The sequence below is a fragment of the Crocodylus siamensis genome, chromosome 9 (genome assembly GCF_052110815.1).
Source record: "Crocodylus siamensis isolate JL-2025a chromosome 9, ASM5211081v1, whole genome shotgun sequence".
In the NCBI taxonomy this organism is placed as follows: Eukaryota; Metazoa; Chordata; order Crocodylia; family Crocodylidae; genus Crocodylus; species Crocodylus siamensis.
Window position 1 is genome coordinate 11,666,650 of NC_143403.1, and position 288,358 is coordinate 11,955,007.

The following is a 288,358-nucleotide window of genomic DNA, read 5'->3' on the forward strand; positions in this document are numbered from 1 at the left end:
GGCAGTGGAAAGGAGGGGGGCAAGGGAGATGCATCTACGTTGCATCTTAAATAATTATTTCTGCCCATCAGACTGCCTAAGGTCTCATCCATCCCTTGAGAGCAGAGAAAGGATTTTCTCTGTGTCCTCTCTATCAAAACACAAGCACTTTAGTTAGCATTCCTCGGGACTAAAGCCTGCTCCCCTATCTCTTTGCAGCCTCCCAAGCACAAAACTGGGTGTTAGTCCAGCCAGAGTATGCATGGCATGGCGGGGGTGGCCAGGAGTTGGCCCATAGGTGCTGATGGAGCCAAGAAGCAGAAAATGGAGACTGAAATGGGATGTGGATCATTTCTGAAGTATGAAAAAGTATATGTTGCACCTTTTCCTTGTTGTTTTACATAGTGTGTGTTTCATGCACGTCTGCTTTCTGGTCTGAAGCAGTAGGGGAATCAGTGGCAAATAATCTTTTAATCTCAGTCTGGGCTGGCTTGGCCATGCAGGAAGAAAAAGACTAATTTAAAAGGTTTAGTTTTGCATCAACATTAAGAAGATGCCAAAAGAAGTCAGCTAATTCTGTGCTGTGCTCTTAGCTGAGGAAATAGAGAGAGAAAAGGAAACTGTGAAAAAAAAAGACTGAAAAGTAGTTATTAAAGCAATCACTGGTTCTTAAGGTATTACTTTCCCCCCATATCTGTTATTAGCAGTCTGAGAGAAAGGGAATGAGTCTTAATAGAGTCTGAGTCAAACAGCTCTCAAATGAGCTCTTACATGGACAAGAGCAACACAATGCTAAATATAATGAATGATTAAATAGACAAAAAGCATTCACAAGGATGGGCTAGTGCAAACCAACTAATAGAGCTTCTTCCTCTGGCCGGCTTTTGAACAGGGTTGTATAATGAAAAGTAGCCATGCCCTCCTGATTTGGCAACCTGAGATGTAAGAAACAATAAACAGACTCTGGACAATTTAAACAAAGTCCCCTTTAACCTCAGTTACTTTTTAAGGGAAAGATTTGTTATACGAGAAAGGTGATGGCTGGTGTTTGGTAAACACGGTGTACAGAAAATAACAGTTTTAAAACACGAAGAGTGTTATGAATCACTCTCTTGACCTTTTCCCCCAAAGAAATATTACTCCCCTCGCAATGGCCTGCATTTGTTTGATGTAACGGGTTGTATTTAGGTTGCTACATCTTGCAAAGCCTGCAGCTGCAGTGGCTGAAAGGAAGGTAGCGTTGTTAGAAGTTTGGAAAAGATGTGCAAATGCAAGACTTGCATAAAAAAAAGATTCAAAGTTTGTTGAAGTCTATGAGGTTATGGAAAGTCTCCTCATACCCACGCAGCTTTTCTTTTTCTACACGTCTTCCTGTGACAACGCAGGATCAGATAGTGCAGCAAGGAATTAAATTATTGAAAGGAAATATTGCAGCATATTATCTATGATATTAGGCACAGCAGAAAGTTGCAGTGTTGAAGGATCTGATTTGTCTCGCACTTTCAGCGGACGGAGGCTGCTCTTTGAAGATAGGATTGCCTCATGACCAAGGTGCCACACCAGGGCACACTCGCTATGTAAAGTTGGCATATAAATCAACGCAGATTTTGGTCCCATTTGTTTGGGGATGGTATATTCCTATGAGAAATTATCAGTAAAAAACAAACAAACCATGGAACAAAATCGGAGTTGCGCAGCAGTAAGCTAAACGTCATTCACATGATCAACAAATTTCCAAATGGCATTCAGGTATAAAGTTAGCCAGTTATGCAGAGCCCTGATTTCTTTGTATAGTCACAGTATCCACATGTGCATGGAAGCATGTCTTGCTGAGTAGGAATGAGACCAAAAGCTTCTGGAATGGTTTTATTTTACTTTTTTTTTTTTAACAAAAGGGGATTGGACTGTCTCTGCATCGCTTCCAACAATATATGGTAACAAATTATGTGAGAGGCAAAGAAAATTCATGTACATTCATTGGCTTTGCATAAAGCTATCTGCCTTTGAAACGCAATGACACAAACTGTAAGCGTGGGTATGTTTTAATGCCACCCACTCACTGTGTCAGTGTTGCAATCAACAGGACTTTCCTTCACGAAACAATAGTAAAATATACAACAGAAAGCATTATACATTGCGAATAAGAGATCTGCTTTGATATCAGGGAGGAGAATTGCACCCTTATTAAAAAAAAATGCCTGGTTGTTTTTGTGCTGCTCTGCAACTCACGGAGAACAGAGCTATTGAGCGCCCGTCTTGGACATATTAAAGAGGATCTTTCATGATTCTCAATTTAGGAATGTTATATGTGGCATAATGAGGATCTGATCTAAAAAATCCTTAGTTGCACAGCACTGCCAGGGGTGAGGAAACTCTCGTCAAAGAGACTGTGTCTGTGCCAAAGCCTGGATTTTTACAGGCTTCTTTTTCCAGGTATCTAATTAGGCAAGGTACTTACCATCTATTACACTTGGATGCCATTGTCACACTGAGCAGACAGACTTCAGGCAAGGTCCACAAGAATGGGAGGAGAAATTAGACTTTTGAAGGTTATTACATTCCCCTTCCAAATGCAAAGACGAAAAGCTGCAGCCTTTTTTCATGTGGTTCACTTCACTGTGATAATTTTGGTAATGTGGGGAGGAAGGAGTAGGTGTGTTGCAATGCTAATGAGCACATTTACAAGTCCCTGCCAGAAACTGAATGCTTCAGCTTGCCTTTATTAGCCATTTTGGAAGATGTCTTAGTTGCAATTGCACAAAAGCAATTGTCAGTGCTTTTATAATTTCTCATTTAGAATACTATGACATTATTTGGAGAAGGACTAGTTCTGCAGCACACAAGCCTATATCAGTACTGTATAATAGAGCAGCTAGACTCATTTCGCAGTGTGATTACAAAACCCATCACTGTGAATTATACAGCAAGCTAAATTGGTTTCCACCTTCTGCAAAGCCAGAATCTTATCTTGCACAAATAGTGTACAAATGTAGAAATAATATGAGTCCAACTTATCTGAACGATAGACTACAGAAAGCTTCCACTGTTCTCTCCATCAATGCTGTGTCTGCTGCTAATGACACCTTCTACATTCTGAAAGCAAACTCTAATAATGGTGAATACTCTTGCTTTTTTTCCTTCTACAAAGCTTCAATTTACCAGGACATTCTGCCCACTGCTGAAAAACTCTCCAAATCTGAAAATTAATTAATTTCCTTAAGTAACCTCTCTTCATTTTTTGGGACTCAAAACCACTTGTGAGCGCATCTGCTTTTGCATACTTTCCATAAATTGAAGGTGCCCATTAATGCTTTTGATATGTTTTCTGGATCATTTTTACATACATGGCCAGTATTATATTGAGCAGTTATTAACCCGGATTGTTCACAGTAGGCAGGCTTCCCTCTGTATATTTTTGTGGTCTTTTCAATTTATGCATTCTAATTTCCATGCAGCATTTAATCTGTTTATGCCTGCATTGCAACCGACCAAGCTGAGTGCGGGAGTTTTCAAGTAAATGTATAAATAAAATAGTATGGAGAAAGAGATCTTGATGAGCTGAGCTATGCTGACCCATCTCTTTGGCCAGCAACAGTATAGCTGCTCTTGAGAGAAGGCTAGAGGGACTGGCTATAGGAGATGGGTAATACAGATATAAGCTAGATCAGTTGAGAGCGCTGCCAACCCTGCTGGACTGGCCGTGAGTCTACCAGAATCGGCATCAATCTCCTTGTGACTACTGAAAGCAATCTGGGAGATGGAGATTGTGAACAGGTTGAACACTACAGTACAATTAATGACATTACATCATGCTAGGGGAAAAAATTATCCCGGAATAGCTTCAGTCATCATTGGCAACCCTAGCTGAGAAGTCTGGTTGTTTACAGCTGGTGGGGGAAAGAACAAGACTGTGGACTGAACAAACAAGAATAGGTAGGTTTTGAGGGAGCTTCCTGAAAGGGGTGACTACGTGTGGGTGACCAGAGACGGCTGCAAGTGACTTGTTAGCGTCATTATGCTCTGCAGGTTGAGAACTAGAGGACGCTTCTTAATGAGCCTGCTTCTTTAACCTTGCACATGACAACTTGGAAGGTATGAATCTGCTTGGAAAAATAAAAACCAACCCAAACCTCTATTAAGATGTTTGATGGATGGCAGCATCTGCTACTTGTTACGGAAATTAAAGGTCTCTTTTTGGCTCCTGGTAATGCAGCCTGCAGTTGGACAAATCTGAAGCATTTTTCCTACGCCTCCAACAAACCGAGAATCGGATCACAGTAAACACTGTACTTTCATACATATGAAAAGCAACCTAAATCGTCTGTATGTTCTGCAACGTATCCGTCCATCCACGTGAGAAGCAAGGGGTTTTTTTTTTTGGCATCTAAAAGCTGTGCAAAGAACTGATTTTCTAATTCACTAGCACATCTGGGGGGAAAATATGTTTATTGAAACTAAAACAAAAATGTTTCAAAATGTTTAGTGAAATGAAAAAAAAAGTTTAAACTAAATGTTTCAGTTGATCCCAAATTACCCATTGTCCTTTAATTATGATTTCCCTTCACATTTTTAAAACAACTGAAGATAATTTTAATGAAAATTAACTTTGAATTAAATCAAATATGCATTTTGAGAATTGTAAAATGAAATATAAATGTATGGGTCATCCTCTCCCCACTCCCATTACAGAGAATTCAGGAAAATGAACACATATGTCTACAGCGAATTACATTTTCAGTAAGAACAGATTTCAGCTGCATCTTTTCTCAGTGCCTATAGAGACAGCGCTGCTTGCTACATTGTGCGACACACTTGGAGTTTAAAATGCTGTCCTGATGTTATGTGCCTTTGTCTAGTGAACAGAGACTGTTGACTTAAAAGGCAGATATTAAAGCTTTTTATTTTTACCCCTGCAGGTCCCACAGTATTTCCAAATGTATTTGTGAATAAAGACATGCATGATTCCAGGTGAAGAATTTATTATTATTTTTATTATCTCCAAGTGCACTTTCCTTGACTTTGATTAAAGGCTAAAGCATTTATCTAACATAAGCATCTCCCAACTTGCACTGACTTTAAAGGACAGAGATGATTAAGACCTTTGCAGTCAGGTACAAAGTGCTAGGGGCTATAGTTAGTAAGCAAGCTGTACAAAGGTTCACTTTACAACACTTCCATACTGAATAGGTTCAACCTGAGATACAGTTTCTGGCCTAGGCACCGAGTTGACAACATCTCGCCTCCCTTGTTCTTTCATGTTTGGGATGCTTTATGTAAATATCTCAGCTGAATGTAAGCTGCTCAGTGGGGTAGAGAAGGAAAGGCTGAGTCTGCAGTAGCCGGGCTTTAGGTCATTAAGGGCTTTTAAGGGATTTGGAGAATTTACCTTTGTAATTTGCAAATGTTATTAATTCTAATGCAACCTATTTTACTTTTTTGCTTAAATTGAGCCATGGCCAAATAAACCTTGTAAAGAAGGACAATTACTACTTCCTGTGATTAGAAAGAACATTTGGATAAAATGTCTAAATCTAGCTGCATATTGTGGGATGGATGCAACAATTTTAATCCCAAGGATTATAACTATCAGCATCGCGCATACATCATACAATACCGTTGTTACCCAAAACAATTTCACACTGAACCAGTTTCATCTCTGCATAAGGAGCAAATATTGAAAATGGACTGATTAACATATAAGATCCTAAACCACAAAAAAAAAAAACCCCAAACTCCATGGTTCTATAAATTATCCATTCAAATTATTCCAAATCGATGTGTGCGAACTTCTTTTTGCCACAGATACAGTCAGGTATAAACAGAAAAATGCATGCTATCATGAGTAGACCCAACAGTTTCATTGCTTTTTTTCTCTTCCCACTGTGGATATTAGTGCTGAAAGGCTATATGAATGCACAGTTTAAAGCTGTACCTACCTGTAGTGGTTACCTTATCTTTTTGACTGACAACGATGAGATTTCTGTCATGCTTTGCCTTTCCTACAGTGCCCATGATGGATTTTTTTTTTTTTAAATCTTATTACTGGATGCACTGTCGTGGTCTCAGATGGAACTTTCAATCAAAAAGGCAATCAGAAGGTTATACAATCGTGCTTTTTCCTACAAAGGAGCCTTGCAAAGCTGTGTGGTGAATAATATAACTCATAGTCAGGAGATCCTTGCCTTAAATCTGTATGCGGCTGTAAACAATAATCTGATCCATATCTTACAGCACCCTGCCTTGCTCCGCAGAGTGTGGTCTAGACTAGAGCTTGGTTCAATCTGTTGGCAATCAGGCCTTCGCTCTTCTGCCACTGTACTGTTTCCCATTACAATGCAGAATGCCCTTTCACTTTGGGAAAGTGATTAATAGAGCCTTCACAAGAACACATCTGACGGTTATTGAAATCTGTTACAAAATGTGTTCAGTTTCATTTGAAACCCTGGTGAATGCAGCTTTTCTATCTTTAGATGACTTCACTGTTTAGCTTATATTATTACTGAGCAGGCTGTGAAAAGTTATTCAGAGATGGAACTTGTGAATGCAGCCTAATTTAAATAAACTGGAGACTTCATTAATTTCATTTAAACCTTTACAATGGATGTAGAAGCAGTGTGAGCATATTAGTTATCTGCAGACTGCAGTTATTAAAGCCAGCTGTAGCATAGCTAAAGCTAATGTCAATATTTCCATTTTGAAAGGCAGACAAAGTTGAGGGTGATGCGTTTAGCTCTTTTTTGTTTTAAAATAAACTTAATGGAAAAGCCTGAGACAATCATTTTTATTTATTAGAAATCTTTTAAAAAGGTTGAGAGGTTAATTTGCAGCATGACACACAGAGAATTAGGCATATCTATAAGTTCTCTTGTGGTTACAAGCAACTGCATGTCTAATTCTCCATGCACTGTTAAAAATTGCCTCCAAAACCTCTCCTTTGGTGTTTGGACCGCATCCACTACTGTTAAACTGGGTATGTACCAACCAATAGCAAGCCAGTTAATTGATTAATATATAACTTTGCAGAACCTGCAGCTGTCAGCAGTTTATAAAGAGCCTTTCAGATTTTCACAGCTATTCCTCTCAATGGGGTGCAGGTAAAACTGAAAGAAACAGTGGTAACAAGAAAGGTATTTATAAAAATATATTTCACAAAGTAGGAAACAATACAGGAGTTTCTCTGAATACAATACATGGAGTAAATAAACAAACAATAATATAGCATCAAAACAAAGTAGAAAATTAAAATGATTTGCATGTAATACTTAGTTTTATTATACAATTGCTACTTCTAAATGGCAAGTTTGCATTACAAATTGAATATGCTTGCAGCTTCTAGTGCTGTTCTTTCTCTGTGTGCAAGAGCCCTGGTGCATCACCATGAATAGTATATAAAAGAAATGCTAATAACGTAAGCAGTAAAATTATGTACACACTGGTTCCTGCTCTAATACAGTGGAGAACTATAAGCATGTTTTTACTGTACTGTGTAATGTGTGAATTTCTAAAAGTCTATAGTTTAAATATTCACATGAACCAGTTTACTTCCAGCTGTTTGTGCTTGTATTAAAAACACCAGGTACTAGATTTATGAAGAAAATATAAAACTGTCAAAAGTTTTCTCTGGGAAAGTTTTATTCCTGCCAGCATTCACTTAAAACTCAACTACTGCAAATGGATAGGTTACGGCTTTAACCTGCAACAAATTGTAATTTTCTTTTCAAAACATACATTTATTAAACATTCATTATATATAGAAAAAAACTCTAAAGATTTATTAATGGATATAATTTAGTTTTCTTTATAATCTTACTCTATAGATTATCAACCTTAATAAATAAAAGCAGTAATGGACATCAATAAAATATTTATTTCAAGGATTAAACAAATAAATTCAATCTTTAGCAATAAAATCAGCAACCATTTCCTATAAGTCAGTCCATCCCCTTTCACAGTTTTCTTTTTCTTTTCCTTTTTTCTTTTTAGAAGATGAAGCGGAGAACAGGAGCGATCCTTCTTCTAGAAAATCCTTTTTTTAAGGTGGGCTTTGTTTCCCAATCCTTGAATCTCTGCACATTAGTAGGATTTATTACCGCAGCACTGGAATGGATTAAGAACATGTGAATATTTTAAGGCTTGACACAATATTTAAAGATGATATTCAGTCTGTGGTTATGTGGCCAACAATTACTGTATGTACAATGTATGGTCGCTGACAGTAGAAACCAGCAGGGATTTACAATGCTATTACTATTCAGCATTGCTAAGAAGACCAACTATTGCTTTTAACATTTTTGTGGTGGGATCTTTGTTGGCAATGCGAAACAAACCATTAGTTTTACACATACTGGCAGGAGATACTGTTCAACAGCAAAATCCCCGCAGGTCCATTATCTAGAAAAGCACCTTTTCCTTTTTATTCCTTTCATTTCACTGAAGATTATCAAAGATCCAAATCTCCATCTTCAGAGTGGTCAAGTGAATATCAAATATCCAAAGACTTCTAGACACTCCACATACTTTACTTTACACTCCACAAGACTTATACCTCCTAACATATACTTTTTTTTTTTTTTTTTGGTTCAACATTACAATGTAGTTGATTTTATAGATGACTGGCGCTAAACTTGCCTCTAAAACAAAAAGCCACATTAGTTGTAACTAACAGCTGTGGCTCTAGAATATTACATGATCGTTAAGTCAAGAGTGAAAAAGTTTGTAATCCACTGTCAAGTTTCTTTGTCACTTTCTCCAACTGAGTAAAGTTCTCCAAGTCTTTTAAAGCGGGGACCCCATTCACTGAGGTAGTCAAAATTCTGGTCTGAGTCTGATGTAGAGGACTCCAAGGAGCTAAGGGAACCAGCCACTGAGCCTCTGCCTTCATAGCCATAAATCTGGATAGAGTCATATGGTGGAGCTGTGGGATCATTATCAGCTTCGTGAAGCCTTACATTAATAAATTCATCAACATCAACACCATTAGGAACAGGTGCAAGCCCCTGCCTGGGCATAAATTGAAGATCAGGCTTAATATCCTTACGGGGCAAAAATCCATTAATTCCATCTGGATTTTGCAAAGTTGCAATGTCAAATGCTTCTGTATCCTCTTCGCCACCTCCTTCATCATCATAACGGATTATGTTTTCCCTCACATCTTCATCATCTTTGATAATTAGAGGCTCATTTTTATGTCGTCTTAATGTTACAAACAGCACCACAATGACTGCAAAGAAAGCATCGTAAGTTGATTAACTAAGAAAGCAGCTAATCAAAGCAACTTCAAGCCAAACACTTTTGTAGAGCGATGGAGATTTTTTTCCTACATGAGTAATGAAGCCATGAGAAGACCAGAAAAACCTAGGAGTGCAACTACACTCTGCTTCAGTCATAAAAATGTGATCACAAGCTAAAGCAAGGAGCATGCCCTTCTTCTATTAATGTCCCCACATTTAGAAAGTGTTGGCCCTAATTTTCAAAATGAATGTGCATAATTGTGAACCCATTTCTAAGCTGAAGTCTGTAGTTAGGTACCCAAAACCAGAGGCATCCAAACTTGCACAGAACTTAGGACATACAGCCTTGACCTTAACCATAGGCAGAAATGGTTATCTTTTGCTGCCTGCTGCTACAGCCTCATGCAGTAGGAGACTAAAACTCTAAGAAAAGAGAGAGGCAAAAGTCCTAGATCACATCAATTTCAGAATTATGGGGAGGTGCACCAAGGAGTGTAAATTGGTTACTCTTTGTTGTTTTTGCAGAGTATTGCGAAATGTTCAGTTTATTGAGGTATTACAAAGCAGAGCTGTAAGACAGAGAAGTGGGATTCTTCATTCACTGTTCTCTCTCTTGCTTTCCTGATGTTGTATACTAATTTTATATGCTTTATTCAAATATACAGCACTGCTTATCTTGTAAAACTGCAATATCCCTTAAGCCACTGCAATCCGGAATAAACTCATGCAAGTCTCAGAAGAAAGAACATATAACAAATAATCCATTTTCCAGCATCCACAGTACATTTCTCAGTTCCCCTTACTGCTCAGAACCCCTAAAGCCTGATGGGATTTAGTGAATTTGGTTTCATAATCCAACCTTTTTATTATGCAGTTGCTATGTTAGGCTATGTTGGGGGAGGGTAGGGACTTTGCTTTATATTGCTTTTTGTTCTGCGCCTAGCACCACAGAGCTCTGGTTCTGACTGGGGTCATTGGGCATGATTTTATATACAATGTATATATTAATATCTTTTCCACACAGCATTACCTTTACCATTTGACTTCCTTATTTCTATTCATTTATGAACCAGAAAAATTTTGAACAGCAGACCATAAAATGAATACGTACCTAGCAGCAAAATGATGCATGCTAATATGGCAATTAAGGCTCCCATACTGAGTCCAATTGGAAGTACATAAGCTTCAACATTACAGGACTGGACAACACCATCACTGCTGCAACCACAGACCCGAATGGTGAGGGTGCTGGTGCTGCTCATGGGAGGATTTCCACTATCACTTATAATGATTGGTAAAAGATATACTTCTTGCTTCTGACGGCTGAATCCGCTATGCTTTGCCAAAATGCTGAGAGTATTATCTGGAAAAATGAAAATTTAAATAGTTGCATCATTTCAAAAGAGCTGCTGAAAACAAAACTTTTTTTCTAGTTCATAAATCCCCTCCGTAAAAACTTACATCCTTTGTCATACCCCTAACCCAGCCCCTCCACCGAGTATATAACCAGGCACCAAACTTCTCACACACAGCCTTAAGAACTAAGTTAATGAAGACAGTGGATGGGAAAGTTCTATTTAAAACAGTCCCACCTGTTATTGTCTTATTTAATAAAGTACACCCAACAATTAAAACAAAATGTTCCCTAGATTATAAATACGACACAGTATTGTACCTGCAATAAAAGAAGCAATTTTTTTTGGTTAATGTAGCAGTTAGTGAGCAGAAGAAAACAAACAGAAGAGCGAGTTGGAAGCTGCGGGCCTCGATTCAGAAGTAATGAACATTTATTCATGCTCATTACATTGGAAGAAGTCAGACCTCGTTTCTTATGAAAACAGCAGGACAAAAGTGATCTCGGAACATAGTTGCTCTAAGTTTTGCAGTCGTGTGCACATGTTTAATTTTACACATATGAGTAAGCCCGTTAACTTCAATGGAATTTCATATATAAAGTTACTTATACCAGCACATGATTTTGGTCACTGACAGCACATCTCATGTTTTGCAAAAGAACTCACGGAAGTAGCTACAAAAAGAGTGTGCGTGGAAAAGCCGAGAGAAGGAAAGGATGGATTTACCACAAAAACACTCTGAATGCTCTACTTCAAACTTAGTTCTGGTTGATTGCTTCGACAGACTTCCTACAGACTACTTATCAGAGATCAGTTCTGACTAACAGTAGGCTATTTCTTCCTTTCTGAGCTACATAACAATGAAATGGCTACAAAGGCCAAACCATTAAGGGATCATGTATGGTCACTGGGGCTGACGGGACATAGGCCATCAAACGTGATGCTAACCACATCATTTCCATGTTGGATATAAATACTGGCCTGTCTTAACCAGAGTAGCTCAATGGGAAGCTAATCCTGGGACAACCTCTGAACTAGAATCAGACTTGCTGCTGTCTCTTCCCTTTCTCACAGTCAAAACTTACTTTCTCTCAGATTTCAGCAAATGAACCCCATAAAAATGATCAAGATAGAACTCCTGCAGTACTTACATTTACTGTTGCATATATTATATTTTAAGTATAGACAATGCTGTAAAAACTAGAATGTGGTAAATGCTGATTCTATTTAATTGTACTCTTTGTAGCTGTACATCAAAAATGATTCAGTTTCTCAGAGAAAATGATTGAATCCTCACAAAACATATGGGATTTTCTGTTGCTATTAGGTAACCATAGATTCCAGACACTGAACAGCCTATTCCTTTTAGATATGATTCTGAATATGCCACAATGTTCAAGTTCCAGCTATGGTGTGAAATCATTTAAAATATGCAAGACACTTTGATTTATGTAAGACTTAATTATTTTTCTTATTTTAAACTATTTTATTCAGAGGAGAAAAATGAATTCATTGTTATGAGTTATGTCCCAGTAGAGTTTGTTGATATTACCCTGCTTTGTATGTTTTTTCATAAAAATAATATGACAGATTAATAAAATGATTTCCTCAGATTTCTTAGGCCTCCAGCATAGGGGTGTTTATATATCTTCCTGAGAAACCTAATAAAAGTGATGGACAATGGAAAGCTAGACTTGTGCATCACATTTGGGTCTGAGAGGTAGATTGTAGCTCTTTTCATTAGTCTTCTTTTCTCCTGCATTTCCAAAGTAAATGTTCTTCAAATACCAAGAAAAATCGGTCTCCTGGTATTCTGTGTTATGAAATGAAACTGACACAATTACTAAATGCCTTTTTATGAAAGAAATGAAATTGAAGAGGGAGGGTCATGTGGTTCACATGGAGAGAAAAAAAAAAACTCTGAAAAGATGGGGCACGTTCAAATGATAGACAGAATTAAATCTCAAATCCTGAAAGGAAACTCAAAAATCATTCAGCGCAGCTCAGGAGATATTTGAGGGGTGTATATATGTTCCTATGATCCTGCTGTCAGTCAAGTCCCTGCTGCACTTTAGAAATATCGTAAAACTATTCTTTTTGGATTGACTGCTTATTGCCCCCATTGCAGTCATCATTATAGGGGTAACAATCACGTCTGGTATAAGCATTCAAGAAAGCGCACCCCAAAGAGAATTCAATCTATAAAACACGAAACAAGCAGGCATAAAGACACAGTGGACAGGGAGAAAAGGAATCAAAAACCAATAAAGTGATGAGTTAATTTCTGAAAACTTTTAACAACAGTACTTTGTTCTGGTTTTCTTCATTACATATGCTTATGTATTATATACATCCATCAAATAGAACAACAGATAAATGTAACTGGGTAAGGTAGCTACAAAATATACATAGGCATAGACAACCCAAAATATCTTACAGTCATAGTGTAATGGGGAATTATTTGTAGTAGGGTTTGAGTGTTGCTGCAGCTGTCATGGTCTAGGATGTGAATAATAGGCAAAGGTTTTTTGTGATCTCTTTTATTGGACCAGCTGTATAGCTGGGAGAGCTGCTGGACAAATTTTCAGGTATCTAGTGCCCTTCCTCAGGGTCATCTTATACACTCTCTTGTTGATTTGCTCATCAGAAAGTTTCCTCTTCCAACTTTAAAAAAATAAAGTGCCGTGATAAAATTATATGTTGCTTTGGCTTTTCTCAAGTTATGTGTATACTTCTACTTAAATTTTTGCCAGAAATAATCTTGCCCTGTACCATAGGGTGCATTCACCAAGACTTTTTTTCATTTAGGTACTTGTAGTCAGATTTTTCAATATATTCCTGTTGTTTTTAAATGACTGCCATTTCAAAATTATCTGAGAAGCTGCAATCACTGTCCCTGTCTTTCAGGCCCCCAAAGAAAAAAAAAATGCTCTTATCCTACAATAAAAAACTCTTGGGTAAAGCCCCTACTGACTGAAGTCAAAGGAACCCTTCAAGGTTCTCAGTGCAACCTCAGGGATTCATACTGTTTTGTCTTATTCACTGCTTTCCTCTTACTTTTTCTTTTTCATTCTGTCATTCTTTATGATTAAAAAACACTAGTAAAAAATTAGTAGAAACGTGGGACTCCAGCCATGGTACTTTCTGAGCTCCTTTACTGTCCTTGTGATAATGGATCCATATGTTGGAAACATACAATGACTTCTTGCATTGCAGTGTTCCACCCTCACAGATGTCACTGTAAGTGCCCCTTCCACACTTATCCTAGCACTGTCCTCCTTATTGTGCAATAAGCCTTCCCATGCACCTCAGCCCTGGCCTCCACTTTCCCATCCGCAGGCTGTTTGTGGATGAAAAGAAATTGCTGTTTTTGCAAGTGGGTTCTGTTTCTTTCCATTTCTGACACAGCACTTGTGGCTGTTCTCTTTTATCTAATGCAGGGGCCAGGAATTATTTTGGGGGGCGAGCCACATACTGAGTTTTGGCAAGCCATCGATAGCTGCATGACAGGCAGCTAGAGCAGATAAATATTAATTTTCTAAATTTTTTAGGGACCCCATGGTTCAGATAGAATGGCCTGGCAGGCCACATCCAGCCTGCGGGCCACATTTTGCCCACCCCTGATCTACTGAGAAGATTGTGTAGACTGTGCAGGCACAGATGAATCATGAACAAAAAAGGTCAAAAAAAGGTCTCTTTACTCTGCCCAATACCCACAGCAAGCTTCATTAATGGCTGTTGCTCTTGCTTTGCACTTTCCCTATAACCTACTTCAAACAAAAACATGAATGTAGAAGCTACAGCCCCTAGGGGACCGTATTCAAACTTTCCATAAAGAGATAATCCAGTAACTCACTTGGCAACTGTCGATCCTTTGGATCATGGTGTACATGCAAGAGGTCTATGTGACCAGCACACCAAGACCTTCAGTGTGTACATCTAGGCAAGTGTATGAAAGACTGGAGGTTTGCCTAGACCTACCACCCGTCCTTTAGACGATTGAGACAGAGTCCAAAGGCCAGACTGAGTCCAGACATACAGTGCCTTGATGGCTGTAGCTTCTGGCACAGAGCAATAGATTAGAGCTGCTGCTGCTGTCTGCCTAATGCCTCCGTAAGGGCATGCTTCTGCACAGTGATGTCCCTTAGCCTTTCATCAAGCTTCTTCTTCCAGTTCATTATGTCGTGGTTTGTCTTTTCTGAAGTTACATATATATTTCTACTTAAATGTATTTCTGCATTTGATTGTTCCATCTTAAGTGTGCTACTTTGCACTTGTCCTTATTGAAATAAATCAGCTGAAACACATTTATCAAAGCTATTCTAAATCCTAATACTGTCCACCAAAGCATCTGCCATCCCACCCTACTTGATGGATGCACTTGGTGGACACAAAAAAGCCTTTTAACACCGAAGCCTGTAGGGACTCCTCTTGTTTCAAGATGTACATAGCTGTAGGTAGCACAACATGGGCGGGAGGAGAATAAAGTCTGCAGAGAGGAGCAGAAAGAGGGACCAGAACAGAAAAAGAAATGGATAAAGATGTAGAAGGCAGGAGGTGGACATTGTTGGGATATACGGACTGTGTAAAAGCAAAGCATGAGGGTGGTTGAACTGAATAAAGCAGATGGAAAAAAGGGACTGGGGGAAATAAGACAGAGGAGAGCAAAGATAGACTGGCACGGTTACCACGTGCCTCAACAAATGAGAGCATATGCAAAGTTAATAAGATACTGCTCACAGTTGATAACGATCAACATTTGGTAACCTGGAAGAGAAAAGACAGGTGTAACCAAGCTCTGTGAGACAGGGAATGTTATTCAGTATGCAGCTATATGTATGACTGCTGATGTCACGAAGCAGCGTGGAATAGCAGATGCTTTGGAGGAAGAGATTAGGATTTAGAATGGCCATGATAAAGGAGTTGCAGTTGAGTAACTTCAATAAGGATAAATGCAAAGTACTATGCTCAGGATGCAACAATCAAATGCAGAAATAAAATCTAAGTAGAAATATATACATAACTTCAGAAAATACAAACCACAATGATTTTGTTAACATAGTTTTCTTTTTACAATTGGAAGAGGAAGCTTTTGTGACTGGCTAGGCTGCAGTACTATGGAAATGACGTGGGACTATTAACTAAATGTAAGCCAATACTCTAGAGTGACGTTACACATTAGGACCCCCTCCCCTCCACGTACCACACGAAGGGCATGTAAAACAAGTATCCCCACAATAAAGCTTGCCCTCTGAGCATCTCAAAGTTATTCCACTTCACGCAAGGGTTAATTCTGGGCTGTGCTACCTAGCTCACGTTAGGTTAATTTCAGCCTGATCAATGAAGGTAAAATGAGTAATTTACAGTCCTCCAGCAGCCCAAGATGCACTGCTCTCAGCTCCCCCACCCTACCCAGAGCAGGAATAGAGCCCAGGTGAGCTCTTAGCAACACCCTTGCCTACCAGCCCTCTTGTGGCAAGTCAGAGCTGTGCAGACAAGAAATGGCAGTAATCTTAACGTGCAAAGGCCTACAGAACACTTTAACACCACTCAACTTTCCACATATTTAGTATGGAGGAAGTGCAACATGAATAATTAAAAAAAAAAAAGCTACTAGAACATTGCAACATATTAACAGGAGGATTGTATGTAAGCCTTGGGAACGTATTCTTCCACTCTGTTCGGCACTGGTGAGGCTTCACCTGGAGTACTGTGTCAGTTTTGGGTACCGCACTTCAAGGAAGACATACACACGCTGGAAAGAATAGAGTGACAAAAATGATCACAGTGCTAGAAAACATGACATGAGAGGAAAGGACTGTTTTGTTTGGAGAAGAGAAGACTGAAGGTAGATTTGATAACCGATTTTAAATGCAAAAAGGGTTGTTACAAAGAAGATGATGATTAACTGGTCCCTCTGTTCACAAAGGACAGGAAAAGAAGTGATGGCTTAAATTACAACAAGGGACATTTAGGCTGGATCTGCAGTCCTTTAGGTTTCTGCAGACATTTAGGATGGAGATCAGGAAGAACTTCCTACCTCTGAAAGTGGGGAAATACTGGAACAGATTACCCAAGGAGATTGTGGAGTCTGTTTTTAAGGGGAGGTTACATAAACATTTGTCTAGGACGTTTAGACAGGCATGCTCCTGCCTTTAGGAAGGGCCTGAACAAAATGACCTCTGGAGGTTACTTCTAGGCCTATTCTTCTATCATTCTAGGATGCTTAGTACAATACAAGCCCGATACGGCTAGGCTGTGATATAAATGCAACGTAAGAGTCAGATAACAAGAAGGAAGAGAACACAGGTATTGAAGAATACTAATAAGCTAAATGAAAAGGAGCTCTCACCTTGTGGGTGGCATGATGGAGGGAAAACAAGGGTGGGGCTTACTCCAGCTGCCTGGGAAATGTGTGACAATCTTAACTCTCATCACCACAACAAAAACAGAGCATGAATCAAGGGAATCATTTTGCTAATGGATGCAAACTGCTCAATTTTGCTGCAGGGACTGTTGTTCCTTTTTTTTTTATTTATTTTTTGCCCCATCTGAAAAGAAAATGTCACCAGGTGCTGCTGGAAATTAGGCCTCTAAGTGCCTTGCCTAAACCCCCAGCTTGCTTTTCTATTTAGTTTCTAAAACTTGAAAATGACACCAACAGATTAGTAATAAATTCAATTCATCTGATTTGCTTTCCACTCTCTGTGGACACTTCCTTTATAGCACTTTTAGCTGAGAAAGCAGCAGGCAGCTCCTCCAGGAGCAAACACCGATGCTGCTGCATGAATTAACTTGGCAGCAGGTGCTCAGCAAGATGGAGGACTATCACCCTCCACTCATCTCTCTAATTAACCCGCTGATCCTTCATTATAGCGCTGTTCATGTTAGTTATTTATTCATGCTACTTCTAGCAAAACAAAGGAACTTGCATACACAAAAATTGCTTTCTGTACTAACAAGGCTCTAAATTAAGCTTGCACCAGGAAAGAAATTCAAAATTTAGGCTTCAACTGTGTCTATAATCCAGGCTGATGGGGTATGTGAAATTCAGATACATTGTTCAGAGAGCCCTCTCACATCCACAGTGGTCGTGATAACCACATTTAACCCACAATGACAACATAAACCCTTTCTATGAGCTAGGGGAAATGGAAGGAGCCCATTTTGCCAGAGTTTCACCAGATGCAAGCAATTCTCTGGCAATGTACCAGACAGAAAAGTTGGGAAAGGAGATGTTTCTTAGTCTCGTGGTAGACGATGAGAGTGTAAGTTGTTCATCTAGCTTCTGATGGTTCAGACAATGTAGTAGTTAAGATATAGCCTTCATTCAAAGCCAAATTCTGCTGTATTTTTTTGTACCAATATAAATCCAGGGAAACGTCACAGTTTCCAATGGTTATGAGAGTGTAACTTTGAGCATAATTTGTCATTTTCACCATTGCTTTTAACAACACCTGAAATTAAGAGTATAGTATTAGTTTCAGTGTTATAATTCCAATGCAAGGTACTTAAATGGATACACAAAAAGGGGTGACTGGGGCACTACATTACAGCACACCGACTGACTGGGTTGTAACACAATTCAGTGAAAGTTTCATTCTGCTCAAACAGCTTGAATGGTGCCACTAACTCTGACATCCAACTAAATCACATTGATTTGATTGTCTTCATGGGGGCCTTAACTTTTTCTTTGAGGTTGGATGCTATTACTCACCTAACAACACTTTTTTAACCAATACCAGAAAACTATAAGCAGTTTGTAAAATGCTAGACCATCTAAAAAAGACCAACGCAAGATGCTGCAGAAGGAGCTATGCATCAGGCCTAACACTGAAACCAACACTGTTACATACACAAAATACAACAGGCTGCGCAAAGCAAACCCATTTCCTGAAGAAACTATTGCTCCAGGAGAAGAACATATCACTATATCAGAGGAAAGAAGGAAGTCATGGCAGAACCTTATTAAGTGGACGCGACACAAAATGGCAAAAACCCCAACCCCCAAAAACAACAACAACAAAACCACATCCACCACTTTTCTGGTACTTTTCTAGAGGTTTTGAAAATCTCAGAACATTAAATGGAGCCCCAGCCTGCAACTTACCAGCCAAAGAATGCAGAAATTTCAACAATTAAAAAAGACAAAAATCATGAGAGAAGAATCGAAATTATTGTACAATCTTATTCATGCTAGCAGCTTCGGCTCCTGCTATGATAAAATAAGAACCAACCATAACTCACAGCATGTCCAAAGCCTGATTCAAAAACAGTTCAGTGAACATATTTTTTAAATTAGTTTTGCAGCTGCCTCCATTCTTACTAGTTTTGTCTACAAGCAGATTTGCCAAACTACCATGAAATAGGCTACTATGGAAATATTTCCAGCACAGCTGGAATCAAAAAGTGACAATGGAGCATGAACTTGCAAGATGTCCAGTGTGATTTGTAGACCAAAATGGTTTGAATAAGCACAACGAAGAACCTGACTTGCACAGCGCCAGATGTTTCTTGTTAGCTCCCAACTCCCCTGGATTCCTACCTTGCCTTTGAGAAACCCTGGATAAAAGGTTGAAAAGGCAAGTAGAAAGTGCTATGATCACAATGCAATACTGCAAAACTGATACAAGATTCAAAATAAAAGGCCACGTTTATGATTGATTTTACTAAGGAATATGCGGGCCCTGAAATGTTTGCCTTACATGTATAAAGAAAGAATACTGGGAGCGAGGTCAGTCTTCATGGTACTGAGCTCAATCTACATTTCTCGAGGTGTAAAACAGAGATGAATGGGAGTCACTTATCAAGGTTGTAAGATGCTCACTGAAAATGGTATTTATGATTTTTAAATGTCCTCAAGAATGAAACACCAGCAGCCAGTTTACATTCAAGTGTCACTTTTTGTGCTCACGTCATCTTGTTTCTTTAATTCCCCAACACTTTCTTTAATATTTTGAGATCACTGGATTTTCCTGCTGTGTAACCTTACACCTGCCTAGCTCTTTTACTGTCTCCCTCTTTCTCTCTTTTTTATAATGCTCTCAGGAAGATCAAATCATTAATGGCATTAAAGACTGTGTGCTTGAAATTGTTCTTCATGCTGGATATGTTACTTACATGAAGAAAGAAAGAGTTTTAATTGGAAACTTTACAGCTGGAAACCGCAGCACTGCAGAGATGTGTATTTCTTTATGTTTATTGGAGCTGAAGTGTGTTGTACATGTTTTGAAATGAAAGCTATTATCTTAAGGGGCTTTTTGTACACACTTCTGAGTCCTACAAAAAAAAAGAAGCAAAAAAAAAAAGTAGTTTCTCCATAATGGAAAGAGTCCTTTGGGAGAACTGGCAAAGCAGTAAGAATGCTCTTATTAAAATATTCTGTTCATTGTATATATGAAAATGGAAGGTAACTTTATGTATTTCCTCTTTCATTCTACATATGTCCTCACAGAAAGCTTTAAAAAAAGGAGTGGTAAAGCTGTCAATAATAGAGTTTGGGTGGGAACTGCCACAGGGCAAACTCTACTGAGTTAATTCAAAAGTATGTAACATAAATCTGGCAGCCAAATATACATCTCTAGGTAAAAAAAAAAAAGTGGGGGGGAGAGGGAAATCCTATCAGAGAGATGCTGAGAACATTTCATCTCTTTAAATAGCTATTAATTCACATGCCTCCTGCAATGCTTAATACTATTATTTATGGTGACCGATCCTCTTGACTTCATTGAACAATGATACTAATGTGTTAATATCTCAGACATTAAATCTTCAAGGTTAAGGCCAGATTTTTCAAAGGCACAGACCCAAAACAACACCCAGTAAATGTATATTAACAGAGTTATATAGTTTCATAGTTTCATAGTAGCTAGAGTCGGAAGGGACCTAGGTAGATCATCTAGTCTGACCCCCTGCCTTGGCAGGAAATAGCACCGGGGTCAGATGACCCCGGCAAGGTGCTCATCTAACTTCCTTTTAAAAATCCCCAGGCTAGGAGCCTGCACCACTTCCCCTGGAGGCCGGTTCCAGGCCCTAGCCGCCCTGACTGTGAAGTAGCGCCTCCTAATATCTAATCTAAACCTACCCTCTGCCAGCTTGTGACCGTTATTCCTGGTCACTCCTGGCGGCACAGGGACTCCCCCAATACCTGCTGATCCCCCCTGACCAGTTTGTAGCAGGCCACAAGGTCCCCCCTTAACCTTCTCTTGTGGAGGCTAAACAGGTTCAGGTCCCGTAGCCTCTCCTCATAAGGCCTGCCCTGCTGACCCCTGATCATACGAGTGGCCCTCCTCTGAACTCTTTCCATATCTTAACGTGCAAGCTCTTCAGGGCAGAGACTGTGAAGTGTTTGTGAAGTACTTAGAAAAACAGGTCCAGACTGTAGGTGAGGGCAACACATTTATATGAATAACACTAACACACAAGGAAGCACCATCATGACTTGGATTCTTTCAACCAGAGAATGGAGTTAGAATGCCCCAAGATCTAATCAGGAGCTTGCAATGAACTTGACCAAGCTCCAATTCAAGGATTAGCTGTAAAAGTAATATTGCAAGTGACTGTAAATGAGTATAGTTGAAAAAAATATATTCTGTTTGCAGGTAATCTGCAGGCAGAGAAAAGTCTGGTAAACTCTGTTGAATGGATTATTAATTGGCACTACTCTTTATAATTGTAAACGAATAAATAAGAAAAAACACAATAGGGCTTCAGAGATGATCTGGTACCATTCAGGCACTAGAAATATGAAATCAAACAATGCACTGTATTTTCTCACATATCACATGCCCCCCCCCCCCCCCCCCCCCAAAAAAAAAAAAAAAGGGCATAGAATTTGTTTTGGGAAGAAACAATGAAGAAAAACTATTTTTTTTTTCCAGAGCCATGGCCAGAACTAACCTCATGGAGAAGTGCAGTCACCCTCAGTCATCAAACTTCCTGCTTCAGGCAAAAACTCAAGCTTCAATCAGATCATAGCCATTGCCAAATTAGCTTTTGGCTGCTCCACCAAAAGTTGCAGCCAATTCAGCAGCACCGGCTGTGAGAGGGTTAACAGTAACTCTCTGAGGCTAGGAAGAGAACAGAGCCTAACATCCATTGCAGCTCCATAGGCCTCCATTACACCATCTTCAATCTTCAATCCCTGTGCCAATAGAAGTTTCCCTGCTGAAGACATGCACCTCCATTCTTGAGGCCTGATTTTTTGGGGGAAAGGTCTGTCAACTTTTCAAACACCTTATTCCAATCTCTTGCTGGCTGCTTTACAGCCCAACAGAGTAGTGCTAGATCTGGGATGTCAAAGGTACCCCAGGCTCCAAGCCAGATCCAGTTTGGGCTCCTCCTAGGCCAAATCTATGGGTCCAGTAGCAATTGTGGTTGGGCAGTGTTCAGACAGCGGCATGGGTCCAGGGCTAGGTGAGAGGATGGGGCTGCATACAGGTGGCATCATGGGTTTGGGGTCCAGCAGCTGATGGCCATGTCCCTTAGGGTCCAGGGACCCCAAATTCTGTGACAGGCCACATCCCTCGACTTCTGGTAGCTGTATGTTTGATTCCCCCTGTGCTAGATTAATTGTACTAGAGACCTGGATGTGCACATTGTAGGATATTGAAATGCCTTAATTTAATCTTACTGTTTATATGCATTTTTTGGTCAGGCAATTGGTGTCCCTATCTTCTGTGTACTGTACCTGCATGGTAAGAAATTGTCTGTCCTTTGCAGTTCTTACAGTGCTAGGCTGGGATTTTGGAAAGGGACTTTAGTGAAATGAGTGTCTACCTTGCTAAGTCTTCTTTGAAAATTTCCCCCTAAATAGCCAAGACAAATAAAATTTGGGGAGAAGGAAAGATCACCCCTCTTCATGTAATAGATTAGGAAGTGAACCACAAAACAAATAAGAGGCTTGTCTAAGGTTACGTGAGAAGCCTGAGGAAGAGAGTCAGGGACTGAAACTCCATTTCCTGAGGCCCAGTTCAGTGCTTTAAGTATGAATTCAGCCATCCATTCTTGTCTTGTAACAGAATCCTCTCTGTGAAAATGTGGCCAGTGAGCAAAAAACCCAACAAAATAAATGTGCGTCTTCAGAGGCACTGCCAATATAAAACTTCCACCAAACAAGGCACTGCTCATACTCCTACCTTTGGAATCTGTCTATGAACTCGGGTGCTCAACTCTCGCTTTCGGGCTTCCAACAGAACCAGAAAAAGCCATTGCGATCTGATCTCCTTCCCCACATAAGGAATAGAGGAGGTAGTCTAAGGCCCAGGCCTCTCCTGTCTACCCTGGGAGAGGACACAAAATCATAAGGCTATCACAAGTCCCAGACTATGCTAACGTTAGTTTGTGGCTTTGGAAAGTAATTCATCAATACTGCCTTGGAAGGGGACCGTATGTCTCTTTGTTTGCATTAAGCCGCAGCATGTTCACAAAAGTATAAAAGGTTTCAAAAGGAGATCAGGTTTGAACCTCTTGGTTACAGCTGGAAAGCACATGTGCAAATGACATAAAATGGATCTGATCATGACAAGGTAGAAAATTTTGTTTCTGAAACAAATTGAGTACTTTGATATATCTTAATGTACGCACCCATGAAAATATATGCATTAGTTATATACATACACAAGTTCTGTTTGGAAACCGAGTACTTCAGAATAAACAAATCAAATCATTCTGATCATGCACAGGAATATTTTATGAGCGTGGGCCTCTGAATAATCTGTAGAGTAAAAAAAGAAATGTCCCACTCAACCAAAAGTAATCTGATACAAAATGATGCAGCTTTTATAGTATTTTTGCCTGATTTTTGATAACCAAGCCATGTGGGCACTGAAGCATTCATGGATATTTCAGACTGACCTGTTTTTCATGAACATCACAATTTGTGATGTATCTTCTGAAAAAACAGATTGATGGGTGCTATCAAATTTGATGGCAGACCCCAGATATGAAGAAAAAAGATTTTGTGCTGTAAAATTTTAGTTAGCTGATCAAATTATGTCATTTACATTGTATTATGTCACATGTCATGCTGTCACATGTATATTATAATGGAAGTCACATAATAAATGACTGAAAGACATAGTCTGCCTTCCTAATTTTGAAATCTATTAGTCTGAAGAACAGCTTTCAATAGGAAGGCCTAGATTTTCTGAATCATTTAAAATATTGAATAAAACAGGAGAGAGCAGATCACAGAGAAGAATGGTGCACCTGCAATGAGATGTACTGGATAATTTCATTGGTCTTTTTCACATCCCCGTGTCTGATGGTCCCATGCCAGCTGCTTAAAAAATAATACTTGTATATATCAGAAATTAACGGCTGGATCAACAGGTGTATAATCATCCCAACACATTTCTATCCTTGCTGAGATAAAGGGCGCTTAAGAAAATATAAAGTTATAAATAAAATATTTTATGATGCGCTGTGGGTATGTTAAAATTCTTTAGAAATGGGAAATAATAATGTTTATTCTGCTGGAATGCAGCACTTGTAGACAAGATATTTCTTAGGTAATAATGCTTAAAATATAGGCAAATAATGCCAAGGTGAAAGAATGGGCATTTCCCCTATCTTTTCCCTTTGAAAAATGTGAACTTTAGATAACTGTCTGTGTCATTTTTAGTTCTTTCCTTTGGAAAAGTCTGAACTTTAGATAATTGTCTCTTAAGTATTCTAAAACTTCCCCTTGACCTTTAGTCCAGCAGAGCTGTAATCAAACATATCTATGTGGTCACTCTCAGTCAGCAGCAACTATTATATTTGAGACTTTGGTTTGCTAATCCTTTAAAAGCTAAAAGCTCCTCTGCCTATGAGGCCATCCTACAGAAATACTACTACTATTTTGAATGTATGAAGCTGTATTTGTTTTATTTCTAATGGGAAGGTGAAGCACCAAGCCCATTATTACAATGTAAAATCTCTCTACTTTTTTTTACCCACATGTGGAAAGGGAGATTTTTGTTTCCAAGCCCATCCAAAATATTTATCTCTAGCATTATATTAGAGGGCCTTGCAATCTTTATGATCGTCCCTATTACGGATAAGGCACAGAAATATTGGGGCCAGATCTAGAAAAGGATTTTAAAAATCACGAAATCTAGAATTAAAGAGGGTTTTATTGTATAGTAACCTTGTTTTTGTGATATTATATATTTATTCCCTACTTGATTGTCAGTGGGCATATCTACACATGCATTTTAATTTGCAGTAGCTTATTTTACTGTGCATTAAAGCATCACCTCAAAACCCATGCTAATATGCAAATGCACGTTAAAAATAGGCTACTGAGCAATAAGTGTAACTAAAAAAGCATGCACTTTCACTATTGCACAGTAGGGCAGCCTAATGTGCATTTATTTAGTACCTCACATTAGAAGGCACATTTACACATGCTCTAGGGATGGGAGCCAGTGTATCATGCGTTTCATGTATCAGTGTGCAGTGTGCACTTAAAAGTGGTGGCAGGGGCACATTAACTATAGCTTGTTTGACAAGCTTTAGTTCAGGTGCCCCCACCACCATTTTTAAGTATGGAAATGTTGATACATGAAATGTGGGAGGCTGCTGTAATTGCCACACTCCAGCAGACTCAATCAATTAATTGAGCCTGCTCTATAACTACAGTGTGTTGGAGCAGCCTCTGCACTCAAGTACAGGCACCCAGAGGTACTAATGTAATGTGCATTGGGAAAAGCATATTAATGAAGATGTAGCTGTGCCCAATTACTGGTATAAATAAGAATCTTTACTGCCTTCATTAGCACACTTGGGCCTTTTGCAGAAATGACAGAACATTCACCTGGGAAACTTGCAGATTTAGGGACAATTCCTGTTCGCCTACCAAATGTACAGTAAATCTACTAATCTCAACAATTATCTGTTATTCTCTTCATTAACTGACGCTTATGTCTTTTCCTTAAGGAACAGATATGGCCTACATTCCAGGTGTCTTAGTCTCCAGGGTGGGAACTATTCCTTCATGCAAAATGTCCCATACCACAATATTTTGTATGTATTAATTCTATATGATCACCACGATTTTCACTGAATTACATCCTGTACAACCTCATTAAAATCAGTCATTCTGATGTTGATCTAACTCATACCAATTTTATGCCTGTTTCCTTCCATTGAATTGAATGGACCTAATTTGCCTTTACACCTTCATCACTGAAAGGAGAGTTAGTCTGATGTAGTTGCCAGAATTAGGTCAGCACAGAATCTGCCCCCTCAACTTTGTCTAATATGCTCAGTAAGTCAGTCTCAACTTTGTTTACTAATAATCATATCATTTTGACATGATTTGCTTTATTCGGATCACATCCCTACATGTCATGTAGAGTGAATGCTACATCAGTAAAGTATGAGAATTAATGCAAGATGCCAAGCTCAAGTTTGGAAAACAGATGATATGGTTGTCAAATGTGCTTAGCATTCAATACAGGCTATTAACACAATCATCTGCATAGGCTGATAGATAATTTTTTAAATCTACATATTATATTTAATTCTATTATCTTGTTATTTTAATCATAAGTTTCAAAAAACTAACAATAAATTTTTAATTGATCCTACTTCTGAAATACAACTAATGGCCTTATTCTAGCTTGAACCTAAGAGTGTCTCATTAATATGTTACCAAGACTGGGAAAGAAATAGGGGTGTGTGAAGTGGGCCGTATTTGATTCGGATTCAGATTCACCCCGAATCACGGACAGTGATTTGATTAATTGAATTGGATCACTGTCCCTGATTTGATTTGGCTAAATCCAAATCTGAAGATTTGATGCTGATTCAGAGAATCAGCGATTCAGCCATAGACACAGCTTTAAATGCTTTTTCTATATACCTCGAGGTACCAGCATGGCTCATGAATGCTGAGATGCTGGGACGGATGAAGCATCCCACAGGAGTGTGGGTCTGCTGCTGAGTGCACTGCAGAGCTCCCCATGCTCCTGTGGGACACTCCACCTGCCCCAGAATCACAGCATTGACAAGGCACCTGGTACCTTGAGGTATGTAGAAAAAACGTTTAAAGCTGTGTCTATAGTACTGAATCTTTCCAAGTCTCTCCGAATCGATTCAGAGGGTTCTGATTTGATTTGAAGAGATTAAAGGGTCTCCTGATTCATTTCAGATTCAGAGATTCAGCCACTGAATTGGGCCGAATCTTCGACGAATCGAATGAGGGACTGAACCTTTGCCCAGGCCTAGAAAGAAACTTTAAGGTAAATAAGTAGCCAACATCCTACCTCTGAATGTGCTTTTAAACAGAATTAAATCAACTAGTTTTGATGACTGGACTACAAGGATGTACTTGTAGCATTTTAGACATTGAAATTAGTGGAAGAGATTATCTAACCTTGAACATCTTAGGTGACAGAAGCTTTAATTGCTCCTAAATTAGAGAAGCAAAGTCCTTTGATTTAGTCTTCAAATACATTTACTGTATTTATTGATTCCATAATGCAGATTTTTTCCCTTTCCATTCAGCATGGGGAAAATTAAGCTTTTCCTCAAGTATAAGACCGCTCCAGCTAGAGCTCTGGGGAGCCAGTGTGCAGGGAGGGGGTGGCACTGGTGCACAGGTTCCTTCTTCCCTGCCCACCTCCCCCTCTGCAAAACTTCCCTCTGGCCAGGAGCAGGCTAGAAGGAGGAATCTGCATGCTGCTACAGCTGCACCTTTCATCCCCAAGTAGAAACAGTGGCTTTGGAGCTCCCCCTATAACTACATCAGCTGGAAGTCAGGCTGCTTCACTCAGCTAGGGCCAGCAGCGGTGGCACGTACTTTCCTTTTTTCCTGCCACACTCCCTGGCAGTGAGGGGAGGGTGAAACTGCGGGACTAGGCAGGGAGCATGTGCTGAAAGGAGGAATCTGTGCACTGCTGCTGCTGTCATCTTGGACTGGGGTAAATATGGTAAATTTAAATCTTGGGCAGGTTTTAGCATGTGAAACTTTTAGCATATGAAGAATCCCAGTTCCTTCTCCCACCTAGCTATAACCTCAAAAGCACTGGGAAAAGTTTAATTGTTTAAATTAAATGAATGAAAACCATTCACATTTAAAATGAATTCTGCCCTCTAAAAGTCAAACCAAATTAGGAGACTTTCAAAGCCTCTATAATTAAAGCACCCTCCCCCACCTGACTCCTAGAACATGTGTATAAATGTCCAGAGATACTAGATTTAATGTGCATTAACTAAAGCACCCATAGTATATGTACACAAACTATATTTTAAATGAGGTACTAGTAGTTTATATAACATGCCAGTAGACTGGACAGAGAATACACCATATCAACCATATCAAAGTTATATTGGAACATTTAACAGGCCACACACATAGCATACTATTCTAGTAGTGTGATGCCATTAATTCTTATAATGTTCTCTTTGAAACATAGTGGCAGTGTAACCAACTGATGATAAAAAAACTGACCAAAATTTATTGGAGCACTGCCTATTTGTACTTTTGTAAAAAAGGTTCTGTCAGTATTTCCATTACATGCCCCTATTTTCAGGGAGTTTATAACTCAGCCATAATAACTTGCTATGAGAAAAAATTTAGCATGCATATCTCTGCCAAAGAGCACTCAAAGCTAAATGTGACCTAAATTGGCTAAGGCATTTTAAGCCACAAAATATGGAGGAAAATGAAATTTTGTGGCTTGACATTTTCTTGAGCTGCTGCAACTCAAAAATTGTGGCTTTGATTTAAAAAGTGCCTCGTCCTGCAGTCATCATATACACAAAATATCCCTTTGACTTCAGTGAGAATAATGTGTGTGAAAGAGTGCAAAAAAGTGCCTTGATATATTTATGTAAATGTCACCAAGTGCTGTATGTTCTTTAAAATTTAAAAGACTGAAATAATGAAGTGCAATATGGCCCCTGAACAGATTCAGGCTGTCCGATAATGATTTTTATAAGGCATTTTCGGATGCAGATAACAACAATTCATTGTTATTATTAGATTAATATTAATTAAAAATTTACAAGCGTGTTTTATAGCCAAAGTGTATATGAAACTGCTTCACTCTATACATACAACTTCACAGAAAACATTTACCTCTTTGGTTGATAGCAGCAGCCAACTCAGATACAGCACATAGCAAAGGGAGTCTGGGAGAGAAAATTTTGGCCAACAGACATCTTTATTCCTATATAAAATGAAGTGCGATATTTTGGATCTGACTTTCAAAGGAAAAGTGCATGTCTGCAAGCATTACAACCCTGATAACTGAAGACTGCCAGAAACACCTAGGTTTCATGTAAAATTTGGGTACTGTGTGTGAAAGCATGTCTACAGGTGCCTTTGTACTCCTTTCTCTTTGCATATACTGAAATCTTTGATGTACACAGAGTGTACACAATTTATCATGGGATAAATGGTACCAAGATAGGAAACAGTCAACTTCTGAAATTTCTACTTCTAAGCAGCATAACTAGTTCAAAGCTGATCTTTGCACCAAGCCGAAAAAAAATGTGAAGCACAAATCAAATATGGACACCTCTCTTGCCAGTGGCTCTTCATCTTATCTTATGAATGGGATTTAACAACTACTGTTGAAGATATAACTACAGAAATGGAAGTAGCACAGCTCTCAGATAAAGATATCTTTGGCTGAAAACCATGTTTAACAGTCTAGATCAAGTCAAAGGGCTCCTATACACGTGCAGGGAGGCTGCTCCAATGTGCCGTAATTGCAGCATGTCAAAGCAGACTCGATTAATCAATTAATCAAGTCTACTGGAGCATGGTAATTGCCACACTCCAGCAGACTCCAATGTCATGCATATCAGTATCCTTGTACTGAAAAAATGGCATTCAATGAGCTTTAGTTCAAAGTGCCCCACCACCATTTTTCAGTGTGAGGATGCTAATACATGTGACATCTGACCCTTTTAATTAGCTCAGCTCTTGGAGCTGCACTAGTTTAAGCACTTCCCCCCTCCCAAAGCACAACTATAAACACCCAAAGATTTTGTCCAGATGAGCAAGGAATATGAAAAGCTTCTGGTATGTACTACCAAGCATAGTAAATGGGAAAATCCAGTCTCAACTTCAATAGCTTTTGTCTCTCCCTGATCATCACCTTGTGTATGTATTTACAAAATGTAAGTATATCCCCTCACAACCTTCACTTGCTGAGCTAAACAAGCCCAGCTCTTTTAATCTCTTGTAAGACAGCTTCTCCATTCCCTTAATCATTCAGTGAGACTTTGTATCTGTTCCAGTTTAAATTCACGTTGTTTGAACAATGGTGACCCAAACTGTACCAAATGGATTCTTTCCAATGCCTTGTGCAGTCCTGCAGTAATTCCTTACCTCTGCTGAATACATTCTGCAATATAGACTTACATGCAGAATTACACTAGCTTTTTTTCATGGCTGCATCACACTGGCAGCCCATGGTCCTCTGATGATTGACCTGTACACCTGTGTGTTCCCTTCCTTTGCTGCTTGTAGTATATGAGCCTTCATCTTACAGGAAAAGGTTTTATTATTGGCCTTTCAGTGTATGACTTTGCATTTCATACTGCTATATTTGATATCATTTCTAATTCTCCACTCTACAAGGTTAACTGAATCTGTATAATAATTGATAGAGTATATCATAAAATCATAGGGTTAGAAGAGACCTCAAGAGTCATTTAGTCCAACCCGTGCACTAATGCAGAACATATCTAGTATTTCCCTGCATTGGCAATATCCTTTCCCCTCCCCATCTCACTTTTTATCTGCAGTTTTCATAAGCATGCATTTAGTTCCTGAACTGAGGTCTCTAATGAAAATGTTAAGCAGGACAAGTCTTAGCACAGATCCCTGAGGAACACCACTACTATCTACTCTCTGCTTTACCTATCAAGGACAATCAGATATAGGTTGACCATGCTGTTCATAGAAAAGTGTTCATAAGTTAATAGACAACATCTGAAATGGCATAAATGCTGGGGAAGGGGGGGCTTGTCACCCTCACTTTGATACTTTACATTAGAAATGCTGACCCTCATTTCCTTGGGTTTGAATTAGAGGTTGGAGATCCCACATGCCACACTGTATTTTATGCTCACAAGGCAGAAATATATTACTCTTTCTGCACAAAAAACACATTTTTTCAGCTGTCAGAGGCAGACACCCCTCTAGGTAAGGGGAAGTCTAGTATCCAAGTCCCCTGTTCTTACGCAAGTGCCTTAAACAATTGGCCTTCTTTCTCCTCCTGTTTCCTCCCCCATCCCCGCTTCCTGGGACAGGTAGGCATGTACATAGCTTCCTAGCTGGTGTGAAGCCTACAACGCATGTGAAGTAACCACATGAAAAGTTACACATGTATGTGTATCGCAAATTGTGTATAAGTGCCAAAAATGCCCCTTAAATGGCTAGGAAACTGCCACTTAGTCACACAAGGGCTAACACAATTTTGCCCATACATGTTACATATTCAATTAATGCCAGAGGAATCCATTTCAGCTCTGAATGACAGAGGAATAACAAGCTCACTGAGTGCCCAGAATGAGAGGTAACGTGAGGGTATGTCAATTCTTGTAGACAACTGGGATTGAGAGGGGAAATGGGGGAATGTGGGTAGGAAGAAGGGGAGGCTTATCTTCATGGGCTACTGTTGCTATTGCTGCTGAAATAGCATCCACTCAGGCAGTAGCAGGCCCATAGCTGGACTTCCTGAGAGTCAACCCTGGTGCCTTGTTTGCTCTCCCACCCCATACATTGGACCCAGAGCTGCACCTGCTGTGACACAGGCTCCTCAGGGATGGGATAGGCACCATTTACTCACCTCCCCACCTGTAGGCCCCAGGAGAGACTCAGAGCCTGGGCCTTCATGCTTAGCTTAAATTGTGTAAGTGACCTGCACCTGGTGGAAGGGAGCACAATGGAAAAATGCCCTTTCTGAGTGACCATAACCAAAGCAAGAAGTTGGACAACTAAAATAAGGAACTTTGGCTTGGGAAAAGAGGAACAATTGACTGCAAAACCTACCCCTACCTAAAATGGACAGAATCCCTAAGAATGGAAAACTCCGGTGAAGGTTAACCGTATATAGCATATATAGCAGAAGCAAGTTTATTAATATGCGTGATAAGATGATCTTAAGCTACCTGTGTGATAAGAACTGTGGTGGCTATAGGGTAAAGAAGATGAAGATAAAGAACCCCACTTAGGAACACACACTCCTGAAAATCAGAAGCAATCCGATCATTGATCCAAGATTGTTTCATGCGCAGAACTCAGACATAGGAGCTGGGAGCCCCGGGCACTAATCCTGTCAGGCAGGATTAGTGCAGGGCTGTCCCTGCTGTGGCAAAGACATCTGATCAGCAATTCTAGTGCTCCTTCATATTTGGTGCCTGGGGCTTGTGCCCCGCTTGCCCTGCCCTAGTTACATCACTGTTGAATGAAGGCTGATGAGGTGGGCTTCAAGTATTTAAAAATATATTTGACCGCCCCCGCCCCAAACCACCTATCCTCAGTGGGACAGAAAGAGTTTACATAATGGGGAATACAATGACTACCTAGCTGGAAGAGTTCTAAGATAATGTATTACATCCTGAGCAACACTAGTGTATTTGGTGCCAAACAGGACAGATTGGCATGTGGTCTCTGCCCTGAAAAGGTTAATATCTATGCAAAACCTTCCTATAGTCTTGTATATGACCTTGCCATTCCTTCTATGGGTGCTCAGTGCTCTCTTAAAAATACTTGTATTGAAAATGTTCCTGTTGTATCAAAGTCAGTGGAATGATCCACTGGATTAGACAATATGTTTGAAAGGAAAACACTTTAAGACTTCTGTACATGGGTAAATAGCTTAGGAAAGTAATGGTATAATTGCTCCCTGTGTTGACACTCCTATTACACATCAAGACTTCCTTTTTCAGACCGCTTTGAAAGTGGATTATGCTAAACTACATAAAGACATTCTTAGGGCAAAATAAGAGTGCCTACCATGGGGGGCAGATATGATATAGTACAGGACAGCTACTACACTGTAAATTTATATCAAGATGATTGTACAATAGTTCTCCTATATAGAAAAGGCCTTGGGTTAAGTGGAAAACATTAACTAGCTCCCAAGTTAAAGAAGGAATCAGATGCAGGCAGTGTACCCTCTAAGCTGCGTTGTGCGCACAGCCATACAGGTGCGCTCATGCCGCGCTGCCAGACGCGCCTGCGCGGCCGCGCAGCTTAGAGGGAGCGCTGGATAGAGGAATGTAATACACAAGATATTCTGTACTCTGTCTCCTTTTTTTAGTGTGTTTCTTATAATGCCCCAGGCTTCAGTTATATTGATAGGAGGAGAATTTTACTGAGGAGCAGGAATTTTTGCCTGTTAATAGGTGCTGGTGTCAAGAGACCATTACAAATCAGTGCTTTACATTGCATTTTGTACCCAAACTGGATTCTTACTGTAGCAAAGGCATGTGGCTATCTGTGTAACTATGCTTCAACTACAAGCTGTCAGTGGAAATATCAACTAATTCCTCATCTATTGAGCCTCAGTGGTTAGAAGACGAAAAAGTACAACCGGGGTGGAGGAATTAATTGTTATTCTCACTGACAGCCTGCAGTTGGAGGTTGATAAAAGAGGGAAACACCACATTATCAGAGCAAGGATCCAGTAACTGTCCAAAATGCAAACACGGGGAATAAAAATGGCCTTGTGCCGTAAGCACCAATTACCTGTTCAAAAATACAAAATCAAACCTATGCAAAACCAAATCAAACTGAGATCAAAACCTAACAGTAAGGAGAAAGTGGAAGTACAGGAGGCTGTTGCAGTGCCATAGCTGTGAGTTAAAGTAATAACTCTGACACATGATCAGATCAGGGAAAAGGAGAGGGAGATCCATGGAAATATCCCTGGTACAAATGTCTTTAGCTCTGAGATATTATTTCTTCTACATAGTGAATTAACTTAATTTTACAAGAAAATCAACACAGATAGAAAGCATATTGCTTATGAGTACTTACATCAAGGGAATTGTTTCTTGCTTGCAGAAAACCTGGAGGGATTAAGTTTCAAATGTGAAACTAGAAGGGTCTTGCATCCCAGCAGAGGCCTCTAAACAATACATTTTCAGAAGATATTGTCTTGAAAAATGTTTATGGGTTCTTGTGTATACTTGGTAAAACAAACCAAGTCAAAGAGAGCCACTCTGCTCATATATGTTGCCAAGCAGGAAGCAACATATGGTATGAAAAGGCTGTGGAGAAACAGCTGCATTCTTCTACTCCCATATAGCTTGAGTTACAAATGCGACAGATGACCCAGTGCATTTTGGAAATTTTAAATCAACAATTTGACAGATCTTTCTATGGCAAAGAACATTTCTATTTTTCAGTCACTTTATACTTCCGGTGCAAACTATTCAGTGGTGGAGAAAGAAATAGTATCTCTCTCTCAAGAGACAAATGACTGTGGCAAACTGTATAACTAATAATGATGAATAAATTATGTAAATTTTCCTTGCGTGTCTACTGATTGTAACCCTTGGTGAATTTAGTATGGCTGCCCTACTCGGTCTAAGACCAGTGTTGGAAGCAGTTTTTCTTACTGAAAGAAAATGTATTTTACAGTTCTTAGATACTTGCATAAACAATCAGGTCACTAATCTGTATGCACAGCCAAACCTCAAATGTTACAGAATACTGACATAATTTGTAAAAGGGAATGAGCAGAAGGCCAACGAGAGTGTCTACCAGTCAAGTTTGCTTATTTACAGATAAATACACAGGTTCAGACATCAGGAATAGACTGTCAGAGCATACAAAGTTCTGAAATGAATGAAAAACCTACAAGTGTTGAAGAAGATATAACCAGGTAAGTAATGGAAGCTTCTCTGGAAGTCTTAGATATGTTTATTTGCCTTGGGTCTTCTCTGAATTTGAATCATGGCTCATGACAGCATTACACTGATGAAATTGGGTATGGGAAATAATAGGAGGGGGAATAGATAAATAGATAACTGTCTGTAGTGAGACTGTATGATGAACAGTCGCAGTACTGATGCCATATTTGACTATGTTTGTCTCCACCAAAGACAAGTGCAGACTGAAATGATGGAGAAAATGAGCACTACAAAGAAATCACGTAAAGTGCTCTAACCTAATTATCATGGTTGCTCTAAGGTTTCAATTAGTATTTGTAAAACACTTTGGGATCCAAGAGTGTTGGAGTACTGCATCCAGTTTTGGGCTCCACAATTCAAAAAGGTTGTGGAGAAGCTTGAGAGAGTCCAGAGAAGAGCCATGCGCATGATCAGAGGTCAGGAAAACAGACCTTACGATGACAGGCTGAGGAGCCCATGGGGCTCTTTAGCCTGGAAAAGCACAGGCTCAGGGGTGATCTGATGGCCACCTATAAGTTTATTAGGGGTGACCACCAGTATCTAGGGGAACGTTTATTCACCAGAGCGCCCCAAGGGATGACTAGGTCGAATGGTCACAAACTCCTGCAAGACCGTTTCAGGCTGGACATAAGGAAGAATTTCTTTACTGTCCAAGCCCCCAAGGTCTGGAACAGCCTGCCGTCGGAGGTGGTTCAAGCACTTATATTGAACACCTTCAAGAGCAAATTGGATGCTTATCTTGCTGGGATCCTATGACCCCATCTGACTTCCTGCCCTTTGGGCAGGGGGGCTGGACTCGATGATCTCCCGAGGTCCCTTCCAGCCCTGATGTCTATGAAATCTATGAAGTTGAAGTTATAACAAAAGACGAAAATATTTTCTGTACATTTGAAAAAACTTCTAAAAGTTCTGAAGGATCCAACTTCTGTTCCCCCTGTTGCTATTATAGTCCCTGGTGAGGAAGTACAGCACTCACTAACATCAAGGCCAAGAAAGCTCTCCTGCCTGCTGAGCAATACAATTTTGATGTGCCAATTTCATTATCATTTTCCCCTACCATTTAGCTGAAATTAAGTTATACTGAAGCTTTAATTTGTTTTTATCTCTGGATATTGAGCTCCTCTTTTATCCATGTTCCAGATTTTCATTTTTAAAAAAAGATTTCTTCTTGCACGGTAATTACCTGACCCATTTTTCCCTTTTCTGTTTTGTTTTCTTTATCTTTTTTTTCCTCTGTCTTATTGTTTTAAAATAAAGCTTGCTTTATTAATAAAAGTACAGTAAGATGAGTAAGGTGATGGAATAATTGACATGGAAAATTAAAGCTATATTATTCTATCCTGGCATGGCAAACCCATTGCAGCAAAGAAATTTACCCAGCATTCCAATACATCTCTCTGTCATAAGAAAGCATTGCAGTACATATGGCACTCAACATTGACCTCAGATCTTTTTCACTTAGATCGCATCTGGTTCTTAATTAGTTTGATTTATAAAATGAAACATAATTGACTCCTTGTCAACATTATGTTGCTAGCAGCCCCAATAAATTATGAATAAGAAAAGTAAAAAGCCTCTTTTGATCATGTATGCATAATAATGGTATGCTGTACATATACCATATTATTCCTGTATCAGTCTAATTTTTTATCATTATTGTTTCATGTTTGCACTGTGATGTGTTCACGTAAGTTTTCTGAAATAAACTGCATAATTGGGACAGATATTTCCAATGGGAAAAAGCCTTTCACTGGAACTACATAATACTATGAGTGTGTGCCCTTCTTTCCCCGTTTGAGCATACAGTTCTTGAATGGTTAGCTGGAGACTATTATTTATGGGAGTTGGGAAGAAGCCAACACAAAAGGGATGGGATGAAGACAGGACTGTATGGTTTAAAAGAACATCTGGAACATAAATGCTCCAGGAGAAGCATGCTGCCAGCTACAGCCAGGGGAAAAAGAGAAGGGGCTTCAGGAAACACAGCAGAGCTGAAGAAGAACCTAAGGATGCCTAAAACAGGACAACAAGCTTACCAGGCGACCCCTTCCTTGCTGTCTGGATCATCAGGTTGGCCTGTCCGGTCCAATGAAGGCTTGATGTGTCACATCTGACTTATGGCGTAGGAGAGAGGGTATCTGTCTGGCTGGAACCCTGCATCCTGAATACAGGAGAGGAGGGAGTAAGGTTCAGCTATGCAAAGTAGCCAGTATGGTAAAAGTGTGAAAGAGGTGGGCAGCTGGATTAGAATTTGTGGGTCTGGTTTTATTCTCTGTGTCAGGTAGGGCAAAGTTGTTCTGTGTTAGGCTGCCAAGAGGAGGCAATCTTCTTCCTACAGAAGTGGTGAGAATTGCAAGAAAGAGTTGAGAACAGCCCGGTAGGATTAAATGGTAGATCTGCAATGGAAACTGCATTCCACGCTCATTTGCGCTGTGACTTTAACCAGAAATGAGCCTGGGAAGAGTAGCTGCCTATACATAAGAAAAAAGATACGGTAGGTGACAGAGCCAGGTAGTGGTGAAAGAAGAAAAATACTGAGGATCCAACACATTATGTAGACAGACAATAATGAGAAAAGCCTTATCCCTCCTCTAGTCATCACCACAGGAAATGGAGAGTTCATTTAAAATCTTACTCAAGCACGAGAATAGCATAAAAAAAAAGTACACAACCGGAGAGTAAAGGAAGAACTGTGAAGGGAATCAGAAAGCTACCACACATGAAGAGTATAGGTTGAGTAAATATTTAATGAGGGGCTCAGATTAAGGAGGGGTTATGACTACTTCTGAACAATGTAGGAAAACAAAGGGCCTTATCGTTGCTTTGAAATCACATAGTCTCAAAAGGGTTGCTATATTATTCAAATTAGAATGATGAAACAACAACGAGATCTGAATGAAAAGCATGTGTTGTATGCATTTATCTAATGCCTAGCAACATGGAAGCTCTGCGCATTATTGCAATGTATGAGGACATCCTTTATAAAACCATTAACTTGAGAGCCTGTTGGCCTGCTTATTGTTCTGAGAATGTTTATGAAGAGTGTCACCACGTTGTAATAACATATGCCACCTGATGTTGCCAATTCCTCATTTTTCTTATTAGTGCAAACAAATGTCAAAGTGCTAAGATGCTGTTATTCATCCTTTAGAGGCCTTGTTACATTCTGCCCTGTCACAGGTTGGCCTCACATTTTATAATGCTGAATGAAAAGCCCAATGTCTGCTTGCTTACTAGGTATGATGAATTAAAGCCCATCACGCTTACAGATCCCTAGCAATTCCATTTAGCTTGACTAAGACTGGGGGACCAGAGTACAGCAAGCAGAGACCCCTGTGCTTCCATCTACCATGTCCGTTTCTACAAGTAAATCTTGCAAAGTGGCAGCAATGGCATTCCACAAAAAAAACCAACATAAAACACAATTTCTTCCAGCTTTGTATTTCCTTCAGGGACAGAACTGTAGCAGCAAATTAAAATGGCCTTTCTGCTGACTCAACAGAACTTACTGACATTTTGGCATACTTAGTCCTACTCAGAGCCTCCCTGCTCCATGGCTTGGTTGAAAGTAAAATGGTAGCAACATATCTCATCCAGTGCACCAAATGCCCTGATGGAAAATATGTAGGAGAAACTAAACAACAACTGTGCACCAGAATGAACATACATCAAAAATCTATCAAAGACAACAATACCCAATTACCTGTCAGGGCACATTTCCCACAAAAAAACTGCTCTCTCTCCAATCACTCAGTTATAAACCTCAAAGGGAATTTACAAAACACCTTTGGCAGACAAGCCTATGAACTTCACTTTATCAATCTACTGGATATGAACAATCATGGACTAAATATAGACATTGGATTTATGACACATTGTAACATGCCTGACATCTGACTCTCCAGGTAAACCCTCCAATTTTTGGCAGCTATATTTATTCCCTTTCCCCACCCCACCTCCTGTCGCTCATCCTTTGACTACAGCTATATTCATTCCTCTTCCCACCCCCCAGCCCCACCCACCTGTTTCTCGCTTATTGACCAACTCGATTTATATTTTAACTGACTAGCTTTCTTGCATATGTACTGGCCTCTGGCTGCTTTACTACTCCATCCAGGAAGAGCACAAACCATGTGCAGACGCTTCCCCTGCTTGATGAAGGGTAATTGTACCTGAAAGCTTGTAAAGACGAAATTTTCCAACTAAGTCTGATAAAAGATATCAGATTTACCCAAAGAACCTTGTCTGCCTATGGCAGCAACATTGACTTACCACTAAATATCCAGAAACTAGGTTTTTATTTCCTCTTAGCTCTGCATATAATACTAGTCAGAAACTGGGCCTTTTTCTTGTTAGTAATGGCCCAGAGACATAATCTCAGATCTAAATACCCTTAATTTTTGCATAATCTAATTCTTAGGGATCAAACTTAGGAATGTTGCGTCTCTTAAGCATATGGCTTTTAACTACATCGTGTAAAAAATTTTCAATAGAGCAGTTTTCAATCAGAAAACATGATTCCAAAAATGTTTCCTGGCAACAAAATGTCATTGAAATGTTCACAGTAAATCAAACATTTCATTTTGATGAGGTCAAAACATTTCATTTTGGCTTTATTATTCTGAATTTTCAAATTATATTTTAGATTTTAGAAGTCAGAACAACTGAAGCATAATATTTTAAGTGTATTAAAATGTGCGATCCTTTTTCAATAAACTGCAAATTAAATACTGTACAAAAAAATGCAAGACTTTTCATTCCAATTCAGTACTAAATAAAATTTAAGATTTGAAATTTTGCCCAGCTCTGCTTTTTAAGACTGAACTCTATAACAAAATTAATAATATGGTATCTGTAGAAAATATCATAAACTTGCATTTTTTTTTCAGTTTAGATCTTTTGATATATAATTATGCAGATTACTTTGGACCCAATTCTGTCTCCTACATATTGAATAGTACCTTACCAGGCAAACAGCCCCACTGATTTCAATCTGCAAAGTTATGTCCATAATAATTAAAGAAATTCTAACCACGGGTCTTTCCTAGGCTTAGCAATTTATTCTTTACATATTATTAAACACAGGTATTCAATATTCTAAGTGCACACACATGCTACTGGTGTTTCAAAAGGAGTGGCAAAATATTCGTGGATATTCAGGAGCATAGTACCTGCTCCCTTAATCACATCCCTTGATTTTTTTTTTTTTTAAGCACTAATGAGGATGTGATTGGATACATTAGAACTGCTCTTTGGAAAAAATGTGCAACTACCTTAATTACTTATGTATAAAAATGAGGATGATAGTTAAATACATTAAAAGCACACAGGCATGAGCTTCCCCATTGTGAAACTATCCCTGGGGTAGATGGCAGCTGGGCCACAAACTTTCCCCGAGGCACCTGTAAAAGCTGCATGAGTCCGCAAAGGAATTAGAGGATTTACAGCACACACACAAAGGGCCATATGGGTGCTGTTATTCTGGAGGAGCACAGTACATCCATAAGACAAAAATGGGTTTAGTGATGTCCCTTAAGAAGCCATTTATAACTGAGATCAGTAGGTTAGCTGGCCAGAGTAAAGCCAGGACATTCAGGTGGCAGTAACACCTCTTAAGTCTTTGAGATACAGGTTTGGGAAAGTAAAGTCTGTTGGGTGACAAATCAGATGCTGAGAAAATGACAGATAAGCAGACTGACTAAGAAATGAAGTAAGAGAAACCTCTTATTTTATTAAGAAAAAACTCTTAACACCAAAGGGTTACCATAGAAGGAGCAAAAATACCACTCCCTGGGCATGTCTACAAGAGATGTTTAACTTCACATTAACATAATATACTGTGAAGTATGCATGCACACATATACATGCTTACTTCACAGTAAACCTCCCTAATACTGAGTAAATTTGCTACCTGCAAATGCAAGTACCAAATTTGCTCGGCATTAGTAATGCCACTGTAGCACTCATGTAGATGCCTGACTGGGAGCAAAATCTGCTTCCTTGCCTCTGGGAGCTGCCCACTGCTGGGGCAAGCTCTGCCACAGGAATGAAGGCAGGGACTATGTCCCCCTGCCCTGGAAGCAGGGGGGTCCAAGCCCCCTGCTCTCAGATTGCAATTGGGGAGTGGGAGCTGAGAGATCCTTATCTCCCGGCCCCCACTTCACCATTGTAATTGGGGAGCAGGGGGCTGGGAGACCCTTATCTCTTAGCCTGAGCTCCACAGTTGTGGGGCTCCGGCTGGGAGATAAGGATCTCCCAGCCCGAGCCCCACAACTGTGGCACTCAGGCTGGGACATAAACGTCTCCCAGCAGCAGGCCTACAGGCGCAGAGCCGGTACTGCAAACTTGTTCATGAGCACGGAGCTGGTGGTGGGCAGAGGACAAGTTCCCTAGCCCCCGGCCTGCGTGCCTGGTTGGGGACCATTCTTCTTGCTCTGGCAGCAGGGAGTTTGTAGCCCCTGCTCCGATCATGATCATGTTCCCAGCCCCCCACTCCATGACTGCAATTGCAATGATGGAGCAGGACGTATGAGTGCCCTGCATGGGAACAGTGCCCTGCCCAGCCTGGAGCTGGCTGGGACCTGCCCTTGACCAGGACAGTTCCTAGTCAGTCCCAGGCTGTGTGGGGAAGCATGTGCAACCTGGAGGTGGCTGGGGACTGTCCTGTTCTAGGCAGTCCCCAGACAGCCTCAGGATGCACATGCAGACTTCCCCATGCCGCCCAGGGTTGGCCACTAACTGTCCTAGACAGGGGCAGGTCCTAGCCCTGTGCCCCAATCAGGTGATTAAGGCACAGGTCTTGAAAAAAGCTGCAGCAGTAGGGTAGATCCCATCCCCCTGCCCTGATCTGCTGGTGGGCCAGCTAGCAGCGAAGCAGCTGCTAGCTGGCCCACCAGCAGATTGGAACAGGGGGCTGGGACCTGCCCCTCCCCTATAGCTCTTTCCAAGCCCCAGGACCCTGATCAGGGAGTCAGGGCCAGAAGCTCCCTGCTGCCAGGGCAGAGGGACATTCCCTACCCCAGCAGCAAGCTGTTTCCTGACCTTGTGCTCCCTGCCAGCCCCTGGGCTAGCACCCAGGGGGAGCCTGGAGCACTCTTCAGTGGCAGCAAGGTCATATTTTCAGGTCTGCAGGGAACTGGGAGCAAATTTTCTTCCTAATCCTCACATGTATAGACACCTACCCAAAACCCCTCACTCTTGAGTAGCTTACTTCACAGTAAATCTAGACTGGACTAAATGCCGGTGTAGATGTGCCCTCTGAGTAGGTATTTGACAATTCTGCTTAAGTAAATGTTTGGTAGGAAAAGAATTGAGCTCTTTTTCTCATTTTATTATACTCTAAGAAAGATTGACAGAGAAACATTTCTAATGTTTTCTGATATCAAACAAATTGCAGACAGTGACTTTATTATTTTTATTTTAGAAAGCAAAATGAGGTATTCTATGGGAGTATTTTTTTAGATTGTTCAAAATCATTTGGAAATGATGTCTTGTACTTGTGAAGGAGATGATATGAGGCAGCAAGTTTTAAGTAGGATTCTAGTACAAAATGATACATAATTTAGCTAATGATTGGGGTATATAAGGCATGATTATAACAGGCTATCTTGCTTTCCCCATATGACATATTGTCTCTTCCTTTCAAGCTAGCCTAGTAAGGAAATAACTAGCAGAGTAAACTATAGATCCCTTCCCAGTGCAAGGGAACTAGACTTTTTAGCATGGATACACTGCAAAATATTATACAGATGTATGACTAGAACACCAAAGCTACCCACACATCAAGAATGGCATGGTAACATTTGATTTTGTAGGAACATCGAACCAAAGAATGGAAGGGACTACCAGGCCCCAAGTACAGTCAATCACCTGTGATCCTTGACAACCATGGAATAAACATTTGTCTGACAGGATACACACAAGCATCCCTCCTACACACCACAGTTGCAAAGCATCTGATAACAAATTTAGGGCTGTTAGTACAAAAGAAAACCCTACAGTTTGCCACAGGAGGGAACAGGAGTGAGAAGTTACAGAAGCTACAGAAAAATTTAGTATTACATTATATATAACATTTCTATTAAATGGCAACCTGCTAATAACAGATTATAATAACCATCTTCATTGTCTTTCTTATGTATCACCCAATAATTATTTTAGTATTAGGAATTTAGTACTGTGTTTGTTGGGGAGGGGGAGTTGTGTGCATTTCTTGAAGAGATGGTGACAGCTAAAGCCTCTCTGTAAGAGAAGCAGTAGAGGCTTATGGGGGACATTGGGGAAGAAAGGTGGGGCTCAAGGGGGATGGTGGGAGTGGGTGGACAGGAAACTCGGCTGTGTGGAAAAAAGGTGAGTGGCAGTTGGGAGGTGTGGCTGTGATTGGCAGAAGGATTAGCTTGCGTGGGAATTTGGGTGACAGCGGAGTAGTTGGGAAGAGGGGAGGAGCTGAAGTTCTTGGGTGTTGGGATGTTGTTTGGGGAAGACTGTGAGTTTCATTGTAAGCCTTTTGGATAGCTCAGGATAGAAATCTAATAAATAAAGATATTTTGTCCAAACTCAAAACTTGAGTAGGCAGGCTGAACTTTGGGCAGGGGGAAAGAAGGAACAACTTTGGGAGTAAACCTGTATGAAACTGATGTGACCTTTTAATCACACCGGCACATGCCCAGGCTCTGCCAGTGCTCACAGATTTCATGCTTATGCAGCTGAAACTCACCATATTCTCTGTGCGGCAAGCACCTGCAGCTATGGGTACTGCAGACTATTTAATTTATGGCATGCTTTTGTTAGGAAACACAGTTTTGAAGGAATGAGAAGAATCAGCACAATTCTGTCTTTGGGACAAATCTGGAAGCTTTTCCAATGTATGGTGGCTACACATGATGTAATTTTCACTGAAAACTCTATTTGCAATAAAAGTTTCAAAGCAAAACTCTGAAAATGGCTTTTTATCAAAAGACTCTGATCTTAATCGTCTTAGCAATAGGAATAATAAAGAGCTTGGATTCTTTAATGTTTCATACACTTGAAATATACAGGAGAAACATGTCAAAACTGGAGAAAATTAAATGTACTAGCACCAGATATCCAATAACATTTTTGTGATGATCATACTTCTGTTAAAAGACTATAAGCACATCCCATTTTCAGAGGACCCATTTCAGTTCAGTATACTGGTGCCATGAAATAACAAAATTTATCAGTTTCCTAACTTTCTGTCAGCACTGGATTATGTATTTACATGACTGGTAACCCAATAGATTAATGTTTACTGTGAAACTTTATGATTGCATTTTGTGATGGAGAAATAGAGAGCTATCTGACTTCTGACCAGTGAAAAATGCCTATGCTTGCAATACAGTTCTAGATACCAAGTCAGTTTCAATAGTTTTTTCAGTGGGAAAAAGCAGCCCATTTGGCTAAGTTTAAAAAATTGTTTCACCAGGCAGTGAAACAAGGTTAGGAAAACATGTTCAGTAACAGAAGTTTTGTGCTGGTATCAGAACAGGAAGAAATATAAGGAAAAATAGAAAAAACTCAATGAATATTGTTTTCTGAGAGCTGATCGTGGGACTTTAGGTGAGTTATATGATGACATACATGATAACTGTTTTAGCCAAGTTATCAAAAAAGCAGCAGAGGCCCCTACAGGTTATTTCAGGATGTCTTGTCTACAGAAGACGCTGTAAATATGCAGATGTACCAGTCTGAGCAGACAGAAACCTTGTCATGGTGCCTGTAAATCATTTTGCAGGAACAGAATGTAGCTATGATCACTGGCCAATTTCCGTAACACATAATGTAACATTAGGAAAAGTGTTTTGTCGAATGTTAAGGAAGACACAAACATTATGTCAAGTGGTCAATAAAAACATTTGGCAAAGGCATGTTTTAGCCTATTATAATATCTGTAGTCATCTGTGCAACACAGATAAGGCATCTCTGCCATTTTTAGATTGCCTACTGGCAATCTGGAAGGTTCAAAAGCTACATCAACTAATAGGGGTAAACTGTGTGAGTTAATAGGCACCAGTGCTTTTGATTTTGTAAGTATGTAGACAGAACTTATGATTTTGAAAGCAGTTGTCAAGTTATAATGCCAAAAGAAGAGGTCAAATGATATCAAAACTTCCTCAAGCGAGACAAATGTCAGATATTCCCGGTAATGCTAATACTACGCAAAGGATGACGTAGGATGCAAGAAAACAGTTTCAGAAAGACCCTAGAAAAGAGAGACTTTTGTTCACCATTGTGCTTCACAAAGTATGGAGATACAGGAGAAATGGGGGTAAAGGTGGGGAAAAGAAATGAGAGGGGAAAGTTTAAATGGGCATAAAGAACAGAATCAGCAAAATCAGTAATATATAGACATACACACACAATAGTATATATAGTTAGATTAATTAATTTGATTTAATTAGAGATATATTTAAATTAGATTTATAAGTTAAAACTTTAAAGAGATATTGGGCTTAATTCCATTTGCAGTTCACGGAAGTCATTCTGTAACAGAAAAATTTATTCCTGACTCGCGCTTATATCACTAAGAGCAGAATTTGTCCTAATGGCTTAACTTTTATAGAAACATTCAGGAGAAATAGCCAGTTATACTTAACTTGCTTCCACAAAGCAAAGAGTTATTGAGTTTATGTGGGGTGAGACTTCATCTTGTATTAGTCTACATCTTTGCATTTGTCAGGAATCCTTCCTTGCACAAGCGAATATTTATTCTAGCAGATACAACTAACCACACATGGAATATTTTATGTAGGCTACTAGTCTTAATAAAAAATATATGGTTTACAGGTACATGCAGTTGGAATAACATTTGAAGATAGGGATATATTAAACCAATTGTGTCTCTTTAAGTGGAATCTGATAACAATATATTTATTTCTTAATGGGATGTGAATCACTTTCTCTTAAAAAAATACAAAAGAGGGGTTTCAGTCAACAAAAGGTGTTTTGTTGATTAAAGTACCATAAAATTTCAATTATAAAACATAACATCTATATTGTAGCTAAAATGCCTTCCCCACCCCTCCCAGTGATGCTATAAAAAAGGTCCCTACTCCTCCTACTCAAGCCATTAAGTATTTTGCTACTGACTTCAATTGGGAGCTAAAGGGAATCTTAAAAGGGGAACAGATTGGAAAGGGAAGGTTAATTAGTGGTATGATTATCTCTGATCATCTCTGTTCAAAAAGGGATGTTAAAACCTTTGCTTATTTTGTCAGGCTGCAAAGGGAAACCACTGTTTATGGGAGCTTCGTATTTAAGGTACTTAAACCAATTTGTATTCTAATATTGAGGACTATGAAAAAGGATTTTTAGTCACTTTATTTTTTATGCCAATAAAAGTGCTAACTAAAATAATATAGCCTCATAAAGACTCCCTCATTTTTTTTATAAAGATGCATACATAATAATAAATACACTTGCAATGAATGATACTACATACCTAAAAGAAAAGACATCATATATTTAGATAGGTACAGGAATATAGCTTTTTTATAATATATTTATCAAAGCAGAACCATCATCCTCCACTGGCTGCTACAGATAGAATAACAAAATCATTATGAAAAAAAGCATATTCTTATTTATTTAAGAGGTTACATATTATGTTTACACACAGAAGTCAAGTTTCATATTAATACTAGCAAGGCTGACTTGCATGTTATGATTTCCTTCATTATTCTTGCACATATAGGAAATATGAGACTGTAATTTACCCAGATTCCCTAATAGTATTCAATATTATAAAAAAGAAATACGTATAAATAATTGCAAATGCAAATGCAAATACAAATACATTGGCACTATTTACAGAATAACTCTGATCATTTCCCATGATTTCCTTATGACCTTCAAGTATGGCTGCGAGCCAAGAAAAAGGATCAGTCTAAATTTATTTTTCACCAATAGTAAAATGGATCAAATCTATTTTCTACATTTCTTCCACCATGAATGAAATTCCACTTCTATAGTATTACAAGATGAAGCTATGCCCTTTCTCTGAAACAGTAATATAAATAGAAAGTGCCCTTCAACACCTTGCTGACCTAACATTTTTTTCATCCTAGTTAAACATGCTTAACTGTAATACTTCAGAATCTTTATACAGACACCAAACTGGCTTAAAATTTGTCTCCATTTGGGGATTCAGTAAACATTTAATTAGATGCTCCCAAGGAGATGTGAGCCAACGTAGGTTCAATATTTATTTATCAATGTGGTTTCAAAACTCTTGTTTTACAAGATATCTTTGGGATCTTAAAATGAACAGAACTAGAACAGGAATTAAATCCATCCTTCCAAGTTTTCTGTAAGCCAGTGAATTATTCTGTGGATCTAAATTCAGTGTTCATTTTACTTTTCTTATCTACTGCACAGATACTGGAAATAGCTGGAGAGATGTAATTATGGTACCATTAGACAGATAAGCCACATTCTAATTGCTCAAGGGACAAATTGGCAAAGTAAATGGAAGTCAACAAAGCAATGCAAAACAGAAGTAAAGTAAGTTATACAGCATACCATTACATACATTTTATATTTACCTTCATTTTTCTTGATAGTGAAATTTGGATTGTTGACCATTTCAGGAAGAAGACTATATAGGAAAAAATGTCCATTTTTAGGGTCATCTTTATCAACAGCACTAACAATCTGAATGATCTGCAATAGAGAAAGGTTACATAAAATTTACAGGCTCTTTACAAGTTGCATTCAGCAGCAGTATCTAGTTTGAAAAGCTAACCTGTTAAATATAAAAATACTGGACGTTTGTGTGGGGCATTGTAAAAGGCATTCCATTCTAGTGCTAAAGACATTATCTGGCTAGTGCTATGATTTCACAAGACTAAAAAGGACCATTATTTACACTCCTGTATGAACTACACAGAACTTAGGCCAATGCATACAAAAATACGAGGGCTATTTCATATTTAACCTGTCTCAGAAAATGGCAATCAGAAAATGAGCAAAGTCTTGGCTGCCTCCAAATAACTTGTCAGACACAGTAACTGCAAGTGTGAGAGCATAATGACGTATTATTCTGCAAAAGAAAAAAAGGGGAGGAATTTTGACTTGAAGGTATGGCTTGCATATAGGGGTGTAGGTTGTAGCCGTGTTGGTCTAAGGACATAGGTGGACAAGGCTGTTTGGGTGAATTGGATATCTTTTATTATTTAAGTATTATTTTATTATTAAGTATTTAAGTTGGTCTAATAAAAGAACCTTTTCTGACTTGCATATATGAGTTTTTCTTGGTTTGGAACATTCTTGGTTCAGAGTCATGCCTAGAGGTATGGACAACACCTTCATCTCCCTTCTCCTCCAAACCATCTTACCAAGTGGTTTTGGTTTTTTTCACTAGAATAAACATGAAGATTACCTTTTTATGTAAAATTCTGTATGTCAAATATCAGCCTACTGGTCATTTTTTTTTCTTTTAAGTTAGATGGAAATCTGAGCACATAATTAGAGTTCATGGAGTTGTGAAGGACATCCCTTTTTCAGAAAGCCAGGAAATGTTTATGCTTTTTATGTAAAGCTTGACAATTCTTGCATGATAAAAAATGGAAAACCAGGTGCATTTTAACACAACAAACTTCACAGGTTTTGCATGTGCTCCATGATATAGCATGTAATCTTAGACAAATTTGCAAGGGATTTTTTAAAAATCACAATATGTTCCAAACATTTGAAAATGAACTGCATGGGGAGCACTTATTCTATATAATACACAGAAGTGTATATGAATCATCCTGTAATCCACACTGGAGAAGGATATAGTTTTTAAATCATCATTTTTAGGAAAACAAGAATGTCTCAGTGAGAGAAAGTACATTAAAATTTTAGTGTCTAACACTACAAATCACATACATTATAATATTCATTACCACTCTCTCCCTTTTTTTTCCTACCCAAGTTGAAAGCAGGAATTAAAAGCTCTTTTAAAATAGATACCCAAATAGGACAAATATCAATATATTAAATATAAGGCACTTATTTATGTAGATTTGGATTAAGGCCCATCAATAACACTTCATCCAGATGTAAAAGTTTATAAGAAAAAAAACCTGTGATGCCTTCATTACCCATGCCATTCTGTATCCTGTATAGGCCAGAAACATTATGAAAAATAATTTGGAGGGTTTATATATTAGTATATGTATTAACTTTTACAACTCTATGCTGGCAATGATGGATGCCACTTGCTATGATTTCAAATGGATGGATTCAAAAAGGAAGCAAAAAGTACTTGAAAATGGCCTAAAATACTATTTTCTTCCATAAAATAGTTTGCCAATCAGATCATGGGGCCTCTTGACACAAAAATGGTGAGTTTTTTTCTTCCCAAAGGTTTAAAGTTTCAATTGAGGGTTGTAAGATATCAAGACCTTAAACCTGTATCTTGACCATGGCCAAATATTTTCATTCTACTTTTGAAGCCATTGAAATTACAGCAGAATTCCAAATTTTCATGTAAAGATTAAAACAATTGAGTTTTTGTTTTGAATCATGTCTTTTTTAAGGTGTTATAGGAAGTAGTTCTAAAGATATGGAGTACTGAGCAGAAGAAAATTTAGGGGGTCAAGTATGCAGGTGTGCAATTTATGACATGACTGTTCCATTTAAATACCTGCTGATTGTTTAAGTGGTAATTCTCACCAATGTTATGTGAGAGAATTGGTTCTAATTATTGCTTGAACTGTCTCTAGGGTTTCAATTTATATAATAGATAAGTCACAAGTCAGCAACCATATAGTCAAGGGCTTTTCAGTTCCTGGAAACTCTGCAAGATTAGGATAGTTTATTATTTAGATTGGAAATCTTAGAGAAGTGGAATGAATGGGCACAGGCATGTCTGTATGTTTATGTAAGTTTTCAGAGAGCATGGATGTATCCTACTCTCCACTGACACTTATGCCCTACATTGCAATTCTTCCTCCTCATCCTTTCTTACAACCCTCTAGGTTATCAAATTGTTATTTTTCTTCAAAATGCCTAAAAAATATATGCCAAAGACAATAGTACAGCTAGTGAAATATTACAGTTGTTTACATGCAGAAGACAAAAAATTAAGTTGGTGTTCCCATAGCAACCTCTCTCCTCCTTTGTGTGCATGCATTACAATAAGGCTTTTATAAGCACATAACATATATGCAGTATATGAAACTACTGCATATGTTTGTCTCCGCGGTAGGGAGAAAAACAAAACCGTTTAGTACCTTCTTTTTACTACTGTGCTGATGAGCATGTCACATCGCTCAGTGTTGTGTTATCATGTAATAAAAGCCACTGGCAGCAGTTCTTTGGCTCTCATTTTGTGGTTCATAACATACTAGAGACTTTTGTTAGTGAACTATCCGCTCTACCCCTCAGATAGTTTTCTTCCTTTTCCATTGGTAACACAAAGCACAAGTAGGATCTCCATAAATTATAGTTTGAGAACTGGCTTACTGCAAAGCATGTATGTCAACAGCAGTATTAAGGTTAATACCCCTTACTTTGCTCAATCCTGAATTTTCTGATAGTTTTCCATGTAAAATTTTGATCTTGATGTTCTATTAACAAAGTTCATTCATATCATTGAATATGTATCTATACTTAGGATGCAAACACTAAATTAGCATGTCTTAACAGGTATCTCTGGACTGAAATTAATAGTTAGAATATCCCAGAGGACCTTTCAACATTACATTCTGCAACCTTATAGTACAATTCTGCAGAACCACAAATGCCTAAAATTTGCTACCATTTCCTAAAATACTTAGCATTTCCAAGTTACTATCAATGTAATAGCAGTGAATTATACAGGACAGTATCAACTCTAAGTTCTTATACATTGTACCTATTTCTGCCATGATTGAAATATAGACTTAATTGTACTCTAAACACACCAGAGTCTGCAGCATTACTGAATACAGCTCTTTGTGATTAGAAAACTTTACATCAGCAGAACAGAAGTGAAAATGGGAGGCAATGAGATTTCACAAAGAACAACTACATTTTCATATGGAGTATAATACCCCAAACTCCAAAACTTTAACAGAAAGTATGCTGTTCAGTCACATTTTGTGGGTCAGTTGAGTTACCCTGAAAATTTACAGTGGTGTGCAATTGGATTATGCTCAGTATAATTAATTCAGGCCTGTGCAGCAAGACCCAATCAGCTCTGGGCAGCGAGACATAGGAAGTCCAGTTGGATGAACCTCCCATGTGGACGTGATTGGTCTGCTTTTATGGATGTTGTACTCCTTTACCAAAACTGAAAGTAGTATGGTGGAGACAAATAGTCACAGGGCTTAGCAGAAAGTTGTAATCTATTTTAAACTGGCCCATGCAAATAATGACTGAGCTTGCGAGGTTAATAAATTCCAATTATGCAGCATAGGATAATACTAAAAGGAATGTATGTGTATATCTTAACAATAAGTTACTTTTTTCCCTTTGTAAAACTAGCTAAAAGACTTTTTGTTGGCAATTCATGTTGTGTGTAAAAATATGCTGTTCTTAAAAATGAACACACATACACACAGATGCACATGCATGTGCACACTTTTCCTCCCAGCTTTGAGTTTTGTATTCTGATGTTATAAAGTCAGAACAGTAGCAAAGAAAATACATCTGGCAATGTTATACATCAACAGTTTTTAATACATTCTGTCACGTCACCAGCAGCCGCGGTTGCCACTCTCAATTATATCAGGACCCAAAATAGAACACTTGGAACACTGAACTGTAATAGATGGTTCAGTCAATATATTTAGGGACTGCAAATAAGGTTTATAAAAGGTTCAGATGTAATCTTTTCCCTTAAGGTGATTCAAATTCAATTTGAACTTACATTTAAGTTAAACTGCAAATGTAAATATACTGAAATAGTATAAAGCAATTGCACCCTTTCTTTACATGCAACATTCAGCTTTAGAATTTGAAAGGACCAGCCAATTTAGGGATTAGGTTTTACCTATAAGGGTGCTCATTTTCCCATGCTAATCTACTTATGTCTGGGAGATGTATTATTAACCCTACTTCAGCTATATTTTTAATGGTGAACTTTGATTTATCAATCTATTTAATTCTAAAATGTGAAGGCAGATTCTGAGCTAAGTACGATGTTAGAAGCCAACCAATGTAGATACTGAGATCTCAGTATGAAGTGGGGCTTGCAAAGCATACACTTGTTTGAATGGCACACTCTTCACTGGATATCTACATGGGCCCTGAGAGCTGATTATACTGGGCACCTAAAAGGGCAGAGAAAGGCTATATGGGTCCTGGTGAGAGTTTTATGCTCACCAAGTCTTAGCAACATTTAGTGTCTCAATGGTTTCTCAGGCTGTCATCTAGGTAGATGTCACTGGCACAGTGCTGTTGAGGCAGTATGCAGCCTGATGAACAAAACGTTAGAGATTTTTCTCCATCATACTTCCAAAAATTTCAGGCATATTTTTATGACTGGCTTTTGACTAGCTAACTGAAATTCCCTTTGAAAAATCTAAATGGGGAGGGGCCTGGTAGAGAGAAGGAGGAGAAGGGGAGGGAAGGATATGACAAATTGTCACTGCTTTTCAGCCAGCTCCAGTGTAGTATGCATGCTGACACAGATAAACACTAAAATTTCCATGCAATACCTTTCTCTTCCCTACCTCTAGCTGCCATCCACACTCTCATGTGGAGAGTAATCATTGAGCCTTGTATAACATAGAACACAAGACTAATGGAAATCTAAAATACACTCTGAAATTATGAAGCTTCAGTACCAATAATAAAGTCGATGCAATGGAAAGAAAAGTCCCTATATAAAAAGATGTCTGTCAATTATCTTCTCTCCAATGGTTTTGAATAGTGTTTACAATGCAAATGAGGCATTTGTGACATCTACATTAAAAATGGTGCTGGAAGGTCAAAACACTGATCTTTTGCAACAATCAAATCTTGGCAGAAAAAGGTTGTCATGTAGTACTGATACTACCAAAAGAAAACAATTTTTGACTCTATTGTCAGGTAAGCTGCTTTGGCAAATAGTGAATTTAATGCCTAACACCCACATGAGGCACAAGAATAGTTGGATTAACAACTCTAGTGTCATGCTGTCAGCTGCTGTTTATTTAAATTAAAATGTCACTATCTAGAAATAAATTAGATAGTTGAAAAACAGTGGAGCTCTGTAAAATACAGTGCTTCACAAACTGGACAGAAATTATTACATTTCAACTATGCTGTATCATTTCGTAAAAACTCATGTTTTATCATATGGTTTATATTGCACATGAATCTGCATACTTGTTCTTAAATATAGACACAATGTAAAACCTTGGGAGGTTGGAGTTAGTTGGAAGAACCTGCAGTTTAAACATTGCTTCTGAAACCAAACTAAATTTATGGGACCATTGTAAAGACTCTCTTATTTCACCAAAATCAACATATCAGCACATCATGTGACCCACCAATATTCACTGTACATCAAGTGATGTCAGAAACCCCAAATTCCTCAACTCCCAACTTCACTTTATGATCCCAACTATAGGTGTCTATCTTTTCATGTAAGGTTTTCTCTTGTATCCCATAACGTATCATATTTTTAAGCAACAGAAATCCAGGAAATGTTAGAAGAATTAGAATTAGAAGAATGGATTATCACACTAGCTAAGCTCTTGAGACAGACATTAGTCACAGGTAATAGTTAGGGACACAGGAACTGCTGTCACCTAACAAAGTTGGGGTAAAGTTCACCATAACTGAGAGATCTGAACTGAGTTTCACACCGGATCATAATTTTCTCCTACTCATGGACATCATTTGATGAAGTACTAAGCTCCCTTAATTGTTCGTGAATCAATGAGATTTCAAAGCCATCAACACCTTACAGTATCAGGACTCAAACTACCTACCTCTACTTCGTACCTCATTATTCTCATTACCATAAACATAATGAATATTCTAAGTGAATATTAATAGCAGCTCATAGGGAAGTGTGTTGAGATATAGGGATATCATTTCAACAAGTCATCCCATACAAAAAATATAAGTGATTTGGGAATATGATACAATTCTCATTTTTGACAGATCATAGGGAGAATTTACAAACAACTGCAAAACATCAACAACATGGAGATATTTACTTGTCCAGGCTTCCCATTCTCACATAAAAAGGCCTCATGCTCTGATGCAAATTCAGGAGCGTTGTCATTAACATCAAGAACTTTGATAGCAACAGGCACTCGGGATACTTGACTGTGGTTCCCTAAGAGAAGAAAACATAGCATAAAAAGTAAGCATATTTCATTTGGGACTGATGGCACAAAGGGGCCACTATATACACACAGCAAAGTGTAGTATCCCCATTCTCAATCTTAACTTAATTGGGCTGCTTTGTCCTCAATGAATTGTACAATCGGAGCAGAAGATAACGAAGGATGGCCAGTATTTCACGGAGGAAAAAAAGCGAATAAATCCCTATTGCAAACAGCAATTGTTGGAGATTAGCTCAATGAAGACCTTCTCAGACTAAATTGGTAGATTTTTCTTTGATGAAGTTTGTATTGTTTTATTGATAAAGTCCATTATACATGGAAAAAGAAGGCTGTAAACAACATAGATTTATTTCTTTGTTTATCTTTGGCAGAGCGCAGAGCATTTTACTCTATTAGTTGTTCTGACTGCACATCTATTATTTCTTCATTGCAAATACGATTAATGCTGAGACCCCAAATTGTGAGAAAGATGAATTGCAGGATTGACATAGGTAGAACTGGAGATTACTTTGGACTCTTAAGGCAGTCTGATTCATTTACAGTTGACCAAGGAAGTGGCTTATGAAGTTATCTTGCTGAAATAAAAGCCCATTTCTAACATTAAGCTATGTTGCATAAAGGAGTTCATCATGCCATCGTGAAATAACCTTGGTAAGCTGAATGGAAAGACAAACTAGAGCAACAACCAGGGTTCTGCTTTTATCTAAATTTATGGTCAATTTATTTTATTTTAAATACTATTAAAATACTTTGGAAGAACCATTTTATGACATTGTTTCCTAAACCATGTACACATGATGCTGAAATGGAAATAGACTACAGAGCTATTATAATGGCTAGAAAAACTTACTGTAACCTAGATATTCCTATATCAGTAACCTTATCCAAAATCTGTTTATTAAGTAATGGCATTTAACATAATTTACATCCATATCAGTTTCAATCACTTATATCCCCAGGGCTTTGGAGAACCACATACTTCTCATGGCCAACTCCAGGCCTGACTTGCAAAGTCCCAACTGACCCAAGTAAAAGTTTGGTCCAAATAAGTATTCCAGGATCAATTCTTTTCAGACAACAGTAGGTAAAGAACAGGCAGACTTCCATACAAATGATGGAAACTTCACTAATAAGCATATCAGGTGCCATACATTCCTAGAAAAAAGGGCTGGAATGAAATTCTGCAGGTCATCTAGTCCAATTGTCCAACCCTTACCTGAAGTAGAATCATCCCTATCTAAAGCATCCCATACAAATTTATGTCTAACATATGACTAAAATGACACAGTCTATCCTGTCACTCAGCCAGAAGGGCATAGTACCCTAACCTGGTCCAGGTAAAGCACGGAGACAATGGTGATCAGTATCCTGCTACTGCAAAGGTTGTTAAGATACACTTGAGAGATCCAAGGAAGAGGGCTACAGCCTCTGCTATAGAGGATGACAAAAACCCTTATAGTCTCTACCAATTTGTCCAGGGAGCAAAATACCTTCCTGACCTCAAATGTGTTTATTGGTGTGACCCTGAGTGGAGGGGCAAGACCCTCTGGCCACGAACCTCTGGGTTTTAGTCACAATAGGAACACTGGTGTTAGAAATCATATTTTTGGTTTTCAAAGCACTTGTCATCCCAGAATTTCTAACCACTTTTCAAATAGTTTTTGATTCTCAGAATATCACTGTAAAACATTTAATTACAGTATAGGTCAAATGAGCCACAGAGAGGATATAAGATCAGTCCTAAAGGGCACTGAAATTCCCACTGATTTCTAGTGATAGTGGAATCAGAGCACTTTGCAGTTATGGGGCAAGTGCAAGCTATCAATAGAAACTGATGTAAACATAAGGAAAAAAAAATATAGAAGTCACCAAGAAACCTTTTTCTCTACCCACTAGTTCATACTCCCTTCTTAATAAATATAGTAGTGTCCAATAGTTGTATTTTATCCTGACCTGTAACCCATTGATGTTAATAGGGTTCCAAAAGTAGATTTAAAAGTAAAATTTGGCCTAAGAACTTTTTGTCCTCTAAATGAGTAATATTTTTTAAACAGCATGGACATTAAATGGCAAAGAAATCAAATGACTCTACTCAAATTATACATTATAAAACTACCAATGAGATTAGTGTAAGACCAGCTTTTGTGGTCTACTGTAGGAATCATGGTAGTTATCTTTTGGAATTAGGAGGGAATTTTCCATTTATGAACAGACTGACATAGACATGTGTTTTGGTTTTTTCCTCTTATGGCAGGTTTGAAGGACTTAGCGATATACAGGAGGTAAGGTTCACTTTTTTGCAATTTAACAGGTGCCCAATGAAGGTAATTATTCTACAGAAGACCTGTTCACTAAAGTAGAGTTGAAAATGATCTTAAGGAAAGTTATGCACTAAAGAAGTTGAAGTTGAGACAACTCCTCCCTAACATCTTTACCCTTGTGTGAGGAAAACTGATTGCCCCATAAGTGGTCTGGTGACCGGCTGTGAAAAGTTTGCCTAATAGCAACCCTACACATAGTGGAAATCATTTAAAAAGTAACCATGATTAATACTCTGAAAGTAGTTACTGGTAATTCCCAGATGAGTTATATTAATACATTAGTGACTTAATTAAACCACATCCTTTGAATTTTGTTTTCCATCTTGCATGTTTGGAATAACAGTATTTTGTGTCCCTCCACCTGTAAAGCAAGCAGCAGCAGTTCCAGCACTTTTAGTCTAAGTACAGACAGTCAAAAAGCCCAAGGTGGAATTGATCCAGTCTTCACAGGTTTTGCTAAACTGTGTCGATTGAGCCAATAACCAACTGAACTCATGTTCAATTTTCACTTGGGAAAGGCAGGCAGAGGCCTACACTGGCCCAGGCCAGAAAGGGGAGGTGGGGGATGTAGGGGAGGCGGTGCTTAAGCACACATCCCAGCCTGACATCCATTTCCCAGTCTAGCCAAGTAAGGGTCATCCCTGATTGGATGCTAAGCACATGCCCCCAACCCCCTGCTGTCCCCCTGCAGGAAGGGAAGGAGCTCCTGTCCTGGTGCTAGCCCTCGAGTTTGGTGTCTGGCCATGGAAGGGGAGCTCCATGCCTCAGGGGCCTACCCCTGGCCTTCCCCAACCCCAGGCTGTCTTGCCCTGGGGAGTTGTGGGGACTCCTGCCACCCCATCCCTTGAACAGGCCAGTCATATTGGGGAGGGGAGGGGAGGGGAGGGAGGGAGAATTCCCCTTGGCTCCAGTTAAGTGGGGAAAGGGGAGAGGGCATTCCCCCTGGCTCCTCAAAGCAGAACAGTCCTGGGCTGGGGGGTCCTGGGCCAGGCCAGGGGAATTCTCTTGAAGTGCAGCATTCCTCCCATTCCCCCTACACCACGTTACACAGGTGTGACACTGGCTCAGGGGACTCTTTTCTCCATGCCTCCTCAGCTAAGCTGAGCATCCACCTTGCCACACGGGGGAGGAAGGGTTCCCTTTGGGTGGGTTTGGGGAGGGGGGTTCTATTCTCCCACTTTCCTTCTCCCCAATGCCCCACAGAGCTGACAGATGCAGGCAGGGGACGAAGGGATGAGTCTTTGCTGTGTCATTTCAGTGACAGACCCAGCTAGGCTCTGTGCCAGAGCAGCAGAGTGCAAGCCATGTTCCAGTGGGATGTCCCATGAGGGGGGCTTCCTAGGGGCCACAAATCATGCTGGGGAACTGCAAGGTAGCTTGAGTCGGGAGGAGATATAGGACAGAAGTTAGAAAGATTGGTTTAACCCAAGTATTAGTTAAGTCTGATCCTGCATCCATCCAGGAGCATCTTAAACCAGGTTTGGCCATTTTGGAACCAGTTTCCATGCACTGAACTTCTGTTCTGTCACAGGTTTAAACTAGATTCCAATCACTTACACTGGTTTATGTGTAATTTCTGTCCCTAAATGCCAGGACTTTCAATGCACATTCCTCAGGGGAAAAAAGCAAATTAATTTAGACACATTCAGAAAATGACTAAAATGTATCTGAAACAGGATAGTTTTAAAAATATGATATAACCAAAGAAGCAAATGCTGTGTGTCCACTTGAAATACAGTATTTCTAGTTATCTACTGTATGTGGACTTACAAGACATCTGACCTTAAATGTGTAGTATTTGAAGCCCCTTATGGTTGGTAGTTTAAAACATATTCTGGTAGAAATAAGTTATGGATCAGAAAGATATGCCTATTAGAAATGCATAAAAAGCAATACATCATATGATTTCACATATTATCAGATGACTCTAGTTTACCACTCATGTCGTGTGCATATTTATGCAGTGAATTAATAATATATTTGTATTTTAAAAAATTACTATGCAAATTGTAAATCCCAAACATTTTAAGCACATTCTCTTTATCTCAACTTGATAAATACATAAACAATGAATGCACTGGCTTATCAGAATTCTCAGCACTAGTGTCATATTTAAACACTAAAGATTTACTTTTATCTAAATTAATGGACTGATGGCAGTTCAAATTTTAAAGACATTACAGAGGAATGTAATTAATTAGATAAGCTTCTAAAGAAATTATTCATGTCCCTTATGACTGCCCCCAAAATGTTTGTCTTTCATCTGAAATACAAATATTACATTTAAAGATATTATAATTAGAAACTTGATGAGAATTCATTAAAAAAATTAATTTGCTAAACACTAGAGAGAGACCCAACTGGCTAGGAAATCTCCAAACAAGGGGATATTCACCTCTTATTTGGGTTCTTTTTCACACTACAATGAAATATACTGTCAGCTGAGGAAGAGAGATCCGAGGGCTTAAAATATTGTTGAAAGTAGCTAACCAACTATGGTCATGGTGAATGTACTATACTATCTGATTGTAACACCCTTCACTGAGTTTTTACTTATATTCAGTGCCTTTCACGTAAGCATAAATTAGCAAAAAATATCTATTACAATAGTCAAAATAAACTAACACAGTATAATACATGGATGCAAATTATTAGGGATACAGAATAAGGAACACAGCTTTCACATTTCCATTGTGGCACAGAAAGGGTGGCCGCTGGTCCTGTTTCATACCAGACTGCCATATTTTTAAATCCCGTGTCCCCGTCCATTTCTGAACAAGGAACAAACTGCAAAAAGTCATTTTTTCACTTGACTGGTGGAAATAAATAAAAACCATTTGCCCTTGTGATTCTATTGCCTGTGCCAAGAGGTAGGATGGTACACTGCTAGGAGGAGCAGGTTCCGAGCCAGCCAGGGAGGGAGGGAGGGAGGTGGCCTTTTTGTGGTGTCCCTGCCCCTTGCTGCTGATTGGCCAAGGGGTCTGGCTGCCCCACCCTTCACTGCTGCTTGGCTGAGGAGATGGCGGCTCTGCCCCTCACAACTGATTGGCCAAGGGGGCTGGTGGTCCCACTCCTCCCCAAGGAGATATTCTGTATTCTGGGAATGTGCTGGTGACTACCCTAAGCACATATAACATGTATTTTTCTCACTGGTAAAGCTCTTATATGCAATTTATTTGATGCTCAAGTTCAAACCTGTCCTTGTTGGCAATTTCACCAGATTTGTAAGCTCCCCATTTCCTGTTAAAAAGACTCTGATGTTGCTTCAATGTGAAACAATAATGTGTAAAATATTTCCTTTGTATGTATGAAGAATATTTTCTGTTGGGTTTAATGACAGAAATAAAGCTTGTATTGCTTTTCCTGCCACTGACCACGCAAAGGCAATACAGCTAAGTGAGATAGTCTGTTCCTTCAGTTACAGCTACAGAATTGTTCACTTAAGCTCCAATCAGTTCCTACTATGCAAAACCATTAAAAGGTATGAGATTGCACGAGTGTCACAGAATATCACTGGAAGATGAGATACAGCAGTTTTCACTAAGGACCTAATTTGGCTTGTAAAAGTTCATCATCGATGATGATGATGCACAACAAGGAAAGGCTCAGCTTCATTCTTACAACCCACGTGAGCTACCAGAGCTGTCACTTAGAAAAGTAACGGTTTTGTCTGCAAATTAAGTATAATTGAAATGGAAGAGCTGCACTTAAGGACCTGATTTTCAGTAGGATTACATTTAGTTGGTCAGCTGTAGGCACAGTTGTCACAAGTAAACATGCAATCAGTGACTCTATATACAAATTAAGTGCCCAGACATGTCTATTCTTTCTGCAGATTTTGGCTCTTTCCATGTAATTAGTAGTTGCCACTACTACCTGTGATCTGTAGGCCCAATATGCTTCTAAGTTTGGTCACTGATTAAAACAGCCTGATTCCTTACTCTGACAAGACAGACATTGGGAAAAGATGACTCAGTGGAAAGAAATGAGTGGAACCAATTAGTAATTGGTGAACTTGAAAATATTATAAGGTTCAGTTGAGTTCAGATGTCCAAGTTTAAGATTTGTCTGAACCAGATGATTCTGAAACTTGCTGCTCGAGAAATGTCATGCAAACATGTTTTGGGTGCTTTTTTTCACTCTTTCCTAATTTTTCCTGTCCAGACTTCAACATTTTTCAGATTTTTGCTTGAAAAAATATACGCCAAATTCAGTACCTCTTGTTTAGAAAATAATAATCCATTAGTCTTGATGGCAAATTTACTCAAGGAAGGATGAAAAAGAATTTTGAGACTTGACACAAAAGGTGCAAAGAGCTAAAAAGTAAAATCAGCAAACAAACAAACAAGCAGACAAAACCTAATCAAATCTTTCAAAATCTCCAAACATTATCTTTTTGGATTTTGTCCAAATGCCAGTTGAGGGCTATATGAATATCTGTGTTAGTTCTTATTATATTCAAAACAGTTTGCTCATCATTTGAAAAATAGAAATTACAGTTAAGTGTAAAACATTACAGCTCAAGCATTATGTATTAGTCTATATATGATTCAGTATTAATTATTAGTACTTGCATTAAAGGGCCCCAATCCTCCCTATGAAAAACTGTATACCTACCTATATGGTGCATCTTCACTAGACATTTACTGCAGAGCTGCCTAATTAGCTCCACAGTAAAGTCTCGACATCGACACATGCACCCCTATTAGGCTGCAGGCAACTAATTAACTCTGCTGCAGGATGTTACTTGTAAATTCAGATTCCTCCGGCGGAGTTCTTCAGTGCTCAGCAGCGCACATGTATAAGATGATGGGGATGGCTGGGCATAAGGGTGCTTCGGTGTGGGGCTGTCTGCTGTCTTGCCCTGCACTGGAACACCCTTGTGCCCCAGCCACTCCCTGTGCAGCACACTGAGCCAGGTTGGAGCAGCTCCGGGCCGGCAGGCTGACCTCTAGGAGCTCCAGCCTGGCTCAATGTGCGGTGATGCTGGACGCACATGAAGGTGTGACACCCAGGAGCAATGAACCCCGGTGTGATAAGTTATCGCTTCAGATTCATTTCATATATACATGCACTTACAGTATTGTAGACAGTGAGTGTGCTGAATACAATGAAACAGAACAAAATCTAAAAAAGGAATCTGTCACAAACACTTACTAAAGAGTGTAACAATGATACTGCAAGTAATTAGAAACACTCTACCACAGTAGGCATAGTGCATAGGAGCTGTAAAAGGTAGCTTAAGATTCATCCACTGTTGAAACATATGTCTTCACTGAAAATACAAGTAGCTGCAAAAATATGTACATTTGAATATCTCCTTTATCCAGATCAGGTTTCCCTGTTTGGGTTTCCCCCCCCCTCCTCGTTAGGGAATTAAATCATCAGAAATTACATGTGTTCTGCTTAAATAGTTGCAAACTGTATTTTCCCTTAAGTAAAGGTAAACCATGCCTGAATAAAAGGTAGAGCCCCACAAAATGACAATTTTTTCCTATTATCATGTTGCTTGTAAATGGCTATCTCATGCGTCTTTGGCTCATTGAATTTCCTAATATAAGATTTTAAATTAGAAGCAGAACACAGAGAAATTTCAGTTCTAACAGAGGAAGTAAGGCAGAAAAACCTAACCTGCCACTTACAAAGCAACAAGAACACTCGCTCCTCTCACTTGTCTCATGTTGCAAGCTCCGTAAGTAATGTTTTAAGAGCTTTAGTCTCTATGCCTTCATCCATTCTATCTGATGGCTTCTGTCAGATAGCCTACACATAGGATAACTTTCCTTAGCCTGTCCAATTTCACATTGTTTTTACTCTATGGAATCTTTTATCTACATAGAAGAGCGCTGCATGGCACTTTGCCACATGAAACCGCTAAATTTAATCTTAAAGAGTTAAAACAGATTCAACTCAAGCTGATTAAAAAAAAAAATCATATTGCAAATTTTAAATATGGAATTCCCATAATGCTGTAATACTCTGTCTCTGTCCTGTGTGCATTGTAATGAGTGATTCTAAAAGGATCTGCTCATTCAAGTCTGGCGTTCAAGTCATGATCATTTCTGAAGCATAACTACTCCGGGAAAAGATTTCCTAAAAGCATAGGAATGTACGAAGGAGCTGAGGAATTACCATGAAACAATGTAAACATAGGATTACACTGCAAAAAACCCTCCTGGAACATGCTGTAAGTGCAAAAAAAAAAAATCACTGGTTCCAAATTAATGTTGCAATAGTTACCTCCAGCATAGTCAGAAGATGTATTATAGGAGAACAGATTGAAGGGAAAAAAGTATCTTGTACCTGGAATCTGGAAATGCTCTTTAAAAAAATATTTGAGGGAGAGCAAAAGGATTGTCTGCTCCAAGCAATTATTTTAGTGTCATTATGGACTCCAGGTGAACAATATAAACAGTCCCAAACCAAAATTACTTTACATGCTGTATTTAGATTCATGCACTGATGTATTCTAATCAGTGACTTGCTCATATATTCTCTTTTTTGGTGACTTACATGACATTTTCCAGGTAAAATAGTCTCCTTCCTATTTTGTAAACACTCCCATGAGACTCCATCCAAAATCCATGGCTTCTTCTTCTGTTATTACTGAAGAGCAATATTTTCCTGGTTTGGGAAAAGAATGGGGTTCTGCTAGGGAAGTGGATCAATATTTTGGTGTGAGCAGTTCCAGAGGGGTGGGAAGAAACTGTCTGGGTTCATGTAACTTACTTAAAAGATGGATTTTAATTCACAGCTTCCAAAGATCAGCGGTTCACTGTTAAAAGGAAAGTAACTAAACAAGGTTCCTGCAGCAGACAAACATATAAGATCCGTGGATATGGCCATAGGGCTATATTGTTTTTTTGTTTCACTATTAATATAAAAAGCATTTGGGACTTTTTAGTGGTCTTAAAGTCAACCCACACCAGAAGGTCTGGCCATACCCATATCCTTGTTCAGACAACACCCTCACCAGCTTCCATTGTTTGTGTTTTGCCCATAAAAGGATTAAGAATGGCTGCACATGGCCCAGAAATGTGGATTAGCTATATACAATGTACAGAAAGTACCCCCCCACACACACACACACTCCCTAGTGCAATTTAGCAATAAAGACCAAGAGGATTAATTTTACTAGTGACATTTGCATAATCATATTATAAATTTCCTTGCTGGCCAGCCGGCCAGTCAGTCCCAGGGCCTCACCAACTATTGGGGCACCTTTGATACAGCAATAACTTTCCTCCAACCTTCCAGGTCTTTTGCACTCCTTGTACAATTTGTCAGCTTTAATCCCATCCAGTTTTGGATGTTGGTGGTCCAACTTGCCCTGGGTCTTCCTTTTCCTCTTTGTCTGTCCACAGCACCCTGCAAGGTGTTGGGAAGGGTATTGTGGCTTCTTGTTACATATCCAAACCACTGCATCTTTCTTCTTATGATTTCAAATATGGGTTTATATTTGCTGGTTTCTTGCCTGATTTGATCTTTCACAGGTGGGACTGATGTTATGCTTCCTCATTGTTAGTCAAAGTGCTTTTCACCACACCCTTTCAAAAGCTTTTTTAAAGTCTATGAAATTATGAAGTTCTTTTTGGTGGTCGTGGTACTTTTTGCACATGATTTGCTAGTAGGAGATCTGTTCTGTGGTGCTTCTTCTGGATCTGAATCCAGCTTGTTCTTCTGCAATACAGTCTCTATTTGTGGATTGAGCCTGTGTAAAATTATTCTGAGCAGCACCTTACTTGGATGACTGATAAAGCTAATGATGCAGTTATTGGTACATTGGTGCTCTTCTTTGTGACAGAGGTTATTATGGATGTTGTCTACTGCATTGGACAGGTTTTCCTTTTCTACAACATATTTCAAATTTTGTGCAGTATGTCAATTGTCTTGTTCCCTGCTTTTAATATTTTGGATGTATATTGTCTAGGCCAGTTGCTTTTCCACTTTTCATGCTTCTGATAGCTTCTTCTACTTCTTCTCTTGTGATATCTAAGCTTTTATCTTCTTCTTCTACTGTTTCAGATCCTCCTTGCTCTAACTGAATTATTACTTCTGGGTCTGTTCTGATATTGCGATTATACTGAACTTTCACATAGTCCACCCATCTTTTGTGTATTCCTTGCTGGTACTGTAAATAAACACAGTCATATGGACTTTTGCTTTACATCCTGATCCATCTTCAATTGAAGTTAATGGAATCCTTTCCAGTAGTGTACAGTCCTTTTAGTATGAAAGAATAAAGAGAAGAAACAAAGCAGGTTCATATAAATGTCAAGTCATAGTCTGCCCATCTGGCATAAATCAGCCTCATCTGGCATAAATCAGGTACATTGATGTCAACAGATTTCACTAATTCACACTACATGACAATCAGACCCAAAATATATCAAGAAAATTAAACCTGTGCTCCTGCACACTCTTGTTTGAATCAATGGGATCTGAGTTTTCACAATGGAGGGCAGACTATGACTTAACATTTATTTGCACCTGCTTTGTTTCTTCACCTGTAATTAAATTGTGTATTGCTTTGCTTTGCAGTTATTCAATAGTGTAACATACAGTTATGTTGTAATTACTTCTAGTCCTCTGTGAATTGAGAGATCCATTTGAATAACTGGGAAATACTAGTTATATCTTTTATAATTATCACATGTCCTTAAATAAATCTGATATTGCTCTCTCTGGCCACGTCCAGACAAGCAAGCATATGCCTGTTGTGGCATCTCAAAGCAATTTGAGACACCACAGGAGGCACACCATGAATGAAAAAAAATATTCCTTGTGCTGCATATTTGCACCACAGACTCTAAATTTGATACCGGGATGAAAACACCCTGGAAAAAAGCAGCACAGGGCACACTCCTGGACCATGCCTAGGGACTACGTCATCCAAGGAGATGCTTTAGCACCCAGCCAGAGCATCTCTATACCTGCCGTGTGCCCCTGCTGCTCCAGAATGCTTCCTCAGTACCTGGCCTCATGGCATGTGGCTCCTGCATGCAGTGCCAGGAGCCCCAGGTGGTAGCAGAAGCCATCCCAGCCCTATCTGAAGGCACATGTCAGCAGGCTGGGTCAGCTCCGTTTGCAATATGCAGCCCCCAGGTCTCAGACAGTGCCACACCACCATGGGGCTGTGCCTGCAGTGGGTCATGAGTGCCCCAATGGCTCAGCTGGCTGCTGCTGTCAGCACCAGGGGCTGTGTACCATAAGGGGGTGGGGAGCTGGGCACATGGTGGCTCCCCCTCAAACCTCCCACACCCCCACACACAGCCCCCAACAAACCACACAGTTCCCTCCACCCCAACATCCCTGCTTACTGGGGACAGAGCCTGGGTCCAAGCCACTGCTGCCAGACTTGCCCCACTTCTGTTTGCTCCAATACACTGAGGCAGTATGCAGGAGCAGCAGTGCCGCCTGTGGTGTCTCAAACTGTTTTGAGATGCTGCAACAGGTCTGTGCTCACTTGTCTGGATGTAGCAACTGAGTGCACAGAGGTATACTAAAAGGGGTTGCAGCCAGACAAGAAAGAGAAAATAAAACCCTATAACAGGAGCATCCTCTAAATAGAAGTGGGCAGAATTTATAGCTGTGAAAAACAACTGGCTGGAAAAGGGGAATGCAGTTGGTAGCTGCTTCCATGCAACACAGATTTAGAGGCAGCAAATGAGCAGTGATGGGGTCCACAAGAGAAGAGGAGACACAACAGAGCTATCTAGTGGCTTGAGGGGGTCTGCCAAGTATAAGCAAAACAATATACTCATAAGTCTGGTTACTTTGAATTCATGATCTGAGTGCTGTGTGCCTTTTTGGCAATGTAAATCATTATTTGTTTTGAGGCAGCACAGTATCCTGAAAGAGAAGTCTAGCAGATGCCAGGTTCACTGAGCAACCTTGGGATGCAACCCAGAGACCTAGTCAGAGTGCAGCTGGATTACAGGCTCTCACCCATAAGTGAGGTAGACATATGGGGTGGCCACATGAGGACTAGATAAGGATCTCAGAAGGGACAGTTTCAGCAGAGACTGTGACACACTCCAGATCTGCTGAATAATAATTATAGATACTTGTTTCTTGCCAAATGCCCTGATCTTAGATACTAATGTCCTTGGAGACTATTCTGCACATCTCATTTTTGCTGGGGTGAGCACTATATTCACTGTGACACATAACCAAGATATATGTGACACATCAATATAAGTAATCAAATACATAATTCAAATAAATTACTAGTATAGCTACTTGAACTGATCATGCTTCAACCTGCTACCTTAGCATCAGACTCTTTACAATAAATGGATGATAATATAAATAGTTAAAAAAAACAACAACCCACTATGGTACAATATTCTCCCATCCACACATCCATCCAGACATGGCACTGGTTACAAATACTGGAAGTGTAATTAAATATATATTTTAACATATAGTAATATGAAGTGGAGGCTTAATTTTTCTCTCAGGTTTAAATCAGGAGTAACTGTTAATCTCCATTGAGTTCCATCCGCATGCAAACCGAGAGAGGGGAGAATGAGGCCAAATTAATGTAAGCTAAAAGTTGTGTTGCAAACTTAATAGAATAAACAACTGGAAATCCATAAGCGACTATAACTGGGTAGTGTAATTTGCTTAAAGAAATTGAGTGAATTCTGTTACCAACATGTGGTGGCCACTATTTGTTAACTCTACCATGACATGAATAATACACCTCCCTGTTTCTTTTCCCACTTGCTGTCTCTGATCCTTCTGACCCAAGGAATCTTTCAGGCAATCTTAGAAGCAACCAGGGTGAGATTTGATTTTTATTATGCGAGTTACCAATAAAGCCAAACCCCAGACTAAAAACTGGGGTATGAGAACTTTTTTGCATGTCTGATATTGTCTGAGGTAATATGCGCAATCACAGCCATTATTAAGAAATAATGAATACTCATTTCTACACATTACCATGAGATATTTCTAGAATTGAGTTTAGAGGAAGGCAACATTAAGCAGAAACTCTCAAACACAACACATCTACTATGTAAATTCATGGGGTTTGATTCACTACTATTGTTTGAGTTTTAGGTTGGAGTAATTCTGTTTTAATCAGTCTCACTACACCAGCTCAAAACTAGAGTGCCACAGTCAGGAATCAGGCGCACAGTTTAGAGCAATTACATTGTTAATATGGTAATGTATCATGCATATTAAAAAAGGCTATAAAGTATTGACGCAGATATACAACATTGTATTGTCAATTATAATTAGCTTTGAAATTTTATAATGACTAGCAGCAATAACAACAACAAGTAGATATGACTGAGGACTAGATGTCTGGAATACTTTAGATTTTTGATTCAACTGATTTCATGAATAAAATAAAACCATAAATAACTCCGCAGAAAACTTTCTCCCTCTTCTTACTGCTGGGCAAAATGACTGAAAACTTTGTATTAACAATTTGTATTAGATATGAATATATTATAAAATATTGTTATATGTGTATGTATTTTTTTTTATTTATTATTTTGGGTAGCTTTGATTTCTCTTAGTGACTAATTTGTTCAGGTGCCACATTTTTGTAGAACTCAGCATTTAGGACATGCTGGGTTTGAACCAGAGTGCGCAGATCTCAACAACAAACAAATCCCACATAGGCATCTAAGTAAGAGCACACACACAACACCCAGCAGTTCCCATTGTGCATGCCGAGCACTTTGAAAAATATGGCCCTTTACATCAAACCCTGAAATTCCTGTGCCTTCCTCCCTAAACCCTTGTTAAAGCTCCAGGAGTGCTCATCATTGAAGGACTTAATTATTCAAGATGGAAATTCCATCTACTTAAGTGCTTCAGGGAGGCTTCCTAGCATGATGTTCAATTATAGACTTACGTCCACCTTGTACCATTCTCAAGCCAGATCCTTATAAATCAACCATCTGAAATGCTTATTTTATTGGAGTCATGCATTGCCTAGCAATAATATTTGAATTCATGTCAAAAGGGCTGAATTATGTACACTAATTTTTTAAGAAATGACATTTTTGCCATCAAAAAGTATAAAGTTCAAGGTGCAAATGCCCATTTGACAGTCACTCTACTTAGGAACTCATTTGCACTTTGGTCTCATTAATTTTGCTAATGCAATAATGACATATTGTCACTTCACCCTTTCCTTCACTTCTCTTATAATAATTAACAATTAACAAATATGCCTCCCACAAATTAGGCAAACATTCTCTCTTCCTTAGCCAACTTCCCAATTAACATTTATTTTTATTTTAGTCCCTATCAATCCCATGTCCTGTAACACCTTACATACGTTCTCCCTTTCTTTTAAGTACTCCCTACTTTCATAACCATTTTACAGGATAAGTCTTGATCAATGCTGTCAAAGTCTCAGTCTTTTTGTGAGGGCTTTTTTTTTTCTTTTTTTTTTCCCGCAAGATTTAGACCAAAAAAGCTACCAAGACCTCACAAATTAACCTAGGTATTTGATTAAGCTTCTCCCCTGTTTCCTACATCAATAGCCCACATAGAAAGTCAGATCTGAAAAGAATGTAATGTATTTTAGAACAGATTTTTAAGCAAGAAAAGCCAGCATCATATTCCAAGCATTTCTCTAGGAACCATCAGTAATTGCTTTGAGGTTCATCAGGGGCCACAGAATATTGTATGAGAACTTCTGGCCTGTATTTATAAGCAAATGAACAAGAAACCTGACTTTTCTGCTCAAGAAAATATTATGGACGCCGTAGTTTTGATTCCAGTAGAAAAGCGGGGTCAAGGAAAAAGGTTAAATAGTTTGGAGCCTTTTCTATTTAAACCTTCATTGATGCTTCTTTCTTTCCTGTTTTAAATTGTATTGAAATTTACTCAGCACCAAATGAAAGGTAATTATGTAATGTACAAAAGTAATTCTCTAAGCTATTATAATTATTAATAATGGTAGGAATTTTATAATAAAAGATTAAATAAAATTAAAGAAATAATAAGTGTGAACAAAAGCTTTACAGCATTAAAATATACATAGTAGCTAAATACATCAACCATTTATGTAGAGAGCAGTTTTGTCTTTTTTCTTCTAACTGGTGCCCTTGCATTCTTAAATATAAATATGGGGAGGGGGCAGGAGAGAGAGAGAGAGAGAGAGAGAGAGAGAGAAGCAGGGATTGTGAGCGCATGCATGCAAGTGCATACAATATACGTGACTTAGTATATAATGTGCTGCATGATGATTCAATTATTGTATTTATATTCTTAGTAAACCATAAAGAGCCTTTTTGGCTTTATGCCTTTTCCTATTAGGCGACAGAAAGCACAAAATTTCCCCATACTTCTTCATTTTTAACGGATGCAGTAGGTATGGGCAATTGACTTTGTTAGATATATCCCATACCTCTGTCCTTGAGATTCCTGCATTATATGTCTGGAAAACATTTTTGTGATCATATCACCATTTTCATTCAAGATTTCTTCTATTTTCCCATCCAGTGCTTTGACTAATGATCCACCAGAATTTGTACTAGATGCGGTACTTTGCCAGACGTCATTAAGAATATTAAAATGATTGTTAGGATAATTGTACTATAATGCAAAAATAATATTACTTAATTTTACAAGGATATGCATGATAATGACTTCTATTATGCTGTGACAGAAAGAGATACCTTTTTTTTTTCTAGTAAGTTCAGTTCAAATCTATTCATGCCACTGTTACCTGAAAAGTTAGCTAATGTCTTAAGTGAACTAACCAATCTCATTTTCGAACCTTTATAAGCTAATCCAATTAGTATGTTAGTGTCTTAATTTAAAAATAGACCTGAACAGAGAATGAGAATTATATTTCATGGTGAATTTTGAGATTTCAAAATTTGTTTTTAGTTGAGAATGAAGTCCAACAAAACTGAAATTCTGCACAAGGGAAATTGTTTAAAGAATTGCCGATTGATAAAAAATGTTCCACTTATACTTTAACTTTCTCAATGTTTGTTTTATAACACAATAGAAAATTTGAATAATTCAAATCTAAAGGTAATTTTGAGAAGCAAAATTAAAACATTTCCACTGTTTTAAAAGTTCATTTCCTACTTTTCTTTCAAACAAAAGTTTGGTTTAATTATATTCCATAAATGGCAGTGTTGGGGTGATGTTGAAGCAGTGGTGGTCCAGGAAAAAAGCAAAATGCAATAAGTTTTATGGATGATATTTTTTACTAGACAAACTGTACAGTGGTGAGTTATATAAACAAGCTTTCAAGTACCAAGTACCCCTCCTCGGTCCCTGAGTTTCCTCTTCTATGCTTTCATAAGATATTTTGATTTTTTGAATTGTACCATCTGAAGGAAAACTGTTATAATGAAATTTTAAATAACCACCTCTTTTTAAAAGGTGTTTATACACTCTATGTTTTGCCTTAACTACCCCTTGAAATATATATGTACTAGCAAACTGCCCATCAAAAATGACAGGAGGGGGTAGGATGAGGAATGGAGGGGGGGAGCTTGCTAACCCCAACCCCAACCTCCCCCCTGCCATGCCTTCTCCCAGGAGTGGGGGGCGGGGAACCTTGCCCTGCCATCCCCTTCATCCCCCTGCTAGCACCCCACATAGCTGCTGCCTCCAGGCCAGTGGCAGGGAAGATTTCCCCACCATTCCCACTGTCATGGCAGCACGCCACCACGGCCACCCCCTAGCCGTAATGCTCTTGAAGCACTCTGATTCGTTGTTTCAGTAACCAACCAGAGTGCTCCAAGACCATTAGGGACAGATGGACAGATGAAGTAAGCCCCTTATTATATTAGAATTTGGGGCTAATAAAGCTGTATTTGTATGATGACTGGGAAAGGGATCCAGTCAAAATGTAAATTACAGCTCTGTGGGTACAAAGAGTAGAAATGAAGCTCATTGGCTCTTCCATTGAAAACCCTTTTTTCAAAATCTATAAATTTCTTGTAAAAATTTGCTGTGGGCTATAAACTGAACATTGCCCCATAGGCTGCATCCAGATAAGAGCAGCCATGTAGTATGTGGCACCGCAGACATACTGTACACTCAGGTGTTCTCCACACTGCAAGGTAGCATTGTGGGGGATGTGAGTGTTTGACCCCAGGAGATCTTGGGTCAAAAAAAACCTTTGGGGAAAAAAAAGTGTGTGGGGGGGGGGGGTGGCATATGAGGACAGTGTGCGCTGCCCAGAATCAGATCCTGGCTGGCTAGAGCCACACTCCAGCTGCTGGCCAGGCTCTGAGCAGTAGGACTGTCACTGCTGCAGCCCCAGAAAGCCCCCAGTACCACAGGTAAAGCTGCTGGGGTCATGCCACAGCAGCTCCCTATTTGATCCAGGGTAACCTGCCACGTACCAGAGGGTGTGTGGCAGAAGCATTCCCTGGGGACAAGGAGTGATGGCACAAGTTGTGCTGCTGCTTCTTGTGCCTGGAGAAAGAAATGTCGATGCACATGTGGCATGTGGATGCAGCCATACAGTCCCCCACTGGCTCTGTAATTACAATAGATAATACATATCATCCTACCCATTGCTGTCAAATACTACAGCCTTGACAATACTCAGGTTTTGGGATTTGTTAAAACTCTCCAAGATTTGCAATACTCCAAGCTCAACTTCATCAAATCTAACAAAGGTGGGAACATTAATATTCTCACTAAAAGTACTGCCATGCCCATTGCTAGACCAGGACTGGAAAGCTGTATTTTATTTCTCTGTGTCAATATGTCATGCATTAGAAAATGTTAATTATTTCTTCCCAGTTTGTTCATGCATAAATAAGAGAAAATATGGGGAGAAGCCAGAGATAGGGTAGCATTTTATGTAGCAGAATGGAGCCTGGAGAAGGAGAGAAAGAATTGCTAGAAGATCCCCATCTTCCAGGAGAAAAGCTGGGGAAAAAAATCTCTTAATTTTAATTGGTATAGCAACTGTCCAGTCAAAGAGGAAAGAAAAACACCACCCACAGTATGCTGAACCATTAAGTATTTTTAAAATACCAGTAAAAAATGTAGATGGAAATATTCAGGCACAGCACAAAATTCTGGCAGGCAGCCAAAAAATGGCTAAGGAATTGGCTAGTAGGAATTTCAAGAATATATTCTAAATGAGTGAATTTAAACAACCTTGTTTTGCAAAGACCTGGCCTTTAATGACTCTCTTTCTCCTTTTTTTGGGGTATCATTATACTTAGTATTCTACCATAGACCACAAGCTTACTACTGGGGCAGAGGCTTTTCCAATGGTCTGTGTCTAAAAACACATAACATAACAAAGGCCTGCTCCTGAATGGTATCCCTAATTACTAGAAGAAATAATAATAAAGACAGGGTGTAACTCACCCATCAGCAACTAGATATACATGAGTTTCCTCAAAGATATACATGAAAGCTGCAAAATTGGAAAGAGTTGTAGATTACAGGGACACAAAGTCCTCTCAACTAAGGACACACGATGCAATACATATCAAACACTGCAACTGCTTACATACCACAAAATAATTAATTCCTTGCAAGTCTTACTGTGCTCCTAAATATAGCAAACACACCAGGCAAGACAGCATTATTCAAAAAAGTCTGCCCTGGCACCTTCCCAAGTAATCCCAAGTAAGGGATAGCCTGCTGGGAAGTGTCCCAGAATTAGAGCAGTAACCAAATTGTGACCCCTGTTTCATGGAGGCCATCCCTCCGGCCTCCAATTTGCTTCTCCCTCCACATTGGTTCATCGAGCACTCAGGATAGGCCGCACATATCAGAAAGGTAGTAGCTGCCATGGGAAGCTGCTCCATATTGTAAGCTGTAGTACAGGTATGCAGAGAAGGGAGCGAGAGGCTGTTTGTGTTGTCTGTTGCTGGGCTATTAGACAAGAAGGATGTTCTGCTGATCTATCACCTATATCTGAGGATCCTCATGTTAGAAACTATCATAAACCATATCTAATGTCCCACTTGAATTATATGGTCTGAGGAATGCTAAATAAATAAATAAAGTGCCAAAAGAAAGAGATATGAAGAAAATGCTAATCTTTAGTGGCAATTCTTAATGAGCGTGGTAGTTCTATGCCAGGTAAGAGAAAGCTTGGGTACTTTAAAGGGATCATCACTTAATCACATTTAAAGCTTGCCATGGTTTCTGACTCTTGCTGGTGTGATTCTTTAACAAAGCTTACAGGGTGGAAAATGGAATTTTTAGAGGTTTTCAGTATGGTAGTTTATGGTATAATTTTATTAATTTTCATATTGTTGTTCACCTCTTTTTGAATAAAGAAATTGCAACATTTTTGTTAGGAAATTCCAGACATGTACTGTTAGCAAAGTCTGTGGGTTATAATAAGCTTGGCTTTTTTTTTTTTCTTTTCTGGATTGGATACATCAGAGTCTTTTACTTCAAGTGGACCTCAGGTTTGTTTGTGGACATACAAACATAAAAATATCGGACTTAGATTAATGGAATAGATTAATGGGATGTTCCATGGTGGAACAACATGAGCAAAACTCCCTCTTTTTGCCTACGTTAAAACATTGTCTCTGATAGGTTTTTACTTTGGTTGAAAAGCACATGAATCCTCCACCTATTTTTACTCTTGTAACATCAATTAAGCGGTAATGGTTGAAGTGTAGAGCGTTTCCTCAGCTATTAATGACAGGCATGAAGAATAGCTGAGGAAATACCCTGGGCCGCGGTGGTAATTACCATTAAACGATGGAAGTGGAAAATCACAGAGTTGGAGTGTAAAAGCTAGGGTAAGCAAGATAGGGTTTTCATTTTGTGTGTAGAATATTCCTAAAGATCTCATTGCTTCATACATGATTTAATTGTTTGAATCATGAATTTCCGCTCAGTTTACAATGCATAGATCAAATTAGTGAGAATAGTGCTATAAATAGTAAACTGCGCAGCTGATTTTCTTTTGGTGGCAGAGGGGGGAAGCACAGCAATTAAAGTGATACTTTAATTTTCTATTGACAGATAAGACAAAGAGTTTTCCTTGAACCATTTACATGTCATCAGTAGACTGGGACAGACTGCAGTACCATACACTAGAATTGCTGCTCAGTGATTGTCAACACAACTTCCTTATAGCCACAACTTACCTGAGTTGCTGTTAAATGTACTTTTACACATTGTAAAGCAGTATGTTTCAAGTCCCATTATTCCAGACCATACCTGAGTTCCTGTCATGTCATTCTAAATTCTCCGTTTGTAGTGTAAGACAGTGAGCTACCATTCCTTACACTACTAAGTGAGCAGTTGCAAGGATGAGGGAAAACAAAGTCACCTTTTTTATACTGGTGTATGCTTTTTGGTAGATGACAGTGATATTTATAGCACAGAAATACGATTTAAAAAACCAAGTATTTTGTTCAAACGGAAAGTTTAAATTACAGGTGCCACTCTAAATTTGACTGTTGAATGGGAAGTTACATCATCTGACAGATTAACAGTACAACCCCAGGTAGAAAAAAATGATGAAGAAAGGAAAAAGAGAGACTGTAGAGGTTTACACCCTAAATACTGTTGTGACTACAACTTGCACAGACTATCACTCAGTGTTGTGCATGGTTAAACAGTCACTTTCAGGACCATCTTTTCTACTGAGGATTTTCTGTATCAACATTGAGCCATGTTTCAAGTTCAGAATCGTGAGACCTCCACATTTTAGGCAATTCAGCCACTATGCAATTTAGTCCCATTTTTATAACAATAGTATAAGTCATGCAAGTAAGCACAGAAATTGCACAAGTTTAAAGGGAAGTTACTGATAATACTGTTAGTTATCTATATCATATCATACCATATATCATATTGGCTGCTTCTATCTGTTGACTGATTTAAGAGAATCAGCATGGACTCCACTCTATAGCTAAATCTACAGCTAATACCCATAACATACCCGGGCTTAAAGCTCAACTGAAGAGTCTGAACAAAGTCAAGATCTTCATGTTATGCATGCACTGATTTGCAATACAGTCTCAATAACAGTATGTTTAAAGGTTAGCGACAGGTTGATGGCTGACAGAAATTTCAAGGACGGGACCTAATTTCTTAAGTATGGTTTAACTGCTGCTCATTGGACAGCTACCTACTCTGTCAAGAAAAAAGCACTGCATTTCTCAGCTGCTAATGTTATGAGCTCTAGAAGAGATGCATCCATCTTTTAAATTACTCTTCAATTTTATCTGAAACTGGCAGCAAACCCAAAAACGTTGCTTCCCATTTCCAACTAGCATCTCCTAACACTTAAATTTTATTGGTCTAAATCTAATCTACAAGGTAAATAGAAAATACACAAAGAGAAATTCTCAACTCTGAACCAAATGAAAATAACCCAGATCCACTGAAAAATCTTCTACATGGAAGAGTACTATCAGTTAAATCTGTGGCTGAGCAATGAAGCAAAGGACTGCAGAAGTGAAGCAGAAAATCTCCGGAAAATACGTATGTCAACTTAACCATAGGGACTTAGACCACAGATTCCACAACCAGTATGATACCTTAACCACACTTTTGCAAGCTGTCTGTATTCCTGGGTTACCTTGAAGGATGTTGCTAAAGATGGGGATATTTTATAGCCATATCATTGCTAAAGACAAGCACAGCCAAGTATCATAACCTGCAGGCAGCCAGTGACAGTACAGCATTCTACCTTCGAGGTCTCTGGAGCCCAACCAAATCTACGCTTTGAAGATGGGACGATGGACAGTTTCTTACCCCAACCCAAATGAGAACAAATGTCAGCCCTGACCTGTGCCTGGGAAATAATGTGTCAACTATGGCAAGAATGACCAACTAAATATTCAAGCCAAACCTAATTTAGAATGCTCTAAATGTATGGAATACGTTAACATCTATATTTTATATGTAAGGCATAGTTTATTCATATTGTTATCAATCAGTCAAATTGTAGATGTTCTTCAACATTTTTGTTCACCATTTTTGGCCTTATGTTGTGGACAGCACAGTCTCTCATAGGTTACTGGGAAACAAATTATCTCATAATGAAGACCTTGCTTAATGCTTACCACAAATGTAGAGCAAAATAAAAAGATGTCCACATTTTTCCCTTCCCGCTGACAATTCACTAAACACATTTATTTCTTAGGAGCTTTAAAAAAAAAATTTCCTCTTAAATAAACAAATGTAGGTTTCTATGGTACTCTGCAAAATTCAGCCTTTGTTTCATTATAAATGCCACATAATTATATTGGAAATGTGAAAAAGCCATCAGTGGGAAATCAAATGCTTGTTACAAGATGGGTATTATTATTTTCATAGCTAGCCTGGTAAGCAGCAATTCACAATAGTGATCGATGCTGTGCTTCACATGAAGCCTAATGACGAGACTCGTTATAAAAAAAAAATGCTCAAGTGCAATTATGTTTTAAAAGCTGGGGTGGGATTTAAAAGCTTGGGGGGAGTTGATCCTCATGCCACTTATAGTAGTGTAATTCCAGGGTCTCTGGTGCAGTTCATCCTGAAACTAGGGAGATCAGAACAGTATTAATGCAAGCAGTTTCTTTAAAAAATACTCATTTTCTTTCTACTTTTTGAAAAGACACGCAAAATATCTCTTTTTGTATTATAGCATGTCACAGAACTAATTTAAATGGCACAATTAGTTACCATAGTAAATGGTACAGTCAGTTAAAGAAATTGCATTCTCTTACCCGAGTCCTACTTTTACACTTTTTGCAATAGGTCACATTGACCCCCACAAGTTTAGAATAGATTTATTGCTAGCGTAGGCTAAAGTACAGTGAGAAAAAGGTATAGATAAGGGTTTTTTGGGGTTTTTTTTTAACTCCAGTTTTTTCCCAACCTTTCTGAAAGCTCTGACTACCATAGAATCTGGATGTCTCACAACATATTCAAAAGAAAATAGATTATCTAGCTTTAAACCCATGACAACTCTGATGGCTTCCATACCTAATAAGTCACCTATGCCTTCCTCATTCTGAGAGATTACTTCCTTCTGAGTCTCACTGCTTCTTCCTAGGGCAAAGTTAGGCTCGACTGATATAGGTGAGAATCCTTTCTGAGCTAAACAACATAAGGCTGGTCACACAAGAATTTTGAAGCAGGAGAGAGATCTAAGAATTGGCTAACACCTTACATTTAGCCGAAAAGGGTTAATAAACATAATGATTTGTTTCTTCTGGAAATACCAACAAAACAATTAGTATCAGGATGCACTCCATGGAAAACAGTTATAGGAGCCATAAAACCCACACTCCTTTTTGGCAGGTATAAGAATTATATAAAAGCATATCAAAAACCCACACGAGCTACCAGCTTATGATCATGGATGTACTACAAAAGTGTACTACTTTTGAACAGTAAAAGAAAACCAAAACTTATACTACAGCTCTAGAATATCAGTGAGTCTCTATGGTAGTGCTGAAACAGGCCATTCTGGACAGGTAGAGATGTTCTCCTTCGTGTAAACATATTGTATTTTTTGGCCCTATACAACAGACCAGCCTTTTGGGACTTTAAGAGCCAGTGACAGGTGAAAGGAACTAATGTAAAGCTGCTTTTTTGTTTCAGATGAGCTAGGCAGTCAAGACCTGGTGCATTTCTCTTATGGCTTGACTGATTCAATGTCATTAAAGTATTGGGTGGTTATGTTAATAGCATATATTTTAATTTTCCTAGGGAATCATATAATAGAGTCGTGGAAGCAAGGATGGTTTGAGGATATTAGCTTAAAGAATTTCCTTAGAACTAACACCTGCACACCAACACGAATCTAACAGACATTTCAGCTGACGTGGTGGTATCACTGACTGGTTGGGATTATTCGTGGGGGGGGCGGGGGGGGGGAGAAGATACCTTACGCTACAGCACCATCCTTCTTTCCTTATATACTGTGCTCTCCTATGTGAAAGTAGCGTTCATTACAATAGAAAGTATTCCTGCCACACTTTCAGACTGGTGTTTGCCTACAAGATTTAGTAGCAAGTAACAGAGTAAGTATTATTTGCAATACTTCACACAAATTAGAGGTAGGTCATAGTAATGCAGTTTACTGTGCATGTAATCCCAGCGCTTATTTTGTATTCCACTAAATCTTTCTTGTTTATGCTTGAATCCTGTTTACCACTCACGGCTTGCTGGTGTGTTCACTTTCAAATATAGGTACTTTGGATCAAAATTAGACACACTATATTATGCCATATAGTCCAAGTAAGAGCCATTTGTTTTTGTGTTAAATGTGCTTAAACTTTAAAAGGATCAGTTATATCTACTTGAATAACCTACTCTGGGGAAAAGACGGATGAAAAGCTGTAGAACTGTGATTTTCAACCAGGGTGCCATGGCACCCTTGTGTGCTTTGAGACCTTTTCAAGGGCGCTCTGAGGTGCAGCACAGTATTAGCACGTTAGGTGTGCAAACATGATTCATAACATAAACCCAGAGATTTCAAATAAGAATTCATAGTGGTAAAAATATTCTGACCTGTTGTGGTCTTTCTGAGTTCTTTTCAACAAAAGAACTGCTCTATTATTTTTCTGTAGTCAAACAAGTGAAAACGTAGAGTTGGCCTTTCTCTTAGGGGTGCCTTGAGCATAAAAAAAAATGAGGACCACTGCTGTAGAAGTTGTTAAGTGTCAACATTGCTACTATATTCCATGGGATTAGAAAAGTCAACATAGTTCATTCGTAGCAAAAGACAACACTCTTAGAACAAGGCATGTATTAATGGAAATTATGCACACTGTTGATAGTAGAACAGACATTTTATCAGGAACAATTTCTTAGTTTTTATTGCAGCTGAGCCTATAAAACAATGGGAAAACCATAGCATTATCATTAAACAGACCAACTTTCCTAAGCTTTCTTGACCAATGCATGTTCTCTATTTCAAGTTTCTATTCTAAGGCTTATTAAAAATAGATTCAGTGTGTTCCTCATACAGACCCCAAAACCTGAAACACGTTATCAGTCTGTATTCAGGCACAACTCTGGGTACATTACTGAGACTTTTTCCTGGTTTAGTTAAGGTTTTAGCCCTAATCCTGCTGACAAATCTTATGTGGAGAGATGCGGTTAGCTGTGTAAATTTGAAATCAGGGAGAAGGTAGGACAGAGTGGACTCATCTACACACTATTAAGGTGAAGTAATAAACCCCGGTGCTTATCTTGCCAGAGTTTACTGCTCCCAGGCACTGTGTTTATGTGTACCCAGGACTGCTGAGTCAGAGCAGAGCAGAGAGCTGGTTCAGAGCAGCACCAGTTGGCAGCAGATCCTGGGGGTCATTGCCAGCCCAAGGCTCCTCCAACCTAGTTCAATGTGCCATGGAGGGGCTGGCTGGGGTGTAAGGGTGCTCCAGTGCAAGGCTAGCCGGCAGGCAGCTGCCACAATGAAGCACCCTCGTGCCCCAGCCAGCTGGCTTGGCATGTAAATGTGTACTACTGTGAACTAAAAAAACTCTGCAGTGGGATAGTACTTGTATTTACAAGTACCACCTTGCTGTGGAGTTAATTAATTTGCTCTAGCCTAATAGCCCTGCACATGTAGACGTGAGATGTACTGCACAAGTCTATTCTGCAGTAAACATCTCATGTAGACGCACTCAGTGTCACTTTAGAAATGAACAGGTTCAGAAAAGCCTGAGTTTTCATAGGCAACAACCTACTTTGGCAGATACTTCAGCAGATGGATTTACTTACACATTTGTAATTCATGAATGTCAAATAGGGCTGCTCATCTGTGTAATCATTCAAAATATTATAAGAAAAAATCTCAGAGCAAAAACCTTAAGGGCTGGCTCAGATTCGACTTTTGGTGCTAGCTTCCCCCTCCCTCATTGCATGACAGTCCTCTCACCCATATGACTTTTCTTTTAAACATCTAAAAAGGTTTTTTCTCCTCTGCACAAATATATTTACTTTTTCCTTTAAAACTACATATTACTTTCCACAGCAACAAAATACAATTTTGAAAATTACAGAAGATGTAAAAAGAACCTCCCAAGAGACTACATTTTTTCTAAAACCTTATTATTCTAAACCCAACAGCAATGGACAACTTCTTTAATCTGTAGCAATCTCTACTAAATTTTCAAAGACAACAGAAAAGAATTACAAGTCAAACAGGAAAAAAAAGAAGCATGCACACACACTTACTAGTTTCTGTAGCTATGATAGTTATGTTGTGCCACATGTTTGTTTCTCTGTCGAGTGGGGTTGCCAAAGTTATTTTCCCATCTTCTGCATTAATGTTGAATTGTCTCTCAAGGTCAGTGTGTCGATCAATGGAAAACCTACAAAATAGACATCCCTGTAATCTATTCAAATAAATTGATATGAGCTATACACACTGTAAGAGAATTTAAGTAATCCTTTGAGAACTGCAGTTTGATAGCCAAATGGATTGAGGAACATAATAATTTATAAGACAAAATGACTAACTGAAACTCAAGAAACTTCATAATTATTGTCCAAGGAGTAATTAGCTGTATACTCCACATGAAGGTCATAAACTGCCATCAGGTTCAGTAGGTAGCATCTTTAAAATCCACTGCTGATGAAGAGTTAATTAGACAATCCATCACATTTATCAGACATCTTATGTACTATTTCATAGCAACTGCAGATAATTTTAGGACCAATATATTCAGCCAAAAAAAATGCTGGGCTTCTCGGTTATTTTAAAAAGTATGAAGTAACATTGCTAATAAATTTCACTTTTAATGAAGCATGAAATATTAACCAAACATATCACTTGCTTAGGTTTCAAGCAATTCCATGGACAATAGGTAGTTAATGAATCACTGGTTACCAGCAAAACACTTCAAAAACATGGAGATTGACCATTTTATGGATCAACATGATTGGTTTCTAACAAAACAACTTTGATCTAACAAGTAGTCAGAGCTTGCAAATGAGAACAGGTAAATTATGCAGCCTAAATACAGCCAGCTTGACTAACAAGAAAGACCTGCAGTAGATTGCTCCAGCAGTGCATTAAGCAGAATGATGATTTAGGGCTCAGCACAAGATCTCCAGGAAAGCTTTTATGTCGGTCCATTTTCAGACCGCTGTTTTATTAATGTATTACTTGTTAAAAGAAACTAAACTGGAAAATTAAGCCTTCCAATTTTTGATGGATAAGGTACAAAAAAGAGAATTTATCACAAACTACTGATACGGTACAACAGTCATTGGCTTCAAGGGGCTTTACTGAATCCTAACCATGGATTTATATAAGCGACCAAAATGACTTTTGTGCCTAAGTATTAAAACGCAGAACAGCATGCACCGACTGTTCTGCATCTGTTCTGCATTATACCTAGATATAATGGCATAAGTGAGGAGCGAGTGCCTGAATGGATTCTATTATGTGCTTATAGTCAAATATATGACTAAAAAAGATGGTTTCTCAATACATATTTGTTTTTTGCCAGCACTCTGCACCAGATCTGCTTAGGTCAGTGACAAAAGCCCAAATGTATTTTACTGTAGTCACCATAGTATACATAGCAGAAAATCAGAAATTCTATTGTGCTTCATGTATCATGATCAACTTCAAATAAAAGTCCAATTTCAGGGCCTTCATACGTTGTGATGATGGCCTGTAAGAAACTGAATAAATACAACTCAAACTCCTTCCTGGTGTAATTCCATTAATTTCAATGGACATACACCAAGAAGAAATTTGACCTACCTCCACCTGAGCCCTGGGAGATGATTCTTAAATCTCAGTTATTTAATAATCTTTTTTTTTCTGTATTCGGATATTTTATTTGTAACTGGAACTAGAGAAATGCAAAGCAGCCAAGTTTGGAAAAATGTGAGTTCTTGCAAAATTTTCATTTAGATCAAATTTGTTCTTGGTCATAAAAATAAAGGCTAGTAATGCAAACACATCTTTATGAAGATCAAAGTTAGGGAAGAGCACAATAATATTTGACCAGAATGACGTATGATACTTGATTGGCCACACGTATATGATGTTTTATCGATCAGTAGAATTGGAGTAATTAAAGACATGCATAAAAGGATCCAAGGGCAAAATTTCAAATTGAGATACTTAAAGGTAGGCATAGCCATTTATATTTGGGCTTCCAAGGTGAGATGAGCATGCTCTGGTCCCATTGATTTTAACAGTATTCAGCATTTCTGAAAACCAGCTACTGGTAATTAACTAAACACAGTTGCAGGTATCCGTCTTTAGGCAGCCACATTCGAAAACCTATCCTTTTCTTTTATTTGTCTGTATTGTTCCCACTCAAAATACCAGGGGTCCTATTGCCTTCAATGTAGGCTAATATTTCATCCCAGATATCAGAAGTGGATGTCAAGTTTGGGGATTTTTTAGTAAAATCTTGACAATTATGAATTTATCTTCCAGTATCTTTGACTTGTTTGTAGTCTATCCATAGAAACAGTATTAACTCTGTTACACCACAAATTTAAACTGCAAACTCTTCAGCAATTAAATACTCATGCCCACAAACTAACAGTGTTACCCCTCCATATTATTATTATATCTTTATTCAATGCAGGTTTAATATAAAGCTCACTGAGATAAATTCACTTTTTTCCATTTGGATCAGGTTCCTTTGTATGGTTTCATTCATGTTCTTCTACGCTCAGTATATTTTTTAACACTATAAAACTGAAAATTTAACATCAGAAACTTTATTGTATTGACTTTCAGCCTACTGATATTTATTCACAATGCAAAAATGCATTAAAAATAAAGCATTCTTTAACACATGGTACATGGGTTTACAAGGCTGCAAAGAGGTAAAACCTTCTCCTGACTATAAACTGATAAATATCTTGTACCAAGTAAAAAAATAAAATCTGTAGTATCATAAACTTGGGGAAACTAATAGCATATTTGCAGCTTCCTTATCATAATAATGATATTATAGCTCTTTTTAATGGGAAAGCATTGTTGAATATATAAGCAACGCATAAAATTTACGTTTCTATAAAAATGGAGAAGAATATTTAGGGAAATACTACCCTTTGAAATTCCTGTAGTAACAATGCAGGTTATTGGACTTTTTAGTTAGTTTACGTCACGGTGTTCTGAAGAAAATAGTGTGATCCTAAATTTCTTTAGCTGAAGATTCTTTGTCCGATTGTCATATTTTTACCTGGGTATATCTCCTCGAATAAACCTGAACTGTTCCTGATTTGCACCAAAGTAAATGAGAAAAGAATATGTCCTTCAGTGTTGAAACCCTTCCTTTGCTGCTCCTACTGCGATCTAAATCACAATACCATTGCTGTAAATCACCATATCTCAGCAATGCCAGGCAGACAGGGCATGTTACTTGGTGACTGAGATAAACAGCTGCACCTTAGGAAGACAGAAAATATTGTATCTAGGTTTTTAGGGCCTGCTGTGAATTAATAAAATGATCCACTGCTGCTAAAGAAGAAATCTCTCCAGATATGAATTGGGGGAAATGTGCCACAATGAAGCTTACTTCTCCCACAGAGAGACATTGAAGGGCAATGATAATTTCTGAATTTATAGGAGGGCAGGGATAGTATAAAAACTGAAATTTATTACCCATGCTTTTTCCTATGCATTTGGACCAAGCTTTGGCCAACATAAATTATTACAACAAACAAAACAGAAAAGAAACAGAAAGTAGATGTAAAGTAACAACAGCAATACACAATGAACACCCTGGAATAAAGCAGAGCAGGTTTGTGGAGAATTATAAAATGCTAATGACACTGATTGGAAATGTTTAACTGTGATAAGCCAGATTCTGCTACTGGGTGATGCCATCAGGTGGTGTCAGGTCTGGCTGGGGCACGAGGGCGCTGAAAGTGCGGAGTCATGTGCAGGCAGAAGTCTGGCCCCCTGCTGGCTGGGCTGACCAGGCACAATTTACACGCACAGTCAGTGTCTACACGTGCATCTACTCACAGTTAATTGCCCTGCGATAAGATAGTACTGTCCCAGCATTAATTAGTTTATTGTGGCCTAACAGCATTGCACGTGTAGACAATGACACTTTACTCTGCAGCTAGTTAGTCTACTCTGCAGTTAAGTGCATGTGCAAACACAGCGTGAATAAAATGTTTTAGAAATAAGCCTGCAACAATAAACTATGAATTTAAGAACACTGCTAGAATTAGGCAAACTGCAGATTACAGCATGTTTAAAACAGTCTGCCAAATCTGGAGATACTTTGCATCAGCAGAGTTAACAAGTGAACTGTAGCTTTTGATCTTCAGGAAGAGAAGAATGGCAAACATGGAGAAAAGAGCAGATTTGCTACCTATGTAAGGTAATACCAAGGTATGAGAAGCATTAAAAACACATCTAGATGTATGTTAAAATTGACAAAAATAAAACATGCAAGGAAAAAAACATAAAGGCTTCAGCACCTGGGCTTTACATGACTACTTACCTACTTATTACTAGTATCCCTGATTTCTAGAACTACAGCTGAACTTTGTTCCTTTCTTGACAAAGCTGCTTTCAAATTTGATAGGAATATTGCTGTTATGAAGGCTGTAGTTTTGGACCAATAATTTTTGTGCACTAACATTTTGCCCTCCTTTCTAAGATGCGATTGCTCAGAACCAGACTAGATTCAAACCAAGTACATGCAAAAGTGAGGAAGTCCTCTCTGCCTGTCCATATAGCTGTGATGATGAAACGTGCACTTCTGCTGGAGGGACTGGACAGATCAGGGTGTTGTCCAATATTGCTCAAGAAGTTACTAATGGAAAAGGCAGCACTCTATAGGGTGGGAGCCAGGCTGAATGTCATAGAGAGTAAAAATTTGTAGAAGAAAAGACCATCTCCTTACAGGCTAGTCCTAATATTGAGAACTCTGAGCAGAGGTCTTTTTTTTTCCTTCTCTTGCTTCAATTAACAGCTAAAATCCCTGGTCAGGGGATTTCAGCTGGGTCAGGAAGTCTGCTGGCCTGCATAACTTGTTTTACACAAGATTAGCTGGTTGCATTGCAAGAAAAATCTTTTTCGCCCCCCAGAAAATTGTATTCTGTACTTTTCTCAGTTACCTAATAAGCCAATACTACGAAAAGAAGTCAAAGTCTATTATTAATTAGTCTGATCATGTAGTGCATACAAGATATTTTTAAAGAAGAAATAAGTTAAATTATACTAATGAATACGACATTTCTCATTCTAATACATTCAGTTTTGCCCTTTCCTATTTCCTGTGCATCTGAAGCCTCTATACTTTGATTAAGAAATAACATAGCACAGTTCTTCCATTCACTTTGCACAAACAACATTTTCACTTCAAGGAATCTAGTGAAAAGATGTACCATGAATACAGGATGAATAAAAACGGGAGGAGTTAAAGGTTTCATACATGCAGAGGGGGAAAAAGCTTTTTAAAATAGATCACAGTTTATATACTCTTTTGCTGCCTTCTCTTTTCTTCTGTTTTTTTTTTTAATTCTGTAAAATTTTGCCATTCCAAAGCAAAGGGCACTCCACTAATCTTTAATTGATTAGATTGGTATATTCTCACAATCTCTTTGCGGGTAATGATTAACAACATGGAAGATGGAATGGAGTGCACCCTCAGCAAGTTTGCAAATGACACCACGCTGTGGGGTGTAGTAGATACACTAGAGGGTAGGCTACGATTCAGAGTGACTTAGACAAATTGGAGGATTGGGTCAAAAGAAATCTCATGAGGTTCAACAAGAAAAAGTACAATGTTCTGCACTTAGGGCAGAAGAATCCCATGCACTGGTACAGCCTATGGACTGAGTGGCTAAGCAGCAGCTCTGCAGAAAAGGACCTGGGGGTTACAGTGGACAATACGATGGATATGAGTCAGCAGTGTACCCTTGTTGCCAAGAAGGCTAATGGCATGCTGCGCTGCATTAGTAGGAGTGTTGGCAACAGATCAAGGCAATTATTCCTCTCTGTTCTGTGCTGGTTAAGCCACATCTAGAGTACTATGTTCAGTTTTGGGCCCCCCACTACAGAAAGGATGTGGACAAGTTGGAGATAGTCCAGTGGAGAACAATGAAAACAGTTCAGGGGCTGGGACACATGACTTATGAGCAGAGGCTAAGGGAACTGGGTCTAGGGAAGAGAAGACTCAGAGGGGATTTGACAGAAGCCGTTAACTACCTGAAGGGTGGGTCCAAAGAGGATGGAGCTGGACTGTTCTCAGTGGTGGCAGATGACAGGACAAGGAGCAATGGTCTGAAGTTGCAGCAAGTTAAGTTTAGGTTAGATATTAGGAAAAACTCTCTAACTAGGAACATGGTGCATCACTGGAACAGGTTACTTACAGACGTGGTGAAATCTTCATCCCTGGAGGTTTTTAAGGCCTGGCTTGACAAAGCCCTGGCTGGAATGATCTAATTGAGGCCAGTCCTGCTTTGAGCAGGGCGTTGAACTAGACCTCCTGGACTAGGGACAGAAGTTGCACATAAACTGGTTTAAGTGATCGGAAACTGTTTTAAACCTGTAATAGAACAGAAGCTCAGTGCACGTAAACCAGTTTAAAAAATGGCTGAAACTGGTTTCAGATAAACCTGGTTGAATGTAGTATAAGACTTAGCTAATTTGGGTCAAACCAGTTTATGAAATTTCTGTCCCAGATCCCTTCCTGGTTCAAGTTAAATCACAGTCACCCAGCAGGCCAGCATGTTTTCCAGCCCTGTATTGTGCTGTGCTGTCTGCTCCAGAGAGCAGGGTTGGTGCCACCACTCTGCTCCCTAACTGGAGCAGTAAGGTCTGGCTGATAAGGAGATCAGCATGCAAGCCTGGCTAGGGATGAAGCCCAGTCTCCTGGAGGGGAAAGGTGGAATGGGGGAGGAGGAGTTCTCCCCTCAGGCAAACCCTGGCTGGGGTCTGGGGCCAGGAGATGGGGACAGACAGATAAACTGATTTAAGTGATCAAAAACTGTTTAAACCTGTAACAGAACAGACGTTCAGCGCACAAAAACCAGTTTGAAAATGGCTGGAACCAATTTGTGATAAATCTGATTGAATGTAGTATCAGCCTTAACTGATTTGGCTCAAACCAGTTTATGCAATGTCTGTCCAAGACCCCTTGCTTGTATAAGTTAAACCAGACACACCCCAAATCCTGGCATGCTCCCTGGGCTTGGTGGGGCTCTCTGCTCCACAATAGGGCTGGCCCCACTGCCCTGCTCCCTGGCTGCAGCTCCGGCAGAGACTTGGAGGCTTCTCCCTCCCCTCTCCGTCACCAGTCTGTGCTAAGCAGGAATTCCCCACTCCCCTCTGCCCTGCTTAGAGGTATCTATGTATTAACTAGCAGACCAAATGCTGGCTACAGTCCATGTTGTGACAAAGGCAGAATCTACAGGTAGCTGGTAATGTTCCTCTGATGTTTTCTTAGTAAGGTGATAAACACTGAGTTAGGGGTAATAAAACACTGTTACTAATTCCCTGCTGAGCTAATTGAAGCATCCTCCTGGGGTATGGCCATGCCCCTCCTCAGCTCAGTTCTGTGGGAGGGCTCTAGCCTAGTGGTTCTAGCCTAAGCCACTGCAGGCATGTGTCTGCATTTTTGGAATGAAAAGGGAAAGCCTATTCACCTCCAAATCAGTTCAAGCTTTGCAAGTTAGACTAATCTGAAAATATCATATCAATTCAGGATTAGGCTTTTTGAATGTCTGTCCCTAGCCAGGGAAGGGGGTTAAACACCCCTTCCCCTGCTCAAATTAACTTCTGGCTACAACTGTGGACTACAAATCCCAGAGGCACCTGGAAGCAGCAGATGGAAGTGATGAGCAACCCTGCAGAGTCCTATTGCTCTGATTTTGGACTGCAAATCCAAAAATGTTGAAGGCAGCAGGAAGAGGAAGTGAACGCACAGTCAAAAAGCCCTGCTGTAGTGACCCCCAGCTTGTGGTCTGAGCCACTGCAGGCACTTGGCTGCATGTCCTGAATCAAAGTAAATGTCTGCTCACTTCTGTTTCAATTTAATCTGTGCAGACTAACCTGCAAAGACTGAATTGATTCAGCCTCAGGCTTTTTGACTGTCTGTACTTAGCTGTGAGATCCCTTCCAACCCTAATTTTCTATGATTCTAATGTCAAAATTAGTACCAATTTGGATGTGGCCTATTAAGTAATTGTTTAATTAAGTAGGAATCTGAACAATTATTAAACATTAACTTTTGGTTACTACTTAACTGAACCAGATTTTAACTGGTAAACTAAACATGAAAGACTTTATGTACTAGGGTTAATCTTTCTAACCAGCCAGCCTTACAGGAAATATCATTTCTGACTTGCTCAGGTAATAACTATTTCCTGGTGGTAGCATGAGTTACTGTAATCTTGTTAAATCAGGGATGCAACATAGTGTCTATTAGATGAATGGGTAGAACACTGTCTCTAAGTCAGTTTCTTTAATGGTGTAAAATATAGTAAAAAATATGTGTACATACTAAAGTATTCTAGTCATTATCAACTGACTACAGATAGAGGGGAATATTAGTTTAATTATATGAGGATAGAATGGTTGAGTTGTATTTAATATGAGCAGACAGATTCTTTATAAATATGCCCTCCCTATAGGGTATCACACTGCAATCTTTAATTAAGTAACACATTTATTATCATTAAAAGCAACTTTGCATAGACAAAAATTTGTCCATTTAGATAAGATTCCCTTTATATATAAACAAAGCCTTTGTTGGCACAAATGTGATGATATCATAAGAAGTGAAGAAAGGTAGAAATTTTGTATAGATGAAAACCAGAGAGGAAACCATTTCATTTTATGACATTTCCACAATAAATTTGGTCCAGGTTAGATCAGGTCAAAAAGAAAAAAAAAAAGAAAATGAGGCCAAATTCATATTTGGTATACTCTTCAGTACTTTCACTGGCACCACCCAAGAAAGCATTTGGCCAAAGAAACATAAAAGAAATGTTTCTGTCTTACTAATTACACAGAATTGCCAACTAGTCGGGATTGTAAATGACAAAGATAGAATACAATTTAAATATAAATGCAGTTCATGCAAAACATAGCTGTGTGTCAAGTACTGCACTCAGAAAATGGGTCTGGGATAACATTTTTTACTTATGAAAATGATTTGAAGCATTACATCTAACACAATAAAGCACTGAAAGACAATGTAATGCTTTCACACAAACAAAACAGAGACAGAGAGAGAGCGCAAACTGCTCTGAACTCTATCATCTATTGTACTGATAACACACTTAGTATTCTGACAGTAGCTTCTTCAATGTTAACTTTGAAGCAGCACTACCTTATAGGACTAGAAGACACATCAGGGTCATGAGCAGTCACCTGACCAATCACGGAGTTAATAGCAGCATTTTCATGCACTTCCAGAAGATAAGTAGGTGATGAAAAGACTGGTGGCTCATCAGCATCCTCTACTACAATTTTTACTGTTGCTGTATCTTTGAATGGTCCCCCACTGATGAAGCGAGGATCAATATAAATGTTGGCCGCTTCTACCTTCAGCGTATAGGATTTTTTGGTCTCAAAGTCCAGAGGCTGTTAAGAATGACAAAGATAAATGCCTTTCACTAATGACCACAGAAGCAAGAACAAATGAATATAATGCTGATGGATGAAAGTTATTTGCATTTAAGCACATTCAGTGAGTTTTAATGCAATCACTTTTCTTTCCCTGAGACTCAACCTGTAAATTTTCTAGGCATTTATTGATATCTTTTTCTTATCCAGGCTCAGTGAAAATAGACCCCTTTGTTTTGTTTTTTCTTTGCATTTCATTAAGAATTCACCAAAAACAAATTTGCACAAATTCTACTGTCACAATTTTACCTTAGATAAATAGTAACGTGTTATTTGTACTAACTTGGCCTGCATGTTAATCATGCACTTAATCAGTGTTCTGTGGGGTGGAGATAAGGAAAAATCTTGTACAGGCTCCAGGTGGAGTAACTATTTTATTATTTCCAGAACAGTGTGAGAAATGTAAAAAACTAGCAATGATTGTTCTTTAGGAAGAAGTAATTTACAGCTAATCATTTGAAAAACATATTTTAATACTACTGCATCTTAAATAACTCTTTGCATCAGTATTTATAGGAATAAATGAGGCAGAGATCTCTCAGGAATTTCGTACAACTCCAGCATTTTACATTTCTCTATCTTCTTCTGTTTTCATACAAAGAAACATGGAGCTGATTACTTTATTCCACAAATCAATACAGCAGCTGCAGCAGAATCACCATTGTTTTAAATATTTTACGGGCTGCACATTAAAATGAAAAAGTATGCTGTGGATGTAAAAGAATGAACCATATAGTAAAAAAAATAAGTCTATGATGCCTTCAAATATCAGAATTCATGACTACATATTTGTGACTTCAAACACATCTGCCTCAGCATATTCACAATATAATTCACTTGTGTCCCACAATGATTCAAATTTCAAAGATGCAAATTGTCAAGCTTTGGAAAGATATTTAGATTTGCATTACAATGTTCCATGGGGAAAAAGAAAAGGACAGAAAAACCCCGAATCTGCAATGCAAATACAAACAAGAACACAAAAAAGGAACTAGAAAACTCTTCCAGGACGTCAATGAAAGATTTCAATATATATTCTTACTTTGATTTTTTGTTGTTGATTTTTTAGCTATGAAACTAGCTCTTATAGGACTTTGTTGTTTCCTTGACAATCTTTAGTAAACATAAGAAACTTTTGTTCCTTCATCTACTCAGATATTACTAAACATTGGCATCTATTAATAGATTATTGTACTATAACACTGATGGTTGTAAATGAGCATAAACACGAATTGCCAATCACATGTCTGGTATCGTTTTTGCAGGGGTATAGGTTGTAGCCACGCTGGTCTCAGGACATAGGCAAACAAGGTTCTTTGGGTGAATCTGATCTCTTTTATCTTAGCTGGAAAAAAAATTCTTAGCAAGCTATTGGGTTTAAAAACCCTTCGTCAGGCTTTTAGCATTTTCAAAGTCTTCACAGTAAAACAGCACCCCAAAAAATTAGTCATGATTAATCCCCAGGCAAAATTTACTCTGGATTATCTAAAAACCTTTGGCAAATGGTACCCTAAAACACTTTCTACCACAAAAGAACCAAGGTGCTTATTGCTGAAAAGCTGAAGCTGTGAAAAAAACACTATATTAAATGCTCTGTTACAGTGAGTGTCTAACTGGTACAGAGAGTAGGGTAAAAGGCTAATTGCTTTAGGATGCATTTGGATAGGTATCTGGCTGGGGTCGTCTGACCCCAGCACGCTTTCCTGCCTAGGCAGGGGACCCGACACGATGAACTGTTGAGTTTCCTTCTGACCCTAGCATCTATGAAACTATGAAACATTTACCGCACCCAGTCTACAATTATGTGGGTTATTAAACCATGTGATCATAGCTTGGGAGTGGTGTAGACAGCCATCTGCCAGTGGTGGGAGTCACACAAGGAACATGAAGTAGGTTCCTTGAAGTGGGCAGGCTTAAGGCAGGGAGGATAATGGGTTCATGTGGGGGTTGGCCAGAGCAGAGGGAGGATAGTGAATCTAAAGTGGGGGTTGTCTTTCCAAGGCGGGGCGATATCACAGTGCTTAAAATAGCCTGGTCAGTGTTGGGGCGCCAGGGGAAGGGAAGTAGAAAAAAGCACAACCCTGAGGCTGGGATGAGTGGCTGGGATTCCCAGCCCCAGGGCTGCACTCCAAACCTATGCAGTTGTTTGACTGACCAGGTTATCCCGTTCCTGCACTAAATTAGTTCACGTACTCAGGTAGGTGACCTAGTTAGGTCAATTTAAATGTAGTGTCTGCATGTATCCTTAGTCTACAAAATAGGCCCATAGTATATAATCCATAATCATAAGTGATACTGGGTAAATGTAACCATATTTTTTCTCCAGTGGAGAAGTATCTCCCCAATACAGATGTACACTTTGTTTTATTATACTTTTACTGTGCTAACACATTCATAAAGAATATAAAAAGAAATAGCCTTTATATGGGTCTATCTTCTGACCTCTTTAGTCTAACAATAGCTGCCATAAAGTGAATATATGTCTGTGCATTTGTGATTCTTACTTTCCTGTCAGAATGTTACAAGGAAATCCATAATACTTGTAATTGTTTAATTGTAATTGTTTAGGGTACATGATAGTAACCACAACATCTAAAAGCTCAAGACAGTTTTAGAATATTATAATTTATTAACATATTTGGAGTCAGATTTTTCTCCAGCTGCTGGTGATATGTTGTCCCCACTGAAACTACAAGAAGTTTTTTGTTGGCTCTTGTGGGAGAAAGATTTCACCCCAGATGTCCACTTTTCTGCATGCACATAGTTGCCTCTTAAGATGTGCATGTGAAGAAAACAGCACATTTCCTACAGACAGGTATCAAATGTATACAGAAAAGTGTAATACAACTGCAACTTCTCTTTTGTCTTGAGTTTGGGACTCTTACTCATGAGAAGGAATAGCAGATGTATGAGCAGGTCCAGTGATATCTTTACTCATGGACTAAAGTAGTGATCAACATAAGTAAGGGTGGAAACATTAGCTGGATATCAGGGAATTCGTTATTGGATATACCGGTGAATTCATTATTGGATAAAGGCAGGTTACAACCAATAGCCTGCTAAGCCATCTAAGAAACTTTATGTATTGAACATCTTCAGAAGCGTAAATCTCAACCCTGCTTGAGTATGTGAGATAACAGAACCTTTATAGGTTAGTGTGTGAAGTAGAGGCTGCATATGCATTATGCAGCTTTGAAAAACAGATCCACAGCTGCCTTCACAGATATCTCCTGGATGGAAATTTTGATAGGTATGTCCATGACTAGCAAACTCAGAGATCTATCTACTGCTTTGACTCCTGCACACTAGATAAAAGAATATTTTGAACTACGATCTCCAGTGTGCTTTTCCAGTACGCAGACTAGTCAGGAAGCCATCTGTATAATAAACAAACACATTTTATGTAGATGTCATTTACCTTTCTCACTCTAATAATGCCATCCTGAGACTGGGAATCTGAAGTGATTTCAAATATATCCATTCCATCTCCTTCAATAATGTCATAAGATGACTTGGCATTTTCTCCAATATCCAGGTCATTTGCTTTTACCCTTCCCACTGGTTCACCAAGAGCAACGTCTTCCATTACTGAGAAGTGATACAGACCTTACAAATAAGAACAAAAGGCTGACCGTTAAATCTGATACCAGTCCCCTGAACATGTTCTTCATTTCTGTTCATTTCCTCGAAAGTGAATGTTTGGGAGACACAACCCATGCAAACTGTATTTTAACAAGTTATTTACTTCAAGATGCATAATGTGCTCAATACGTATGCTCTGCCTACTCAGATGACTGAATGCAAAAGTCCTTCTTTTCACTGACTATATCATCCTGTCTCTGCCTGCAGGAATGTTCAGGATTGCCAAACATAAAATATTAAGCTATTTCAGCACAGAAAGATGCAATATGCAATTCACTACGAGGCACTTTTAAACTTACCTTGTATTTACAGACTTGGAGCCCATGTTTGATAAAATCCAATTACTAATCTTCAGCCTGCAGCAACCTGATCAGATACATTAAAGATGCCTCGTGTGACTCAAAATCCTCACTGCTCCGTTGACCATAACCCTTGCCTTCTAATATTCTCTGGGCACAATCTAATTGGTCTATATATTTTCTTCTTTGAGGTAGAAAACTCTCTAATTAGAAGGGATCTGGGGAGCTCCTCCCCCCACAACTCACGTTTCAAGGGAAGCAATAACTATACCGTAGTCAGCATTACTGCATTTACCTTTCTGTTAAGGGATAACTTAATCCCACTGGAAAGTACTACCTGTCATGTGTTATCATGAAACTCAGCCACTGCACTTCTTGATTTCTTATTTTAATCAGTTACTTCATCACTTCAGATAACTTTATATTCAAATGAGATTTCTTTAAAATATATGGGGGAAAGTCTACTTTCTATTTAAATGACATGCTTTATACCGGAGATTACTAGTTTGTTAAGAAGCAAATCAGAGAACCCATTCTGATGAAATACCTTCCTGGCTTTAGCAATGATCTGAAAGCTAGCAGGTGCATACAAAGTATGTGAGGCCTCCGCCTGCTGAAATCCTTTACAGATGGCCTAATTATTTTAGCTTTGTGGTAATTTGCACTTGCTGTAACTACAGGTAAGGGGTAAAATGTTCCATTGCAGGATGGTTTATTAGTTATACTAGTCAGAAAAATTCAGCTTAGCAGATGAGCTGGTTACAAACATCTTTTGAAAGGAGGATGGGGACCTCTTCTTTTCTTTCTCTCTCAGTGACAGTTTGCTGCAGCAGTGTGTGTGATTAGAGGCCTAATATGCTGCTATTAGTTTATTGAAACCATAATTTTCTGAAGCTGCTTGAATAAATTATTAGTGCATTAACTTCAAAGGCAACATATGAAACTAAGGAAGAAACAAACATCGACAAATGCTTTTGAAACCATAAAGCATATGGATGCAAACTGCCCTAAAATCAACTGGGTTCCTTTGTAAACATTTGCTCTTAACCTTAACAGTCAGATTTCTGTAAAGGTATCATTCTCTTTTTTGAAGCAATTAACTTTTGGGTTGCTTTATTATATATAAAACTTACACTTACATAGGGCAGGAAAAGTAACATCTATTTAACCTATAATTTAGTTTTTTCTTTCCTGTTTTCCAGGCTGAAGATTACTGAGAAACTATTTATAAATAGCTTGGAACAATGGGTAGTCACTGCAGTCCATCTCCTCCATCACATGGGTTCCTCATTTATTTTGCTGGCCCACACTGTGGTCAATTCCCCTCGTCCTGGTTGACTGGAATTTTTTAAGCAGGTTTGGTTTTTCTTTTTTATTGAAGGGGGTTGGAGGAGGAGGAAGAACTATTTACACAAATAGTTTACTGGGCATTGTAAAGAATAGACATTTATTTTTCATGCTGTTTACTAATTGTTAAAAGTAGAATTATATAGGCGTCTGTTATGACAAATGCTCAGACTGTGACCAGCCGTCCACTCGAAGCTTGTTTTAAATCCCCTAACTTTTCACAACAGTCAGCTGTTCTTCTGAATATAATCTAATGGTAAACTGTTAGGTTAAAAACTTCAATAACTTCTAAGATTCTTCTCAAATGATTTCAAAGATAGCACCGACGTAGTGAAAGTTCATCTTTTTCATTTCTAAAACCCAGGAGGCTAACACTCTTTCAAATCTAGCCATAAATACACATTTCTGTCCTGCCTGGAAACAATAAAACGATAAAACACGCTGCTTTCTGGGTTCATTACAATTTTATTGTGAAAGCAGCATGTATTACATCTTATGAATTTCTATTTCATTCTGGTGAGGCTCCATTGTAAGTTTGATCCTTTCTTATGTTTCTTTCCAGGCAAACTGCAAACTGTGCTTTAACAATGGTATCCTTATAACGAGTGTCAAAGAATTGAGCAACTATTATATAAGGCTAGAGCCATGATTAATCTGTAATATTAGACAGCATGATTTTTGAATAGCCAATTTTAAAAGGGCAGATTGATAATAATATCCAATTACAGTATTTAGTAACGTATTGTTCTTAGGAGAGGGGTCTACATATTTGCAATAAATAAATAAATACAAAGGGGGAAAAAACAACCCCTCCTTTCTAAATTTTACCAGGTTACTATGTTTTGTAACTGGGCACTATATATTTGTGAATTCTTGGCTGATGGGAGGTGCTGGAAATTAGAGTCCTGGAGACTGAAGCCCTGTGTTATCACAAGGTTGAGAAAGACTGTTATCTACATTTATTATCTACTTAGCGAGCATGTCCCAGGGACTGATAGTATAGGCTTCCTCATGCTGCCCAATCATTGTCTCTCAAAATCCTGAAGAGACCATATGGTGGTACATTTTAGGAGTGTATAGGGTAAAAGTGCTGTGAAGTCTCTGTACGCATTTAGTTCTTGGAGCCCTGGCTGAGAGTCCCAATAAGGGTGCCAATTAGTACCAGTTGCACTGCTGATTTTCTGATCCAGTTACCTAGCAGGACCTGGAAACACACTTCAACTTATTTCATATCATCATGCAAAAGCCCTTTGACAAAAGGGTACTTCTGATGCAAGTACAAAAGCCAGGCAGCTGGCAAAAGTAGCTCTATAGTTACCAATTTAGATTTACTGTACATTGCGCATATCCAAAAGAGATGTCTTTCAACATTATGGTGATATGGTTCATCTAAAAGCTTCATCTATAAATGTTGGCACCACTAAGGGACTTGTCACCTTACATTGTAAAACATTCATGCACCGACCTGTGTAACATAATGCAATGAGAAGTAAGAAAGACAGGCATTTCCTCATGTAACATAATGAGAAAGAAGTAAAATCTTTTGATTGTGCCTACAGTACTTATATGCTAGAAACCTCAGTAAGATTAGCTATTAAAACAACTTTTTCGTGAGTAAACCATTACTTTTCCTTATTTCTTTTATCATTCTCAATTCCTTTTTCACTGTTTATAGTGCTTATCTTAAGCTACTGGAGTGGAATTTGCCTCTGTGCAGAGGACTACCATAAGACTTATACACTATTTAAATCTTCAAAATATGGCATAAGTAGAGCTTATGTGATACACAGGCATTTCTATGTCGATGCCTGTAGAAAAAAAATATAGATGTATTGTTGACAGTAAAATATTTCCCAACTCCAAAATTGAGAGTCTCACTATCTCAGCCATTTAAACCATCAGAAGAAGCCTGGGAGGAATTGATACATTTACACAGTAGAGGGATACATTTAAACATCCCATTTGAATTCAACTACTCCAAATACAATCAATCCAGGCATTATACTCCTATACTTTATTTATTTATTTATCTTTTTACTTTGAAATAGACTACAAAGCATTGCAGAACAGCTCAGCAGGATGCCAAATCATTTTAACCTAACCCAGCAAGACATGCAGTGGAACCATAGCAGTAAGCATGGATTTTAAATTAAAGATCAACAATTAACTAGACTCAGACTTATTTTCTATTATTTTCCCATCTCATCCTTAATTAGTCAAACCTTTATTTCTTTCATCAACTATGTCTGTCTTTCTGAGGTAGTGTTATCCATCTGCCCCTCAGACATGAGCACAGTTAAAGACAACTGGGGCCCAAAGGACCAGAATTATTGTCTAGTGTCTGTGCATGCGTACGTGTGTCCATGTATGTGTATGTTTTCCTCTTTTTTTTCCCCTAGCAGTTCCAGATCAGTCGGTGGTCTAAGGCTCTTTATATGATTCTTGCTGCATGTTTGAAAAAGAAAAACGTTCTCTGCCATGGACAAATGCACAGAATAATAAAGCACCAAAAAGTATTTCACATCTTCAGTTCAAAGAGCCTGTTTAGATAATGTCACTTACTCTGTGCAAACTTTGGAGGATTGTCGTTAACATCTGTGAGTGTAATTGTCACAGTTGTTGTGCCAGACAGTCCGCCCATATGCCCACCCATGTCTTTTGCTTGGATGACCACAAAGTATTCTTCTTTGGCTTCTCGGTCCATATTAGGAAGAGCTGTTTTAATTATAGCTACAATAAAAAGAGGGAGAAAAATAATCATGACAAAGAAAAAATTAATAGCTAATTTACAAAAGCAGAGACCTACTTTCACGTGTAATTGTGTTTAGGCCAATACCAGTATATCTGCCAAATATCCAGTTAAAGTTGGCTCTTGTCAGTACCAAGGTAAAGAGAATTAAAATATTGCCAGAAAAGTCTATTAAAGGTCTCCAAGCTTTTATCCAATTAAGGGTACAATGCAATTATAAACCATCGGGACACAATCGATAAACCTTTAGTTTTTGTTGTTTTTTTTTATATATATATATTTCTACAACTGAATTGATGAGATTCATTTTGATCCCCATCCTTCCCTCTTCCCCCTCCTTCTTAGTTTCTGTTTCCCTGCATGCCTGGCTCCAAAACATCTGAAACATTTTGGATGGTTTTGTTTTGGAGATTCATAGCTTCATAGATGTTAGGGTTGGAAGGGACCTCAATAGATCATCGAGTCCAACCCACTGCATAGGCAGGAAAGTGTGCTGGGTTCAGATGACCCCGACCAGATGTCCATCCAACCTCCTCTTGAAGACCCCCAGGGTAGGGGAGAGTACCACCTCCCTTGGGAGCCCATTCCAGATTCTGGCCACTCTAACTGTGAAGAAGTTCTTCCTAATGTCCAATCTAAATCTGCTCTCTGCTAGCTTATGGCCATTATTTCTTGTAACCCCTGGGGTGCCTCGGTGAGTAGAGCCTCACCAATTCCCTTCTGCGCCCCCATGATGAATTTATAGGCAGCCACAAGGTCGCCTCTCAACCTTCTCTTGCAGAGGCTGAAGAGGTCCAGGTGCCCTAGTCTCTCCTTGTGGGGCTTGGCCTGCAAGCCCTTAACCATACGAGTGGCCCTTCTCTGGACCCTCTCCACGTTATTTACATCTCTCTTAAAGTGTGGCCCCCAAAACTGGATGCAGTATTCCAACTGCGGTCTGACCAGTGCCCGATAGAGGGGAAGTATCACTTCCTTGGTTCTGTTTGTCATGCATCTGCTGATGCATGATAAAGCGTAGTTAGCTTTGCTGATGACTTCGTCACACTGATGACTCGTGTTCATCTTGGAGTCCGCTAGGACTCCGAAATCCCTTTCTGCCTCCGTGCTGCCGAGATGTTTCGAAGCCTTCCATTTCATTTTGGATTCAGTATTTCGGGCACTGAAATACCTCTGAAACAAAACAGCTGACAACATTTTGCACGGCTCTACCATAAAAGCCCTGTTATCTGGCATGAGTGAGGAAGGGTGCCGGGTATCTAAAAATTCTGGTTACCTGAGGCTGGCAGTTTTGGGCCGGATGCGGAGCAGGGGGAGCACTGGGCAGATGCAGAGCAGAGGCAGCGCAGGATGGTGGTGGCAGCTGCGACATGTGTGCTTCCCACCCACCCCCTGCATCCAGCCAGATGGATGGAAATTCCAGTTAATAGAGTAATCTGGTTAGTAAAATGGCATAGAGCAGGGCTTCTACTGTAATTAGAACTGGATGAACAATCAAAAAAATAGAAAGGTAAAGGTAGATATAGTATGCCCTATTGTACAGACCAATGAGGCCTGCTGGAGCAGTGGAGGCAGGGCTCCGCTGTTTCTTTAAGCATGGCATGAGAAGGAGGGGATCCGGTCAAAACTATGCACCAGCTGCCTTTTCCCTGAGGTGTTCCTGGTGCACACTGGACAGGAGACTGGGTAGGCCTCAGGGCCATGCTAGAAGTAGAAACCCACCACTTATCCTGGGATCAAACCCAGGCCTTTCCAGTTTATAGGTATCCAACAGAGCTATGAAGTTCCCAATTAAAAAAAATATATATATAATGGTAAACTAAATGACAGCCAGTGGAAAAGGATGCGATTCAGTTGTGATCACTCTAATTAAGGGCGGGGGGAAGAACAAAAAAAGAAATGGACCAATAATTATGGAGCATCTATACATATTAAATCAAAACATGGTATATGGTAGTTTCTCTGGGAAGGATTTTCTCTTTTTTCCCCTTTAATCCTGTTTTTGAATCATATTTTTAATGAAATCATCTGTCTGTGAAAAGAGAGCAAAGAGTTCAAGTTACTGAATCATCTTAGTAGTAAGTGAAGCGTAATAGTGCCAAGGGAAATCTAATCCACCAGTGCAGTGGTCTTTTTTAAACCACTGTGCTGGAGGATTCTTATCAGGCCTGGGGAAGACTGTCTCTTTCCAGGGGCCCATAGTCACAGAAGTGTGAGATGGATGGCACTGCTTGTGTGGAAACATTTACAGGAACTCTGTAAGATCTTAAGATACATTTTTTAAAGACAGGGAAGAATTAGATTATATGGCACATTACAAAGAATTGTATACAATGGGCATACATACCATTGACAAATCATACACCCCTGTTTTCATTAGCTTTTAAGAAAAAAATACAAATATCCTTACAAGCCAAGAAAAAAAAAATTCCTGGGTTTTCATGTTGGCTTATAATCAGGATTTCTTTAAAATAAAATCACTGAATCATTACTGGTCCCTTCAAATACTTCTTACTCTCGCATATGAGTTGATTTCCACTAAATACTATCGAACTTCAGAAAAAAAGATGCTTTATACGGCAGCAAAAAGACTGAATCTCCAGGATTGTATGAATCCTGATAGTTACAGTAAATTATATAGACCAAATTCAGAAGCAGAATATGCAGCTGCAACTCTGTTAATGCCAAAAGATTTTACCTGTTTGCATCAGCCCTTAATAATTTCCCCTAATACACATGCAGTGGACTGGGTTCTCCTCCTCCTTACTGTTTTGGATGACTTAGCGTTAAGGCTAAGTTATTGGTACATTACAAAAGCTTTTCAGGGACTTGGGCTGGGTCAGATAGAATCACTCTTATCTTTTTAATAGGTAAAACAGGATCTGGTCCTAATTATATAAAATCATGCCAGAGATGAAAAGAACAGGGTTGCTTCCTGTTATATCAGCCTGTGTGTCGGGCACTGCCTCTGAAGTCAATAAGAGTAGCTTTCTCTAAAAGGAGCCACCAAGTTATGACTTGATGAAAGGGACTTTACTCGTGTTTACTTAGTAATTAATTAAAAAAACAGCCCTACTGAAATTAGTGGGACCACTTGTGTCAGATGCTATTAATGATGAGCAATGCTAGCAGAACATGGTCCATTATGAATTTTCTTCTTATTGGGCCTGAGTCAAAGATCATTAAGGCACTCTTCAATGAGTCTTAAATCAGGACCACATAAAAGTTTATGGATTATTGAGTTTTCTCAAGAGAGTTTTCTCTAAAATCTGTTTTCTCTCTAACTCATGTAGTTAATTTAGGCCTCCAAATGACTTGGAAAGGACAACAAATATTTTGTGGATATTATGTTCGAGACAGTTTGATGAACTCCAGACTCTCAAGGATTGTTCTCCACGGCATATAGTTTAACTTGTCTCCAAAATGTGACACAGGCAACACTGCACCTATCGTGTGGAGAGAAGGGAGTCAGGGAGAGTAAAATAACCTCAGAACAAACTACCGAACAAAAACCCTTCTAAATCAGAATAAAGGCTCCAGATTTGATTTTCAAAGAACAGAAGTGCTGCATTACAGATCCCCACACAGCCTTGTCAATTCAATGTTTTTACACATCTCCCTTCATGAAGCTTCAGTTCATAAACCCTTTGCCATGGGCCACAAGTCACAGACAAAGGTAAATACCAATTTCAAACAAAGCAAAAATGGTACAAAGCAAGAAAAAAAAAAAAAAACCAACAAAACCAAAAATGATTGCCACAGTTAGTGTTGTGGTCTCTGAAGTGTAACAAGCCTGAATTACAAGAGTTTACTATCAGCACCAGTATTTCTATATGCAATATCCAACAAAAGAACAAAAGTCTCCGTTTCTTCTTTCAACCAAATTAATAAACATTAAATGCTGCTCTTTTCTGTGCATCCTCACTTACATATGTCATACGATGATAAAAGGAGATGATCAAAAGTTTTGAGTAGATTTCAATAGTAACTTACAAGTCTTTTTTTCTTTCAGTCTATTTGCCAATCCTCAAACCGTACACCCAGGCACTACTGGAACTTTCAAACTTGCCTTCACAAACCATTCCACCAAATCAAATATTGATATTTATACAGACTCTAAAGCTCAAAACATGAAGCTGGTTGAACTACTCTACCATTATTTCATTCATTTAAAAAATAAATAAAAGAAACCCCCCAAATTTAGATTCTAATGGATGAAAGTGGGGAGTCAAGGACTTATGCCATATTGAGTCAAATGGGGAGTAAGAAAAACCTGAGAGTGGTTCAAGGCTAGGTAGAAACATAATAAAAGCTGTGTCAGTGAGATAATTAGAAAATATTTCTATGCACTTTCATTATAATCAATAAATAGGTATCTAATAGATCGCCCATCTATGGGGCCTCCATTTGAAAACAGTGACAAGAAAAGAAATATAGCGACAGGCAAAAAAGAGAGAACCTACGATTCAAAAGCGTACAAAAATGTCCTCTAAAGTGAAAGTCACATTTTTAGGCTGTGTTGCTTTCCCCAAACAGCTATTGGTGTCATACTGCTCAATAGCAAATAAAACAGCTGCAGAATGGGATTTACTTTTACAGTGGTCCTAAATGCATACACTGAGCAATTTGCACAATCTGCCTCACAACTTGAATCAGTTAAAATGCACCCCTGTGGACTACTTCCAAAAACCTATTTGGAAGAACATACACTGTCTCACACTGGAAAAGATCAGGGGAAAAGAACCAAGATGTCAGAGGCTACAGCTAGCAAGGGAAAGCAAGCAGCACAAAGAAACGTGGATTTTTACTTTCTGTTGTCTATTCTCCACTCTCTCTATTCTATTTCAATGTCTATTTTACAATTGTTTCATAAAACTCCACATAACAACAATATAGGATGAACATAAACAATAAAACACAAGCAAAAGCTTTACAAAACCTGTCTTGGAAGGATAGTTCATGCTTTCATCCCTACGAGATTTCATCCCAAGCGATCTCATGTGCTCGCATGTTTCTCTGGAGGATTCCTGCCATGTCAACATGCCCAACTTTTGAAAGGACCATGAAAGCCTGGTACTTGGAAAGGTACTTTGATTCATTACTTTGAAAGACCTTTCCCATCTGTCTACAGAACTGTGGTTCTTTTGCTCTTAATCCCAGTACTATCTAATATATTGCCCATCTATGGGGCCTCCATATCGTGTCATAGATATTTTTTCCATTCACATTTTAAGTGATTTCAGAAATCAGCGCTACGAACAGATGGGAGTAGCAAAGATTTTATAGATCTGTTAAGATGTCACTTGACCACACTCTTTCTCTAAGTTTTTTTATTAAGACTAAACTTCCATCTGGGTTATAATAGCTTTAATAACAGCTAGCCATTAAATCTTCCCCGTGGGAGAATTACCTACTTTTAAATGCTCTCGGGTTTTTTTTTTTTTTTTAAGCACAAAAGATTTTGTGCATTTTTTATATTGACTTTATTAGGATCTGCTAATTCTGACTTCCTCTCTATAAACTGGTCAATTACTGTACTGTCTGTATTACACTCAGGTGTACATACATTTTTAATAAAAAGTCATTACATTTATTACACAGTTCCTTTGGGTTAGGAGCTTGCAAGCCTAGTTGTCTAATTATGCTTGGAATAATTTGTACTTTTTAATTGGGAAGCTAGGATTGTGCATGCTCTACTTCCCTGTTCACTTTTTTTTTGGAGCTTTAGAAGGAAGAGGGCACAGCTTGCTTGTTTGTTAAACAAAAGATGGAGGACAAATGCTGTTTTATTATGTCTCTTATGTACTGGCATCTCTATACAAGAACAGAAGATTTATTTTTTAATTCCAGTATATTTTCTCTTCATTGGTGCGGCTGCTTTCTGAACCAGATTACTCTTAAATGGGCCACTCAGGTCTTCCTTTGCATATGAAATAATATATTCTACTTTTTGTTATGTGATAAAAATCTCTCATAGTAGGATTATAGTATATAGAATGCAATATATAATATACATACATAGGATTGGCCTCTATTTGGGCTTCATAGTTGTAGGGAAATAAGTTGTTTCTCTTTTTAATTCTCTGCCATGCAATTAAGTCATTTGGGGGCAAATATTTAAAGGTACTCAGTGGCGGTTACCTTAACTAATGGTGAGAATAAATGTGACGGTTTTAAGAGTACAGTAAGGCAATTAACATTTTGTACTGCAGATGGGAACAACTGTTCTCTATGGCCAATGAGGAAAGGACACAAAGAAAACAGTTTAATTTGAAGCAAAGAAGATTTAGGTTGGATATTGGGAGGAAACTGCCTAGCTGTGCATATAGCGAGACATTGAAGAAGGTTGCCTAGGGAAGCTGTGAAATCTTCACCACAGAATATTAAGAACAAGTGAGATGAGCAGTTGTTTGGGATGGTCTAGGCATATATACCTCAACCTCCCTCAGTGTGGGGCTGGGACCAAATGATCTTTGGATGTCCCTTGCAGCCCAACATTTCTGTGATTCTAAACCTTGATTCTTGGGGATTACATTTTATTTCTAATACTGCTTAGCATAATTGTAATTGTCCTGAATATCACAGGAAGAAAGACAAGGCACCATCTGTGCTTTGAATAAAGCAGACCCCCTGTTGAAAAATATAGTATGTGCTCATGTAATTAAAAACTGTATTATAATGCATACATACATTTGATAGGGAGGAGGAGAACACATTTGTATAAGTGACCCTAATTCTGGCATTTTCTAACTTTGCAGTGATTGACTTGGAACACTTAGTATTTTCTTAACATAGGGCTTTCTCTGTAATTATAGAAACTACAGACATGCAAGGCTGGGATCTGAAAGCTGCCAACTCAAAATGTGTATTTTTATCATGTGTCTGGAGAATGGTAGCAGAGTAGGTAGCATCTTGCTAGTGGTCCAGAGGTGTAAATCCTGGCTTTACTAAGGAGTTATTTCAAAGGAGGCTGCCATCAAGCCAGCTGTCAATAGATACCTTATTGTTTGAGCTGGGGAGGTCACAGAGGCATGGACATAAAAGCTGGTTACATCAGTCCCACATGTACTATTGGCTGTGTTAGAGAATGAATTTTAACCAACCAAACCCAGATGGATGGCTCTTCTAGGCTCAGGCAGACCTCAACTGACCTATCCAAATCCTTCACCCATCTATATCTAAACGCAAATCATATAAATCTCTTATTCTTGTAATACTCTATATCAGTCCACTGCTCTTTTCTGGGAGAGAAGCCTCACATGAGCCAAAGCTTCATGGGTATATCACATACTTCTGTAGTGCATTTCTGTGGGTACTGCTATTTAAAGAACATCTACTCCCTGCTAATAGTTCTTTCTGCTGGAGCTACAAATTGGAGGGCCTTTAATGCAGGCAAACAGGACCCATTCCTAAGTTTTGTTTCTCAGCACCAGAGGCTGGCAATGGCCTTTCCTAGTTCCTGAAAGAGGGATCTGAATCAAGTTTTCTGGCTGTGACCAGGCTTTCCAGACCCTGCTTTACATTTCTGGTTTATCCCTAATTATATTCATCAAAGCAAATCTACCAAACATGATTAAGTAGGACATCAAAGTAAATTTAAAAAAAGCAGACCTTCTTCCTTCAAGTTTGGAAAATACCTCGGACCAAACAAAGCTAGTAGCACTGAGCTATCAATCCAAAATTTGAGAACTGTGACTTATGGTACTAATAATAATCTAAATACCAACACAACAACAACAACAATAGTTATTATTAGTAGCAATATTATAACACATATTTGAGAGGCAGAAACGTTCAGATTCAAGCCCCTCTTGATCATAAGTCATTCTGCTTTTCCAACTACAAATTATCTAACATGTTTTTAAACATCTCCAAAGAGGTTAAACCCTGCCCTTATTAATATGAAAAGACAGCTCTTCTCTTCCTGCTGCTGATGGCTTCAGTCTTTCAGCCCTTAAGCAGAAGAGTTGTCCTTTAGAGTATTGAACAAAAGCAAGGACTGCAGGATTGAGCCTCATGTCTTTTGCACTAGAAATCTCTCTACAAAATCCTCTCTCTCTACTGGGTCATCACCAAGACAACTTCCAGGATCTGCTAAGGAGGACAGTTAGCCTTATAAATGCCCTAGCACATCTCCTAGGGATAAAGTGAGCTTAGTAAACAATGTCGGGAAAAATGGCATGGTAGCTTTGAAAAGGTGGGAGTGTAAGGGCATCTTCAGCACTGAATCTAGCACTGTCAGACCAAAAAAACTATGGTAACTGTAGCCACAACCAAACTTTAGCTGTCCCATTTTAATCTGACGCCCTATAGATTTCAGCAAAGGTACTCTGTATTGACAACAATGTAATTGTGATCAGTGCAACTGTGATTTTTCCCTTCAATGAACAAGAACCGGAAAGATGATGTGGAAAATAATCAGTGTTAGGCTCATAACAGACTTCTGTATTAACCCTCTCCCCATGGCTAATTCAAAGACTAAAAAAAAAAATCAATCTTGAAAGACATTTATTCCAGGAACACTGACACTGAGAGGTGAAAAAATGTGTTATACTCTTCTCCACTACACAATGGCCCTAGGTTGTTATAGTCTTCTGAAACCTTCTAAAATGACCAGTTTGTACCACTGTATGTGTAGTTGTGATACTGAAATTGTTGGCAATGGGCTTCACACTTCACATGGCTTATTGAAAGGAGTGGATCAGTTTCTACTTTTTCTGAAAACTAAGAGGTCAAATTCTGCTCTCAGTTGCATAGGTGGAAATCCCATTTTTTCAGCAGCTGGTAACCGTGTGCAACTGCTGAAGGTATTTCCATGCAGCAAAATTAAGGTGTGACTATAGGGCATGCCAGCTGCAAGCGTAAGCTCTCCAGAGATCCTGAGTACATGCTCTTGTAGCCCGTCCTACGGGACCTTCATTATTACTGTCACTTTTGGCAACACAGGTCAATGAGCACGTGATTGAGCTGTGCTTGCATTTTGCAGGGGGAATAAATTTGGTCCAGAATGCCCCACCACAAGAGCTATTCTAATTTGTTTAAAGGCAAAATTTAAACCTGTGGTATTTGGTAGCAGTACTACACAGCTGGCAGCTCAATCCAGGCTGTGAACAAGTCCTCTCTCTAAACCAGGGGGTGGGCAAAATGCGGCCCAGGCCATTCTATTCAACCCATGGGGCCCCTAAAAAATTTAGAAAATTAATATTTATCTGCCCTGGACTGCCTGTCATGTGGCCCTCGATGGCTTGCCAAAGCTCAGTAAGGCCCACTGCCCAAAATAATTGCCAGCCCCTGCTCTACACAAATCCCGCTGGTTAAATTTACACTATTTCGAAAGCCTATATTGAAAATTTCTCATCTCCCCTCCCAGACAGTTCATTGCACTTCCGTCTTTGTTGCAGATTATTTCTTGTATCAAACCACAATTTTTCCATTACTCTGTCTATTCTGAGAGTGTTACATTGCCATTTTATCAGGCATAATTACAGAAACAGTCCCTTCCCGTCGCTCTTATTAACACCTCTCAAATATTTGTACTGTGATTTCATATCCTTCCTTAATCACCTTTTATATACTTTACACAAATTAAGTTCAATCAAACTCACATGACATGTTGCATTCTTTAGTGGGTCTCACCTCAGCTGCCCTGCTTTGAACTTTTTCTAGGCTTTCAATAGCCTTTTTATAATGAAGGAACTTATATCTGCATGCAGGATTCTCAGGGCATTTAAATATTACTATATAATGTAACATTATTAATAAAATGGGTGATTTTCAGGCTTGACAGGAGAAATAAATTGTCAGAAACATCTGCAGTTTTGGAGAGCTATAATTTATGCTGTTTGTGATTATAGTTTATTTGTTTTCTGTTGTACTAAATTCTGAGCAGCAAGGCAGAATGGGAGGAGGGAGATAAAAGAGCAAAGAATCAGAAGGTGCTGAAATACAAGTCGTGCCTGATTATCTGCAGGCAGTTTTCACACATTAAATTTGCATACTTATTTACATGCCCCAGCTTGAAAACCACCAGGTATCTCAGGGAGGGAGGGATATGGGGTCAAATCTTGCCCTTCCCATGCCTCAGTTAAACATAGGTAGCCACATAGGGTATGTACAAACATTTGCTGCATCTGGCCTATGATCATGTGGCTTACTTTAAGACGTGTAATGGTAGACTGGAAGCAGTGTGTAGACACTGGCTGGTGCCAGCAGCGGTGCAGGGCGCCTGATGCACATAACTCAGGGTGGGACTGGTAGTTCCATGGAGGGGGCTTGCTGGTATCAGGGGGGCCATTAGGTCAAGCTAATTGTAACATCTGTATGTCACTGTAACTGCAGTTCTTGACACTTACATGGAGTTCTGGATACTAGTCCTTTTATGGTGAACTAGGATTGCCCAGTGTGCACACCTGCAAGAAGTAAAACAGAAGAGGAGACGCACAGCTTTTAACTTAGTAGTTAGGGCACTTGCCAGGGAAATGGAAGAGTCAGGATCTAAGCTCCTTTTGCCTAGCCAGGACCTGAGCCTGCATCTCTGGGCTTTGTCATAAGCTCTAGCTACCAGCCTATACCCTTCTCACTACACTGGGTGAGTTTCTCATTAGGAACAGAGGTCTAGGCTTCTAGCTCTCTGCACTGAGAAAGGACCTTTCTCTTCCAGGGCAACATCCTTCTCAGAGAAATGCACACTTTCTGGTTTCTATCCTTCCTTCCGGCCCCATACAGCTCCCCTTTTCAGCCATTCAGTACGCTAGCTTCAAGAGAAGAGGAGGACTAGAGAAGGGTCTGTGCAGTGTCTAGCTTATAGCCTTAAATCCAACCCGGAAATTTATCCTGATGAGGTCAATTTACACTAACCCAGCAGGCACTCCCATTCAAATCGGCTGACTTGAATCCAGTCCTTCATTTGCTTATTGAAATCAAAGGCACTTTTCATTCAGTAAGATATTTTTCAGCACAAATACTGGGAACATAACATAGCCTTCATATCTTAGCTCCTCTGCTGAGACTTCCAGCATGAGCGTTAATTGCTGAAGCTGTGCTTTCATATGAGCCCCCCTCTACTACAAACTACATTAGTTTCATACAGACCAGCTCCAGAGTGGAAATGACATTTGCTCACTAATACTCAGAGCTAAATTCAAGCTACTGACCTATACATGCATGCCCCCACAGGAAGCACTCTCAACTCTCTAAATCTCCCGAGTTGTATTTTGAAAATGTTTTATTCAATCAAGCTCTGACCATGTCATTCTGTGATCATTTCCATGGCAGCAGCTTTTAATATTCTTTTAAAACTTTTATTGCTTTATAAATATAATTTAAGGGTTTTGTTTGAACAACATACTGTGTCTTCTACTATACGAAGGGGATGACTTACTTTGCCTCATTCATGTAACCATGTTTCAAAGATAGTGTAGGAGTGACATTATTTCAGTAAGTTCATATGAAATGTAAATAAGTCAGAGTTGAAAATATATTTCTTCTGCCATCTCCATATTGTGGAACAGTGTCACTTCAGATTATACTCCATTATGATAATCATATTGTAAAACTGACTGAAAGGATTTAATATCCTTGGTAAAACTGAAAAATGAATACTGTTTTTGAGCTACATCTCGGAACCCTAGAGGAAAAAATCAGTGCTACCCTGAGCTTGTAAATTATCGAAGAATAGATGCAATTTGCACACCTTTACAAACAATTTTCGAACTCCAATTTACATGCAACTAATCTGGAAAAATTAAGCTGCATCTCCATATTGGTTTGACACATAACAGTCATGATTTTTGGAGGTTACATTTATTTAGTCCAATATGAGTTACATCACTAATTTGGTTTCATAACCGTGTAAGTCTGACCTGTCAAACATAATTTCTGTCTTTGTTTTAATATTTTTCCCCAAACTAATGAACCAGCAGCTGTGTTAAAACTCATCTCTAGAAGATGGTGGAAAAAGAGGGGAGAATTACATCCATAACTGAAAAAAAGGTGTTCTCCCCATACCATAAAAATGACATTTAATGGAATAAGAATCCCTAGATTGCTTTCTGTCATGGGCATACACCTATATAGCAACATTTGCAAATTTGTAACTGAAGAAATACTGCACGTGTCTGCATTTTTTTAATGCACAGTAATGGAAAAATGACATGGATCATCTGCCACTAGTTATGCCTGCATATCCATCAGTATGGAAGTGCTCCCACAGACAAAATAAAAAGGGGTATCAAAGTCTCAGCCAATGGTCTGAGATCCTGAAATCTGTTTGTGACAAATAGCTGGGTGTAACAGAACAGGGGTAAGACTCCACTTAGGGCAACCTTGAAGTACAACAGGCTTCATATACACCTAGAGCCAGGTCTTGTAGCTCCATATCATTTTTACAGCAAGGTCCAGCCAGTGCAGAATGAAGTCCAGGGAGTGGGTTGGCCAGTGAAGTGGTAGGGGGAGAGGTGACTACGGAAGCTTCTGGCAATTCTGCTCTTCTGCCACAGCCAGAGGCTGAAGGACCATTGTAAAAGAAGTATAAATCAAGGTCATGCTTATCCAGAATTAAACCTGAACAGAAGAGGAACAACTACTATAACTGTTATTTGCACAGGTGTGAATCTGGCCATATATGTCTATGTGTATACGTGTGTGTGCGTGTGTGTGTATATGTACACACATACACACACACATACACCCACACATTTATGTATATATATTTATACACACACACATATTTTTGTATACACACATATGTGCATGTGTACAAAATTTGTGTGTATACATATATAGATACACACACACATTTTTACACCACCTGCACTTGCATATATGTTTGTTCATCAGTAAAAGAATGCTTTTTTTCTGGAACACAGCACTAGAGAAATGATATCCGTTTCAAGTGTCTGCACTACTTCAAACATATTTGAAAGATTTTGCATGGATGTGGGGAAATATAATCATGGGGAAAATGTAGAAAAGCATTACTCTCTTTGAAGTATTGTCTCCTTTTGCAGGATCACCTACAAATTTGCTGCTTTTTCAGACAAAACCTTAGTCTGACCCATTCAACTAAGTCAATATGGTTGCCCATTGTCATAGTCAAGCACATCCCAGGAGTTAAAAAAAAAAAGAAAGAAAGAAAATACCATACACATTCTCATGCACAGGATTAATAGTACCTTTGCCAAACCTGTTTGGTAATTTGTTTTATGGGGAAATGACTAGTTATGATTGCTTGCATTGCTAGGGTTGAAGAAATAACCTGACTGTCTACTTTCATTCTGCGTTCTCCATTAAAGCCGCAGGCATCTTATCTTGGTTAATATGTGCCCCTCCCTCCACCTGTTCTTGTTAACAGCAATACTCTACAAATTGTAAAGCTGCTGAACTCCAGAGATTCGGTCATTTGCATGTTTTATGCATCGCTACCTCAGGAAGGTGAAATTTACAATGCCACAAATGGCTCAGAATTGTAGCTATAGTTGATATATTACTATTGGCTTTACACAACTTCATGTAACAGCCCATAAAATTGCCCATAGTATGTAAATGATATTATCATACCTATTGCTCCCAAATATTCAGATTACAAGAAAATCTGCAGCATATTTCTTTACCAATTTCTAAAGGCAATTCTGCTCCTTAGAACAACTTCAGGTGCAGCCTGTATTCTGCTGTTTTAACCTTTACAGTTCTTGTGTAATGGGAACTCTGTAGTTTGTATAGACCTACACCATTTTGATTTGCCAATAAACAGAGCATTTCTTTTTTTTATAGGAGTACACTGGTGGTGTTTGTATGATTTAGCATTCATGATTTCCCTATGGGAGTGAGGATCTACCTTAATGACCCTATCTATAGGAAATCCTGCAATATTTCAAATATAAAGCAATGAAAATAATACACAGGCTTATATGAAATCTCATGCCCCATGTAAAAAATGTGCCTCTCAGCTCCCATGTCCTGGCAATCCACTTCATAGGTAGAAGTATGGAGGGTAGAATAGAGTCTGTGGGGCTCCACTTATCACAGCAGTAGGCAGAAAGCAGGAACAGAAAGGGTGGGATTATGGCTCCACGCCTAACATACCAGCCAATATAGATGTGCTCATATAAAGGGTCATGTAAGCTGTACCACATATACCATACACAGCTCTGGAGAGAGGAGAGAACCAGGAACCAAACTGGGGATAAATGAGTAGGTACACTCCTTGGGTCTGCAGTAAATTGCAGAACTAAACATTACCTCTAAGGGTTTGTAGCAGGGTTTTCAACTGCATTTTAGAAAAAAATAATTTACCATTTTTTTTAATGCTGCTGCTCACTGATTTTTTGATAACTGAAAATTAAGATGAAAACTTAATGGTTGTGGAACAGGAAAGAAATCATCATTTGCAGATTCACAAAAAGAGTCTCAGAATTTTCACTGCCTTTTATGACCATAAAACCCTGGTTTCTTGGCTGATAAATTCTCATTTCACTACGTTAAGCAAAATTTTAAAGGAAATAAACCTAAGGCAAATTCACAAATTTTCCGGTTTGGGATATGTGCCATGAAGATCATCTTGAACAGAAGTAATGGGCTGTCTTTTCCCAGGATACAGCTTGGTGTGAAAGCTGTTGAGAAATGCTAAAGGACAGGAAATGTGTGCTGTGAGCTGTTCCTTAGAAAATAAGACATTGGTGATGGGAAAGGCCCATTAAATCATCTAATGATATCCATCCTCTCACTTATGCAGTATTGTTGTATGAAATTAAATCATCTAATTATTTCCATCCTCTCACTTAAATCACCTAGCGATATCCATCCTCTCACTTATGCAGTTTTGTTGTATGGTGTTTAGTACTTTCTTCAGTCTAATTTCAAATATTTCCAGCCTTGGGAATTCCACTTGTTCCCTTGAGTAATGATTTCACTGCCTTATATAACTCACTGTTTTTTTTTCCATGATATTCCGACTAAAGTTTTCTTTTCCTTCATGTCATTCTGTTATTCCTGATATATTCCTTCTCGGAGTCTTGTAAACTTATTTGTCTTCCTAAAAAGACTCTGATGTCTGAAGCAGACCTTAAACTAGATGTTGAATTCAATGCATTACCAATATATCTAACTGAAGTCATTACCATATACAATAATTTGTAATATCTGAAGTGTGAAAAGTATAATAGAAAAAACAAGCCATATATCCTAAAATCATGAAAGGGATTCACCAGAGTTAGGAATTTGCTCCTGTATATGCTGTTGCTTGATGTTACATATGTGATCTTTAGCTTGGATAAGAAAACTTTTTCCTGAGAAGAGGGACTCTCCCCTATGTCACTCATACCATTCTCACAGCTCTGTTATTTTATTGCATTATGCTCAGATTTTTTTCATAGAGTTGATTCACATAAGGTGATTTCTAGAACCATGGCTGCTTTTGATTTTTTTTTTTTCAACCTCCCCCCAAAAAAACATTAGTAGGGTGATTTTAACATACAGCAAATCCATAAAGTAATAGTATGGATCCGCAGATGCCTTTACATTTTGACATAGTTGATGAAATAAAAATGATTTTTCCTAGGGCAAACTATCTGAAGCCAAGCAAAATTGTTAGTTGAGATGAACTCTGATTTATTTTAATTGAATACAATTTAATTATTTTTTTTTCCTGATCAGACCTTCTGTGGCATGCTTGGAAGATTTCTTATTATGCACTAGGTGTGATACGTATGTTCTACCCTTAAGCAGCAAAGTTATTCAGGTCATTTGAGGGTCTTCTAAAATTAGATATATTTTCCTTCTTCTGAGACCAGCACAATTGAATTAACTAAAATCAGCCTCCATTAGCAAATAACTTCTATGAAAAACAATATCAAATTGCCGAAAAAAATGCATCTAGTATAGTTCTAAGTAGCTCTGCTGTAAATGTGAGAAATGCAAAATTAACAATGAGAACTTGGCTTTATTAGCAATTGTTTGAGACGACCTGCATATCAAACACACATTCATGGTGCTTTCTCGTGTGACTGAATATTCATGTTAATAAAACATTATATCACAACTCAGTATAATGTTCTTTCCCTTTCTGGATCCCTCAGATAAGAAAAAAAAGTCAAAATATTTCTTAACATGAAACACAAAGTAGACTAATTAAAACAAAGCTAACTCCACAGTCTTTACCTAGCAATGGTACAATTCTCTCTTACTGAAAAATAAATCGTATTCAGTCAAATCTTCAGGACAAATTCTGCAGCCTCTAGGTAGGTGTTAGCCGTACAGCAGTCACATAACCTTGAATTTTACTTCAGTAACTTGCAGCACTGGCCTTCGTTTTACTGTCAGTGTCACTCACTAACATAGGTTGTTTTTTTTTTTGTTTTTTTTACTTTTGCAACATTAGACTGTGGCAGGTCAGTAGGGGGTGCTCCTGTGTTGAGCCACCCACCTCCTTGTGCCAGCCACACATGGTAGGCAGCTTACGTTACCCCCAAGCTAGTGAGTGTGCTCCAGGAAGGGGGTCAGCCAGATGCGAGGCACCCTTAGGGAGGCACTCGGAGCCTGGAAGGTGGTCGGGCGCAGTGAGGTGAGTGGCTCAATGCAGGAGCAGCCCCTACTGGCCCACCACAAGACCATGATGGGAAATGAGTCAGGTACTTGTGAATTACAAACTGACTGATGCCAGCAAACACCTACTTAGGCATCATCTTTAAATTTGCTTGAGTGACATATGCAAGCAGCACTTTTGCTTATGTGAATATAACCTAGAGATTCATAATTCAGGGTCACCCACCTGTGTGTGGTTCAATTGAAAAATAAGGCTGTCCTTCCAAAATGCTATAAACCAGCTTTGCACTGTTTCCATAAACCGGATCGTCTGCATCTGTAGCTGTTACTTTAGTAACAAAGGTACCTAGTTAAAAAATACATACATATTTAATTAACATTTCAGGTTTTCCCACAGATACGTGCATTTCTTTATTTAAAAAATCTATTTGCTTGAAGTTATGCAGAAATATCTGAGGTAGGATATATTAATAAAAGGGAAAAAAGTCATCAATCATGACTTATAATATTTAGTGAACACAGTCAAAACATTTTCCTTCAAAAAGAAATATGCCACCACACCAAAGTCCTATGTAAAGAAAAACCTTTTAAGTAGCTGTATTATTTAAGGTTCCTTTGTAGAATGCATTTTAAAGCTTCTTGTTAGATCTATGTAGACTTCAAGCATTTGCAAAGGAATTATATCAAAGGGATATAAAATACAAGGTTAATAATACAATATAATATGTTGCATTTAAGTTTTGAAAAAGCACATTTGAAAGAACCTAAGTTACAGTGGCTGCATAGAAAAGAAATCATAAAAAGGGATTTTCTTTCTTTCCTTGGCTTCCAGCTACAGTGATGACTTGATGTGGACAGAGCACTGACTACTGTCTCTGAAATTAGTCTCTATCACTGAGGGGGGTCTACTGCCCAGTCACTGGTATATATTTTTTCAGTAGTTTGTCCAAGAAAGAAAGCAAAAGACGAAGAAATTATTCATTGAATTTCTTAGATTACACTGTAGCTTCTGATTGTGAGCAAGGTGCACCAAATGAAATTTAAGCAGGCCCCATTACTTTTGCCATAGACTTTTGGAAAACTTAAAAATATGCTGATAATGCTAATTAAGTCAATGCATATATGATAAAAACAATATCTAGTGAAGGAGAGAAATGGAGCTGCGGCAAGGTTCAGCCCTGAATTACGTTCCCAGGAGCTGGAACATGTATGGAAGGGGAAAGAATTACAGCACCCATCAAAACATTTACCCTGCTCTAAGTCTATTACCATTGCCTCCTTACCTCATTGTGCTGTTGAACCCCAATTATACCTGGCTGTTAAATAGGAATGTAAGAGTAGCAGGACTCCTTTCACCTTTTCCCCACCCCTCACTTCCTGTCCTTGCCACATGTGAGGGAGGCATGAAGCTGCCAAGTTTTGTGCAGCTCTGTGCACGTCTGCATCTTGGTGATGATTCTGCATACAGCTATAACATGTAGGTTTCTGGCCTGCACACTTAATGTCATGTAATAGCTGGGGTAAGATACGGGGTTGTACTATAGCAGAGGTAGTACGAGCATAGGTAGAAGGAGGCTACCGTTCACTGCCTCTCTGTATGGATGGTAGGGGGGGCCTGGGAGAAAGGTGAGGCCTGTCTGGAGATATCTAGATATGGGCATGGTATGCGGAAGGAAGGAGAGAGAAACAGATAGATGGGTTTTAGGATGCCTGAGAGTCCTGGGTAGTGAAGGTTGTGGGAAGGGTTGTGGAGATGGGAGTTCAAGATAAAGAAAATTGATTTTGGTGAAAATTGGAAAAACAACAAAAGGGGGAATGGGAGTCCTCAGTAACTGGGAACCCAGCAGCTTTTTCGATCTCTGTAACTTCCTAGAGAGCCAAAAACTCACTAATGACAATATGATTTAAATCCCAAATGACATGGGTATGAGGGGAAAGAAATAACACTGATGGAAAGGAGCTGAGGACGCACAGAGAACCTTGCAAGAGGATGGAAAGGGACTCTCTAAAAAGGCAGACAATAGGAGGATGGCACACAGGGAGGATGTGATGGAGGAATGCAACAGGCTTCTGCTATGTCTGCAATATGCTTAACCCACAGAAGCAAGAGCCTGCCACCCTTTCACTATTTGCATTTAGCACATATCTAAATCTGGTATTGGCTTGCTTTTTATCATTCAGATGCTAGCAAGAACCTGTCAGCCTTGCCATCGTGCAGGATGCAAGCTGTCAAACAATCTGGTCCTCCCCTCTCGCAGGGCGCCACCCTCCCAACAGGTTGCATGCCACACATTTCCCAGCTGCTGTGTGACAATGTGGAAAGAGACAGAGATTAGTGCATACCTCAATTTGTTTCTAGTTAAAATAGCAGCAGAGATGTTTTCAGTCACGTTGGGGAGTGGCAGTAGCTGTGAAATGTGTGTTTTGTAACCTGCTCAAACAGCAGGGGTGTGCTCAGCGCAGCAGAAGATGTACAAGGGAAGGGAGAAGATATGGCTCATTCACAGAACAGCTGAAACTCTCGCCGGGCTTCTAACCTACTGACGGTTCCTTTCTGTGCTCATGATATTCCTCTGCACCTATAGCTCTAACAACAAAAACCGTGGACATATTTGAGAACGTGTTTTGCTCATTTTGATCTGGACTGAAAGGCTTTTTGTTTGTTTAAAAAAGTTTTTTTGGGCAGTTCGAAATATTTGGGATGTCAAGTCGGCTCTGTCCTCGTTTCACCTTAGGCCTTCTCAAGGACTCTAGAAATGTCTATTCTGAGCTCACGCAGCTTAGCTGGATGATGGGGAAGTTGAATTTTTGATAAAGGCATCCTTTATCCCAAGTGTTCACTAGGCATTAACGTTGAATATGCCATAACAAAAAATCAATCAAGTTTTAAAATTTGCTTCACAATTCGGCAGCAGAGAATGTATCTCTTTTTTCTTGTGATATAGTAATTTCACCACTTCCCCTGTTAACAGAGAGACCTACATTTCTTGGGTTCAAATCAATCAATCAAGAGCACCCATTTTGTGCCAGGCCTTATTTACACAGTCTATAGAAGGGGAAAATGACCATGATAGAGGAAGAGAGAGATTGTACTAATGGGAAAGATAAAATAAGTTCTAAGTCCCCAACTCCATTCTCCATGTTACAGCCTCCTCGATTAAGAGCTTGTCATTCTCTGAATTCCAAGATTACCTCCATCTTATGCATATTTAATATCCCAATCCTGTCCACTTTTAGTGTGGAAAATTATTTACAGCAGATGTAAACAATCAGGGCACAAAGAGTTATTTCCACTAATGAAATGAATGTCCCCGCAGTTTAAATTTTCTGTACAAATAATAGTCTTGTATTCCTTAATCTTTCTTTCAAACTGTTCCTACATTCAGGCTGTGGCAGCTGTGAACTTGCCACGTGCACATATGTAGCTCAAATTGACACAAACTGGGAATGTATGTGCTTAAAGGAAAAAAAAACAACCCTTGTTCTGCTATGGCTGCAGAGTATTCTGCCTACATCAGAGCCAGGACAGTTCCACTGCACAGGGGAAAGCAGGATGCTGACAGAGCCTGCAACCTGCTTCGCTCTCATGTATTAATCTGTGTTTGGGCATGAAGGAACTTTATGGAGGACTAGTAAATCCTTGCAGACAGGGGGCTGTAGCAGCCCGTGAGGCTAGTGCTGCTCTGATATGTGATCTTTCAGACTCCTTAGGTCTCAGATCATGACCTTGGGCTCTGAACTTTGAAACAGCATTTTCTTATTGCAATGTTACACTACATATAACTAAGTAAATCGGTCTTCATATACCACAGATGCATGACCGCCTTTTTTTTTTTTTCATTTAAAAAAAGAACATTCTACATTAAGAAAAACCCAAGGTCGCATAGCAAAGCATTCATTACCTGCTTGTCTTTTGAAAGTGTCCCAAATTCTATCCAGAAAATAAGCAACCGAGGTTGTCTGTCTGTAATTTTGACGGCCTTTGGCATGTGTTTGTTTCTTTGTCAGTGTTACAACAAACTCATTTAGCCAGAGAATATAAATTTGAAATGGTGCCATTTTTACAAGAAAGCCAGTTTTGTAGTCCAACTCACTGTTGTCCTAATTACAATAATATAGAAGTTTTACATAATCCGGTCCAACAACGTAATGGTTGTTTCTCTTTTTTGTGTGCATGTGTACCTGGTGCTGCCTTATAACACAAATCCACTTCTAGATAGATCTGCAGGCAAATTTTAGCATGTTCATTTTAAAACTTTCTGCATCTTTCCCAAGACACATTTCTGCAATGCTAATGACACCATGATTAAATATGGACTGCAAAGAGGTTCAACAGATTTTAATTAATGAACACTTCTAATGTGATTTAACTATTAACCATCGCTGATTGTTTCACTTTGTTAATGTCAGGTTTCATAGTTTCCCCTTGCAACGTGCTAACAACTAGAGACATAATTAACAATAAAAGTATTTTTCTATGGGTAGGTAAGAAAGCCTCTGTCTGCTGACAAACTAAGATTAAAAGCCTTCATAAAAGATAAGATGTGTGTGCTTGGGTAATGTCATTCTGCTGTTTTGGCTATGCTTTTTATGTGCAAGTCAGGATACAGATTCTTCACATTAGTCAGAAAGAAAAATGCACATGCTGCCACGGGGAGTAGAAAAACAAAGATTCTGGTGTGGCAGTGAAATGTGTGTATTGGAAAAAAATAAAACTTGTATGTCCTGGAGGACTGAACACATAGTCAGCATCTGAAATTTACATGAATCCATATTCAATGAAGCAACCATTTTGTTGAAATATTGTAATGGCTGGTGAAAGTACAGAAATGTGACTGTATTGTAGTCTAGTGGGACTACGCTTTCTTAGTTTCTCTGGGAGTTGGGGGGGTTGTTTTGTTTTGTTTTGTTTTGTTTTTTCCTTTCCTTGTATACTCTTTACTCTTTCCCATCCCTAAACCTGGCATGCTGAAATTTCCAGTTGCTTTTGGAGAACCAATCAGTGATTTGGCAGAACACAAACGGTATATTTGCATTAAAAAAACTTGTTATTGTTTACCAACTGTTAAGTTTTCTTATGAGAGTCAAGGCTCTTAAAAAAAAAACCCCACTTAAAATCTTGAACTAGAATTTTAGTCTGGCTGATGATAGCTGTACAGTCACTGATGGTCAAAACAACATGTTGTTTGCATTCACTAGGTCAGAGAAGTGTTCTTTCCAAAATGAAGCCTTTGCCTGACTATCCTTCTTTTCTATAATCTCACAGGTAGCATGACAGTTGTTGTCATGGTAACTATTTTTTATTGAATAACACTGCAATAATCTCATAAAAACCTGTATAACTTCTTGACATGTAAATTATCGCTGCCTTGAAGCTGAAGGAACTTACTCTTTTCTTTTTCATTTTTTTAAAGTTTTAAATGCGTCAAGATGAATGCAGTATATTTAATTCATACAAAGAGATTGGGGGGAGGGGGATTATATTAAATTCACAATGCATGGAATCGTGTATCCAGGTATTCCCAGAATAACAACTTCCTAGTACAAGTATTGGAGAAGCCAACTAGGGGCCACGCTCATCTTGACCTGCTGCTCACAAACAGGGAAGAATTGGTAAGAAATGTAGAAGTGGATGGTAACTTGGACAGCAGGATCCTAAGGAAAGGAAGGATGGAGAGCAGCAGAGTAAGGACTCTGGACTTCAGAAAATCAGACTTTAATTCACTCAGGGAACTGATGGGCACGATCCCCTGGGAGGCCAGTCTGACGGGGAAAGGAGTCCAGGAGAGCTGGTTGTATTTTAAAGAAATCTTCCTGGCGGAGCAGGAAGAAATCATCCCAATGCACAGGAAGACTAGCAAGTAGGGCAGAAAACCAGCTTAGCTTATCAGGGAACTCTTCAGTAAGCTAAAACACAAAAAGGAAGCTTATAGGTGGAAACTTGGACAAACAACTAAGAATGAGTATGAAAGCATTGCTTTGGCATGCAGGGATGAAATCAAGAAGGCCAAAGTGCAACTGGAGTTTGCAGCTAGCAAGGGACATGAAGGATAACAAGAAGGGTTTCTACAAGTATCTCAACCACAACAGGAAGATCAGGGAAAGTGCGGGTCCCTTACTGAACAGGGGAGACAGCCTAGTACCACATGATGTGGAAAAGGCTAAAGTGCTCAATGCCCTTTTTATCTCAGTCTTCATAGGCAAGGTCAGCTCCGAGACTATTGCACCTGGAAGCACAGTTTGGGGAAGTGGCGAGCAGCTGACAGTGCTGAAAAAACAAGTTAGGGACTATTTAGAAAAGCTGGATGTGTACAAGTTCATGGGGCTGGATGTGATGCAGAAGAAGCTGCTAAAGGAGTTGACTGATGTGATTGCAGAGATACTGGCCCTTATCTTTGAAAACTCAAAGTGACCAGGAGAGGTCCCAGATGATTGGAAATAGGCACATATAGTGCCCATCTTTAAGGAAGGGAAGAAAGAAGATCTGGGAAACTACTCTCTGGTCAGTCTCACCTCAGTCCCTGCAAAAATCATGAAATAGGTCCTCAAGGAATCCATTTCTAAGTACCTAGAGAAAAAGGTGATTAGGAACAGTCAGCATGGATTAATCAAGGGCAAGTCATGCCTGACCAACCTGATTGCCTTATTTGATGAGATGACACGCGTTGTGAATGCGGGAAGAGCAGTGGGCAATATATACCTTGACTTTAGCAATGATTTTGATACAGTCTCCCACAACATTCTTGCAAGCAAGCTTAAGTAGTATGGGTTGGTTGAACGGATCGTAAGATGGATATAAAACTGGTTGGATTGTTAAGCTCAAAGGATAGCAAACATTGGCTCAATGTCTAGTTGGCAGCCAGCATCAAAGAGATCAAAGGGAGAAGGAGAGCACACAAGCCTCCCTGGCTCACCAAAAACATCCGGGAATGTCTCCTTGCTAAAAATGAGGCTTACACCCAATGGAAAGAAGGGTTCATCACCAGGGAGGACTATTCTGTAGTTGCTTGGGGATGTAGGGGGGTAGTTAGGAAGGCCAAGGCAGAGATGGAACTGGGACTAGCTTCCCAGATTAAGGACAATAAGAAGCCCTTCTTTAAATACACAGGGGGTAAAAACAAGGTCCCGGGTAATGTGGGGCCCTTGCAGGATGCGATGGGAAACTTGGTTGTCACATCAGACGACAAAGCTAACATGTTTAACGATTTCTTTGCCTCCGTCTTCCTAAGTAAGGACCAGAACAGCCACCTCCCTGCTGGGCCCCCCTCGGGCCCCAGGGGAGGCACACCTCGGCCATGGGTTAGCAAGGATTTAGTTAGGGAGCTTCTGGAGCGGTTGGACGTATTCAAGTCAGCCGGCCCGGATGATCTCCACCCTAGAGTTCTAAAGAAACTAGCCGAGGTCATTGCAAGTCCCCTGGCACAACTTTACGAGCACTCGTGGTGCTCTGGTGAGGTACCGGAGGACTGGAAGAGGGCCAACGTGGTCCTCATCTTCAAAAAAGGCAGGAAGGAGGACCCGGGAAACTATAGGCCGGTTAGACTTACCTCGATCCTAGGCAAGCTGTTCGAGAAAATTATGTTGGCACACATCCAGGAGGGGCAAGCAGGGGACTGCATGCTTAGGGGGAACCAACATGGGTTCATCAGTGGCAGGTCCTGTCAGACCAGCCTGGTGGCCTTTTACGATCAGCTCACCAGATCATTAGATGCAGGGGTAGCAGTGGATATAGTCTTCCTGGACTTCCAGAAGGCTTGACACTGTCTCTCACCCCGCTCTCATTAAGAAACTGGGGGGCTGTGGTGTAGATACCCACATAGTCAAATGGGTCGCCAACTGGCTGGAGGGCCACACCCAGAGGGTCGTAGTGGATGGGTCCTTCTCAACCTGGAAGGACGTGGGCAGTGGGGTTCCGCAGGGCTCAGGCCCGCACTGTTCAACATCTTCATCAGCGATTTGGACGAGGGGGTAAAAAGCACCCTGTTCAAATTTGCTGATGACACTAAGATGTGGGGGGACGTGGGCACACTGGAAGGATGCAACAGGCTGAAATCAGACCTGGACAGGTTACAAGGGTGGGCGGACGAGAATAGGATGGGTTTCAACACAGACAAGTGCAAGGTGATGCACCTCGGGAGGAACAACCGGCACCATACCTACAGGTTAGGGAACTCCCCTCTTGTCAGCATGGAGGCGGAAAAGGATCTGGGGGTCATCACTGACTCCAAGATGAACATGGGCCGGCAGTGTGGAGAGGCAGTCAGGAAGGCCAACCGCACCTTGTCATGCATCCGCAGATGCATCTCAAGCAGGTCTAAAGAGGTGATCCTCCCCCTCTATGCGGCACTGGTCAGGCCACAGCTGGAGTACTGCATCCAGTTCTGGGCGCCGCACTTCAAGAGGGATGCGGACAGCATGGAGAGGGTCCAGAGGAGGGCCACTCGTATGATCAGGGGACAACAGGGCAGGCCCTATGAGGAGAGGCTATGGGACCTGAACCTGTTCAGCCTCCAAAAGAGAAGGATGAGGGGGGGATCTTGTGGCCTGTTATAAACTAGTCAGGGGGGATCAGCAGGCATTGGGGGAGTCACTGTTCCCCCAGCACCGCCAGGAGTGACCAGGAATAACGGTCACAAGCTGGCAGAGGGTAGGTTTAGGTTAGATATCAGGAGGCACTACTTCACGGTCAGGGCAGCTAGGGTCTGGAACCAACTTCCAAGAGAAGTGGTGCAGGCTTCTACCCTGGGGGTGTTTAAGAGGAGGTTAGATGCACATCTTGCTGGGGTTGTTTGACCCCAGTATTCTTTCCTGCCATGGCAGGGGGTCAGACTAGATGATCTGCTCAGGTCTCTTCTGACCCTAGAAACTATGAAACTATCAGTGAAGTGCCTCAGGGGTCAGCCCTGGGACCTGCCTCATTTAATATCTTTAACAACACCCTGGAAGATGAGATTATGCCTCAGCAAGTCTTCAGATGACACCAAGCTGGGGGGAGCAGTAGATATGGTGGAAGGTAGGGCGAGGATTCAGAGAAACCTCAACATTTTGGAGGACCAAAAGAAATCTCATGAGGTTCAATAAGGACAAATGCAAAAGCCTATTGCAAAGAAGGCTAATGGCATTTTGAGCTACATTAGTAAAAGCACTGCCAGAAGATCAAAGAAAGTGATTATTCCCCTCTATTTAGCACTTGTAGGGCCACATCTGGAGTACTATGTCCAGTTTTGGGCCCCACACTACAGAGAGGATGTAGACAAATAGGAGAGTCCAGCGAAAGGTGACAAAAATGATGAGGGGGCTGGAGGACATCACTTATGAGGAGAGGCTGAGGGAACTGGGCTTATTTAGTCTGGAGAAGAGAAGACTGAGAGGAGATTTAATAGCAACCTTCAACTACCTGAAGGGGGGTTTAAAAGAGGATGGAAATAGACTGTTTTCAGTGGTGGCAGACAACACAACAAGGAGCAATGATCTCACATTGCAGCAAAGGAATTGAATTCAGATATTAGGAAAAACTCTCTCATGAGGAAGGTAGTAAAGAACTGGAACAGATTGCCCAGGGAGGTTGTGAAATCTCTATCCTTGGAGGTGTTTAAGACCTGGCTAGACAAAGCTTTGGCTGGAATATTATAGTGGGGATGGTCCTGTTTTGAGCAGGGTGATGAACTAGATGACCTCCTGAGGCCCCTTTCAACCTTAATTTTCTATGATTTGAAATATGATTTGGAATTTAAAATAATATATCTTGGTACATATAAATGTTTACATGATCCATCCTATAGTTATTAACATTTTTCCTCCTAAATCAGTTCCTGATCATTTTTATTGTTGGACCAAATCTTATTGTGCTAGGTGCTGTACAAATATAGGACAGAAATAATCAGCTCTTGCCCCCACCCCAGCTTACAATCTAAGATAAGAGACAGCATACAGATACAGTCTGACAGGGCAGATAAGAAACAGCACAGCACTGGGCAGCATCAGTGCAAACCAGTGGCCTAGGTCTTTTGTTAACATCACAAAAAACAGGAATACTTAGGTGTTTTTCAGAGAGGATCACAAAACACCTTCCTCCATGGTTTATGGAGAGCACTGAAAAAGTACAAAGATACTTGTTTGAAAATGAAGCAGGTGTCCAATGGAGGCTGGCATCATTTCTGAGTAAGAGGTAACATCTCAGTAGTGAACGGCAGATGATGGATGCAGTATGGATATATCATGTTGGGCCTTGGAAATGAAGATAGGGAGCTTATGTTGGTTTAACTGAGAGGAGGGAGCCAGAAAAGGGATTTAAACTGAAGAGGGTATGCCAATCCTATGTGCAGAATTTGGCACTGCATTAGCTCTACAGGTGGAGAAGTGAGAGAATATACTTTACGACTGCACATACTTTACAACTGGGAATTACATAGATATGGTCAAGGCCATATAAGTACACAGCTAGACAGCTGGAGAAGAGCTATTATTCAGTCTCTTAGAAGGGATAAAACTAGGATCAATGTGCTGAAATTAGGAAAATTTAGCCTAACTGGCAGAAAAAGAACTTCCTCACAATGAGATCTAATCGAATGAGGAATGGTTCCCCAAGGGAAATAGCAGAATCCTCATCACTTGAAAGAGTTCACACTACTGCACACAGTACTGGATAATATATTCTAAAGGAAAATCCCATAAAGAGGGAGAGATGAACTAATGAGGTAGTACTTCCAGTTGCAATTTATATGACTCTCTCAGTAATTTATCTGTATGTGGTGCTATTATGATTTTAAAAGAGATGCTTGCTGCGACTGTAGTTGTTATGTGTACACATACACCCAAACGGTATATATTTTCCATAAAGTGCAGACATTCTACAACCAACGTGTGTCATATTCTTTCATTTCTAAACTAATTTAAAATATACATGAGGCAAAAGACTACTCTGGGATTTTGACAGAAATTTCATGCTGAAAGTATTACAGCACGACTGACTGCCCCAAAGAATTTACAATCCGAAAGTAAATTCTCACTGCTCGGTTCTAGGCCCTGAACATGGGTGTAAGGCAGGGATGGGCAATTACTTCCAGTGGAGGGCCGCTTACTGAGTTTTGGCAAGTCATTGAGGGCTGCATGACAGGCAGCCAGGGGCAGATAAATATTAATTTTCTAAATTTTTTAGGGGCCCCGGGAACTCGACAGAATGGCTTGGCGGGCCGCATTTGGACCACAGGCCGCACTTTGCCCACCCCTTGTTTAAGGAGAGTATCTCTACAACTCAGCATTTTAGACGTATGCCTTACTTTCCCAGGGTTTTTTTTTTTTTTTTAAAGTATGTTTTGGGCCAGAGTCTTTTCACATCTCCACAAGCAGGATTCTGCTACTAATAGATATTGATCACAAAGGGGTTATGATAGTTTCATACAAATGTAAGTAGAAATTAGGTTGCTGTTTCAAAACTTGAAAATATATTGCATTTTAGTACCCTGTTGTGTAAACAGTTTAGATAGCTAATGAAATGTTGCCAAAAAATAATATAATGACCAAAAAAAAGCCAGGCACCAGTCAAAAACTTTTTTTGAAAAACTGAATACCCAGAACATGCACTGGGACATGACAATGTTTTCAGATTGCTCATGTGTCATTCTAATGAGCCTCTGTAATGTGAAGCAAATGGAAAAAAATATATTGTATGTAAATTTGGAGCTCTAAAAGTCTGGAAGGTGCTTGCTATGCATAGGAGAAAACTGTCTTCTGCACAGCACATAGACAATAGAACAAGCTGGCAGCCTTCAGCATTTTACAACTGTATAATGAGGGCTATAGAAAGCATGGTTGTGAAATCTAATAAGCTGCATATTTTACAGTTTTAGGCACATAAACTAATTGTTTTAAATCTGTGGGGCTTCTTTTCTTCAGTGTGATCTTACCAAAAGTAAAATATTCTATACAGAAATAGATATTTATATCTATAGATATAGATGTCTCTGTGGCAATTGTCCTTGCTGATGTTACCTACTGTATAGCTCATATGAATGTAATATGAAGGGACACTGTCTTTTTAGTTTTAAGGATGGCAGTTCTTTCTGGCTACAACTTATAAGATGGTGCCTTTAGTGAGCCTGCAGGTACTGGTTTATAAATCCCAAGGGTGACTGTTTGTTAGGATAAGAATACAGTCTGTAACATCACAGGCAGCAGTACAGGGGGTTCAGCATATTTTATATTTGCTTTAAAATAATTCTCTTTTCTTTTCTTTTAGATATTACTTCTATTCTCCCTTTAGATATCACTGCTCCTGTGCAACATTAATAGTATTTGTGGGTGAATGGGGAAATACCTAGTCTTTTGTTCAGGACTGTCTGAAAGATGGCATTTGTCTCATCAGTTGACTATTTCATCTGCGTTCACTCAAAGCAAGGTGAATTGCCTATTTTATACAGGACTATTAAGCTATGGAACTGGAAGGTCCCCAGGCAAAGAAAGTAAAATTGGATGATCACTGTGGAGTTATATTTCCAAGAAGAGGGACAAAAATGTTTAGTAACCAAGGAAGTTTCAGGGAGTGTGCCTCAAAATAAATAAGCGCAGTAAGTGAAATAAAGTACAACACGTGCAATAAATTAATGCACGAGTAATTCATTAATTTACAAAAGGATAAGATAGCTGACACAACCTTACAGCTTTAGTGCTTTGGTTTCTTCGTTTGAAGTGTTCATCTTTGACAAAGGCTAGTAATGCCAGCAAGTATAAGTCAGGTTGTAGATGCAAATTTAGAACACTTGCTCCCTCAGGCCAGCAAAGTAAGCATATGGTAGCAAAGACCATTTGGGCTCCAGGGAAAGGGTACACTAAAATCATCCAGTGAGCCATCCTGTACAGGCTGATTCACGGAAAGTACTATTGACAACAGCTCCACAGGCGACAGCAGATCTGTATTCAGGGGGAAGCATTAAGTGTTGCAGATTCGGCAGCCAAACCAAGAAAGAAATACTGATGCTAAAGAATAGACAATAAATATGAACCAGAGTCATAAAATAGGATTTTGATTTGGGTACAAATCTGTTTTTCCTGAATTTCAAGAGTGTGGAACACAGACAGTCCTGACCTATAAAATTAGGATCCAATTCTTAATTATGACCTCTGGAGTCTGTTGAGAAAGTAATTGCCTCAAAGGTCCATCTCTTTTGAGATGGGAGAAAGTTATGAATACTGTACAGACTGATGCTTAACATTCAGAAGACTAAGGTCCTCCATCAACAACCTCTTAATGAGCAGTCCTCATCTCTGGTCATTCAGATTTACAGTGAGATTCTGGAGGATGTTGAGTATTTCCTGTACCTTTGAAACTGTCTCTCACAGAAGGCTGGCAACAACGAAGAAATCCAACATCACCATAAAAGTGCAAGTGCAGCCTTTGGCCACCTGAGGAAATGGCTGTTTGAAGATGGCTACAGTACTGAAACTAAGCTCATGGTTTATGAAACAGTTGTGATCCCCACCTTATTGTATGAAGCTGAGATGTGGCTAATGTACAGGAGACACCTCAAGTCGCTGGAGAAGTACCATCAATGTTCCCTGCAGAAGATCCTTCGAATTAGATGCACCAACATTAGTGTTCTCTCGCAAGGAAACACCACTAGCATAAAGGCAATGCTCATCAAACATCAACTTTGCTGAGCCAGCCATATCATCCAGATGTCCAACTCCAGACTCCTGAAGCAAACTTTATTCTCCCAGCTCAGTAAAGGCATATGCTCAAGTGGAAGGCAGAGAAAATGCTTCAAGAATGTCTTCAAGGCCAACTTGAAAAATGTAACATCAATATCAACTTGTGGAGGACTACCACCAACAACCACCATAAATGGAGGAAGAGTCTGCTGTACTGAGGAAGGATCTTAGTATTTTGAAACCTTACAATAGGAGACAAAAAATTGGGAGCAGGAGAAACTGCAAGAATCCAGAGCCAGCCCAACCCACAAGAAAATACATGGCCAAGTTCCAACAGTGTCTGTCAATCCCAGATTGGCCTTATCAGCCATCTTCAGACCCACAGCTAAGACAATCACAGAAAACAATCATCCCTGACTGCGAAGGATTGCTGAAGATGCTATAGATGCAGATTATGCTAATATAAATTCAAAGAAGACTATCACCATGGTCAATTTATTTTTTCTGATTTATGATAAATTTCAGATGAAGTAACTTGCATCTATTGATTGTTAAAATTTTCCAGAATTTGGAAACAAAGAACAGGGTCAGGTCTGTTGCTCTATGGGTCTTAGCAGTGCCTTGGTTACAAGTAATGAGTCATGTCTTACCCCAACCTGTCTTTTCATATGGACTTTGGCCAAATGATAGGGACTCACAAGCACAGCTGTACAAAAAACAGGATGGGCTGTTTGAAAAAGAATAAGCCTATTTTGTTCCACCTTGGTTTTTATTCAAAATTTGGAATGTTGGAGAAGTTTAGAAAATCTCTTTCTTCAGTAAATGAACATTTTGACCTAAAACACGAGGAAAAATTTAAATTCACATAATCAAATAACAGAAATAATATAGTGTGACGTATGTCTACTAGTAAAACTAATTATCGGAAGTTGAATTTCCAAAGCAGAATATTGGAAACAAAGTTCTTTGAGATTGATCTGGAGACAAGAATCATTTATAAAATGCTTCTGGGATAGATTCTGACAGGCCCTTACATGGGGACACAGGACCGAGAAACTACATAAACAGGATTTCTAGAAATTAAGTTGATGTGTTGTGCCAGGACACAAGCACTGTGTAGCCATGACCTTCTCTCTAGTCCAGGGGTTGTCAACCAGGGGTACGCATTGTGGCACACGGAAGCAGCGCACGATGGTGGTGCTGAGTGGTAAACTGCAGCAATGGCAGCGGCCACTGAGCTCCCTGCCCCCCCCACTGCCATTCACCACTCTGTGCCACTGCACACTGCTACTCTGTAATGCGCATGCTGCCAACTTCATATCTAGCTAGCCGTCAGCCTCCCCCCCGCATCTGGAAGGGGGTACACTCTAGAAGGGGTACCCACCAAAAGGGGTACACTCCTTTAAAAAGGTTGAAAACCCCTGCTCTAGTCTATGGAACATGATCAGTATGAAGGGGAAACAAGACACAATCAAAGGATGTAGCTTTAGCTGTTTCCCTGTATTTGAAAGAGCTGCAGAAAGCACATGCCCCAAAACTCCTCCCTAGCATGGTTTGGCTCTGTTCTACCTTTTACTCTGGGCTGCATGAAAGTAGAACAGTATATCCTCCAATGATCTGAAGGCATACCTTGATGAAACAGGAGCAACATCAAGAGCTGGGAGGAGTCTGACTGCTAAGTGACCTCAATGGCATCGCAATCTCAACCAAGTGATAGCCCACTTTGAGGTAAAGTGTCTTACCCTTAAAGCAGATAAGAGAGAGCAGAGGAAAGACCAGAAGAGAAATCCTGGCCTACAGCCTGTGGAAAGACCTGCACCTTCTGGGGACAGATCTGTTGCTCATGGATTGGACTCTTAAGTCACTGCAAGATCCATCAATGAGCCATGGTAGGGATCAACCTTGAACCAAGCGACTGCCACCACTGCTGATATCCTCCAAGAAGAACAAATACATTCAAGGGATTGCACACAATTCACAACCAGAGAAAGAAGTATTTTTTACCTAATGAATCATTACAAATTATTCACCCAAATCCTGGTATAATAAAAGTAGGGCTTGATTCTATATCTACTGATATAAACAGAAAGGTTCACACTGATGTTGAGATCAAAGCTGATACTTAAGGACTTGATCCTGCAAACACTTGCTACCCAACAGTTATAACTTCTGTGAATAGCCCCACTGTTTTTTTGCAGCTCCCATGAAGTCAATGCAACTATTCACACAAGTAAGCCAACTTTTATATCATTGAATGTTTTGCTTGCTACTGTGAGAGACCGGTTAACCCAGTGATATAAAAATTGGTAAAACTAGGCCCTCAGATTATATACTCCTTGGAAATAGTGTCATAACTACATCTGAATTCCTTGAACATGTATTGATAATTTAATAAAGCATAAAAAATACCTTGACATTTTCCTTTCTGGAGCTTACAGAAACTGTGAAACGTAAGAAGGCAGAAATTTTACAAAGGTAAGACACATGCTAGTATACTACTTCAAACCTCAAATAAGAGTCAAACGGTGTATTTAATTATTCTGTCCCATCTGATTCTCACATCCCATCATGCTATCACCCCACATCCTTTTCATCCTTATTGCCTATCTTACTTTCATCCCTTCACATCTGTATTGAATATATATAGATATCTATATTTCTATATCTATCTATACCATCCATATCTCAAATATATCTCATATGTAAAATGCTCCTCAGTCACAGAGTTCATGAAGATGAACAAGTAGTGGAACAAGAGAAAACGATGATACACATTTTCTAACACCTGTTACATTGTAGCCATATTTTACAACATCTGCTATTTCTTTTTCTGAACTCCTGCACTACCTTTGAGTTTACCCTTTGGGTTAATTTGTAGTTGACCCTAGTAACGTAGCCCGTTTAGTCAACATTTTTTGTGACAGACTATCATTGATTTAACAGTCATGCACAGTGCCTTAAAAATCAATGAGTACGGAGCGGGGGAGGGGGGCACAATAGTGTGGTAGGACTTGATAGTGTTACATCTTGGGGGTTTTATCACAACTTACCAATTTGCCAGGTTACTCTATCACTGTTTATTGCAGAATTGGCATGTTTGTGACATATTCAGTGATTATGTTCCCTTTTCAAACCTTTCATAACTGAAATAGAATTAATATCTATGGGAGAAAGGGAAAAAGCACACACAACGGGTACTGTGTGCTCTTTGTATGAATGAATACCTACATGAAACATGTCTATTATTAACATATACGAAACAGAGTCACTGAAGTTATTGCAGTGACTACTGCTTTATGAGGCAACCAAGGACTTATTTTGATGAAACGGTATAGCTTTATGAAATTAAACCACACTAAACTGAATTCTGAACTATTTTCTAGTAAACCTATTTTTAATGGAGACAAATTAAATTATTCTAAAATATTTCCCCCTAATATAACCCCCAAACTCTTAGCGTTCTTGAGGTCTTGCAAAAAGTTCTATTAAATTTAGTTGATAATTCCAACCCTGAATGGTGTTCCTGAAAATACAGTATTTGAAAGCATCCAGTTCAGTGCCAGTAACCATACTTGCAGCATCCCTTCAATACATTCCAGGAAATATATGGTATTAGTTCAGTTTATTATAGCCATTCTTAATTTTTTAAGCTGTCACTCACTCTCCCATTCAGTATGGTAATCTCATCTGGTGTTATGCAAGGAATACTAGTTCTTTGGGAGACTGGGCAATACAGACTGGGGAATGATTGTCTAGGCTGCAATACTCAAAAAAGGAGGGGGCGGTGGATTTGGAGGTCACAATGGACCATGAAACAACAGTTTTCTTGCAAACAGGCCAATAGTTTAGTGGATTGTATTAATAAAAGCATCGCTTACAAATCAAGGGAAGTTGTACTCCTGCTCTATTTTTCACTTGTAAGATTTCACCTGGAATACTGAGTCCAGTTTTGGAACCCTCACTTGAAGAAAGAAGTGGAAAAAATTGAAAGAGTCGGGCAGACTGTAACAAAATGATTAGAGGGTTGGGAAACATGATGTATGAGGACAGGCTGAACAAACTAGGATTAATTGATCAGGAAAAGAGAAAACAGAGGAGGATATAACAATCTTCAAATACCTGAAAGGCAGTTATGCGGAAGATGGAGACTATTTTCTGTGGCTGCAGAGAACAAGACAAGGAACACCGGTCTTAAATTGCAGCAATGAAACTTTTGGTTGGATATTAAGAAGACACTTCTTGCTATGACATAATGGCTAGAAAATAGTATTTAGAGATTTGCTTTTGGGAACTGGCTTGTAGGTAAAGGAGATATTGTATTAGAGCAATGGTCAAAGGCAATGGCAAGGGTTAACTGATTTCTAAAAGCCTGTTTGTGATGAGTTTCCTTCAAGGCCGGCTGTGTCTGACACAGACAAGCAGCAGCAGACACACAAGCTAGGAAATTGAAGACACATACAGTTCCATAACAGAGATAAGGGACTCTGCAGGTCACAGTGACTAGCTGCAGAGCCCTTGGGATTTCCAGTTTTGGTAGATGGACCAAATTAGGAGAGACCAGTAAAAGCCCAAATTAGGATGTGTGCATACGATCTGACAGGACAGAATGTGGATAGTCTGACAACCACAGGGAAACCAATCAATGATGCCCAGAGATGAAGAGTCATCAGAGGGAAGAAAGAATACAAAAGGAAGGATTTCAGAGCAGCAAAGGTCCATGAGAGGGGAACCCCAGGCTACTATGGACAGAGCCCACCACCAGCCCATCTCACCCATTCCATTACAGGGGGTGGACCTCAGCCTTTGACCTCCAGGCTGCTGACATCTGACACTCAAGAGATAACCTCAGGGTGAAGCTTGTGTACTGGCCAAATTGACTTTGACCCTGATCATAGCTCAAGGACTGTATTAATCTTATCTGCTATCACTGTCCAATAAAATTCACCTATTATTAAATGGAAAGGTCATGCTTGGTGTGACGGTTTGGGTCTGCCTGGAACAAGGTATCTGGTAGGGCTCTGCAAAATTTTGCTAGGTGTTTCATTTTGATGCTGTTTCAACTGGTTTCAAGCTCAAACCAGCAAAATCAAAATTAAACGAAAGGCTTCAAAGCAGCCTCAGAACAAAACAAAGGCAGTCAAAACATTTAAAATGTTTCTAAACATTTCGAGTTTTGAAGCTGGGTTTGCTTGCAGGCAAACAGAAATTAAGGAGAGGGAGGGGGGATAGGGGGGAAGGACTGCTCTAATATTCACATGTGTAGCTAGCCAGTGACTGTGATCTTTCCCTGAGGTCCTTTCCAATCCCAATGCTGTGGGGTAGGGATGGAAAAACAGCTATGCCTTAACACACACATTTAGTCACTTTTGTCACGAGTTTTGCTGTCATCAGCTTGAGGTGCAGTTTCCCAGAAAGCCCTGCACCTATCTCCTTGAAACTTGGCAAGCTTCATGGCCTCAGCAGGGGCTATCATGCCTGCAGTTTTCACTCTGCTGTTCCTTAACACACACAGTCACACACCATGAGTTTTGCTCGTCAGTAGTTTCAGGTGCAGTTTCCCAGCAACCCCTGCATCAATCTCCTTAAAATATGGCAGGCTTCATGGCCATATAACGGGATACCATCCCTGCAGTTTTTACCCTGCTGTGCCTTAACAAACACACATGACATGAGTTTTGCTTGGCAGCAGCTTGAGGTACAGTTTCCCAGAAACTCCTACACCTATCTTCTTGAAACTTGGCAGGATTCATGCTCTTGGAAGGGGCTACTATCTCTGCTCTTTTCATCTAAATCTGCCAAGAAATAACAAAGCTATAGGCAGTTCTGTGCTTCCCCATGAAGCTTATAGCCTATGGGCAAAACGTTGAAACAGTTTCAACGAAACGAAACAGAACAGTGCTTCAAAACTAAATGAAATTCAAAATGAAACACTGTTCCACTGAAATGTCAAAACCAAAGTCAAAATGAAATGGTGCCATTTCGTCCTAGTATCTGGGTCATAAATCCAGTGCCAACATGAGGGTAGTAAAAAATGTGAACAGGCTACCCAGGAGGTTGTGGAATCTCCATCCTTGGGTGCTTTTAAAAGCAGGTTTGGCAAACACTTGTCTGGGATGGTTTAGTCAAGGATGATCCTGCCTAGCTCTCCTGAGGTCCCTTCCAACCCTAGCAGTCTACGATTCTTGTTCATGGATACATTTAAAGAAAACATGGGTACTGCTCTTTCTTCCTACTACCATGCTTATCTGGATCTCTTTTATGGGATCTTTATGGGCAGATTCTTTCAAGATTGGCTCCCTTCTGTCTAAAAGAGCTTAAATGCAATTCTACAGAATGTATTTTAAAAGCTTCTGAAAGCTGGTTATTTCTGACTTTCAAGTGCACTGCTCTTAGCAGCTCCACTACCATATGATGTCACAAATTTGATGTATACTCTGCTTATCAGACTCTGGTCCATCAAGAAATTGTAGCTGTGTTAAAGCAGTACCGAATGCTCTGCCTGAGCAAACAGGGAGTTCGCCATTCTGTCTGAGTGACTTTACTAGTCTTCACAAGCAGTTCTGTGGGACATGGGAGATTATTGTGTCATGAGGAGGAGCCGGGAGACTGAAATAAAGAGGGAAATGTTGTGCATTTCTCAAGACTTTTATTTTTCCTGAAACATAGTGTTCTCTCATAAAGAGACATAAATGATTTCAAAATATCTCTGAATACAATGACTGTACACACCATCCAGCGTGTATGTGGGTGTGTGTTCAGTGAAGACTGCTGAAAAGTGAACATTATTCCTGCAGGAGATAACACACTACAATATACATCGTCTTGAATCTATGTAGCAGGAGGAAAACATTGCAAATCTCACTCTCCAGTTTTTGTAGGGAAACAGGATTTTCCAGCTTTCTTCCATATAACACCTATACATACTAGATTATATTTATAACTGCATGTTTATATACTGTTTATATGAGCACTGGTATATTTGTATCTGTAAAACTCCAGTTTCCCCACATGCACTGTGTATTATCTATGAGCTAGACAGGCATGTACAAGAGTATATACTGACTGTATCCTTATATAATGTATATGGTAAATACTTGAGACCGCAATTTTGTTTTCCTGTATGTTTTGTACAATGCTGGCAAACAAGAAATGTATTAGCACCAGTATAGGATATATCAGCTGCATATATTATCTGTCAGAGAAGCTACACTATGCTGGGATCTCAATGAAGAATGACATTTTAGTTGTGCAATTCTGAGAGATTAATGTATTCACCTGCATCTTGCATATTACTTTCTGCAGCTATCCAGAAATGAAATGCCTTGTACAGCATCTTCATTGCATAAGAACACATATCACGAGGCTCTCCAGTCCCAGAACATTTTGATTTGTTATAGCAGTCTAAGGAAAGAATGTTTTCATTTAAGTTTTGACCTGTCCTGAACAAAGCAAAGTGTAATAACAATGGCCTTAGTGGAAAGCATCAAGACTAAAATGAGGCTGGAGATCTCTTATACGGAAGTAAGTAGATAATGGAAGTGAAATACTGATAGCCCAGTACAGCAGTTCATCTAATTGCATGAAGTCTCTTTCTCTCCTAACTCTTAGTAGATTATAGGATTACAGGATTGTAAAGTTAGAAGGGACCTTGGGAAGTCATCTAGTCCAGCTCCCTAATCAGGGTAGGATCATCCCTGACAAAAACCATCCCAGCCATGTATCTGTCTATCCTACCCTTGAAAATGTCCAGAAATGAAGATTTCACAACTTCTCAAAGTATGCTGTTCCAGTGCTTCACTGCCTTCTCAATCAGAAAGCTGATTGAGGCTCCAACCTAAATGTCTTCTGCTGCACCTTGAGTCCATTGCCTCTTGTCTTGTGCTCTGTGGCCACAGAGCACAGTCTATCTCCAGCCTCTATATAATCACCCTTCAGGTATCTGAAGACTGTCATCAAATCCCACCTCAGTTGCCTCTCCATCAAACTAAATAATCCTAATTCTTTCAGCCTTTCCTTACAGGTCATGCTTCCCAGGCCTCTATTCATTTTTGCAGCTTTCTGCTGGACTCCCACCTGTACACATCCTTCTAGAAGCGTGAGGCCCCAAAATAAGACTGATTAAAAATACGACATAATGATATCCAGAGAAAGTTAAAAGAATTTATATTTACTACAGGCCTTGACATAGCTTCCAATTGGTTTAAAAGATGAAGGAGAGCAGCAGAAGCAGTAACAACAACATTGGTAAAACAGTAAACAATCTCATTTTCAAGCTGTCAGCATTGTGTTTTAGTCATAGCAGAGGTGAAGAGACACGAATGACTGTGTATGCTGCTCTGATTTAACAGCTGTTTATGACGTTTATGACTCAACTAATGCAATTGGACAGAGGCTTTGGGTTTAAGAGTAGCAGTAATAATTAAGTTTTGTATTGCGAGGAAAGAACGGTGGCATGCAGTGGTGCTTCTTTGGAGTCATAGGTTGAAAACATCCCCAGAGGAGGCTGCCTGAAAAAACAGAATGGAGTAGAAGTCTCTACAAATATACCCTTTAATGAAATGGAAATGAAACACAAATGCACAAATGATGCAATAATTCTACACCCAGGCCTTCATTTTAGATGACTTGAGGCCGATTTCAATGAAGGTTTTCCCCGCTGTTTTAGGACTGAAAATTGACTGCGGTATTTGAAAATAATGCGCTCATGAGCCAAACTGTAAAAAACAGCACAGACGCAGGCAGGGGCCTGGAAGGTCAGATGTAAAGATGTATCACGTGATAAGTGGAGAGGGGAATTCCACAAATCAGAAGTTTTTGCCGACTTCTGTTACTTGTTGAATAGCCACCAAAAAGAACCTGTTAATGGTCTTGCCCATCTACCATCTATATAGGTTGTAACTTGCTTAGATTACTCAAGCCTTTCACTGTATTCCTATCTCTGATCTTCCCCTTCTGGTCAGTCTGAAACCCTGCTGCTAATTTCATTTTCCAGTCCTACCAAATTTCCCTTCTCTTTCCATTAGGCCACCACAGCCTTTCTCCCCTAACACTTTTCCCAATCATTTAACTTTTATTGCCTTTTCCCATCTCATCTCTCTTTCTCTTGAGTTCACTCTCTTTTCCCCATAATTACCTCTTTTCAGTGACTGCCATCAAAAATCTCCACATTGTCCCTCACCTGATCTGCTGACTAGGGCTTTGTCTATTATTTGTCTTCTTATTTAGATTGGAAGTTTCTCAGGTTGAAATTATGTTTTAATCATTTTATATAGTGCTGCATGTGTTTATGTATATTGTACAATTTTTTAACGGTAACATCCTTGCTCAAGAACCATTTTTTTCCCTTTCTGAATTTCTCTGTGGTTTTCCTTGTAGCATTACTAAACTAACTCTGTTCATATAAGGATTAACTGCCTGAATTTCCTTCCTCTATTCTTTTTTTTCAAATTTAATTAAGCCATTTTTTTCTTTGCCTAGAGCTTGGCAAAAAAAAATATCATCTGAAACCAGGTCCACATTATGTTAGTGCTGCTGTATAATTAAAAACAGCTTAACATATTAAACCTGTGTTTTGGTAAAGGAACTGACATTCAGGCTGAAAACTCGTATACAGTTTTAGCAGAAGTGATTCAAAACAACCAAGACTTCAACTCTTGTGAAGAATTATAATTGACAGGCAAATACAACCTGAACCATGCTAGAGCTTGTGGGTCTGCTACTGCTAGATTTGGAACAACTCACTCCTCTGTTTGTTTAAATTTTTTCAACAGTAATAGGACAGAATACTGTTTTCAAACATTTTTGACAGGGCACTACTATGTTTGTATGGTGGCTTGGCACTCCTTCAAATAGGCATTTATGTGCATCTTGCTTTAACAGCCTTATGGCAGAGGAACAATAGCTGAAAAACACATTATTTTCAGCTTAATATTGGGGAACATCTGGGGACTACATTCTGGCACCTTCATTCACACTGAATTATACATTACTGTACAATGAATCCAACCGGTTTGGTAGACTTGCTTCCAGCTATTATTCACTGAATTCTAGGATAGGACAAGGTTTGCCTTATAAGTACTTATATAGCTGATATACTTATATAGCTATATGGGAACTTGTAGCTATAACATGATATACTTATATAGCTACATCTTGCATATTATTTTCTACAGCTATCCACAAGTGAAATGCCTTGTATAGTTATAAGTACCCAGGTAGCTATATGAGTACATCATGATAATAGTTACAGATGTAGACACATAAAAACACATATCAATCATGCAAAATGAACCAAATATATTAATCTATCAGAAAAAAACAAACGATGAACTAAAGATAAGAATAAACATAAGGCAAATACAAAATGAATAATAAAAACATTTTTCAAGTCTTTTCTTATTTTGCCTTTCCTTCACATACTTTTCTTCATTCCCTCCCTCTCCCTCAGCTTTCTCTACATGTCCATTCTATGTTTCTTTCATATCATATAGTTAATTGGTTAAGTCCACTCTGTAGAGTCCTACCATCAGTTCCCCAACACAGTATCTTTCATATTAATGTTTTTGGCTGATTACACTTGCACTTGGAGGAAAATAAATGAGTATGTATCCACATACTGCAAGTGCTACATCTGGGCATGAAATACAGAGAGAGATAATTAAGCATCAACAAAATATCAATAGGATTAGAATGGCATGTTGGAACAAATCTTGATAAATCCCCCTCAATAACAATACTCTAACTACAGTATCGTAAGTAGAATATAAATATAGCCCACTGAAGTATTGTTGTGCAAAGAAAAACATTTTATTACAACTGTTAGTCATTTTCTTATTACTGGGGCACTCACACTATTGTACTACAGTTCAGAGCTTTGGCCAAGACGGGATTTAAAAAATGCAAATTAGAAAGAGAAAGGATATAAATATTTCTTTTTTCTTCATCAACAAATCGCCATCTGCACGCTGGCCTATTTTGAAAGATGACTTTTCAAAGCTCTTAGAATAGTTACGCATACATACCCACAACAGACATTTCTGGAACAGTGGCATGATATGGGCCATCAACAAATTCTGGTGCATTGTCATTGATGTCTTGAACCTTAATAATGAATTCTGAAGGAGGCTCCAGAGGTTTGTTTGTATCCCTATCGACTGCCTGAGCTGTTAGTGTGTACTCAGCCTTTTCCTCCCGGTCAAGTCGTTTCATAGCATGAATATCTCCAGTCTTGTCATTGATCACAAAGATTGTCCCAGCTCCATCTCCTGACAGGATGTATTTGATTTTGCTGCTTCCAGGATCCAAGTCCGTGTGTAGCTAAAATGACAAATAAGCATTTTTGTGATAAAAATTACACCGAGCATTTACTTCCACATTGGTCCATCCATGCATTTCTCAAGTGATTCTTTTGTACTTTAATCTTAGCTCCAGTGATCCATATCACAGCTTGAATACACAAGGAGAGCAGGGATTTGTATGCATACTAATCAAAATTGAGCATAATCATAGTCATAATTAGACTTTCTATTTAAAAAGCAGATGTTATATATATTTAAAATTCCTGTTCCTAAATGTAAATGTCTTCAAGATCTATTATCAGCCAAAATGAACATGCACTAAATGTCCTTAACCAATTAGATCAAAGAGCAAATTAAGTATTAGTAACAATATATTTTTTAATCTAGCTACTTACTTCTATGCATTTCTTTCAGCTTATTTCAGAAAGTGATGGGTGTTTAAAAATTACGTTAGCACATTTGACAAATTTCCTTTCAGTAAATGTTTTTAATTGACAGCATCACCAAAAATCTTACAACTGTATTTCATCCCAGCTGTTTTACTGAACTAAAAAAAGACTCTTAAATCCTTGTTCCCAAAGGGTTTTCATGAAAGAATGTTTTATGAAAACAACCTACCAGAAAAACAGAGAACAATTATTTTTGGGGGGCACATTTTTCTTCACAATTTCTTCCCCAGAAGAAAAAAAAAAAATCATTTTTAACTTATATTTTGTGCTTCAACAAATGAGAAGATAGAATTATAAAAGTCTGAAATAATATAGAAGAAAAAACGAAACAGAACATCTTTACGTTTTAGCCTTTGCTATCTAAGGGCTTGAACCCTGGAGTTAACGGAAAGACTTCCACCGATTTCAGTGGGCTCAGGATCGAGCCCTAAATTATCAGTATACATCAATTAATTAATTTTCAGATGAAAAGTATGACATTTGCTGTACCAAATGCAGAACTGTCAACACTAGCTGTAATTAATATAATACAGATGTACAATTTATTTTAAGTGATACTAAGCCCATTGTAAAAGTATATTAGTTTATGTACATGCTTATTGTTGTCTCTAACACATTGATTAAGAACTGAAATTGAATAAGATGCAATTAAAAAGTGTAACTTGCATTAAATATTATGCATGTCTTCACGAAAGATGCTCTCATGTTCGCATAACTTGGCAACCAGCAACAATCATGCAGTGGTCTTCACAGAAAGATACAATGAAATGGAAAAAGCCTTATCTCAGTATTGGCTGCCACCCTGTCCTGCAGCTGATATACATAAATGATATCAAACCTATTTGTTCAGAGATATCGGTTTACACTGCATCTCTCATGACAACAAGACAGTTTACACAACAGGGTAAGAGCACCTTATCCAAAAAAATCTTTCAATGTCAGAATAAATGTGGTGGGCACAGCTGTAATCAGTTCCAGTCTTCTGGAGCTGACTCTAGCATTTATATTGTAGTTTGAACTTTGGGCAATCAGGGATTATAAAGAGGAAACAGCATCCCAGCGTATAGATGCAAGTAATTTATTTCTCTCACAAAGACATTCTGTGTGGCATCTTGGCACTTCAACTCAATTGCATGCTGTATGGCCTATATAACCTATTCCTTTTTCTCTATTCTCCTGTCCTCCTCACCCACCTCCCTTTAATTTGCCTTTCTATTTAGCTGACATCTTCCTAGCTAAACCAAACCCTAAGCAATCTAAAAATCATGCAACTAAAATGATATTTATAAGCCATGATAACTCCCATATGTCTTTTTTCCTGTCTTTGTTTGCCATACTTACTTAGATCAGTGTTTCCCAAACTTTTCCAGCCCAAGGCACACTTATATTACATCAATAAAATGTTTCCGTAGCACACCTGTTACAGCATTCCCCGTCCTCATACCTGTTGTATGTAGCGCATTGCCAAGGCAAAATTCTGTGGCCCACCTGCTCATTTCTGATGGCACACTTTTGTGCCATGGCACATTAGTTGGAAGACACTGACTTAGATCATAGGCTCTTAAGACCAAGGCCTGTCTACTATTCAGGCTCTACAAGCTCCCAACACAACAAAGTTCTGTTGTTAGCTGCTCCCTGGGCACTAACATAAAACACACAGTAAATAACCACTACTACCAAGCCTACAGCAAAACTCTCTTTTGATTTCAAAACAGTTTACATTTCACCCTCTGTGCTCTGAAGGGCAATCAACCATGTAGTAGTGACTTTATACCTTAGTACATGAGACCCTAAAAAATATTACATTAAAAACTTGGGTTTTCTCTGAGCATGCTCACTTGGGTATGACTGATTTCTTAATGAAAATAGCTTTGGGCATTCATACTCCAGTGCAACAAAGCACTTAGATATTGACTTTTGTCCAACTGACTTAAGCATGCTTAAAAACCGTGCTGAATCACAGCTATATTATGAGAACATATATTCTGAATTTCCAATTAATTATGGGCCAAAATTCTTTCCCAATGCACCTGCAGTACCTGATGTGTGCGGGTAAGCAAAGACTGCTCTTTCGTCTTGGATAACGAGGAGGAGAGGGCAAACGTAAATATAAGAATTCCTGAATAATACGAGGAAAACTTTGATCCCTGAACCAGAATTTGGCTAAATTAATATGGACCCAGTAAGCTGTCTTGATGTTTGGTAGCCACGAACTAGTGAAACACTGGTTTCGATTGTACTACTACTAGTGTATTGCAGAAACAGGATATTTAAACCCCTTCCTTTCAAAAAAGAACACGTCAAGATAATGCTGAGGCACAATAAGATGAAAGACAATACATTTAAAAAAGAGGTAGGAGTTCGCAAAAGCATTTTATAACCTTAAAGCTGAAATTGATTACAGTCAGTTATCTGCTAATCTACTAAACTTTTTCTTCCCAAAATTAATGTGGGCCAAAAAATGATAGTTATATGTTTCAAGTCCTTTAATATATAAAGCAAATGTGACATTCATTGTAATCACTGTATGAACTCTTTACAGTGAATATCGAAGGTGAAAGATCAGAAAAGCTTTTTAAGACACTAAAGTGCTTAGACTTTAATACTGAAACACAACAATGAATGACCTAGCAAGGAGCTAACATTTCAAAAGAATTTCATTATTTTGATTTAGGATTAAGCTAGCATCATCAAGTTACAGTGTCAAATCACAAAACTAAAGTGATGTTCTAAGTCAGAGAGCACAGGGTTTTTTTTCCAAGTAACATTTCCTCTATTCTATGAGACATGAATGATAATATAAGGCAATTGTCGAGCTTCAGCAAGCTGTGTTCATGTGAAGGTTAAAGATCATTAAACACATAATTATATAGGGTCTAGGTGAATGACAGAGAGACATAATCAAGAGGATAAATGAATATGAGTTTCTGCTGAAAAAGCCCCACAAGTGTTGGAGATGTGAAACTGCTTTCCACAGCTGTAGCTTTATTCATTACATTTGAGCGTGAAAACTGACCTCCTATTTTTCAGAACAATTTTGAAAAATGTAACAAGAATGAGGAGAAACCAATATATGGCCCTCATATTCCAGTACTAAATTAGGACTGAGGAAATAGAAGACATGCTTACAGGAAAATGTAATCCTATTCAGAGACAGTGACATTCACTTCCCCTGAATGACACCCAGTCAATCAGGCTTTCGGAACCCCCCCCGGGAATGGAAATCTACCCCCCCTCTACTCATAGCCAGGCTAAATGTTTGTCACAGCCTCCACCTGTACAGGACCAACTATAAGCCCTCCCATTGCCAATGAGTTGCCTCAAGATCCATGATCTAACTCATCATCCTCACAGCCTAATCTTAATAATGATACGCATGTCCTGTGTAATGTTTTACTGGTGTCCTCTATATACCCCCAGCTCAGGCCTTACATGTTATATCACTTCTATGCAGAAAGGAGGAATTAATTCACAAAGATCTTTCTGAACACTATAATTTCTAATAATTATCAATTCCTCTGGTATTCATTGTTAGAATGCAACTGATGATCAATGGATTCAATATTATTATTAACAACAGCACACGCACTGTACAGCCACAGTACTAACATTATTATTCAGTAATACTGAATGCATATCTAAAAGTGTCGCCAACATGCTTATTCAGATATACAGCATATATTTATAGTCTTGTACTTACATATATTACAAACATGCATAATTACAATCAATGCAAGAGAGAAATTGCAGAGACAAAAACAGACCTTGCTCTCTTGGAGATTTAAAAGTACTACTGTGCAATAAAAAAGGTAATATGGTGGAATAGTGGTACTGTTCAACCCATATCAACCTCTCCTACCTTGTAGATATTAAACAACTTTTTTTTCAACCACTAACAAATATCCAGAACAAAATGATTATATACTGAAGAATCGTGTGTGGTAATCATACTGCTGTGCAAGCCCCAGAAACAGTTTGACCGGAATTGGTCTTGAGGCTGTATTAAACATGTGAGGGTGCAATGTACTTTCTTGTGTTCCCAGACAGCTAACTTAGCCAGTTCATGGGTAGATGTGGTATTGGCTCTCTCTTAACTTACCTTAACTTGTCAAGGGAAGACACTATATACTGTCCTTCTGTGACCTTTCTGCTTATGTATGAGTTCAGAAATAAGGAAGGTCACAATGGGTTGAACTGTTCATCAGAGAATGAACTACAAAAACTATAACCCTGGCTTCCACATTTTGGGGCTGAAAAATCTATAAATGCAGCAATAATACAAAGAGAAAAACCAAGGCCATTAAAATATGCTCTTGGATATTTTTAATTAAGAAAAGAAGAAAATGCCCCATGAAATGAAGTTTTTATTTGAGTTCATTAGATAATAATTAATTCATCTATGTATAATTACAAAGGCATTACCCTTCGCTTCTTTCAAAGGAAATTACACAATCTGCATTTCAAACCTTGTGAAAGCATCAAGGGCTGTTCCCAATATGTATATATATATTTTAAAGGGCCCAACTACTGAATCATGGATTTTCTTTCACTTTTCTGAGACTCATTATATAGTGTATATCCTAATATGTAAGATAATATATAAATATTATCCTAATGCACTTTTCCTTCCTCCTCTTTTCAGTGCCTTGCAAGAAAATCCTCAAGGGAAATCTCTTATTTCAGAGGCAGATCTCATTTAATGAACCCAGATACAGTCTTTAGCTTTCTGGACATTTAAACAAGACTCTGTGGGTTCTAAGGCGCTCTACCTCATTCTGTAAAAATGCTGAAAGATTTAATGGCTCCTGCATTCATTTATATACATCACTGCTCCCAATAATTGTAATATCTTTCTCATACTGTGTTCCTAGTTATTTTTCTATTCTTCCCACATGCCTTCTGGTTTTGCTAGATATATAAAAATTATGAGGACCTAAAGAAGGAATTTTCTTTGTGTTAACAATGAGTTGAGACCCCTGACAGATGATGCATAAATTCATCAGTGACTCAAGGTTTAAGTGATTGTTCACTATAATACTGCTTAAGATAGGCTGCAATTCATTTGTACACAATGAGCACATCCACACATGCAGGCAAATACTCAGATAGGAGCATTACAAATTTTTGCCTCAGCACATGTGGCCGGACATACACTTTGGCGTGGGGCAAGCTGTGCCACTTGGAGGAAAATAACCCTGCCTGCCCCTCCCAGATCTGCAGCCAGGGGGAGCTAAAGTCTGGGGTCAGCACACGTGCTGGCCCCAGCAGTATAAAAACCAGCCCTGGCAAGCAGCTCAGGACTACTTGCTCTCAGGAGCTTCTGTCCACCGGAAGATACAAAAAGACAGGAGCTCCTGGGGCACTCCAGTGACTGAGCCTGTACTCTACCCTCATCCCACAAGCAACTGAAGACCTCAGCTGGTGGTTCCTCCATGGAGCCATGGCCACAGACGTGCATGTGGTGAGCTTTACAGACACCCCTGTCTCCTGCCCCTTCCATGGGCAGAGGGAGACCCTGGCGCACATGATGCTGGAGTGTGCCAGGCTGCAGCCCCTCCACCTACACCTCCAGAACCTCCTCCTGAGGTTCTGAATGAACTTTACCCCCCACCTTTTTATTTTTGGACACTCCATCCGCAGCCTTACCAAGTCCCAGGACCTCCTGGTCAACCTCCTCCTGGCTCTGGCCAAGTGGGCCTTGTACATGAGCAGGAAGGAGGCTGTGGCCGGGAAGGTGCCCAAGGACTGTGGGGTTGCATTCCAAGCACTGGTTTGCACACATTTCTGGGTGGAGCACCACTGGGAGGCATCCACCAGCTCCCTAGATGACTTTGAGGACCGGTGGGTGCAACCCAGAGGACTCTGCTCGGTATCCCCCTCAGGAGCACGCATTTTCACGTTTTGACCCTCTGTCCCTTATGTTACTCCTGTCCTGTTTTTTGGCTTTGTTGTTCTAAGAATTTCGTTGCATCATTCACCCATTGGCCCCATATATTAGGGGCCATTAGTTAGCCAGGTGAGCCTTAGGGCCCATGATACAAATAGAGAGTTCCCTGCACCCTCTATCCACTACAGCTACCTGGCAGTAAGGGCTGCTGCCTGGCTATGACCTGCTGCCACCTGCAACAGCACGTGGCCCCAAGGCTGTGCACCTGCCAAACCCGGATGGGGACCGCATGGTGGCAGCAGAGGCATCTGCACCTCTGGGCCAGCTGCCAGTGGGTTGTGGCTGCACAGTTGGCCTTTGTATGGCACTATTACCGTGTGTCACCACCCTGCCATCTGGGCAGCTATCATCCGGAAGATGTTCTCAGTGTGGTGGCCTGATTAAAACTGTCAGAGCATGTCCTCCTAGCCCAAAATTGTGGCCAGGAGGTCAGCTACCTCCAGCTGAGCAGCCATCTCTGCCTGGGTCCTGCCACTTGCCTCACTAGCAGGAATACTGGTGTTCCCTATTTAAAAACTCCAAAATCTCTGATAAAAAAAATTCCAAATTCACTATTTAAAAATACCCCCAAATCCATGTTCTTCCACAATTAAAACAAAAGACCATTATATATATGAGAGAGAGAGAGAGAGAGAGAGAGAGAGAGTGAGCAATCAGATGGCCAATGTTTTGTTGATAGATGTACACTTCTAAAGCAATTTGGAAGCCTATCAGTGTCTTCATCATCAAAATAAAATAAATTCTAAATATCTAAATGTTCTGATGTTTGCTTTTGCTCCCCGCAGGGCCCAACCTCCTCCTTGCAGGGCTGCAGACCCTCACAGAGCCTGCAGCTCACCCCTGCAGCAGCAGCAGCTGTCAGATGTTCAGGTGGTTTTTTTTTCCCCAGTTTGTCTCTTGCCATGTCTCAAACTGCTTTGAGATGTGGCAAGAGGCATGTGTGGGCTCGTCTGAACGTGCCCAATGGATGCATCTACATGAGTTTGTCACTACCATGTCATAGCATTGCCAGGCACTAACTGTGCAGCAACGATATTATGCAGTAGTAACAAGCTACTGCACAGTAGCTCATTGCTACTGTGCATCAACATCAGTAAAAAAACTGTGCGGCAATGGTACTGTACAGTAACTCCAGTTATTGTGTAGTCATTTAGTACTTGCTTATGCACAGTGACAACTTTGCAGTCCACTGCTCATGTAGACACAGCCACTGTGGCATTTTTAAAGTGAAGTTTGATAGAGTCTATTACTTTCTTCATGGATATGTTGCTCCCATTATTAATAATGGGAATTATACCAGCACAGTGTGGGAGAGGAGAAACAAATAATTTGCATTGCCATCAAGAATAATGACAGATTCGTGGCACAGCCCTGTCATCAATTAAATTAATGTTAGTACCTTGAATGATGTCAGATGGAACAGGACGATAGTGTGAAGCCTCTATCATAAACATCACACCTTAACATTCAAACTTTTCAAATGCAGCTTCACACCAATATTCAAGGAGAAGTGAAGTCACACCATCTCCAATAACGTTATGTTTTTATCTGCCTCCATTTCCTACATTGGCATTTTCAGAAACTTTGGTCCTTGATGCCTTCTCTTTTGTTTGTGTTTATATTGCCACTGCTTTTTTATTCCATTTGATTTGATAATTCTGTCTCTGTTTTAAGTCAAACCACCACTGCGCACAAAACTCTTTTTATTGCTTACCTCTCATAATCTCCTTATGATGTACCAGAATAAGCTGAAAAAGCTGGAAACAAGATTGGAAACCAAGAACCCGTTTTTTGACGTAGACAGAAGTGATACTGTGCATGTAATCTGGCCTCTGAAAACACTCTACAGCCATGTCATAACACATGTGGACAGCTGCAGTGTTTTGAAAATAGCTGATCACATGGTAAAGTAACCCTCACTCTATTAGGTAACACATGCTCTAAATTAGAGTGCCTTAGGGAACTTGTATACTGTTCCCTGTGAGAGTAACCTCTCATGTCCCTAGTGTGCCACAGGGAAGAGGCAGAGTCTCTCTTCCTTGTGCAGCCAGGGAAGGAAGTGGGGAGTGGAGGGCTGGCCAGCACCCCTAACCCCAGGGAGAAGCTCCCCAGTGCCTGATGGCACTGCTCAGGAGCTCTACCCCCAAGAGAGCTCCTCCACACAGGGCAATACCTGGCATCTCCAGGTGGGCATCAGAGCAAGCCTGGAGAGACCAGCTGGCCCGGCTGCCAGAGCAGGTTACAGTGCTCCCTGCCTCCTGGCCTCAGTCAGTGCATGGAGGCTCAGAGCCCCCATCAAACACCAACTGTCTGTTTACTTTACATAATGCTGTAAATTTAAGCCCTGCATGTAAAGTGCTTTAAGTTACAGTGTGATTAATAACTTCTGTAAGAGCTCTTTGTGTGCTCTTGACTGTAACATTGATTGCCTCAGGCAAGCCATAGAGAGGGTCCCCCGTGACAGGCTTCAAAACTGGCCCCCACCCAAAATAACCACATTCCAGTTGTAGACCTGTCAGAGGTTGCCAGGGCCCCCCACAGCTGATTAGGACAACAGTGAGCATTTCCACAATTTGCTGTTGTCTAGCCATTTGTTTTACTTATGCTGTCCCACCACCATAGTGCCTGAACACCCCACAATTTTTAATATATTTTTTACATTTTTAATATATTTTTTATTCTCATAAAATCATGAGGAAAAGAAATACAGTTGCCCCCATTTTGCATATGGGAAACTGAGGTACATGCTAAGTGACTTACCAAAAGACACACAAAAGTCTGTGGTGGGGTCATACAAGGTTTCCTATTTTCTAGACTAGTGCCTCAAATGCTGGACCGCTATTCTTCTCCTGGTTACCATGCATCAGGATATAGTCAGGTCATAACACCACCAGATATATCCCCGCCATTCCAAACTACCCACTCACCCCAATGTGCCTTACCATACTTTGATGTGGGGATCTTGTGCATGAGGGCCGCTGACTTGGCTTCACTGGCCATGCACCTAAAAGAGAAGACGCTCTCTAGCAGGAATGCTCCTTAGAAGAGGGCTCCTTAGAAGAGGCACCATACCTACAGGTTGGGGAACTCCCCTCTTGTCAGAACGGTGGCGGAAAAGGATCTCGGGGTCATCATTGACTCCAAGATGAACATGGGCCGGCAGTGTGGAGAGGCAGTCAGGAAGGCCAACCGCACCTTGTCATGCATCCACAGATGCATCTCGAGCAGGTCCAAAGAGGTGATCCTCCCCCTCTATGCGGCACTGGTCAGGCTGCAGCTGGAGTATTGTGTCCAGTTCTGGACGCCGCACTTCAAGAGGGATGTCGACAGCATGGAGAGGGTCCAGAGGAGGGCCACTCGTATGATCAGGGGACAACAGGGCAGGCCCTATGAGGAGAGGCTACGGGACCTGAACCTGTTCAGCCTCCAAAAGAGAAGGCTGAGAGGGGATCTTGTGGCCTGTTATAAACTTAGTTAGGGGGGATCAGCAGGCATTGGGGGAGTCACTGTTCCCCCAAGCACCGCCAGGAGTGACCAGGAATAACGGTCACAAGCTGGCAGAGGGTAGGTTTAGGTTGGATATCAGGAGGCGCTACTTCACGGTCAGGGCGGCTAGGGTCTGGAACCAACTTCCAAGAGAAGTGGTGCAGGCTCTTACCCTGGGGGTGTTTAAGAGGAGGTTAGATGAACATCTTGCTGGGGTCGTTTGACCCCAGTATTCTTTCCTGCCATGGCAGGGGGTCGGACTAGGTGATCTGCTCAGGTCCCTTCCGACCCTAGAAACTATGAAACTATGTTTCCACGCCACTAATGGCCATTAAATAAAAGCTCTTCATCTCTTCAAATCCCTGCCTCTTTTACTGTGATGGAGGCTGGTGGGAATTTGCCACTATCCTGTTTTTCCCTTCATTTTGTAAGGGAGTGTCCTGTTGCACTACCCTACATGTTCTGTGCATAGCAACCAAGGTCTTTGGCTTCTTTGTTGTAATTTACCTGCTAAGCTTGGAGTTCACGTTACTGCTTCTGGGTCTTGTCTGCTATTTCTCCACTAGGCTAGAGAAACTATCCTCCTGGAAAGCAAACTTGATTCTCTAGTCTACCCCAGCATCCCTGTGCTGGGCTTCTGTCTTGCTTGATGGTCTAATACTACCAGGTAGGGATCCATTCCTGTCTGTTTTTCCTTTGCCAGTAGTCTCTTGGTTGTCTTCATTATAGCCTGCTAGCTTTCCATCAACACTCTTTCAAATGCCACCTTCTGTAGTTCACTTACTGTATCTCTTGCTGATCTTCAGGGCTGCAGTATTCCAGGGCATCATTTATGATTATCTTGTGCAAATTTCTGTCTGTTTGTGGCTCCCTGACAATTCTTACAATACATGCTTGACTATTCACTATTTAAAAGGTGTACAGGCAACTACGAGATGGGTAAAAAAAATCTCAAAAAAGAGTTGACCCTTGTTATAGATCAATGGACTCCCTTCACATCCCCTTCATAAGTTTCTCAGTGTCTGTTTGGAGTCTCTCAGTAGTCCAAGGTAAAGACCTTAGCTTGTTCCAGCTTTGGTTAGTCTCCATTTAGCCTAATATTCAGAAGTTCTGCTCAGGAATTTCTGTGTCTTGGTATCATGGTCCCGGATATTTGGTCCTTCTCTGTCAAAAAGAGTGTCATTTGTTAGAGTTGGAAAAACCCTCTAGTACTAAGCTCAGGTTACACCAGAGGCCAGCATCTTCCAACCCGTGTGCTGTCGGCCATATTCAGGTGTGCCCTGGAATCTTGGGGGGGCGTGGCTCCCAGGCCCAGCCTGGTCCCGCACCGATACCCGTCGCTACTCCATGTTCAGCTGCTTGCCACTTCCTCCTACCCCGCTCCACATTTGGCGTGTGTGCTATGGGACCGAAAAAGCTGGGTAAGTGTGCCATGGGAAGGAAAAGTTTGGGAAACATTGCCATGGGCATCCATCCCCGGTAGCACCTGCCAAAAGGGGAGGTACAACTTGTCCAGTGGTTAGAGTTATATCATCTAGCTTAGTATGGCAGAACCTATTAACACACAGTGGACATTTTTGCCCTCAATAAATCAGGTGGTATGTCCTCAGTTGTTGGTAACAGGTATTGACTTTATGTCAATGCTTTTGTCATGAACCTGCTATATTTTGAGGTATTCATCAATGTAATTCAATACTTTTGTATGATAGCCAATCAAACAGAACAGACAAGACTGGGGACAGAGCCTATTCACACCAAGAGCCAAAATAGTAGGGAGAAGTAAAGACTGACAATTTATATTTGCAAAGCTATGCACATTGGGTGCCAATATTAGGTGCCAAGACCTGAAGCAGACAGAGGAGTTGCTTTTTAAGGGAAATAATCTTCTACCCAAATAATATTTGATTAGAAAAGAAGACTGGACTGGTCATATTTATGTCTGAAAAGATGTAAATATTCCTTCAGTCATGCATAGGTCAGTAAACATGTCTGATGGATCAAATGGACATACATTAAAGAGGCAGGAGGTTATACACATATTTGATCTCCAAGAATTCTATAGAAGAATGGAACAGGCCAGATAATGACAAGTACTTAAACCTTGCCAGGGTATCATGGGTCTGTCTTTAGTTTTCCTGGACATAGGGAAACCCTAGAGTTCCTCAGCCAGGGGGGTGAATATTCAGACCAACAGGAGAAGTGGTAGGATGCCAGAAAGTGCAGAGGGAGGCAGGAGCTTCTTTCTAACTTGTGGAGCTGGGTAGAAGCAATAGCCTTGGGTTTCAGATGAAGATTATTGTTCTGATATTTTCTTTTGTTTGCTTACTCTTGTAACTCTACTTGTATCTTAATATATGGTTGCTGATTTCTTATGATGGACTTGTTTTTATAATAAATCTTTGTTATCTTTTATAATATACTTATTGTCAGTGATAACTGTGATCTCAGAGCATTTAACCAGCCAGGCAGGCCCTCTTCCCTGGAAGGGGGAATTATCATTTCTGATTGCATGACTGGGCAAGGGCATGATTCTTTTAGCTGGCAAAACCCCTCTGCTAAGAGCTGAAAAGACCTAGGTGAGACTGGTTAGGCTGATGTGCTAACCAAGGAGTTGGCTCTTGGCATATGCCAGCTGGTTCTCAGTGGTCTGAATATGTGAGATACCCCCAGAGTGCATCTCAAAGTCTCAACTGGCTGCACCTGGGGCCAAGGTGTGCTACAGATCTGTTCACTTGCTCTTTAAATCAATTTACCAGAATTTTGCGACTGCCACCAAGTTGCTGATCCACTCTGTTGTTTTTGTGAGTATAGTTTTACCCCATCTTCAGAGGCTCATCAGTTCCTTCTGCAGAGGCTCTGCCAAGGCTGTGTGCAGCAGAGAGAGGGAGAGGGCTATTTAAATTTGATCTGCCCTCTAGAGATCCATCTGCTTGAAATGTATTCTGTTCTTCTGCTCGAATGCAATACAGGGCCCACTGTGAATATGCCCTGGTGACCACAGTGGGTGGCAGTCTTCTGCGTCAATCTCTGTCAACTTCTAGAAACTCCGGTTCATAACATCCACTTCATGGATTTCATATTGACAGATTGTATTTTTCCACTGGCCTCCAAACTGTTTTACTGTAGATGACAAGCACTAGGTCACGCATCTCCAGTATGTTATGGCTACTTACCAGTATTTGCTGGGATTCTGCTCCACCGATTATCAACCAGGATGCCAGAGCATCCTGAGGTGCTGCAAGATCTTTTGAAGGGTGCTTGTGTGAAGAGATAATCTTGTGTGAACAGAGAAGTGTAGTCTCAAGCTTGTTCCTGTCTAGCCCCTCTGCAGGGATGCAAGCATTAAAACACTGAATTTGTTTTTTAAATGGTTAACAAATGTTACGAAGGGGTCCCTCAATAGGTTGAGAACTGCTGTTCTACTGCATCTGGCTCTACAGTTTATCTGGCATTGAATTGGTCAAAGAGCACAGCTGCAAGCATCACAGATCAGCTAATAATCTTCTCCAGTGCAAGGATTTAGGGTCTTTGTATCTGTTAAAGTCCCCAGACTCGCTCTTGACTGGAAGTCCTTCCACCCACAATCACTGCATGTAGTACTATTCTTGTTTTTTCATGAATAGCTTAAATGCTTGTGTGTCCTTCACCCCCATTCCCAGAGGCTGGGCATTTTTCTTTCCTCCTTGCATTTTCCTTGCAGTTGTAGCAAGATGTCTCCATTGTTGGTTGATCTGTTCTTGTCTTGCTTTCTAAGTTTCTTTTTTCTTTTGTCTGTGGACTTGTTCTGCACTAGCAGAAATCATTACCTTGATCTTTTTTTTCCGGACAATCCAGCTCTGTTCTACTTGGAGGCATTTTTCTAGGTTTAGATCTATTTCTCTCGACAAAGGCTCTTCTTGGCTGAAATCATGCCTACCACAATGAGTCTCTCTCAAAAGAAAATCTTTTATGTCTCCAAAATTGGATGTGGATCTCTGAATTTTCAGTTCTGTGTTATAAGTACCTATTACCTCTTCCAATTCTGGGTTTGGGCAAGAGGTGGTTACCAGAAGCAGATGTCAGGAAGTAAGCTGTGGTCATACTGGGCTTCCAAAGTCCAGAGGCTGAGTACGCAAGCAGAGAAAATGGATCAGGCACCATGGAAAGCTACTCACAGCCTGAAGCCAGTTTAGTGTGCAGCAGGAGCCAGGTGCTTCAGGATCTCCTTAAAAGCTGCCCTAGAACCAATCAGCAGGCTAAGGCTCAGCTGACCCTGCTTAGGGGGTTGAGTGCTGCTGACCTCATTACTTGGCTGCAGCGTAGAGTCCGTACAAAGATAATGCAGGGACTAGTGTGATGCCTTGCAGATCTGCAAGACCATGAAGGGCCCCCCAAAGACTGACTGAAAATTGTTAGTGTATTAAAGAGTTGACTTCTATGTATATGATTTTATACATATATAATAGACACACACAAGTCAATTATATATTTATATGTACAATTATTGATTAAAATGGTTTGTGTTTCTACCTGAAGGGGGGGAAGATGTGAGGACTGAATGTCTTTCAGAATTAGGCGGAGTTGAACAGAGCTGAGAGAGAAGAGTTTCATGGCTGTCTGAATGATGGTGGTATTAATAAAGAAACCTTTTTGTTAAAGTGGCTCTTGATTCATTGAACTGAACTCACAACACAACAATCTGTCTTAGGTCTTCCTCCCAAATCCTCTCTTCTGTGACCTGTGCTTGTACCCTCTGGGTTTCAGGCAGCTCATAACAATCTCCATTTCAGCAAAACTAACAGGTGCAACAGCTGTTCCCAAGACCCAAGCACAGCAGAAAAGAAAATCCAGATAAACCAGATCAAATCGGTTGTATTTAGTTATTTCACAAGCCTACATTGTACAAGTTTGAGGCTGGAAGCATGAATAGTCAAATACTGGCTTACCTATTCCCATTCTGATGTGATCGGTGTTTCTTTTTCCCCAGCATGGATCCAAACTTAAGTCCCAGACTCCCCCCACTGGGGACCAGAGACTAGGATTGGGGAGTATTGGAGAAACAGCTAATCCTCTCCATTCAGGCAGAGAAAAGATCCCTGTGTACAGGGATTCCCTTATCCTTTTGTTTATTCACACTGTCCTGATCTTTTCTTCCATGTAGTTTGGGCTGCATTTCCACTTTCCTCTTCTAAAAGCTTATTGTAACTTACTAGCAGACATACTCAGGCAGAGTACATTACAATTGAACAGCAAGACCTTTCTGTATTTTTTCAAATGATTTTCTCAAGTAAATGTCATAGCAGTATCTAATAATACACACTCCTAGGATAGCAGAATAGGGATAAAAAGTTAATAACTATGTACCCACAGCATTAATTTGAAGGCTGCTTACTAAATCTGTCAAGCAAGACAAGTTGTAGCTGAGATTAACAAAGACAGAAAATCACAATAGGCCAGTTGGGTCAAAGGTGAAATAATGTTTCTATTTACTTAAGCATATTTAAGTTGTCATCATTTTACAATTCTGCATTACCCTGCTGAGAATATTACCAAAATGTTATGCTTTTAGCCGCTTTCATAACATTAGTTTCTGAACATGCCATGTACATAATGACTGGTAGGCTGCCAGAGAGAATATATTTAGCATGTCTTCCTTCTTAATGCTAGAATTTCAACACACATGAAGTGTGTTCTTATACTTCATGATATTAAATATTTAACCTCAAAGAAAAAAAAGGACAACTTTGTAAAGGTAAATATTTTTGGGGTCGAGATCACCACTATACATGTTTGAGTGTCTGAACGTACGTGAAGTGGGTGCACTAAAGACCACATACGTGCAAACCTGGCAGTACAAATAGAAAGCTCTCTTCCAGCAACTGGCTGTCAAACACATCTTGAATTTAACAACTATAAACATCAGCTATGCAGGCAGCTTTTGAGCTAAACATAAAAACCACTGGGAAGGTAACTGCTGTATCAGTGAGAGGCAGAGAACTGAAATATACATTGTGAGAAGGATTTAGATATTGATTATAACATAACTATACTGCCATACATGAGTACAAGTGTTTTTTTAGCAGACTTATTTTAATCTGTGTCTTGCATGCCTGGATAAAGAAAAGGGAAATTTTGAAAAAAAAAAAAAAGAAGTATTGAATTTTCAAGTTATTTGGATTACAAAGAGAAACATATAAGGCCAAACACAGAAATGGTATACAGTAAACTCCTTAGTAGGTAACAAAGCACTAGAAATGCTGCTATACTTCAACACTTCACTTTTTATATAGTTATATACTAACAAGACCATTACATTTCATAATTAAAGAGAAACAGATGAAGATAACTTGCAGTCTCTTACATTTAGAAATATTCCAGGATACATAGCTATAAATCTTTCCTTTGAGGAAAAGAGTTTGCTGAAATCACTTAATATGATTTTGTGCAATTTCACATGAAAATGTTGGCTAATTTGTGCCCAAAGCTCAAAAGTTTATTTTTTCATAAACTTCCACAGACTCACAGGTTCCAGAAAATGTCTTCCAGATTTACTTGTGATATCTAATGCATCATAATGGCATGATTCTAAGCATGCATTTCATAATATCACAGCTGCTTCCTTGGACAATACTGACTTGGAAGAGTTAACAGGGTAAATAGAAATAAGCAAACATCCACACACATATTTATAACATAAATGCACATTCACAAATATTAATAGACATATATGAGCCCACCAGATTAGGCAGGGATGGAAGAGTTCGCAAATGTACATACTTTGGTTCCAGGGCAACTATCCTGCAGGCTGAAAACAGAATTGTTATTATTATTATTCCTGACAGCAGATAAACCAGCCTGTTTCTGAGTGGTGTACCCAAAGTATTGCTGATTTTGAAGAATGGACACCCTATGGACCTAATTCTCATTTACACTCATGTACTTTGGCAGCATAAAGGAATGTCTCATAAATTAGACCCAGGGCCAATGACGAGAAGGGGAATAATGCTGAGAAAACCCCATTTAAACACCAGCACGAATACAAATTATACATAATGATAAGTTACAAACTAGTATCATATTAGCCAGCTCATAAAACCACAATACAAATCAGTCTTAACAGAGGCAGGTTCTACCTGGCTCTAGAAATGTGGATTACCTGGTAAAACATAGTCTGGATGTTTATTCAACCATCTGAACCCATGCAGATTAATACAGCAAAGAACGTGGGAGATAACCATGTTAATCTAATGGCTGTTATTTCTGGTCTCCAGTATAGATGGGGATTTAAAATCAGTGTGTCACTCACTATGAGCTACTGAAGACAGGTCTGTACAATCACTGGACCATGGCAGCCAGCATTACACTGAGATATAGCACTCTGTAGATAATCCAACCTCAAAATAATGTTCTGTAGCTGCTCATAAGCTATGTCTACATGGAGAAAACTTACTGGCTAGACATTACACATAAACTGGTTTAAGTGATCAGTGACTGGTTTAAACCTGTAACAGAACCTAAGTTCAGTGCACATAAACCAGTTTCAAAATGGCTGAATGTAGTATTAGATTTAACTGATTTGGGTCAAACTGGCTTATCCAATGTCTGTCCCAGACCCCTTCCTGGTTTAAGTAAAGCCAGAGTCCCCCCAGCATCCTAGATGTTTGCAGCCCTGGGCTGGGCTGTGCTGCCTGCTCCAGAGAACAAGGACTGCCCCCACCCCTCTCCTCCCTATCAAGAGATGTGGCAGGGACTGCAGGCGTAGTAGGGTTTGCCTGGCTTCCCCCTGCTCAACGACTCCCCTACCCCCTCCCCGTTTGCTGCTCAAGCCAGAATCCCCCACTCCCATCTCCTACAGCATGGACCCCAGCCCCATGAACACTAGGCATGTGGTATCCTAGCTAATACTGAGGGGCATCTGTGTGTGTCTCCAATTTCACTGGGACAGCACGATGGCAGACAAGACAGTGTCTGCTTAGGGCTTTTTGGATCTAACAGGTCAGCTAGTAATGTCCCTCCTAAATGCTGTGTTATCAGCTCCCCTCTGGCTCCCTCGCCTGTCAGGTTTGCTGCAGACAGTATGAAGAAGCAGGGAGAGGGAGACTGAAAAGCTCAGGATCATCAACAGAAGCATGCATTCCACACCCCCTGCCCTTTTCCTAGAAAGGGGATGGGGTCTGGTAACACTCCTGCCCCTTGAGCAGCAAGTGGGAAAAAGCCTGGGACCATGTAGGCAAGGTGGGGGTTTAAACCCCACCCCTAATCAGAGCAGCCTGCTGGTGCCTAGCCACACCTGCCTCAGCTCAGCACTATGGAAGGAAAGGGAGAGCTGGTCTAGTGCCCCCCAGCTTCTAGCCTGAACCACTGCAGGCATGTTCCTGCATTTCTTCAGTCCAGAGGGACTGTCTATGCACTTGCAAATCAATTCAACCTAGGCAGCTTAAATTAACCTGCAAAGATTGAATCAATTTAGGCTCAGGTTTTTTGAATGTCCATCGCTAGCTACTGTGGCTGGGGTTGGCAACCTCAGCATGAGGTGGAGCTCCAGGTCAATCACCTGCTAAACTCAAAGCAATGTAATTGCAGCCACCCTCGGCGGATCATTACTCAGCACTGCATGAAAGCAACTATACTGCTTCCAGTTTTGGAAGCCACCTATCCAGAGCAGCACAGAGTGCTTGAGGGTGTCACCACCAGCAACAGTAAGTTTTCTGTATACCTTAGAGTAGTTTTGGGCACACTCTAATGGATACACCTGAGAGAGGGAGCATGTGGTGTGTACCCAGAACCACTCTGGCTACACACCATCAGAGGTGGAGCAAGTGCTTACTGACTGTGGTAGTTAGTACGGCAGCGGGCTGTCTCCACGAGGTGGGAGGCGCTGGAGGCGTCACATCACATTTAAGAGGTACTGAAGACCTCTCCTTAAAGTTATTTTCTGATGGAGCTGTTCATACATAAAGGGGAACCAGCCAATCATGTGAACTTAGTTGGTTATTAACTTGAGAGAGGGGCAGCATATCTAAAGGTACACATTATATTGCCTGGCTTCAAAACTGAGGCATGCCTGGAGACAGTGGAACCTTTATGAACTGCCAAGTAAGGTCTAAAGTTTTTATATACAAAGACAAACTTTTTGTTTTAACCCCATTCTCACTGTTGGTTGGATTCTTGTGGATCAATAAATAGGGCCTGGCTTTTCATAAACTGCCTTAAGACTCTGGGCTTTCATAATGGTCACAAGTTTCTACAAAGAACTCTATATAGCATAGTGTAAATCCAGCTGGGCCTGCTGCTACAATATAGTTGCTAAATCCAGTTCGTGATCTAGGGCAGATTTATGAGATTTCCCCTGATAAAAGTGCAGGCCTGAGCAGAGCATCACAGTCATGTGAAAGAGGGGGCCCTGGAGAGATGAGAGAGGTTAAAAATACACCTCACCTCAGAACTGTAATAACTACTATGCTATATGGGCTTCTCCCTTACATAGCTCCCTTTCAAGCTTACATAAGAGTGTATTTCTGTAAGAAAGAAAAAGTGACTAGCTATCCCCATGGTCTGCAGAATGCCCAAGAGAATCACAGAGGAGTCAGGAGGGTACTTGGCAGAATTATGAAGTGTGAGGAGCCACTTGTTCAAATTATTTTGAATGCATTTGGTTTCTCAGAGCTGGTTAAAACACGGGCCCCTTGGGCATGTTTTATTTGGCCACACCAGCTAGTGAATCTTGTAATGCTTCTGATTGTTCACAAAAGGAGTAGTGGAAGTAAAGAAACAGCTACACAAAAGAAATGAGAGCATTGCAGTCCCTTCTTCCAGAAGATATCAAAAGCTTGTCCAGAAGAAGAGGTCAGAAAGGAGCATAGACGGAATAATCTTAGGAAGAGGAGAAGAAAAGACTAGGACTTGAAGCACTTGATATGATCCAAATGACAGAATACCCAACCTGAGTGTAACAGTGCACAGACAGCCCTGGTCCTCTGATGTTACAAAAAGCTGCAAGTAGGGGGGAGAGTCAGGTCAGGGACAGGGCAAAGTTCATTACTTAGTAAACACAGTTGGGAAGGGGACTGCACCCGGATGAATGTTAACTGATTTGGAGCCAGCAGCTACTTAAGTCCACAGCAAGGTGTTTTCCTTTGCCCTTGGGACATAGCATGGAGAGATTCAGCGGGGATGCCAGGAGCAGCAGACCAAGCACTGGAGCAGGTTGGTGACAAGACTGGCCAACTGGGTGTAGGTAACCACAGCAACTGGTGAAGCAAAGAGGTGAGGAAGAGAGGAGAAACTTACTGGCTGAGAGAAGGTCCCATAGAAAAAGGATCTGCTGGTACCAGCAGGAAATAGAAAAGAGAGTGGGACTGGAGTGGAGCTGACTGGCTTGGGGGAGTGGGCTGCACAGCGGTGAAGGGCAAAAAGAAGACCGCAAGCTGTGAGAGCTGCCAGAGGGAAAGTTACTAATAAACCAATTTTCTTTTATCCTGCTTCTGGGGTGATTTACTACACCCTCTCTCACTGGGGAATTAACTTCTTATTCTGCCTTCATTCCAAAGCGTGGCAGGCGAGCCCCAGGGAAAAAGATTTCGTTATTCACCCCCACCCAGCCACACTGAGTATTTCTCAATTTATATGATAATATACATATGCATATATATATTTCTGCATTCCTAATATTCACTTGAAAAAGCACTACAAAAATTAGGTCAATATTCAAACGGTTTGGACAAAAGCTCACTGGTCACCTATCATGTATAGTTATTAATTATTTGTATTACAATAGCACAGAGAGATCACAGCTGACATCAGAGCTAGGTGCTGTACAGTCATGTAAAATAGCCACTGTTCCAGTGACTTTCTACTTAAAGTGAAGCCAAATTTTTTATTGCCATAAACTGTTTTTTATAAATATGGAATATACCCAGGAAGAGTAAATTTGGAAAGACAGTTTTACTACCACCTTCTCATAAACTGGTTAGTTTCTAAATATAAATGTATGTGTATATCTATCTATATAGATATCTATAGATATATATATAGCTATCTATATCTATAAATATCTATATATCTATACACATGCACATGCACACACACTCACTCTCTCCCCCCTCCAGAGTCAGTGTGGCTCAAACTCTGAAATAAAATTATATTAATAAAAGGTATCTCCTTTGCATTTGAATGGTTCTATCGGGAAGTTCAGTACGGAGAAGTGCAAAGTCTTAAAGTCCTGCACTTAGGATGGAACAATCCCATGCACTGTTACAGGCTGAGGGCCAAGGGCACTTTTACATGTACTCCAGGGGTGGAGAGGGCAACGCTTTAATTAGAGAGCCCCTCTAATTAAAGCACTGCAGTGTCTTATGTATCAGCACCCTCGCACTTCAAAATGGCGGTGAGGACACTTGAACTAAAGCTCATTCGACAAGCTTTAGTTCAAGTGTCCCTGTCACCATTTTGAAGCATAGAGACAGTGATACACGAGACACAGAGACTGGCTGGAGTGCAGTAATTACCACACTCCAGCAGACTAAATTAATCAAATCTGCTCCGATGTGCTGCAATTACAGCATGTCAGAACAGCCTCCGTGCCTGTGTACAAGCACCCCAATTGGCTAACCAGCACCACCTCTGCAGAAAAGGACCTGGGGGTTACAGTGGACAATAAGCTGAAAATGAGACAATAGCATGCCCTTGTTGCAAAGGCTGATGGCGTACTGAGCTGCATTAGTTGGAGCATTACCTGCAGGTTGAAGGAAGTGCTTATTGCCCCTGTTCAGCACTGGTGAGGCCACATCTGGAGTACTGTGCCCACTTTTGGGTTCCCCTCTACAGAAAGGATGTAGGCAAATTGGAAAGAATCCAATGGCTTAGGAGGCTGGGACACTGTGGTCTCGGCTACATCACAGTCTGATGGCTCTGAGGCTGGACTCGGAGAGTGGTGGTCAATGAAAGCAAACCATCATGGAGCTCCATGACCAGTGGTGTCTCCCAAGGCTCTGTCCTTGGACTTGTTCTCTTCAACATCTTTATCAATGACATGGATACAGGTGTCAGAAGTTTGCCAGTGACACCAAACTTTGAGGTACAGCGTCCACACCGGATGATATGCTGGTGATCCAGGCCGACTTAGATAGGCTGAAAAAGCGTGCAGATACACCCCTGATGACTTTCAATACCAATAAATGTAAGGTGCTCCACCTTGGGGAAAAAAACCCCAGAGCATGCTTATAGACTCAGCAGTGTTATTCTCACTAGCACCAAGGCTGAAAGGGAGTTGGGGGTCATGATTGACAACAAGATGAATATGAGCCACCAATGCGGTGTCACAGCTCGTAAGGCAAACCAAACTCTGGCTTGCAACCATAGATTCTTCTCAAGTAAATCTCAGGATGTCATCCTCCCACTGTATTTGGTCTTGGTGGGGCTGGAGCTGGAGTACTGTATCCAATGCTGGGCTCCACAATTCAGGAAGGATGTGGAGAAGCTTGAGAGAGTCCAGAGGAGAGCCAGGTGCATGGTCAGAGGGCAGGAGAATAGGCCTTATGGAGAGAGACTGAGAGCCTTGGGACTCTTCAGCCTGGAAAAGCACAGGCTCAGTGGAGACCTGGTAGCTGCCTATAAGGACATTGGGGGTGTGCATCAGGATCTGGGGGAACATCTGTTCACCAGAGCACCCTAAGGGATAACAAGTACCAACTGTCACAAACTCCTCCAAGACCATTTTAGGCTGGACATAAGGAAAAACTTCTTTACTGTCCGATCCCCCAAGGCCTGGAATAGGCTCCCTTCAGAGGTGGTGCAAGCACCTACTCTGGACTCCTTTAAGAAGCATTTGGATACTTATCTTGCTGGGACCCTTTGACTACAGCTGACTTCCTGTCCTTGGGGCAAGGGGCTAGACTCGATGATCTTCTGGGGTCCCTTCCAGCCCTAATGTCTATGAAATCTATGATACATGCCTTATGAGCAGAGACTGAGGGAACTGGGTTTATTTAGTCTGGGGAAGAGAAGACTGGGGGGGGGGGCATTAATAGCAGTCTTCAACTACCTGAAGGGTGGTTCCAAAGAGGATGGAGGTGGACAGTCTCAGAAGTGGCAGATGAAAGAAAAAGGAGCAGTGGTCTCAAGCTGCAGCAAAGGAAGTTTAGATATCAGGAAAGACTCTCTCACAAAACACTGGAGCAGGTTACCCAGAGAAGTGGTGGAATCTCCATCCTTGGAGGGAATTAAAACCACCTAGACAAAGTTGCGACTGAAATGATCTAGTTGAGGATAGTCCTGCTTTGAGCAGAGGATTGGACAAGATGACCTCATGAGGTCCTTTCTAATTTTCTCTGATTCTGCTTGACCTGAAAACTAATTATTCAGCAGTCTCTCTCAGATTTCAGGGATACTAGACTAGGACCAAACTCTTTATTTATTATAGACAGAAAGGGTATATTTCAGGAAATTAAAAAGAAATTATGACTGCAAATTCAAGCACTCAAAAATTGCAATGCTGCTCTACAACCTTAATTTGGCCACCTTGTGAATGTGTATTATGATACTACTGGCTCACCTACATGATTACATGTAGAATTGATAGCATTTGCTTAATGAGTGACTATTCAATATGTACTTTTCCCTCATTGTTCAATGCTCTATGTCTTTGCTGCATACGAGTCAAATCTTGTTTCAAGCTAGAATTACTGATTTTCTTGGAGGCTTCTCTGGCACTTACCTCTATAGTATCTAAGAGCTTCAAAAATACTGATATGTTTATCTGTACAATATCACACAATATCCTCATTTACATACAGGAAACAGAGTGATGGCAGTATTGTATTAACATTAAATTCCCTTTAAATCTAATATTAAATTATTATTTATTAATATCAGGCATCTAGGAACTGGGTTTTTTTTCAGAGAATATACCATTGTATCACTTCATATGCTCCAAGGACAATTCCCACTGACTTCAATTATTGCTGTGATCATTCAGCACTTCTGAGTGTTGCTAGGTTTTTACACCGGGAACCAGAAAATGAGAAGTGCATAGTTAAAACCCACCTTTGAAAATTTTAGCTTAGGTGATCTGAGTAGTAGTTTGTAAATTGTCTGGGGACGAGCAGGAGGCTAGATCGGGCACTTTGACAATGGGTTTCATAGATATTTGCTAATAAAGAATGAATGAAGCTCAGCTATATTGATTTCTATTGAAGGCACCGCAGCCGAGTGTGCTCCAGGAACACAGACTATTCTGCTCATTCCTATCCAGTGTGATCTCCTCCAGGGTATCTCCACCCAAGCCTTTTGGCCAACCCTGGCTTCTAGTCCCAGTTCTGTTCTCCTTAGGTTATCCTGGTTGCTACACTGCAGGTTTCTCATCCAATCCCAGTCATCTAGTCTAGCAAGTTCTGATCTCATTGCTTTAGACTTTCCAAGCAAGTCCTAATCTTAGTCACCCTGCAAAGAATATCTAAATTCTCTAAGAAAGGGAAGTTTGTTTAGTGCCCTGCCCTGAAATCACAGACATGGGAAGCCTTACACCTTGGGACAATCTGGCTGGCTGGCTGTGCCAGTACATCAGACTCTGGATGCTTATACCTGCCTAAGGCATGCTGCTGAGAAGCTGATCTGATGAGCTGGCAGGCTTCTGACACTGGACAAGCAGAAACAATTCTGCCACAACTTAGTCAAAATGAGGGTATGCCAGAGAAGGTCCAGATTCTGCAAACCTGGCAAATTGCAGTGAACTGATATTTTATAAGTATTTTTCTCATCAGCTCTTTAAAAAAAAAATGCTATATGTTCAGCAGATGAGTTTTATAATGGCATGTTATTTCTGGTACCTAATTATGCATTCTTACTATGACTTCATAGTTTATTGGAAGTCCAATTAAAATAATAATTTACTGCTACCCTACAAGTTTATTATTTATGCCTTTCTAATAACTAATAAATACTGTGTAATTGACTTTCATATAAACACAATAACTAAACCAAATTAACAGTTATCTGGCTATGAAAGATTAAAATCTTGAATATAGCAACAAACTAAAGTGAAATATTTGAGATGATTTATCAAATCAGAAAAGCTTCCTTTCAACATTTACTTAGTGTATAAAATATAGTCCATTTTGCCTAGCTAGGGAGATTACTACATGATCATCAGTATGTAAATGGATATTGATGGCAAAGTTAAATGGAAAGATAATCTGCATTATGAAGCTGCCTAGAAAAATATTCTAATTTTAAAGCACAATTTCTCAGTTATTTTACAGATGTTCTGACAAAAGCAAAAACTGCATTTAGACAACAAACATGTCTTGGTCTATAAAAACAGGCTAGTCTTTCCTGATTCAAATTGCAACCGGAGAAGCAGTTGAAATATAAATCACAGTCTGATTAAACCAAATCTCTCCTTTTTCCCCCCATATTCAAAATTTATTGCCATATTAAATATCTCATTATTGACCACAATTGGTTTCTGCTTTTGTATGCGTTTATCAGCTGTACCATAGTACTTTGTCTCAGCTCTGTCAGTTTAGCTACTGGGTAGCTTCTCTCACAGAAACACGGAAGCTCATAGAAAGAAAATGCTGGAAGCCATAATCTTCTTTGCTGTAGTGAATAACTGCTGCTGATTATAGAGCAACACGTTAGCAGGATGGCTCAACAGGGAAACCCCCTGGGTTCTCCCTTTTCTCCTTCCTTTTCAGTGTGCTGTGAGACAGGATGACACTGGGAGACCCAGGCTTAAGTAATATTTCAAAAGAAAAATAATTAGTAAGACTATAACAATCTCTTGTTTTTAACAAGCCAAGAACCCAATGGATTGTGACACCACAAAAAGAAAATTTTCAGCAAGTTCCTGGGAATGCAACACTATTTTCATATAATTAGATAGAAATCTGCTAAAAAGCAGAGTCCCTGTGAGAGCTATAGACTCTTGTTTTGTTTCACACGTTATTGATATACTGGCTTAACCAACAGTTTCAGGTTTATTCTGACATTTTCATATGGCTATCCTAGAAAGATTGAACACCCTCGTGTTACTCATCAATAGTTCAGAAATGGTCCTTTAAAGAAGAGCAATAAAATTTATTGTGATTATGACAACGATGGCAGGACTGTGCACACAAACCAACAGAAATCAATTTGTACAGATGTATTTCTATCATCTATTCAGTCTTAGAAAACAGGTAATCCTTTCCCCTCACTTCCCAGGAGTAGGTGACTAACTCTGCCCTTTCACAGCAGAGTCCACGATTCAGGTTTGATCGTCTCAGCTCAACCTGCACCTCAAAATCTCTGCACACAGTCTGACAATATGGTCCGTTTCTGCTCAGTCAAAACCTAGCTGCTAACATGAATACCAAATTACTTCTCACCCCCTCTGGACTAGGACTGAACTTATTCATCAGGCAGAGTTGAACAGAGTAGAGGAAACTGAATCATAGGCTGGTGTGTAAATAAAAAGAGAACTTCAATATAAAAGGGGTCCTATTGCTGCCCTTTTCCAGGAGAAGGGAGTGAGGTTGTGCAGACTAAGTGATAGATAATAGGAAGAGAAATAGTAAAAGCCTAGATAAAAGTATCAGTCTAAAAAAGATACAGTATTGTCACTGGTAACCAAGAGTCTTCAATCTGACTCCAAGTGCAATGGAAACACTGAGGGGGGAAAAAATGAACAAATAAACCACAAAAAAAAAAAAAAAAAATCTAGAGAATAAAATGAAACAAGACAGAACAGCAACTACAGTCAAAGTATGGCAAGGAACTGAACAGCGGCATGGAAACAACAGGAAGGGGAAAAGCCAAACAGAAGAAAGAGCCCAAGACAGTGGGCAATTTTAGATCTTGCACAGAAATTAAAGCTAAGAACTATGTAACATTAGATGTCAGCTTATTGATTGCAAGAAGTCAGCTAGTTATATGAAAAAAAACACTCTAGGTAAGTGCACGTGTTGGAGGAACCCAACTACAATCACATGGCTTCGGCAGATGCAGACATTTGCCGGTTATAGGAGCCATGCCAGGAACCTGATCTAAGTAAGTCAGGCTTGTGGGAAGAGTTGACATGATGGGGGGGGAGGGGAATCTGGCACCTCTGTGGAGGAAAAGCATTGGTAGGTCTGTGGGGGGTGGGGGAAGGAATTGTCTGTTTGGGGATGGGGAGATCAGGGGTTAAAAACAGTCCACCTAGGGTTGTGGGACTAGGAAGCCTGCAGCTCCAGGGCTAGGACAAGCAGCTGGGCTTTCCCAGTCCCAGGGCTGCGTGCCAAATATGTACAGATTCATTAGATCAAGCAACCCATTCCCAGTCTAACCTAGTTCTCCTCTTCTTAGTTCAGACTAGCCATTTTTTGCCCAGTCTAACCCCCCTGAATGTCTGTACAGATTAGCACTTGGACAACCCTGGTTAGGTCGATCAAAGCATAATGTCTGCACGTGCTCACAGACCCCCACCAAATAGCTAAAGAAAGAAAGAAACAGGCCACGTAAGCCTGAGATAGTGTTAACCTTGAGGGTTACCCAGAGACCTTTACATTTGATTAAGGCTTTTTTCAATTAAAAAGAAAGGACAAAACAGAACAGACTTGATTTGACAGGAACTGTACTTCTTAAGCCAACTGTAGGGAAGCAGTGTGTGGACACAATCAAAAGGATAACGGAGTAGCTTGAAGGGAAGCAGCTCTTCCTAGCAAGCCACATGAGCAAAAATTAGAAGCTAGAAGCTGGACAGAATCAAAGGAAATATGTCACTGAAAGGTGGGCAACAAGTTGCTTACAGACAACATCACAGATACCTCTCCGGCTGCAAACATAAGCTAAAAAAATGAACGTGGGACAAGAAAGGGAACCATGCTAGCTGGAAGGGAGCCTGCAACTTTATTTAGTCTAATAAGTAATGCACGACTTGGATTTCATGACATCCATAGCAACTGTATTTCTGTGCTAGAAATACTCCCAAGCCATATTTATTGTGCCTAGTATCTCACTGCCAAGCTCACTGCTTCTCACTCCCTGTGGCTACAGTTTCCTTCTGGCCAGATTCTTTTTCCACAACTGACACTTCATATTGATAGCCCAGGAAGAGACAGTCATCATCAAACTGGCCATGTCACTCAGCCTCAGGCTGAAATGCTGAAAGTGGTTGCACATGCCCAAACACAGGCATTTACTTGGAACCTCTGAGCAAACCCTGCTAACCCTTTATTTGTCCTTCCACAAGTGAGGGATTCTTATTACAATCCTTGCCACATTAACAAATATATGTGGTGTGCACTGCTGTAATACCCATGGACCACACAAATCTTGGTTCATGTAGCTCCACAGCAGCCTTAAAAAAAATAGCTTTACTGCCAGCTTTCAGATGGGGAAACTGAGGCATGGAAAGACATGAGGCCTGATTTCCAGAGATTCAGAATATCCACAGATACCACTGACCTTATTAGGTATGGCAACAGCACAGGACTTCTCCAAATTTGTGCATCCGAGTCGTGCTTTAATTCCCATGGTCATATGTAGAATTGCACAACAATATTTTTTGACTTTTTCAAAAATACAGATTCAATGATACTGAGACATTACACAATTACATTTAGATTTCACCAAGCTCTTCAGTGCTTCAAAGAAAGAACCCCACATTAAGAGGGAAACGCATTTTAGGCTTTCCAACATTTAAAGCATTTCATTTCAACATTTTCTAAACAAAACTTCCATTTTTCTTTCACAGTCAAACTGACTGTGATTCAAAAGAGCTGTTAACTTTATGATAAACATAAAACTTTGACAATTGCTCAATGGAAGAACTATGTCATTTCAGGTCACATGAGATATTTCTTTTAGACATAATTGAAACAAACTTTTCATTTTGCAGAGAAGGAGACATTTTCTCCAACTCCTACATAATTCTTTTATGTTACTTTTTGATTTCTCAAACATTTTACATAGGGGTGTGCGAAACAGGCTCTATACAATTCGGATTCAGCTGGAATCGGGGACAGTGATTCCATTTGTTGATTTGGATCACTGTCCCTGATTCAATTTGGCTGGGTCCAAATCTGAAGATTGGATGCTGATTCAGAGATTCAGCGATTTGGACATAGACACAGCTTTAAATGTTTTTTCTCCATACCTCGAGGTACCTGTGAGACTCATATATGCTGCAATGCTGGGGCAAATGGAGTGTCCCACAGGAGCACAGGGGAGCCCCCTGCGTGCTCGGTGGTGAACCGGAAGTGAACCAGAAGTATTTCCAGTCCACTTCTGGGTCCGCTGGGGGGGGGGCATACAGAGGGGGTGGGGAGTGCACTTCCCGCTGGAGAGTGCATTTCTGTGGGACACTCCATGCACCCCAGCATTGCAGCACTTGCAAGCCCTTGCTACCTAGAGGTATGGAGAAAAAAACATTTTAAGCAGTGCCTATGTCCAAATCACCAAATTTTTCCAAACCTCTCCAAATTGATTTGGAGGATTCCAATTTAGTTTGGAGAAATTAAAGGGTTCTCTGATTCAAATTGGATTTGGAGATTCAGCCACCGAATCAGGCCAAATCTCTGCCGAATCAAATCAGGAACTGAAGCTTTGCACAGCCCTAATTTTACATGTTTTATTTTTCTGACTGACCTCATAGGATTTTTTTCTTTGTTTTTTTTATAAAGAATTACCAGTGAACCAAAAAATCTGTTTCTGCCCAGTGCCAGTGACATAGAAAATCTGCAAAAGAGCCAGGACCTGACTAAATAATCCAGTGGGCCCTTAAACTTTATGAGAATCCGGATCTCCTCATTCTCATTCAAATGCCTTAACAGCAAGGCCATTCCTGCTACCTAAACAAATCCTTCAGCTAAGCCTCTGCTTCCAACAAAACTAAAGCAATTTATTTCCCTTTGTTTACTGCAGTGCGACTAAAATGTAGCTTCAGTATTTCACTTATTAGAATCAGGCTTATTTGAATTCTTTAATGTTATGCTCTTGACTCATTCTGTAGATGGCAAGACAGCTTTTAGTTGTACCTTGAAATCCACTGTAATCGCAAATCTACTTCTAACCATGTTTTCTAGCCTCATATTTTATCTACAACATATCAAGATGCATGTTGTTTTTAGGTAGAGATTCACATAATGTTCTTCATATAATTACTGTTAAGAAACAATGCAGATGGATTTTTTTTCATTTGACTTGTCTTCTGGAGATGATTATTGGGCTTTACTCCTAAGTTTTTAATGATATAAATAAGAATTGACATTCCACTCATAGATATACAGCAAAACACCCACTTTATTGAATCTTTTAAAGACTTGAAATTAACAAGCTAAGAGGCTTTTCTTGGCATTCATCTAGCATATATTTATATCTGTAAAATCTGATCTCAGACTCCATTTCAGAATTGTTTAATTTAAGTTCTCTCTGATTAGTACAGATCCTCCATGAAAAATAAGTATTGTGCTTCAGTGATAAAGGTTATCACATCTACAACTCAGAAGCTGAATGAATAAGCAATCTGAGTAGTATAAGTTAAGACTGGAGTCAAAACTACATTTATAACACCCTCACCCCGAAAGCATGTGTAGAATATATAAAGGTCCTTTAAATTCTTTGCTTTTTATGGTAGTTAGTAATAGAAGATATTGAACAATATCAGAGGATCATAAATCTCTACATATTCTGTTCACTTAAAAAGCTTTTCCTGTTATTCCTTGCCAACCAATACCTCTCCCAGTTCTCCCAATAATTTAAAAAACAAATCAACCTAACTTTACAATGCAGAGAAGTCTTATCTTCTAGGTTCTGAAAATACTACTAAGTGCTCATAGACCAGCACTGCATCAGAAAGAAATATATATATATATATATATATATATATATATGTATATATATATATAGATATGTATGTATATATTAAAAAAATATATATTATGCAGCCCTCTCTTGCTGGAAAAATATGGTTTTCTTCCTCATACGCTGCAGTGGATACCACACGGGGGGAGAGAATTTACTCTCCTCTGTCCAGTACCCATCTGAATATTTAGTAAGCACTTGGTGTCAGGATGGTGAGGAAAGTGCTTTAATTTGCTACACTAACACTTGACTCAGGGTGAGTCTGCTCAGGCTTTTGAAAACATCCGATCCATATTAGCAATGCCAACAAGCTTCAGGCAACAGCAAGTCACTTCCATACTAATACTAAATCTTCTCATTAGCATAGTCCTATTATAGTAACAGAATCCTTCCAGCATCTCCCTAGGAAAAACAAGGAGATGAACAGGGCAAAGGGCTAAGAGAAAGACCACAGTACAGAAGCGACAGAAACATGGTTAGTGTCCAGCATGAATGGTTGCTGATGAAATAAAAGTTGTGTCCTAATGTGATTTCAAAAGGTTAATTTGCACAGTGAAGGCTGCTGAAAAGTAAAATAAGGAAAGGGATCATTATGAGTTACCACAGAAAGGTAAGATCAATGTTATAACACATTTTCCTTTGAAGTATGCTTGGGCAAATCATGGATTTCTTTTCCCTAACAACACCGAAAAGTGGAGGAAAAATGAGGGGGATCATACCAAAACCATCTTTTTTTTTTTTGTATATGGAAAATAAATAAATGTGATTAGGCTCAGATAAAATCCTCTGTTTTACCAGAGTTGAAATGTTTTGTTTGAATTTTACTGAAGGAAATCTGAACCAGATTCAACCTGAAAATAAATACTTCATTTATATTTTAAACAATATTTTCACTTGCTTTAAAAAAAAAAAAAAAAAAAAGACAAAAGAAAAAAAAGATGGAAACAAAAGACTATTTTGAGTATTTTGCTGAAATTAAATTAACGGGTACCTGTGATGTAGTGTTGCTCATCCTGTATTTTTCACCCCCAGAAGTTGTAGTTACAATATTTTGCCAGCCCTATTTTAAATTCTCTTCAAAGTCGAGGTGTTCAACATTACTATGCCTTACCATAATTTCAGATGTGTGATATATAAAATGCCCTCAGATACCTCATTAGAATGCGGGGCAAAGAATTCCTTTTTGGTGCACACACTGAATAAAAACCATACATTTTTACCTTGATTTGAGTTTCAGTTATCAATTTGAGAAATGTAAAATGAAAGCATTGTGCAGAAATAGGCTATAATTCAGTGAACTTTTAGCAAAGTTCTTATTTATTTATTTTTTCTCTTATTTATTTATTTTTTCTCTTGAGGAGAAAATTAAATATATTTATTCATACGAAAAGAAAACATATTTTTCACAAAACAAAGTTATAGGTGTAGAGCTTCAATGTGCCTTGCTTACTTTTGGCATTTCCTCGCCTCATAAAAATGGTCTTGATGTATATCTAGACCCCTGCTAGTTCTAAAACACCTGAGCTTGAATTAAGCTAGCATTATTTCTTGAAAGGCCAAGAAAGTGTAACTATACTTTGACTCTGTTCAGCCAAGCAATGCCTGTGCTTTGAACTAGTAGAAGCTTTTAAGTGCAAAAGCTTAGATAAGCTGATAAAGATGAAACCAGCAACGTCTGCAGTTGCTTAGATTTAATTCAATACAGCTCTATGACACTCAAAGCTCAATGCTATTGCACATTTTAAAATAATGTTTCTATTGGGGAACAGGGAGGAGAGCATGTAAATAAAATTCTCTATGCATGGATAATTCCATTTTCACTTCTTTAAAATAAGAATTATTTATTTTTAACAAAATTATATATATATATATAAACAAACTCAGTTTCCATCTAGATAAAATTAGCAACATAGCTATTTTATGAAGCTAGGAAACCCTGAACAATTTACTGAGTTATTAGAATTTTCTCCCTCTCCCAGGAAAGAGGCCTCCTATTTCCAATATTAAACTAAATAAAGGAAGCTGAAATCGAGAAAACTAAATAGAGCACCACAAGTTATTTTATACATTTCTCAATCCACTGTTATATTTATTTGGTCCAAATCCCTTAGCTAGGCTAAGCTGAGATATAGGCAACACTGGATGGACAGAAACAGCTTTAATGCACTATTAATTCCTCCCCATACATGGAACCAGATAGTGATAAGACATCTGGGCTGCTCTAAATTACATCCTGTTTCTCATGGGCTTGAAGTCCCACTCCAGAAGTTGAGGTTCTTTGGGTCACTGACCACATGTCACTTTTGGAATTGCCTTTTGAGCATGACACCAGGAAACAAGTGGCATAGGAAATGCTACAGCTCTCTATGCTACCTGAGTATTTCTAAATAGAGGCCTGAGAAATGAATCCATTGGCTCTGTGTCACCAGACTGGATCAAACAAAGTAGAATGGGATTTGGTTTATCTACCTTTATTATTTGACATACAGATTAACAATTCAGTAAAAGTCTTTAACGACCTCCTTAACATAACATATTCAGATAACCAGGCATACGGACCGTAAAATAAGTAGTTTTTTTGCTCTCCTTGTTCACATGAATGAAATAAACTCCACACACACAACTGGACCTGCCATGAGCCCATCATAATGGCTCCAAAACTCCCAGGCCAGGTACAAACATTACACTTTTACTAGTATAAGTGCTCAGAAACTAGTCTAAACCTGTAACAGTACAGAAGTTTGATGTACAGACTGATTTAAAAATGATGAAACACAGTCTAAAATAGAGCTGGATGAATGTGCACTCAAACTTGACTGATTTATATTAGAATCAAACTTCTGTAGCAGATCCCTATCAATTCATGTTAGGTTGCTGTCCACCAGCATCCCAAGTGCCTTTGCAACCCCCTGCTAGCTTCCACTTGCAGAAAGTCTCCCTGGGTTTGTACCCAATTGTGGGAGGAATGAGGGGAGGGGGTGGTCTCTGGGTGGGTGTGTGGGAGCCCACCCAGGGACTCCCATGTCCACAAAAGATGTTTGTGGCTGATGATGACAGGTGTGCTCCCTCATGCCCAGCAGCTCAGCAGGGGTAGCCCACCCACTCACCTGTGCCTGGCAGTCTCCAGCAGCCTAGGGAGCTTGCTGGAAGGTATGCAGGAGCAGCCCTCAACCTGCTGGCCTTGTTCACTGCAGGCAGCCTGCATTTCCCCACCACCAAAGAGTGAACATGTGTTCTGTTCACACCCGAACTAACCTATGCCACTTACAGAAACCCGTATAAATTTGATCCATTCCACCTCAGGCTTCATCAATGTCTGTACTTAGCCCTAGTGACATAAGTGGGACATACAAAGTTTTAACTGAGCGAGAGAGACAGATAGACAGAGGGATGTAAACTGTAGATCACAAATAAGATATAAGGTAATTTCATATTGTTTGATTTTTTTTCTATATCGCAACTGGGAGCACATAGGTAATTTGGTATCTCACACTGATTTTGAAAACAGATAAGCTGTTAATGTAAAATTGCTAAGTGAATCATTTCAACAGCAAGCCGTTATGGGATACAGTTATGGGAAGAGGTCATATATGCAAAACTAGGCTTTGCCCAATTGATTTCTAATTACAAAATCAGAGACTCGAGAGTTTGTGGTTAATAGCCCTTTCCCTTCACCCTGAAATACAAATATACCATAGGCACTCTCACACAAACATGTGCAAACACACAGAATGCCTCTCGTTGTTTTACTGAGCAAATGCACATCCTGATAATATTTATCTAAGAATGAAGCCTACAATGCCTAATTGAAGGCCAACTATGGAATTAAGTCTACAATGTCTAATTGAAGGCCAGCTGTGATACAGCCAATTGTTTCTTACAATAAAGCCAGAAAGATAATGTCTGTTAAAAAACAAAAGGAGAGATTCTGCTAACAATAAAAACATTTTGGGGTAAAAAAAAAGTCTATATATTCTATAATGAAATGTTTTCTTTTCTGAAAAGTTGGTTCTTACCAACTTGATACACTTAATTATTTACTTTTCATGCAGAAGTGCAGATCTCTAGGACATCAAGTCCCTTGTCTCATTTAATCTTTGCATGAAATAGAACAATTCTTTGGATGAAAAGAAGGGGAGAGCACATTCTACTTATTAAGTGCTCTTAACATAAGGAAGTTTTTCAGATGAGTACATCATGTATCCTCAGAGTACAAGAGAGCAGCATGAAGGTGAGCAGTGGAAATACATTTGGAAAATCTTGAGATGACGTATTGTGTTCAAGAACATTTTATTCACAAGTCTATTCAAATCATAGATGTATGCATGGCAAACAACTACATCTTAGAAATTATGGTCTTCAACTAATTGAGTTTATCCCTGTTAACTGGTAACACCCAAACAAATCTTTAAATATCGTGGACCGCTTTCCAGAGCAACTCAAGTCCTGAACCTGTGCATGTGCTTACTTGAGTAACTGACCTGTATGAGTGTAATCCACATGCACGAGAGGCAGAATCAAGCTCTGAGCTACCCCTGCCTTTGATACTTATAAATAAGTGGATGTGAGGTTGGGCAGCTGCAATTTTTCTACCATACTAGCTGCTAATGTTTTGTCTTATTCTTTTTTCTATAACGTTAAAGGAAAGAAAACAAATATAAATACTTTATACAATAAGCTTAAAGGATTTTCTTAAGAGACAAAGGCAGATAAGGGTCTTTGGGTAAATCCAATATCTTTTATTAGACCAATTCAAACAGTTGGAAAAATTCTTCTTTGCAAGCTTTTGGGAGTCCAAAAGCTTGCAAAGAAGAATGTTTCCAACTAGTTGTGTTGGTCTAATAAAAGATATCAGATTTACCCAAATAATTTTGTCTGCCTATGTACTTAAACCAACACGGCTACAACCTATTTCCCTTAAGAGACAAATACTTTCTATTTACTACAAGATACTGCACTAAATTCTCTGCTGCAGTCCACCACTTCTATGTCTGCAGGACTGCATTGTCAGTGGGATTTCCAGGGTAAAAATGTGGCAATTTACTGGAGAATCAGGCCTTTTCTCACTCTCCCATCCTTAATCCCCTTCTCACCTATCCAATGTCACACAAACTATTCTGCAAAGGATAAACAGCATCAGGAATACAGTTGTGCATATCTGAGTAACAGGTTTTTAATCGTGTACTGCTAGCATACCAGCTTGCAAGCCAGCAGTCAAATTTTGTGGTGGCATCACCCACAGATGTTTCACAGAAAGTGAGACACAGGGAGTTGTCAACCCACTGTGAATCAATTTATTCATTCTCACCATCTCTCCAGTCAATTTCATCCTTCAAGGTGCAAATTAGAAATACAGATGTATGCTCTGAAAAAGCTTTCCAGATTCAACCTTTAGAAAAACGAGACAAGAGCCTGTTGGCTCTGAGCCAGCATAGTGCCAGCTTAAAATAGCTGAAGTGTCCTTTCCTCATGCACTGTCTCCTAACCATAGAGAAAAACACCCAAACTTTTTTATCCTAGCTAGTTTATAAGTACAAATCTGAAGCCCTAACATACCATCTCGCACTAAGGGGCTTCCTGCCCTGCAAAAACATTTCACCAAATTCCACTAAGATGCTGATAGAGGTTACTCTGTCCCTGCACAGCAGGTGGAACTGTAAAGCACAAGGTCTGTACTAGCATCTAAATTACCCCCTGAAGTTTTGTCAGATCCCACCATGTCTCATGCATGGAAGTTCAAGGATGAGCAGGTCAACTAAGGAACTGAAATTGAATCTTAGCTATTTAAAGAGATGCCCTTTAGTCTCCACCGCCACAAAGAAGCAACTGATATATTATGATCGTTATTTAGACTAAGCTCTTCAGAGAAGGAATGCTTTGTTAATTTATTTGCACAGTGACTACTCACAACGATGGACTGGGTAGACCAAGACTGGCAGGCCAAGAGTGGCTCCATACAGACTACCACTGCTTTTGAGGAGGTTGAGCCTGTTGTCAGGATTTCTGTCCTCCAAAACGTAGGAAGATCTGCTTTAACAGTAGTTTCAAGATGATCATGAGAATATAGTTTTATTAATATGAAAGTAGATTGGCTTTACGTGCCTAAACCTGCCTCGCACCGTGTTAATGCTAAGAAGTTTAGAGTAGTTACAGTTGTTCAAATGATAGTAATTTTCAGTTTGTAGTTCTGACATTTATTATAGTTTGTTCTCCAATATTTCAGAAGATGTACATTAAGAGTCTTCTGGAAAAAGGAAGCTGAACTGGCACATCCTCACCAACAATATACAAGACAACCTTTAACTATTCAGCAGAGCTGGCCTTAGGGAAAATGGTTCCCTGGATGAACTTGTATTTTGGCACCTCCCTCAACCTCCGATCCCCCTATCTACTACCGCCCCCTACCCTCCCCAAGTCATTGGCACTGTTGCCTGCTGCACAGGGGCTCTTTTTGATGGCCTGGGGAGCTGAGCAGGGTAAACTCTTGTAGGACTGCACCAGCTGCCATCGGGTGGAGCCAAACTGGAGGGAGCAACAGCCTGCAATGACTGGCAGATGAGTTCCACCATGGGGGCCAAGGTGCCCTGGTGGCTGCCAGAGGGCTTCTCTAGCACCTGACATGCAACCCACCAATGCAAGTGAGACTTGGCCAGAACCCTCCCATATTCCCCTCTGCAGGCTGAGAGCCCCAGCCTGGGGCTCCCTGCATGCACTGCCCTGACCCACCTAGGCAGAAGCAGATGCCATTGCTACTACCACCCCTGCACAGAGCATCTTGGGCAGGCTGCCTTGCCCCACCCCATACTACCAACATCCCTTTCCCCCACCCCAGCACTGTGTGGACCCCAAGCAACACCTCAGGCCTGCACTGCTACCTGCTACTCGCAATGCCCGTGTGTGTGTGCATGTGGCACCCCCCCACCCCGAGTATGGTGCCCTAGGCAGTTACCCATGTTGTCCACCTCTAAGAGTGGTATTTCATAGATTTCATAGACATTAGGGCTGGAAGAGACCTCAGAAGATTATTGAGTCCAGCTCCCCACCCGAAGGGCAAGTAGTCAGCTGGGGTCATAGGATCCCAGCAAGATAAGCTTCCAGTCTACTCTTGAAGGTGTTCAATGTAGCTGCTTGAACCACCTCTGATGGCAAGCTGTTCCAGACCTCAGGGGCTCGGACAGTAAAGAAATTCTTCCTTATGTCCAGCCTGAAACGGTCTTGCAGGAGTTTGTGACCGTTCGACCGTGTCATCCCTTGGGGCGCTCTGGTGAACAAACGTTCCCCCAGATAATGGTGGTCACCCCTGATAAACTTATAGGTGGCCATCAGGTCACCCCTGAGCCTGCACTTTTCCAGGCTAAACAGCTCCATGGCTCTCGGTCTGTCGTCATAAGGTCTGTTTTCCTGACCTCTGATCATGTATGTGGCTCTTCTTCTGGACCCTCTCAAGCTTCTCCACATCCTTTTTCAATTGTGGAGCCCAAAACTGGACACAATACTCCAGCTGCAGCCTCACCAAGGCCAGGTACAAGGGGAGAATGACATCCCAGGATTTGCTTGAGAGGTATCTATGGATGCAAGCCAGTGTTTTGGTTGCTTTACTAGCTGCAGCATCGCATCGCAGGCTCATGTTCATCTTGTGGTCAATAATGACCCCCAAGTCTTTCTTTCATAGTGCTAGCCAGAGTAGCACTGCCCAACCTATAAGGATGATGCAGGTTTTTCCACCCAAGGTGGAGAACCTTGCATTTTTTTGGTGTTAAACACCATCAGGTTCTCATCCGCCCATTTGCTGAGCCTGTCCAGGTCGGCCTGGATCACCCACCAGTCTTCTGGTGTGGATGCTTTGCCCCAAAATTTGGTGTCATCAGTGAACTTGGCCAGTTTGCTTCTTACTCCAATGTCCACATCATTAATGAAGATGTTGAACAAAATCCTCAAGCTTAGACCTATATTATTGCCTCTGAATTGCTGACCTGGCCATTTCAAACAGCCAAAAGATGTAAACTAAGTGCACATACAAGTGTTACACTTAGATCAACCTAGTTAGGGTTAGGATTACCTAAGTGGCAATCTGTAGACATTCAGGGAAGCTAGAATGGGCAAAAAATGACTGGTTTGATATTAGTTCATTTAAGGAAGTGAACTAAATTAGATCAAGAATGGGTAAACCCAATCTAACAAAATATCTGTACATGTTCAGAGTACAGCATTGAGGCTGGAAAGATCCAGTTGCTCACCCCAGCCCTGGGGTTGCATTTTCCTACCTCTTCCTCCCTGACCAAACCATTTATTTATATTTTTCATTTTGTTCCGGTGAACACTGCACACAAAAGCAGTTTTAACCTTGAGTCACTCAAGAATATTTAGGATATGTGCTCCAATGGAGTTGGAAATTTATTCTGAAATTACCATTCCCTTTCTTTGTAGGTAAAAAATATGGGAAATAGACTTTTCCAGTTCTAAAAAAATGAATCAATGAATGGACAGAATTTAAAACATATTTTTGGACTGTATGACATTCTTGGTATAAGCAATAGTTTTCTTACACAGATTGCATACTAGGTATTTTGCAATGCATAGGCACAAACAGTTGTAAACAATGATTCCAAAATCCAAAGTCTCAGAGGGGTAAGCTTTAGTCCAAATTAATGCTGCAATTCATACAGCTGGTTGACTTACTGTTAATGTGGTACTTTTCAAAGCTTTTAACACACTTTGTTGATTGTTTGCTCAAGACATATGGTTTGAATGAGCTGGGCAGTGTACGGTACAGCTGGCAGACTAGATATCAAAACCTGGCAATAAGCCTTAGAACTATTTGTGCCTATGCACTGCGACACATTTTCAGGCAAATTTTACTCTGTTTTACAAGTGTAAATCTAAGCAGTTCTACTTACGTTAATGGAATTACTCCTGCTTTACATGGATGTAATTGACTCCTGCTGTGTAAGAGCATACATTCTTAAATAGTCTAATAATGAGATATAATCAGAAACATTACTTATAATTAAAAATGTGCTCCTACCCATGATCTCAAAGATGGGTATATATTATCTCCAGTTTATGGACTGGGACGCAGTAGTTTGGACACTAAATCCAATGTCTTCTGGAAAATCAATCGCATAGGTGGGAAGAGGAAACCTTAGTCTTCTGCTGTAACTACTGCCTGCCAGGGCTGAAGTCAATGGCTGGACATAAGAGTGAAATTCCTCTCCTGAAGGTCTAAACAAACTTCCAACATTATCTCAATACTATTTCTTTGGTTTAATTTAATAAATGAAGCATTGTTTTTAGACTCTCAGCATAATAAACTCTCATTTGCACTGAGTAGATTCATAAATTCATGCTGTTAAAAAACTGTTTTCATCAGAGATGGGCCAACCTCCCACGGTGTTCGTTCACATTCCAGTTCTGAACAGCAGGAGGGAGTTTGCCCATCACAAGCATTGCGTTATCATTAGAGAATTTCCTTTAGTGCTGCTTGAGAAGCCAATGCAGATACTGAGAGTGACTCTCATTTCAAACAAAGTACACACAAATGTGAATTTCAGAGTGTATAGTCCCAATTTTTCAGCTAAGCGTATCATATTTTTATGCTACATGGGTTCAACATAATGAATTGAGATGAATAATAACAGAAGTAAAGAAACGTCAAACTCTCCCACAGATGTGCTTGACTGTGCATATGGGAGGTACATTCCTAGTAAGTAGTATTATTAAAATCTCTGTTTTAATGCAAAGGCTTCACTATATATGACGTAGATTTTCTTGTGAAAATGCTCTTGCAAGAACTGACTACCTTCTTGGAAAGAAGACCAAACAGAACAGCAGAGAGTAGTTGCCTTGCTTGAATGTTCTTCCATTCAAATCAGAAAAAACCCCAGAAATCAATGTTTCTTGGGCAACACATGTCAGATAGCAATACCTGGCGATGACAATACTAATTCCAGTACTTCAACTTTTATGAAGAACAATTTTTATTGATAACCAGTCAGAGCCATTTGTGAAAATTAAATTTTAGTAAAAAATGGAAATGGATTTTTCCATGTTCTCCCACCCCATTTCTTTAGTGACCTTAATAACAACCCCTCTGCATATGAGAACTGAAGTCACTTCAATTGCTTGGACAAATAGGAAGCAAAATGAGTTATTCTCTTAGTCCTTGGTAGATTTCCCATCAAAGTGTTATATTCCTGGTAAGCATATACCAAAAGGGAAAAGTTGTATATTTTTACAGTGAAAACGTAGACAACATCTCTGGTTCTTTTTAACATGACCAGATGAGTAAAGAATAGATGTTCATAAGGCTACTCCTCTCATAGGAAGACACGTGTATGACCAGAGCACAATAAAAGATGTCAAGTATATTTTAGTCAAGTACAAAGAAGTTCATTTTACTGGGAGTGTAGCAAGGGAATAACCTGGAAAAGATTTACAATACCTAACATTTTCTTTATTTAGATCATCAAGGGGAAGAGTCAATGTTACTTGTGTCTGTATGGGCTTGTGCAAAATGCTCCCTTTTTCTTTGAAAGATGATGTGGCATATGCTGTCACACATGTAAGTGAGAACTTTACAGACCTTTACAGACCTCTGACTTTAATGCTACAGTGGCATTTAGTAATGGGAGGTTTTGTAGAGAGAGTGAAAGAATTATGAATTGTTGAAAGAGAATATATAGAAAGTTAAGAGAAAGAATATGGCTTAAGGCATATGGGAGAGAGCAACAGCATTGTAACAATTGTCCTCTTTTCTAACCACAGTTAAAAGTTACACTGGAGGATTAGAACATTTGAGAGGAACATCATATTTCTTTAAAAGGATTTTGGTTCTCTTTGCCTAGCATTCATTTGGATGTGAAGAACAGTCTATATTTTGAAAGCCCCAAGCTATTTGCTGCTCATATTACAGCCACTAATCCCCAAGAGATTTACAAATTAGGTGTTTCCCTATTTCTCCCGCCTGTACAGCCTGGTATAATAGAAATACTCAGTGCATTATTAAGGTACAGAGATGGTAGTGTCCTCACTGCTTCTAGCCAAGAGCTTAGTTATTAGGGCATTCACCTGGAATAGGGGAAATCAGTTCCCTCCTCTGCCTAATTAGGAGCAGGGACTTGAACACAGGTCTCCCACTTCTCAAGACAGTGCCATAAACACAAGGACATCATGTGTCTCTCCCCTCTCCCTCGTTCTGTTGCTCAGATATTTAATGGTCTTTGCAAAGTGAAACAACTTCAGCAGAATAGAGGAGACCCACACCAGAACATCCAGTAACCCAACATTTAGAACACTCTCTCCTATGGAAGAGAGTCAGAGAGAGAAAAGGAGAGAGAAAACTGATCTAGCATAAGGCTGGAAAGATGACATGTTTATATCTGTATTTAGTATGGTTAAATGACACCATAATTTACACCAATGTAGTTTACACTGAGCTACAGAACAGAAAAACATGCAGCTCTCTTGGGGTAGCTTAGTGTTGTAGGCTGTTATTACAATCTGATGCTCCCTGGGTGCGTATCCACAAGACGAGGTACAGTGATGTAGCATCAGCAGGCACTAACTGTGATGCCACCACTACTGTGCAGTAGGGTTGGAAATGACCCGTGCATTTCTGGGACTGCACAGTACTGGCAGGTACTGTATAGTCATTTAGTACTTGCTAAACAAGTATTAAATGAATGTGCAGTATCAACTTTGCAGTGGGGCGCACATGTAGCCGTGCCCCCTCTGTAGCATAAGAACAGCAGAGTGGAGCACCAGCCTTGGACACGGACTATTTTAGCTCACCAGAATTGCCTCCCAGGAGTCTTTACCCTCTCCCCCCCAGTGAGAACAGTCTCATGGTTCCCTCTCACCACCTTAGCACTCAGTGAGCTTGTTGTGCCTCTGCCCCTGAGGAAGCAAAGACGAGCAAAGAGTTGCTTCCTTCCCTTGAGAAAATGACTAGCTGGAGATAAGCTGCAGATAAACAACACTCAACTTCCACAGTAAAAAATCCTGCACCATTTTTCTGGGACCACTTCTATACCAGATTCAAGTGAATCACTGGTAGGTGTGCATTTTCAAGGAAGCTCTTTTCAATATTGGTGTAGATGTAAATCACACCGCTGTAAAGGGGCATTTTTACACATACTCCAGGTTGGGGAGGGGGATGTTTTAACTAGATTGCCTCTTGGGAGCCAGTCTAATTAAAATGCCTGCAATCCCTCGTGTACTCAGCGTCCCATATTTCAAAATGGTGGTGGGGACACTTTAACTAAAACTTGTTGAACGAGCTTTGGTTAAATCATCCCCACTGCCATTCTGAAATACAGGATGCTGAATACAGGAGATGCCGATGGTGCAGGACACTAGAGCATTCTGATTAGAATGATTACTAATTAATCAAGTCTGTTCTAATCAGAACATATTGGAGCACACGTACAGGTGCCCAAAGTGTAAAATTCTAGAGCGGGGATCATGCTACTTATGTGTTTGTACAAGATGGATGCAGTGCACTCCTTCTTGGTTGTGAACCATAGAATCATAGAAAAATAAGATTAGAAGGGACCTGAGGAAGTCATCTAGTCCAACCCCCTGCTCAAAGCAGGACCAGCCCCAACTACATCATCCCAGCCAAGGTTTTGTCAAGCTGGGTATGAAAACCCCCCCAAGGATGGAAATTCCACCTCTATAGGTAACCTGTTCCACTGCTTTACTACCCTCGTAGTGACAACCTTTTCGTAATATCTAACCTAAACGTCCCTTGCTGTAATTTAAAACCACCTTGTTCTGTCGTCTGCCACCGCTGAGAACAGTCTAGCTTCAGCCTCTTTTGAACCACTCTTCAGATACTCAAAAGCTGCTATTAAATCTTCTCTTGGTCTTCTCTTCTCTAGACTAAATAAACCCATTTCCCTCAGCCTTTCCTCAGAAGCCATGTCCACCAGCCCCCATCCCATTTTCCTTGCTCTCTGCTGGACTCTCTCCAATTTGTCCATACCCTTTTCGTAGTGCGGGGCCCAGAACTGGACACAGTACTCCAGATGTGGCCTCACCAGTGCTGAATAAAGGAGAATAATTACTTCCTTTGATCTGCTGGCAACACTCCTACTATGCAGCCCAGCATGCCATTAGCCTTCTCGGCAACAAGGGCACACTGTGGGCTCATATTCACCTTATGTACACTGTAACCCCCAGGTGCTTTTCGCAGAGCTGCTGCCCAGCCAGTCACCCCCAGCCTGTACCGGTGCATGGGGTTGTTTCCTCCTAAGTGCAGGACTTTCCACTTATCCTTGTTGAACTCCATAAGATGCCTTTTGGCCCAATCCTCCAATTTGTCTCAGTCACTCTGAACCTTATCGATACCCTCCATTTTAATATTCCCCACCAGCTCGGTGTCATCTGCAAACTTGCTGAGGGTGAACTGTATGTCATATTCCTGGTCATTACTGAAGATATTGAAGCCTGGGGCTCTCCACTTAATACCAGCTGCCATCTAGACATTGAGCCATTGACTACAACCTTCTGAGTCTGGTGATCCAGCCAGTTTTCTATCCACCTCACAGTCCATTCATCCAACCTGTACTTCATTAGTTTGCCTGTGAGAATGTTCTGGGAAACCACAGTTCCATAGTTTCTAGAGTCGGAAGGGACCTGAGCAGATCATCTAGTCCGACCCCCTGCCATGGCAGAAAGAATACTGGGGTCAAACGACCCCAGCAAGATGTGCATCTAAACTCCTCTTAAACACCCCCCGGGTAGGAGCCTGCACCACTTCTCTTGGAAGCTGGTTCCAGACCCTAGCCGCCCTGACTGTGAAGTAGCGCCTCCTGATATCTAACCTAAATCTACCCTCTGCCAGCTTGTGACTGTTATTCCTGGTCACTCCTGGCGGTGCTCAGAGGAACAGTGACTCCCCCAATGCCTGCTGATCCCCCCTGACTAGTTTATAACAGGCCACAAGATCCTCCCTCATCCTTCTCTTTTGGAGGCTGAACAGGTTCAGGTCCCATAGCCTCTCCTCATAGGGCTTGCCTTGTTGTCCCCTGATTATACGAGTTGCCCTCCTCTGGACCCTCTCCATGCTGTCGTCATCACTCTTGAAGTGTGGCGCCCAGAACTGGACGCAGCACTCCAACTGCGGCCTGACCAGTGCTGCATAGAGGAGGAGGATCACCTCTTTGGACCTGCTCGAGATGCATCTGTGGATGCATGACAAGGTGCGGTTGGCCTTCCTGACTGCCTCTCCACACTGCCAGCCCATGTTCATCTTGGAGTCAATGATCACCCCCAGATCCTTTTCCGCCTCCATGCTGACAAGAGGGGAGTTCCCTAACCTGTAGGTATGGTGCCGGTTATTCCTCCCCAGGTGCATCACCTTGCACTTATCTGTGTTGAAACCCATCCTATTCTCGTCCGCCCACCTGTCGAGGTCTGATTGTAGCCTGTTGCATCCTTCCAGTGTGCCCACGTCCCCCCACATCTTAGTGTCATCAGCAAATTTGAACAGGGTGCTTTTTACCCCCTCGTCCAAATCACTGATGAAGATGTTGAACAGTGTGGGCCCGAGGACCGAGCCCTGCGGAACCCCACTGCCCACGTCGTTCCAGGTTGAGAAGGACCCATCCACTACCACCCTCTGGGTGTGGCCCTCCAGCCAGTTGGTGACCCACTTGACTGTGTGGGTGTCTACACCACAGCCCCCCAGTTTCTTAATGAGAACGGGGTGAGAGACAGTGTCAAAAGCCTTCCGGAAGTCCAGGAAGACTATATAAACTGCTACCCCTGCATTTAATGATCTGGTGATCTGATCGTAAAAGGCCACCAGGCTGGTCTGACAGGACCTGCCACTGATGAACCCGTGTTGGTTGCCTCTAAGCATGCAGTCCCCTGCTGGCCCCTCCTGGATGTGTGCTAGCATAATTTTCTCGAACAGCTTGCCTAGGATCAAGGTAAGACTAACCGACCTATAGTTTCCCGGGTCCTTCTTCCTGCCTTTTTTGAAGATGGGGACCACGTTGGCCTTCTTCCAGTCCTCCATTACCTCACCAGAGCACCACGAGTGCTCGTAAAGTTGTGCCAGGGAACTTGCAATGACCTTGGCCGGTTCCTTTAGAACTCTAGGGTGGAGATCATCCAGACCAGCTGACTTGAATACGTCCAACCCCTCCAGAAGCTCCATAAGTCCTTGCTAACCCGTGGCCCAGGTATGCCTCCCCTGGGGCCCGAGGGGGGCCCAGCAGGGAGGTGGCTGTTCTGGTCCCTACTTAGGATGACGGAGGCAAACCATATCAAAAGCCTTGCTAAAATTAAGTTACACCACATCCACTGGTCTCCCCACATCCACAGAGTCAGTCATCTCATCATAGAAGGCAATCAGGGTGCTCAGGCATGGCTTGCCCCGGTGAATCCATGTTGACTGTTCCTGATCACCCTTTTCTCCTCAAGGTACTTAGAACAGATTCCTTAAGGATCTGCTCCATGATTTTTCCAGGGGCTATAGGGAGGCTGACTGGTCTGCAGTTCCCTGGATCCTCCTTTTTCCCTTTCTTAAAGATGGGCACAACGTTTGCCCTTTTCCAATCACAGGGGACCTCACCTGATCACCATGAGTTTTCAAAGATTATGGCCAATGGCTCTGCAATGACATCAGCAAACTCCCTCAACACCCTCAAGCACATCCTGTCTGACCCATGGATTTGTACACGTCTAGCTTTTCTAAGTATTCCCTAACCTGCTCTTTCACCACAGTTCGCTGCTTACCTCCTCCTCAAAATGTACTGCCAGGTACATTAGTTTGGGAACTGACCTTGCCTGTGAAGACTGAAGCAAAGAAGGCATTGAGCACCTCAGTCTTTTCTGCATCCTCCATCACTAGGTTGCTCCCCCATTTAGCACTTTCCCTGATCCTCCTCTTGTTACTGACATACTCGAAGAAACTCTTCTTGTTACCCTTCATGTCCCTTGCTAGTTGTAACTCCAATTGTGCTTTGGCCTTCCTGACTTCATGCCTGCATGCCCAAGGAATACAGGTTTCCCTCGCTTTACGCTGCACTTGTTTTCCTGGAAATTGGCACCTAACTCAAATTTGCATAAAGGGAACCCACTTTACCATGTTATAAATAGGGATATGTCCCAAGACCTCGACTGTACTGACCTGCAGACCCATTTCTACCACTTTTACAAGACAAAATTGGTACTTACCAACATCAGACAGTACACTCACATAAAATTAAATTTTTGTATAAAAAGGGTCATCACATAAGAGTGAATTAGCACATACAGAACCTGCATAAAGCGTGGGAAACCTGTATTCGTATTCTTCTCCCTAGTTGTATGTCCAAATTGCCACTTCTTATAAGCTTCATTTTTGTGATTTAGTTTACTGAAGAGTTTCCTGCTAAGCCAAGCTGGTCTTCTGCCATACTTGCTAGTCTTCCTGCACATTGGGATGGTTTCTTCCTACACTCTCAGGAAGGCTTCTTTGAAATACAGGAAGGTCAAACCACAATTGGAGTTACAGCTAGCAAGGGATGTGAAGAGTAACCAGAAGAGTTTCTTCAAGTATGTCACTAACAAGAGGAGGATCAGGGAAAGTGCGGGTCCCTTACTGAATGGGGGAGCAACCTAGACTGGACTCCTCTCCCCCTCAGACTGGCTTCCACCCATGAGTTCCCTGAGGAGTCCAAGTCCTCTTTTCTGAAGTCCAGGGTCCTTACTCTGTTGCTCTCCTTCCTTCCTGAACTCAGTCATCTTCTAGTCACTGCTGCCCAAGTTGCCATCTACTACATTCCCCACCAGTCGTTCCATGTTTGTGAGCAGCAGGTCAAGAACAGCATGGCCCCTCACTGGCTGCGCCAGCACTCGCACCAGGAAGTTGTCCCCAGAACGCTGCAAAAACTTCTTGCCTTGCCTGCACACTGCTGTATTGTCCTCCCAGAAGATGTCAGGGTGATTGAAGTCCCCGTGTGAGAACCAGGGCCTGTGATCAGGAAACTTCTGCTAGCCATTTGAAGAAAGCCTCATCCACCACATCCTTCTGGTCTCGTTGTCTATAGCAGACCCCCACCACAACATCACCCTTGTCACTCTCCCCTCGGACCCTAACCCAGAGACTCTCAACAGGCCTGTCTCCAGTTTCATACTGGAGCTCTGAGTAATCATATGGCTCTTGTACATAAAGTGCAACTCCTCTTCTCCCCTGCCTGTCTTTCCTGAACAGTTTATACCAATTGGCAACAGAGATAGGTGTAATAGAATTCAATAATCCAAGGACTGACCTCAACCTGCTTATCTGATTTAATAACCAAAGGGCCTTGTTACGAGGTAATTTTAAGTGGCTTGTGGAGCTCTTAACCCCTGCATTAGTTGTAGATTAACACCTTTTTAAGTGGTGAAAAGCACTCACCATTCACTTCAAGTTTACGACACCCCAGGTAGGATTATCTCTAATCTGCCTAATTTTGCTCCTGTTCCATTAAGGTGTGGCCATTCTCCATAACTATACCACCAACACTGAGCCAGCATCACAGCCCTGGAGTGCCTGGTGGCTGTGGTGTTTTCCAGACCAGATTGCTAATCCAAATGCCTGGGCTGGGCTTGAGTCATGCAGTAAGCAGTAGGCTGATGCTCACCCTCCTGCTGGCCCATGATTGAACTTGAGCCCAGCTCAGTACCTGTGCCCCCAAGACCTGGACAAATGCCCTGGCATGGCCTGATGGCTGGACCAGGGTGGAGCTTGGTGGCTGCAGCACAGCAGCCTGAAGATGATTCCTGCTGACCCTGTGCTATGCCAGGCTTAGCAGGGTCCAGCTGCTGGCTCCCCCTGCCTGGCTTGACCAGCAATGGATATGGCTGGCAGGCGCATGAAGCCTCTAAACCCTCCATAGCAGTTGGGCGTCCCTGAGCATGGAGTGCAGGACTTGGTGCTGCCCATTCAGGCTGGGGCTGCATAAAGCAGGAGGGGAGGCTGTGCCACTCACAGCTACCTCCCAAGCCCAGTGGAGAAAGAAAGTTCCCTCCCTGTACCCCAACCCCAAGGAATGTTCCCGCACCGCTGGGCCCTAGTACAGCAAGCAAACTCCAGGGCTGCAGCACTGCTCTGGTTGGAGGGAGCACTGAGCTAGTCCTATCCCTAGTTCCTAGTCCTGGTCCAGGAATATGCCTGGGCCCCATAAACCTCAAGCAGCAAGCTGGTCCAGGCAGGGTTGGAAGTACTGCGGCTGCTGGGTGCTCCAGGGCTGTGGTGTTTACTCTGCCCAATAGGAGCAGCAAGCCAGTTCTGCTCCTAGCTCCTAGTCCTACCCATTCTCACCAAGCCTCTATTGGCAATTCAGCTGTGCAGGTGAAGGATAGTCAGAAATGGTTTTTCACCATAAGGTCGACTGCTCCACTTAGCTGAACAACACTAAGCTGATTAGCATTTGTTCACCTTACAGTGTAAGGTGTAACAAAACCCAAAGTTGCTTCATAGTTAAACTATAATTTATCTTAATAATACATCCTTTTTCTCCAGTAAATCTGAAAAGGAGGTTTGCTGAATGATACTTTTTCAGTGTTTCAACAAGAAATCAAAGAGAACATTCACAGATACATACCTAAATAATCAGATAAACTTGGAATTAGGTGAGATGGGACTGGCAAAACTAGACTTTGAGGCCTGAGCAAACATATAGCCAAATTGTGCCCTTAGTTAATTCCAGTCAATGCTGAAGAATACCAAAGAGGCCCTGTAGTTTCATAAGACAAAGCTGACCAACTGAGAATAGGATTTAAAAATAATGAGTTTTGGCAGTTAGCAGCCACTACTTAAAATACTCAGATGACCTGCATTAAAGAATGACATAAAGATGCAAAAAACAATAAGTCAAAATCTTCACCTAGCATAGAGTAACATTCTTCCTTACTCTGATAAATCTATCAGATTTATAACTAAAGCTACAGCAGGGCTAGGCAACCCCCAGCACATGTGCCAGAGCATGGCAAATGAAAACAGTTTGCTTGGCATGCACACCTAGGGGCAGAGAGCAGGGAGGGGACCAGGGCTGAGCTGCCACAACAAAGGATCAAGCAACTTGTGGCTGCTCCACCATGCACCCCTGACACACCAACATTTTACAAATCAAGGTTACAAGTGTTTTTGACACTTTGCCCAAAAACACTGCCAACCTCTGAGCTAACAGCACTGTTAAAATGACAGTTACTCTGCTGGTTGACTTTCCACCAGCAAACCCAGAAGGGGTTGGATTTGTTTCCATCCTCTCTGGTCTGTTGTCACAAGTATACTTGCTATGAGGAATATGAAAGCAAGCAGACCACTGGAAAATAGAGATGTAAATATTCAACCCTCAAAACCAAAATGGAAATAAAAGGCTTCATTTTACCAAAACAGCCCTGAAAGTCTCCTTTATCAGATCTGGTTGGCCTAAAACTATTCCTTTAGCTTTTCATCTGCAATTCAGCAGTGGCTTTCATCCTCTCTCCCTTCAATCCCTATGATTTATGTCTGAAGGCATGAAATAAATTAACTGCTCTGTATTGCATTGCAACCCAGGAAATGCTAAACACTCGCCTGTTTCTTTCCTTCCCTTTGTGTTCCTCTTGCTCAACCAGGTAAGAAAAAGAACCTGAAACACGAAATGTGTTTTCAAGTTTTTCACTGTCAAGTTAACAAAAAAAAAAAATACAAAAAATGAAGAATCACAAAAAAAGGCTGCAAGCCTGTGCTTTAAGCCATTATTTAAACAATACATACTTTAGACAAATATACATATATATTCCCCTGCAGTTCTGTATTAATCAAACAGGGTGGCCTGTAGAGGAAGGGGAAATAAAGTACTAGTTATAAAACTAACAACATTTATTCAAGTTTTCTCCTACAAGCTTACTGAAGTTCTAATTGTGTCCTGAAAGTCTCTCTTTTAAGGCCCAGATTTATTTGAAGGTTAACTTTTAAATCCACTGAGATTAAGCACAATATGCCAATGATTGAGAGATTTGATTACCTGTATAAAATTATACTCACTCACCATCCCAAGGCAAGACACTTCTGGATAAAGTTACATTAAAGAGGAAATATACTGTACATAAATAGAAAATATTTTCCTGTTATACTTTCCTGTTATGCAGAAAATATGACTTGTGATAGAGGATTATGAATGAGACAATTACTGAGAGCTTAATGTATCTAAAGCTACAATGAAGGAGAGAGAAAAACCTAATCAAGTGATTATTGACTGTTGCTCCTGCTCATTGTAACAAAAGGCCAGAATAGTATCAAGAACAAAGTTAGATGCAATTTTTGTGTAATGCATTATATACAATGATACCTTTATCACCTGCATGGCCCATCACTAATTCAGATAAATGAAACTATATCAGCTTTTATTTGACAGTCGGTGTACTTTATGTCTCTCCAAACAAGCTTAATAGGTGATGTTTCCTATTAAGAGTCAATTGAAAAGAACAGAGATTTAGAAATATATAGGCTAAATGTTCCCTCCTTATAATTCTTTCATTTCTCTTCTGTAACCTCAGTAAATGCAATGCATTTCTGCCAAGCAAAGCTGCCTGGCCAAAAGAATCCATGTTAAAATAAGGTGAGCAGAGAATCACACTAGATTTTGATCCCAGAAAATAAAGCATGTCTCATTAACCTACAGCAGTACTTCTGTCAATTATATAGCCCAGTTATGCAAATATTGCATAATTATTATCCTGAACTGGCAGACTTGTTCAGAAAGTTAGCTCTAAGGTGTCACCCTGCCCTGCTTTCTGCCTGACTGCCAACTAGCCTGGCTACCTATATCCTATTATCTTAAACATTGAAATTAAAATTATAAACACACAAAGAAAATACTTTTAATCAAATTGGTTGATACTAAAACCGTAGAGAATAAAACAACAATATAAATTGCTGAAAAGCTTATATGCCATTCTTCCCAATAGGTATTAGGAAGCTAGTGTGGTGATGCCCTTCAAATATGATATAACCTATTCTGTATGGGAGAAAGAATGGTTTTCTTGGTAAAGCAAAGGAATAAGAATGGACATTTCACTTCTTCAGGTGTAGAGCTCAGATCCTTCCATAGGATTTTATATGGGAAATATAACTGGCTAATTCCTCAATATAGTCAAAAAGGTTTTGGTGGCTGTGACATTATTTTCCATGGATCCAATTACAGGATTGTGCTTTTAGTGTATACCATTGTAAAATTAATTTTCTCTCCCCATGCTTCTATATTGCCATTTCCAATATGGTGGCATCTATCTTTCATGCCACTTATCCACTAACTTTTATAAAGTGCTTTGAAGTCATCAAATGGAAGGTATTATGTTAATGTAGGGACAAAGCTGACAGTAACTATGATAAAGTAAAAAAAATGTAATATAACATTCACTTCAGAGTCCTTTTTAAAAAAATGAAGTAAGATGGGGAAAAAGCCAGCGTGAGCTATCTTAAATTAATAGGTTTAATTAGGTTATTGAAATACATTTAAATAAAAGCAACACTTTGTAACTATTCGAAACATTTAGTTGACTAATTTCTTATCATCTCTCATGGGATATTTTTTAGGAATTGTGTGTCAGAGGCTTAAGCGCATGTGCAAGCAATAGAGAAGATATTAAATGCTGGCCCCTTGGGGACCTGAATGGTGTCTTAACTACTTCTCCGCTTTATGACCGAACTTGGATGTGATGCAATATTATCTCAAAACTGGTGATTTTCTGGGGGATCCAGTACATACCACTGACACATAGGTTACATACAAAAAAAAAAGCACTTGGTACTGAAGAGGTTAATTAATATTTCTCAGGACATCCAAATTCATTTTGGACCAGTGACACTGCTGGTAAGGCTGATATCGATTGGTTGTGATCTTACATACAATTCCTTTCCATAATAATTATGGCCTCACCAGTGAAACTGAATGGCCTCTCAATCAGTTGTAAAACAGGAGGGACCAGGGGACAAATAATTCCTTCTGTAAAACACATCACCCTCAGCAACTTTTATCATATCATTCATTGCCTCTGTTCATTCACAAGCTTATTCATTTATCCTTTCATTCTGTCCTTTATCTTCTCATCCTCCCTCATACACCAGCAAGTACGGAAGAGTAGTTTGGGGCAGGTAGTGCTAAAGAATGCTGTACACTAAATATAGACAAATCTTGGACTTTCCACTAATTTGAGCTGAAGAAGGAAAAAGCAAAGTGGTCTTGCAGCAAGGTTCTGGATTGCGCCTGAACTGCTATATATAAATAAATATATTTTAAAATGTATTCCAAAGATTTCTGGAGAGGGGATATACTCTACAGCATGAAATTTTATAAAAGAGAAATTTAGGTTTAAAGATATTAGGAGGGCTTTATAAGGACAAGAGACTTATTAGTTGGGTGTCTGAGAGAAGAATAAATCAAGAATTAAATGCTACAGGATTATTGGTGTCCCTGAGGATTCTGATACAAATGACCCTGAGCGATTTCTCCAATAAGTGTCTCATAGGGACACAGAGTCACGTGAACTACCTACAGACTGTGTCCTGCAGGAAGGTTGCCGAGAGGGAAGAATCCTTCTACAGATATGTTGGCATGTACCAGCTTGGATTCTGGTGGATTCTTGAAATTCAGAAAGTTTCTATGAGTGAAATCAAAGTTCAAGGGAATCAACATTTATCTTCTTTGACAAATCTTCTTTGAGAATACAAACCTACTTTGTTGAGATGGGATTAGATCTTTGCATTTACAAATAAACTGTCTTAGAGCCTTAAGGGTGCCTAGGCACATGCAGTGAGGCTACTCCGATGCACTGTAATTACAGCGTGGCAAATCAGACTCAATTAACTGAGTATGCCGGGGCACGTGTGGTAATTACCACGCTCCAGCAGACTCCAGCATCGCCTGAAAAATGGCAGCTGGGGTGCTTTAAATAAAGTTCATTCAATAAGCTTTAGTTAAAGCATCCCTGACACCATTTTTCAGCACAGGGATCCTGATACATGGGATACTCTGGGTGCTTTAATTAGAGTGGCTCTCAGGGCTGCTCTAATTAAAGTGCCCCCCCCACCCCCCCACTCCCAGAGCACATGTATAAATGCCCTACAATTATAGTGATACATCTCCAGTTTGACTATTTTAGAGTGGAAGAAGTAATTCTTGTATTTTCACATTTTTATAATATTTGCAAATGGAACATAATTAGCGGTCTTCTCAGACTCTGCATTTATAATATATATAGACTAAAATTTTGGAACATTCTTATCTATTCAGAGTGTGTGTGTGTGTGTGTGTGTGTGTGTGTTTCAGCCTCACTTTTGGAAAATACGGGAGTACTAGCCATTATGTTGATTGATATTTTAACCTCCACCCAGAAGAGAACTCCATTCCGGACATTTTATTATTGTAATTGTCATTTGCAAACCAAATATAATGAACTAGAGCATGGGCAATCCAGCCCAAGGGTTAAGGATCAGGACTAGAACTGATCTTGACCAAAAGCCAGGAGACAAAAACTGGGAATAGGATGAGGCCTGTACTGCAGTTCCTGTAGTCATAGAAAATATGGTTTGAAGGGAACATCATCTTGTTCAATTCCCTGTTTGAGCATCATCTTGTTCAATTCAACCATCATCATACAGTTTCAACATCATTTTGTTCAATTCCCTGTTCAAGGCACAGTCATTCCTATCTAAACCAACCCATCCAATTGCTATGGTTTTTTATATGGGAATGCTGTTTGATGCCAACCTGAGTCCAAATGCAATATCTTCTATCTATTCAACAAAAAATAAAATATTATAATTCCGTTAAAACCCAAGCAAAACAAAAACTTGTTTTTGGTTGTGTCCCCATTAGAAAACCAAAATTTTTCATCAAAATTTAAATTTTACCTTCAAAACATCACTGACAGAAAATTACTGATCTACTAGAGTACAGAGTACAGGAAAAGCAAGTAGAATCAGAGGACCCTGGTGGCTGGCATAGCGGGGAGAAAGAGGCTGTATACGATCAGGGTCAACAATTCAGAGACAGTAGCTTAGAAGCAGTCTTCAGGGAACAGGCTGGATAACAAGCAGTATAGGAAGACAGGGTTGGAAGACCTGACAGCTGGGCAGAAATACAGCTTATTGTTGGCAAGGGAGATGCATGGTCATTTGGGGGAATGATGCACAAGACTTGAGGTCAAAGCTCTTCCAAAACTCGTGGCGCTCCAGAGAGGTCTCTGAGGACTGGAAGAGGGCCAATGTTGTGCCTATCTTTAAGACGGGGAGGAGGGAGGATTAGCTTAACTTAGCCGATTAGTCTAACTTCTATCCCAGGGAAAATCCTGGAACAATTCATCAAGGAGTCTATATGCAATAGGCTTGCAGAAGGTAGGATTTTGAACAACAGCCAGCATGGCTTTGTCATGGACAAGTCTCATCTTACCCACATCATCTCCTTTTATGATCAGGTAACCCACCACCTGGGTAAGAAAGAGGATGTTGGCATTGTATACCTTGACTTGCACGGAGCTTTTGATCTGGTATCCCATGATGTTTTCATGAGAAAACTGGAAGATTGTCAGCTTAACTATGAGACAGTGAGGTGGGTAGGAAGCTGGCTACAGGGTAGGACCCAGAGAGCTCTACTGAATGGATCTGTGTCATCTTGGCAAGAAGTGGCCAGTGGTGTCCCTCAGGGGTCAGTGCCTGGTCCAGTGCTTTTTAACATCTTCATCAATGAATTGAATGTGGGGGCGAAGTGCTCACTGGCCACATTCATGGATGAAATCAAGTTATCGGGAAGTGTGATCACACTTGAAGACAGGCTACAGATACAGGCAGGCCTAGACAGGCTGGCAAGTTGGACAGATAAGAACCAGGTGAGGTTTAACATCGAGAAATCACTATAGATGGTGACTTGGTGGCAGCCTGTAGGCACATAAAGGGTGTGCATCAGGATCTGGCAGAACACAGCACCCCAAGGAATAACGAGGCCCAACACTCACAAACTCCTGCAAGACCATTTCAGGCTGGACATAATAAAAACTTTTTTACTGTCTGAGCCCCCAAGGCCTGGAATAGACTCCCTCCAGAAGTGGTGCAAGCACCTACTCTGGGATCTTTTAAGAAACAGTTGGATGATTATCTTGCTGGGATCCTTTGACCCTAGCTGACTTCCTGCCCCTCGGGCAGGGGGCTGGACCCAATGACCTTACAAGGTCCCTTTCAGCCCTAATGTCCATGAAATCTATAAAATCTACGAAATGTAAAGTGCTGCACCTGGGGACAAACAACCCCCTGCACACCAACAAGCTTGGCAATTTGGATCTGATCTGCACTGAGAATGAAAGCAACCTGAGGGTAATAATTGACTGCAGTATGACTATGAGCTGGCAGTGCGACACTGTAGACAGCAGGGCAAATAATACCCTGGTATGCATCAATCAATGCATGTCCAGCAAAACCAAGAGAGTGATTCTTCTGCTCTACTCAGCATTGGTGAGACCACAGATGGAGTACTGCATTCAGTTCTGGATGCCGCATTTGAACAAGGACGTGGAAAAGCTCAAAAGAATCCAGAGAAGGGCCACCCGTATGATTAGAGACTTGCATGGCAAGCCATACAAGGTAAGGCTGAGAGACCTGGGACTCTTCAGCCTGAAAAAGAGAAAGCTGAGAGGGGACTTGGTAGCGGGTTTCCACTACATCAGGGATGTACGTCAAGGACTCAGTGAACAACTATCCACCAGGATACCCTTTGGGAAAACTAGGAGCAATGGTCACAAACGCCTGGAAAATCATTTCAGGCTCAACATTAGGAAAAACTTCTTCATAACCAGGGTGTCCAGACTGTGGAATAAGCTCCCTCCAGAGGTGGTGCAATCGTCTACCCTGGAAATCTTCAAGAGGAGACTAGATGGTCACCTTGCTGGGGTCTCTTGACCCCAGTTGTCTTTCCTGCTTGGTGAAGGGGGACTAGAACAGATGATCTTCCAAGGTCCCTTCCAGCCTACATTCTATGAATACAGGAGGGTAGCAGAGAAGGCTTACATTAGGTTCCTGCTGCTTTTGCACTCCTGGACTGGAAGAACCCAGTGACTGGGCTGGAACCTCTTGTGGTTTTGTAACCATAAAAGCAATTATAGCTAAAGCATCTGTGCCTTCTATTGCTGACAGCCCTCCTGGAAAAGGAATCCTCTGTTCTTACTCAGTGAGAGCATTTTAGGGACCCAGCAGTGCTGAAGATGGAGGAGCCACACCCTATAGTATCTATCATTTACTTAAAGTGCTGTAAATTAGAGTGGGACTGAACAGAACGCATGTGTGCTGTTTGGTGGGAGGGAGAGAGTGGGGTTGGAGCCTGCCTGCATTGGCCAAGGCTAGCAGCTTGGGACTGCTGTCACGTGCCTCCCAGCATGCCCTATGGCTGCCGGAGAATCCCAAGCATGACATGATTGGCACACCATCCCTGATTAGCTGCATGGCACAGGGGAACAGCATCCCCGCACCCCCCGCAACTTCTGCTGTTCTTCAGCGACAGAGAGCTGCTGTCAGGGACAAAGACCCCAGCCTATATCCTAGCTATAGCAAGCCTTAGTTACAATTACTTATAAAGCTACATGCCTTATTATAGGAAGTTTAAATAGTTACTTTGTTAACAGCCTATATAAGCTCATTTCCTATGAACACGCCAAAAAACAAACGCTTCTGATTCCACTAATAGTCCCAACTAATATATCCAATTCCAACTGCCCATTTCTCCAGCCTATTAAAATGGCAAACTTTTGGGGGCCTAAGACTTTCCCTTTGCTGAACAGAGACCAAAATGGGGCTTTGGTCTCAGCTGGAACTATAGTAATACAAACAATACTATTACTATTTCTCGGTGCTAAATGTACTGTCTCTAATTTGACAACATATGTGATTTCTTGTATTTTGCTTCACAAATGCACCCAGTTTCTAAGACTAGTGGTCTGGGAGCATGCAGAGTAAAACTGCACATAATAGCAGCACTGTCCACTAAGAGAATCCTCTCCAAAACCCCCCACTGCTTAAAGCTCAACCTCATCTATCTAAGCATCCTTCCCTGCCAAGTAAAACCCTGGTATCTGCTTTAAATGATTTATGTAGCATCTGTTTACTCATATGAAAACAATAAAATGTAAGTTTAAGTCCATGTATATTTAGTTCAGCACCTGCCCTCAGTTCATCTGTTATTCTAGTAAATATGTACCGTCTTAAATAAAATCATCAAGAACCATTAATTCACAAAAATAAGCTTGCAAATGTTACAAATATTGTACTGGCACTGTGTCTTGTTTCAGATGATTTTGGATGAAGGAAGAAACACAAATACTTTGCCTGTGGACATTGTCTTTTCTTGTCTGTATGACATACTAGCAATGGGAATTGCAAAACATGCCAATGGTTAACATTAAATGCCTCACACTGCATAATAATTAGAGAGCAGGTTGCCTACAAGACAGATGTTTTAAAAAAAGAGAGAGAGCAGGAAGGAAATAGCAAATATACTAATAATTACATTAAAAATACTATGTTAATATATTAGCTTGCAAAGTCAAGGTCTTGAAAGTTACAACAAAATCTTTATTTATGATTGTCTCTGCAACCTCAACCCAACCCCCTTGTGAATCCATTCCATGCAGGACTCTTGTGGAAAAATTGTATGTGATTAAAAACCGTATTATAAATCATACATAAAAAGGGGCCAAATTAAGGTTGCTCTGGCAATTGAAAATCTGGCATTTCCGAACTCTCAAGTGCTCAACTGTGCAATCTAAATAATGCTCATTTACATATTATGTATGTAATTTCCTAGATTTTGTTAAAGGAAAAAGAAAAAATAATTTCTATTATATCCATCTGTGGCAGCCTGTATATTTTGCAACATCAGTTGGGTATAAATGCTGAACCTCAACACTTGCACAAAATTTGCAACTACCCAAGCAATAGAATTAATACACTTGTTATAGTTAGAAAAGCATAATGCCAAAGAGGGATCATTGGATCCACGTGCTTATTTTCAAGGGCTACTTGGGAGACCCAGACCCATTCTTTATCCCACTATAGGAGTAGGAGAATCACCAGCCCATCTATACTGGAAGATACAATTAGAGAGAGAAAGTTCTCTCTTTTTCTTCCCGTCACCAGGAGATTGAAAGAGCAATGATGATGGTGGGACGGATCGGGGGGGAGGCAGGGAGTGTAGAGGGTTGGGGATTACACTGTCGGTTATGCATCAGAAATGTGAACAACCCACCGGGGCTATAAGCAAATTCAAGGGTGCAACCAGTCTGGTTACCTGCACTCCAGAATATCCCTATAGCTTCACTAGAAGCTCCCAGATGTTTTTACTACCAAGCATGCCATTGCTGGTGCTTTAGCAATAAAGAGCCTGACTCCAGAATATTCACACTCACCATATTTCTTCTCATACCACCACCCCCACAAAACACCCCCATAAGCCAGGCACGTTGTTTTGAGAGAGTAGAATGAAGAAATAATAATGTTTCCAATTATGGCTGAATTCTGAATGTCAGGGGTCCTGACTATTATGGCTGCAAGACTGTTTACTGGAGCTCTGGCCTATAGCATGAACTCTGCTTCTCCCTCCCTGAAGCTGCCGGAGGGAGGACCATGTCAGGCATTTTGCAGCAACATTTCCCTACTCTTATTCTTCCACGCTTCTCTTCCAGAAAAGGAAAAACCGCTTCCCCTGCTTAAGACATGCACCGCAGTTTTGGAGGGCTGATTTTTTGAGAAAAGTTATACGTGGTATGTGAGTAAATATGGTAGTTATTATTTTGGCAAGAAGTCATAGTTTTCCAAAGGCCAGAGAAGGCAAATAGCAATTTTAAGAGAGGAACAGAATCCTGTGGGAAAAATAAAAGTTGAAAGAATCTTTTATACTGGAAATGATGTAAAGTAAAAATAGAAGCTGCTAACATAATCCATAGCACACTGAAGTCAAGGGGACTCCCACCACTTCAGTTAGTTTTGGGTAGTGTGCGTTTGCTGTGTGAATTCAATTTAACACATAAAGCATATTTGCTGAAGTGTCTATATTTCAGATTATCCCAGGTTAATCAAAAATTGTGGGTTTTATCTTCCATGGCCGTTACTACGCTTATGTCTCTTGTTAAGCCTATAACATATTAGCTCATGACAGGATGACCTTATAAAATAGCTTATATTTATTCTGCCAAACAAGTTCATTTGGGGCTGATTTTTTCAACCAAACTTTTTTTTCTTTTTTTTTTTTTTAATCCAGTCTGCAGGACAGGGGTGCAAAACCCACAGCCTACAATGCTATCTCCAGGTCCCAATCATAACCCACTTTGTTAAACAAAAAAGGATTTGAAAGACAAAAGTGTGGACCCTGTGTCTTCATGCTTCTGCGCAGATGCCTGCCTGTGTAGTTCCATTTCCCACTTACACAACTGCTGAGGCCTTACTTCCAACCAGAGTAGATCCCATTAATAGTAGCTGTCAACTGAAAACTGATCTTTGCAAGTGGCCCTCAAAGTCAGTGCTGTGCACTCCTGCTCTCAGGACGTGTCATGCTCTAGACTTCAGAGCCAGGTTGGCATGCATTAACCTCCCCCCCTCCTTTTTTGGTGGTACCATGGCTGTCCTGTAGAAGCAGCTCTCACTAAGGGCAAAAGAAATCAAGCAGTTGCTGGACTAAAACCAGAACATAACTAGGGAACACTCCCTGGCTAAGAAATACCTGTTCAAATAAAGGTTTTAGGGGTTTTTTGGTTTTACCTGCAACTGGGTTCTTTGTTTTGATTAGGTAGAATGTGATGAAATAAAAGACGGACTCAGAGAGGATCACTTAAGGCAATCTAGCAGGAACACAGTGCACACCAAGTTTGAAATGCTAGCTCAGGGCTTCACTTCTATTCACAAGGGTCTGGGTGTCTTAGAGAACTAGTGAACTGAGGAACTGGAACAAGGAAAGAGATTTTTTATGTGGCTCTTAATGATTCCTCTGGCTAATTCAGAAATGGCACTGACAGTCTCCAGGGGAAACAGCTTTTTAGCTGCTGGCATGATGCTCTGAAATAAAACCCTTGTTGGAAGTTATGGAAGGGAAATCCTTCAGGCCATGAGAGTTGCTTAGTATTTCCCCCAGGAAAGAGGAAAGCTATAGCTCTAAATTTGCTATTAGTGCCCTTGATTGAACAAGGTATTTCACTGGGGCTTAGGAACATGCTTAAGTACTTTGATGAATCAAAGTCTACATGTGGAATTTACTAAAATATTTTACTTAATTTTTCACTTGCAATATACCTCAATGGCTGACACAATTACTGCATTTAACAGAGCCAGTCTTGCTTTAAATGGCTTATTTCTGCAGATAAGCAGAGTATTTCACATCTAAAGATGAAACTGCACAGCCTCTTTCTGCCCATTAACAGAAAAGCAAAAACCAGCCGTCTCAGAATTGCAGTCCTTGGATCTGTGAACATTGCTATGAAGCACATAAAGGATCACCAAGCTGAAGAGAAACACAACATTTTTTAGAAATAAGAATCTTCAAGAAATAAAACTGAGCAAACCCTTTCTAGTTATTTTCCCACCAAGACTGTTTTTTCCCCAATGATGGTTCCCACTCATATATATTATACACATATGCTGTAGCCTAACAGTAGAAAACTGGGTGTCACAAGCACGTCCTTCAAATGTTCCTTATTTCATGAACTATCACTCTTTTTGGTCCAACCATTACCTTTCGTCCCATTTTTTACTGTAGATTGCTTTTAACCATAGACAAAAGGAAACTTCAAACTGTAAGGCTACTAACTTATTACACTAACAGAATTAATAGTACTGTATCTCACATTTTGGCATTCATCATCATTGTGAAGCACAGTCGCAGAATGGTTAAGGCATATGACAATGGTTCCTGAGACACAAACTCATGCACTGCTTTGGACTGAAATCAAAGGCTGCCTCCAGTTGACCCAACTGAAGTGGGTAGGTAGTGATCGGGGCTGGAGAGTCAAGGGAAGCCAGAATGATACTAGTCATATCACTTCTGTGTGCGCTTTTGTCTATGAGCCTTCACCATGCTCCCTGTGGGAGACGAAGCTTAGGTGAACCTTGACATTAAATATTGCATTTTATCATTGGGCCTTGGAAGAGATACAATTTCAAGACTTAACCACAATGCGCGCATCCTTTCACCCTAATGGTTCTGCTATGACCTGCATTGTGAGATTTGGAAGGTTGTTGCCTTCTGTGGCCTATGGGAAACACACGCATCAGTTGCTTATCCAACTCATGCAGACAGGTGTCTGTATCGCAAAAGCTACCCTCATAATTAGGGGTCTTCTCAGCTCAAGGCAGCAGCCAGTTGATTTCACAGGTAGATCGCAGGGCAACTGCCATTTTTGAGGGCTTACTGTGGCAGGGCCTCCCACCAAGCCTCTTTTTGGCTGAAGGGCCCTGGTGGTGTAGACTTATGACTTAGGCTAACCTTGCTGTGGCCTTAACTGAGGTGCCATGCTGAAAATCTAGGGTGCCAAGTGCACAACAGTAGGCCATGTGCAACAGTTGCTGAGGGTTGTGTGAAGTTACAGTATGCCATGTGCAATGGTGATGTAAAATGTCTGCTAGAGAGAGGGTCAGAGTGTGTGTCAGTGTGTGTGGTGTGTGCTTGAGAACTGGACACAACTTGAGATCTTGGCGTGTCTGTCTAGCTCTTGGGAAGAGTCTGATGTTTGAGAGAGAGAGCTGAGGGAAGCGAGTTTGAGGCATGGGCAACTGGTGCCTCCCGAGTCTGGGGGGGGCCCCAGCACGCCAACGGGGGCAGGGTTCCCCAGCAGCCCATCGCCAAGCCAGCAGCGAAACCAGTGGCACTTCTGGTTCCACAGCTGGCACTTCCAAGGGGTGCACGGCCAATCTCAAGGGGTGCACATGAACCTGCACGCACCCCCTACGGGTTGTCAATGGCTTGAGGTGTGCTGGTGTGTATTTTGGAGTGCTTGAACTCATGCATATGCCTGAAAGGTAGTTTTGTGATTGGAGTTATCCAGCATGGACAGAGTTCAGGTGGCACTCCTAGGATGGCACCATTCACAGTCCCAGTTTTCCCTATCTTGCCCCCAGTTGTATTTGCCTGTAGTCCTGAGGTAATTATCATCCTTCTTTCCTTGTGTTGTTATAGGTCTGTAAGTCTTGTGTGTTCCCCTGTCTGTAATAATGTAAATAATAGGAACAAGCGTATATTTTGTACAGTAAGATGTTGTAAAGATGTGTAATAGATTTTGTAGTTTTCCAGTTGCTATTGTTGTTCGCTGTTATATTGTTTAATAAACCATTATAGTTCATTTTAGTTATAATTCATCTGTGAGGAGTTATTGAATTGTTCATTAATTTTGATTTAGTGTCTTCACAGAGCAATCTCAGTATCGATGCTGGAGGGCCGGATTGCGCTCGTTAGCCTTCACTCCCTACCTTTTACTTGGCTGGTGGGGTATATATGCTCAGATTGCTATTGCCCCTCATTATCTGCTATTTAATTGTTGTTTCCAGCCAACAGTGGCCCCATCTCCCATCACTGTTTGGTGAAGAGGGAAGTCCTGCTTCCTGCTGCTGATTGGTGTTGAGGGGCAGGGCCACAGGACAGGCAACCCTCTCAGCCAATCGATGGTGAGAGGCCAGGGCAGCAGCAATCTTGCCCGCTCTGCTTTGCACTGGCACCCCCTTTTGTACCAGGCAGGCTGCACGGCTGGAAGAACTGCTGGTTTTCACAGGGGAACCAGCATTTTAGTTTTAGCAAGTTTTCTCTTTTTTTTCCCCACAGATTTCACAGAACTCACCTGATTTTACAATTTCCACAAAAATCCATGCAATCACAATTTAGATAGGTTGTCATTGGCACTAAGAGCTAGCCATACTGACAAGGGAAGATGGAACCATCCTGGCAGCACTAAAGGTGGTCTCTACAGATAAGAGCTGAAACTCATTTATCGAGCAGTGTTGGGAAGCTAGTGCCCTTGTAATGTATCTGTTACATGGTCACATGGAAGTTTCCACTTAATTTTTCATACTGTCACACTAGCCCTTTTCATGAAAACTTAAAAAAAAACCCAAAAACAAAAAACAGTTCATCAAGAGCAAAATGACATTTTTGGATCAACATATGGGCTAGAAATATACATATGTATAATGTTTCCTCAAAGAACAAGCTTAATTATATCTTCCAATCTATTTTAAAAAAAAAAAAAGTGAGATTCTGGGAAAATGTAGCAAGAACAATTGCTAAATTGTAATTATAAAGGCAATGTCCAGACATTTGAATGCAAAAACAAAAACAGGCTCTAATCCTTCACCATTTTTGCCCTCCTTTACTCTTCTCCTTGCTCTTCTCAAGAGCAAAACCTACATTTGTCAAGACTAAACTATATAGTGCAACCCTGCAAGGTGCAAGCCACACCAAAGAAGTATATTCTGCACCGGTAACATCACTAAAGAGTGGCCAGCATGTTTTAGAAGGTGCTCAGCCCCTGGAAGAAGTGCACCTTTTTGATGTAAGCATGGATGGAACTCAGGGCCTTATTCTGCCTTAAGTTCAGTACTTTATGTATTAAGGAATGTAATGGGTCATATCCCAGCCTTCCTGCTCTACCCTGCTTTGCACCACTCTAGCTGCGCAAACAGAAGTGGAAGCGAGGGGGTGTTGGGAGGGACTAGAAGGGCATGGCAGACTACTGCTGGACTCGGTGAAATGGCCTGTCGGATGAAGTTTTAGCACCAACTGAGGCTCTCTAAATTGTACCAAAGCCTGAACACCACTTATTTAGCCAGACCCAGAATTAAGGACAAAGGAGCATGAAAAGTAACTAAAAGCCACTTAACTTTTAAGGAAAGTTGTGTTCTTTGCAGTGTTATACAGAAACAAGAAACTTGGAGATTTTTGCATCTGTGTCCTCTTTTAGGCAACGCTATCAGACATCAGTAAAACGATTTTGTACACTCTGTACATTCTAAAGAGAATCAAATGCCTTGCCCTTATTTACAACTGGTATATTATAATAAGGCATCTCCTTTAGATAGTATCTATTTAAATATTGGCCAAACAATAAATAAATGATCCCTGAGGTTATATCAGAGGATTCCTTTAAAAACATCATTTTATCAGTTCCATATAAAATATGGTGTGCTTTGTTTGTTGGCTTTGCAACAATATTTAACTAAGAGAAGTTGTCCTCAGAGCTATGTTCATTCCTGCTGATAGAGGACACATAAACAAGAAAACAGGCAAAACAGGAGCACTCTGAGTTATACTATGCACCATTAGAAACAAGCAAAAAGCATGGGGGAATTAATGTCTGCCATAAAATCAGGTAGGAAAATAAATTGTAGTTTTGGCTTCTGGGAGCTTATTAAAAATAACTAGGAAAAAACCCTATATTAGCGTATCATTAAGGTTGCAGACAAAATCCCAAACCTAAGGTTCCAGGAGCAATGTTAGTTTGGCAGCATTTCAAGGCTTCTGGGTTTCATGAGGTGGATGGAAAACAAAGAGTAAAATATAATAGTATGCATAAAAACAGAGCAAGAAGAAGAAAAGCAGTAATAAAAATATGTCATGAATGTAATATGCCCAGATCCAACTTTCAGTAATTTTGGCTCAAAACTTTTAACACTGCATTAATATAGTGATGAATCCCTTAGCGCAATGCCTATGCCAAAGGACTGCAAACCTGCGTGCTTTCACACTGATGTCCTTCAATTCATGGAAGTGTATACAATTCAGACCCTAAAGCCCATCAGGATCATTATATCTGCATGCAGATATATTTTGTAACATTAATTAGAACAGTATGATCAAGCAGTACTAAAATAACTGAACCAAATTAACTAAAGAAAGAAGTGAGAAAATAGACAGAAACTTAAAGGAAAATATTTATGGTGATAGATTGAACAGTTGAGACCAAATATTATTTACTTTGTCATACAAGTATCCCATGGACTTCAATAGAACTACTGTATGCATAAAACAACCCTGATTTTTACTTTTTATCGGTAGTTAAAAAGAAACTGTATGTATGCAGTGGTCTCATAGAGCATGCAAAGAAGCACAAGATAGCACTTTATTTTGTGATCTGTATTTCCGCATGTACAAATGTCTGAGACTCAGAATACTGACTTTTCAAACGCCTGTAGGAAAAGCCCTAAGACATCATTTCTCTCTCTCTGCTGCTCCCCTCGAACAGGTAAATTTCAATTTTGTCTCTATGCTTACTGAAATCAAGGGGAAACTCCCCTTTACTTTGGTTGTGGATTAGGCCCTTAAAGGTAAAGACCTTTTTTATCATAGAGAGGATCATAAGAACATACGGCTTAAGAGAGAAAAGGAAGTGGAGAAGTTCAGGGAAGGATTCTCAGAGATTTGAGAGGCATAGGGAGGATCCATGAAGACAGGAGGAGCTCACTACAGAAAGAACATTAATCTGACTGTTTGTCAGTGTAGCTCCTTTGAGTCTGAGGTTTATTATTGAATTATTCAGTATTGACTGAAGGAATAAAAAATAAAAGGCTTTTGTCACTTTCAACCCCCTTCTATGCGCTTCTTATGTTTTCATCCCCTGCACTGTATCCATAAACCACAACCATAACCCATACACTCAGTATCCTAAAGTTTGGCTGAAAATGCTTCTTTATTAAACTGGGCCCAATCCCATTTAACACATCACAGTTTACACATGTTATATGTTTATCTTGGGCTCCACCATTCTGGCACGCAGGAGCTGGGAGTACATGCCCACACATTTTATTACAGTATGAGGTTGCCTAACACTTCTTAACTTTATTGTGCACTTCATTGTGAATTCGCCTATTGTCGCCAATGAAAGAACAGTGACATTTGATACACCACAGATTTCATAGCACATCTGCCATGGAATTGTAAATGCATGCAGAGGAGGCTAAGAGCATGCAGCTGTGTATATCAAGTAAAAGTTCTTTCCAACTAATCAAGTCCGTGGGGATAGCATGCAGTGTCACAAGACATATCCCTCCACAGCTGAATGAGGTTGTGAGCCACTGGAAGGTCTACTACTGCTCTCAGTGGCACACTGTACGCTGGTCTTCTAAAGCTAAAGGCAGTACCTCTGGTACCGTTCTCACCCTATCACACCTCTACCAATGTATGCAAATCAAAAGGAACAGATGGAAAACCAATGGAAAACAACAAGAACGACAAAAGTGTGCCAGTCTGACGTATTTGTATTGTTTTCAACAAGCTCAATTTGTGTAGAAGAACAACTCTATTTAGCTCAGGGTTTATGGGACTTTGGAACTTGGCTACAGATGCTTTAAATTGTACTCACATGTGCACAGAACTGAAGTGAGACTCTCTCTTATTAAATGCAACAACAAAACATTCAGTGAATAATGAGAAGGTGTAAAGCATTTTATGAGCATTAAGTGATCCATCCTCACAATACGCTCCTAATGGCTAGGCATACACATCCCTAGTCACAGATGGGGAAACTGAGGCAGACAGGACTGCTTTGATTTTCTGACCTTGCCCATATAAAGCTGATGCCAGCATTCCCACTGACTTCAGCAAGGCACCTTGCTTCAATGAAATAAGTAAGAAATAAGATTAAAACCAAGACTTGCTCTCCCCCCATCCTTTACTATGATCATTCAGTAAAGGCAACTTGTTTTACTATAGTCTATTTCATCTGGAAAAAAGGCATTAAAGCCTCTGTTACTTTCTCCCTGAAGTCATTGTCGTGTGCTAGAAAGAATGCATTGGAGAAGTGCAGTTATTTATGTACATTGGTCCAGAATGGCATTGCACAACAGTGCTTGATTTATGTGCAGCTGTGCTGCAACAACTGTAGTTCTGTCAGCATTTTAGAAGCCTGATTTAAGGGATCTACAACTTGCATATCTTAATTTATATACCCTGCATGACCATTTTTATTTCAATTGAATTCTATTTTTAAAAGTAATTTGAATCTTTTCATTGATTTTTGAAACTGGTTTCAATATTATATTTCATTTGCTTTATACACAAGCTTCGGTCCCATTAGCGCAACCTAAAATACATCCTGCAAGGTGATCAGTTCCTTAAAACTTACTGAAGCAAACAACCCTTATCTTGAAAAGTGATGGCTCCTTGGGACTAAATTTTTAAAGGACTTTAAATTGGCATTAGAAATTGCTTATCTTCATACAATTGATACGTTGGCAAATCTTCATATTTGTATTTATTGATCAGAGCACAAAGCTGCCCGAACTTTACATATGTCAGTCTCTTGGTTTTGTCTGTACAGTCGCTATATTAGAATAAAGCTTTGTATAACATTTGAACTATAATTAAGTTCATTTTTAGAATTTTTCCTCTGAGGTGACTGGATTTAAACCTTCTGATAGCATCACACACCTTCTGATTATTTTGTAAAACTCAAGCGCATTATGAATATAAAATGGTACTCATAATATGTAAAGAAGGTCAAAATAAGCAACGTTGCCTGTGGATATGTTGCCACATACACATGCATGTATAGTAAACCCAGCAAATGGGACAGTACGCCAGTGTTTCATTTTCTTACTACAAACAGCAAGATTTTATGGCCACATCCACATGAGCATGGACGTTTGTTCCCCCAGGGACAGGAAGCAGTGGCACACCTTGTGCTGCTGCTACTTGTCCCCAGGGAATGCCTGTGCCATGTGCGCTCTGGTGCACGGCAGGTTACCCCAGGTGGGATACGGGAGTATGGGGCCAGCACTGGACTAGCCCCAGGAGCCTTACCTGGTGTCTGGGGGTCTGCCGGGGATGCAGCCATGGGGATCTGCTGCTCAGAACCTGGCTGGAAGCCAGAAGGTTGCTCCAGCTGGCCGGGCTCCAGTTTTGCACGGTGCACACTGCCCCCGCATGCACCCCTCTGCTTTTTGCTTTTTATTATTATTATTATTATTATTTTTGCACAGGTTTTTTTGACAATTGGGATCTCCAAGGATCAAAAAACCTCCCCGCACTGCTACCCTGCAGTGCAGAGAACAGCTAAATGTATGGTATGTGGCACAGCAAATGTGCCTGTGACGCAACCTACCTCATAGCCATGCTCATCTGGACATGGCCTACATTTGCTCACTGTAGGGTGCTCAATAGGGTCATTCAAATTAAGCGTCACAAAGTACTTTGAGGTGAATGATAAGGTAGTAAGGCTCTTGATGGAGAAAGCCACATAAATGAAGGAGTAACCCCCAGCTATGCAGAATTCTGTGGTATGATCAGACTGGGAAACAGAGAAATGGGACAAGCAAAAAAGGGACTAGGGGGATTGTAGGTAGGAGGTAGACTAGATCTATTGGGAGGTGGCTTTTTAAAATTAGAATCTGAGATGGAAAGAAAACTAGTGAGGATGAGAGAGAAAAAACAAATATTTAAAATACCATTTTAAGTTGGCAAAGGCTTAAAAACCTGTCCCATATGCAGAGCATCTACAAATCTTACTGACTTGGATGGATCCTGTGGGTGCTCACATCCAGCAGGAAATCAAAGAAAATAAAAATAAGGGTAACTTTCTGGATATCACGATACAAACAGACAAGGATTACTAGGAGGCAATTACTTTGGTTTAGATTAAGCCTGAGAATCCTGGCCTTAGAAATAAGTTCCACTTTTCACATTCTTCCATCTGGATCATGCAATCTTCTAATTACGCAACAGTCACCGCAAATGGATTATTGCAGCATTGTAGAGTAATACATTCTATTCAAAATCCCAGAAGAAGAGGGTATAATGTCTTTATTAGTTTTACCTTACATTCCCTGCCCTGTTTCTATTCACTAATGCATTTGAATAATGTAGGAAATTAAATCCAGAACACAGTGCATTACAGAACACTAAGCTCCGATTTACACCAAAAAGCAAAACCCATACAAAATTCAGGCAATCTTAGCTCTTAGTCTGAGTTCCTTAAGGAGAACTAGCTGAGGATGAGAGTGCCTGTCTTAACTCAAACTATTCTTGTTTGTCTGTGTAAACATTTTGCATGTACAGGGTCTCATCTTTGTTTCAAATGCAACTAGATGCGTTTAATGTGGAAAAAATCTTTTAACATTAGAGATAAGTGCCAATAAACTTGATACTGACATATAGGTAACAGAATACCCCTATCCTTATAAGGTTTTTTAATACAGTTGATGTAAACTGATATAACTTTGACTGACGTCAATACAGCTATGTCTCATTACGTCATCTGGCCCAAGATTTAGGGCACAAGCTGGTCACTTCACAGAATCCGTTTAAAGAAAACATTTGGCAACATTTTTTTCACATTTGGATGAAACAAAATGATGATGCATCTTAACTCTTTGTCTGCTTACATTTTTATGCACGTTTTAGCATCCAAGGCAAAGCTATAATAATGTCTCTGGCTATCCAGAGGAAACTGAAGGTTAATGATATGTTACAGTATTTATGACTATTCCAATATAGGTCAAACATTCACTGAAAAGCAGATATTTGTTTTCTAAGCAAGCTTCATGATGAATGCAGATGGCATGATCTCTCTTAGAGGAAGTGCAATTCCAAATAACTGATTGAGAGTAGTGTAGCCATGTATGGTGTGTTGTATGTAGTACACTTTCTTCATCCCTTTGTGTTTTGTTTTGCTTGAGCCTATATGTATCGATGTGAAATCTCAGAGCCCTGTGTAGCCAGACACGAGGTGAAAAGTGTACCAACCCTTTTGAATACTGAATGTAAAATAGAAACATATTACAAATAGCAGATTTGGGGAAAAGTCTTCAGTTCAGTGAAACTAAGTATTCTGCCTAATTGCATTAAAGGAAACCTGCATCTGTTCCCATGTCCTTATCATCAAAAAATAGAAGAGATGTATTTTCAAAGTAGAAACTGAGTCTGAACAGACTGTTTCCTGAAATCACTAAATCCTGTAAAAAACAAAAAACCCAAACCCAAACTGTCATCTATAGAGGGATTATATTCCAAACTAGTTGCACCTAAGAGAAGACACTGTCGATTACATACAGATTTACAGGCATTAAAGAATGTCTGCGTTTGCTAGTTGAGTCAAAGCATTGAACACCTTCTAAAACTATACTTTTTCTTACATTTTGATTTTTAAAAGGTGACTTACCCGGCCGACTAATATTGGTTCGGGTCCAGAAAACTCTTCCAATACAAACATTTGATTCCATACCCAGCCCCTCTTTGAACGATTCAAAACTCTCTGTTCTTCACTGAGGCCATTTAGTTCCATATTGGATCCACTTGGCAATACTTGAGATTGATTCATTGGAGCCATATAAATGGAAGGAAGGACAGTAATCCATAATATTATTAATGGAGTCCATGTATCCATAAGCATTTCCGTTAGTCTTTCTGGCATTGTACCACAAGCTAAGCAAATCATCACAGAAATGAAACAATTACTTTGCTTTCCTCCAGACTGTAGCCATCCAATTCATCATGCAGTACAGAATATTTACTTACAGCTCCTCCATGCGTTTACAGCACAGTAAACATAAATAAAAACTGCTTAGATTATAAAAACATGATCCATTGGGTTTTCTTGTCATTAAAGATTTCTGGAAAAAGAAAAAAGAATGGCAAGTTAGTTGTACAGAACTTGGGAAAGCATTTTGTAAAATCTTAGTGATTGATTAGATTTTTTCATCTTAGAAACAAGCCAACAGTCTAGTTTTAGAGCTGTAGAAAGTAATATAGACATCTATTAAATGGTTTTAAAAACAACAACTAAGGGATGGACTCTCCTACTTTTTTATCCTGGATAATACTTATCTTGAAATACTATTTTCTTCATGATCAAGTAAGGGACTTGCCAGGGTGAGGATTAAACATTAAAACCTGGACCTGCATAAACGTTCACTTTCAACCAGAGCAATAAATCCACCGTTTCTTTTTCTTACTCTAAATGGCCTCTACTCACTCTCTTTGAATCAGTTGAGGACACTTAGACCACTGCAGGATTAAATCCTGTGTTTCAAAAATCCGTAGCACTAGATCAAGACTATTATTTTATTTGCAAATGCCCAAGGCCATTCTCTACCAAAGTTTATTTTAGTAAATGTATAAAATAGGTATGTATATATTTTAAAGAGTAAATGTACCGTAACTTTCCTCTACTCACAGCATGATGCAGCTTAATCGAACCATCAAATAAAATAGAAAGCCTCATTTGATTAAAAAAGAATTCTTAACATTCAGATAGCTAAAACCTTGATGTAGCTTTCTAATATAGTGAGGTGAATAAAGGGGATGCATAGGAAAAGGCAGATGTTCCTTGGCATGCACCTCCTTAGCAAAACACGTTTCAGTTTGGGCTAATTTAACCTGACTGCCTGGCATGTTTTACAGCCTGTACTTAGCTCTGGGATGCCACTTCCGGTTTCCTACTGGTACCCAAAGTAGGCAGTTCAGAAACTAGCTTGAAAACGCCTTCTTAGGTGAACTCCAGAATGCCTCAAGAGTACAGTCACACCAGAGACCACAACAAAGACCTCACTGAACCTCTCCTACTTCCAGAGGGGGAAAAATGTTCAGATTTTAATTTCAAGCATGTTTGTATGATGGGAACTGCAAAGCTTATCCTTCTTGTACCCATCACTTCTTTCCTCCCGTTTTATTAGACATCAGGTCTTTATATGTCTTATCTCATTGCAGGCATACCCTATGAAGCAGAAGCATGTTTAACACCTTAGAGATTCCTACAGTCAATCCATAAGCAATGGAAAACTTGAAATGCAACAGTAGATTACTTAAAAAGAAACACTAAACACAACTCAAAGAGCAAGGCTTTATTACAGCCACCATAATATGGCTACAGTTTCGTTAAAAGAGTCCTGATTTATCACCATTGACTAAATTTAGTTCCAAACATAATATAGGGAACTACAGTATAGGGGATTAGGTGCAAAGGTGCCCATGATCACCACTGTGTTGTGCATCTAACAGGTGGAGGCGGCGGGTAAGTTCCTGGAGTCATGTGACAATATAGGAATCCTAGTTTCCCAGTTTTTTTAAAATAAATTTTTAGCTCTCATGGTTGTGGGGAAACAAAAAACAACAACAACTTAAAAACATGAAAACTAGAGACTTAAAAAATAAAAATACCCACACAACATAAAAAGTGAAAGATCACAGATGTGTTGTTTTTTAAAAATATATTAATAATTCTTGACATAGCTGGGGAGTTTTTGTATGAAAATTGGAAAGCAGGAGACATCTCTTCTTTGCCTTGTTAAGAAAAGAAGAAGAGCTGCTATCAGCCTCAACCCAAGCAAAGTACCTCAGAACAATGATAACCTAATATCCATCAACAATGCATCAGGAATGAGGTTAAGTGCCCATTACAGCAATAGCTCGGGGGGCCTGGAAACATTGTTTGGTCTCAGTGCTGAAGAATGAGGGAGAGAGAAGGCAAATAATGTAGCCTGCTTCTCCAAAGAGTTTGGAAGAACTGCTGGGGCCAAGGCAAACCATTTCCTATACATCATGATTACCCATTGGGAGTAACATGAACAAGGGTGGAAAAGCCAACTGCTCAAAACAGCCTGGGTTGGGACCGAGGCAAATGAGCTATCTTCAGAAGATATTGAAGGTAAAGGGTCTTTAGCTACTGGTGCTACTTCTTGGCAGATATTAAAAGGGAAATGATCTCAGAATGTGTTGGGGTGACAATGTGGTAAGTAAAAGGGAAAAGAAAAATCCAAGCTTAAAAGAAAAATAGTGGGCAGGATGGTACCTTGAGGATTGTTGGTGGAAGGCTGCCAGAAAGCAATTTTTTTTGCTTCTTTGAAGTTCAGGAAGTTATGAAGCTCTCTAAACTAGTGCAATGTCCACCCTCTTTGCCCAATATAAGAGGCCAAATTAGGGGCCTATCACTTCAGAGCTGAAGGCCTGTATTTCTAGGGCTTAGATTAGTGACACTCCTTTGCACTTAACATTAGCCATAGAAGGGGGCTTTTCACACACCATGGCCTGCAAGGTGCACCTGTGTGCGACAAACTGTTCAGATAAACCCAAGCTGAGGCCTCTGCTGACTTTCATCCGGTTCTAATTTGCACCATTTTTGTCATTTCCTGTACTGAACAGTTATAAAATAAAGCACTTTCCATATTCAAAGAGTTTTTTTAAAAACATCAGCTAATTAATCTAATTAAGACAGCACTGCCATCCCCTCTCACCCTTAAAGATTTTCCTTCCACTGAACTGCTTCATCCTGAACAAGGATGAAGCAGTTCACTGGAAAAGAAAAATCCTCATGCTGCCGCTGTATGCGTTGTCCCTGTTTGAATGAGGGTGGCTAGGGAGAACAGCACATTCGTTTCCTGAGCTGCCAATCTGACTTGTTTGCAAGCACTAAATTCACTTAAACATAAAAACAATCCTGCACTGTACAAAAGCTTAAAGCCATTACTCTTCACACAGTACAGTCAAATTAAGTTCCTGTGTAACCATTGCTAATGCATCAAGATTTATTAACTGTGATAGGATCCAGTCTCAGAGTAGCTCCATGGGAGAAGCTTCAGCAATACTTTTAAGCAAACAAAGCAGCAACCAAAAAGGAAAATCCGCATACAACCCACATTTCAATAAAGCTAGCTGAGTGAAGCAGGCTGGCAAAAGCACGGTTAACTTGAACACCGGGAACATAAAGATGCAATATGCTCTTTAGAAGCAGTGGAAAAGTAAAGTTTCCGCATGTTTTTGGCATTTCAGGCAAAAGAATAAATGTGCATCTCAACTGAGTGGGTTTTTATTGCTAGTGCTGTATTGCATGCGAATACATACAGCTTACAATGATATCTTCACAGTCAAGGCTGAAACGGTTGGAGCCTTTTTGCTCTCAGGCCTCATTTGAACTCCACTGTTTTAATTTAACCAGTAGTAAAGCAAACTAGATGGCACTTACGGGTTCAGGCCTGTTTCACGAACATGCAGGGAATGGTTCATCCCAAGAGAACAGACCGTGTGTGGGAAGAGATGAAGGCATGTGCATGTGCATGTGCAGGGATCCTAAGGATGAGCTACAGTACCATTCCTCCCCTGCAGCTGTTACTGGTTACTCTACACCCAAACAGGAAAGAAGGCTGACCCAATATCTGCCAAAGACTGAGCTGGCTCTCAAGTCAGACTGCTTTGATTCGGTTTGAAGTAAGGAGCCATTCAGCAGGACAATCACTCACAAATGTGGACATATTCCCCTTCTCTTGGGTTCTCACACTTTGCCAGCCTATAAGCAAGTGGTGTAGAGCTGGGGTGATGGCTGGATGCCATCAGGAGAGTTCTCTGTGACACCAGATCCACAGGCTGCCCTGTTATTTTCTGCCGCATGCAGCCACAAGAAGGACCACACTAAACGCTTCCACATTCATAAGGATTTGGCTAGTTTGTGAATAAATACGTTTAATTTTGAACTTCCTCTGAAATTAGGTTTCCTAACAGTGCATTCTTTAAAAGACATTTACAATGACCTTGGAAGTTCTCACAGCTCCCTTTAGTATAATTGAAGGCATTTCTTACAACTCTCACCAGGAGGTAGACTAGATGACCTTCCGAGGTACCTTCCCACCCTAAATTTTCTGTGATTCTATTCAAAGAAACTGTATACACACAAATGGACACACATGCAATTCAGCCTTGCTTTTCTGAATGCTTTTGGACATACAGGCATGATTGAAAATTTGTTGCATGGTTTAAAAATATCTTTTTTGACTAAGGGATTTTCACTCTAACAAGTAGATGTAGGGAAATATGACCCTATTTGAGATAACAGAATTTTGAATAACTGTGTTTCAGACAAGGTTTAACCATTCCTGTTGGATGGTTGGTTCTTCCCTGCACCTATACAGAATCACAGGTACAGCTAAGCAGCTTGTTACTTGCTATAGTAACTGCTCAACCCTTTACGTGCCAAGATGGTTTGGGACAGGCAGTACCAACCTTCTACCATTTTTGCAGTGGTAGCATCAAGAATCAGGCATCATTGCTACAGAAAGTCACAAAGAGATAGTCTCATCTTCAAAAGCTTGGTCAAACAAAGTTTGCATTCATTCTATTAACTTTCTTGTTGGCATTACATTATAGTCATACATAGTAATTACCTGACACTGTAATACCAGACCTATCACCTCGAGAAACTGATACAGTATAAGAACCAAACCTATCAGTTTCCTCACACAAGTAGGGTCACTGACTTTGCATAAGCATGAAAATAACCAATTATAATTAAGTACACTAAGAAACAATAGTAAATTCACCTGTGGTGTAACACACTTGTGTATGATTTGGTAGCCTACATACCTGTAACAACTAGCAGTAATTTTGTCATGGCTACTTTGCATATTGTAGCTTTAAAAATGGACTAAAGATATTGTGGAAGGTGACAGATTTGTAATAAAGATTAATAAAGTTAGTAAAAATAGTTTAACATAAACTGTTCACAGAGAAAGAAATAAGGCAAGCCATAAAAGCTTGGAAAAAAAAAAAGTCAATTTATTTTTAGATTTTTCAAACCACAAAATGTCTGTCTGGCCAAGTAATCCACTTTATTATAATGCTAGTGCATTGATTTATACCATGATCTCCAGTTGAGGAGAATTTACAGCCACTCTAGAGTTCCTTCACATAAGAATATGTTGAGGGTCCTCTTAAGAACTGCCGCATCCTCTACTTCTAATTTCAGTCAGCATTCAGTACTGCTTTGTTGATCACAGTGATTAGAAGCTACAGATATAAGCCTTCTGACCTCCCCCCTTCATTAACGGTGGGACTCATACATTCTTAGATGATCATTGCTTATTATGTTTAAAAAAAATGTTACTGCATTTAAATAAATTGCAGTGGAAATGCCAGACAATTAACATTTTTTTGATATGTTTGTCTAAAGCAAGTTTTTCCAGATACCTCCAAGGCCATTCACAGAGTTTAGATGATACATTACCCTTTACTCAGCCACCTGGAAGACTAGCTAGGATGTAAAACAGCAACAATGCGATGAGGTAAATGGGACACAAGGAGCCCCAGCTATTTTAGATATGATTATTCACATGCTCTGAAAGCCACTCAGCTTCTCTATGTGCCAGTGTGCTTTAAAATATAAAAAAGCACAGAAAAAGTTATGGGAGGTGTCCATTCGCCAGGTCACCTAAAGATCTCTGGTTATTACTTGATCTACGATGGTTTTGGTATTGTATATAGTCCTCAAATCACCCAGCTTTAAAAAAATCCTGCCCCTGAATTCCACTAAGTTACTGCTAAGACAAATTAAAAGTCTGCCCTGCAGAACAGGTAGAGCTGTAGGTTACAGCTTTCACTCAGGTTAAGAGAATATGGGATGGGGGGAAGTAAAAGTTGTGCGATTAACAATAACTATTATCTTTTGATCGGCTTTCATTAGTAGTAATGAATGACTCTTCTTACTACCCTTTGGCTAAAGATCTGTCTACAGAGCAAATCTACAACCCTTTCTTGGAGGTACCCTTACACCTTTCAGAGCCTCTTCTGTTAGTATCAGTGAGCTTATCCCTTCTCACCGTTGCTTAGATTTTTTCACCTAACCACTTCTCCTTCCTCTTGCTTTCCACAGTAGCTACTCCTGTTTTCTTCAGTGTTTTTAAGTGCAAGCCTTTTAAATTTTTTTCTTTAGTCGCTGCAAGTTTTGGTTGCACTGGCAAAACTACCACTTACGTTTCCTAGTCCCATGTCTTGAGGAGTCAGGCACGGTCCTTCTCCATCAATAGTAGCAACATGATGCAAACCCTTCCCACTGCAGGAAGTACAATTATCTCTCCTTCATTGATCCTCTTTTGGTGGCAGAGTAAACTTTGAAGTTTCCAACAGTAAAAAGAGCCTGATACTCCAGTCCTTGTTTGTGTGGATAATCCTTGCTCACAAGAACAGGCCTGTAGGAGAATTTGCCAATTAAAAAAAAATCAAACAAGCCATAAAACTATCAAGGCACTTGTGGTTTCAGAATGTCACCTAAATAATTATGTCAAGTTCGTCCCAGAAATCAGGCGCAAACTCATCCCATATCCTTTGTGCTGAATGGTGTCCACAACCCACTAAATTGATCTGAGCTTTGATTCTAAATTGCCTGCATTTATGCTGTAAAAGCATGCCTTTGACTGTTGCCTAAGAGAGAAACGAATCATAATGATAAATACTAGCTATACTGTCCCTAGTGAAATTATTCATCTGTGTAAATGCTGCACACTTGAGGAGAATTTGCAAGTTTAGGTCCTAGGAGAACAGCGTTTATGTCCTGCTCTCTTTCCCACACTGTGACCCGACTTACCCATCACTAAGGGAAGATCTTATGGCCCTGGCGCTTGATTACAGCTGAGATCACACAGTGCAGCTCAGGAAGAAGGGGTTCAAGAGTGATTCCTCTTATTCTCAGTCACCTATATACCCAATCAGTCCCCAAACCCACATTATACCAGTCATATAGCTGCTCTGCATTTCATTAGCTACCAGTGATCCTCTCGTTATGTCAATAGGAAGCAGCTGGGCACAGAAAAATGAGGCTTCCTTTCCTTTGGCCACAAGAAGGGGAAGTTATTCAGAAATCATTATATTAGAAGATCCCCTTCTACAACCGTCATCTTCAAGCTACATCAGCTTGAGGTGCGCTTTGTGAAGGCAAAGCAGTGCCAGACTGCAATTTAGAAGAGAAGATGCTCCAAAGACTGTAAATCATGGGTCTAAGTTTGCTATTCTATATTGGGACTGAATGTTTGCGGCTTTTCAGCCTGACTTCCAGAATCAAAGAAAAGCAACTTAAAAAAATAAAATAAAAAAAGCTTTACCTAATTTGACATGGGGATCAACAGATACTTCTCTACATCTGTCTTCTCAGCTTCTCTGTCCTGGACACATACTCTTAACACTTTATGTTAGACTGTAAAGATATGCTGCCTTAACTTTTTAAGCTTAGTCATCCATTGCAGTTTTTTTATAATTTGGGATCACCTGAACAATTCTCACAGTTCTTACACATAGGAACTTTTAAAGAAAAAAACATTCTTCAAATCTGTCTTCTAATACATGGTTAAAATATATGTGCATACATGGATACAACACAGGCATGGACACGTAGAGTGGGTACAGACATTTGGGGAGGTTAGATTGTATTAAAAATTGCCACCCAATCCAAATTAGCTTGCCCATGTGCAGAGCTTATACTTAGATCCTTAATTAGGATGATATAAGTGTGAACTGTACAGAAGTTCCAGGAAGGTTAGATGGGTCAAAATTGGCTGACCCGGTCTAATTTAACTGTACCTCAGCAGTGCACTAAATTGGACTGGACAGGATTAGCCCAATCTAAATGAACTTCTGTACATGTTTCAAGTGCAGCCCCACTTGCTTGCACCAGCCCCAGGGCTGCAATCTTTCTCCCCCCACCAGGCTATTTTTAAGCCCTGGTTCCCTCCCCCCATCCCAAACAACCCACCCTCTCCCCCATGGACCAGCCATCTATCTCCCTGACTGCCAAACCCCCTAATCTCAAGGCAGTCCCAGTGCTGGTTTTCCAGGGTTCACTGGTGCTTGAAGCAGACAGAAATAAAAATCAGTGGGGAGAGGGGCAGGCAGGATTGCGGGGGGGTTGTTTTCCTGGGGGAGCTGTTCTTTTGGGGGTTGGGCAGGGGGCTGACAGGCTAAGATTAGACAGTGGTCTGGTGGGGAGAAAGCCCCCCAATCCTATCAACCCCCCATCCCCCATGCAGAGCTTCTAGTCCTCTCTGATCTGCCCATTCCTCCCCAACCCCAGCTTACTTCAGTTGGGCTCCAGGCACTGAGAGTGGTTTGATGGCATCGTCAGGGGCACAGCTGGGGGATCCTGCCAACTCCCTCTGATCCCCCCCCCCAAACTCCCTATGGACCCCACTAGCCCCCTAATCCCTCCACCCCCTCCCTGCAAACCCCACTGGAACCTCTGGTCCTGCTTACCCCTCCCCTCCCCTGACTTAGCTTAGATCAGGCTCTGTCTAATCACCGATTTGATTGGGGGCCATTTTTAACCCAATTTAACCCCCCAAAACCTAGTACAATAGCTGTACAAAGCCATACACATATATATACAGACACCAGCAGATTTTTAAGTGTGGCATATGGGCTTATAAAAAGTCTGGGAGGTTTAACGGTTATGCAACTTCTCTGCCTCAGTTCCCCTTAATGAGCAACCTAGTTGACAACTACCTTGGTAGGGAGTTGAGGCTGCTAATAGATGTAGGTCATTTACATCCTGATAATATTTGGGGATAAAAGGAGAGGGTGTACAAGCTACATTCAAAACTTACCTGCCTCTGCCAAATACCACACAAATTGTCTGCTATTAGTCACTTAACTGCAGGATGGGATGTCCTCTGATACCAACAAAGCCTAGTTTATACTGATGATTAATTAAATCTGCTTTACATATTCTTCCTAATGTTTACATTCGTAAAACTCCTTCTAGAGGGAACTATATCACATCTATCAAAGGGGGATGAGACCTAGAAGTTACCTTCCATCTCTAACTGACAAACTACAATCCAATTCAGTTAATTTTTGTGGGTTTTGCCAATAGAGCATTAGGCATTAAGTCCCTAAATGTGAACTTTACACATGCGGGCACCACAGATTAAGCCCCTACTGGTACACAAGGTGCTTCCCACCTCCTAAAACTAGAGCCCAAATGCATCATCAAAAAAATCAATTGATCTGATGCTGTTCTAAGCACCTCAAAACTATTTGTGTTTTGACCATATGTTCCCGTTTGCTCTTTTACCAACTGCGATGGTCAGGGACCCAAGGCACAGATCCGACCATGCCAGACAACGTACCAATACAAAACAAAGAGACAGTCACTTCTTCAAAGAGCCTAGAAGCTAAAGTAATGCAACTTGTTTTATTGCATTTTGTCTCTAGCAAAATGACTGGTATTTATATAACTGCTTGAAAAACTATGACTGTGAAAGAAAATACGCATTCAATAAGCATAACTGCTTCAGAAGGTGTTATATGCTTCTCTCTTGGAGTGTCATATTTACTTTAAAAAATAAAATTAAGAGGTTTGTTTCCTGGTGCATGAGAGTCAGATTTCCCACTGATCTGTGTCAGAGGGTCGGTTCACTTCAGCACAGTTTTTCTGAGAAGCTTGTTTTTCTAGCTCAGAACGAGTAGAAGAAGAATGGCAAATTCCATTTGAACAACTAAGGTGGTCTAGAAGATTATACATGAGAGACAAATACAGTCAGATCTGCATTTAGTCAGTTTGCACAGAAAGAAGCAGAGCAAACTGAACCCTTATTTTTTTATTTTATTTTCTTCAGTCCACAGCTTAAAATGCTTTTCTTTTAAACTAAAATAGAAAGCTACATTACATATGCATTTAATAGTTTTGGTTGGTGCCAATCTCATCTCTCAGACCACTGCTCATTTTTATGAAGGCACATTACATAGTAATTCCAAAGACCTATATCACTTTTAAAGGAGAAGGGAAAAATGCAAATTGTGCATAACATGGATAGAGCTCATAGCAGCCAGGCAGATTGGCTTGTGACTGAGAATTAGTGTTAACTATCCTCTGTCTAGGGCATTGTGTAGTATCAGAGTTCCAGCAGCTAAAGATGTACTTATTCTATACTTATTGAAATGTATTTAAATATTAATGGAGGACACAAAGATCATGCTTTCTTGCTCTTTTACAGGAATTTGTTAACATAAGAGATAAATCATCCTTGTATTTTCCTTAGAGAATGTTTGCTGCCACGCGCATAATTAAGAAAGGTAGTATCAAGTAAACTCCTTTTGTTTCTACACGTCACCTCACCAAAATCAAATAAAAATGATGCTTGGCCCTTCACATTATAAAGATTGCATATGTACAAAGTTTCACATGACATGTGGATAAAACCTGAGGATTAAAGTCTACGTAGAAAAGAAAAGCAAGCACTTTTGCTTGCCCTAGTGGTTTTCTTACAATCCTCTAGCAGCACCATATGAAATTAGAAATTAGGGGACTGATCTTGCAGCACTGAAGTCAATGGGAGTTTTGTCACTGACTTTAATGAGAGCAGAATAAGTCTTTAAGTGACATGCTTTGAATTTACTATTTCTACGGTTGCAAAGCTGAACTAATTTTCTCCTCTGGGTTACATTCAAGGCACATTCCCTTAGGTCAAAGACCACAGGCTCACAAGCACTGTACTGCCTGTCTCAGACTTCACTCAGGGCAGAAATTAAGGTACAGTTTTGGTTAACTGAAAGGAAATAAGAAGCAGATACAAATCACTCCATGAAAGACTGTAAAATATGTTTATTTCCTTGCAAAGCTATATTAATAACTAGCACTTCTCTGCTAAAAAATAAACAAATTTACTGAGCTTTGTCTTATACATGTAAGTTTATGTGATTAATATCATCAGTGATAGAGAGAAGGTGATTTAAAATGGATTTAAATTAATAGCAGAGTTCTTCAGATTAGGTTGTGCAGTGGTTCCTAGAATTAAGTTGCTTGGATTTAATACTTGCCACTAAGTTGAAAAGTCTGAAACATCTGAGAGAGGCCACAAACTAAATATTGCTGACATATGCTGCTTTCCTAAAATTCAAAACTAGTCCAGCTGGGGAATGGAAGCCTGAACAAACACAATGTACTGACAAGCATTTTATGTCTTAGCATGTTGAATATTTAGCGAGAAAACACTGGTTTGCAGACTCCCTAGGAATGGAGCGGAGGCTCCTTAATAAAGACTGTAATAGGTTTGCATACCTTGGGCCAAAGTCCTGTTTGCTTTAGTAATTCAGAGCCCAATCTACCTGCAACTCCAACTAGACAGGAGGGGAGCAGCTGGTGTTCAACACGTTGCTGGATCAATTACTCCAGTAGTAGAAGCTCCAATGAGCTACTGATAGCTAAGGACAGTACTCAGATGAGTAAAGCTCCCAAGAATTACCCCCTGCCAGTAATCAGATGTGATAAGTACTTTATGAACTATTAGCAATTAGTACTTTATAAAACTATTAGTAATCAGATGTGATAAGTACTTTATGAACTGGTTTCTAAGTCGGCTTTCTCTTCCCACTTTAGATGTCATCAACCCCTAGTAAAACTGAGAGAGAGAAATGTTTTAAACTTAAACTGTATTAATAGTTGAAATGCCACTGTACTGATGCTATTTATTTGTTGATCAAACTCAGAAATGTACTGAATATGTTCAAGGACTAGAGGGAAATATTTGAAAATGTAAAATGAGTGGCACTTTCTTCTGTTCTATTTCTAGAGGGTAAATTTGCTCAAATGGTTATGTTTAGAAAGCTGTGAAGTGTGCCACATTTTCTATGGCAACAACACTAAGAAAAACGTTGAGTTTCCATCATCTAATCTAATTCTATTGATGCAGTCTTCTGGTAGCAATGATGCTTAAAACATTTCAACACAAACCTTTAAGAGCATTCCTTCCTCACTCATGAAATTTGGTTTCTATTATTTTAAGTTCCTGGTTCACAAAGTGTTCTGCAATTTTCAGTAGTGCAGATATAACCAAGGTGCATACGTTCAGCCCACAATTGTTATTAATAGTCTATCGAAAAGGTCAGCCTTATATGGTCTTACACTGCAGCAGCCTGAAGGTGGAAAAAAATACAATAAATATGTAGCTTGTATATACAGTGAAATGGTGGCTGATTAAACAAAATGCTGTCCTAGCCATGAAGGTGTTTATATTACGTAGCATTAGCACTTGCTTTCTTACAAGCCTTGTTTATAGATGTAGTCAGTCCTGTCACAACACCTGGAGATTTGCAGCACCACAAGCTTTCAAAATGTACTTTATGTGGACTGTCTCTTGTCAAAGATCCTTTCTTGTGCACAAGAATATCTAAGGATCAGTAATTTCTTCAGTCTCACCCCCAAGTCTATTTCCATGCTGGGAAGTAGAAGTGTTTTGCTGCAAGCTGGCTTTAATTTCTTTAATTTCTAGTATACAGTAAGGGTCAAGTGGGTGACACCCAGGCCCCTAATTCCAACCCTTGGTGAAAAGTCCTAGGCAAAGTATGCAAGGCACTCAGATCTTCAGAAGTCAACCTATTTAAGAAGGATCTGTTCAAAACAGAGAAAGCTGAAACAAGAAAGCACCTCCAGTGGTAATACACCTACCTCTATATCATTTTACATGTAGTCCATGTATTTCTACATGCATACCGATACAGGACCACACATTTTTAAAGTGTAGTTTAAATGCACCTTCTTTTAGTGTTGCAAGTAAAATGCAGCGTAATCAATCCATGTATTAATTCTGTAGTGAAGTAATACCATTGGGATATTTTATGGGGATGTAAAAGAAGAGATAAGGACATTTGAACCTGGTCTGGGAGCACCAGCACCTTGACTACTCTTTAAAAGACTTTTTGGAAGGCAGAGTGGGTATGGGCTGGCGTGATCGAAGTGGTCTGTAAAAGCACCAGGAACACTGTCCAAGGAGGCATCCCTTGAACAGCATCATCAAGATTTTTTTTTTAAATGAGAGACGGCTAAATATTAATGGGAAATGAGTCCCTGTATATGCTCCAACTCCATTAAAAAAAGCAACATTTGTCAAGCCATCAAACATAACAGTGTTTGGACACTGACTTTTCCCAAGGTGAAAATTGTCCCAAGTTATTTGCATGACCAGCAACTAATTTTAACAAATTATTCACCTGTAGACCCTAACATACTTGCTTTCACAAAACACGGCTTCAGGGTATAGTAGCCTCTGCTCTAGGAGACCCTCAACTTGAGGTCCACCGAGATTGAAGTCCTTTAAATTCTATCATATAAAATAAGTCCTGCTGAAAATGCAGCAAGTGCTTTAATAAAGAGCAATGATGTGTGGGACAATCAGCAGTATTAAGAGGTGAAAGTTGTGACTCATTTTACATTTGCCGAAGTATAGCAGAGAGGTTGAATGAAGCAAAACCCTACACCAGGCTTTTACATAAATACAAGTTCCCTACATAGGAGTTTTTCAGTTGAGGTGCTCATACAAAGAAGCCAGGAGGTGACACTGTAGAGAGCTTTTGGCTTTTGATGTTATCACATTTAGTGTTTGTGCACCTGACCACTAATGCTTTTGTGTCTGTGCAAAGAACACCATTGCAGGTACCCCTTTTGGATCATTTGTATTTGAGTGAGATAGCTGAAAGGGACCATTACCAATCATTTGTAATTCTATCTTATATTTACATGCTTATTATTTTTACTGAATCTAGATTGACTAAGAAGCCAATTGTGAAATATGCTCCTCTTCGGAACAACCAGTTGGCTGTAGGGGAATATCTTCAGATTGCAATCATATGGAGGTATCACATATTTCTCTTCATCCTCACTGCAAAGAAACTCTTCAGGAATTTACAAAAGAGGATGAGTAAAGTTAAGAGGATTCTTTATCTATAGCTTTGGTAGTTATCAGCTATATTCTTTAATTGAAACTGAAGTGAGCAGCTGTTAGCTTCCTTTCTATTAAGCACTAATGTTGTAGTTTTGAAACAATAAACAGTTAATGTTATTTGATTTCTTACATTCAGCCACCCAAGAAAACATCTGGCAACGAAACCCGGGGGTGGGGGACACACACACACACACACACACACACACACACACAAATGGATAGTCATTTATGAGCTCATCAAGTTGACTGTTTAAAGGTGTCAACCTTTATAGAAGTTAAATATGTAGTTATTACAGTCAGGGGAAAGGAAGATGCAGAGTGTGTGCGTGTGTGTTGAGGGGGGTTGTATGCGTGTACATGCACGGGCACCAGGAGGAGGGAGAGAAGGATGGAGAGTGTGCTACCTGTTGGCAACCAGAGCCAAATTGCACTGGATGTGCCAGTTTAGACTGACTCCATTCTGTTTAGTCTGGTACTAAATGTGATCTGTTTAAATTGCCAGAGATTTTAGATATGACAGTATGGCTATAACCACAAAGCAATCCCTGTTTAGGTTAAGTGGTGTCACCTTCATGGGAGCAGGCAGTGGCTAAATAAGGATTTGAGTTAATCTCTTCTATATGATCCACAGAGAAATTGCTGTGGGTTTTTTTGTGTTGAAGCTTTGCAGCCCTTAGCCTGATCCAGTGTCTCTTACGTCCCCCAGCTAAGTGCAAGACTTGTAGATCTAGCGGGGGTGCTTTCTGATAGCTCGGGTCTCCCGATTGGGATGTTACTGCCAAGCAGACGTTATATCCAAGCAGTCTGTAAGAACATGTTATTCCTCTAGCCTTCCTCAAACAGAGGGATGGAGCGTTTAGTGAACAGCCGGCTTTAGGGGTCGACAGAGTCCTGCTTTTCTTCTCTAGGAGCATTGGTAATGATGCATCTAACAAGCAGCTGGAGCGAAGGGGCTTTCTCCCTCTTGCAACTTTGAGCTGGGTGCCTTCTGCATTTAGTCAACAAGGCCAGGGGAAAAAAGCAATTTGAGGGATGGGCATGACTCCTGGCTCCTTACCCCTAAAGCTTCCTTGCCACCTCAGCTTAGAGAAAGGCAACAGCATTCCTGGGATACTTTCCTTCTCTGAAAGTGAGAAAGGGACAGATAGCACTATGTCTATATATTTATTGATTTGGGGGCTAGGGTGATAAATGGCGGGGGGGGGGAATTTCCCCCTCTCCCTTTATATTTCTTCCAGCCTCCTCCTCCATCATTTACATATCTGGCTGGTAGGTGATTTTTATTCTCAGCACGAAAACTGCAATCTATTTCAATGCATGAATGCAGCCCTGCATCTATTCAACACAGTGAAATAGCCCTGAGATTTATTATACTAAATAAGAAAACAAGGAGAAGAAACACTCTCCTTAGCCTAGTGGGCAACCCACTGCCATGCAAAACTCCTTCTGATCCTCCAACAGAGAAAAAGAAAAGGGTGGGCAAAGAGATGGGGGGTATGAGGTGGGGCAGGGGGGGGGGCAGAACCTCCCAAAAATTATAACTGGCTTCCCATGATATTTCCATTAGCAGGGAATTTCAAAGAAGCTGCAGTAATGAGCTACTCCGGTTCAGTCTCACAACACATCCATTAATAAGCAATCACTCCGATAGCTGGTGGCTGGGTGTTGAGGGTGCACTAAGTCAGAGCCAAATCTAGAGAGAGAAACCCCAGTGACAGTGAGAAATAAATAAGCAAACACCAATAAAACAGATACTCACTCTTGCCAGGAGCCGTCTTGCTGACACCCCCTTTCGCAAACGGATGAGAAGGACGAGGAAAAGATTAGCCGGTCCCTGGGAATGGACAGGATCCTCCGGGCTTTCTGGTTTTTTTCATGCTTGCCGAGGCTGCTGATGCTGGAGAAGAAGCTGGGCACTTAGACGCTCAGGTTTCTGCGCCTGCATAGGAAAGGGCAGTTAGTCATTTCCCCCTGCGCACGGCTCGGCGGCGGCACGGCTCCGGCGACGCGGGGATATTCCACATAAATCCACTCACTCAGGGGCTGAGCGCTCCGGCGTGCCTGCCTGCCAAATGTAACTGTGAAGTGATGTGGAAAAGTGAGCGGGGAGCCTCCCCTGACAGCTCTTATTGGGCTGCTCTCGGAGGCAGGTCCAAGCGCTTGAAAATATTCGTGGCGGCGGGGAGCCGGGGGGCCCGGCGAGCGCACAACTTTTCCACACCGCGCGGAGCCGCCCGGCGCCCGCCGCGCCGAGTCCTGCCCCGCCGGCGGGAGGGGGCGGGGCGAGGGCAGCGCGCGGGCCGGCCCGCCGCCGCCGCCGCCGCCGCTAGGGGGGGTGGCGACGCTCGCCCCGTCGGGCCCCGCCGCGCCTGCGCGGAAGCGGGCCGTGCCGGGACACCCGGCGTGCGTTGCATTTATTGCGGCCACAGGCGACACTTACGGGCGAGTGCTGGGAGACCTGGCGCGCGCGACATGTATTGCGCCGTGTGTGGCCACAGGCGACACAGGTGAGTGCTGGGAGACGTGGCACACGTGACATTTATTGCGCCGTGTGTGGCCACAGGCGACACTTACGGGTGAGTGCTGGGAGACCTGGCGCGCGCGACATGTATTGCGCCGTGTGTAGCCACAGGCGACACTTACAGGTGAGTGCTGGGAGATGTGGCACACGTGACATTTATTGCACCACTTGTGGCCACAAGCAACACTTACGGATGAGTGCTGGGAGACCTGGCGCACGCGACATGTATTGCACTGTGCATGGACACTGCAGTAAGACTGGCCACAAGTGGCGGCACTTACCAATGAGCGCCTGGGGATGTGGCACACCTTACATTTATTGCATCGTGCGTGTCTGCTGCAGTAAGACTGGTCACAGACAACACTTACAAGCGAGTGCCTGGGGACGTGGCACACCTTACATTTATTGCACTGTGCATGGCCACGGGCAACACTTACAAACAAGCGCCTGGGGACATGGCATGTTACATTTATTGCACCATGCATGCCAACCACAGTAAGACAGGCCACAAGTGGCAACGCTTACAAGTGAGTGCCTGGGGCCATGGCATACCTTACATTTATTGCATCGTGCGTGTCTGCTGCAGTAAGACTAGTCACAGACAACATTTACAAACGAGTGCCTGGGGCCCTGGCACGTGTTACATTTATTACACCTTGCGTGGCCACAGGCAACATTTACAAACAAGCACCCAGGGACATGGCACACATTACATTTATTGCACCATGGGTGTCCACCATAGTAAGACTGGCCACAAGTGGCAACACTTACAAATGAGTGCCTGGGGACATGGGACACATTACATTTAAAGCACCCCGGATGAACTGGTGACTCGTGCCAGACTTTTGGAGCAGTTGCCTGTGCAAAATCGAGTCACTGCCATGCGTTATGCCCATGGTGCCATGCAGAGTGCAATAAACGGAGACCTGCCTCATGCATGAAGTCATGGTCACAGAATGAAGCAGTTATGCACAATACAGTTTGGTACTGATGGGTGCCTGTGGCCCTGGCAAGCATTACATTTATTGTGCCATGGGTCTCCATCACAGTAAGACCAGCCAGAGGCAGCAACACTTTCCGCTTCGATACTGATGTGTGCTAGGGGCCCTAGCATGTGTTACATTTATTGCGCCGTGCATGTCCACTGCAATAAGACTGGCCACAAACAACACTTACAAATGAGTGCCTGGGGCCTTGGCATGAGTTACATTTATTGCACTGTGGATGAACTGGTGACTCGCACCAGACTTTTAGAGCAGTTATCTGTGCAAAGTCAAGCCACTGTGATGCGTTATGCCCACAGTGCCATGTCAGGTGCAATAAACTTAGACTTGCCTCGCATGTGAAGTCATGGTCATAGAATGAACCGGTGACACACAATAGAGATTGGTAGCAATGAGTGCTTGCGGCCCTGGCACACATTATGTTTATTGTGCTGTGCAGGTCCACCGTAGTAACACTGGCCACAAGTGGCAACACTTACAAATGAGTGCCTGGGGACCTGGTGCGTGTTACATTTATTGCACCATGGATGTCCACCACAGTAAAATTGGCCACGGGGTGAAGGCCCCATCACACTATGAACTGATGATTCACACCAGACATTTGGAGCAGTTGCCCATGAAAAGTTAAGCCATTGTGATGTGTTATACCGATGGCACCATGTAGGGTACAATAAATTTAGACCTGCCTCTCGCGTGAAGTCATGATCTCAGAATGAACCGGTGACACACAATACAGTTAGGGGAACTGCCCATGCAAAGTGAAGCTGCTGCAATGCGTTTACACCCACATTGCTGTGTCAGGCACAATAAACTGCCTCATATGTGAAGTCATGGACACACAACAAATGGGTGATGTGCAATACAGTTAGGGGAGCTGCCCATGCAAAGCCAAGTGGCTGCTGCACGTTCCACGTGCAACACCATATATTGTGCAATGAGCTTGGACCTGCCACACACACAGAGTCATTGTCGCACAATTAACTGGTGACTCGTGGAATATGCTTAGACCAGCTGCACATATGAAGTCAAGCCCTGGCGCCACATTACTGATATGATGCAATTTGGTGGTGAGTCACACAATAAACTTGGACCAACCACAGGAACAAAGTAGTTACCATGTGATAAAAATGTCTATCAGCTACAAAAAGAGCTAGCCAGCTCTAAAATGAGTGCTTGACAATGGGTAACAACTTGATGGCTGGTTTCTATCCAGCTTTCATTTGAATGTGTAGCAGGGTCCTAAGTAGCACAGGATAAAAATGACTCTTCAGCTATAAAAAGAGCCAACCAAGTCTAAAGTTGATGCTTGAACATGTGTAAGAACTCACTAGCTGGTTTCAGTCCAGCTTTAATTCAAATGGGCAGCAGGGCCCTTTGTGTACACCTGATCCCACACACTGGATGAACAGATTCAGGTTCCTCCAACTGGAGCCAGCTCTAACAAGAGACTGACACATGGCTAGGTCCCCTCCTATACTAGATCAGCCCAAAGGCATGCCTACACTGAGGGACAGCCCTGCTGCAAGCAGCTCCCTTGAGCTTGCAACAGCTACCTGCCCCCAGAAGTCCCATCTTGTAACAGATCTCATCTTAGTGATACTTGGCACATCTACACGTATGCTTTAATGCGCAGTAGCCTATTTTACTGTGCATTCATGCAACACGTAAAAACCCATCTTATTACACTAATGGCAGTAAAACAGGCTTTGGCACATTAAGTGTCACTTAAAAACCACAAGCATTCATTACAGTGCATTAAGGCAGGCTAATGTGCATTTGTTTAGTACCTCACATTGGGGACACTAAATTTAACATGCATTAACATGCCTTAATGCATGTGTAGACACACACACTGAGTACCTTCAATTGATATGGATGCTCATGGGAGAGGAAAGTCTTGAAAGCCTTCAGCACCAGCTCATTTCTGCCCAGGGATCCAAAGAATTTAAGGGCCTGTCCTATGCAAGGGGTCAGGCAAAACTGTGATAATGGTCCCTGATGGCCCTAAACTCAGTTAATAACTGAATCTCTTTTGTTTTCACCCTGGAAGGAAGGAGTGCCTTGGAAGTGTGTGTACGTAAGTCTAGTAAGTAAGTGCTTCACTGCTTCATCCTCAGTATGTCTAGTTAAGTTTAGCAGCTTATGGAATAGTAGAAGTTTCATGGCTTTAAATTACTGTTGATACCCTGGTTCTAAATGCCAGTGGCAACTATTTCAAATAGAGACTTGGGGTCCTGCTATAGTGTTCAAATGAAGGCTGGATACAAACCAGTTATATAGTTGTTACACATCTTCAAGCACTAACTTTGTAGTTGGTTGGTTCTTCTCATAGCTGGATAGACATTTTTTGTGGCATAATTACTTTTTATGTGTGGGCAGTCTAAGTGCATTGTGCACTTAACCAGTGAATTGCACAATATATGCAACCTCTGGCAGGGTCTTACTCAGTTCCAGATCCATTTGTTCTTTAGCCTGGAGAAGTGATAAGGATTTGGGATGGGCGCACTGGGAAGAACTTGTTTTGGCAAGGCAACTTTTAATTTGGAACATGTGTTACATGCATTTTCACACTGCTGGTTCTGGCTTGTTGCAATCAGGGCTTGAAAGGCTTAATGCTTTTTTCCCCCTCTTTTATTGCTTTTTTTGTTTTTGAATGACAGCACTCCTCTGGGGCCTTGGATGAGAGTCTCAGTAAACTTCAAGGCACTCCCAAGAGATGTGTCTGTGCCTTTCAAGGGTTGACTGTGGGTGGGAGGCGAACAATGGAGCCTGGTATTCCAACACAGAGGAGGAAAATAGCTGGGTTTCTTTTACTGTTGGTTAGTCTGGTTAATATTTTATATGCTGATTCTGAGTATTTAAATGCTCGTGTGTGATGGAAAATGCACACCTGCATTTGGGGCTCTGTGACTTTGATGTGTGGCATGTTATGTTATTTTAACAGAATGCAGTATTCCCTGGCAAATTATTCAAGATAACAGGTGCTTTTGTTTTTTGTACCAAAAAAAATAAATTAATTAAAAAATAAAAATAAAAAGTCTTAACATCATCTAAAATGTAGGAACAGGGACCTGGCATTTTGAAAGTTTCCATAATGGGATGGAGGGATATCTGGACTCCATTTTTGTTTAAAATATGTCTGACAATCTCTACACTTTTTGTTACATAACTGTGATTCTGACTCCTATTGTCTTGGAAAAGAGGGGTATAAAATACTTGATGTTTACTTGATGGAGGAAGCAGGGAGCCTTGAGGGAAATATGAAACACTTTGCAGTGCAATAGATAACATCAGAAATGTGGCTTCTCTTTATCTGCATCTGCATGGAAGAAAAGGTGTTTTTTTTCTTTACTTCCACCAACCGAACGACCACATGAGAATATAGATAATGTCATGGTGAGGGATGAGGATGTTTAGTCTTTATATCCTTACTCCTGGGAGTTAATGATAGCTTCTTAAAATGTTTTGAAGTGTAGGTGAAAGGCCCTATGCACCTAAATCTTGGCATATTTGTTATTTTTTATTTTTAAAAGGAGATTTTATCATCTACTGCAGGCAAGGGGCAAGAGGTAAGAGGGTAATAGTTAAGAAGTGATGATTTTAAGCAATGAGAGAGAATATCCTTAGATCTATGCTACATGCAGTTGGTGCAGATGTATGTGGAAGGACAGCCAAGATTGGCTTGAAGATTATTCCATGTTCCACCGATGCTGGGGCCGACGGATGCTTTGTTGGTATCTCTACAACTTAAAGGAGTTAGGCACACCTCCATTTGACCTTCTGGGCCTCGTCCCAAAAGACAATTTTTGATCATTGGGGCATAGGCCCTATGCTTTTTCAGAGTCAGCTGCTGGCTTCTGGGGATTGCCTGCTTGAAGGAAGATGCTTCAGAGGAAAAGATAAGCTTTCCCATGCCAGAAGATCAGGACCCCCTATCTCTTTTATAAACACAAAACAAAAACACAAAAACAAAGAACAACCAACAAACTTCCCCCCCACTTTACAGGGTGTGGGAAGGAAGGATGATTATTACTTCAGTCATCCCACCCAAATGAAATCATTTTGTTTAATATCATGTAGTGCTGTTGAGCATGTTCACTAAAATATGTTTCCTTTTTAAAGAAATCTTCTAAATGGCATGGTTATATTTGGTAAGCAAAGAAAAGTGCAGGCTGCAACTGGAAAAGGAATGTGCTTTTTAGATTAATAACTGCAATCAAGTGAGAAAACAGGAGAGCATCAGATGCAAAATATAGGTGAATAATTAAAGAATCTGTTTAGAAATGTGGGTGTGTCCTGGATGCAAATAGTGTACTGCAGCTTAATGTTTGAATACTAGATCTCCATACCAGAAAATTTCACACAGAACTGTAAGAACTTATTGAAACCTCTAGGAAAGGGAAAAATGAATGATCCCCTTTTTTTTGGTAAAAGAACCCGATTCTTTTTATCTGCAGTATTTTGCTGGTATGAATAGGAAGGACGGTAAACCTAATGGAACTTCTCATTCATATAGAGGCAGAAAATACCTGGCTTCCTTCTAAAACTGCGTGGGACATAATAGAGTACAAGTAGCTTTTCTTCCTTGTCAGCTTTTGAAAAAAGCAGTTGTTGATTATCTATCGTATATTTGCACTTCTTGCAATGCTGAAAAACAGGCAATAACCTCTGTTTTCTATAGTGAAGACAGCAGAGAGCTCAGACCTTACCGCTTTAAAAAAATTCAATAAGAATGGCTTGAAATGAGCTCTTGGGGGCCGATTCAACAAACAATAGACCCTTACAAGGCCTAGCTGACGATATAATCCCCAGCATCAGCATGTAAAAATGCAAAAGTCAGAACCTGAAATAAGGTGGAAAACCCACTGTGCTAACTAAATCCTGAGTTTAACCCTTGAGTGAAGCACACTCTCAGTGAAACATTACTTCCATTGGCACATTTAAAGTATCGGTAGCCAGATTTAGATATGGATATGCTTGATAGCCCCAATCCAAAAACCGACTGAAGTTAATGGAATATTTCTCTCTTAATTTAAGCAAGCAAGCATATGAACAGGTCCTAATTAGTTAATTGTGACTACTGCATGCACTGAGAGTAGATACATCTATTAGTTACTTTATTGAAATAATTTATTCTGGCAGGAACTACCACAAGCGATGCTACCTAAAAGTGAGCAAAGTATATTAAAAGTATTAAAATTAAAGTTACTATATAACTAAATGTAAATTCCACCATGATTTTATGATCTTGGGTAAACACTCACTTCTTCTCCGCTCAAGGATCAAATTGTGTATGTATTCTCCCCCCACCCAAATATGTCCAGCATCAAGCCTCCTTTATTTCCAAGGTTTCTAAATATGCTTCTAAATGAAATGACACATTAAGTGGTTCTCACTGCTTTTACATACCTATTGTTGTAAATCTTGCCCACTTCCTTGCAAGGTTTAAAATATGCTTACAATTATTTTATGTGGTATATACCTTGAGAAATTGTATTCACTTGTATCTGAAAAATTGCCACAAGTTACTGATACTTTTAAAATGAATCAACTCTTATTACAAGTGACTCAAGGGACTAAGATGAAACATATCCTTGAGCCTGGGTATATGCCTGTAGTCATTAACCACAATTGCTAGCCTACTGGGTTAGTTTAATCAAGCAAGTAAAACCTATACATCTCCTCTGCAAAAAACTTACCAAATGCAGGAAGTTTTCACAGAAGTACACTTTCAGAACAGTCAGGTGTCTTTTGTCTTCATAGGGTATCAGAAAAGTGCTAAACTTCAAACAACACTGCCAAAAGGCTGGGAAGCGGCCTCAAAAAAAGTGGTATCCATATGAGGGGAAAAAAAGAATGTCAACCACTTAAAATCTTTTATTGGTACTCTTGTCTTCTATCAAAGGCATCTGATCAAACAGAAATTAGATCCCTTTGTTATTAAATACATGAGAAAGTGAGAATCTCACTAATTTACACTAGGTTACTTGGGCTGATCCTACAGTCAGTTTCTTACATCCATGTGCAACTCTTTATAACCCACAGAAAGTCAAACCAGTGCAAAGGTTAGATCCAATGTCAGGATTGGGTCCTTTATGTTCTTAGTATGTTCTTTTCCCTTTTCCTCCATTTAGTTATTTTACACATAACTGGCTCTTCACTGTCTGAGGATTTTAAATGTAGGTGGGGAAAAAAGACAACTATTAATTTGCACACCAGAAGTTTCCCATGTGTGCCAACTGTATTACAGAGTTCATAAAAACAACAATGCATTACCAATTTTTATTATTCCTAGCATAGCGTTTGCAATTTTGATTAGTTACTGTCAGGGTGATTATTAGGAAAACAGACATTGTTTTGTATGTGAAACACTAAGATACCAAGACAAAAGAAAATGATATCAAGTGGAGCAATCAACTATATATTTTTTTTTGTGCATTAATGCTTTAGCTGCTACTTGAGAAGCATAATCCTTTTTAAGTTTCAGTGTAGCTGCTTATACAAGTACCTGGTTCAGTTTTTGTAGCTATGGAAATAATTTTTTGCTCTACCTAAAGTGCCCTCTAGCGTGCAGTTACTAAGCAGGATTTTTTTCCCCTAACAGTCACTGTGTTAAATCCCCAACTAATTTGTAACATTGCTTTCTGTTCTCACAGAGAGCAAAGAGCCTGAGCATTTGCTGGCTTCATTGTTTGTGTATGTGTAAATGAATAATCTCTTCCATATAAAAAGTGACGGATTCTCAGTTTCTAGCAAGTGTTTACTGTGACATACGTCTGAGTCAAATAGTATTCAGTAATCTTCTAAACCAAATATGAAAAGTGGCTTGTCGATCGAGGAGCATTTTTCTTGTTAGTCAGGATGACCAAAACCCTTATTTCTACACTGACACTAAAAAAATATGTTCAGCAGCGTATATAATTAAAAATATGATCTTTTCCAAAATAGGAATCTAAAGAGAGGTATTTAAGTCTATTTATTTTAAGCATCTTGAGCTCTTATTGATGGTTTTGTTTTCCAAGTTTTTGTTTTTAAGTTTGTTGAGCGAATGCAGACAAAAATGCCTTTTTATTTCTTTTTTAAAAAATATAAAAGCCTGTAAAGGGCTAGGTAAAAAAAAAAGAAATGCTCTTCGGTGCAATATGCATACAACTGTCAAACTCTACTTCCTCCTGAAGTGTTTAAACACTATTGTGACATAAATAAATTGTTTGAGGTTATTGTCGTAGACCGTGTGTGTGTTTCCGTATTACACCAATATAAACAAATAGGAGAACCAAAGAATCACCGATGTGTATAGGCAGTAAGAAAACACTAGTATGAAGCACCAGCCTTCCTCAGTGTAGTAGTGATCAGCCTGTCCCTTCCGCGGGTGTGCTGGTTCGTATGCTGAAGTTATCGGACCGGACAAGTTGTGTTGTGTCAGTCAGTGACAGGACGTACCGTACTGCAGACAGACACAATGCTGCTGGTGCTGCTTCTCTGCAGGAGGCAATGCACACAGCCAACCTGCTTTAGCTCTTTAGCTGCCACATCAGTAGGGTAGAGAAGAGAGACTCCTGAAAAGAGATGGAGAAGAAACGGAGGGTTTGGAGGGGAGGGGGAAGGAAGAGACAGAACTGGGATGTAACAGGGAGAGGGAGGATGAAGAGTGAGTAGGGTACAATAGTGGGGGGAAAAGGGTGGGGGGAGTTATTTAATCTACACGAGGACAAAACTGCCAAATGAGACAAAGAATTCATTTTGCTTTTGCAATGACAACATTTCAAAGACGGATATTTTTTTTTCAGATCTCAAAGGGGTAGTCACTGCGTTCTCAGTCACAAATTAAATTCAGGTTCAAGCCTCGATCAAATTAATCTTTGTCTTCTGACTTCCCACCCCCCATTTCACTGTGAATTGACTGAAGTGCCAATTTCTCACTACGGTTATTCTGTATGGTGGAATGCCAGGGGAGAGGAAGTATATATAGACTCCATCCTCTAAACACATCTACCTTTTTATGGGCTTGTGCTTCGAGACCAGCTCTCTGTTACAGGGGCAACCAGCCCCATGAAAGCCAGGGAGTACAACAGAAAGTGGTAAGAACAAAATGTTGTAGTTTAATAAAAGCAACTAGCCTTTGGACAAAATATAAAACAAGTCACAGGAGCAGCCAGGTGAGATCACCTTCAAATTTGCCATGTCCACTAGGCTACAGAGCCACGGTCCCACGTGAGGCCTTTCAAGCCTAGTCGATTTTGCATTCTCTTCCATGCAGTGCACAGCTTCAAATAGATAGAAAGAGAAGGAAAAGTGCCCCCACTGAAACTAGCCTATTGCCTCATGTGTTGGGAGGCAAGAGATGTGGCTGAACGGCCCTTGCAAAGCCAGCGGACCAAGGCACTTAAGGGGGCACTTAAGGGAGCCCACCCCTGCCCCAGCCCTGGCACAATCTGTGGGCAAGGCAAGAGCCCCCAAGGGCACACTTGCCTGCCTGTACACTAATGCCAGGAGCCTGGGCAACAAGCAGGAGGAGCTCGTCCTCCTGCTCAGTGCAAAGAATTATGACGTCACTGGGATAACGGAGACCTGGTGGGACTCCACCCATGACTGGACCACAGGTATAGAGGGCTATACCCTGTACAGGAGGGATCGTGTTGACAAAAGGGGTGGGGGTGTAGCTCTCTACGTGAAGGAAAGCTACATGTCCCTACAAGCTGATGTTGGCGACCGGCATGGACAGCTGGAGACCCTCTGGGTAAAAATTCGTGGGGAATTAGGCACAGGGGACACAATGGTGGGAGTCTACTACAGACCTCCCACTCAAAGTCCTGAGCTTGACCAGGAGTTCGCCCGGGAACTGACTGAGGCCGCTTGCTCCAGGACCTTGGTTGTCATGGGTGACTTCAATTACCCGGACATCTCGTGGGAAGATCACTCAGCTAAATCTGAGCGGGCGCAAAGCTTTCTCTCGTGTGTGGATGAACTTTACCTGACTCAAGAAGTCTATGGGCCAACGAGAGGCAAAGCACTGCTTGACCTGGTACTGGCTACAGGGGACGACCTAATCGGCGACCTAGTGATTGATGGGAAGTTGGGTGACAGCGACCACGAGCTGATCACCTTCACCATCCACCGTAAAGCTGGCAAGTCAGTCAGCAACACAGAAGTCCTTGACTTCAGAAAAGCCGACTTTGATAAGCTCAAGAAGCTAGTCGGTCAGGCCCTCAGGGGCCATGACCCCAGGGAGATGGCAGTTCAAGAAGAGTGGTTGCTTCTCCAAGGAAGCGATCCTCAGTGCACAAGCTAAATCTATTCCAACACAGAGGAAAGGCAGCAAGAAGGCACAGCAGCCCCCCTGGCTCTCCAGAGACCTAGCGGACCTACTGTGGCTAAAAAGGAAAGCCTACAAAGGATGGAGGACGGGATTCACCTCCAAGGAGGATTACTCCGCACTGGTCCGGTCCTGCAGGGAGCAAACCAGGAAAGCCAAGGCTGCAACTGAACTCCAACTAGCTTCAGGCATCAAGGACAACAAAAAGTCCTTTTTCAGATATGTGGGGAGCCGGAGGAAAAGCAAGGGCAATGTTGGACCCCTGCTAAACCAGATGGGGCAACTGTCAACTGACGCCCAGGAAAAAGCCAACCTATTAAATAGGTACTTTGCGTCAGTCTTTCATCAGTCACACGGGATGCCCATGCCTGCTATGGGACAGGGAAATCTGGGTGAGGGGGATCCCCTACCCTCCATCAATGCTGACCTCGTGAAGGAACACCTTGAGAAGCTGGATACCTTCAAGTCAGCCGGCCCTGACAATCTGCACCCCAGGGTACTCAAGGAGCTGGCGAGCGTCATAGCCCAGCCCCTGGCACGGATCTTTGAAAACTCCTGGCGCTCTGGTGTAGTGCCCGAAGACTGGAAGAAGGCCAATGTGGTGCCGATCTTCAAGAAAGGGAGGAGAGTGGATCCGGCTAACTACAGGCCCATTAGCCTGACTTCTATCCTGGGGAAGATCTTAGAAAAGTTTAAGGAGGCCATCCTTGAGGGACTGGCCCAGGCTAACATTCTAAGGGACAGCCAGCATGGGTTTGTTGTGGGTAGGTCTTGTTTGACCAATCTCATTTCCTTCTATGACCAGGTGACCTATCACCTGGACAAGGGAGAAGAGATTGATGTCATATATCTTGACTTCAGAAAAGCTTTTGATCTGGTATCCCATGATCACCTCTTGGCCAAACTGCCCAGTTGTGGCCTTGGCTCCACCACGATCCGCTGGCTGGGAAATTGGCTTCGTGGTCGGACCCAGAGGGTTGTGATTGATGGCAGTCACTCATCATGGTGCCCTGTGACCAGTGGGGTCCCTCAAGGCTCTGTCCCGGGACCCATACTGTTCAACATCTTCATTAACGATGTGGACATTGGAGTCAGGAGTGGACTGGCCAAGTTCGCTGATGACACCAAACTTTGGGGCATAGCATCCACGCCAGAACATAGGCGGGTGATCCAGGCTGACCTGCACAAGCTCAGCAAATGGGCAGACGAGAACCTGATGGTGTTTAACACCGAAAAATGCAAGGTTCTCCACCTTGGGAGGAAAAACCTGCAGCACCCTTATAGGCTCGGCAGTGCTACGTTGGTTAGCACTACAGAAGAAAAAGACTTGGGGGTCATCATTGACCACAAGATGAACATGAGCCTCCAGTGCGATGCTGCGGCTAGTAAAGCGACCAAAACACTGGCTTGCATCCATAGATGCTTCTCGAGCAAATCCTGGGACGTCATTCTCCCCTTGTACTCAGCCTTGGTGAGGCCGCAGCTGGAGTACTGCGTCCAGTTTTGGGCTCCACAATTCAAGAAGGATGTGGAGAAGCTTGAGAGAGTCCAGAGGAGAGCCACGCGCATGATCAGAGGTCAGGAAAACAGATCTTACGATGACAGGCTGAGAGCCATGGGACTCTTTAGCCTGCAAAAGCGCAGGCTCAGGGGTGATCTGATGGCCACCTATAAGTTTATCAGGGGTGACCACCAGGATCTGGGGGAACGTCTGTTCACCAGAGCGCCCCAAGGGATGACGAGGTCGAACGGTCACAAACTCCTGCAAGACCGTTTCAGGCTGGACATAAGGAAGAATTTCTTTACTGTCCGAGCCCCCAAGGTCTGGAACAGTCTGCCAGCGGAGGTGGTTCAAGCACCTACATTGAACACCTTCAAGAGTAAATTGGATGCTTATCTTGCTGGGATCCTATGACCCCAGCTGACTTCCTGCCCTTTGGGCAGGGGGCTGGACTCGATGATCTCCCGAGGTCCCTTCCAGCCCTAATGTCTATGAAATCTATGAAATCTATGAAAATAAAAAGGGTGTACTGCCTCTGCACCTGTCTCCACCATCTGATCTTTGAATGTGAAGTGGACAGAAATACCTGAGAAAGCTGTGACCTGAGCATATGTCAAGGCAGCTGTGTACCTAGCACACTGACTTACGGCAACAACCTGCTCAGTATGCTGGCTGTTTTGGGTCCCGTTTTGAGGTATCTGAGAGCCCAGGTACCTAATCCAAGTTTGGATTCAAAACTCTAGACTCGAAAAGTTAGCTGATTTTTCATCACCTAAATCTTTTGGGGTTTTTTTCTTCCTCTTGATTTAGGTCTCAATGGTAGGTGTAACACTGGACATTATAGTCCATACACAATAGAATGGACATATTGATAGCCCTGAGTACTTACCTGGGTGACAAGCCAATACTGAAGCTAACTATAGTAGGTACACTCACCCATGCTGCCTGGCCATAGTGCAGAAATAGCCTCAATGAAATGTTTCTTTTGGCTCAGATTCAGAGATTATCTTTTTCATAGAGACTTGGCAGGAAGTCTAGGAGACGGCTAGAAGAGTCTGTCCAAGAAGAATGATGTATTCCTGCTCACTGAAAGTTGGAAAGTCTTCTTTTAGTTCTTGAAAGTATTTTGTGTTCTCTTAATTCTGCTTGGGGAAATCTCCATAAGTTTATGCAACCATCCATTAAGAAAAGGACCTAAATGGTCCAGAAATGGATATTGTAACAACTTAGCAGTTATACTTGTTCCTAGCAGAGGAGGAATGTTCCAAGCACTAAGAGGAAGGCAGGCAAGTAAACCGCCTGCTGCCTGAACAGTAGCAGCAGAGAGAAGGGGAGGGAAAATGAAGTCTAACATGTACTTACTGTCAGCACTTGGCTACAACCACTCTGAAATCCTAACTTACATGTGCTATGAATATACTCTGTGGTAGAGAGGGACCTAGGTGACTAGCTAAATACTAATAGCTGCCAAGACGATGTAGTTGTTAGAGGCAAATGTGGTCCTGGGATGCATCAGGAGTCACATTTTTACCAGAAATAGGGAAGTATCAATGCTACTGTACAAAGGCCCTGCTCAGACTTTCCCTGGAAGGCTGCATGCAATTCTGATCACCCACTTTGAAGAGGATTTAGGACTGAAACAAGTTCAGAAAAGGACTACTATGAAAATTAGAGGACTGGAGAGCCTCTCTTATGAGAGTAGGCTAGACGGGTTTAGCTGTTTAGTCTAGCAGAGTGAAGGCTGAGAGGGAATTTGATTGCTGTCTATAAATGCATTGAGGGCACATCCCCACAAACACGAACATGGATTTCCCCAGGGACAAATGGCAGTGTCATAATACTGCTAGTTGTCCCTGGGGAATGCCCATGCACTCTGACACACAGCATGTTGCCCCGGGTGGGATAGGGGAGGCTGGGGCCAGCACTTAGGCTGGCCCCAGAAGCCTTAACTGGAGTCTTGGAGGCTTCCAGGACCTGCGGCAGCACTGATCTGGCAGCAGGGAGCCTAACTAGCAGCTGAAGCATGGCTCTCCAGTTTTGGGTGGTGCATGCTGCTGCCAAGTGCACTGCCCTGCTTTCATAGATTCATAGATGCTAGGGTCGGAAGGGACCTCAGTAGATCATCGAGTCCGACCCCCTGCATAAGCAGGAAAGAGTGCTGGGCCTACATTACCCCAGCTAGAAACACATTTGTTTAGCCTTTATTTATTTTTTTTGATACTGGGATCTCCCAGTATCAACCCCCACCTCCCACTCCCCCACTGCAAATGAGTAGCCTGGGGAGCACCTGCATATGCAGCGCGGGTGGTGTACAGTGCCACAGACGGGTCTGCAGTGCCGCATACTACACGTGGGTGCTTGCCTGGACGCATCTCAAGGGAGTGAGAAGGGTGAGGACACGAGGCAGGGTGAGAGCTCTTTAAGCAGGAACAAGTGGGTGTAAACTAGCCATTAATAAATTTAGGCTGGAAATTAGAAGAAAGTTCCTAACCACTAGAGCAGTCAGGTTCTGGAATAGTCTTCCGGTGGGAATAGTGGGGGCAAAAAACCCAACCGTTTTTAAAAGGGAATTTAACAATCCCCTATAACCTCTCTATGGAAAGGTGGCTTGAGGCAGCAGGGGACTGGTCTTAATAATAGAAAACATCCCTTAATAACAGAAGAGGGAGGTCCTATATTCTTACCAGAGAAACCTCCCATAAGGAGGAAAGGAATTACAGATTTTAAGAAAACCATATAACAAACATCGACCAACACAAATTTAGCTACACATTTATATATTCATTTTATCTTTCTGAAGGATGTCATATCACTAAATAAAAATACATTCCTAGTGTAAACCCCACCACCACCTAGCTTTTGTTTTGTTTTGTTTTGTTGTTATTGGGGGGATAGATTGAATTGCGGGGGGGGGGAAGTATTTTTAAAAAATGGGAAAAAAAGGCAACATATTGCCCAGAAAGTTATTTTCTTTTTGTATTGCCAACACAGTAGTTCTCAAACTCATTCTGTAAGGATTAAAAGATGATATTGTGATTAAAAAAAGAAGCTTTCCCTAAAAATTCATTTTTAGTACCTGTATGATAAATAGCATTGATGACAGAGAATATCAATTGTATACATCCTCAGGACTTGTATGTTGAAGTACCATTTCTCTAGTACTTTTTTTCCCCCTTTTACAATAAATGGTTAACTTTGTACAATTTAGGAAAACAATTTTGTGACTATAAAAAGCAAGTTTAAATGCCAGTGGTGCAGAAAACTGATTTAAAATGCCATACATGTCATATGAAATGGGAGCTATGTGCTAATTTCAGAGCTTTGGTAAACTGCATGTAGTTTGAAACTTTTAAAAGACTGGTCTTGCAATAAGTAACATATATAATGTTTAGATGCTATGGTACTGTACTTGTGCTCACATGTTTATTAATGGGAAAATAAGATGGTCCAGTGTTACTGTGTTATTGGTTCTTGTCCCAAAGAGCTTTCAATGATGGGTTTATAGGACAAGAGTTCAGAAGTGGATACAATGGTAGTACAGCAAGTAACAATGAGATACTATCAGTCACAATGGCAGCAAAAACCCCAGGCAGCTGGGGAACTCACTGAATCATTGGGGCTAGGGACAGAGATTACAAACAAATCAAGTATAAGTTATCAGAAACTGATTCAAATCTGTAACACAACAGAAGCTCAATAAACGAATTTAACATACGTCAGTTAAATCTGATTCTACTTCCATCTAGGTTTACCGAACTTCTGTCTTAGATCCCCTCCAGATTCAAGTTAACTCACAATCCCCCCACATCCCAGGATGCTTTGCACCTCCTCCACCCTGCCTTGGCCTCAGCTGTCTACTCCAGTGGAGCAGGGAGGTGTGCTCTAGCACCCCCTGGCTTCTGGTCTGGGCCACTGTAGGCATGTAGCTGCATTTCCAGAAACAAAAGTGAATACCTATTGACTTGCTTATTGTTTCAATCTATGTAGTTTAGACTAACCTGTGAAGATCGAATCAATTCAGCCTCAGGCTTTTTGACTGTCTGTAGGAGACTGCATGTGAAAAGTGATTTTCTTTTACTTTATTTAGATAATGTCTAACACAAAGAATGATGGATTCAATCATACACATATTAATGGGAAATAAATGGGAATCCTTTACAGGCTGGGACAGCCAGACTGCCCTGATCTGAAATATTAAAAATATAATAATGACTGTGTAGCCCACATTATAAAGGACTTATCTTCATAACAGGCCCAATTCTATTCCCATGGAAATCTGTGGCAAAGTTTCTAATGAATTTCACAAGAATCAGATCAGATCTTATTTCATAACCAAAAGATAGGGCCTAAAACCAACATTGTGGTGTTCCACTTTAACTCTGGCTTAAAAACATAGTGAATAAGTCCCATATTGTTTTTAAATTAATATGCATTAAATATTTATAAGTCTATATCACATGTTATGACAAACCTTGCAAAATAAAGGTGAAAAGGAAATGAACCCTGTAAATTTTTAAGCTGAGGAATAAAGGCAATTACATTAATAAGACATAATTATATAATAGTTAAAATTGCATCCTCTAACACATGCTTTTATATAACATATTTCTTCCTTATGTACTGCCTTAGCAACGTTCTAAAACACATGAGCAAAGAACAACAGACCCCTGCACAGCTACCCCAAAAAATGTTGCTGTTACAGATAACAGGCAAATACAGAGCTATTGCATCATACTCAGATCTAGGTTAATCTACAAGAAAGTGCATTATGCACCTCTGTCAGGCTGAGTGCTGCCTGAATAAGCTAACCAAGAGCTCCTCCATCTACACTGAAGTTCTTCTGAAATTCTCCTTTCCTTCATGAGTGCCACCTCTGTTTCATAGATAGGAACAATCTGAGCATAAGCAAGGCAACCACAGCCAGTCAGAATATTATTAGCACTACATTATTCAACCTTATCCATGATGCTTAAATACCATTTAAGCCCCAAACTAGCATGCAGTCTATAAGTGGTTCCTTTTTTTTTTTTCTTGTACCACTGGTGAAGAAGACTCGAGTTCGAACCAACAAGTAGAAAATGTCAAGAAATGGCCAATAAAGCAAATATCTTGCAGTGAAGGAAGGGGCTGTTTGTATCAGACGGGAAGTTGCGGCCAGTGGGAAGAACACTAATTGTCAGTGCATCAAACGTTGTCCTCAGGTGATCTCCTTATCTCAAGAAATCCCCTAGCTTATCTCTATCTGCCTATCTATCTGTCTAAGATATAGATATATAGACGTATATAGATATATAGACACACATATGTTACAGCTTTCTTTGGAAAGGCTATCTACCGTATTTCTCTGAAGAACAGACATAATGATTAAAATCAGCAATAGAAATTGACAGACAAAGCATAAACCTCTCGGCAGTATGGACATATCGCACAGAAATGCCACTACATATTCTTCCACTGCAAATTCCCTGACTGAACAGCCATACAAAGGAGAACGTCCTGTCTCTAGATTCTGTGCTTTCATTTGACCAGTTCTTTAAGATTTACCGTCTTCTTAGCGTGCTTTGCTTTTTGATTATTCTATTTCCTTTGTTTCTCTAACATCTTTTAATATCTTTCTCCTCATTTTTCTCTTACTGACCTTTCTTCTGTAGACTGGTCTTTTTTGCTATTATATTCTTTCACCCTTTCATCTTTTCATTGTGATCACAGAAAAACTTTATTTTCTGGTACACAAATGAAAAGGGCTGCTTGCTGAAGCACCATCATTATGCACTGCAGGTACTGTGCAGAATATTAAGGAATCATGCAAATCAACTCCTTAGTCCAATCTTGCATGCTTTTGATAACTCCAAAGAATATTCTTTTTCAGTAAAGATTGGTTTGCATGTTTACATAGCAGACAACTGTCATCTGCAACAAAGTAACATTCATTTTCACCTGGAAGCCAGAAAGTGCATTGGTGATGTAAAAATCTTCTAATTAACATGTATGATACTGCAAATATAAAAGGGACAGAAAGCTATAAACACATATTCCATTACCTATAGCTGGCAATCACACTAGAAAATGTCTTTTTTCCTTTCAGTGCACAAGTAAAACCTACCACTTCAAAGGCAGAAATAAAGTATCAAGCTTTAACTTCATTACCTTTCTCTACCCCTTTTCCAAGAACTTGTTTATCGTGTTATTTTTCTGTAACTAGTCCAATTAAATCTCCTAGTAATGACAAATGCTGTCACGTCATTGATCTACGACTCAACCAACAGCAGAAATACCAAGTGACTTTCACTTGCCTTTTGTGTTAAGAAATCTTTTCTTTCAAGCCACAGCACACACACATTGCAATTTTTATTCCCAATGGGAGAGACTCAGGAAAATGGCAGCGACCCCAGAGTTTACCACTAAAATGCTTATTTTTAAGGTATTCAGAGAATAAAAAATATTTAAAAGCCAAGTCCTGACCAATAACGTGCATCTGTGAAACAGTATGTTCAGGTCCTCTTCGCTGTGTTTGCAAACAATGGATCTTGAAAGCTCCCTATCTGTACCCAAGGTGACTATGTAGCAACTGACCACTGAAACCCACTTCCAGGCATGGTTTAGTGACCCTCTCCCACCTCCTATCCTCTATGGCAGTCAAGATGATGGAGAACGAAACATCCACCCACTCCCAAGGTAGACTGGCTGAAGAAAGTGAGAGAGAAAACCTCGCACAAAAGCACCTCACTACATGGAGCTCTCATCCAGGGATATATAGGGCCACTGAGTCTAAAGATACCTGCTCTGAAGAACTGAGCTCCCTCTTCACTTTAATCTGTAAAAAGGATTTTCAGCAACCTGTGCAATCATTTCAGGACCACTAACCGATAAATATCTGCACAAACACAGACCCACCCACACATACATATTGTGGGCAGCATTAGAGGGTTAAGGATATCTAACACTTTGCAGGATCATTTCCAAAAGACTGAAGTCAATAAGAGTAAAATATGAGCTATCCATATTGTTTCCTTTGTAGTACATGTATTTGGCTCAGTGCATGGTTTTCACACAAAACTCTCTGTGAAAGTGCCCTCAGACAGACTTTTAGTCTCCAAACCACAGATTGCTGCACACCCTCACCCTGAGTTGTCTCATATATAATTTAAAAGTTTAATGCAAAAAATAAAGCTAACATTAACAATACCTAGTATTGAAGACTGACAGTGTAATGCTTTATTTCCTAATGGCATAACTAGAGTGATCTATAAGCAAGTATAAAAATGAACTCATATAAGGAGTGTCTGGACATTGATACGCTTGCATTTATCACCAAGTAATCTCAGTAGAGATTCCCCCTCTTCCTCCCTCCCTCTGAGTTAGGTAAAATGTACACCATGTAGTTGTCTGCTAGTGTCTGAGATGAAAGATTAAACCTTATGGTTCAGTCTATTCTTCATTCATATTACTGATGCCTTTGACCAAAGTTTCCTTCTCTGTTATTGGGAATTTTGTGGGTTGTTAATTAGTTGACACCATTCATCCCCAAAAGGAGGGTTGGCGATGCATATATATCAACTGCAAAGGCCTTCAGGCTATTTTATTATTTAAGGTACTAAATTAATATGAAATACCATCATAGAATTATTGAAGTTAGCTATATTGAAGGCTGACTAGGTCACCCACCTCCTCTCTCTCTCATGAAGGAAATGATTAGATATTATCTTTGCATTGGACACTGCTTGTTGCTATGTGTCTCCGAACTGTGCAAGTGGGAGCAGTAACAGCTGAAGCAGCCTTTTTTGCTACATTCCCTTATATAGCAGTCGCTGATGAGTATTCTTGGCACCATAGGCCTAACATGTGCTAGTATCGCTCAGAAGAGGCACCTCTGATAAATTCTTCAAATCCTCATAAAAAAAAGGCTCATTAAATTCGTATTACAAATACAAATGATCTTAGCTACAAAATTGTGGTCACATTTTTTGTAAAAGAATGATCCATAAAAGTAAAGACTAAACTCTGACTTGTCTATTTCTTAACTGATTATTCTCCCCATTGCATACTGTATTTGTGCATGACTTAAAGGAAGGCAGAGGATTTCCAGTCTGGTTCCTCTATTTTGTCTGCTCCTTCTACTGAATCAGTTCTACTTACAACTCCAGATAATTTTGCACAAGGCCAGCCTCACGTTTGGTCACAAATCTTTCATTGCACCATCTGAGGTGTGAGCAGTGTGTAAAAGCCAAACAGGCTGGAAATACTGCAGAAGAAATAGTTGGTTAAGGGGTGAGAAAATGAAATGGTTATTAGTGACTGAAGGCTATTAACAACTCCCAGCTGTTTAGTGATCAATGTGATCCGTGCAGCTCCTAGAGAAGAGCTATTCACACCACAGTCACTCTGGCACTGAATATTAACCATTTTAGCTATCGTGGCAGAGAGGAAAATAACTGAATGGGTGCAGGCTAAACTCTCTTCCTAATCCCAGAAACCGGCTCCAGGTCAGATTTGAGGCACATTGGCATGGCAACATGCGGAAACTTTCACTGCTGTTACTGTCGCTGAACCTGTTCTATGAATAGAGAACTCTATTCTCCAAGCCTGTCAATCTGTCACCAAGAGAAATTTGAAAGGAAAATTAAAAGGTTAACTGCTTCCCTCTCCAAAAATAACATTTAAGTTCTCGCTCAAATGTTTGGTTGTTTGGGTGCTTTTACTCAGATTCCAAAGTCTGTTGACATCTCCCTATTTCTCATCTCCTATTTTTCTGAGCTTCCTTTCTGGGACTGCTAAAACTAGTAGCAGAGTGGATCCAAACAGTTCTGGATGAAAGATGCTCATGGATTAACACAAGGTAAAGGGGGTGGGAGGGGACACAAAAACAATAAAAAGGGGATTGTTACTTTTTTGTGTTTCCCCGTTTTTGCTGACATTAAAAATGCTAATAAAACTCTCATTGCTCACCACCCACTCAGACTGGAGAACAAAGAGAGCATGGGTGAGTTACTCTGTCTGTGATGCTGCTAGCTGAACTAGCACTTCAGATAACCCAGTTTCTAGCATTCATTCCCTCAATGTACAACTGTGCAAACTGGAATAACACTGAAGACAAGGACATGCAGAAATGATCCTAATGTAGAAAAATGGATGACCCTATAAGTCTCGAATGTTTCCATCTGTTCTCTCCATCTGAAAGGGTGGTGGTAGGGAGGAGAGGGGGGTTTAGTGAACGCCACAATCCACTTGACCTGCAATGATACGAGTTTGATTGCCTCAGTATAAATTGCAAGAAGATCCTGCAATAATAAAACAGAATAAAAAATTTAATCAATCCACTGAGGAGAATGGTGGATAATAACTCTGGGCATGATCTTGTAGGGAGCTGAGTGCCTCTTGGGAGCTCTTGAGAGTGAAGAGTACTGAGCACCTCCCAGGGTCAAGTCCTCCATGCTCCAGCATTTGTGATTCCGCCTCTCTATAGATTAGCATTGATCTCCTTTGTCGCAAGACGCAAAAAAAAAAAAAAGATAAGAAAACAAAAGAAAAGAAAACCCAAACAACTATAACTATAACCTTGAAATTGTCATCCAACCTTGGAAGACAGCCACCAAGGTAGTAGATGCAGCTGAGGCAGCATCCCCTTGAGAAACAGGAGGAGGGAAACCAGAGGTCAGTTCTGACACACCAAATAGCAACAGTAGATTCTTATGTAAGAGAGCACTGAATGTATAATTTGCTTTATCTTCTGAATTAGAGTTAACTAACAGGTGTCTGTTCCCACCCCCTCCTGAAATGCACTTACACATTTTTTAATTAATGCACATAAATACTCACATGTTCCAGGCTGGCACTGACTGGAAAAACCTCGCAGGACAAGCTAGTTACTCTCCAGGGGACTGAAAAAAGCATCAAGACACCCTGGGGAATAGTGCAACAACAGTAAGATACATTTTTATCCCATTGCAGCATTATAATGGTATCCCACTTCTGGTCCTTTCTAGATTATGGGGACAGGAACTGTCAGCTCCCTGAAAGCCAGAAAGACGTAGCAGGTCAGCAGTATTACCCTGATGACTCTTTTTCCATTCTAGCTCTGTGAGACTCATTGGCAGAAGAGATGATATAGGTGTGAAACCAAGATTGCTAGTTTCTTTACAATGTTAGTAAGTATTTTAGCAGAGGTCCTGTTAGAGTTTGGGTCTTTAAATAAGTCGAAAGTTCATGACATGAAGCGTGTTCTCACACAGAACTTTTGTTTTGAGTTCAGAGAAAACCTGAAAGACCTAAAATGACAAGAGTCAGAGAGCTGCATTCCCAACTTTGTGACCAGCTAGGCATTGCTCCAGTACAGATCTATATACCTTTATCATTTAGAATGGGCCTATTGGAAATCACTATTATCTAATCATTTTTAAGGTAGAATCAAACACCCTGCACTTGCAAATGTGCAAGCATACGGGGTCATAAGATTCCCTGAACAATTAACGTGAGGTCCTTGATTCCTGCATGCATGAGGAGTGAACTGCAGGACCAGGGTCCAAAAACATGAAAAAACTTAATAAATTGACAACAGAGATAGAAGGAGGGGGGAAGAATTCTGCCACAGTAAGGAGCTTTTCCTCCTTTTAGCTGCAATTCAATGATTAACATGGAGGAAGACAATATCTTCGCTCTAGGGGAATGTCTAGATCAGTGGTTCTCAACCTTTTTTAGATTTAAGGCACCTCTAGTTAGACTCAAGGCACCCCCTGAGACGGATCTTAATTTTCATGCATGTTTTGACTAAAGAACAAATAATAGACAAGTTTTTTCTGTTGCAAAGAACTCAGAACACAACAGGTCAGAATCACTATGATTTCCTATTTAAAATCTCTGGGTTGAATTTGCAAATCATGTTTGCACACCTAGCAATGCTAACATTGTGTGGCTTTCCACATCCCCCTTGAAAGGATCTCAAGGCATCTCAGGGCACCGTGGCACCCTGACTGAGAATCATCTATACTAGGGGTGCTCAACCTCTGGCCCGTAAGCCAAATGCAGCACATGGAGCCATGGCATCTGGCCCATGCAAGTCCCCAGGGGTTGGGAAATTTGGTGGTGGGGGAACCATGGCAAGTAATACTGCCACCCTCCCCCATTGCCCGATTCTGAAGCCCTGTGTGGCCAGACCACACCCCTTTACTACCCCTGTAGCTGGATCGGGGCCGGCCATCCCCCCATCCCCCCCACTCCCTTGCAACTCCCCAGCCCCTACCCTACTTGGCCCGATTAGTGGCACACCCCATTCCCCAACCCATGTGGCTACATTGTGGCTGGGTTAACCCTCGTTTCCCCCCTACCTCCACCAGGCCACCTCAGGCCATCACTCTCCTGTTGGGATCTTGGTCTTCCTGGTGTCCACCCTTTGCTCTGCCTGCCCCTTTTAGCCTAGACCTGCTGCACCCGCCTGGCTTCTTGGGCTCCAGCTCTTGTCTCACCCTCCTAACTTTGACCTTCCCTGGCCCTTATCTCTGTCCCACTCTGGACTGTTGACCTTCTGGCCTATCTCTATCCCTCTGACTCAGGTCCTGTTTTATATTTCACTCAAGCTTTGCCCATTTCCGGTCAGGCAGCTTGCTAGCCCCAGCACAACTGCCTCTCTCTTTCCTTCTAATGGGCAACTTGTTGCTGCCCTGACTCCTATAGCACTGCCTCTACTGCTTCAGTAGGCTCTGCCTTATCATATACTATTGCTGTATAACTAGTGCAGCAATAGGCATACTCAGCTTCTGGCCTCTGGCTGCCTATTACTTTGTAGTTAACAATTTTTGGCTGCCTGAGCACTGTGGACTACTGTTTTCCCTCTTAAATAACAGGAGCCATAGGCTCCCTGTTACATATACCCACTATTGAACTTGCCTGCTAAACTACAAAGACTAAAGTGGTTAGTGCATACTTTTCCTTACCTGCTATCTTTTTCTTCTCTTTTGACAGTAACAAGTATTCCTTCTTCCAGAATATTTTAGGAAGTGCCCCTGACTGTGTGACATCTGGATACCATTATCAGACTGACAAGAGGTAACTTTTGCTACTAGGCTCTGCTCTGGCAGATGTGTTTTTACTAGCACTGTTCATTTCCCTCCCTGTAAAAATGCAGAACATTAGCTTTCACTTACAAATAATTATAATAGGATCTCTTCTGCATTTAGGCCCTGGAGTTAGTTAAATTCTTGTTTACTTCTCCCTGTAGAAAGTTACTCATAAAAACTGTTACCCAGAAAGAACAAAGAGCCAGATTCTCAGCTGGTATAAAAGTCAATGTAGCTTTATTATAATCAGTGGAAGTATTGTGTTTGACCCCACCTGATGATGAGGCCTTATATTCTTAAAGGTATAGTGGATATCATACCTCTTTTATAAGCTAATATTGAAAATGTACATAAATCATAATAGTGCTATGAAGACTGACTACTTGGGGCAATCCATATGGAAGCACCCCTATGAAAGATAAATGGAGAATATATTCTCTGGGTTTAGGAATACAAACTCATGGTGATATCTTGTATTACACCAACTAAATACTATTTTATTTATTTGCAAATATCTAGTTGGTCTAATGAAAGATATCACGTCTTCCACAAGTTTTGACTCCTTTTGCCTCTAGGCCAATATGGCTACAACCTGGATACCACCTTCTCTGGGTTTAAGCACTCTTTGTCTGCAAGTTGAAGTTCTGAGGTTCCCTTGGAGGAGAAACTATATCCATGCTCAGGCTTTCAAAAAGTTATGTGGCCTCTGAAACTTTTTTTTCTTGGAACCTGAAGTCTAGGACTTCTCAGACTGTGCCAAGAAGAAGGGACTGAGAGGCAGCTCTGGAACTAGCTGGCCTGGAAATCTGGGAGTCCTATAGATCCTTACCTGAAGCAGTCCTTTGCTCTTGGGACTGCTCCAGACACCAGAAGACCACAAGGAATGCTAGGTTCCTATGTCTATGTCAGGAAGCCCTGAGAGCCCTGGGCCCTTGTACATTTTCCAGGGCCCCCAAATGCTCTTGGACAGACTTATAGCCTAGACCCTGAGAGCCTCAGCTGATGCAAACTTTCCCAGGGATTCCAGTGCTGCCAGGCTCCCAACTCCAGATAGGGGAACCTCAAAACCAGAATTATCAGGGATTTTAGATTCCTGTTTTAGAGCCATAAGCCAAGCCCTGGTTAAACTGAAGGCTCCCAGTTCCACAGCTAATAGTGTGAAAGCCATGAAGCCATATGCGGAAGAGATTTATTATCTGAATGTTGTTTTTATCCGTAAGAGAAGACAGGACTTCTCTACATTTTGTAAAAGAAACGCAATTATGGAAAGAGCATTTCTGACTCCGCAGCACTGATTTCTGCTCAAAAATAGGAGCAGAATGGCCCCAAATTTCTTTACCAATGCAGCAAAGGATAAAAAATACTAATTCCTTTTGATTAGACCACACCTGTTTATATGATAACTTGAAACATCAGGGAAATGCGAACAAGCTGGGGTGAATAGAGGAAAATGCTATATAAAATATTAAGGAACAAAAATAAAGGAGAGAGAAAAATTAAGCAAATAAAATGCTAGCATAGTTTAGCTAGCATTTAATACAGGTCGATGGGCTAATTTCATGCAGGCACTTTAAACAAACCCAAATGCCATCAAGGAAAAAATATGGTGCAACTAAGTTGATAGGATTAGAAAATTTCAAGAAAATCCCTATTTTATTTTTCAAAATTAAACTACCTTGTATTAAACAGCGGCACAAGAAGATTAAATATATCCTGCCCGTTCCTATTAATTCTAGTCTCTCCCATGCATGATCCTCATGAAAGCCATGTAAAATATTTTTCATTGGTATTTACTTCTATAGGAAAGCTTAACCTGTCTTCTTCATTTGTGTATCAAAACACACGTTACAATTTAAATGCATCTTTGATTCATACCCAAAATGTATCTATTTCTCATCCATGTTTCAAACTTCTTGAAAACAATAGAGTTTTTTGGCAGATCATTTGACAAGTTCACAACTTTTGATCAAGCCCTACATTATGTGTCATCAGTATTCTTTTGTTCATCCAGTACCTATCAATTTTGTTCATCAAAATCTAGGACTGCTTAAAATGTGGAAGAAGGTTGGCAAGTTATGTGGTCCATTTATGGAAATCAAGAACATGATTTAGCATTAATATACATAAAATGTCTAGAAATTATGTACCACAGATCAGATCAGTTTGGGCTATTTAAGCCCCATTGTGTAATATAAAGCATTCTCTCACTGAAGGACAGAAAACTTGGGTGAAGAAATATAATTACAAAATGAAAATCTAGTTCAGTTGAGGAAATATACTATATTAATGCTGTTCTCATCACAGCAGGATATTGGCAAATAAGTCTTACATTTATGAATATTACTTTTTAAAAGAAAAAGAAAGGTAACATTTTGACTGTAAATGAAAAGTATCAGATGGTGTGTATATATTTCTAGGTCTGATCAAATGGTTACTACAGGACTCTGCCACTGTCCCATCATATCTTATCTGTCAAAATAAAAGGTTGGGTCACTAGCTAAATTATAGAAGAACTACAGAATGTGATTTTGATGTTATTCGCTCATAAGACTATATTTTAAAAGCAAATACAGCATTCTGTGAGTCGGGCTGTAAGAATCTGGCCCACAATCTACAGCGTTATTCCTTTTGCATCAGTACTGCACAAATACCCAAGAATGGACTTAGGTGGGGGTAGAGATAATTTAAGAAAGACAAAAAAAAAATCAAGGTCCTGGCCCCACAGCACTTTGGATGTGTCTACATGGCAAAACAGATGGGCGTCTCTAACACTTGCTAGCTTAATCGAGTTGACACAGGTAACCATAGCAGTGAAGATGCAACAGCACAGATTTAAGCACGCCCTAACAACCTGAAAAGGTTTATATCCTAGTTGCTCGTATGTTCTCAAGCCCATATCACTACCTCTTCGTTAATACTGTTAACCATGCAGCACATGCCACAATCACACCTTAATATTGCTGCGTGGGTCAGCACAGACATAAATCCAGCATGCTTGCCAAATTTCAGCGTGTAAAGTTAAACCCCACCTTTTAAATTGACTTTTGAGGTTTCATTTGCACTTCCCGTCCCAAACTCACAAAACATTATCATGCTCCTGAATTGTTTTCCTGCACGGTGATCCTTACGTATAGTTCATTATCAACCTGTCTCATCTGTACAATGTTTGAGTTGCTTGTGAAAAGCGAGAAGTTACGTGCAAAGTTATTATCGTTATGGTAGTAGACTTGTTTGGATGTCTTCCTGGTCAACAAGGTTTTAAGAAATAAAATTCCTACGTGATGTGCAAAAGCTCCATGCGCTTGCCAGAGAAACTTGTCGCACACTGGGCTTTTAGAGGAAAAACGTTCAGTGTGCTAGGGATCAGCAAGTTTTATGGCTGTGCGGGAACAAGTCTTCGAGTACTCCCAGTTATTAGGTTTCATTGCTCTCCCATGCCACTGCAGTCTGTTGCCATAACTACCTCGATCATCTTTACTTTTCCAGAATGATTTGCAGAGTTTTTGCTGCATGGTTAAGGTGCTATGTGCACACTCACAAAAGCAATACCAAACTTCCAGCCTCCCATCAGGTGAAAATTTTGAATTTATGAAGTTCTCCTGACTGCAGTGACATTGACATGTAAGCTGAGGATTGGGACCAACACCTCCAGACTTACTATAAATGTTCTTTTAACAGGCTGCCATTCTGTTGTCATGAGGTCCCTACTCAGATGTAGTCAACTTTTCCTCCGCCTCTCTTTCCTTGTGCTTCTTTTGCAGCTAGCTGACTGCAATGTCAAGAAAACTGGAAAGAGGAAGGAAAAGGGTGGTGGGGGGGGAAAGCACAACATAAAAAAATCAATCCACTTGGGAAGTGTTTTTCCTCTGCTGTGCATTGATCTTCCCGAGTTATTTATACATTGTGACATTCCTAACCAACGCTGGCTTTGTGCTCTTGTCTTTGCTTTGATGTCGTCATCATGAAACAGACCTCTATAGTGAACAAAGGAATGCTTCATAAAAGCATCATCAAATGGCATAAAAACTCTTCCCACTTCCCTCACCATGCTGCTTTAGTCAGTCATGTCACATAAATAGTACTTGAAAAGTTACAAAACAAATTCTGAGGCAGCATAGACACAGCAGAACCAATAATGATAATAAAACCAGCCACCTACCCTAGCAATCAAGTACCTAAGACAATTAAGTGTTTGCTCTCTGACTAAAGAGAAAAAAGCACAACTGTGCTCGCTGCTATTCCTGAGCTCTTATTTAGTGAGCTGCATGCTTCAAATATGGCTCTTTTATCCAAAGAGATCTATTGCTGAACTATTGCGCCAACAATGTGTAACTGGGGTTTTACAGACCCTCGGACCATCTGCACTACTTGGCCCCAGTCTCTTCCTTCTCAGCATGATTAATATGCAGTGCCATATTCCCGGATGTGTGGATGTCTGTCTGACTACACCTCATTGATTTAGAAGCAGTGGCCAACAGGCAGCATCATGGTGAAAAAGGAATAGCCCGCTACAGCACTTGCATAATGAAATGAATAGTGTATCGGGCTGACCTAGAGTTACTCATGAAACTAGCCAGTTTTAAGAGCAATAGCAGTCATTGTGAAGTCCCTCACTAACGGGTTTGTGTTCCAAGAAGTTTAGCACAAACACTAGTCCTTAGCCAGAAAGAAACCCTGCTGCACAGGAGCCCGAGGCTACAGGGAGATTGCTAAGAAGCTCAAAGCAGACTCTTGCAGCAGCCTTCTTACATAAGAGCTGCCAAAGCAACCCTAGAACTTGTAAGAGACTCTTACAAACACACTTGGAGCTGGAAGGTGACATGCCTGCGGCATCACCAGCACCACGATTGAGAAAGCGATGCCGTGACTAATTTAATTCAAAGTTGTATTGAAAAGGGGCTCCTCAAACACTCCCTGGAATGAAATGTTTTTGCTTACACTTTACATATTACTGAGCATTCGCAGTAAATTGAGATAGTCTTGCCCTCTAGTGGGTGGAAGTCTGCAAAGAAAGTGTGATGCAGGTAAAACATAAGAGACTATCGGTTTAAAATTATACAGAGCGGTTTAGGATCCAAAGATTATGGGTTCACAGCCCAGCAACAGCATATCCCTCAGACAGCTAGTTACCATCAAAAATCAAGAGTTTTGCCATTAATATTAGGGGAAGTTACACTAATAATTCTTTTTTTCAGTCCCTGCTCATCCTTTTCCACAGTAACAGAATTTCTCAAGTCTGACTTATTCCCATTTGCTAATCAGTGTGAAATTTATATTCTCTTTAAACAGCCTCCCCTTCATTTGGCCCAATAACCCCAACTCACAGTCAGCTAAGCTGATGTAGCTCACACAGAGAGGAGGCCAAAAGAGAGGAGTGTAGTAGAAACACTGGTGAGACTTTATAGTAGGTGCAGCTCCAGTTTAAACTTGTACCTACTTATTTTTTACTTTTCTTATTTTACCCTTCTTATTGCACTGCTTGGCATGTATAATTCCCCCAGTTTGACTCCTTCACAGCTCAGGGAGATAAAGTCAGCTTTGCAATATGGTAAGAGAGGGAGCAGTATCTATCAATAGGTCCAGAATAGCTTTTAATTTCTTCTCTAAGGGAGCTAAGGTTGTACCCATTTAGACTCACTTTGGCACAATGTCCATAGAATTTGGGGACATTAGGATTTAGGTATTGCAGGAGCTCTTTGTAAAGTGGTAGATTATACAATATGGTTTTGGAAGAACATGACAGTCCACTATCACTATGAGAAACAAGCCCATAAAAATGTCAGATAAAAGCATATTTATCAAAGAAACTATTTGACAAATACAGAACATTGTCTTTTCTAGATCAATTTCCCTTGACTTCTGGAACAAATAGATGTAAGAAAGTATTCTCTTTTGAAAACCACTTATTTTCAGTAATATTGTGTCTTTTTTTTTTAAATCAGCTCTTTTCTCTACAAGGGAGCTTCTGAAGTTTACTTTATGATATGTGTGTATGTGTGTGTGTGTGTGTCAGAGATTTTGATAAAATAAGTACAAAACAAAACAAAAATATGCTTTATGCAAGATTTCTCCGGTTTGCTAAAGATCCACTTTACTGAAGCTTTTCTCGTGCCACTACTCTACAGAGAGCGGGGAACTTCCAGTCCTTTGATTCAGTGTCAGGATATTGCTCCAGCTGGGTTGATGTAATTTGTACTCAGTGGTGGGGAAGGAGGGAGAACAATGTAAAGATGAAGAAAAACATATAAACGCATTTCTCATCTTGTTTTGCAACTAACAAATGTGCACATGAAAAATAATCTTGCAACTGCCACGTTAGTTCTTCTCCGTTATCTATATTTGTTTAGGTTCCATAGAAAACAACATCCTTTATCAAGGTAGAGAATTCTGTTTCATTTGTTTGTTCATTATGAACTAGAAATGGTATAAAACTAGAAGGATTTGATATATAGATGAAGTTGTCAAGAGCAATACAAATTCTAAGAGAGTAGCTTCTCAAATGTGATAATTACTATTTATTTCATAGGCCGGCACATGACATCCCATCATTAAAAGGAGCTCCTAATTCAGCTTTTGTTATTAACCACACTTTCCAATCTTTTATCAACCCCAGGCAAGACTATATTCTTCTGCACAGCGACAACAGAAAAGCTAACGCTCATGTTTATTTTACCAGAAATTAATCTCAAAGCTATTTTCCGTGTTGCAAGAGGTGCCTCATTTGAAAATGCTAGTGGCAGCAATTGGGGATTGTACTGCCCTATAACGCAGGCAAAAAAGAATCCTGATACCATGTTTAGAAACCCTAAGGGAATTGGGGTAGGATTTTCAAAAACTCTAGATTTAGTCCAATTTTGTTGTTGTAGAATGGGGGTGACATTGTAGCCACGATGGTCCAAAAATGTGGGTGACATTTTACTGTGGATGTTATCTTTCATACACTTGTCCAGTAAAAGATATCACCCACAGAGATCCTTGCCTCTAACTCTGTTTCCAGTTAAAGCAGTGGGAATTAATTTTGTAATCAACTGATTCAGTAGGTTGGGTTCAACCACTACTAATCTTCGTGAAGTTTCCATCCCGTCTTTCTACTCAAATGCACAGTACTCAAATCCTTGCCAACACTGGAAATGGTTAGATATCAGTGTCTGTCCCAGTGTTTCAGACAGGTCAAGAAACTGGAACTCAGATCAGAGTTTTTGGCTGCAGTTTTTTTCCTCTGGCCCAAGATCAGCCAGTTGCTGTTTCCCATGATAGTGTTCGTTCTTCATCTGCCAGCTCTGGAAGTAAGAAGCCACGACCCACAGTGGTGTGATTTCTGCATCTGTCCGGACAGAGAAAAGAGGCAACCTGATGCGTGGGGGGAATTAATTAGGAAAAAGGTAGAGTAGGATGGTTCCACTGATGAAGGAATTGGGAAGGATTCCCCATGAAAGGAGCAGGATGTGAAGCCACAGGGTGGGGAATAAATAGGATAAAAAGGAGCAGGGAATAGAGATAAACATATTCAGAGCTAGGTGATAGAGAGGGAGCTGAATGAGGAACACTATGCTGAGAGTCTGAAAGAAAAAGCAGCACAGAAAAAGGAGTCCAGAAAGATGCTAGAAGGGAAAGCAAACTTTCAGGTTTTATCCAGTTACCTCCAAAAGAAACAGGGAGATGACATCCAGGCATATGGAAAGGTTTGGGGAATGTCTTCAGGCATTCTTGCAGGCTTAGGGGGCTTATCTGTCCTGTGAAAAAAAGTGTTCTCCCTCAATGGTTTTATGTGTATTTTGCTACATGGATGGGAGACTTTTGTTCATATACGTTTTACAGAGCTACATTAAATGTAGCTACATTGACAAAACATCAAGATGCAATATATCTGGCAGAGTCCAGGATCTAAGGGGTTTTCACACTGATAGAAGAGCATTTCTTGAAGAACAAATGCCTGAAAACATTACTGTTTTTCAGGCCCTGCTGATGAAGATTGCACAAACACCCCTGCCTTCAAATTCAGTCAAATGCTTACACAATCTGATGATTTCCTACAATCCAATCTCTAACTTTTGTAGTTGTGAAATTTCTTGGGAATTTGCAAGGGTAGAAGGGAAAACAAGCCCTTCTACCCTTGCAGATCTGTACTTGGCATTTATATTGGTTATACAACCATTTATGTGCTGTTCTTAACCTGACTTGCACTCACAGTGGTTATTAAATTGCACACACATCACAACAATTAAACACTAAACATTTTTGCATAGTTTGAAGGTTTGGCTGTCAAGAATCTGCCCTTAAATTTCCTGAACACACACACGCGCGCACACAGATAGTGAATATAAAAGACCTGAACAAGACCATACCGAGTGCAATCACTCTACAGCTAAAGGCAGAAAGTACTGTCAGCATTTTCTAATATGGGTATACCTGCTGACTTAAACACTGGATAGAAAGCCTCCATGAGGGAACTGAGATTATCTGGTCTGGAAAAGAGAAGACTGAGGGTAGATTTCATAGCAACCTTCAGCTACCTGAAGGGGGGTTCCAAAAAGGCTGGAGCTGGACTGTTCTTAGTGGTGGCAGATGACAGAATAAGGAGCAATGGTCTCAAGTTGCAGGAAGGGAAGTTTAGGTTAGCTATTAGGAAGAATTTTCTCACTAAGAGGGTAGTAAAGCACTGGAACGGGTTACCCAGAGAGGTGGTAGAATCTCCATCCTTGGAGATTTTCAAGACCTGGCTGGACAAAGCTTTGTCTGGGATGATCTAGTTAGGGCTGGTCCTACTTTGAGCAAGGGGTTGGACTAGATGATCTCCTGAGGTTCCCTCCAACCCTAATTTTCTATGATTCTATGATCACAGTGTTAATACAGTGAATAAAATATACTTTTGTAGCTAGTTGTTTTGACAATGATATTAGGATACAGCAGTACAGTTGGGCCTCAATTTACACAGTATTTTTTGTACTGTTTCAGTTATGTACGGTCCATTAATTGTGAACCTTTATTTTTGTACACAGTATGGTTTCACTTTTACATGGCACCGCATGGTCGCGAAGATGCACAGATGCATCTAGAACCAGCTGGTTGCTTCCTACCCCCTGTCTACCACATTGCTCTCAGTGTAGCTGGTAAGTGCGTTGTGTTGTGTTGTGCTGTGCTGTGCTGTGGAAGGGGAGGGGGGAGGGAAGGGGCTTGGGGGGGGGGGCAGATCAATGGCCCTCATAGTGATGGAGGGAGTGGGGCAGGGAGGGCATGGGACAGAGCCATGGCTCATCTGGGTGGTGCAGGGGTGGGGGCGGCTCCTGCTGCTGCATGCACCCTGGAAAGGCATGGGGGAGTGGGGCACGTGTCTCCCTGATCTGCATGAGGTGGGAAAGGCTGTAGTTGCAGGCTGGAGCTGGGGCTGTGCAGGGCTCTTCTCAGCAGGGGATCAACTGGACTGGGCTCAGGGTGGGCGGCAGCGGTGCTGGAAAGGGGTTATGGGGGGGCTGGCAAAATCTGGGGTGGCTGCATCCCCCCCCATAGCCTCCTCCCAGCACTGCCGCTGCTTGCCCCAAGCCCAGTCCTTGCCAAGAAAAGCCCAGTGCACAGCTGCAGCCCACCAGCCCCGCCCTGCACAGATCTGAGGTCACATGTCCCCCTGTGCCGTCCCAGGGTGCATGCAGCGGTGGAAGCCGCCATCCACCCCACACCTCCTGGAACAGCCTCAGTTCTGTCCCATGCCCCACCTGGGCAGCCTCTGCCCCTGCCCCACTCCTCCCTCGCCGTGGGGGGTGTTGATCTGCCACCCCACATCCCTTCCATCCCCGCCTTCCCCCAAACCAGACTTACCAGCTGGATGCAGCTCTCCAAGCTGCTGGGCTCTGCTCCTTGCTGCCTGCATGCTGCACTGCACCTGTGCACACATACAGGCATTTATCGGACAAATTAATCAGCCTCATCTGGAACCTAAAACCTGATTTGCCACACACCCTTAGAAATCATGTAAAGAGCTACAGTGTTTTTTCAGGAACATAACCACCATATAAATCAAGGTCCGACTATATTTTAAATTCAATATCTCAATTAGTCTTATAGGGTACATATAAAGGTTAGTTTAATCATAGTACCACCAGTTGAAAAGCTTTCTGTGCAGGAGTTTACAGCACTTTACCCATTTAAAAAATGGCTGATGCAATGAAAATCTCTACCACATTGGACATGGCTGAAATGCCAGTCGATTGGTGTAGAAGCATTTGAACGAACGCTTGCACACAACCCAAGTTGACTGGGGATGTAGGGATACCTTCTGGCATCCCAGTGTGCCCTGCATGTATCCCTGCCCTGCCCCCTGTGCCTCAGGCTGGACTCCACTGTTGTATCCTGAGGGAGAGTACACCTCCCTGTGACAGCTCAGGGGCTAGAAAATCCAGCTTGTGGATTTTTTGTCAAGCTCCCACTTGGTGCTGGAGATAGAAAGCCCCCACCAACAGTGGATGCTAGCCTACCCCCACCATCCCTGGGCCCCTTAAATCCCCATAGCCCAGATCCTGGCCTGCCTCCTGCTATCCCTTAGACCCTCTGTCCCTCCCCCCAACCTGGAATCAGCCTTCTCCCACCCATTTCCCATCCTTCTGATGGCCTTGCCCAGGGTGGCAAGTAAAGATCTGTGCTGGTTCTCACATCTAGGGCCACAGAGGTAAGGAGTGGGAAGCTGGATAGGAAACTAATAGACTTGAGAGACAGCAGAGCACTCTGGGTTTGCTGCCCGACCACTGAAAGAAGGAGTGTTTTGTAAAAGAGGGGATGGAGTCCCTTGGGCACCAACTGATAAGCCCTGACCTGTGCCCTGGGCTTCTTCCATCTGCCTAGATACAGGTGACAGATCCTATAAAGTATGCTAGGATACTGAAGGGTTTCACCACTATGGATTTGTACAAAAGTTCATATCAACTGGTTGAATATCCAGACAGCCTGCAGTGCTAAAAGCACTCAGCTGGGGCAACTCAAAACATCCACAGAAAAGTTGTCGAGGTGAAGAGAAACACATGGGCACTTATAATATATGTAGGGTGGCCATACAGGACAGTGTGAAATCTGAGATACTGCCCTGACCCCTTCCCCCAACCTTTCAATTTAGTAGTGCTGCTGCAGTCAGAGACAGGGGTGGGGCAACATGTGCATCTCTAGCGTTACTATTCAGGCAGCTAAGGGAGACAATGGCCTATTACTGACCCATTGTTCTCTTCTTCATAGGTGATAACAATCTTCTCCTCTTTTTAATGGCCATTCCACTAATCAATCTAACTGATTTTAGGGAAATGCTGCCATCTGCTAGGGCTTACTATTTCACAGCTTGTGCCAGGGGATGCTGGTTTTAAATTTTCACCGGTCTTGCAGGACTGGCCTTCAAAATCTGGGACTGTTGTAGCCAAACTGGGACATATGGTCACTAGGGGTGTGCAAAACGGGCCGTATTTGATTTGCATTCAGATTTGGCCCAAATCAGGGACAGTGATTTGATCTGTTGATTCAGATCACTGTCCTTGATTCGATTCAGCCAAAACTGAATCTGAAGATTCAATGCCGATTTGGAGAATCAGTGATTTGGCCATAGACATAGCTTTAAATGTTTTTTCTATGTACATCGAGGTACCAGGCATGGCTCATGAATGCTGGGATGCTGGAGCAGATAGAACATCCCACAGAAGCACATGGGGGCCTCCTGCATGCTTAGCACTGAACCCAGAAGTGGACCAGAAGTATTTCCAGTCCACTCCCAAGTCCACTGGGGAGCACACAGCTCCCCTCCCCCCCACCGCACCTCCTGGCTCATCAATTGGTCATGGGGGAAACCCAGGTGCTCCCTAGAGCCAGGAGGCACCAGTTGCTGAGCTGGGGAATTTCAGGGGGGCCCTGTGTGCTCCCTGGTATACCCAGAAGTGGACCAGAAATATTTCTGGTCCACTTCAGGGTTTGCTGCCATGCAAACTGGGGACCCCCCTTCGCTCCCATGGGATGCTCCATCTGCCCTACCATTGCAGCATTCATAAGCTGCCCGGTCCCTTGAGGTACGTAGAAAAAAACTTTTAAAGGTGTGTCTATGCCTACCTAGACTTTAAAAAGGCCTTTGACACCCCCAATTCCTATAAATACACTAAGTGTCACACCCAATTCCTATAAATACACTAAAAAACTGCAATGTAAATTATTACATAGTCTGGTGGATGGAAAATTGGCTTACAGGAGGCACCCAGAGAGTGGTGGTAGATGGGTCAGTTTCTACCTGGAGAAATATAGGCAGCAGAGTCCTCCAAGGCTCTGTTCTGGGACTGGTACTATTCAATATTTTCATTAGTGACTGGGATGAGGGAGTAGTAAGCACCCTGTCCAAGTTTGCTGACAGCACAAAACTATGTGGGGAGGTAAACACACTAGAGGGCAGGGAGCAAATCCAAGTGGATTTGGACAGGCTGGGGAGGTGGGCAGGACAGAATAGGATGAAGTTTAACAAGGATAAGTGTCATGTGTTGCACCTGGGGAGGAAGAATAATCAGCACTCCTATAGTCTGGGAGGGACCATTCTAAGCAGCACAACTGCAGAAAGGGACCTCGGAGTCACAATCGACTCCAAAATGAACATAAGTAAAGCTAACTGCACTCTTTCTTGCGTAAGTAGGTGCATCACAAACAGGTCTAGGTAGAGGATACTTCCCCTCTATGCGGCATTGGTCAGGTTGCAGCTGGAGTACTGCATCCAGTTTTGGTTGCCGCACTTCAGGAGGGATGTGGATAACCTGGAAAGGGTTCACAGGAGGGCCACCCATCTGGTTAAAGGCCTACAGAAAAAACCTTATGTGGACTGATTGGGAGACCTGAACCTCTTTAGCCTCCACAAGAGGAGGTGATCTTGTGGCTGCCTACAAACTCATCAGAGGGGGTCAGCAGGAAGTGGGGGATTACGATGTTTACCAGGGCAACAGTCGGGGTAACTAGAAACAACGGACACAAGTTAAAAGACAGTAAATTCAGGCTGGACATCAGGAAAAAGTTCTTTACAGTGAGGGTTGCCAAAATATAGAATAGGCTTCCAAGGGAGATGGTGTTGTCCCCTTCCTTGGAAATATTCAAAAGGGAATTGGACTGACACACGGTTGGGGTCATCTGACCCCAGTGCTCTTTCCTGCCCAAGGCAGGGGGTCAGACTTGATGATCTAATAGGTCCCTTCCAACCCTAATAACTATGAAACTATTTCTGAACCACTGAACCTTTCTGAATCTCTCCGTATCGATTCAGAGGGTTCCGATTCGATTCGGAGAGATTAAAGGGTCCTCTGATTCAGTTTGGATTCAGAGATTCATCCACTGAATCAGGCTGAATTTCCACCAGATCGAATCAGTGACCAAAGCTTTGCACAGCCCTAATGGTCACCCTAATTATAAGTCACTAATTACGTTCACCAAAGAATGCCTGGAATTCTATAGAAATGCCACAATTTTTGCCAAGATCCTTCATCACAGAAAGCCAGCTCCTGAAGCCCCAGGTGGGTAATAAGATGCTCCCAAATGCCAAGCCATCACTAACAGCAAGAGCTGAAAGTAGAACTTGGCCAGAGAAGCTTGAGATGTACTTGTTTCCTTTCTTTTGTGGATTTCTCTAGAACATTTTTGTTTTGATATACTTTGAGTGTGATGAATTTTAGTCTAGTGAATCTGCTATTTTGTAAGTGAAAATCATACTAGAATTTTTTTACATAATGCCAATTTTTAGTGAAATAATACCTTTTTTTGGTCTGAATTACTATAATTATATTCAATACACTCTTTTTTATTGCAGCCTATCATCCAGACAGCTCTGCTGAAGAAATGGAGAAGCTAATTTAATGCACAAAGATAGAAATTACCAGTAGATCTGATATTGTTTAAGTGACTGAAAATACTTTTTTTAAGTAGCCACAATGCAGTATTCTCAAAGCTAGTGCTCATATTTGGATACTGAAGGAAGGAGAGATTTGTAAATGCTTAAGAAGCATCTTTGATGTTTAGGTTTTTATGTCCCTTTGATCAGAGATTAGCTGCTAAAATGCCGAAAAATATGTGGGGTTTAAAGATGTATGGAGTGATCTCCAATAGCAATAAAATCCTCTACACCAATATATTTGTCACCAGGGCTGAAATGGGACTCATTTTTAAGAAAGAATAAGTAATGCATTAATATATATCTCCCAAAATATTCCCCTAATGATTTTTTTTTTTTTTAACTGAAGAGAGTTGACAAACCAGTCTCAAATGAGCTTGGGCACATCCTACTATGAATTTCATTATACCATTAATTCCTAATGTTTCAGGATAGTTGTCACTTGGAACTCAGTTAATATTCACCAAAACAGCAACTACAACAAGATTCAGAATATAACATAACATCCATTTCTCGGTGTACCTGTTAATCCCTATTGTCACACAGTTTTAAAAAATCTGAAGAGAAGGATAAGTATGATAAGCAGATATTTAGTGTTAGATGAATGCAGTCTATAGACTTAACTTAATAACTTTAAATGTTTAATTCAATTAGGAAAAAAACCCCATAATGCCCAGGCATGCAGATGATTCCCAAAGTTAGAGACAAATATGGACTTAACAGCCAATTGAGTCTGCTACAGAAACAGAATATTCCCTGAGATCCTACATAGGCAACAACTGAAGTTTACCATTTACTAGGTCTCAGTTAAATGAGTCTACTGTAGTGGTGGCTAGACTTTTTGGCAGGTATGGCACAGATTAGCCTAGTACCCTTGCCAAATGTCCGTTTGATCCTCTTCCTGCAATCCACTGTTCTGCTTTAGGCTCCCAGCCCTTTTCCTGCTCTGCTTCAAGCTTCCTTCCCTATGCCCCCTTATTATCTACTATGTTGCATTCTGCTTCTTAATATATAGTTGGGGGTGATCCTGCTGTGAGCAGGGGGTTGGACTAGATGACCTCCTGAGGTCCCTTCCTAACCTAATTTTCTATCATTCTTGCCCTATCTGTCACTGTATTCCCTGCTCTCTCCCCAGTGGCATTGTGCCACATACACAGGATGCCCATGCCACAGGTTCGCCATCACGGTCTACTGTACTGCTGTTCATTAAAGATGCCTACATTGGAGCCAATATACCTAATCCACATCATATTTCTGTATGCACTGTTGGCTATGTTACACCATGCCAATTAAATTGTTAAGTCAAGCAGTCACACATTACATGATGCATGGGTCTAATAGGAAAAGCTGATCATGCAATTAAAAAACATAATAGAAAGCATATGAAGTTTGGCCTTCCTTTTCCTGCCGCATTCAGTCCTCTCCCCCCAAAAAGGAAATATACCTCGGGATCTCACTCTGGGATAGGAGATTTTAGACCAGCTCTTGCCCCCAGGGCAACCTGAACCTAAAGGTCCATTTTCTGGCCCTAGGGAGAAATTGAGCCAAGTATGGCTCACACCCTTGACCCTAATTGTTCCCCTTTGGAACATTTCCTTTCCATTTCATGTAAAGTAGCAACACCAGTGTCCTACCATTTTTGGACTGTGAATTGTTCACATTAGGGACCATAACTCTTGAATGTCTGGAGAGCGATCATAATAAATAATGACAACACTTTGCAAATCAATGTCTGAGAATGAGTCCAAATACTCACCCTTCCCTAAAATAAATATCTTCAGAAGCATCTGCAAGACTAAGTATGCCTTTTGCTGTAACCCATAGAAATCTTATAAGCTAAACAGGGTTGAAAGATAAAATACTTGAAAACCTTCAGTGAACACTTGCGTGTTGTCAGAACCATGACCAGAGGTATTACTCTTCTCTCTATTGTTATACTGAACCAGTTCCCAAACCTGGCATTAAGGAGTGACCTGTCTTGTTGGAAGAATAAAATCTGTTGCATGACATATTTTGTGCATCTCCTTATCTCAAAGTACCTTCCAAACAGAAATGAATTAGGTTTCATATGAGCTAGTCATAACTACTTGTACTGAGTGTGTTAAAACAGAGGAAACATCAAACCATAGAAGGATTCAGCGACTAGCTCTATGTCACACACAATGGTTGCATCTACATGTGGGGTGGACTGTGCAGTTGTGACTGCACAATCATTTAGTACTTGCATAAATACTAAATGACAGCGTTACTGTGCAGTACTGTTACCACATGGTATTTTCCTGATGCTACTGCCCAGTAGCAATTAGCTACTGCACAGTAGCTCATTACTGCTGAGCAGTACCATTGCCACGTGGTTACTGCGCGGTAGCAACGAACTCCAGTGCAGTAGCTCGTTGCTACTGTGTCATAACATCTCGTGTAGGCACACCCAATGACTGTTGTATGAGGAAGAAAGCAGGGCTCAAGCCTTAATATCTCTACTTTTATGCCATGGGCTACTTTATGGCCATAACATGATCTTCTTGTTGAAGGCATAGAGCGCAGATCGAAGTTCTTGGCTTCAGCACGAAGACCATGTTACAGCAGTGATGTAGCCCATGGCATAAGGAAAGAGATGTTAATGTCAGTGTCCCAACTGAATTCCAGTTCTGGACCATTGTGTTCTGCCATCCTATTTTCTCCCAGTTTTTTAGCTGGCTGAGGGTGCTCTTTCTTTGCTTTCTCTTCTAAGCTGGCATGTGGTACTGCAGCGTGTTGCTTCATTCTATCCCCATAGAGATAGAAGTGATCCTCCTATATCCCTTCCTTCCCTCACAAGTGTGTAGGGAGGTTTACTTCATTACGGTTCATAAAGCACTTTAATTTCCTGGATGAAAGCTGCTAAAGAAGTACAAATAACAATTTCTATTTTTAAAATAAATTTAACTCAAAGTTTTAACTCAAAAACCTCAAAGCTCTTCTGACAATGCTGAGGGATATGAAAAAGTAAGATCTGGGATTTAAATTCTCTTGCCACACAGTAGGCTTAGAAAAAAAATTTCTAGCTTAATTAGTGATGAGTGTGTCATAAAGAAATCACAGGTTTGAGTCAGAGAGAGTAAGTGTCAGAATTTGGAACACCTAACTGAATTTATTCAAGCATTTTGAGACTACTACTGTGATACTTACTTAGTCAATTCAGTGTCTCCTAATGCTCAACTCTCCAATGAGACATACTCCACCACCCACAGCCGCCTCCTCCTCTCATGGCTGCAGGGAGAAAAGACATCAAAATGACTTAATGAAGGCTCAAGGAAAAAAAAAGGAACATATTGATTAGAAGCCAGTCTTCTACTTCTTTTTATGCAACTGTATTTAGAGAAATGGAGGCTGATAAGGGATCTTTCTTCTCTGAAAATCAGTCTTTGGAGATGGGAACAGAATGGAGATGTCAAAGTAATAGCGTTTGTAACATTTTAAGTTTGCTAGTTTAAATTGAGCCTCACCAATATAACTTGGGGCATGCGCATATTAATGTGACACAAACACTGGCGCACATCTCGCTGGAGTTTATTGGTCCTGGGTGCAATATTTACATGTGCGCCCAGGGCTGCAGCACACTGAACCCAATCAGAGCAGCTCTAGTTGGGAGGAGCCCAGGGGGTCAGCCTGCCAGCCCAGGACTGCTCCGACTTCGCTCAATGTGCTGCGGAGGGCCTGGTTGGGGCACAAGAGTGCTCCACTGAGGGGCTAGCCTGCAGGCAGCCCCTACACTGAAGCACCATCATCTACATGTGCGCTGCTGCAGAGTAAAAAACTATGGAGTTTATTAGTTTACTCCAACCTAATAGCTCTGCATGTGTAGAAGCTGAGACATTTACTGTGGAGCTAATTAGTCTACTTTGCAGTAAACATCTCATGTAGACACACAAGAAGTAGTGGCTTTAGCCTGGTTTACATGGGCAAATATTCATAAAACAAACTACCCCTGAGCTACACTGTTTTTTGTAGGCTCATTTCATTGGTTACCTTAATAGGATTTAACTATATTCTCATCTTTTGTGACAATGTTTCCTGCTTCTGGATGAAGCACAATAGTGCAAGATTATGAGGAAGCAGACACAGTTTACACTGCCATCATAATGCAACATCCATTCTGTGGTCAATGCTGCTGTATTGCTGCTCATGATCCTTCAGTAGTACACTATGGTTAAAGGAGAAAAGGATTTCAGGTCTCCAAGGATGTCTGTTTAACCTCTTTCAGTTGTAGTTAAATGCACATAAAAACTTTTTCAAAGCTATAAACTGACTGAAGTTAGTTATTCTATCTGCCCATTCTATCTGTCTCACGAGAAGCTGAAGACAAAGATACGGGTCTGTAAAGCAAGTTAACTACAGTCTTTACATTTAGTTAATTATGTTATTTTGTCAAGTGGATCTCATCCAGTCTGAACTGAAGGATGCTGTCCCACATCCTTTTTCTTGCTAGCTTGATATCCAACTTTGTATAGCATGACAAGGTAACATTTTTATGAACAAGCCGAGTGTCTGTGATCTGCCGTCATATGAAATTAGTTTCTTCCCAAATGCCTGTTATTCCAGTTGTTAAATTACTTTAAGTCATGCTCCAAGGCATATATAGTATACCACAATCAAACAGGAACAACACTTTGCATATCATTAAATGCCAAATTCTCTCTGCCACTCTAGAGCAGAACTGCAGCCAGAAACGTGTGCTTTCTGTGCTTCTTTGCTATTCCAGTTGCCAAGTGAACACAGGCTGGGGAAGCAATACTGCCAAGTGTCAGTGCTGCGTTAATATTGTTATTATTCTCTCAGAGTGGAGTATATAACGCTATTTTCTCCAAAGGCATTATTGATACCATGGATTAGCATTACAATTTGTATAATTATTTCAGTACTCATAGGAATCCTTGCCATCAAATATTTATACAATACACGGCAGTTGAGAACAAGCAATTTTAGGAGTCTTTTTGCACCTTTTGCTGAACAAACAAGCAACAAAGGATGTTATATGGTGGTGATTATATCCGTTAATTTTAAGGAAAAACATATTGCAAAATGCTATCTCTCTTTTGAGAGATGTTTGGGTCAGTGCCATCTTGAAATCTCTTGCAATTCTGCCTTTACTTGTTCACCAAGGGCCCTTCTCTTTCTCTTTTCAAAACCTCTCTTGAAATCCTCTTCTCTAAGAATCCTTCCAATCTTGTTTTTTAACCAACGATCCCTCGGCACTTTCCATATACAAACTGTCCCCCAGTGGCCCGCTTGCCTTTCTTTACTTTATCTGCCTTCAGGCCCACTCCTAGCTTCTACAAGTTCTTGTTACAGAACATAGTGTTTCGTGCTGAGAGTCATCCCAGCAGTACTACCCGCACTGAGATTGCAGATTTTCAGGGATAGCAACTGATTTATGAAAAGAACAACAACTGTTTCCATTTAAAATCAGGACATTTCATTTTACCAATTAACTGGGTGATATTTTATAACATATTTTGGTTTTTTTCAAACAAAATAACATTTGAAGTCTAGGTCAAAACTCCAGTGGATTGCCTGCTTCCCATTCTGAGATGGCAAAAAAATATATATCTTGACTTGAAGAATTGTTGTCTTGTTTGCCAGCATTCAGGAAAGCTATAATTAGATATAATAGAAATATAATGCATTTCTTATATTATAATTATAGATTTCCTGAATGCTGGCAAACAAGACAGCAATTCTTAAGAGTCAAGATATGAAAGAGAATTAAAGGCAATCCTAGAACTTATGATAGTAGTCTCCATGATATCCATAAGGCTTTATAGGTACTTGCCATGGGGTCCCTTGGCGTGGTATGCAGTCACTCACTCAGCTCTTGTCCATTGTCTTCACCGGAACTACTTATTTTCACTCACCTAAGATTCACAGTATGGTGCTAGGTGAGGATGGCTTGCAGAGTCTATCTCCAACTCTGTTACAAATTCAAAAGCACAAGAGAAAAAGACTCACACTGCATATTTAATACTCCCATTTTAGAATCTTTGAGGATTAGGCTTTGATTTATCATTCATTTCCCCCCCTTATTTTTGTTAATTTAAAAGAAAGCTAATTGTACAGAACCTTAATGGAAGAGATCAGGTTTCAAATCACAATATGTTTACTAGTGCTTATTGGGTGTCAAACTGCTACAACATGAAAAAGTCTTGGTTAATTAACTAAATTATCATCAATTTAAACTGCCTTGACATCTAACGACATTTAACAGAGTACACCAAATTACACTGTATTCATCTAACGATAATGTACTTGAAATGCAGTCATTTCATTTTATTTCAATCCCTGGAATTGTAAAAAAAAAACCAAAACCAAAAAACCAAAAATCCCAGGAAGAACACATGCTTCCTTACTTTTTGAATTACAATTATTTAAAAAATACCATTTCTTGTGTTAATGTCAGCAACAATTATTAGTAGCTAATCGTGAATTATAACCCAGCTGTTATTGAGACCCGAAGGACCTGTGTTTCAAATCCTTGTCCATGAGATGTACTGCCTGGGCACGGAACAGTAAAAGAACTGAGATTCAGAAGCAGAGTTCTCACTCTGCTTTTAGGGGCAGGTTTTGGTTATTTTTCCACCCCCTGGAGCTCCTCCAGACATGCACACACCTAAGACAGCCAAAAGTGAGAGAAATTGAGCAAGGATGTTCTTACTATCTGCCACCCCATCAGTCTGCTACCCACTCTTTACCCTCCTTGCCTGCCCGCTCAGATACAGAAATAGTAAGCAAATAGTCTCTGCTCTACTCCCTGGCTGAAGTTCAGCTGAAAAAATGACCTATAAGGACAGAACTGTCCATGCAGCTAAGCAGGGACAGGAATTAAGTCCGCGGTAGCTCTGTGAAAGTGGAAAAAGTGAGAATTTGTCAGATCAAACCCCTACTGCTTTACAGATCTTTCTTGGAGATCTTTATAACAACCAAGACCTTTCATCTGAAGATAAAGGCAACGTACCACTTCTTTTCTTCTTATTCTAATTTTCACAATTATTTGGGCTATGTTTTGTAGCCTTCAAAAGTCAGTCAACTTAACTATCATGAGCCTGAAGATTCAGAAATCAGGACAAAAAACTATATACAATAGCTTTTCTTTACAAATATTGATGTTAAAGATAACTTGTGAGAGGTAGTTTAGCCATGGTAATCTGAAGTCAGGCAGAAGGCAGGGTAGATTTTGTCTTTATAGACTAACTAAATCAGAAATGCATAATCTTATTTTGTGTACAACTTGTGCCAGTCTGTCCCATTGCTAAAAGCAAGTGCATCTTAACAATGTATAAAGAGATCCTGGGTTGATGGCTAATTGGGAAAGAACAAGTGAGCCAGTTAGAGCAAATAATACCTCTTTTTATCACACAATATAGCAATTTAATACAGGGAGCTTACCTCCATGTACTCCTTCCATTTTCTTGGCTTTGCCTTGCCCTGTTACACTAATAACCCAGGCTCTAGAAAGCCAGTTAACATCCCTAGAAAAAAAGGAAATGGATCTTATCCACCCATTACATAAATTCATAGATGTTTGGGTTGGAAGGGACCTCAGCAGATCAAGTCCAACCCCCTGCCCTGGGCAGGAAAGAGTGCTGGGGTTAGATGACCCCAGCCATATGCATGTATAGCAGGGGTTTCCAACCTTTTTGAATGTGGGGCCAGATCACGAACTTTTTGTCACCAAGTGGGCCAGCGAGCCATATTCAAAGACCTCACAGGAAGTGGTGTCACATCAGGACGTGATGTCACATGACCTTCAACACCAATGAAATTGCAGGAAGTGACAATGAAATGGGTCTGGAAATGTGCCTAGGGAACTTGTGGCTTTCAGAAAGTATCTATATTTGGTATGGCTTAGGAACAGGACATCATTTTTCTGTGCAGGGGGTGGACTAGATGAGGGCTACCCAGCTGACTACCTGCAGGCCACATGTGGCCCACAAAGGGCCAGGATGTTGCCCACAGTCTACATGGGGTCTGCAAGCAGTTAATATATAGGGGTATGGGCCTGGGCAGCCACCTCTCCCACTGCTGTGCAAGGGGGAAAGGCTTGTGGGGGGAGGCATAGGAGTGGTCCATGTCTTGTAAATGTAGCCTGCATGGCAGAGGATGGGGGTCTGCATGCTGCTGGAGCAGTCCATGCAGTGAGGGGGTCCTAGGGGTCCACCCTTCAGTGTGCAGCCTGTGCAACACATGCAGCTGTTATCTGGAGCCCACAGCCTCACCAGATCTGAACAGCCCTGGCCTAGCTTATCCTTGAGATCCTTTACTAACTTGAACATGGTCATTGTGGTTAATTAAATAGAAATTGTAGGCATATACTGCAGAGACGTCAGAAACTGGGCATGTCAGATACTGAAAGTTTTGGAAAAAAGGACTGAGATCAGACCGATAAGAGTTAGGAGTTTGGGTGGTCTGTACATTCCTCATGTACCTACTCAGCTATATGGGAGTCTAGGGATAGTTAGCTAGACTTCAACCATGGACAAGTAAAGCAGAGGCTATTTGCCTACTCTTTCCAATCTGAGCACAACAGGCAAGGAAGAAATATGGTAGACTGGTGGAAGGCAGGGGAGTGGGGAGCAAGGGAGGGAAGGAATCCTTCCTCAGTTTGTAGGCCAGCATAGCTGATCAAGAGTGAGCGCATGTGTGCACATGCTGGCATGCATACATGCATGTGTGAGAGACAGAGAAGTATGGAACCTTTCTAAATAATTAAAACATACCTAAATACCTGTAAAAGGTATCTATACAACTTTAACAATCCATCCAGATAATATAAATAAACCACCTTAGGGTTGCCATTTTCTCGATTTTTTCAGCTGTGTAAATTATACTCTTTTGAGTCTTTAAAGTATAGCGTGCACTCCCCAAACCCGCCTTCTTTCCTCATAGATTGAAAGATATTTGTGCGTTAAACATTACATCCAAAATTGTTACTCACTATATTATGCTTTAAAAAATTCTCTCTTCCTACAGTGACATTTCTAGAAGAGTATTATTTACTCACAAACAGAAGTTCTAGAAAAGTATATTTCAGTGATAGAAATACACCTGCATTTGGGTCCATATAGAAGCTAAAATTCAACCCCTATTTCCCCCAGGAAGGTCCCTATCTAATTTCTAAAGGACAACCCCGAAGAATTTGCAAAAATAACTTACCTTTTATGAGCACATTTGGACACATAAGGCCAAATCTTCAGCTAGTGTAAATTGTCAACGCCCCACTGAGTTCAATGGAACTGTGCCAATTTATAGTAGCAGAGGGCCCGGTTCAACATTTCAGCACACTACACAGTCGGGATGAAGTGGGATGGTCTGTGTCAGAAGACCCAGGCAGTAGTGATTTCATTACCTGTTAATCTCTATAAGCACCTGAACCCATTACCAAAAAAGGTCTCAAAAATACCCTCAAACTAAATTACTTTAATGCAAGCTACTAAGAGTAAGGCTAGGATGACTAGTCTCTAACTCGATTCTCTTGCTTTCTTCTTTTAACCAACAGTGTATCACAGTAATTGCAAATGACTCCCCACCATTAACATTACTAAACTTTATTGAGAGAGCAGTCTGGAAGGATGTTAAAATAAAATCAACTTTGCAAAATTAAAAGACTCAACAACTCTTGTCTTTAAGGCATTGTGATACTAATTAACAAAAATTGCTTTCTGGTTGAGGGTTTCTCTTGACTGTAAATCAGGAGAGATGCTGCAGTTTGAGCAACAGCAGGCAAATCATCAACCAGCTTTGGCTTGAAATAGAAAAAACAATTGAGTTTGGTAAACCACAGTTCAAACAAAAGAACAAAAGGCATCACCTTTTTGGTTGTTTTTTTTATCTGGCAGGCAATACATAGATAAAGCATTGATGTAGCCTATGTAGTAGTGATCAGGGAAGGAAGCCAGATTTCACTGTATATTTCTGAGTTGTCCTCATCAGCTATATTTCTGGTACCTTTACCCACTGAGGAGATTATCTGGCTTTTACATGGGGAATCACTATTCATGTATCAGGTTGCTTGTCCTGTCTATAACTGATCCTGATTCTGCACGAAATGAATGCACAGACCTAGCTAACTGTTACAACTCTGAACAATAATCTATCCTGCAACAATCCAGGTCTGACCATTTGACATTGATTGGACCTAGCTGTCTTCCTTTCAGGTGAAAGTGATCACTGAGTCCAATAAACACAGGCATACATTAATGAAAGAACTAAACAGTGAACTTTATTGTAGGACAGTAGGCAATTTCTGCAGACCTTGGTCCCTCTCTAACTAGCTGCTACTTCCTAACTGAAGGACCATCTTCTAATGCCCAACTCTCTTAGTTTCCTCTTAGGGAGCATCTATAAATTATAACTTCAAATACTACACAAGAGACAGAAGAAAATAGAGGTTACCTTCACTCTTCATGGAGAGGAACTACCTGCTCAGTCTTGGAAGGAAAATTCCTTTCGGTGATGTCTGGAGCCCCCTTTTTTGGTTTGTAGAAGGGTGATGGAAGTGGGGGAGAAGAACACCCCACTCATCCCTTCCCTTACAAACAGGAGGGCAAAAAGCCCCAACAGCACTGAGATGGGGTGGGGGAACGCAGAGTGTGGTGCAGAAAGCAGCATGGCCCTGGTATTGCAGTCTGGAAGTACCCACCAGGAAAGAGAGACCACACGAGAGAGAAGCCCTGTCTGGGACTGTCCCAGCCAGATTGCCAAGCACTCGGGAGCTGAGGACCCTGGATGAGGAGATCCTTGACCCCTATTTACTACAGGTGATTCCCCCTCCTGCAGGAGAGTGCAGCTGCAGCTGGAGGGCAATATCCCATGCTGTTTGGTTGGACAAGCCCAGGAACAACACAAAAAGGATGCCAGGAATGATAAGACCCCAGCTTGGATGCCGGACTAGCATGCCTGAGGAGGGCAAGGGGCAGATAAGCTGCTCACATTTCCTTATTCTAGTTTCTGATGGACTAAGGGAGATATCCCAAGCTCAGGAGGTATTGTTAAGGAGCCCCAACTGCGGAAGTTTAACAACTGCAGCAAGAATTGAGACAGGCTATAAAAGAGGAGGGCCTGTGGCAGGAGTGTAGGGATGGAGGAGCTTTCAATTCAGACCCCATAAGTGTCTTGCCATACAGCATATCAAGATGCTATGTTGAGAGAAAGTCAGTGCCCCAGAGGGGAGGCCTAAGGGGTTATCTCCCATTGCATGAGGGATGCAAGGGGTGCTGTCAGGAGCGCAGGAACCAAGACTGGTGGATTACAAAAGAATTAACAGTGTTATTTGTGTGGGGAATGAGGCCACTGAGCATGGGATCTTTTCTTGGAGGTTTCCAAGAAGCATCAGCCTCCAAGAAATACAGAATAGGCACATGCCAGAGATGGCTTAGAAAAAGTAAATGCTGCATCTTTGCAGGTGTTTAGACTGGATAACCCTTTCAGTCTTTCTGACTTTTGATGTCATACTTCTAAAGAGAAGTAGATACAATTCGTAGACTAATAGGCAAAACACTAACCCTACACCAGTGATTATCAACCTTCTGGCCCTGCAGGTTGGATAAGTTGTGTGGGCACAGTCAGTGGGCCAGATCCAGTGTGGGGTCAGCCTAAAGGGTCAGTCTGTGGGTGTGATCCAATTCATCAGCCAAACCCCATAGGCTGGTTCCAACCACACCCTGGCCTGTGTGTTGGCACATGGGGCTGTGCCATCCAGCCCACAGGGCCTCCCATAGATCTGCAAATTTAGCAGTGGGACAACAGTGGCAGCATTAATTACTGTCTCTGTGACTCTAATTACAGTCCCTGAGACTCTGTAATTAGTGACTCTGAAAGCCATGAAAATACAAGCCATCATAGCTCTCCTGCTACCATGTTTCTGGACTCATGAGAAGCCCTGAGACATGAACAAGAGACCCCCATGAGCCAAAGTTGACCCAAAGGCTGGAGGTTGAGCTTCACTGTTTTACATTATCCTGTCATCATAAAACAGCAAATCAAATTCCAGCTCAACTGCTGTTACGCAGAAAGGTTTTATAATGCTTAAGTGTATGGATAAAGCACAATAATAAGGAGCAAAACTTCAGGTAACGTTTCACAATAAATATTGGTAGCAGGCAGCTGTTTCTGGAACTGCTAAATCAGATGCAAGCAAGACTTAAGCAAACCTTATCTGTGTTAAAAATGAGCAAAAAAATCAGCTTAGGTAAATGCAGCTGCTAACAGTGCATTGGCAGGCTGCAGGGAGGAAATATTTTACCACCTGCCAGCCTTCAACCCAGTATCAGGTGATATCAATTTCATTCTCTCCTTCAGAGAAATGATTGTCCTCATTTCAAGGAACAACGATAGTGACAAATGCTTGACTGCCTATTGCCGTAATATCGTTTTCAGAAGTATCATAGAAAACTAGGTCCTAATAACTTTATTCATTTTGCATAGTATCTTCACTCTTTGAGAAGTTCATTCATCTTAATAGGGCTCGGGCCCTTCTTCAAGCTAAAACGTAGGTTTGTGCCGAGGCCCCAGCTCATCTGACTTACAAGGTGCAGACAGAAGTGGAGCTCCCCGCTGTAACTGAGAATGCTTTGCAGGAAATCTTCTGACATACAGTGACCTCCCCCAGACCAAACAGAAGTTCATTGTTGGTTCCAGGGGTGAGTGGAGTTACGCGAGCCTGCAGCCAGTTTTCTCTAGCAACAGCCCCTCCATTCTTCCACCCTGCCCCGTTTCAGAATGGGAGGGGGGAAAGGGAGCAAACAGAGCTAGCTCTAAGGGTTCCCCACCTGGCTCTGGAGAGTGGGGTGGGTGGATTGGAGCCCCCCTACCTCAGGGACGAGGGGACACCAATCCACCTGCCCCACCCTCTAGCAGGGGCTGAAACCCCCCCAGACCTACCTCCCTTCACTCCCTTTTCCCCGTACCGTTCTGGAAACAGGGACAGGCTGGGCAGCACAGACAGAAGCTACAGAAGATGCTCTGTTTTGAAACATCTTCATCTGACCCCTTGTGCAATGATGGTTCAGATTTTCACCTGATCCGCTATTTTTTAAGTTGTGCACTTGTGTTTGGTCCCAGCTCTAAACTGCTTTCTGTGGCCAGCTTGGGTGCAAATTGTCACTTCTGTCTGCACCCATAGTAAGGGCACAGTTTCCATTTTAATTGAAATTATTACTTTTCCACCACCCACAACTGCAAAAACAGAACCTGAAATATAACTTGAATGTAACAGATATTTGCCTGACTATGCAGCTAGCCTGAAATAATGAACTCCAAGATTTGTGAGCTGCCAAGCTCAGATTAACGCTGAATTATATTACTCTGGAGAACAGGCAACTCTCAGCACAAACCAAAGTATATGGGAGCCCTTGCTGTTGCAATCCTGTAACAACTCTCTGGAGGAGGAATGGAAGGGTCTCTCTTGTCCCTTTACACTTCTAATTCCTCAAAACTCCTTTGTTTGCATGCCAGTGGGCTGATGCTTTCCGGTTTTACACTTAGTATATGCTCTTTACTAAAGGAGAAGCAATCAAGGAAATGTTGGAAGTTCATCCCATCCTGCCTAAAGAGGGGTTAGAGGGTAGGTTGCTACCAGCCCAGCAGACAGCTTTAGGGCAAGTAGCCCTAAGGGACACTAGATCTATTATGGAGATGGGAACACAGGGCCCTACCTATAGTCCTGGATTACCTTGATGCAGTCTTGAGGGGACTGAGGCCTGGGAGGAGAAAAAGCAGCAAGTAACCACTCAGTAACAGTAAGTCTGAGCAAGAGTGGTATTGGCTGGCTTTTGAGGGAGATTTTGAGTAAGTTAGGCACCTACTCTTTATAGGACAGGATAACCTTCTCTTAGGTCCCGATCTGCTGCTGCATCAAAACACCCTCTGATTTCAGTATGTCTCTTGCTTTCTTGGGATTGCACTCCTTTTCTTCCCAGCAGAATCCTAGTAAACTGAAGCTTTGCACATCATATCACATGGGATCAAGCTAATTACTTTGTGTACTTGTTCTTTACAAAGCAGTGGCAGTTGGAAATGATAGCTCTAGGGACTGGGTGAACTCCCAGTGATGTGGAACATCAATGACATGTCAGCAGTAAACACAGCTAAGCAGGCTTGATGCAAGAAAAGAAGATGCTAAATTTTGAAAGAAAGTCTTGTTTTAGCAAACTAGTAAAATAATCATGTGGATTTGTTTATTTGCTCAGAAGCCACAGTTGTTAAACAAATTGCTCTATTCTTTTGTACCACAGCATCCTTCTACAATGCCGCAATTTTTCTTTAAGATTTTGTTGAGAAAGCTACACTCAGCTAATGAAGCTAATGAGCTTTAATGCTCCCTTGAAGTACAGGTTTTCAGCACAAATTTGCTTCATTATCACAGCTCTGTAAGCCATGTAATGCATAATGGTCACCGATCCTATCCAGAGCAGAGTGAAACATGGCAAAAGTTTAATTGTACATGCAACTACCCTTTAAAGCAAATAGGCAGTGTACAAGGCTATTAATATAACAGATGCCCTATATAATTAGAGGGATGTTGTCCAAAAATGAGCTGAAAAGCATCTTCATTAAAGTTCATAAATTACTGTTGAAGTCATAATAATGTAGCAAACATAATTAATAACAGATGCTTAATTTTGTCACACTGTGGTGACAACAGTACGTTTTCCCCAATACTTTTTGTTCATGTGCAAAAAGATGCATTTATGAACTCATTAAGAACCTAATCCTGCTACACTTCATCACAAAAACTGTCTCATTTACTTCAGGTGCGTTATAGTTGCAGGGCTGGGACCCAAATAAACATCCACATTGCAAAGTAGCAAATTTAACTTTTCTCCCTTGCTTTGAGATAAGAAAAGCCCACTTAGAAAAAAAAAAAGGCAGATTTGACTTGGAATTGCTAGTACAAAAGATGATGATTCCAATGTATTTATAAAACAAAATTAAAACAGAACAGTCAACACTGCTCTTCAAACTGAGTATTTTGGATTCCTCTCTCTTGTGAACATTCTTCAGGCTGCGTTCGTAAGTCTCGGTAGGCTGTAATAAAAACTTGGCATGAAACAATAACAAAACTTGGCTTCCCAGAACCTCCCAGTGACATTAGATTGAACATCTGTTACAACTCTCGAACCTCATTTAGCGTATTTGCAAACCATGATCGAGTGAAATAAACCTTTGTAAGTTTCAGAACATTGCAAGAGAGCTTACAAATGCTAAGACCTTTGACATCAAATGCTACACTGATTACAAAAAGCAAACCCATATGCCACTGTATCACTGAGAAATTGAATAGCCGTAGCAGTTTAAGATGCCTGTAGTCTTAACCAGCAGCGAGTAGAGGGCAATATCCTCTACACTACTCAAAGAGAAGGCCTGGTAGATATCGTGCTTCAGGCAAGCTCGAAAACTCTCCAGAATCTCTGGAAGGCCATCAGGAATGTGCAGCACAAGGACTGGCCATAGTCCAATCCTAAATATAGTATTATATTCAAGTCTGCAGACTCCATATTTTGTATCTCTTTGTCTGTGCCCACAACACAGACTGAACTGAGGCCTGATTCAAACTCCTCAAATGGTGCATCCACAGAGCTTAAAAATTTGAACTCAGGATCTAGAAATGGCACCTCTCTTGGCCAAACCAAGTGCACGCATAGAAGCCAGCCCAATTACTAAGGGTCAAATCTCACAAAAGTGAGGGAAATATTCATGGGACCATCCTGTTGTTGGATTCCCTGTCCTCTTTATTTAAAAAACCTCATGCCACCTTTCACTGAAATACCTTCACTGCCTCTCTGGTGGCTCATAGAAATGAAAAGGACCTTATAGAGTTCTCAGATATTAAACTAAACTAGTTTCTTGTCCAACTGCATGTGTGACCTCATGAGGAGTTAAACTAACTCACCACAATACCTAACACATGCCACAGGGACTATTTTATAGATGGGTAAATGGAGGCAGAGAGAAGTTATAGGATTTTTCCTAAACCATACAACATCTTAAAAGAGGAACTGGGATTCCAGGCATCCTGCTGACCAAAGACAAAATATTGAAACCATTGAAGTGAAAAAATGTTTAATGTTATTGAATTACATCCATTGAATCCAGCAACATTTTATTATGTGATTGTACTTCATTGACTATAAAGTAAAGGAGAGCTCTACAGGGATTAAACCCACTCATTCCCATTTGACACATCAAACTGAATTAATAGATGCTCTTCATTTCATCTATCTTCCAACATGTAAATTACTCCATTGTCATACTTGATAGAAAATGTGTATATGTGCTAGCTCTCTTATTCTTGCTAAAATGTGTATTTGCCTCCTACCCCCTCTATTTTCTCTGAGCATGATCTGTGAAATATGAATAGACCAAAAAAAAAAAAAAAAGTCAGTCAGTCAAAAGGGAAACTTTAAAAAAAACAGTTGCATGGATATAGCTTTTAAAAGCACCAGAGGTAAAAGCTCTGGATGATCAATGACAGTTTATAAACCCATTGTTCACTAGAAGCCTAAAATTAGGTAAGTAGGTGGTCCCTCCTTAGGTGGCAGTAAATGTCCGTGTTTCTGTGTTATTAGTCTGGATAAATGACAAGAGAAAAAGGGCTTAGGAAAGTAATAATGTGTATGCCCAGTTTCTGTATAGCAAGACAGGGAACCAAGAGTTTAGGAGGATTATTCTCTCCGCTTGTTAGAGAGACCCCCCAGGGAAAGAAAGCAAATTTTCTTTAAGAGGAGGGAGCAAAGACACTAAGACAGATTGGAACCACAGGGAGGACACCTGGTGCCAAGACTAAGCTGCAGAAAAAAAGAGGTGCAATTGCTGCAGGAAAATATATTCTTTATATTGTTATGGTTGAAGTGAATACACAACTAAACGGTGGAAATACTGTGCTGATTTTGTATATCAAGACCAACTGCACTTAAGGAGAGAAAGAAAAAGAAAAATCGAGATACGGCAAAAGGAACCTGAGCTCTGTTCTCTGCACAGAATCATGCTTTGAACAGTGACAGAGAGCTTAGTCTCCAGGTTCATCTTATCCCAAAACAGCAGAGCATGTAAAATCATAGCTGTCTATATTTTGGGTGAAGTCTATTGTTAACTAACTGAGCAGAGATGAAAAAGTTCAAGATTGGGGTATAGCCACAGGCACTGGAAAATCTACAAACTTGATGCAATGACACTGAAGTAAAACCAAGAGCAAAGGCATAGAGAAAGCTGGAACCAGGCAAGGAAATAACTAGTTATCTGTATATCCAACTGTTCCGCATTAAACATGACAGAGTATTGGCCTGCCAATGCCTTGTGATAGTATCAAGGGAAGGAGATGGAGTAATATGGAGAGAAAAACATTCTTGTTTGGCAATTTGGATACTTTTGGGGGTGCTTTTTTCCAAGTTAGTAACCAATAAACATCTCTGATGATTTCCTACATCCCTTTTTTAAAGTCATCACTGTATCCAGAGTCCCTAACTACAATTTGACCTTCACTGAATTAGTGGCTGTACATATGCAATAAGAAGGTAGGACATGATGGCATCTTAGGGTGTGTACAAGCATTCACTGTACTTGGTCTACAATCACAGAGCTTACTTAAAACCATGTGATCATAGACCAGAAGTGGTATGTAGCTGTTTGCTGGTGCATGGGAACTGCTTAGGGAACCCAGTGCAAGTAATTTGGGGGAGCAGGGGAGAGGAGGATCAGAGGGCTAAAAATAGCCCAGTTATGGTGGGGCGTGGGGGTGGGGGAGGGGGAGGGGATGGTAGCAAGAGTACAACCCTGGGGCTATGGTGACCTTTCCCAGTCTTGGGGATGTGATCTGAACCCATGTAGACGTTCAGTGGATCATGTTATCTAACTTAGGTGAATTCCTTATCTAACTTAGGTGAATTCACTTAGATCAGGCTTGCCATTTTTGGCCTGGTTTAAACTCTCTGAACATCTGGACCGATGGACATTTAGATTGGCCTAAGCCTGGTTAGGCTGAACTAAATGTAACATCTGTATGTATAACCTTGGAGGCTAACTGGTTCGGAGAGGCATGAGGTTTCTCAGGCAACAGCCAACTTAGTCACCTGCTGTGGGTAACACGGCTAAGCACCTCTCTACATGGATAATAGTAAGCAACAGTTTCTGCTCTGGAAAGCTTACAAATAAAAGACAAGACATGTGGGAAAGGAAACAAAATCAGAAAAGTGAAGAAATTTGCTTCAAGTGACATGGAAAAGGAAACAACACCGGAAAAAAAAAAAATCAAGAACATAACTCTAATCTCTTGAGTCTGTGCCAAGTGTCCAACTGCCTAGAGCAGACTTCCTACTTGGATAGAATACCTGTCTATAGATGGTCTTGGCCAGAGGATTGTAGCACAGACTAGAATTAGTCATCACCCCAATTCTGTTCTCCATTTTTTTTTACCATCATCCTGGTTGTCATTAAAGACCACCTCCTTTCCAGAATTGACACTGAATACCAAACAGATGGATGCCTTTTCAAACTGGTACATTTTTGCTTGAAGACCAAAGTATTCAAAGCACTCATCCTTGACCTTCAATACACTCATGACTGTGCTGTCCTTGCGCACATTGAGGAAAACCTCCAGTGTTGGATTTCTTTGCAGAAGCCTACCAAACATTGAGCCTGTTTCTCAATATAAAGGAGACTGAAGTGCTTTATCAGCCTACTCCAAGACATGAATGTGACCCCCATTCTTCAAATTCCATCAAGGGAAAGACTTTGGAGGTAGGCAAGAACTGAGCTCCAGAAAGACACTCTGTCCTGGTCTACAATGTAGTCAGCATCCCCACTTTCCTCTATGGCTGTGAAATGTGGGTGACCTACTACTGTCATCTCAAAAGCCTAGAGAGATATCACCAACAATGCCTCTGGAAAATCCTCCACAATAAACAGAAAGATCACTGCCCAAATGCAAATTTCCTTGCTGAAGCCAGTGTTACCAGCACTGGGCTGGTGACCCTCAAGCACCAGTTTCTCTGGACTGATATTGTGTGTGGATGCCCAACTCTCAGCTCCCAAAACAAATGCTCTACTCAGCTTAGCTGTGGCTAGAGATCTTTTGGGGGCCAGAGGAAATGCTACAAGGACACATTGAAGACATAGCTGAAGAAAACAAATACTGACATTAAAAACTGAGAGGAGCTGGCTGCTTACCAACTCCCGTGGGGCTGCAACCTCAACCAAGTGGTAGCCCATTTCAAGGTTAAGTGCCTTGCCCTCAAAACAAAGAGGCAGCAGAGAAAGGAAAGGGAGAGAAATACTGGCCTGCAGCCGACTTTTCCTTCTGAAAGATTTGCAACTTCTGTGGACAAATCTGTGGCTCAAGGATTGAATTCTTAAGTCACCTCAAGGCCCATCAATGAGCTGTGGTGGAGATCACCTTCAAATCAAGGGTTTGCTGACAACCAGTGTTATCAATATGAGGGAAGTTAGGGCTCAAGAGCAGGAAGAAATAAACAGTGTGGTAAGTAGGCATATAAAAAAAACCCAACTCACATAGTACTAGAATAATAGCTCGAGTCTGTAGACATCAGTAAGCTACGTGAAGGTTAGATTCACAAAGGTAGGTGGTAAATTCAATTTATCTGATTGCAATGTACTGAATAGAGATTGTAAGGCTCCTGCCCTATGGGCTGAGTAACCAGGTCAGCTGTGTAAGCCTCAGTCAGGCTCCTGCCCTGCAGCTGTTGTAACTGGGTCAGCTGCACTTAAAACTAAATTAAGACCAACTGACCCTTAGCTCTTTTCCTTTGATTAGTTCTAGGGCTGCTTTTAAGGAACTCCTCCAGCACCTGAGCCTGATTGCATAACCTGCTGGTCTCCAGTCCCTGAGCAGCATCTCTGGCTTTCCTGGTTCCTGACCTTGCTCTTGGCTTGTTCCTGGATTTCCCTGCTAAATTCCCTATCTTCTAACATGAGCTTGGCTCTCTGTTCGTGGACCTCTCCCTGTGGATTGTCCCTTGGATTTCATAACTAGACTTCTGATTCTCAGATCATGACCCTGGCTGGGTATTTGGTTCCTTGTGGTTTCTGACTCCTACCCTGGCAATCCCCAGGCCCAGCTCTAGCCACAAGGCTGGATAGCCTGGTGGACTATGACAGAAATCACCTCCTCTGCATAGTAGCTCCCACTGAATCAGGCGATGAAGCTAGAATATATTACAGAGAAGAACATGTATCCGAGTGCAGTGTCTGAAGAGTTATTGACTTTTGGTGGTAGACAGAATATTTTCAACAAAAATATATATGTGTTTTTTTACTGTTTTTTGACCAGTCCAGTTGATTTTATTCATAGAAGCAGCAGACTTGCATGTCAAAATAAAGTTCAGTTGGAGAGAGGGAAGGTGTGAATCCATCAGAGAACAGAGTGAATTAGTAACACTATGATCATAAGGAAATAGTGTGAATACCATGGAGGCTGCTGAAACTGCCTACGCCCTTCTGGTATGTCTGTATGAGTGTTCAGCACTACAATTACCCTAGTCTGACCAGCTCACCAGGGCACAAATGTCAAAAAGGCTTTCCCCCCTTTTTACTGACATGCATGAGATCAGCTCCAACAAGATTATATAGTCTCGGGCTACTTAGTGACAATTTTTCCCCTACCTGTATTATGCTGTCCCCACTAAGACCAAAGATGCATGGATTTTGACCAGTTTGAACTCATTTCTTATGAGTATGCTGGATATGCTCTCTTTCTAGCAGTTAAATGCTCATTAGCATTTATAATTTAGTATTTATTTAATATATACCATTACAGCCAAATGTGTTCAGCTTTTTATTAATTTTGTACATAAAAAAGTGACACTGTGCATCCAAAATACTGGATATAAAATGTAGTTTCCTACATTCATATGCTATTGGCTTACTTACGATTCTTGCTATTTTTTCTTCACACTGTGATAATGAGTCTTCCAAATTACTATCTGCAATAAATTTCTCGTAAGATTGTTCAGTCCTCTCTCCTTTTTTATTTTTACTTTCTATACTGAATGGAGGACCTACAGAGAGATACCTATTGCAAGGAAAAGCAATTGAGAGAACACAAATCACTGTCACACTTGGAAGAGGCCAAAATTGGCAAGTTCAAGGAATTTAAATGGACCAATTGGCCAGCTCAGGTTTATTCACACCAGGTCTCATTCTGAAATAAATTTGGTAAGTTTGTCAATAATATCATCAGCTTTAGAATTGTATTGCTACTTTTTGGGTTTGAGTCAAGCTCCTGTATGCAGCTAGCATTTTATATCTAAGAAACCATTTACCTATTTTCATAGGATGACCCACTTCTCTCCAAGCTAGCTCATTAGATATTGGTTTCTTATTTTTTTTTTTTATTTCCTACCTCCTACTCTCTCTCACTAAATCCTTTTTCTCCCAGAGTTCTCCCCCTTCTTGATAGTGGATATATTCCCCTCTACTTTTAGCAGTCCGTTCTTTCTTCTTGAAATACCGAACAACACAACACGGCAAGGAAGAATAAACTGTCCCTGGAAAAATCTTGCCTCCTTTTGCTATAATTCAAGTCCTCTCAAGAGTTAAAAAGATAGAAGCCTGACTAAAAAGGGTCAAGGAGAAGTCTGGGAAAAATTAAGTGAGCCATCCTAGCTTTCCCAAACCATCTTCCTTTCAGACTCGATCTCCAAAAAAGACAGTCAGATGGAATAGTGGAGAGGAAACAACCGGGGATAACATCTGGATGGTGGAAGTAAAGACTAGATTTTGAAAAGTTTGATATGAACATGGAACAATATGAAGAACTGTGATAAAAGCCAGCTAGACGACAGTTAGGGAAGGGCAAGGAAGTGGTATGAAATCAGGGATTAAGAGAATGGGCAAGCAAAAATAGGCGCACTCCAGGAGAAAAAGATCTTGACTTATATTCAGTAGCACAGATTTCCTCCTGTGTACCAATTTAAAACCAGATGAGAAGATTCTGCGATCTAGTTTTCTTGTGTGTGTGGGTGTGCGTGCATGCACACACAGGCATACATGCATGGGATGCTTTTTCATGAAGACTGCAGTGTTCCTCTACCCTCCTGGATGTACATAACAACATATATTAAACTGATTATTGACTCTCAACCCCAAGATTTGTTGGTCTACTAAAACCTATTTCCATCCCTTTCCCTCCCATCTCCCCCCACCATACATGCCAAGTATCAATAAACTGTAATGGGCCTAGAAGCTCAGCCAGCACTGTAAGCAGTGTTGGTTGTGCCCTGAGCACATGCCAGACATGTTCCTCGGCTGTGTGGTTTGGTGTGCATGGAGCCAATGTGCCACGTTTCGCTATGGCACTCTCTGGCACATTTGGAGACTGTACAGACATGCTCTATGAGTCACTCTCTGTAGGAGGCTGGAAAGCTTGTTAAAATAGCATTTATTCAATGTTATCTTGCACACATTTTTAATAGCAAAATAAAAGTCAAAAAAAAGTTTGCATAAGTAATTTAGTGCTTATACCAGAGACAATTATAAGATTAGTCATAAATCTTTCAGTATAAAATGGAATTTGGAAGGATTTTCCTTCTCATTAAAAAAAAAGGTCTAATGCCTAATGTCACCAACTGATGTTTGCATCGTTAAAATAGAGTTCAGAATGAAACAAGACTCAGGGAACAGACTACTAATCTGTATCCCCCTCCCCCTGCTCAAAACTAGGTCCTGGAACAGCTACAGTTAGTTATGCTGTCCTGGTAACATCACTTTCTGTATTTTCCCTTAATATTTTCCAAATGTTATGCCACCATGGTACATACATATTAAAAAAAACATGAATAAGAAATAAAAGTTTAAAAAGCTTAATTACTTCAGAGCAAGACAGGCAACAAATACATCAGCTGCATATTTGTGTCTAGAATTCAAGTGTTAATTTTTTTCAAGGGAGTTCAGGTGGTGAAAGCTTTTCAGCTGAGGTTCACATGCAAAGATATATACTGACTTACTACTAAGAGCCTTAATTTTCAGCTTTCTTCTTCTCCTGTTACTGTGTCTTTTAAGATAATTCAGTGTAAACGTGTATAGCACTGTTTATTTTCATCTCGTCGCTCATCTTTCAGCCATTGCTAATGCCCCTCAACAGATGTTTTATTCTTCACCTTTTCCAGATGATCTTTTCTGCAGCTTCCTCACTAAGAGGCAATACACAACACATTCTGGGGGACCCTTGCTGCCATGGGCGGTTTTTGTCATTAGCGTCTTTTGTATATTCCGGTAATGAAAATTCAGTTTTTCCATGTTAACTCTTTCTAACAAACCAAAGTCAAGATTCAGAGTCAAGCCACTAGGTTGAGACTGAAACATATATACAAGGATGTTTTAAAAAGATAACAGTTAAAGATGAGTGTTATAATTCTATGATTTATCTGAACAGTAGGTAGATTTACAATATCTCTAATTTCAAATTGGATGCTTATCTTGCTGGGATCCTATGACCCCAGCTGACTTCCTGCCCTTCGGGCAGGGGGCTGGACTCAATGATCTCCCGAGGTCCCTTCCAGCCCTAATATCTATGAAATCTAATCTGGTGCAAGGACTGTAATAGGCCTTGCTTCCTCGCTCCCACTGTAGGCCAACGACCTTTGAATTTTGTTTTGCCAGGGAGGGTATGACAGGGTACAGATTATACTAGACATGCCGAATACCCATACTCTCCCTCTTAAGCATCCACTGGTGGAGACAGGCTACTGGGCTAGATGGACCATATGACATTTCTTACATTCTCATGTCATTGGCACTGTTTCAGCAACAGAAGGGAGGGAGAGATGTACTGCCCATATGCTGGATGGTGACTAGTGCACTCTCTTGAGAGATGAACATCCTTAGGCAGTAGAGGAAATGAATCTAGGTCCTCCATATCCTAGACA

The 288,358-nt window shown here is 40.6% G+C and overlaps 1 protein-coding gene across 4 annotated transcripts; it reads right to left on the reverse strand.

Moving 5' to 3' along the window:
* Nucleotides 1-7,100: 7,100 nt before the first annotated feature.
* Nucleotides 7,101-226,560, reverse strand: CDH8 (cadherin 8). Of its 4 annotated transcripts, none has more exons than XM_090062127.1 (13): nt 226,212-226,558; nt 225,935-226,114; nt 209,868-210,318; nt 138,777-139,071; nt 114,335-114,454; nt 97,386-97,553; nt 92,954-93,141; nt 89,240-89,493; nt 80,142-80,278; nt 53,572-53,693; nt 46,996-47,113; nt 10,321-10,572; nt 7,101-9,199 (listed from the first exon to the last, which is right to left on the reverse strand). In XM_090062127.1, the coding sequence occupies exons 3-13, from the start codon at nt 210,141-210,143 to the stop codon at nt 8,706-8,708; spliced, it is 2,424 nt and encodes an 807-aa protein (XP_089918253.1). In that variant the 5' UTR covers nt 210,144-210,318; nt 225,935-226,114; nt 226,212-226,558; the 3' UTR covers nt 7,101-8,705. The 4 variants fall into 4 exon arrangements, with proteins under 4 accessions (XP_089918253.1, XP_089918254.1, XP_089918252.1 ...); XM_090062128.1 differs by adding an exon at nt 216,443-216,657 and having other exon boundaries at nt 225,935-226,558; XM_090062126.1 differs by having other exon boundaries at nt 225,935-226,558.
* Between the last annotated feature and the right edge of the window lie 61,798 nt (nt 226,561-288,358).

Bases quoted from the DNA above. Each gene is read 5' to 3' on its own strand.
- CDH8 (XM_090062127.1), bottom strand. From the start codon at position 210,143: ATGATTTGCTTAGCTTGTGGTACAATGCCAGAAAGACTAACGGAAATG. The intron at 53,694-80,141 runs GTAAGTGTGTGT...TTCTTCTCTTAG, and splicing joins TATCATAGCTACAGAAACTA to GGAACCACAGTCAAGTATCC. The intron at 9,200-10,320 runs GTACGTATTCAT...CTTTCTTTGCAG, and splicing joins ATGCATCATTTTGCTGCTAG to TCATTGTGGTGCTGTTTGTA.